The sequence below is a fragment of the Grampus griseus genome, assembly GCF_964374135.1.
Source record: "Grampus griseus genome assembly, chromosome: 15".
NCBI classification, from domain to species: Eukaryota; Metazoa; Chordata; class Mammalia; order Artiodactyla; family Delphinidae; genus Grampus; species Grampus griseus.
Window position 1 is genome coordinate 58,109,452 of NC_139009.1, and position 223,657 is coordinate 58,333,108.

The following is a 223,657-nucleotide window of genomic DNA, read 5'->3' on the forward strand; positions in this document are numbered from 1 at the left end:
CGGAGCAACTAAGCCCGTGCGCCACAAGTAGTGAAGCCTGTGCGCTATAATTACTGAAGCCTGCACTCCTAGAGCCCGTGCTCCGCAACAAGAGAAGCCACCGCAATAAGAAGACTGCGCACCACAACGAAGAGTAGGCCCCGCTCGCCGCAACTAGAGAAAGCCCGCGCACAGCAACGAAGACCCAACGCGGCCAAAATAAATAAATAAAATAATTCTTTTTTTGCCAATTATTGGTCATTTACATTAAGTGGAAAACAAAACTGGTGAGAAACAGCACCTACAGTATGATCGCATTTACGTAAAATAGTTTGTGTCTCTGAGTATGTGCTTGTATGTGTGAGCATAAAGTGTCTGGAAGGCTGACTGCCAGCCTCCTTTCTCTTTCCCCTCCTCTGGCTGTTTTCAGTTCCTTAAATATGCTGAATTATTTCCCACCTAAGGGCCTTTGTATAAATTGTTCCCCCTTCAGGGAACAGTGCAGAAAGCCACAGGCAACCCCAGGCAAGGAAAAGGACCACTGCTTCATGATCCCAAGCCCCTTCCTTGCAGGAGGCAGGTGTAGAAAGAGGAGAAGAATGGTCTTTGAGCCTAACCAAGGGAAAGGAAGAAAGCTCTAAGGCAGATACAAGATGGAAGTTTGAAAGACTTGGCTAGATTTTTTAATACTTGACAGTAAGATAGAAAATAAGATAGTTTTTAAAGATGAAAGTAACCAGAAAGCAATGGGATTTGCTGAATTTCAATCAAGGAGTGAGGCAGGAAGAACAAAAAGATGACATTTAAGCCCTTTTTCTGATTGTATCTTACTGAACTCATTCTGTTCAAAATACTGGTTGTATATATATATTTTTAACCATTCCCTTTACTAGCTACTCCAAAGATATCCAGTTCCTCCTCATTCTTAGCAGATTTGACTTCACAGAGAAAAAGATAGAGGCCTTGGTGGTAGCAGTAGTGGCAACTGACTCTCTAAACTATTAAAGCCTTGCACAAGCTCACATACTTATCTCTTTCTGCTGAAGGCATCCAGAATATTCCACTTCAGGAGCTTTGTTTGGAACTACGCTTATCTACCTAAAAGTAGAGCCTCCCAAAAGATTTCAAGTGTTATAAATCCTCTCCCCAGGAGTCTAGCAGCCAGGAAAGATGGACTCTTATCACTGAAGAGGAGAATTGGCTCAGGGATAAGAAATCACCTAAGCAGACATTCTCACAAAGCTATCACATCTCTATTCTCATAAGAAACCATTTATCTTTTCCTAAAAATCATTTGTTTCCTCATAGGTGTCCTTCTCCCCTTCTCCTTCCCCTTCTCCTTCCCTTTGATGGAAGAAATGTTCACATACTGAGGTATGGGGAAGTTATTCTGGCTTATACATGATTTGGCTTGAACTTTATGCTAACTAAAATAGTCTGTCTTATCACTTGTCAACCATATATTGTACACATACTTTAACCATTGAAAGAATGTTGCCCACCATCCAGTTATATAAAGGGTTAAGTCACAGTCCGTTGCTGTGGCTCACAGTGGGAGCCCTGAAGGAAATTCAGGGGGAAAAAAACCAGCCCAGGATAAGGCATTCTGCGTTTTGAATAAACTGGTCCCTAGATAGTTATGATGCAGACCTCAGGAAGAATTTCAATGACCCTAGATTCTTGCATCTTCCCATACATAGCAGGTCACTAAAATCATTAACTTGAGATCGCTGTTCTTTGTGATTAGCAGTCATCTTTTATCAGGATCTATGCTTGACCGGCCAAAAACATCAGGTATCTCTGGGCTCCTCCCCTACCTCTTCAGAACAGTCTTCTCAGAGCTACTGAGAGGCTGTTTCTCAAGCTATAGTCCTGAGTTTGGCTTGAATAAAACTCTCTTCTATTCTTAGTTAGATTGTTTATTGATTATTTTGTTTGTTTGTTTGTTTTTGTTTTTCAGTACTCGGGCCTCTCACTGTTGTGGCCTCTCCCGTTGCGGAGCACAGGCTCCGGACGCGCAGGCTCAGCGGCCATGGCTCACGGGCCCGTACGCTCCGCGGCATGTGGGATCCTCCCAGACCGGGGCATGAACCCGCGTCCCCTGCATCGGCAGGCGAACTCTCAACTACTGCGCCACCAGGGAAGCCCTGCTTATTGATTATTTGCAGCAGCACCTTATTAAGATGATATTGGGTTGGACAAAAAATTCGTTCGGGTTTTTCATGAAGCCCGGGTTACGGAAAAACCCGAACGAACTTTTTGGCCAACCCAATATATATAAGCCCCAAATTCTAACTGCCACCATGAGTTATATTTTTCTGTGAATGCCCATGTAAGTATGTGAATAAAAATCTCTTTCCTCTGTAATAAGCTAAAGGGGAAAAGAATTTGAAAAAGAAGAGATACAGGTATATGTATAACTGAATCACTTTGCTATACACCTGAAACTTACACAACGTTGTTAATCAACTATGTTCCAATAAAAAAAAAAAAAACCTCTTTTCTCTTGCTAATCTATCATTTGGAAGTTTAATTTGCCAGCCGTCAAGAGTTGAACCTAAGAGTGTAGAGAGAGTTTTCCTCTCCAACACTGCACTAATCCTACCTCCTTCTTCCCATAGCAGAAGAGGCATCTTTCTTACCCAAAGCCAGTACCTCCACCTGTGTTCTCAGTCCATCTGCTTCCTTACTCCCCCTCCCAGTCCTTAGGGACTTCACCCAATTTATTATTTTTTTAAGTAAAATTTTTGTTCAGAATATATTAGATTTACACAAAATTTGCAAAGATAGTACAGATTGTTTCTGTTTATCCCTTACCCAGTTTTCCCTGTTGATAGCATCTTACATTACCATTATACATTTGCCACAGCTAAGGAACCAGCATTAACCAAACTCCACAGTTTTGCGTTATTCTCTTGGTTAGACTGGGGTTATAGGTTAGGGGGAGGAAGACCATAGAAGGAAGTGCCCTTCTCATCACATCATAGGGTTCGTGTTATCAACATGACCTATCACTGTTGCTATTAACCTTGATCATCTGGCTGAGGCAGTGTTTGTCAGGTTTTTCCACTGTGAAGTTACTCCCTTCTCCTTCCCCTTCCATACACTACGTTTTTGTTTTTTTTTTTTTTTGCAGTACGCGGGCCTCTCACTGCCGTGGCCTCTCCCATTGCGGAGCACAGGCTCCGGACGCGCAGGCTCAGCGGCCACGGCTCACGGGCCCAGCCACTCCGTGGCACATGGGATCCTCCCGGACTGGGGCACGAACCCGCGTCCCCTGCATTGGCAGGCGGACTCTCAACCACTGTGCCACCAGGGAAGCCCCGTACACTACTCTTTGAACGCACAACCCACACTTAAGTTTTGTGGAATTAAGCTCCACTTTGGGGAGATGGGGGAGCTAAATAAATTAACTGAAATTCTTCTGTATATGTCTTTTCTTCATTTATTTATTCAGTCATTTTTTATATCAGCATGGGCTCATGGATATTTACTTTATACTTTGTTGTAACCTAATACTATGTTATTTATTTCATTGCTTAAGTTGTTTCAGCTTTGAGCATTGGAAGTTCATTCAGGTTGGGTCTGTGCCCCTGTGATTTTATATATTATTATTTTTAGCACTCCTTTACTTTCCAGCACTACAGATGCTCCTGCTTCATTGTGTATATTTCCTGCTCCAGCCCTAGAATCTGCAATTTCTCCATGGAGCCCTGCTTCCATGGAGAAATTCCATTAGAGAATGGTTTTTAGAAACGAAGATCTGGGTGCTGGGTGTGCTTACTGTCCATTTACTATTCATTTTGTTATTCCTTCATCTTCATCTGCTCCCTCTCTACAGATTGTTTCTCCTTAGCTGCTGGCATACAGACATATTCAAGTGTTTCCCTCATTAATCCTTCTTTATCCATGTTCCCCACTGGCAAGCTCCCTAGATCTCTCTTCATTTCTGTTCGAGCTCTTAGCATGGTCACATTTTATATGAATTTGAAAGTGCTGTATGAAAGATTAGTAAAGTCTCAACTTGTGTGCAAAATATAAAATAAATACAAATATAAAAAACTGTCAGGTAAAGCACAATTTCAGGTGGGCTGAGGGAATTGTGATATTACCACATGTTGGTGCCACTAAAGCTGGTGAATCAAACAGAAATAGCTAACATTGATTGAGCACTTAAAGTGGGTCATTTTCTAAGCACACCTCATAGCAATCTATATCATGGGCATTTAATGTTATCCCCATTTTACAGATGAAGAAACTGAGTCCCTTAGAAGTTCAGTAATGTTTCAAGATTACACAGCTAGGAAATAATGGACAAGGGATCAATTTCCTATGCAATGTATTTCCATTTTATTGTAATTATATTCATTGGAATCCAGCCTTTTCTATATACATTTTACAATGGAGATTTATTCGTCAATTTTTAGTTCATTTCAAATTTTACCAACGGTTTCTACTACTGAGTTCTCTTGTGGCCACTATACCTACTAAATTCAAATTTCCTGAATCAAAATTTTGATTTAAAATGTCAAGATTTCAGTCTTCCATCAATTTTTGATGTGCAGTTTTAGCTGTTTTGAATTTTACTTGAATATGTCTACCAGTAGTATTCATTATAAACTGAAAAAAGGCTGACAGTTTATATTTAATTTTTGATTACTCTAAGAGAAAATTGTGATCCATTCCTCTCAGATAACGTAAGGTTTCTCTAAAGAGTGAAAAATAAAATATGTCCTTGAGGTCAAAAGGTCCTGCTCAAAAACAGGATGAGGCATGGGAGATCTGGTAGAACTACTAATTTCACAATATCTGACTTTAAGAATTCCACATGTAGCAATGGCGTTGGTCCCAAATCTCAGCACTGGAATATTGGGCTGCCTTCTGAAGGGAATACTTGGAGTCCTTTGGGCCTCTGGGCTAAGCTTACATAAAAGCAGGTTGAAGAAGTACTTGGTCTCCTTCCTTGTAGGCTGACATACTTCAATATGAGGAAAGATAAACTCAAGGAAAAAACACATGATGTAAGGGGAAAGATCTTCATCTTCAAATACAGAGAAACAGGTCTAAACCATTTATTCTTGGCTTTTCCCTGGGTCTCGCTCTGGTTCCTTCCACTTGGTTCTAACCTAGGGGACAACCCAAGGGCACCTCCTCCCTGGCTGGTCTCTTACCAACCAGTCTCAGGGCTGGCAAAAGTGAGTCATCAAAGGCTGTATGCAGAGAGACCACCCCAGGGGAGCTGGAGCTTCTAATTCTGGCTCTCCCTACAATTAAGGCAGAGATAAGTCACCACAGGTAAGCTCTGTCCACCTCTGCAGAAGGCTTCTCCTGCATCTCAGTGGGAGTGATGCATCTGAAAGGGTTTCCCCCAGAACAGTCTGAGTCACGATAAGGAAGACTACTTTTGGCTAATGAGAACTTGAAATAGAAAAAACATAAGAACTTCACATTGTAGAACTAGGTAGGGCACATATTTAAAGATAGATAGATGAATCAGATCTTAAATAAATCTTCAGAAAAAGTAGGCAACTCTGGCTTTATTCATGCATCTTATACTAGAGCTCTTTGGATCCCTGGATCTTCTTTGAACACCATGTCTGTGAACTCAGCCCATTACCAATTCTTCCTGAATCACGGATGTCAAGCTCATTAAAGCTTTGTTATGTTCTCAGATTCGGAAAGGACATAGGCAGGCAGGTTTTCCCCACAGTATGGATTTAAAAATTTTTAGGTATAATCCACTTCCACTAAAGATTTCTCTCTTTAGTTTCTTATGGTCTCTCTTTAGGGATTTTTTTTTTTTTGGAAGACTGCATATTAATGCAGGTCACATTCAGATAACACATTTTAGAAGTTCACAGGAAACTTTACATTGCAGGGAGCTCTGTGATTTTCCCAGCTCCGTCCTTATGGCTCCATTATCTTGTATTATTTCATTTATGCCTCCACAAACATCTAGATGAAAAGCAGGTCTCAGGAAATAACAATGCCAGCATTGGAAACCAACCAACAAAACAACCAACCAATCAACCAACCAACCAAGAGTTGCTCTTTGAAACTTAGAAATGTAGAGCTAGGCGTGGTACTAAGTGAAAGGTGCTTATGGAGTCCTTCAATCCTAGGAAGATCTGACTTAAGAAATAATACAAAGTGTAAATCATTTATTTTAATTAGGTCCATTTTAATAAAGTGTACAGGAGTTTACAACTCAAACAAGTATTCATAAAAACTATCAGATACATAAGATAGCTCACAGAAAGGGTGCAATAACATAAACCCAAGAGTCTGCAAAAAAGAGGTATTGCAAGAACTGTTAAGATTAACTCTATAAATGTTTTTTCCCTTTCTCATGTTCACAGACCTTGAGATTGTATGCACATATTGTTTCCTGAGGTCTGATGACCTCAACACTCCTTACAGCTGGGTCGACCTCTTCATTCAGTCAACTCAAAATATAGTCAGTAGGAGTTCGTTCACCTCTTCTGCATGGAACGAGCATGGTCCTTGGCCTTTATTCCATTCCTATCCCCTAACAAATGACGTTAAATATTCCCTCTTTCAAAGTAACATATTGCAGGCCTTGTAGTATTCTGCTCACTACTGCCCTCCCAATACCACACATGAGAGTTTAGGTCAAACCCTACTGAGTTTTATCCTTGTGGATGAGAAGAGCATGCTTACTGTGGAAATGAGTCTAAGGCAATGGCTGCTTTCTCTCACCTTTGTCCAGTACAACTCCAGTTCTAACTCGGTAGGCTAACGGAACTGAATTTACTCATTTCAGATACCTACTGTCACCTCTTGGTATTCTTTGGATGCCTTCATTAGGAGGTCTTCAACACCATGGCAGAAAGCATGAGGATACACACACACACTCCAATCACACTCCTCAAACAGGAGTCTTTGGTGGACTCAGATACAACTGACTTGCCTTTTCGGAGTGGGAAGGTGATATTGTCTTCTCTCACTCCCAAAATCTCACTTTAACTGACATTGGTAAAAAAACCACTTCTGTAATTCTTTACCAAAAGGAATCATATAGATCCTTCTAACACGTATATATGGTTCTATTAAATGCAATGTAGATGACATTGACTTAATTTCAAGAAAAAAACATTGTTATTATAAACTCAAAACACTTTCACTCATACTGAGATTGCAGAGAAGTAACTCAGACTAAATTTCTTATGGAATTACAAGTTACAGGAATACTGGACTAAGCCACCAGTGTGCTGGTTAACATTTAGCCTCTTTTTTTGGCTTGTGGGATCTCAGTTCCCTGACCAGGGATCGAACCTGGGCCCACGGGAGTGAAAGCACAGAGTCTTAACCACTGGACCACCAGGGAATTTCCCCATTTAGCCCTTTTTACAAGCTACTCTAGAGTTCCTTCAAACATAAACTTGCCCCTGCATTCTAGGGCACTCTGGGCCTGTGTTAGATCAAGGTGGAGAGCATGAGGTTTTTGGGCTGTGTCTCCAGAGTAAGGCTGGGCTTCTGCCAACCTTCCTTCATCCTTTCTTCTAGTCCATAAGAAAAGGGGAAGGTGAGCCATTTCACTCTTATTTGGAATTATTCCAGTGTGGTAAGATTATCACAGGCTAGGCTAAAATTTAAGAAAAAACTGTTTACAGTAACAAGGGAGGCAAATAAAAATTAGCATGATCATTCATTCAGTCATACCTCTCACTCCCCACTTATTGGTACGATTATAATAGGGGAATGTCAAGTGAGGAAATGAACAAGGAAGGTGAGCCAGGAAGACTTGCAGGGGTAGAGAAAAAGCAGGAAAGACCTGTGTCTGGCAGTTTAAAGATGGGATCTGGGCATCACATGTGGGAGGCCTGTTTCCTAATAAAGGTCAAGATGCAAATGAGGCTGGTAGGACCAGGAAGTCAGAGAGCAAGATGGCGTCCTGGCAATCAAGACACTGCCAGTGTGGATTCCCACATCGAAGCTGAGCAGCTAGTTGTTTTCACAGCCTAGCAAATTTATCTTGTAGCAAAAGAACACAAAAACAATTCCCAGCCAGATACTACTTTTTATTTTCAAACATTTTGAAACCCTTCCTTAAGTGAACTTCACAAGTTTGCAAGTGTTCTGGTGGTTAAAACAAACAAAACCAACCAACAAACAAGTAGTCGACAGTCACTGGAAAAAGCAAGAATTTAAATTTACATGATTACATTTAAAATCTTCACGTTTACTCCAGAAAGCAGGATTGGAGGATTAGAACTCAGGGATGGCTGTGGGCATTTACAAGGAGCTCTTGCCTCCTTACAAGCTGTGGTCTCTTCAGAGGCTCTCCTATGTACCTTTCATCAGAATAATCTGGGTTCCAAATTTCTCATAGAAAACTGCATCTGTGTGACCAGCAGCAATTCCGAACTTGACTGGCCTGTGTTCTCCAATTTTAATTCCAAACACACAGCAGAGAATAACATCTTTCTTTATTAAAGGGACCCAAGGGACTCCATTTTAGGTAGTATCCTTCCTGCTAAAGAGTGAGTTGGATCTCACCTTTCTCTAGTTTCCTATAATAAAATTTCCTATTTGATAGGATGCATACATACTATATAACCTATGTTTTGACAACTTCCTTAGGGAAGCAAATACAGCATGATTGAATTTCTATTGTCAGAATCACTCTGACAGGTGATTCTGGTGAAATAGGTGATTACACCTATTTTAAAGAAAACTGAAATCCGCTACTTTTTGAGTCAGCGAAATGTCCACCAAATAGTTGAAAACATTGATGTACGTGTATTCTAAAACTTACTAAATAATGGGTCAATAAGATACTGGTATTTTTCTTGACAGTTCACAAAGGTTGCCAGGTTAAACTCAGACCTAACATGGGCGAGTGAATACATATAAACCAGTCCACACATATGAAATTTTCAACTCAACAATGAGTGGGCCCAAAATGAAATGGAGTTTGTGACATAGATTTCTTTGGGTCCTGCCCTGCATCTGCTTCAAGCGTCAAATTTTGTTCATTCCATTTTCCAATCTAACCAGGATTTGGAGCTAAAGGGTTATCTGTGTGTGAACCCAAGAAACAGACATGCTAAATATTTTTCACCACACATAAGATAACTTCATGAATTCAATAGTGCCTGTTAGTCCATTAATGTGGATCCTTTAAGAGTTCATTAGTTCATGCCGCGGGTCAATGCTTTACGTCTAAATGTACCCTGGCTCATTGTGCTCCACTGAAATGAAAGGTCACAGGTTCCTGCATTCCGTATATGTGTAAAGCAAGTAACACATAAAACAAACTAAAACAAGTAACGCAGTATTTTGTTGATTATATGTTTTCTTTTCCCCTTAGCGTTAACCTAATGCAGTAGTTGTTGGAAACATGCATTCGCTACTAATTCAAAGCGCCCTGAGCACTCCTGATTCCCTTAAAACGAAAATTTTCCAGATTTCCAGATTCAGGATGGACTCTGGCAAGAACATTTTATCTTTATTATTTTTTAATTTTTTGGCCACGCCGTGCAGCATGCGGGATCTTAGTTCCCTGACCAGGGATTGAACCCATGCCCCCTGCACTGGGAGTGTGGAGTCCTAACCGCTGGACCGCCAGGGAAGCCCCAAGAACATTGTGTCTTTACATGATGCATTTACTCTATATGATCCAAAGTAGATCAGCGCAGAGTTCACTAGTTATTAACTAATAATTAATGTAATCCGATAGTCCTAAAATTTTCATGCATCATTCAGTAAGAACACCACAAAAGTAATCTGCATGTGTTTATATTCATTTCTTGTTCAAAAAAGGTATTTAGAGTCTCCAGCCATCATAGGTCTCCAGTGAGAATAAAAAAGGATTACAAGCACAGCTTGACAAATGATTCAATTATGTAATAAAATTACCAAGATTTTATTGATTTTCACCTTGAGAACTAAAATATCAGAAGGGGAGTGATCAAATAACCAAAGGAAAGTCATTTTGCAGGACTGTTACAGAGGTAATCCTGAACACCTCTGGTGAATTAGAATGACCTTCTGCTTTAAGAGTTTCTGGGTGAGAACTCTCCTTGAATATTCCCATCCTTTTCACTCCTGCACGTGAAGGCTTTAATTGATAAAGGCAAGGGAAGAGCTTGGGGTGCTAAGTTCCACACCTGTTAGCCAAAACTATTCAAATGGAAAGATGATTCTACATCCACTGTTACACAGAAAATTCAGAAATGATCATTGGGAGAAAAGCCCAACGAACATTTAACATCCATAAAAGTGAAGGACCAGCACTGCTGAAACCTCAGTTGGAAAATCATTGCTAGGAGCCCTGATCCAGTACCTATTATTTAAATTTATCTTTTAACCTGGACAGCTGAAATAGGTGGAGACTAAACTAGAAAATGTCTTGAAAAGTGTCTGTTCATATTTTACTGCCAAGATCCCTGAACTTCAAATTTAAAAGTGTGACACTTAACTGCAGTTGAGTTTGGCATTCAGGCTTGATTCTTGGACAAATTTCCCATAATCCTTAATTCATTAATCTGGGTTGGTAAGCAACTCTCCCAACATCTCCAGCTAATGGAGAAATCACTAACATTTACTACAAGTCACAGGAAGCTTTCAAGTTGAAATAGGAAATTGAACATCTTCAGCAGAAATCTTCCCACTGAGACATAAGTTTCATTTCAAGGCACTAATAATAAAGGGTATGAAAACAGCCAAGAATAAGTCAGATCTTTCCAGAAATACATTTCAAAAACACAAGTGAGGCACCTATCTGACCTACTTTAGCATCCAAGGGGACAGAGAATTGAAAGGTTTTCATGGCTGGCTGGTTCAGCTCTTTTCCTTTCTCCCAAACTTATTTACATGTCTCAGATTTCTATTTCCTCAAGAAGCAGTAGACAAAGGTGACAAGGATGTGGAAAAACAAACAAGCAAATCTAGTTTGTAGCCTAGTCTCATGATTAATTAATTTCCTATTGACAGCATGGAGTGCTCAGACCTAAGGTTTTTAAGTACTTTTTAAAATTACTTAGACCACAAACCCAGTGTTTGGAACTGTAACATTGTGCTCTTTTCTATTGTTCTGAGGGGGAACTGTATAAGGATAATTAATTTTTCAAGCCTGTGTAAATGGAATTTGTTCATAGCAAATTCTAGAAGGAAAAAAAAAATCTACTTAGAAACTTCAGTTCCAACAGGATTTTCCTATACATTCCAATGAATTCAATTTTGCCATGAGAAAAGAACTCGATAAAAACAGGGTTCAAGTCAGTTAGGTCAGGAGACCAATGTCAGCAAATGAGTGATTGTGGAGGTACGCGAGGTGGGACAGGGTTTAGCTAAAGGATGAATGTTTCCTGTGCACACAGACATGCACACACATAGCTGTGTGCTCACACGAATTTTTAAAGTGTGCACATGGGGAAGGCTCAACACTATTAGACACGAGCATAGATATCTGTTTGCATTTCTACAAAGGAAAGGATCTGACACACGTCACACACCCACAGACACTCATGCACGAGGACCAGTGTGGCTTGCACAGACTCAAATCCAGAGAATCCTTCTAGAGCTGCCGGCTTCACAGGAATGATGCGTATCTGCGGGATTACACTTCCTTTTGATGTGCAGAATTTTTATCTGGTTTTCTTTCCTGAAATATACCCTTTTCAAGAGTATGAAACCAAGTCCGGGAGGAACTCATCTTGATTCCTTGATAGACATGACTCAGAACAGGAACTACAGGAGTCAAACTAGCAATAACATGGCCCCTTTGGGAAGTTATTTCTGGATTTACTGGGAAGTAGTTCTAGACTTAAACAGTTTCTAGGCAAACAACAAAAAGCAGAGCTCTGGGTGGAGATGGAGATGGAAATGCCTGGAAGTCCAGAAATCAATATAAACAAAAGAATTGAGCATAACTTAAAGGAGTTTCAACTAACTTATCACCTCGACTGAGTTTGCTGACTGAAGAATTCCTGCTGACTCATGGAACTGAAAGATAATAATTGATATGTCAATATTTCTTCTTAGGAAGGCTCAGCTGGGAGTGATGTGGTGGGTGTTAAGGGTGGGGTAGAGACAGAGGCCTAAGGCTCAGGTATGGCTCCTAAGGTTTCTGCTTGCCTGATTTCGAAGGAAAGGGCGCTAAAGCAAAAGGATCAGCAGCTGGCAGCTCCGTAGTCCTGGAGGAAAGGGATGTGATGGCAACAGAGCCAGCTATCGACTGCTTATTGGTTTGCGAAACAATTTTGTAGGCAGCGATGGGCTGGGCTTCTGGACTTGGCTCATCTTCTGGGCTATAGTGACGGGAATATTTGGATAAAGACTGGGGGCGGAATGGTTTGCCAGCCACGGGGCCTGAGACAGATTCTTTCTGGGGCTGAGGTCCTTTGTTTCTGTCATTAGGGTGGGCGCCAGATTCCAGAGAGGTGCCCCTGGGAGAGACGCTGTCAAGATGTTCTGCTGCTTGTACAGAATGGGAGGGGTGGTTAGACGGTTGGGCAAAACCAGCCATGGAATACTGAGCTCGGACAGAGGGATGCACGGCTCGATCAAGGCCCGGGAGCAGAGGGATGTCATTGGTCTGACGGAGGAGACCGGGCTGCGCAGGAGACTCTGGGGAGGCGCTCTGGGCAACGGTTAACTCCTCCATGCTTTTCTTCTTAGTGAAAGGAGCTCTCAAGAACACGTCCGCCTCCTCTGGCTGGGAAGGAGCCACGCCGCCCTTGCAGACAAATGGGGCTTTGGTGAAAATGTCCACGTCATCCGCGGGAACCCTCGAGCTCCTGAAGGGAGCAGTGGCGAAAACATCTGGCTCACCGAGTCCATCAGCGGTTGGCTGCGTGAGGGCTCCGAACTGGTTCTTTCTTCCACCTTGCGCTGCCTTGGCTTGCTCAGGAGAGACTTCTGGCTGAGTGAAGGGAGTGGCTCCTCCCAGCTTCCCCTGCGGAGGCCTGCAGCTCTCATCCTCTTCTGACGACTCCAAGAGGAGAGGTCGAGACCCACTGCAGTCCAGCATGTCCCCCTCGAGGTCGGTCCCTTCCTCTTCACTGCTGTGGAACGAGCTGTTGCTGGAAGGGCCATCTCGGGCCAAGTAGTCATATTCTAAATTGTTCTGAGTTTTCATTCCAGGTACTCTGGAGGGGTCTGGATACAGGGGAAGGTCTTTAAAACCCGTTGATTCTTTAAAGTGCTCTACAGTTATTACAGGATAGGGATTGGGCTCTCTCTGGATACCTAGAAAAGCACAAAACGCAGAATTAATGCACAGGTCCATTCAACTCTCCTTGGAACATTTAATGGTCAACCCGTGGCAGAAACATTGTGGAACCAAATAATAGATGTTGAAAATGGAAAAGGAAAAACAGAAAAAGAAAAGTCAGGCAAGGAAACTGCACACAAACTGGAACACAACCAATCACGGTCTCACATTTCGGAACACGATAGGCACGATGTGCAGGAAAGGAGATGAAGATGTTAGGCACAAAGACATTCAGCGTAACTATGCAATGCTCCTACGCACGGGGCCAGGCACTGACACCTGCTCTACCTGGTGCTGGCTCAGGATGGAATGAAAACAAACCCAGTCACTCATCTCCACATCCACCATGACAGTTCTGGCTGATGCAGAAATACTGTCTGGGGACAAACTCAAATCAGATGCGACATGTGGTCATCTGCTCCACACTGCCTGTAACTGAGGATGGAACCTCCCCCCCGCCAAAGCAGGAGAACGTGGCTGCTTGATAAATGCAAAATTACTTGATGATTTACATCATAAGTACTATTCAAAGAGCACAAGAGTGCCTCAAATATGAATACTGAAGGCACTTTCTAAGGGGAGGAGACATAATCAAAATCATATTAAATCAATCACCTTCAGCTAGAGTTGCCCTGGAATTTTGTTTTCAGTCTTCTAAGTTAGCAAAGATCTCCTCTGCTTAAATGAATCCATCATAAAGTTCTTTAAGCAGAAGGAGTAAAATGCACAGGTAATTACAGAAGTATTTGCAAACTCTAATAAACGAATCTATTTTTATCTAGGTAGAGGTGCCTCAGGGTGCTCTGGCTTTTAAAATCAAATAGACAATTATCAGAATGCAAGAGAGCTTACCTTCCAAGAAATATTAGCAGGTTGGAAGTATGTCATTGGGCACATGTTAGCAAGAGGGCAGGAAAAAGGCATATGTAACTAAGCAAGAAGAATCCAGAGAAAAGCGTGGCTGGGGGTAGAGATATCATGTCATCATGGGTTTCCCAACCCACCAGGGTAAGAAATTACAGGTACCATGATTTGGACTCTTATAGATGACTCAGAACCTCTGTACAGCGGAAATTCAATCATCCCCTCCCCACGTTACCCTCTCCCCTTCTAAGCAAACCATTAGGTAGTAGAAACTTCTGCTAACAATTTTCCCCTGCTAAAGTTTCTGCTTGAATTAATCACACAGAACACAGCAGAAGCAACATCAAAATCAATTTATTGGGAAACCAGTTACTTAGAGGCATTACATTGTAAAGAGACGTAGAGAGAGATCTGAACATTTTAGAAGACACTGTACAAAAATACTATGTTTCTCTGAATCCTGTAACTTTTTAGCAGTGCTTCTTTTTAAACAGTTCTGACCTTAAATATTGTTTTCAGAAACAAAAAAGGTGGGTCCCCCCCCACCCCGCCACCATTTTTATTTCTCTTTCTAGAACTCTGAATGTATTTGGTGAATTCCAAATTACAGTCTTTAAGTTAAATTCTGTACTGGTGCCAAATGGCTTTCTGAATAGTATATGAAGAGGATAAATGTTTCCTTGCATTATAACTTTAGTATGTGCACCCATATGGTGATAGGAAAGCGTTAGTCAGGGGACAGGAAATAAACAGAACACCTTCTCCTTTGCAATATATGTGGAAAGACATAATTCTAATCTCTCAGGCAAGTATATCGATGTGAGATCTGTCACAGTGATTCCCAGATGATGATGTCTGTGGGGAAATTCAAATGAAATGGGGCAGAGAAGTTTTCCAAGATAAGATTTGCTGAGCAAAGTGGTACGAATGGCCCCCAAAACTCCTTGAACTGCTTTCTAACACAGTTATCAGTTGGACAGTTTTTAGTTCCCAAAATTAAGTCATGACTTCTCATCTTCCAAAACCACCCTAGAAGCTGATGTGGTTCTGTGGGAGAGCAAAATATCTCTTAGGAGAAAACTGGCAAATTTAGTCATGACCAACTCTGGCCACCATGGGAACCAATAATGAAAATGAGCACTCGTTTGACTGAAGCTAGTGCTCTGGGGAAATTTAAATGGAACGTAGTCAAATCAAATTGTGTGCACAGACCTCCAAAAAGCAGCTACCTATAGAACGCAGGGCATCTCGGATGCCTGCAGTGTTAGAGTACATTGTGAGAGCTGTAAAGTACCAAGCAGGGGTACCCACGTGCAGAGTCAGACAGGCTAGAAGGGCATTCCTAACCTATCTAAATTACTTACGTTAAAAGTGAGTTCTTGATCAAGTCAACTGTAAATCTGCCAACTCAGAGCATATTCTATGACCTTCATGATGAATAGGAAAAATCACACCTAAAATTGCGACAACTTTTAAAAATTTATATATAGTCACAAAAATACTATAACATCAAGTTTGAAAGGAGAACTAGTCTCCAGTCCTTCAAAACAAGGCCAGACCTATTCCATCTCTGTCTTTGAACATGAATCTGCTCTATAGGATTGGAAAAGCACCTTTAAAGGATTTTCCCTTGAAGGCCAGATCTCTTAACCTTTCCATTCCTTTTAGAGGAGGTGCAGTATGACCAAGGCTGAGAGCAACCACCCTTTGTAACCCTCCAAGCCTGGCGTTCTGGAGAACAAAGACACGCAGTGGGTATGGGGCACGCAGACATCCACATTCCCTCAGGGAATTTTGGTGGTGGCAGCACAAGAAACAAAGCAGTCAAGAGAAGGACAGAGTCTAAATAACTGTAAACAGAAGATAGACATTAAATCTTGTTGGCAGTTAGAGGGTTTTTTTTTTTTTGAATATGCGTGTGTTATTGCAGGGAGGGAAAGCATGTATTTTCAGGGTGAACAGTCCTTGTATATGAATATAGCCTTGTACTGTCAGAAAAACATGTTGGAAGCAGTCTGCCTACTAGCAATGAAAGATTTATACTAATTTAACCTCAGTGCCTTGGCCCAGTTCCTTTGGAAACCAACGGCATGCAGAGCAGATGCCCTGTGACTAGAAAACTCAATAAAGCTAGGCAGTTGTTCTTGGGGTAGGGGTGGGAAGTGATGGGGGGGCGTTGGGCTTAAACCTGGGACCTGGCCTCACAGGGTCAGGGTCTCCCTTATCAAGCATAAGGGTCTTCCTTATCAGGAAGCTTAAGGTAGGGCATTTTGTTCTAATTTCCTCAAATTAAGTCATGTCTCTTTTCATTTTGCTTTAGCACATTAAATTAAGCAAGAAGTCAAAACACACTTCTTTTTCTTGCTCTGATGTAGGACTGTGTGCCAGGTTAAGGTTAAGCACACTTTTTGACACTTCCACTAGGAATAACTCCATTTGAGTCTATTTTGGGGCTGCAAATTAATGTCGATTTCAGTAAGAGCTTATATGCTTCAGAAAGAAGGCATCCTCAAAAGTATCTGATGCTTTGGCAACTATCCTCACCAATTCCCTATTAATTTCCAAAGCAACTCAAAGTGCTGAATAATTTAGAATAGGTTTACCCTGGAAATTTTATCTGATGGACAGTGAGGGCCATGTTTCCTAAAAAAGAATGAAAATCTGAAGACAGAATTGCAGGCTGGATATTCCTGAGTGCAATATATCATGCGTGACCAGAATTTTACTTTCTCCCAAACTATAAAGAGAAATAACAGTTATAGGGAGTGTCAAAGACATAATTCTTGCCCAAAACTGAAGGTGAAATCTTGGAGTATTGGGAAACCTTCTCATATAGTTAGCAAATAGAAAGCAAAATACCCTTTACAAGAACTTCAGAAATGTAGCACCAAATGAAATTCGCACTCTCAGAGCTGAATCAGGGAATCAGGAGATGTACATCAAACTAGTAATTTCCATGACCTTTTGCTTAGATAATAAAATTAAGCACTGGGTTCTACCATATGCTGTGGAGTTGCATTAAAACCCACGCCTGGCGAATAAGATATTTGATGGGGGACAACACTGGCTAGAGGCGCTGGGTCTCTCAAGCCAACAGAGCAATTAAACGAGAGAGATTTCTCCCTGGGCATAAAACTGCCGTTGCCAACATAAAATGTTTAATTAAATTAGCCTGGGTACATTAAAGATTAAATTAGAGGAGGGTAGCTGCAAATCTGTGCTCTCTTTTACAGCTCCATGTCTGGTCATATCAAATGCAGGCTCACAGGGGTTTTACTCTCTATGACCGCAGATGAAGCCGGGGTAGCCACGACTCATTAAAATGTCCTCTGCACGTCTCTCATACGTGTCTGCACTTTCCTTGTGCACAGGTGCTTATGGTCACTCAACAATGTGTTTAAATCCTTTTTGCAAAAGTGGGTTTTCAGATCAGGAAAAGAGCAGCTACTGTAAGTTATTTATTTATAGCTCTGAACATCATGCTCCTGTTTTAACAGATAAAAGTCTTTATTTTCCTGTATGTTTACATAAGAAACTTGTTTACAGACTTGTTTTTTATACAATACTTGTGTAGCAAAGTTCAAATTTCACATTTTTCTGTATAAGATAGCTTCATGTACCTCTGTTTGCTTTGTCTTCTTGGGAGGACAGGATAAAGGTCTGTGGTGAATACACATCCGTGTGATGAGGGCGTGTGCGACAGGGCAGAGAATACTCCTAGGGCAAGACTACATCAGAGTGGGAACCAGGAAGATATCTTCCATTCTAGCAACTACCATGCTGCTGCACAGATCAGCATTGTCCAAAGAACCTCTCTCCCCCATCACAGTGAAAGGAAACCCAAGAGAAACAAAATAGTATCTTGTTACAGATTATTTGAAATGGAGGCCATCTGGGATTCATTCTGACTCAAGAAATCCAAGCACATTCAACTCTAGGAACATTACTAGTGGGGAAAAGGAAAAGGCTAATAACTTTGTGCTGGTAAAATTACAGTCTCTTGAGAGGAATAAAAGATGGCTTTGTAATATCTGGAGCGTTTCAGTAAAGGTACCATTTTAAGTATCCATCTAATAGTTTCTCTGTTCTGCCTGGCAGCCTCTAATCTGCTTAATTCAGTACTTTGGGCAATCCTGTCATTTTTATCCCCAAAGTCTAAGTTCATGGCTACAGAATTCTGAATCTTACAGACTGAGAAAGCTAAGACTCCTGGAACTATAGACAAACATCGGCATGGGAGACTTTATTTTGGCCGAAGTTCTCTACAATGTGCATCTGTTCAGCTGAATTCAGCCTCTGGGCTGAGGTCAACCCCCAAAGTCTCCTCCTTCCCCCAGCACTACTGAAGGCAGAACTGTTCCTGACCTGGGCGGTCGGGGGGGAGAGGTTGTGTTGCTTTGAATCATTTATCTCAGGAGACCCCGAAAAAAGGATTAGAAACAAAGCTAATATTTCATCTTGAGAAAAACAGGTTCTTTTCCTGGATTTGTTCCCCTATAATTACTAGCAATCCAAGTTCTATAATTCTAATTTGGGAAGAGTCAAGTCCAGTATCAAATGACACTGAACAAAGTGACAACCTCTTTCAGAGGTATTTTAAAACCCCTATCTTTCAATTTTCCAAACCATACTAAAGACAGGCGAAATCGTATAAGTTCCCTTATTCAGAATATTAAGGAAGTTAAGACTGATTGCTGTCACATTCCATTATAAGATCCTCTCTGGGAATCTTCAGTGAATTATTCATTCTTCTTACTATCTTCAATAGTAACCACTCTTCAGCTTAGGCGAGTGATTTTGCTTTTTGGAAACATCTAAATGTTATTTAGAACCAAGAGTGGTAGGAAAAGATCAAGAAAGAGAGCATACTACTTTCAGATGCTGAAAGCGATACTAATTAGATAATACAACTGATTTTCTTATATTTTATTATCTTTCTTGATAGTATTGAATATTTCTAAGGAGAGAAGTTTCAAAAATAACATAAATGGTGGCAGCATCATTTGAATAAGTATGTTTCCCAAGTAAAACCAGATGCCTTTGAAGGGAACACTCAATTAGGTATCACAACTCTGATACATCTGCTAAAGAAATCATTAATTATAATCACATTTAGAAGTGTCCATTTAAAGCTTATCTCCTCTGAGGGCTGTGCTTTTAAAAACACTGGGACTCGAATTTGGTGATCTAGTTATCTGAATGCTGTAAAGGGAAAAAAATCCAATTTGTGATGTTTTCTGGTACAGGTACTACTTTTGCACAGTCGGAATAAAAGCAAATCAGAAACATATGCTTACAGTTATTTGTCCATTTTTAAATGGCAGGTCCTCAATTATACAGTTTAAAAAAATTGAAATCTTCTGATACTGTTTTGTTGGAATAGGTAGATACGTGTGCGTAATATTAAAAAAAAGGGAAATCTATGTCCAACACTCTGTGATGATTTATGGGTCTCTTCAGATAACCAAGAGAGAGAGCAACCCGGGTTAGTGAAAGCCCATTGTAATTCTCTAAAATGTAAATACTGCTACAGTAATAGTAAGAGCTACAGAAGATAACTGAAGAACATCAGGATTATATAACTCCTTCATAGTCCTCCTGAAGCATCATAATAAATACTTAGAACCCTAGAATTCTATAACCTTAAAAACCATCTAGTCCAAACCCATCATTGTCAGTAAGGAGCAGCCCTAAGAAGTGAAGCCCCTGCTGAAGCCCCACTAGGCCAGGGACTGGCAAAGGTCAGGACAAGCTCCCAGGTGGCCTGTCCTGCCCGGGTCTCTTCTCCCACCACCTGCTTTAGGTCCCACATCTGTGAAATGAAGTGGATGGACTAGAATAATCTCTAAGGTCCCTCTTGTAGCTCAGTCTACAGTTTCAAAGTTCTATCAATTATTAGCATACTATACTCATCTCAAATAAACCCTTTTAGCTCAAGGATGATGCTATAAACTAAAGAGGTCCCTTTTATCAAATCACTCACATGTCTTCTTTAGCAGAAAAATAGTTCTCTCCTTTGAAGCCCTACTCCTAAAGAATAAACTCAAGATAATTTCATGTCATTATCCCCCTCAGGCTTCCTCCACCCAGTCTCTCTCGTTTCTAGTCTATTCATTTTCATTAACATTCTCCATTAAGCTTTATTGAGCCAAATGACTAGATAATATATCTCAATGTGATTACGGGTAATACATGAAAGGAATAATTTAGAGACACTTACCTAATTTCTAAACTGTACTCTTCATGGTTTCAATTAAATTGAGAAACTAGATATTTCAATATATTTCTAACATGTATATATGAAAAAAATCAAACTGGAAAACATAAGCATAAAACATTATTCTTATTTAAAAATAAACATCTCTTTCATTAGTTTATATATTCTTTCTATGTCTGGGAAAAAGAATACCATTTTGATCGTCAGTAATATTCCTGTCCATAAAGGGGCAAACCAAGTCCCATTTTCACTGCTCTCCAATCATGGAGAGCTCTTCGAGGATATCTTTTTTTTTTGCGGTACGCGGGCCTCTCACTGTTGTGGCCTCTCCCGTTGCGGAGCACAGGCTCCGGACGCGCAGGCTCAGCGGCCATGGCTCACGGGCCCAGCCGCTCCGCAGCACGTGGGATCTTCCCGGACCGGGGCACGAACCCGTGTCCCCTGCATTGGCAGGCGGACTCTCAACCACTGCGCCACCAGGGAAGCCTGAGGATATCTTTTTTAACCCTCAGCAGGTAGGTTGTGCCTCCCTCAATTTTGGAAATGACCCATTATCCTAACAGAGGCCTGTACTTAGTGTGTCTAGTTTCAGCTGACACGGAAGTACTTAAAGTCAGAAGGAAGACTGAAAGGTTCCGACTTTTCCTCTGATACCTTTCAAAGGCTGTTCTCACATTGCTGGGGTCAAAGCTTGACCTCCAAGGTACAGGGTTTTGCAGGCGGTTGTTGCTGTTCAGCTTTCTTTTTTTCCCCCTTAAAGAGCAAACGTGAAGAAGAAGAAACAAAAGTGCTAGACAGGGAAATGAGCAAATGGACCTGGAATTTTATTGGTACAAATCTGATCAACTAAGAGATTCCCTTCTGACCATGAAAATGGCACTCAAGGAAGAGAACCAAATGGGGTTCTCTGTGCCTACCTCTTTCAAAAGGGTGATTTTATAAAACTGCTTTGCATGTAAGGAAAAAAATATACTTCGGTGAGTAAGGACATATACAGAGGGTGACCATGAGTCATGTTGTCACATCAGTGCAGGGGCCTTTATTTATTTTATGAACAATATTCTAAGGTTAGTGAGAAACTATGGTTTGTTTTGTTTTTTTAAATCTAGGATGCCAAGGAAAACCCACTGAACATATTTCATTGGCTGCATCCTTCAATTCAAACATCAGAGAGAAAGAAAGGTAAGTAGCCCAAGTCAAACTGTGCCTAGTGTGTCAGCATACTTATTTCTGATTATCTGAAAATAAACAACATGCTTATTCTACAAAGACAGAGGACCTGCTGAAAGCTTATAGCAACACACAAGTCTACTCAAAATGATTCCATATGTTACACTGTAGGATTGCTGCGTAGTTAGTTATACAAGGGAAAGAGATCAAAACCCTGTACAGACACCTGATATCGGACTTGAAACGCCAAGTGGAAACAGAACTATTCAGCGTCTTCATTTATACACAATTTACAATATTTGATTCAAAATAAAAATCACAAGAAAAATACATCTGTTTCTGCTACAATTCCTTCCCCTCCCCCATCCACCCCCCCATGAAAAGTCTTCTAATAAAAGGTATCATATTACCACCACTGTCTGGTTTTGGTCTAATTCTGAGATCCCGGCTTGGGACAGTTAACACGAAAAGGAATGGCAATACTTGGAATTTATATCATGTACACATTTTATCCAAGGATCTCAAGTACTTGCAGTCATGTCTCCAGATCTGAGAAATCACGGTTCAATGGAAGCCAGAGTGCTGGACGAATGCTGGGCAGGTTGCATGGGGTGTGAAATCCCTTGGCTAAGTCTACGATCAAACAAGGTCAAAGTTGGTTGGCTAGAGCTGGGCTCAATTTCTCTTTCCAAACATACACCATCAGTCAGTTTTACCCTCTCTTAAACCACGCACCCATCTCCAGGTTACTACCTCGAGTTAAGACCAACTGAAGAAGCCATGTCCTCATGATAATGCAGCAGCATAAAAAGCAAAAACAGAGAAACACATTCATCAGCAACTGGCCAAAGGAGATGGGGTTGGGAGGATTGATTTGGGAGGCCATTCCTAGCAAGAATGAGACAAAGGTGTCAATTCACTAGTTTCAGTTACAGTTAAGCTTTTGGTGGAGTCGATTCCAGCAGAGGTGAAGCTCATGGCATCTAGCGTTTGATTTAAGATAATGCTATTGAAGAAGGGTAATGAGAAAACACAGCAAACTAACAGAGAGGAGCTGGCCAAGGAGTATCTGGAGGGCCAAAGTGATTTTCTTTCCTTATCATCTCTATGGGAGAAGGCAAGGGGTAGTAGGAGATTAGGGCTAGAAGCCCCTTATTTGCAGATTAAAAAAAAATCATTTTCTTTTAACTCTGTAATGAAAATGTATATTACGGTATGAAGGTTACAGAACTGCATCTGCTACTGGGTCACGGCTACAGGTCTATGAGCTGATCCACCAGCAGTAAAGACCTGGCTAGGTTGGGAAGACTGGACTCAGAGCTCCCACTGCTGTTTCTAGAGTGCCCACCTGGAAGTGGAGAGATAGGAATTCAGTACAAAACACAGAGGGTTAGGGTTTAGATGTGCAGAACAAGCAAAGGAGAAACACAACAAACCAAAACACCCTAGAGAAACAACAATTTACATTTTGCAAACTCTTAGATGTTAATTTTTAAACATATAAATTAGCGATCCACCACCTCCCACCAAACGTTCAAGCACTGTGTGCATACCCTACTGTAGGCAGGAGACCTTGCAAAGAGGATGCTATTTTCAAATGAATATCTATTCTGCCTGAGAACTGCTGGCTGTACACTAACTTCCTGATAACATCAACTCATTTCCCTGTAAAGTAAAAATCCGTAATTTCTGATTTGGGGAGGAATTGGTTATTAAGACTACTATAATAAAAACATGCTTTAAAAATATATAGATGGGGGGTGGGATAGGGAGGGTGGGAGGGAGATGCAAGAGGGAGGGGATATGGGAATATGTGTATAAGTATAGCTGATTCACTTTGTTATACAGCAGAAACTAACACAACACTGTAAAGCAATTATACTCCAATAAAGATGTTAAAAAAAAAACAAAACAGCTTTGGGTTTTTGAGTGTAGAAAATAAATAAACATTTCGTTAAATGTTGATGCTTCCTCCCCCACACACACCTTGTAGATTAGGTACATTACTATTTTGAAGAGAGCTGATGTCAAACTCTTCTCTTTTCCCCATCCTCTCTTTCTTACCTTGTGGGTTTTTGGTTATCAATACAGGAATAGGGTCAAACTCATCTTCTGCCACCTTGTCCGAGCCCTCAGGGACATCAAAACCTGAGATGAGATTACTATCTTCTGCAGCTTAATACAGAATGCAAGTACACAAGCAGAAACAACAGAGGTAGAGATTAGCAAATGAGAGAATACATAATAGGCACACAGTTCCCAACTGTACAATCACTGTTGTTTTTAAAGATGAAAATGCTTATTTTCCTGAGTTGAAATAAAAGTAGTAAAGCTGGAAAACTTGGGGAAATAGAAAAAACTGCTTCAGAGCTGGCCATGTTAAGACTTCCATAAACGAGAAGGGAGAAGTGTTATAGGAAGAATTCTCCCTGCCTTTATAAGGCCATTAATGTAGTTATTGTGAGATATCTCTTCACCGTCAGTAATTCACAAAGGCACGGGATTTAGTCATTTATCTTCTTTATTGAGCAAACAGAGGCCGGACTAACAATATCCAGAAACACTCAAAAAACAAGGGCAGCGTGGAGATAATCAGTCACCCTTTAAGAAGTAACCAGTGTATACAAGGCAAACAGAATACTTCTGAAAGAACTCACTGCCCTGTGATTGGGAAAAAAGACATTCAAACACTGATGACCCAGTAATGTTGGGGCAGAAGATCACACGCACTGAGATTTCAAGCTGAAGTTTACTAGAAGTTCTCCATTCTACAAGCAAGTGCTAGCTGAGCACCTATTTTGCAAGTGATGTTTCTCTGTAATTACTCATTGCTGCTGACACACTCCTGTCAGACATAATTGGCTAAATAGGCGACTTCTTTCTACATGCTCTATAAAAACATGGTCATTTTAATGCTATTAAGGGTAAAAACAAAAACTCAGCTATTACCATTGCAAACCAAAGGCTAATTATTTTTTAGTCATCTCAGGGAGGCTTCCTTCCTAAATTTCCTTCAGAAAGGACTTACAAGCGGTTCCTTTAATATGTATTTGCTCCTTCCAGAAAACCACGTTCACTATCTAGGCCCAGAAAGTTTAGTGAATGCCTGCCTACGGTAAGCCAGGCATAGTGCCTGTCACTCTCACGAACTACTCACTGAATAGCACTCAATTCAAGCTACCTCTGTCCCTCAGAATTTCAAACCAGTATTAACCCAAGACTAAGAAATGGAAACAGTAGATTAGAAAGAGAAATCCAGTAATTAATCATGACTCAAAGGTTAACTAAAATTCAAAACTTTTACGAGTTCAATCTTTGAGACTGACTTTTGAAGAATGATGCTTTTTTCTTTATTGTAGTGATCACTATCAAAAAACTTTAAATCTGATTTAATGAAACAGTTTTAAGTTCTAAGGCCAACAAATATCTAATTATAGTCAGTTAGTGGACAGTCAACTCAACCCTGAGCTGACTGCCAAGGTATGTAGCTCTGTCTTTAATAGAAAGCATGGAATATCTGCATTCCAGGTGACTGCCAGAAAGCAACATCTCCACAGTCTGTTGTCCCAGCCTGATTCAATATTCTTACTGAGAGGAACTTTAACACAGGGGCTAAGGGTACAAACTCAAGTTTTCCACTTAAGGAGGTGGTTAAAAAACTTCACTAGCAAAGCCTTTTGTCAAGGAAAATTCTCAGGAGTTGCTCAGTTTTTCTCCTCTAAGGATACATGTGGGCCCAAGAAGAGGAAAGCATTTACCTTTATGGGCCGGAGCAGAGATCGCTATGGGGGCAAATTCTTCCAGAAGGTCAGTAGTAGGGTTAGAAAGCAGAGAGCCATCAATCAGGGAATCTTCCCCGGTGAGAGAATCTGAGTCCCGATTAACAGCATCCCAGGTCAGTGATGGCATTAAATGGCACACACAACAATATCACGAGGTTAGGTCTTAGCCTTTAAGTTACTGCGTTTATTGGGTTGGCCAAAAAGTTCGTTCGGGTTTTCCGTAAGCGCGTACAAAAACCCGAACGAACTTTTTGGCCAACCCAATACATTATACCTACAAGCCAAGGCGGGAGAAGGAAAACCAAAAGAAACCCGTTAAGCACCCTGTACTTTCATCTAGACAAACATGTATTTCTAAACTTCTCTTAACAGATATATATAAATATGGAAGAATTTTTTTGCTCAGAGGTTGCTGGTTAAGCAAGTAAATGGTTTGGATGTCAATAAAACTTTGGCAACTCAGTTCTCAGCAAATGCCATTTGGGAAAAAGGACTTTGCAACTAAAGAGTTTCACTTAAACTTTCCCTAAACATTCACTGAAAAAAGTTGCTATAAGATGAGGTATCCAAGCTGACAAGAAGGGGGTGGTCCCTGGCTTATTATTAGCAGAATATGGCATGATTAGGCAGTACTTTTTTAGAACTCAACCCAATCCTCATTCAAAATAGAATGATCTTGTCTCTTATTAGTATTCTTTAAATCTGAATTGCTCCTTGGAACACATGATTTTGCTTTTAGTTAAGGAACAGAAGGAAGATTAAATTCAGAGTTCAAGTATTTCAACACATAAATTGTTTTCTGGGAGAGTTTTCTGGGAGAAAGCAGCCAAGTAAGCACAAGGAAAAAGAACCATATTGTCTTCTGTGTCATTTTTTTTTTAACCTGGGTGAGTTTATTCTCATATTTCCTAGACTTCTAATTGTTTCTGTTCCAAGTGAGCAAAGTGGACACTTTTATCAAGGTAATTATGGACTCAATAAAAATGAAGGTTATCAAATCTGTATTTAAGGAAATGTAGTTAAGGAATGGATCCAGGGAAGATTTCAACTTTGCCTACAATTTAATAGCAAATCACCTAGATGTGATTAAAGCTCTGTGCTGGGAATAGAATGTTAACACACATAACACGAGCCCCCATGGACATCACTGACATTGTTAGATCCAAAAGACTGCTCAGTACCCAGGAGGAGTTAAGGGCATCCTTACAACTCGGCAGAGTTCTTTAATTAAGGAAGTAGAGGGAACCTGCCACCAGTGACAAAAATCTTCAATAAAGACAGACTGAAATCAAAGAAAGCCCAGGTATCGCTCTACAAAGAACGTGGCTCCAAAAAGGTACTCTACTCTTTAGTGAGGAAACACATTGCTCAACATCTAAAGCTGGGGCTGGAGTGCAGAGCACCCATTCCAGGAGGAACTAGCCAGGCTGTGAAATAAGCCCAGGACCATCTGCCGCAGGTGGAAAGCCTGACTCAGAGGGCTCCCCGAACTGACCAGTTCCTGCAGCCCCAGAGACTCCTGACTGACCTGTGCGGTTTGAGGTCACAGATTCCGTCTGAGAGGGGAGGCGCTGGGCCGCCGGGGGCTCCAGTCCTGGTATCAGACTCTCAACAGCAACATCAGCTTTTTCTTTTGTAACAGAGCATTAAGAGAGGAGAGGAAAGGGTAAGGGAAAGGTAATCAGAAGGTTCCTTGGATGATTCTGTGAAGGCTTTCTGCTGCATGTCTCTAAAATGCCCATCTCAGGTAAGATGGAAAGCACAGTAAGTTGCTTTCTTTCTGCTGCTTCGAGTGTCTGGGCTTCACTGACAGAGCAGGCACGTGCAAGGTGAACCACGGTGGCTAGTCTCGGTGATTCTCAGTTTTTACAGATAAATGCTGAATGCGAGCTATTCAAGCAGACCTCTTACGTGTCAGAAGACATAGGCTCAAAGGCACCTTAATGTCTTCTGGTAATTGTGCTTTTCTTAAGGGATAAACTTGGGGCCAAACATGCTCTGTGCCTTGCAAAGGCCACTAGTCCACCTCAAATCCCATGCCGTGCTGTAGCTGGAGGTACTCTTTACCATGTGACATGCCCCAGCTGGAGGAACATCTCTCTGAAGGGTCATAGCATTTCTGAGTTCTAGGACTTTGTGCTCCTGTAGTACAGGGGCCCCGGACATTTTATAGGTCTTGCCTGCCTTGCGGCTGGAGCACAAGAAAATGTTAAAGCAAGCAGATCAAGCCCCTGCCCCGGATTCTACTCATAGGGCCTCAACGTGGGGCAAATGTTTTCTCAGTTACTGACACTTGGCACATACGGAGGCCTTCGAAAGAAGAATCTACTAAAGGTGAAGTCCACCTGGAAACCAACTTTTCTCATGAAGCTTTTGTAACGAAATGTGAATTTTTCCACATTCCCCTTAGTTCACAAGAGATTCACTCTAGAAATCTCAGTGTTTCAAGAATAAATAACGGCGCTGTGCTGCTGAAAGGCAGAGATAACACTTCGTTTGGGGCGATAACAAGGGAGATTAAACAGCCCTGGCTTCTGGGTTAGCACAAGGCGTCACTCCAACACCAGGAGGCTTCGTGGCATTTCCGCTCCTCAGCAGGGCTATACTCAGTAGGGATCTGTTAACCAGTTAGTTGCCATTTTTGAAACAGACACACATATCATGCATGACTGAAGAAACAGAGATGATGACTTTACCAATTACAGCATCAGAAGTGCTACCAAAAGGATCTGTCATAGGCAAGAGGTCAGGGAGCAGAAGAGAAGTGTCAGGAGATTTGAGTCCCTCGATTAGTTTTTCTAGGTTGGGCAGAGAAGTAAAGAGAAAGCAAAAATGCAATGAGATATTCAAGTAAGCCGACCATTTACCATTTTCTATACAAACACATTTTAGGGGTCAAAATTTTACATATATTCAGCATAAAAATAAATACTGCTAGTATCTTGTTAAAAATAGGCTCTCCAAGTTTAAAAATGATTATTTCCCCAAATGAAGTAGTCACTTTGTAAGGCATTCAAGATGCTGCCCTAAGTTTGTTTTTAAATTTGTGGTATAATTTACACTGAATAAAAGCCACCAATTTTAAGTGTACAATTTGATGTATTTTGACAACTGTACACATAAGCACCACGGAAATAATGAGGTAGAACAGTTCCATCACCCCAAAAAGGACCCTTGTGCCCCTCTCTAGTCAATGCCTTCCTCTTACCCCTAGACGCTGGCAGCAACTCATCTGCTTTCTGTCCTTATAGCTTTGCTTTTTCTACCATTTCCTACATAGTATGTAGTCTTTTCTGATGTCCTTCATTTAGCATAACGTTCCTGAGATTCCTCCATGTTGTGGCATACATCAGTAGTTTGTTTTATTGCTGAGTAGTGTTTCACTGTATGAATGGACCACATTTTGTTGACTCATTCATCAGCTGATGGATATTTGGTTATTTCCAGCTTTTAGCTATTAAAAATAAAGCTTCCATAAACATATGCATATAAGTCTTTGTGTATTCATATCTCTTCCTGGGCTTAGTTTTGAATCTCTCTCTCTTTTTTTTTTTTTTTGTCTTGCATTTAGAAATGGTTTATGACTCACCAAGAGAAGCAATGAAACCACACCTAAGTTAACTTTAACAATCATTTATTGTCTGCCAACCGAGAGCTTGTGACACCCCTGGTATACTCTTATTATTAAACTGCCAAATCTCACAAAATTCACCCAAGCCTGCAGATGGATTACTTTTGATGTCTTTTGGCTAAAAAAACAAAAGGACACGAGAAGCCACCAGATTTGTCACACCTGATAACTTAATGTGTGATAACACGGACACATTAAGGATCCTTCCAAGACAACTCTTTAGCCCGATCCATCAACAACTCTACCTGTAACCTATTAAAAGTAGAGCATTAGAATAAAGTTTCTCAAGTAATTAGAAAAAAAAAGCAGAGCATTAACTTGACACAAAGTAATGAATCATAGACTCTTACAGAAAGAAGGGAATTAAGAGCTCATACTTCCTTTTACTTACAAAGAGACTGAGACCACATACATTCTATAATTTGCCCAGTTAAAGGCCTGTCAACAATGTTTTTTCTATCAGAAAAATAAACTGCCTTTAAGATAAAGCTAGAATTAAAATGTCTGAGAAAAAGAAATGCAAAGTTCAAGTATGTGTGTATGACATTTTAATGAATCTGTATTCTTCTAGGCTATCAGGAATCAAGATAAGCAAAGATGAAATAGATATTCACTGAGGGACAGAAACCAAATTTTAGGTGGTCTGTAATCTAGGTGATCTATAACGACACAGATGAAACAAAATAATGGATTTTAGCGTCTTGGCAAGATAATTTGCTTTGGTACAGTTAACATACTGCAGAAAAAGCCATTTTTATACGTGAAACCAATTTACCATCTTTGAAATGTATAATATGTGGCTATCTTTGAATTAAATACCAACATGCTACATATCTCATTTATACCTAATTTTTATTGAAGGAAGGAAGGAAGGAAGGAAGGAAGGAAGGAAGGAAGGAAGCAGCCTCTCATCAGCAGGGGAAAAAAAACAGGGTTCTAACCAAGTATACAAGTGTAATAACATCAGCACTAATCTTGAACTGTACATGACATGATAAGAAAAGATGTTTAAAATATCCTGGACAATTTTCAGCATACTGGCAAAAGTAAGATGGTTTTCCCCAAAAGTCTGATTTTTCATTATTCTGAACACTAGCTTTTGTTTTATTCCCCCCACCCCGAAAGGTTCTCTCACTTAAAAAAAAAAAAAAAAAGTAATGATCTTCTATCACTTTTAGCACTCAGATATTTGCAATCTTGTGAAGCAATGGATAAAAAGTAAAGGCCCCAACATTACTTGTTTTTCATACAGCAGTTTGTCTTGGCCTCTCCAGTGACTGGGTGTGGCCCTGGGGCAGTTCCTGAAACAGATCTCCTTATCTGTAAAATACAGACACCTCCCCCAACCTTTTTGTATTAGTCACTCAAACATCATCTCTAAGCCTTTCTCCACCCTCCCTGCCACATTAGGAACTTTCTGGAACACTGTGCTTTCGCTTCTCCGGCAGCCCTGAAGGCAGGGAATGTTTCTTCTTAATTTCTGTGTCCCCAGTTCCTGGTTCCTTCTCGTCTCTCTGTCAAATCTCTGCCTTTTGGCTTCACTGGGGAGGTGGGGAGAACAGGGGATCAATGGCAAAAAAGCAGGTCCTTCAACAAGAATCTGATTTTTAAAATTAGCCATTAGCAAAAAGCATGAGGGTAAAAGGGTACGTGTGTGCATGCGTGCGTACCTGTGTTGTATCGTAAGATGGAATGGGGTGGGGTTGGGGTAAACTGCCACACTCTTTTCTGCCCAAACCTCGAAGTAACAGGCTGTTCACACAGATAATCTGGATGGTCAGTGCTGCTTAGGAATATTCAAATCTTAGAACTGTGGGAGGGAGGAGCAGGGGTCAGAGTAACATCAGGCAGAAAAACAGGAGTGAGAGTCCAGGGCCGCTGCATAAGTCACGTCAGCAGCCTGTGCAAAAATGGTTTCTTTCACTCCATGGGCTCTTGCGGCTGTCGGTTACTCAGTACTGACTCCCAGGTGCTATTATAACAACGGTTGTCACTTGCATTTGTAGAGTTCAATGTCAAACATTTTCATTCACTATTCACAAAAAAACCTGGGTTTGGGAATACTGATACAGTTGAGAGTGGACATCAGAAAACGTGAGAATGCGTGACTTGCCCAAAGTCACAGATGGGACATGGTAGAGCCTGGACTTGACTTCAACGTTTCCTCCACATGCTGCCTACAGGGTGTGCTTGGCTACATAACCAGAGGAGAAAGTGTTTTCACACAGACATGGTCCCATGCACAATGGTCAAGTTATAAAAGATATGTTAACACTGGAAGGAACTTTAGATCTTATCCAATTAGCCTTCTCATTTGCAGATGAGGAAACAGCTCCAGAGAGGTGAAGTAACTTGCCTAAGATCTTACAGCAAGTAAGCCACAGAGCTAGCTAGGACTGGGACCCAGAGCTTTATGTATAGAGATTCAATCTCCTGGTTTAACTAAGGCTTTGATTGCTTTAAAGTGTACAGACTCTTAGAAGATAAATTTTAAGCTATTACTGGTCATTTTTGGTCACTGTAAATGAAGAATGTGAGGACAGATTGTAATGGGAGGGAAAGATTGTAATGGGAGGTACGGGAGGCTGACAGTCTCTAAATCACAGCCTGGAGGCCTCCCAGGTGCATCAAGGTCTGGCTTTGATATCCTTCCTTTTATGAATTCTGGCCTCTCTCTCACATTTTTATAAAAACTCTCTGAGGCCATGTATCATCATGCCGGGGTGGGAAAGAGCAGAGAAGAGGCGGTGAATTTAGGAAACTATGCAGGAAGTGTTCTTTACATCCAAAACCTTGATCAAGTTCTACACGTATGACGAGACTTGTTGCTACATAATGAACAAAGACTTTTTAAATTTTACTTGAATCATGGGAAATGGCTTCTCTGGATGCAAAAACAAAACATATCTTCTAGGACAGTTCATACCTGAAATGTACAAAGACACACACTAATTCTCAATTATACAGAGTGACAGACGAACGAAAACCAGAAATAATTCATAAATTGTATTTTGCAATGATTTAATCCTCCTGAGAAACATTTAATCTTTTACTGTGATGCTATACATTTTCATTTGGGGTCTGCAAAATCCTCCCAAATGAATAAGCAACATGAAAGAGTCAAAGGGCCTGAGTTTAAGTTAGTTAAGTTACCTAACTTTTCTAAGCATCAGTTTCTCACCTGTAAACAGAGGATAGGAACTACTTTAAAGAGCTTTTAGGATTAAATGGGCATAGTTATCAGAATTAATGTGTGTACATGTGCATATAAATTGAAGTACTTAGGCCATAAAAGAGGATTAACATCTCCTTTAAGTAAGAGGACTGGATAGGTCAGCCGGCCACGGATGCTTGAGACTAGGTAGTGAAGGCAGGTGAAGTTCTAGATTTTACTCAAATGCCTTGGTATGAGAAGAGAATAAGCAAAATTCCTTGAATAAAGTGAAGTGGGAGGTGGAGGCAGCATGGTCTAGTAGAGGAAGAAAAGGTACTGAAAGCCAGGGGACCTGGGTTCTGCACTAAGTCTATGCGGCACTTTGGGCAAATCACTGTTTCTCTCTGGATCTAAGTTTTCTTATTGATAAAATGAAGATAAATGTAAAGGTGCTGTCCACCTCTAAAAGTTCAATCATCCAGTGTGAGGGGAAAAACAGGAAGTACGAACTGGCGGCTTAGAAGATGGACTGCTTAGCGATGACACTGGAACTCTGAACTGGTACTGATGGCAGGGAAGAACACCTGGAGGGCTCCTCAGTGACATGGGCAGGAGCTAAAATGCGTGGCCTCAAGGTGACAGGTTTTGGGAAATGCAGAGAGCTGTTCAACGTGCAAACTCAGCCCAGACATGAGTGGCCAGGAGAACAGGGTGACGAGGTGGGGGAATATCGAAGCTTGCTCCTCATTTGAAAAAAGAACAAACTGCAATTGTTTTCTACCTTAGTGTAAAAATAATACATGTTTATTGTATAAAATCTGGGAAATACAGATAAGCTAAAGGATAAAAGTAGGAAGAGCTTCAAGATGGCGGAAGAGTAAGACGCGGAGATCACCTTCCTCCCCACAGATACATCAGAAATACATCTACACGTGGAACAGCTCCTACAGAACACCCACTGAACGCTGGCGGAAGACCTCAGACCTCCCAAAAGGCAAGAAACCCCCCACATACATGGGTAGGGCAAAAGAAAAAAGAAAAAAACAGAGACAAAAGAATAGGGACGAGACCTGCACCAGTGGGAGGGAGCTGTGAAGGAGGAAAGGTTTCCACACACTAGAAGCCCCTTCGCGGGCGGAGACTGCGGGTGGCGGAGGGGGGAAGCTTCGGAGCCGTAGAGGAGAGTGCAGCCACAGGGGTGCGGAGGGCAAAGCGGAGAGATTCCCGAACACAGGATCAGTGCTGATCAGCACTCACCAGCCCGAGAGGCGTGTCTGCTCACCTGCCGGGGCGGGCGGGGTCTGGGAGCTGAGGCTCGGGCTTCGGTCGGAGCGCCAGGAGAGGAATGGGGTTGGCAGTGTGAACACAGCCTGAAGGGGGTTAGTGCACCATGGCTGGCCGAGAGGGAGTCCGGGAAAAAGTCTGGAGCTGCCGAAGAGGCAACAGAATTTTTCTTGCCTCTGAGTTTCCTGGTGCGCGAGGAGAGGGGATTAAGACCGCTGCTTAAAGGAGCTCCAGAGACGGGCGCGAGCCGAGGCTAAAAGCGCGGACCCCAGAGACGGGCATGAGACGCTAAGGCTGCTGCTGCAGCCACCAAGAAGCCTGTGTGCAAGGACAGGTCACTATCCACACCTCCCCTTCCGGGGAGCCTGTGCAGCCCGCCACTGCCAGGGTCCCGGGATCCAGGGACAACTTCCCCGGGAGAACACATGGCGGGCCTCAGGCTGGTGCAACGTCATGCTGGCTTCTGCCGCCGCAGGCTCGCCCTGCATCCGTACCCCTCCCTACCCCCGGCCTGAGTGAGCCAGAGCCCCCGAATCAGCTGCTTCCTTAACCCCGTCCTATCTGAGCGAAGAACAGACGCCCTCAGGTGACCTACACGCAGAGGTGGGTCCAAATCCAAAGCTGAACCCCAGGAGCTGTGCGAACAAAGAAGAGAAAGGGAAATCTCTCCCAGCAGCCTCAGGAGCAGCGGATTAAATCTCTACAGTCAACTTGATGTACCCTGCATCTGTGGAATACATGAATACACAACGAATCATCCCAAATTGAGGAAGTAGACTTTGGGAGCAAAGATATATACATTTTTTTCCCTTTTTCTCTTTTCGGGAGTGTCTATGTGTATGCTTCTGTGTGTGATTTTGTCTGTATAGCTTTGCTTTTACCATTTGTCCTAGGGTTCTGTCTGTCCGATTTTTTTTTTTTTTTTACTGTTTAAATTTTTTTTGCTTAATAATTATTTTTTATTTTAATAACATTATTTTATTTTATTTTACCTCTTTCTTTCTCTCTCTCTCTCTCTCTCTCTCTTTCTTTCTTTCTATTTTTTTCTCCCTTTTTTCTCCCTTTCTGAGCCGTGTGGATGAAAGGCTCTTGGTGCTCCAGCCAGGCATCAGGGCTGTGCCACTGAGGTGGGAGAACCAAGTTCAGGACACTGGTCCACAAGAGACCTCCCAGCTCCATGTAATATCAAATGGCAAAAATCTCCCAGAGATCTCCAACTCAACGCCAAGACCCAGCTCCACTCACCGACCAGCAAGTTACAGTGCTGGACACCCTATGCCAAACGACTAGCAAGACAGGAACACAACCCCACCCATTAGCAGAGAGGCTGCCCAAAATCATAATAAGTCCACAGACACCCCAAAACACACCACCAGACGTGGACCTGCTCACCAGAAAGACAAGATCCAGCCTCATCCACCAGAACGCAGGCACTAGTCCCCTCCACCAGGAAGCCTACACAACTCCCTGATCCAACCTTAGCCAGTGGGGGACAGACACCAATAACAACAGGAACTATGAACCTGCAGCCTGTGAAGAGGAGACCCCAAACACAGTAAGTTAAGCAAAATGAGAAGACAGAGAAACACACAGCAGGTGAAGGAGTAAGGCAAAAACCCACCAGACCTAACAAATGAAGAGGAAATAGGCAGTTTTCCTGAAAAAGAATTCAGAATAATGATAATAAAAATGATCCAAAATCTTGGAAATAGAAGAGAGAAAATACAAGAAACGTTTAACAAGGACCTAGAAGAACTAAAGAGCAAACAAACAGCGATGAAGAACACAATAAATGAAATTAAAAATTCTCTAGAAGGGATCAATAGCAGAATAACTGAGGCAGAAGAACGGATAAGTGACCTGGAAGATAAAATAGTGGAAATAGGGCTTCCCTGGTGGCACAGTGGTTGAGAGTCTGCCAGCTGATGCAAGGGATGCGGGTTCGTGCCCTGGTCTGGGAAGATCCCACATGCAGTGGAGCGGCTGGGCCCATGAGCCATGGCCGCTGAGCCTGCACGTCCAGAGCCTGTGCTCCGCAACGGGAGAGGCCACAACAGTGAGAGGCCCGCGTACCGCAAAACAAACAAACAAACAAACAAAAAATAGTGGAAATAACTACTGCAGAGCAGAATAAAGAAAAAAGAATGAAGAGAATTGAGGACAGTCTCACAGACCTCTGGAACAACATTAAACGCAACAACCTTCGAATTATAGGGGTCCCAGAAGAAGAAGAGAAAAAGAAAGGGGCTGAGAAAATATTTGAAGAGATTATAGTTGAAAACTTTCCTAATATGGGAAAGGAAACAGTTAATCAAGTCCAGGAAGCACAGAGAGTCCCATACAAGATAAATCCAAGGAGAAAGACACCAAGACACATATTAATCAAACTATCAAAAATTAAATACAAAGAACAAATATTAAAAGCAGCAAGGGAAAAACAACAAATAACACACAATGGAATCCCCATAAGGTTAACAGCTGATATTTCAGCAGAAACTCTGCAAGCCAGAAGGGAGTGGCAGGACATATTTAAAGTGATGAAGGAGAAACACCTACAGCCAAGATTACTCTACCCAACAAGGATCTCATTCAGATTTGATGGAGAAATTAAAACCTTTACAGACAAGCAAAAGCTAAGAGAATTCAGCACCACCAAACCAGCTTTACAACAACTGCTAAAGGAACTTCTCTAGGCAAGAAACACAAGAAAAGGAAAAGACCTACAATAATGAACCCAAAACAATTAAGAAAATGGGAATAGGAACATACATATCGATAATTACCTTAAATGTAAATGGATTAAATGCTCCCACCAAAAGACGTACACTGGCTGAATGCATACAAAAACAAGACCTATATATATGCTGTCTACAAGAGACCCACGTCAGACCTAGGGACACATACACACTGAAAGTGAGGGGATGGAAAAAGATATTCCATGCAAATGGAAATCAAAAGAAAGCTGGAGTAGCAATTCTCATATCAGACAAAACAGACTTTAAAATAAAGACTATTACAAGAGACAAAGAAGGACACTACATAATGATCAAGGGATCAATCCAAGAAAATATAACAATTGTAAATATTTATGCACCCAACATAGGAGCACCTCAATACATAAGGCAAATACTAACAGCCATAAAAGGGGAAATTGACAGTAACACATTCATAGTAGGGGACTTTAACACCCCACTTTCACCAATGGACAGATAGATCATCCAAAATGAAAATAAATAAGGAAACACAAGCTTTAAATGATACATTAAACAAGATGGACTTAATTGATACTTATAGGACATTCAATCCAAAAACAACAGAATATACATTCTTCTCAAGTGCTCATGGAACATTCTCCAGGATAGATCATATCTTGGGTCACAAATCAAGCCTTGGTAAATTTAAGAAAAATGAACTCGTATCATGTATCTTTTCCGACCACAATGCTATGAGACTAGATATCAATTACAGGAAAAAATCTGTAAAAAATACAAACACATGGAAGCTAAACAATACACTACTTAATAACCAAGAGATAACTTAAGAAATCAAAGAGGAAATCAAAAAATACCTAGAGGGCTTCCCTGGTGGTGCAGTGGTTGAGAGTCCACCTGCTGATGCAGGGGACACGGGTTCGTGCCCCAGTCCGGGAAGATCCTGTATGCCGCGGAGCGGCTGGTCCCGTTAGCCATGGCCGCTGGGCCTGCGCGTCTGGAGCCTGTGCTCCTCAACGGGAGAGGCCACAACAGTGAGGCCCGTGGACCGCAAAAACAAAAACAAAAACAAAAAAACCTAGAAACAAATAACAATGAAAACACGATGACGCAAAACCTATCGGATGCAGCAAAAGCAGTGCTAAGAGGGAAGTTTATAGCAATACAACCCTACCTTAAGAAACAAGAAACATCTCAAATAAACCACCTAACCTTACACCTAAAGCAATTAGAGAAAGAAGAACAAAAAAACCCCAAAGTTAGCAGAAGGAAAGAAATCATAAAGATCAGAAATAAATGAAAAAGAAATGAAGGAAACAATAGCAAAGATCAATAAAACTAAAAGCTGGTCATTTGAGAAGCTAAACAAAATTGATAAACCATTAGCCAGACTCATCAAGAAAAAAAGGGAGAAGACTCAAATCAATAGAATTAGAAATGAAAAACGAGTAGTAACAACTGACACTGAAGAAATACAAAAGATCATGAGAGATTACTACAAGCAACTCTATGCCAATAAAATGGACAACCTGGAAGAAATGGACAAATTCTTAGAAAGGCACAACCTTCTGAGACTGAACCAGGAAGAAACAGAAAATATGAACAAACCAATCACAAGCACTGAAACTGAAACTGTGATTAAAAATCTTCCAACAAACAAAAGCCCAGGACCAGATGGCTTCAGAGGCGAATTCTATTGAACATTAGGGAAGAGCTAACACCTATCCTTCTCAAACTCTTCCAAAATATAGCAGAGGGAGGAACACTCCCGAATTCATGCTATGAAACCACCATCACCCTGATACCAAAACCAGACAAAGATGTCACAAAGAAAGAAAAGTACAGGCCAATATCACTGATGAACATAGATGCAAAAATCCTCAACAAAATACTAGCTAACAGAATCCAGCAGCACATTAAACGGATCATACACCATGATCAAGTGGGGTTCATCCCAGGAATGCAAGGATTCTTCAATATACGCAAATCAATCAATGTGATACACCATATTAACAAATTGAAGGAGAAAAACCATATGATCGTCTCAATAGATGCAGAGAAAGCTTTCGACAAAATTCAACACCCATTTATGATAAAAACCCTCCAGAACGTAGGCACAGACAGAAACTTCCTCAACATAATAAAGGCCATACATGACAAACCCACAGCCAACATCGTCCTAAATGGTGAAAAACTGAAACCATTTCCACTAAGATCAGGAAGAAGACAAGGTTGTCCACTCTCACCACTATTATTCCACATCATTTTGGAAGTTTTAGCCACAGCAATCAGATAAGAAAAAGAAATAAAAGGAATCCAAATCAGAAAAGAAGAAGTAAAGCTGTCACTGCTTGCAAATAACATGATACTATACATAGAGAATCCTAAAGATGCTACCGGAAAACTACTACAGCTAATCAATGAATTTGGTAAAGTAGCAGGATACAAAATTAATACACAGAAATCTCTGGCATTCCTATACACTAATGATGAAAAATCTGAAAGTGAAATTAAGAAAACACTCCCATTTACCACTGCAACAAAAAGAATAAAATATCTAGGGATATACCTACCTAAGGAGAGAAAAGACCTGTATGCAGAAAACTAGAAGACACAGATGAAAGAAATTAAAGATGATACAAGTAGATGGAGAGGTAGACCATGTTCTTGGATTGGAAGAATCAACATTGTGAAAATGACTCTACTACCCAAAGCAATCTACAGATTCAATGCAATCCCTATCAAACTACAAGTGGCATTTTTCACAGAACTAGAACAAAAAATTTCACAGTTTATATGGAAACACAAAAGACCCCAAATAGCTAAAGCAATCTTGAGAAGAAAAAATGGAGCTGGAGGAATCAGGCTCCCTGACTTCAGACTATACTACAAAGCTACAGTAATCAAGACAATATGGTCCTGGCACAAAAACAGTAACATAGATCAATGGAACAGGATAGAAAGCCCAGAGATAAACCCACGCACATATGGTCACCTTGTCTTTGATAAAGGAGGCAGGAATGTACAGTGGAGAAAGGACAGCCTCTTCAATAAGTGGTGCTGGGAAAACTGGACAGTTACATGTAAAAGTATGAAATTAGAACACTCCCTAACACCATACACAAAAGTAAACTCAAAATGGATTAAAGACCTAAATTTAAGGCCAGACACTATCAAAATCTTAGAGGAAAACATAGGCAGAACACTCGACGACATAAATCACAGCAAGATCCTTTTTGACCCACCTCCTAGAGAAATGGAAATAAAAACAAAAATAAACAAATGGGACCTAATGAAACTTCAAAGCTTTTGCACAGCAAACGAAACCATAAAGAAGATGAAAAGACAACCCTCAGAATGGGAGAAAATATTTGCAAATGAAGCAACTGACAAAGGATTAATCTCCAAAATTTACAAGCAGCTCATGCAGCTCAATATCAAAAAAACAATCAACCCAATCCAAAAATGGGCAGAAGACCTAAACAGACATTTCTCCAAAGAAGATATACAGTCTGCCAACAAACACATGAAAGAATGCTCAACATCATTAATCATTAGAGAAATGCAAAGCAAAATGAGGTATCATCTCACACCGGTCAGAATGGCCATCAACAAAAATCTACTAACAATAAATGCTGGAGTGGGTGTGGAGAAAAGGGAACCCTCTTGCACTGCTGGTGGGAATGTGAATTGGTACAGCCACTATGGAGAACAGTATGGAGGTTCCTTAAAAAACTAAAAATAGAACTACCATACGACCCAGCAATCCCACTACTGGGCATATATCCTGAGAAAAGCATAATTCAAAAAGAGACATGTACCAAAATATTCACTGCAGCTCTATTTACAATAGCCAGGACATGGAAGCAACCTAAGTGTCCATCAACAGATGAATGGATAAAGAAGATGTGGGCACTATATACAATGGAATATTACTCAGCCATAAAAAGGAATGAAATTGAGTTATTTGTAGTGAGGTGGATGGACCTAGAGTCTGTCATACAGAGTGAAGTAAGTCAGAAAGAGAGAAACAAATACCGTATGCTAATACATATATATGGAATCTAAAAAAAAAAAAAGAAAGAAAGAAAAAAAAAAGGTCAGAAGAACCTAGGGGCAAGATGCGAATAAAGATGCAGACCTACTAGAGAATGGACTTGAGGATACGAGGAGGGGGAAGGGTAAGCTGGGACAAAGTGAGAGAGTGGCATGGACACATATACACTACCAAACGTAAAATAGATAGCTAGTGGGAAGCAGCCGCATAGCAGAGGGAGATCAGCTCGGTGCTTCGTGACCACCTACAGGGGTGGGATAGGAGGGTGGGAGGGAGGGAGATGCAAGAGATATGGGGACATATGTATAACTGATTCACTTTGTTATAAAGCAGAAACTAACACACCATTGTAAAGCAATTATACTGCAATAAAGATGTTAAAAAAATTATACTCCAATAAAGATGTTAAAAAATAAAAAAAAGGATGAAAATAAAACTACCCATAATTTCCCTTGTAGAGACAGTCACTATTGAGTTGTTAACAAATGCTCTTCCAACCTTTTCCTATAAACTCTGAACGTTCAATAAATATTTAAGCATACTCATGTGCTCTTCAGACAATGTAATTAGAAAAGAATTGCTAAGTCAATAAGGAAGTAAAATCTTAAAGGCCACGCTGTCCTCCCTGAAAGCTGTACTAACTGCTACTCCCACTAGCAGGATCTGAGTGTGTCCATTTTCTGATACCTTCACCAACCCTGAGGTGGTAGCTTTTTTTCATCTTTACCAATCTGACAGCAGAAGCTGCAGCACCTCACTGCTTTATAATTGGTACTTCTTGGATTCATCATGATGGTGAACCCTTAGAAAAATAGTATTTCCTGATAATTCATCTTTTGTCCTTTGTGAATTGTCTGCTCCTATTTTTCTGTTGGTGTGATTTTCTTATCACATTCCCAGTACTATAATCAGTTCTTTCTCAAGTCTCTAGGGTTCCCAAATAAAACTGAGTCAGGTTAAGAGCTTGGAAAAGCGCTGAAATCATGGTTAAAAGACTGAGAAGGTGGACCCCTGAAGAAAAATGGATGCAGAATTAGTTAGCCTGGACCGTGGAAACCGAGAGTGCTTTTAAAGGAGAGGATTGTTAGTACTTTGAAATGAAGGGGGGAATGAAAGGGTCTTCTCTTCTGAGCACCTCCCCTCTCCTTAAACATAAGTCAAATGGCGTGAGGGATTAGGGGAAGAGAGGAGGGGGCAGCTGCTAGAGTTGGAGACAGGGATTAATCCATTTCAGATTCTCATACCGCTCCTCTCAAGACTTAGTAACTGAAAATATAAATCACAGAAAAGGGTACAAATCCTTCATAAACCAGTCTAAGGCCAGACAGTCAGAACCACTTCCTGGCAGGAGACCAGGATATACTGCAAGTTGTGAGCTTTTTCTCTTTTAAAATATCAAAGATGAGGGTAGATGTCTATTTATACAGGCTAGTAGGACTAAGGGCTTGCTCACGGCCCATTGCAACCCTAGTTAGGACTACGGCTATGAGGACTAAAGCAGACTGAACTTACAGACATGGAAGAGCCAGATGCAAGCCCCATCGATAAAGATGATTTGGCTGCTACAGCTTTGTGGTTCTGGAAATTTACGTCTTGTCTAACTTGGGGTGTAAGCCCTGATGTCTTGCAATGAGAGATGCTGTTTTTAGAATTTTGTTGCTCTAGCTCCTATCACTGAGAAACCAGACACTAAACCACCTGTGACATCTGCAAGCTGGAATCAAAAGTCAACCACCATGACCCATTCATTCCGAGTCCATTTTAGAGAACTGAATCCGTGGGAGGAAAAACTTTCCAGAGTAAAGACACATACTCTGATCAACCTTGGACTTTTAAAATATCACAAGACAGCAATTGGAAGTGAGGGAGATGCCAAGCAAATAGCTCTGAGAGGAATGCCTATCTTGACAACAAAGCACTGAGAAAACACAGCTCCTCTTGCTTACTTTTCAAGAGAACACGGAGTGCCATAAGCCAAGAAGTACTTTTTTAAAAACAGTTGTTAATTCTAGGAAGGGCACTTACGGGGCAACTAATGCATTCTTGCTCAGTCTTGTGGAACACTGATGTTGAAAGGTCAGTATTAAGGGGTTGCTATAAAAATCTTTTCCTCAAACTCTGAGAACTGCTGGCGGGAATGTAAAAGGGTATAGTCACTGTGGAAAACAGTATGGCAGTTCCTCAAAAAATTAAAAATAGAGTTAGGTTCTAGTAATTCTATTTCTGGGTATGTACCTCAAAGAGTCTTGAGTTTTGAAGAGATATTTGCACACTCACGTTCAAAGAAGCATTATTCACAGTACCCAAAAGATAGAAGCAACCCATGTGTTAACTGACAGATGGATAAACAAAACACAACAGAGTATTATTCAGCTTTAAAAAGAAATTCTGACATATGCTACAACATGTACGAACCATGAGGACATTATGTTAAGTGAAAAGAGCCAGTCACAAAAGAACAAATACTGTGTAATTCCACTTATATGAGGCACCTACAGTAGTCAAATTCATAGAGACAGAAAGTAGAATGGTGGTTGCCAGGGGTTGGGGGGAGAGAGGAACGGAGAGGTACTGTTTAATAGGCAGAGTTTCGATTTTGCAAAATGAAAACAAGTTCTGTGGATGCATGGTGGTGATGGCTGTAAACAATATAAATGTACTTGAGGCCACTGAACTGTCCACTTTAAAATGGGAAATTTTGTGTTACATATACTTTACCACAATTTTTTAAAATGATTAAATCTTTCCACCAATTTTCAGAGAAAATTCCTCAATCTTCTCTACCATTTTTTTAAACCTTTGATACCACCTATAGCTTATCTGTTCCCTAATACAAATAAAAGGCAAAATAAATGAACACACAGCATATGAGCATCAGTGAAATACTTTGAGGCTCCCTAGAGCTAGGCTTCGTGTGGCAGCTTTATGAGCACACAAATGCTCGGCTGTGATTTTTTTATGCCAGATTTTCTAAGAAAATTTGTTTTACAATGCTTTGGAAAAGAAAAATACTCCTTAAAAAAGAAAGAAAAACACCTCCAATTATCCAGTGTCCCTTCACTTAGAGTTTAACAATGGCTGATATCAAGGAATTCTACTTTGACGGCTCTGAGTTGTGCAAAGGTCATAGGTCATAAGAGCCAGTTTCATGTCTGTAAGACAAAAATACCATTGCTAAGACTTCTTGATAACTAGGACTGCGCCCCTGGGAATAAGGGCCTGGAACCAAAGCTGTTATAGCACTTCCTATCTTTATACTAATTCAGAGTTCCCAAAGCAATTTCAAATACATGATTTCATCTGAGCCACACAAGCCAGTCCGCAGGTAGGTTCTACTATGGCCAATGCTGAGGAGGGGGAGAACACAGAGTTTGAGTGATTTGACCAAAATCACTTAGCTACTAAGTGGCTAGAACCAAGCTCTTACAAGTTCAAATCCATTCTTGTATCTCCCTAACCCTTAAATTTAGCTCTCTAGTCAAAGGATTTATTGAGCTGGGATCTGTCCCCAAACGACCCCTCGCTGTGTGGGTGCTGTGAGCCACCAGGAAGAAGGAGCACAGTCACAGCAGCACTAAGGCCTCACTTCCTTACTCACGAAGAGAGAGATTACTGGACATACCCACTGGTCAGTATTATTTCTGGCTCAAAGGAAATCATATGTGAAAACATTTAAAAAGCATAAAATAAAATGTTAAGTCACAAAAGGCATAGTTGTCAGGAGGCTAAGGTTCCATGATTCTCACCATCAGGAAGGCTGAGTGTGGGAGGGAAGCATGTATGTAAACCCAACCAACCAACCAACACACCTAACCGGTGTCCACCACCGGTGGAGGGAGTGACAAACTGCTTGCTTTGAGGGGCAGGAGACAAACCTGCAGTCTGCCAAGGTACCAGAGACCGCAGACTCTCGGCCCTTTCCTCACTCGGGCATTTCAAGATGCTGAGGAAGGATACAGGGATAAAGGAGCTATATAACAATGTGCTACAGGCTGGGCATATAACAGTAAATAAGGTAATCAAAGACACAGTGGTCACATGCCATACTTAGCTCAGATCCTGGAGAGCATCATGAAAGGAGGAGCTGAACAATCTGCTGAGCTTACCTACTACTTTCATCCCAGGGTTTGGCAGCTTCCTGACATGTGGGCTGTGCCTCTGTTTATGCCCCCTCAAGAGTGGGAAGGAGGCCTGGCTAGGGGTTGGCGGACTCAGAGACGGAAGGCTATGGAGATAGTAGTCTGGTGTAGCTGGGGACGGAAATGGAGGGTAATGGGGCTGCCAAAAGCCTTTCGGCCTCAGGTTTCATTTACTTCATTCATCTAATCTGCAAATACTCACTGAGTGCCAGCTACACCCCGCAGTGTTCTCAGCATTAACGGTACACTGGTAAATAAGACAGACAAGGTCCCTCCCTCAGGACACTGGCATTCTGGTGGAGAAAGAGGAATGAACAAGTAGAAACAGACAATGTCATGATAAATGCTAGGAAGAAAAAAGCCACGGGGTGTGAGTGACAGTGCCCGTGGGACCACGTCGGGCCTCTCCGAGAAGACAGCAATTAAGCAGAGACCCAAATGTCAAATGACAAGAAGGAAAAGCTTTCCAGGCAGAGTACCAGAAAGTGCAAAGGCCCTGATGTGGGAATAAGCTTAGCTTAGCTTATTGGAGGAAAGACTGAAGGGAAGAATGCTATGAGCTCAGGTTAGAAGGGTAGCCAACGGCCAGACTAGTCAGGGTCTTGTAGGTATGGTAAGAAGCCTGGATTTTGTGCTCAGTGATTTGAGAATTCACTGGACTGCAAAGGAGTGACATGTCTGATTTATGCTTTCATCCTCTGGCTTGTGCCAAGAGGTCACCCTTCCAGTTCTGCAGTCCATGGGCTATCTAGGTAAGAGCAAGGCATGGACCAAAAGGGGTACCAAAGGGAGAAGGCCTCAATAATCCCTTTTTCCTTGTCTGATATTATGACTGCCACAAAAGGGAGGAAAAAGAAGCCAGTGGGCCCTAGCTCGAGTTTACAGCCCATCCTTTCTAGCCTTCTGCTTGAAACTGGCCTGTCTTGGCCCTGCCGGGCATGCCTGATGAATGCAACAGAGAAAAGGACCTCTGTTGATTCTTTCTTCTCTTTTCTTTAACTACCATATCCTGAATCATTCCCTAGTGACTTTAGATATTTTTGACCTACCTCCAGGTCCAGCAAGCTACAAAGTTACACAATACTACCTGATCAGGGCAAATTTCTTCTTCCTCTTAGAAGGGTCAACAAACTACTTAAAGAAATAAAAACTATCTTGGGAACCTAGCTGTGGTCTGTCTTAGTAAGTAGAGGATATGCACATCACAATCACTTCTGATCTTAAGGCAATCAATCAAATAAATCCCTCTGACATTTTGGGAGAGAAGAAAAACCAAGCAGATTCTTTTAGTTTAAGACTTTTAGTTTAAGAAATCGACAGGGGTAAGAATGGGAGAAAAGAAAAAACTATCAGCAGCAAAATGACTGTCAGCTGTTTCTAAGGAGCTGGATCTATTTGCTTTTTCAAAGAGACTGAAAAAGAAGAGAAAGGGTGGCTTCTGTTCCTCACATTCTGCTCCCCTTCCCCCAAAAGGATGGGGAGGGGAGCGCGAAGAGAAATCTTTGGCATTCACGAACTCCAAATGGAAAGCATCCAATGATATTGTTTCAAAAGCTATTTCAATCAGACCACACTAACCGTTTCTTACTTTTTTAGACTGCTTACTTAAAAATCGGTACAGAGCAGACAGTAGGGGAGATTAGAATTACTTATTTCGATGACGAAGAGTCAAGCCCAGATAGTGGAAGGTAGTGGAACCGAGGTCTCCTGACTCACACTCCCTATCAAATTTTATTATGTATTTGTATCTTTTAAAAATAAAAGCACATTATAGCAAAATAGGAACAGGAAGTCACTCATAATCCAATCATTATACTACACCATTAGCATTTTGGTCCTTCTATCATAGGCTTATAGGTTCCCCCCCCTTGTTATAATCACACTGAACTAATGCTCTTCGCGATACACAGGCCCTTTATATTACCATTAACACAGTCAAGGATATGAAACTTGAGACTGATAAGATGTGGAATACAACTTGGTATAATCTGAGCTGAATTTATTATCTTTGCTAAGGACTAGTGACCCCACAAGAGAATTTTGCCCCTCTTATTGAGACAGTAAAAATATACAACAGCACCTATTAACAGGTATTGGAATTCAGGTCCTTTTCCTGGAGTGTTTAAAACGGAACTCTCAAGAAGCCCTGGGATGTAACTTAACTTCAGATCAGTTTTATTTACCTACCTGGTGCATCAGGTACTTGAAGAGGAATGAAAGGATCAGATACACTTAGAAGAGGAAGGCTAGAATCCACAGTCTGCCCACCCTTCCTTTTTTCAGCTGGAATTGGTTGGAGGGGAAGGAAGGGTCAAGAAGAGAGAGAAAAAAAGAGAAAAGCAGAAAACATCAAGTAAATCCAGATGTACTTACCATCTATTAAGCCAACTCCAATTATAGAGTAAGTCTAAATTTAGAGGCAGAATAAAGAAATATGGGTGGATATAATTCAATGTAATAGCAAAGTATGTCTAAGATGTACAATCTGGTCCTTGCAACGTAGTCTGAGATGCAATTAATGGTAAAAGTAGGATAGTCGTACATCTGAAATTCCATGTCTTCCTTGGATACTGCAGTCTATAGTGATCTCTGTCAGAATTCCTACTGCAATTACTACTACCCTTATCACACATTTTGGTAGGTAAACAAACTGTGTCTATTTTGTAACTTAGAATATGTGTATAGGTACTTCCTATGTGCCCATTTCCCTCTTGAGGTCCTTTAGGGACTGAGTCCTATTCTATTACCATAGGTCAAATGTAGTGCTAGGTAGACACAAAGAGACAGAAACAGATTTCTTCCCTATTGGAAGGTTAGATAAACCCTAACCTTTGGACTACATCTACCATACTATTGGCATTCATCCTATATTTGGCAAACTTCTAGATTTACAGAAATCTATATACCCTATGGAATATCAGAGCCTGAAGGGATCTCAGCACTTTCTATCATAATTTTCTTATTTTCCAGAAAAAAAAGTGAAGCCCAGAAGTTAAGAGACTAGACAGAGGTCCACCAGCAGACCCAGGATCAAAACACAGGTCTCCTGGCTCCGTCTTTACCATTCTTTACCTTGCATTTTAATAATGAGTTAGTTCCTGAATTAAAATCTAATTTAGCCTTTTATAAAGTGGATTAAAAAAAACCTTTTAATTTTCAAGTAATTGTAGAATCATAGGAAGTTGCAGTACATAGAACTCTGTGAACCCTTCAACCATCTTCCCCCAGTGGTGAGTTCTTATACAACCATAGTTCAATATCACTGACATCAGGGCAATTCTGTTAACTAAACTCTATTCAGTTTTCACATGTACTCACATTTGTGTGTGTGTGTTTGTGTGTTTATAGTTCCTTGCCATTTGACAGTATGTATAAATTAGCCTAAGCACCAAAACAATGATACACAACTATTCCATCAAACAAAAGAACTTCCTTGTACTCCTTTATAGTCACACCCACTCCTTACTCCTGTCCCAGTCTCTATAATTTTGTCATTTTAAGAATATCATTCAAGTGGGCTTTTAACTAAGCTTCTTTAAAGGTCTGTGGAGGAAGAGAAGGGTTAAAATCACTGCTCTTAGTCTCTGAAATATTTTAAAATGAGATACAATGAAATATATTAAAAGAAAAAGAACAAATTATGAAATTGAATGTATAGTATAATTCATGTTTGAAAAAAGTATGTACAAAGAAATAAAACTATGGACATAAATATTGTTAAATGTTAGTAATGCTTTCCTCTTGGAATGGGGTCATGAGTTTTTCAATCTTGCTTCCTTGGGGTTTTAGCAAATTAATGTATATAATTTATCAACAGAAAAATACAATAAGTCCCCTACATATGACCTTCAAGTTGAGAACGTTCAAAGATGTGAACATGCGTTCCTATGTCCAATCACGTAAGTTAGTTCACGCGTCTGGTGTACATTGTCATGTGCAGCTTGCCCTCATCTCCTATTGCTAACGATCCTTCAGCTCTACCATCTCCCACCTCCTCTCCCTCCTCCAGTCAGTAACTCTTCTTGCCTGTTCACTAGATGCCAGCCCCTGTATGCCAGCTGTTGTACTGTACCACTGTACTTTCCAGGGTACTGTATTGTAAGATTAAAAATGTTTTCTTTATTTTTTGTGTTTGTTTTTTATGTATCATTTGTGTGAAAAGTATTATAAACCTATTACAGTACAGTATTATATAGCTGACTGTGCTAGTTGGGTACCTAGGCCAACTTTGGTGGACTTACGAACAAATTGGACTTATGAACAAACCGGATTTACGAATGTGCTCTTGGAACGGAACTCGTTCATATGTAGGGGACTTACTGTATTTTAAATAAAGAGGCACAATGTCAAGTTTTAATTGTCTGCCTGTTCCTCCTCTAATGTATGAACACAGTTTAGCAACATTTTTGCAGCTTTTACCATAAAAATGTTAAGGATAACCCTTGTGTCATCCTCCCCAGCTCATCACCAAATTTCCTGCTTCTCTCCTCTCTTGGTTAGTTAGAAGGTTTCAAATCAGTGAACGGTCTGAGCTTGATTAGAAAACTTGGAGAAAATGGTGCCACCCTGAACTTCATACAGTGAGGACACACTAATTTCTGGGATTTAGATATAATTTTATTTCATTTGTAAAGAATGAAGATTCCTCTTCATTCACACCACAAATGCAAATGAAGGGAAAATACCAAACGTTCATAGAAAAGTGCTGGATAAATTGAGGAAAATACGAAGATGTTTTGTAATGCCTGTAAAAGCTTAGTGTCACTGATTTATAAGATTTCTGAGATGTGGTTATAACTACAGCTTCTGCGCTGGGCTGCCCAGGGACAAATTTCTACTCTGTCATTCCCCACCTATGACCTTGGGCAGGTCACTTAGCCTCTCATGGGCTGTTGTGAGGGATCACTGGAGATAATGTGCATAAAAGCACTTACCCAGTGGGCTTAGCACGCAGCATGTACTCAACATATGTTTGCAGGTATTACTGTCCTAACTACTCAAATATGTGTTTTCTAATGGCTGGGCCATTAAAAAAAATACTGCCATTTACAACCTTCAAAGTTAAGCATTACGGGGAGAAGAGGCAAAAATAAAAGCAAAAAACAACTCTTTAAAAAATAGTTCATACAGACAAAAAACAAAACATAAAATGTATGATAAGAAAGAATTAGGCATTAAAAGTGGAAGTGGATGGAAAATGATTAGGGACATCTGTTATTAACATCGGTGAATCCAAGCTCCTATCCTTTGGCAAAAAGCGACTCCTTTCCTTCATTCAACAAATGTGTACTGAGCCAAGCACTGTACTAAACGCTGGGATTCAGCATCAAAGAAGACCCTCCTAGGGCTTATTCCATGACCCCCTTTCCAGGGAAACTATATCCTACCCAGCACCATAACTAGTCATCATTGTGACATTTTATCTCAAGGACAATGACCAATGCTTTATACATTTGGTATATTTAGTCAACTATTTGGCATATCCAACTTTAAGCACTTTCAACCAGACCAAAATACCAATAAATTTAAAAATTAGGGCTTCCCTGGTGGCACAGTGGTTGAGAGTCCACCTGCCAATGCAGGGGACACGGGTTCGTGCCCCGGTCTGAGAGGGTCCCACATGCCGCGGAGCGGCTGGGCCTGTGAGCCATGGCCGTTGAGCCTGCACGTCCAGAGCCTGTGCTCCGCGACAGGAGAGGCCACAACAGTGAGAGGGCCATATACCGCAAAAAAAAAAAAAAAATTAAAAATTATATAGACCAGACAACAAAGCTAAAAATAAAAAATAACACACAAAAAATTTTCACTATTTAATATTAAAAAACACACCTTCCAAATAATTCCAATGCCTGTTCCAAAATATTAACAATGAGAACATCATATGAAGACTTATGGGATATGGTTAAAACATGAGTTTTTTCTTACAAGGGAAACACACAGCTATTAGAAAGCACTCTCAGTAACAGTGTAATCCTCAAAGGCTGGGGTGGGGTGGGCAACTGGAGCAAGAAAGAGGCAAGAGAATAGTAGATTCTCTGTGAAAAAGTCTTCCTGGAAATTATAATTAGCCTTACTCCCCACTCTCATGCCAGATGAAAATCACTGTTATATTGAGAGAAAAACTCTAAATACTTTTTTTTAAAGAATTAAAAAAAAATTTACTATGTGTTCTTGAAATCAGCAAAAGTGAACCTAAGAAAAATAGGGAACTGTAATCAAAAAGATAAAGGCAAAAGATAAAGAATTAGACAACAGAAAAAGAGTAGTTCTATAGAGTTGTCTTTGAAAGGTAATAAAATAGCAAATCTCTAGCTAGAATTACCAAGAAAAAGAGAAACACAAATACATACAATAAAATTGATGTATGCAAAGAAAATATTATAAAAGATTTAAATGTATTCTTCTATTTTATTAAAAAAAATTTGAAACTAGATGATTTTCTAGGACATTATTATTAAATTTGCCTTATTATGAGGCAGAAAACCTGAGAGAGGAAGTTCTAGAGCCAGAGGGTCGGTGTCCCAGGTCTGCTACTTACTAGCTATGTGACCCTGGGAAAGAGACTAGCTGTGCTCAGTTACCTCAACCATAACTGATGTGGGGATGATGTGGCAACCTCGGAGGGTTGTTGAGAGGGTCAGATAAGATAATACTTGCATAGGACAAATGACAAACTGGGAGAAAAGTTTACAATATGACACATGAAGAGCTCTTACATATTAATAAGAACAAAATAAACACAGCACATTAAAAAAAAAAAAAGGACATGAACAACACAAATCCCAAAAGAAATAAAAATGGCCAGTAAACAATGTCCTCTGTCTACAGCCTCTGAGCTGGTCTGTCTGGGAAAAACAGGTGAAAATTACTCATTCATTGTCGACTGAAATAAAGTTTGTATAGCATTCTTGGAGGGCAATTTGGAAATATGCACCAAAAGCCTTAATTACACATATCTTTTGATTTAGCAAATAATCCCCTAAAAGCTATCTTAAAGAAATTTTAAAGGATATGAATAAAAATTTGGCTTCAAGAATGTTTATGTGGTGAAAATTAGTAACAACCTAAGTATTAATCAAAGGGGATGTTAAATACAATGTTATTGTTCTTCCATTAAAAATCATGTTGTAGATTAGTATTTATTGAGGTGGAAACTACTAACTCCCATAGAACGTTTACAGAATGAATAACAAACTCCTGCATAATACCCAAGAGAAAATACTGCAGAGGCCATATTATCTCAATGCAATGAAAATATATCCTAAATAACTCTAGGGTAAAGAAATCAAAACTTAAAATTTAAAATTTAAAAACATCCAGAAAAGAATGAGAATAAGAGAGCATTACAGGGACTTCCCTGGTGGTCCAGTGGTTAAGAATCCACCTCCCAATACAGGGGACACGGGTTGGATCCCTGGTCGGGGAACTAAGATCCCACATGCCGTGGGGCAACAAAGCCCACGAGCTGCAACTACTGAGCATGTGGGCCATAACTACAGAGCCCGCATGCTGAAACTACAGAGCCCACGTGCTATGGAGCCCTGCACCACAACTACAGAGCCCACACGCCGCAACTACTGAGCCCACGCACCACAACTAGAGAGAAGCCTGAACACCATAGCGAGGAGCCCACGCACCACAGCGGAGGATCCCACATGCTGCAAGGAAGATTCCGAGTACCACAACTAAGACCCGATGCAGCCAAAAATTAAATAAATAAATAAATAAATAAATAGAGCGTTACATAGCAAATGTTATGGAATAACAGCCAAAGTTCTAATCAGAAATAAATTTACGAGGTTAGAAAAATACTGATACACCCAAAGAAAGCAGGAAGAATATGAAAAATTAAAAGCAGAAATTAATCAATATAATTAAAAAGATCAATTTTGAAGGATATCAAATTCCATATCCTACAAAGAACATATTCAAAACCTCACATCCATTGCTGAGGAATTTATAACAGTAAAACACTGACATCAAATTAATGTTTAAAAAAGAGGTACCTGGTTAAATACATTAGGATGCATCCACATAAAGGAATTTAATGTAGATATTTTAAAAGTTATATTCGAGGAGCTTCTTTAATGATATGGGGGAAAGATGTCAAATTTTGTAAGCAAAAAAAATTAGGCTTTAAAATATGACTATAAAAATGTACCTTAGAGTCATAAACTGAGGCTGAAAATTGTGCACAAAATTGTGGACACATGTATTTTTGTGAAAGAGAAGATCTGTAACTTCCCTTAGATTCACAAAGATATCTGTGACCCTAAAAAGGTTAAATGCCACTAACAGACATCCAAATGGTATTGCTATGCTAATTTCTCAGGGGTGAGATCATGGGGCTCTTAACTTTCTTCTCTATGCTCTTCTATAAATTACTAAATATGTATATTATTTATTAATAAAAGGGAAAATTAGGTTTTTATAATTACTTCTAGAATTTTTTTAAACGTCTCATTTAAAAAGGTATCTCGCTTCCGCCACAGCAGCCATTAAAGAGCAGCAGCCATGGCTCTGCGCTACCCCATGGCTGTGGGCCTCAACAGGAGCCACAAGGTGGCCAAGAACGTGAGCAAGCCGAGGCGCAGCCGCTGCCACGGGCCCCTCACCAAGCACACCGAGTTTGTGCGGGACGTGATCCAGGAGGTGTGCGGCTTCGCCTCTTACGAACGGCGGGCCATGGAGCTGCTCAAGGTCTCCAAGGACAAGCGGGCCTTCAAGTTCATCAAGAAAAGGGTGGGGGGACACATCTGTGCCAAGAGGAAGAGAGAGGAGCTGAGCAATGTCCTGGCCTCCATGAGGAAGGCAGCAGCCAAGAAGGACTGAGCCCTTCCCCTCTGTGCACAATAAAACTTTTTCAGAAAAAAATAAAAATAAAAAGATATCTCCCTGTCCCCGTAAGCACACACACACATGCACAAAAACACAGCATAGAAGAGACTCAGATATAGGATAGAGCATCTAATTCTTAGAACTCTTCAAGTCATTCCAAAGAACCTAAGCAATTACAAGAGATTAACAGAGTGATGTTCCTGAAATTTAGAAATATTTGCTGAAAAACATGTATGTGGACTTGAGAGAACAAATCCTGTATATTACTGCCAGATCACCCTGCCATTCTAATTCAAAGTGATTCTAGATCTTTTTTTATCCCGATCTTTTTATAGGAAATCTTCAGAATGAAGAAAACTATGTTACCACCAGGATCTGGGGCTCACTGCCATGCTAGGGTTATCTGTGGACTGGAAACCAGTGGGAAGGTCACAACAGTGAGTCTTGAGTTTCAGGTGTTCGCCATACTAACCAGTTCCAGCAGAAAATGAGGAAGCGGCAAAAGTATCACCTTGGCTTGGTTGAAAGCCTGGGATCAAACTCTCAGCTGAGCCTCCAAGCTTCTCAGGATGTTTGCCTGGAGGGACAAAATACCACTCGGTTCATCCCAGCAGAATCCCATGATGCACACACAGGCCAGGGGTGAAGGGCACCCTCCAAACCGACAGCTAGACTTGACTCATTTTACTGCATTATGGCAACACCTTGGCTATTCAGAGGCCCTTGTCTGGTCGCTGCAGTAACTGAGAAACAGCTGAGGAAAGAAAGGAAGTCTAAAGCTCTAAAGCTTGAGGACATTACTCAGAGCACAATGCCTCCAGCCTTCACTCTGAATCGATTTATCTCTACATCATTCTAATGAGTTTGATGATCTGTTTTCCATGTTGAAAGTAGTTATGAGAGCAAAAGAGAAGACAGATGGCAGTAGTGAGATGCTATGAGGGACAGGCACAATGACAATGGCTTAATGTAAAAGCCAACAGTTGAACAACAAGAACAGTGACAGGAAATTACTAAAAATAGATACAAGAATTTTAAAATTTGGGAGTCACTTAATCAGGTGCAAAATACTAGTTTTCAACAGCACATGAAGGCATTTCTGTTTACAGTCTAGAACAGTAACTGGCATACGTAACAATGAAACAAATTGACAATAAATGTCAAAGAAAGTTAAATCTTATGCCCTATGAAGAAAAAAAAAGGCAAGAAGTGTATGGATTTTTAAAAGATGTCTATAAAATTATAAAGCTAAAATGTTTGGTCAAAGTTCGTATCATTCACTCCGTTCTGATCATTCCTTTACCCTGTGCTTTTGTCTGCACTGAGGTACTTTTTTTGAACTGTATCATACTGTAGAATTTTCCCAGGGTGTGTGCTGTTGTTTTCCAAGGTGTATGTGTGTCTGTGAGTGGGTATCTTGCCTTCCAAATTAGACTGTGGATTTGAGGGTAGAAATGGTACCTTCTGTTTATTTGATCTCCGCTCCAGGGTCAGTCAACCGTAATAGAGAATTCTGATCATGAAGATTCAGTGTCTACATGAGGGCACACTCTCGTGGGTAAGCAGCTACGACTTTCTGGGATAATAAACCCACTTAGGACAAGGTACCATCACATTCCTCCAAGGAGTGAACATGCTTGACACTATCATCCTGATCTATGCTACCAAATCTTTCCTAAAAGTTTCCCACTCTCCTTGCTGCCACCCACAACAGACCAGGATTTCCTAAGGATGAAGAGACTTCGGTGCCCTAGTAAAAATACAGGCTGATTTGTGCATACACTTCAAAATCAAGTCTTTGAAGGAAAGAAAGACCCAAGCCTACATTTTCACATGCGTACCCCTCTAGAGTTAATCACAAAAAGACACCAATTACTCACCTTCCCCCAGCTTGGCAAAGTCCTTGTTCAGCAGTTCTTCAGCTGTGAGTTTGGAGAAATTGTCGTCGTCAAAGGGATTCCATGTAGAACCTTCTGAAGGATTATAAACGTTTTGCTGGGAGGCCCGAGGGGAGCCTGAAGGAGTGGTGGTTGCAGACCTAGGTAGGTTCCCACCCCCACGAAATAAAAAGACATATCAAGGTTGAAAAGGGTCAACCTATTTTCTCTTTGTTTCAAGAGCAAATTATTTTATAAGTCAAACCATTATTTTCTACAGTATGTTTCTAAAAGGGCTTCCCGTAGCAATGGAACAGTTTCCAAAGATGCCCTTTCCACTGTGTGAAACAAACATCTCCCTTTCTTTTGTGATTCACTGTCTCCCGCTACATCTTTAACCTCTTGCTTAGATTTTTGGTCTCATCTGCAAGTTCTTTCAATTCAGGATCCCAAAGCCACCTGTTCTTAGGCTCGTGCATCCTGTGGTGACCACTGTAACATTCACAACAGCTCCAGAGGGGCTGCCGCCTATTCCGGCTGCCTCGCATCTGTCAGGATCCAGCATCAGTGGACACCATCACAGTTAAAGAGCAACAAAGACATTTACCGCCATCTTGAGCCCCTGGGTATCATCACCTGATTTTCTTCTAAAGTCCCTCTTGATGCCCTTTGCATTTACCTAATGACTCAATTTAAAGATTTTTAACTTCCGTATATGGTTCCAAGAAAGCTGAGAGCCTGACACTGCATTTACGCAACAAACACTCACTGCAATCTACCTGATGTCAGGCACAGAGCCTGTCACCGGATTTACAAAGGTTGATTAAGCCACGGTGCTTGCTGTGGATGAACTTGCAGGCTAGGTCTGCTAACCATACAAATAAATAATGATAATAGAGTGTGATACATGCTCAAAAAAGGGTTCAGACAAAATTATATATGATACCAGAGGAAGGGTCAAAGAAAATATAACCTCCAACATGGATCTTGATGAATAAATAAGCATTTCCTAAGTGGACCAGGAGGAGAGTGGCAGTTCCACCAATGTGATATAATAGTCCTTGGTCTGTTAACCAGTCGGTTCAGATATTATTCTACAGGCAATGGGGAGCCAATGAAATGTTATCAGCATGGAGAGATTTGATCAGATCAAGAATTTAGAAAACACATGATACAGTATGGGATGGAAGACAGACTGGAAACTGTGAGGCAAGTAGGAAATTATTTCTTAAGATCAGTCTGATCTACAGGAAAATTCAGTTCTCAATAAACACAGACACTCACCCCTACATATACATCTACACACAACTACATACACATGCAAAAATCACACAGCAATGTTCCCCAGCAGCCCTTGCCCACAAAAGCAGTACATACTTGGACTTATTGAGACTGGCCTCAGCTGCAGCTGCTTGGAGCAGCTGGGTTGATTTGCTGGCAGGGACCCCAAAGACTGCGCTGTGGGTCACGTCGCTGAGAATCCGCCTGTGCCCAGCACGCTGGGCCTTGGGGGACGATGGAGGAGTGAGAGATCCGAGTTTCTGCCCCTGGATGGTAGGAGGTGGGGTTGTCTGAACCTTTGGCTGTTGTCTTATGGGGGCTTGAATCTGCTAGGAAGAGAGACAAAAGCGTTAAAAAAAAAAAAGGGAAAGGAAAAACAAATAAGCAGACGAGCATAACAAAAATGCCATGTGAGAGCTAACATATGGCTCAAATGGCTCAGTTTATCAAGAACACCCAGAAAGAAAAAAACGAGGCTTTGACGATCTGAGCTGCAGCCTTGAGACTGATACCAGCATGATACTTACCTGGTGCTTATCTATAAATTTCAATCTTCATCGGCAATAATATACAGGGTAACCATATGTAACTCGACCCAGATCAAAGACCGCAGAAGCTATTCCTAGCTTTAAAGACCTAGAGAGTTTCCTAAAGGACCACTTTCTGCTTTAGGAACTCATTCAGAATGCCTCCACAGGGCAGCCTTTAGCATTCTACTGGCACAGTTACAAGCCCATGAAGGCACACCTCTAGCTAAAACACATTTGAGCTGAGTGATTTCTGCTAAGAGATCCCTTTCTGACAGAGCTCAGACTACTAGTTAAATGAGACAGAATCTCACTGTGATTAATAAATGGCAGCACTTTTTTGCTTTTGTTGTTAACACTCTAGTTCATTGATAGGATGGGTCTTACAGGATTCTGTTTCTGTGGCAACCCCTGAGAAAATATGCAGCATTGGAGCAGTGGGATGAGCCTGTTCCCATCTTCAGTTTGGAAATGGCACTGGAGAACCATGTAGAGAATACAGTAAAGAGAAGAAAAAATGTAAAAGCCCTTGATGATGACTGATCTAATAATACGAGGAGGTCTCTTGACATACAGGTCTTTTCCAGAAGGAAGGCAGGACACACTGTCACCACAGAAAAACAAACTGGTGGGAACATCCTTGTGGCCACATAGCGAGTCTTTAAGCATAAGTCTTGATCTACAAAGTTCTATGTCAAGAAAATGAACAAAAATTAATATTAAGAAGGCCACCTAACCCTTTTCTTAACTGTCAATCCAGAAATAAAGGAACTCAGAATATTAAATGCCTCAGGTATTGAACTATCCCTTCCCTCCAGTCCTTCATCTCAGATTGGAGCTGCCCCTCCACGCTGCAAATTGGTTCTCACATTCTGTGTCTTCAAAGATGAAGAGATTTAGGAAACTAGAGTGTCCAGCTACTTGGGTCAGGATGCTGACAGCCTGGGAGCTTCTGTACCTATATTGACTCAGACTTTAATTTTATTGAGGCAGGCTACGTACATGTGAGAGTACACAACCACTCACCAATCGAATGAATGATACAATATAAGGTTCTAATTCCGATCAAATTAAAGTCAAAGGGTAAAGCAGCTGACTGCATCTCTGAGTGAGAAGCAAAGTGCTCTGGGAAGAAGACCAGAGTTCCAGCTCCACAACTTCCTCAGGGGTCCAGAAGTGCATCTGCAACAGCCAGCCTAAAGCCAGTACCCATAGGGGCGAGAAGGGATTTAAGGACAGAACTAGATTTGCTTATTTCTTGCACTTTAAGACATTCACTACACTGAAAAGGGTACTTAACTGTTGAGGCCCTTTATTTTGAAGAGTCCAGACTACCTGGAGAACATTTTCCCTTCCTTCTGCCTATTCTCTGTATGCAGCACAGCGAAGAACAGATGCTTCCATCATGAGGACACCTTGTTTTATCACAGCTACCAATTCAAACTGGCTGCCACCCATTCAGCCACTCCCCACAACAACCCTGTCAAGCAGTTTTATTTCCAGTCAGAAACTCAGAATGAAGAGTCAAAAAAGACCTTAGAGAACATGGATTCCAACTCCCTCATTTTAGAAGAGACCAGACCAAGGCCCCCTAAGGCTAAGTGCTCACTCAAGGTCACACGGTCAATTGAGGGCAGAATCCATGTCTCTTGACTATCGCCCAGGACCCTTTTCTGCACCATGATGCCTCCTCATCCAAAAATGGGATTGGGAAGGGGGAGGAGGGAGAAACAGACCACAGGGGGAGAAGAAGCAAGGTAGACTCAAATGCCTATCTTGCCAAAGATTTTTTAAAAAACAAAATATATAACTATAAAAGGAGTATAATAACATCAAGAAATGTAAGGATATAGACTAGGGGAGAAAAACCACCCGGACTTCCATTCCACTACTCTAATACAACTGTTCTTATCTTTCTGGTATCTTATATTTAAGTCTATTTCAAGTACATACTCGTCCCATAATCTCATCTCTCCTCTAACACTACCTCATGAGAGTTTCCATACTATTGTACAGACTTTTATGACCATGATTTTTAAAAATTAATCTATTTTTATTGAAATATAGTTGATTGTTTTTGTTTTCTTTTAATATTTATTTATTTTTGGCTGTGTCAGGTCTTAGTTGCGGCATGTGGGATTTTTCATTGTGGTGCACGGGCTCTTCGTTGCGCCGTGCAGATTTCTCTCTAGTTGTAGTGTGCAGGCTTCTCTCTAGTTGTGGCGCATGGGCTTCAGGGTGCATGGGCTCAGCAGTTGCGGCACGCAGGCTCTCTAGTTATGGCGTGTGGGCTCCAGAGCTCGCAGGCTCTCTAGTTGTGGCGTGCTGGCTCAGTAGTTGTGGCACGCAGGGTTAGTTGCCCTGCGGCATGTGGGATCTTAGTTCCCCGACCAGGGATTGAACCCACGTCCTCTACATTGGAAGGCGGATTGTTAACCACTGGCCCACCAGGGAAGTCTCTGTAACCATGATTTTTAATGGCTGCACAGGTGAGTTGTTGGAACGAGTTAGGTTGCTTCCATGCTTGTGGCTATTTTTAAGACTGCAATAAACATCTGTGGGGTATGGCCATCCTCCCTTTGCAGATTGTTGTGAGATGGCTGCGGGGTATGCTTTACATTCAATTACTTGCTTCTCTAGCAAAGTCCTACAAAGGGTCACCGGAGAAAGGGAAGGGTCAAGGCTGGGAGGTTCTCTGGCTCCTGGCTGAAGCACGTTCTGTTCTCGTTCCTTCTCTGTGCCCTCAACCACCTACCCCTGAACAAAGTGCTCAAAGTATTTTTTCATTCAAGGAACATGGAGAAGGATCACAGTTCATTCCCAAGGAAGTGGATACTTTTGTCCAGGGTCAGCAGAGGGGGACCCCATAAGAAGGGTATAGTCAGTGGTAGATGATCGCGTCCTCACCCTGAACGATCATTGTTATTATCCTTGAACACAGATCAGGATTCTTCAGTTCATGCCCCAGCTCTGGTGCTATCAGTCTGTGTGTCTTGGGTGATCCCTTTCTAGCCTGGGCCTCAGTTTCTAATTCCATTAAATGAGGACTGGACAAAATAAGATTTCAACTAGCTACATGATACAATAATTTTTTTAAAAACTCTTTTTCCATTAACAAGAGGAACTTTGTCGCTTGTTAAAAATACAGAGAGTAGCTGTCTACCAAACGCCTGCAGGAAGACCAAGCTGTTTCAGAAACGAAGGTGTAAAGACACTGAACACACATTTAGCTGAGACTTAAAGAAGACAATCTATTTACGGCACTGCTTCCTTTTGAAGGGATGTAGCTTTTCTGGTTTAAGATGAGTGACAAAACTCTATTAGAAATCAATCCTCAGAAAGATAGTTTCTTACTTTTCCTTCGTTCTTCTAGTGGTTGGGCTTCCCTGGGAATAAGAGAGTAGCTGTGATACTCTGTCAGCTGGGTATGTAAAATGCCTTTTTCTATCATTATAAAATTTTCTATTACTGTCACTCTGTGAGTACTCATTAAAGGCACTCATTAAAGGTCAAAGTATGATGTGCCTGAGGATGTACCTGTAGAGGTCAATCAGAAAGCACGTAGAGGTCTTGATTCTATACTCAGCCAGTATCTAGAAACGAACATGCCGAATTTCTAAACTGACAAGATGGCTCAAACAACAGTCAGATGCTCTGGTGCCCAGAGGGAGATCAGGCCACGACAAATGGTCTCAGCAAGCGGGCCCTGGAAGGGCGCTGCATAGTAGACTTATTTAGGTGGCCAGTAATATCGTCCAAGACAAAGAATAAACACAAGACTGTCAGGACTCAGGGTACAGGTGGAGGCCTACACGAACCTCCCGAGACTGGGAAGGCCACAGTGGTCAAACTGCCCCCTGAAGACGGGAAAGGGATTAGCTCTAACCCTACCTAGGGCTTTGACTGCTTGACACTGGCACTGACAGAGACAATGAACAGCTCTTTCTGCCAGCCTAATATTAGAGTGAGAAATAAGAAAGTTCATCGTCTATTAATCCCATACTCCTAATTTATGCCTCCCCGCTCCCTTCCCCTTCGGTAACCATAAGTTTGTTTTCTATGGCTGTGAGTCTATTTGTGTCTTGTAAACAAGTTCATTTGTCCATCAGCAACCTAGAATCATTTTTCTAAAACCTTAAGCTTCTAGAGTATACCTCATCCTTTTCCTGGATGTATCGGGAAAAGATCAAATATTTTCACCACCAGGGCGGGGAGCAGCCGTGCCACACCAGCTGCTGCGGCCTCTTTCCCACCCTTTCCCTAGCCCTCACTGCGTGCTCCTCTTCTGGTTGATTCTCACCGCTGGCTCCTGGGCAGGGGCTGGCTGGGGGGCTGTGGCTGGCTGTGCCTGGGCCTGCTGTAGGGCTACCACTGCGGTCTTCTGCTGCAAGGCAGCCTGCTGAGTCAGCAGCTGTTGTTGATGCAGGGTTGTGGCCAGCTGCTGCTGCTGGTAGAAGCTCTGTATCAGCTGCTGTTGAGAGCTTCCTTGGGCTACCACGGGGAACTGAGCGATCGCTGGTTGCTGGGCTGCAGGGTGTACTGCCTGAAACTGAGCAGGAGAAAGTGGCAAGGAATGAAGAGGTGAATAAAAGCCTGTCTCAGAACCATATTCCACAAAGGATGAATGTCTCAGTAACAACTAAGACCGGTGCTGAAGCCAAAGGCAAGGGCAGGTAGGGCGTCTTTTACCTTGGCCTGAAAAGTCACGAGGGGAACCTCAGGGCATGACATAAACACAGCAGCACGTTACACTGACAGGCTCCAGCCACTGCACTACCTGCCTCCTGCAGTGCAGACTGGCTTCCGAGGGGTTTCTGTGCCTGGCCTGAGGGCATCCATCTGACTGTACATCTTGTGACTCCACATGCTGGAGCGTAACAGAAGCTACTAAATGATCTGCTAACCGCAGAAGTTATCCCTCTCGTAAAGGGATTTGGAAATAACCAGGATTAAAATTCTTCCCTACATGAACAGGATGAAGCAATGATGACACTAAGGAGAATAACCTAAATGTTAACTCAGTTATTAAGTCCTCTCAAGCCTTTCTGAAAATCATTTCCCAATAGCTCTCTTTATTATACTCCCATCTTTAAACATTGAAAATATTCAATATACTCTACCACTTAATGATATTTTATCTTATACTGGTAGCATGGTTTCAAGTTATATTCTTTTATAAACTTCCTGAAGACAGGAATACTTCTCTACTCCTCACTACTAAGGACTCTGTGTAAGGCACAAAAACACAGCTGAAAAAAGGGCCTACTGATGAACAAAAGTCAAGATCTTGTCTGTGAAAGCCCAAATACTGTCACTTAGTTATGAAGTTAACTGGGAGGATATTGTTTGCCTACTGGGGCAAAGTTAAAGCGTTAGCAAAAAAAGCAGATATCAATAAATAGCTGGCTACTTATAATAGCAAAATGCTAGAAACAATGAAATGTCTGTCAACAGGGGACTGATTGGAATAAATTATGCTATATATCCTTTAAAGGGAACACTCTCAAGTTGTAAATAGGAATGAAGGATACCTCCATATATGGGATGGAGGGAACAGAATTTTGCAGATTTAAGTTTGAAATTATGTAAATGTTTTACATTTTCACAAAACAAAATTAAACCGAAATTTAAAAAGCAATAACTAAACAGCAAAACAAAGCAAATAAACCTGTGTATCAGATTAATAGCCAAACTCCTAGAAAATAATGTGCTAAACATTCTAGGTGTAAGAATGGCAAAGAAGGGCTTCCCTGGTGGTGCAGTGGTTGAGAGTCCGCCTGCCGATGCAGGGGACACAGATTCATGCCCCAGTCCGGGAAGATCCCACATGACGCAGAGCGGCTGGGCCCGTGAGCCATGGCCGCTGAGGCTGCGCGTCTGGAGCCTGTGCTCCGCAATGGGAGAGGCCACAGCAGTGAGAGGCCCGCATACCGCAAAAAAACAAAACAAAAAAAACCCAAAAAACAAGAATGGCAAAGAAATCTTAAACTGTTTTCAGTAATCATATTGGTATTGTTATCTTGAAACTATAAATCAATTAAGAATTATGTTAATGTTGTTAGGAATCAAGATTTCCAGATGAGAAAGATACAAATATAAAATCCAAGAAGTTAAACAAAAATCCTATAATTACAAATCTGCTTTAGAAATATAAATTTGAATTCATGGTGTATATTCTATTAAAAAATATATATATATGTGTCCTAACTATTCACTGAAAAGGCCTAAAAATAATAACCAACCCATTAGCAAATGGGTATCCCTAGTAGCAAGACTGTGGTCTCTAAATATCATTTCCATTAAAGGGAAACAGCTCCTTGGAGAAATGGCTGATTCCAGGTCAAGGGCAGAATGATTCTGGAACAGCTTGTTACACCAAATAGCAAGGACACATTAAAGGCTACTGGAGTCACAGCCAAAGGACCCAGGAGCCAATCTGAAGAGACTTCCACTGGCCAAAACTGAGACAACTGGGACAAATTTTTTTAACAGCAATGTGTGGAAACATATCAAATATATTAAGATGCATGAACTCATAATGATACTAAGAACAAAACAAAATCTTCATTGTTCACTTCTGGATGGTACTATGAACAAACTCATTATTCTGAAAACTGGTAAACACAGGGAAAGAGTCATGCATTATTTCTGCCTTTTCTGTACAAACAGTACCTCAGGGTAATCAAATACTTGCTGAAAAAGTTCTTTACAGGGGACTTCCCTGGTAGTCTAGTGGTTAAGACTCCGCGCTTCCAATGCAGGGGGTGCGAGTTCGACCCCAAGTTCTTTACAGAAAAATCCAGCCCCGAAATGAAGATGGAATGCTAGAATATCACCGCTTTGCCACCCCTAATGAATTAATGGACTTAGGAAACAAACTGAAGGGGAATATTAAGTGACTGGATCAGACAGACAACGCCAAACCCACAGATTGATCTTAATATTAATAAAAGAGGGGACAAGCAGACTTTATCCACAGTTTCGCTTTCTGCAGTTTCAGTTACCCGTGATGAACAGTGATATGAAAATATTAAATGGGGGGCTTCTCTGGTGGCGCAGTGGTTGAGAGTCTGCCTGCTGATGCAGGGGACGCGGGTTCGTGCCCCGGTCTGGGAAGATCCCACATGCCGCGGAGCGGCTGGGCCCGTGAGCCATGGCCACTGAGCCTGCATGTCTGGAGCCTGTGCTCCGCAACAGAAGAGGCCACAACAGTGAGAGGCCCGTGTACCGCAAAAAAAAAGGAAAGAAAACAAAAAAAGAAAATATTAAATGGAAAAGTCCAGAAATAAGCAATTCATAAGTTTTAAACTGCATGTTGTTCTGAGCAGTGTGACGAAACCTTGCACCGTCCCATTTCGTCCTGGCTGGGATCCCCAACCATTGACACCATCTGCTCCTGACATGCAACCATTGACACTGTCATGGCTCCATGGTTCTGGATCCCAAGAAGCAGATGACCCTCCTTCCGACATATGGTTAGAAGGTCAATAGTAGCCTAACGCTATGTCACAATGCTCACGACATTCACCTTACTTCATCTCATCAAGCAGGCATTTTATCATCTCACATCATCACAAGAATATTTTGTGAGAGACACTACACTCACATAAGTTTTATTACAGTATATTGCTATAATTGATGTATTTTATTATTAGCTATTCTTGTTACTCTCTTACTGTGCCTAATTTATAAACTAAACTTTACCATAGGTATGTATGTATAGGAAAAAACATGGTATATATAGGGTCCGGTACTAGCTGTGGTTTCAGACATCCACTGGGGGTCTTGGAATGTATCCCCCACAGACAAGGTGAGACTACTGTATGTCTTGTGATGTTGAGACTACTGTATGTCTCCTGATGTGATGCAACTGGAAGAACAAAGGACTATCAACCTGAATCAAATACTGAGAGGCCTCAAGAAACTACCCATTTACACAGAGGGTGGTGGAACATATTAAACAACACCACAGGGATGCAATCAACCAAATCCAGAATGTGGGAAATTCTACAGGACAAACGACCCAGTTTCTTTAAAAAAAAAAAAAAAGTGGCAAAGGGGAAAAAAAGAGGAGGAAGCCACCTATGGCTAAAAGGGGGACTTAAAAGATATATTGATCATTATAAAATGAATATATTCAGAGCAAAAAAATGTGAAAAAATATACAAAGCAATTTAAATTATGACACACCAGAAAGAGTTAAACACTACTGGATATTTGATGATAATAAGAAATAATTGTTTTTCTGCTTCAATTTGATGATGGTGTCATGTCAGAAAAAAAAAAGAAAAACAAAAAAGAGTCATGCACCAAAATGTTCATTGCAGCTCTATTTACAATAGCCAGGACATGGAAGCAACCTAAGTGTCCATTGACAGATGAATGGATAAAGATGTGGCACATATATACGATGGAATATTACTCAGCCATAAAAAGAAACAAAATTGAGATATTTGTAGTGAGGTGGATGGACCTAGAGTCTGTCATACAGAGTGAAGTAAGTCAGAAAGAGAAAAACAAATACCGTATGCTAACACATATATATGGAATCTAAGAAAAAAAAAAAAGGTCATGAAGAACCTAGGGGTAAGATGGGAATAAAGACACAGACCTACTAGAGAATGGACTTGAGGATATGGGGAGGGGGAAGGGTAAGTTGGGACGAAGTGAGAGAGTGGCATGGACATATATACACTACCAAACGTAAAATAGCTAGTGGGAAGCAGCCGCATAGCACGGGGAGATCAGCTCGGTGCTTTGTGACCATCTAGAGGGGTGGGATAGGGAGGGTGGGAGGGAGGGAGATGCAAGAGGAAAGAGATATGGGGACATATGTATAACTGATTCACTTTGTTATACAGCAGAAACTAACACACTATTGTAAAGCAAATATACTCCAATAAAGATGTTATAAATAAATAAATAAATAAAAATTAAAAAAAGAGTCCTTAAAAACCAGCTTCCTTGCTGAGGTTCCCTGGTGAGGTGCAGAATTCCCCATGGCCTGAGAAGAAGCAGGGGAGGGCTGGGAGTGATGCAGTGAGGGCTCCACTGTGTGAGGTTTAGTGTCTGCCATCTGTGAGTACAACGCTGTGCCGGGTCATGGCTCTCTGTCTTCCCAGGGCTTCCCAAGGAAGACACCTGCACGTAGTGGACCTTTTCACAGGGATGACTCACATATGCCAAGCGAGGGTCACATTCACCGCCTTACCTGCTGAGCCTGGGCCTGCTGCTGCTGCTGCTGGTAGAATGTGCCCGCTGGCTGCTGTGCAGGAGGCGGTGCCGCCTGCTGCTGCTGCTGCTGCTGCTGCTGCTGCTGAAGGAAGAGCTGCTGCTGGTGCTGGGGTGTGGCCTGGGCCTGGGTGGGCAGACCCTGGGCCTGCGTGGAAGGCGGCTGCTGTGGGGTGGGCGGAGCCTGGGGCTGCTTGGGCTGAGACTGCGGTAGGGGTTGGCTGGGTGGAGGCTGGGGTTTTGGTTGAGGAACGCTGGCTAAAAGGCCAGGCTGATTGCTGGATCCTGCAAGGAGAATAAACTCCATATAAGGGCTCAAAACTCTTCCAAACGAAAGCGGCTTTCTTTCTTGCCAAAGCAATAAAGAGGGGGTGATCAGTGGACAGATAATCCCAAGATCCATGGGCTTCTCACTGTCCTTGCACCTGGAAGGCCCTTCCTTCTTCTTGCCATACTACGTGCTTCATATTTTTCAAAACATGGTCCAATAACAGTGTTCAATGCTTGTCTCCTTCAAAAAGTCCTCCCTTGCTCACCATCCCATTTAGTCAATTACTCCTTTAGTCAGCACCCTGAGGATCTACATATTCAACCGGACTTTGATGCTACTGTACATAAACACAATCTTTGCATTTGTGGCACACTGCAGAACCAAAGCATTCTTTGGTGGTTTACATGTATGTTACACAACCCCAGTCTGGATGCCTGATTGTAAGTAAATGACCACCAAATTCACCAACAGCAGCTTCCTGGTAGGGGGAGTGATGGCTGTGTTCAGTTATTTGATAATTTGGATCAATCCTCTTTACGAAAGGAAACTCAGTCCGCTCATTAGAAATGGAAAAACAAAACATGAAGAGGTGACAGATACCTCAAGAGACAGAGCATTAAAGAAATAATTCCTCTGTGTCCAAAAAGATTTTTTGTTTTAATGCAAAGAGAAGTATATGAAATAGAGAGGGAGGCAGGGGACGAATGGACCACGTCATAAAATCAGGGCCAAGACTAGAAAAAATAGAGACAACAGGCTTCAGTGGCCTTGGAGATCCACTGGAGAATTCAATGTGAGGCCTTCCTTTTGGCCAGCCATGACCCGTACAACTTCAACGGCAGCTCATCTCCAGTTCCTTGAGGAAAACCATTACTCTTTACATGTCTCTAGATTCCATTCCAGGAAAAACCAGGCTTTCCAAGACTTCTCTACAGTCCAGGATGACAAAGAGGTGTACCAAGTTTCAAACCGACCTAGTTACTGACCTGTGGCCTGAGGTGGGGGCTGAACTGTGGCCCTCTTACGAGGTGTCAGGGCTGGCTGGATGGGAAGGATTCCTGGGTTGGGCTGAGTCTGTCCAGCTTTAGGCCTCTGGCGGGGTGCTATTGAAGTCTCTGTGGTGGGAATGGGATCTGTCAGTCTAGAAAGAGAAAAGGTGAAAAAAAACCTGCCTGTTAAAGGGTGAGAAAATGAAGAGGGGGCAGACAGAGTACATGATGGATAACCTTTCACCTCCACATTCATCCAAACCTTCCATATCCACTTAATCAACATTTCCCAGAGGGTATTCCACGGGATGTTTTGTGTTACTAGATGTTACGAAAAAAAAAAGGTGGGCAAATAAGTTTTAACACACTGATCAAAATAGCAGATTCCTTTCTAGAAAAACTTTTCACTTGTGAACGTGCAAGGAATACCTCAAAGACAGCATTATATAGAATGCAACGTTTCTCAAACTTTTTTGATCTTGGGACCATTTTGCCTAATACTTCTTAGTATTTCCTAGAATCTACTTTGATGATAATGCAAAGAGGGGTTTAAAGCAGGTGGTTTTCAGATGTACAGGGACTCAAACCTGATTCGAACTAGCTGTCAAAATGGTCTCTCTATAATAAGAAGCATCAAATGAGTTAATCCAATAACGCAACTAGAAGGAATAAGTAAATAACCCAAGATAAAGGATTTGGGGAGTGTGACAGGAACTCTATTTCCTCCAATACACATATTTGCTTTTTTCCATGGTAATAAGAATTTTTAGCTGGACATAGGGTCACCCAGAGTAAAAATCACATTGCCCAGTCTCGCTTGTAATCAGGTATGGCCATGCGTCTAAGTTCTGGCCTACGTGGGTTATAAACAGATTGTTATGTAGCAGTTTCTAGAAACCTTAAGAAACTCTGTGCATGCTCTTTGTCTCTCTTCTTCTTTGGCAATTCCTTGATCCTGCTGCTTGGAAGAGGGATGCTGCCATATCGGCCCATGAGGGCATGGCCACAACCATAGGGATGGTGGAGTGATGAGCTTAAAGCAGCCTGGGTACCTGAGGGCTTTGTGGAACAGAACTCCGTATCAGCCCTGGATTACTTGCTTCCAGATGTTGTTTACTTGAGAGAAAAAAAAAATCTATCTTATATAAGCCACTGTCATTTGCACTTTCTAGAACTCACAGCCAAATCTAATCTAAATGAGTACAGAGTGTAGTCTGCTTGCTCCTTGCGATGGTGCTACAGCCCAAGTGGTAGCTTCCCTTGATTTCGAGCAGTGCAGGAAGCTGGCTACTAGCTAACTTAGATCAGAGTGGCTATCCTTTGAAAACACACTTTAGGGAGTAATAGCTGAGGTGAAGGCCAAAATAAACAAGCTTCGTGAATATTTCCAAAATATATCTGGCACAGCCTCCATAAAATGCAAAATAGGAAGCAGAGCAGCTGGCCCCGTGTCCTTCCTCATGACATGTCTCCAAGGCAAGCCCATTCTGGACCCTGAGGCTTTTCACTGGCATCCTGCTCTCATGCTGGGTGGAAAGCTGGTAATATAAAAGCTATCACATCGGAGAGGCTGTGACCTGGGGAAGGGAGGTGGGAAGGAAAACAGGACAGATGCTGGGAAAGAGGAGAAAGGGGTAAGAAAGATCAAGCCAAGGGTGAGGGAGGTAAACAGACTTCTGTAGAAAACCAAACGCCAAGAACTTCCACACTGGTCTCCTAAGGGTAACATTTTTAGAATCAATGGGATTTGGAGTCAAAGAAAACCGTACTTGAACTCTAGCTCCCCAGTAACTAACTGTGATAACAGGCATGCCACTGAACCTCTTTTAGCCTGGGGTCCCTTATGTATAAAATGGAGACAATAATACCTACTTTATGAGGCAGATGTGAACATCAATGTATCAATAACTGTAAAACCATTTTATAAACTGAAGCGTGCTCAAAATGTTAGTTTGTATGGACCTCAGTATATTGTAAGAAAATACAGATCTTGAAGCCAGCAGATCTGGCTCTAAGTTGCCCTATCTGTGTGATCCTGGGCAAACCACTTAACGTGCAGAGTAGAAAGAGTGAGGATGCTGGAGTTCTGGTTCTTCTGCTAATCACATACTGACTAACTACCCTGAGCAGCTGACTTACAATTCTGAGTCTCTGTTTCCTCATCTGTGAAGTGAGAACAGCAACAACCTCACAGATTTGTTTTAAGGGGGGGAAAAAGGTCATCTTATTTATGTAAAGTACCTAGTATGGTAGCTGGTATATGTGATGCCTCAATGAATAGTGGCTACTTTAAAAATAGAGTTTGAGGACAATTCCCTGGTGATCCAGTGGTTAGGACTCTGCACTTTCACAGAGGGCGAGGGTTCAATCCCTGGTTGGGGAACTAAGATCCCACAAGACGCGTGACGGGGCCAAGAAAAAAAAAAAAAGGAGTCTGAAAGAAAAACCCACCTCTCAGGACTGGGGAGCAAATGTGATCACACAAATGAAATCACTGCAGATTATATACAGAACAGCTTAGATCCAAATCTCTTGGCTGTAAGGTCTGTATATTCTTGCAGCATTACTGAGGTCCACACGAACTAACAGATGGGCACCACAGAGTTTATATAAGTTACACAGTCACAGGAGTGTTTGATGTTCTCATCTGCCTCATGATGTAGGTATTATTTTCTCCATTTTACACAACACAGTACCACTCAAACGTCAGCAGGTATTATAATTTTTATAAATGTGTGTGCTTTGTGGGAATGGATCTTTGCTTAGCCTCTATACATACCAAGTCTGGGCCTAGTACAAGATGGCCATAAGCCCAAAAGATTAAGCTAATTAAATCAGCCCCAAAAGCAATGCCTAGAGGTGATCATGGCAGACTTACTAACATATAAACAGAATGCAAAGTAACATCATGGACGTAGTTTGCTAAGTTTGTTAAAAACCAAAGTCTTATTACTTTAGAGTCACATCTGGAATAGACACACAACAGGCATTCTATAAATATTCAAGAATTTTCTAAAACAGAAGTTATTTTACTATTCTATTAAAATTCATATATTCCCATCTAGGGTGCTTTGTTGATATAATTTGCACTAAGGCTTCCTTGGCATGGGAGTGTGGTAGAAAAGTAGGGTATAAACAATTCTGGGACTACCCTGAGAATTTGCCATTTGGAAGACATGGCAGCCATGAGGATGCGCCTTGCAGACCTTCGACTACAAGGGTGTAAAAGACCAAGTGGCTCAGCTATTGTGCTCCTGAAATCCACTGCCCTGTGTGCCCCGAGGCCACGCTTCCCAGAGGCTGCTCTCAGCCATAATGTTCCAGCCACAAGGATATTAAGGCAGGCCGGTTCCTAAAAGACAGGACTCCTGGACAATGCACCTTCCTTACCTTGTGTGGCAGGCAGTCCAGGTCACTTGGAGCCAACCTTCTCCTCCCTGCTCTGGGTCAGACTTCCATGCTTTCTGATGGCTCTCCCAGCTTCCTCGGCACCCACTCTATTTTCTCGCACAGGGGCATTTCCCCAAATAAAACCCTAGCTTCTTGACTCCTCTCTTGACCTGCTACTTGGAAGAACCTCCGTTATTTAGAATGTGATTACCTAAGATCCATAGGCTCTTTTGCTGTTCATGGACTCAATGCTTTGACCTGTACTTTCCTAATGTGGCTGGAGCCACAGAAAGTAAGATTTCCTGGAGATTAATGTGGTGGACTAGGCTATGCAAAGGCCAGGACACATGTTTAGCAATATTGTACTAGCAATACTTAAGGTCTGCTGTCACCGCACCTCTGAATGCCCTGCACCTATTCCCAAGCAAAGGGAGTAGCTGTGGGGTTCTCGATTCTCTTTCAGATGTAGATCTCTGTATCTTACTATATTCCAACTTGCACTCCCAAAGAACAGTTTCTGCCTGGGGGAGACAGAGCTTCCTTTCCTGTTCTGTGCAGCCTCTGGCCATGGCAGCGTTAAAAATCAAGAACCATAAGGTCCCCTCTCTTGCTACTACAGCAACTTTCTTACCTGGCCTTTGGCTGGGTCTTTTTTGCAGCTGCCTCACTGGCTTTCACTGGTTCAGGGAGCTTTGCAGGAATGGGAGAGTTCTATAGAATTGAAAGAAAATTTTAATAGGACACCAGAGATTTTTTAAATAATTGAGATGTAACTGACATACGTTATATTAGTTTCAGGTGTACAATATGATTGATTTGATATTTGTAAATATTGCAAAATGATCACCACAATAAGTCTAGTTAACATCTATCACCATATGCAGTTATAGAATTCTTTTTCTTGTGATGAGAACTTTTAAGATCTACTCTCTCAGCAACCTTCAAATATGCAATACAGTATTACTAAGTATAGTCACCATGCTGTATATTACATCCCCATGACTTATTTATTTTATACCTAGAGATTTGTACCTTTTGACTCCCTTCTCCCACTTCACCCAATTCCCAAAACTCACCCCACAGATTTCTTTGAAAAACAATAACCAGCATGATTGGGCCAATGGAAATACACATTAGGGTCTTCCGGAGTGGCTTTCAGACCCTGATCTCTGGTCTGGGAAGGGAAGAAGTTAACCTAAGTATATCCCACTGGACTCAGCCCCAGTCAGGGAGGCAAAGGATCTGAGAAGGGGACAGAGCAGCCTGAGTACAGCACACTCCACCCCTGTCATTCTCAACCTCTGGGCCAGGCAAGAGCACTGGGGCTTGATCTCAGCTCCCTCCCCCTCCTACAGCACAGCTTAGAAGTGATGTTATGAAAGGAATGAAAAGAGGTCTGTAGGCTATACTTAAGCTCTCAGCTAGATCTTAGAGACGTTGGTGCTGCCTAGTGGGCCAAGCCAGGGTGCACCTAGCCTTCAGTGAGAATGCTGGGAGAAACCCACAGCCGCGGTGTGTGTGGTTGCTGAGCCAGCCCCTCTTCCCAGCATGTGAGGCACTGCTCAACCCACAAGGCAGGCGGAGCTCCTCGGGCTCGGATTCTGCACCATGCGTCTAACAGCGCCTCCTGTGGTTAGGGAGCCACAAGACAACGGCTGGCCACCACTGAGCAAGTGCCAAACGGCTTGAGACTGGTGACGCTTACTTTTTAAAAATGAGTTACCAACCTGAATGCTTCCAATCCTATTTCACGTTATTTAACTTCATGAACAGGAAAGTGGGACAGCAAAAGGGATCACGTTGTCTTAGGTTACTGCACAGTATCCTTCGTTTTAATCTGGGAAACCCGAACCATGGAACACTAATAATGAAAGTGGCTTTTAGGAGGCACCTCCATTTCCTTCATGTTTTCAGGTGGGGGGGGAGGGGATTTTGGCTAGAAAATTTCTCCTAGCTTCTCTCCCACCCTCCAAGCATTCCTCTCCCAAGGGAAAGGGGGAACTTACTTGACTGATAAGACTGGGAGAGAAAAGTGAGCTGGTCTGGCTTGCCCTCGGCCCCCCTCCTCTATGGACGAGCCTGTCCCTCAGGAACCAGGCGTTCGTTGCTCAGTCATGTGGAGCTAATGTTAGGGAGCCTGACTGGTCAAGCCACATTCCCTGACTCAGTCTTCTTAGTAATAAAGCCAATATGCCGAGCTCCATCTGAACGATTCCCACATCTGATTCCAAATGTGGGAGTGAAAGAGAAGTGTTACTTATCAGCACCCTCAAGCTCCAGTAGTGACATCAGAAGTTCATTACTGGAGAAAGTATAAGACAATTTGCAATTAGAAATTTTTTACTCCAGCATCCATTAGTAAAATATTCAAGAAAGTTGAATCATACTATGACATGAGAAATATGCCAAGACTACAAGAAGGGTGTTTGCAAGCACTGTACTCTGAAAACTGTCTGTAGAGTTTAGGATGACTGTGTAGAAAACATTCTGATGGCCTGACATATGTGGGGAGGGTAGAAAAAAAGGAGTGTGAGTTCCAGACTGGCCAGCAACAGAAGCAAAATCAAGAAAGGTCTGCTACAGCAAAGGAGGAAAGGGACAAGGGGCTTATGTTCCCCTAGGCACAGTGGCAAGTCCAGGGCCTTGCCTTAGGGAAACGGCCTGCCCAACCTCCTCTCGGTAAATACAACAGGCACGTTGGCTCTCAGGGAACTAGGACAGCTGACAAGGTAAAGTTGGTCAATCTTTACCCAAAGCGTTCAACTCAATCCCCAGGTGCGTGTGTGTGTGTGTGTGTGTGTGTGTGTGTGTGTGTGTGTGTGTAAAATTGCCTCAGTTTTATAATTAAATTCTATGGAAAAATTGGATTCCCTTTATAGCAACTCCTTCATAGTTGCCTTGTTTGAATGCCCCCTATTAGATAAAGCAAGGGACGCCTTATTCATTTAAACAGCTGATTAATACCCCAGGAATGCTAAATGACAATTCAATCATGTTTACTTCCCCTAAAAAGTACCTTTCACATACCTGTACATTTGGAATTGGGCATTCTTTCTTGAGTAGTTTAAATGAGAAGTAGGAGACCTGGTAAATATCTGGCCTTTTGTCAGGGTCTGGTTCCAACATATACCCTAAGATAAACATATATGAATTATTTAATAATACCCAAAGAGTTATTACATTAGCTAAGAAGCATAATTTCTCTATTACCAAAATTCTTTTTAAAATTTTTATTTCTCATAAAAGTCAGACAGTACGATTAGCCCTTTTCTTCCCCTCTCAGAAAGGGAAGCTCTAACTTTCCTAAAATTTTAAATATCTGCAAGAAAATAACAAAGTTTTTGAACTGTAACAAAGATACTTTAAGTTCACATTCTGTGATCTGCACAACAGGGACTCAAGTTCTCAGTGTGGAACTTAACACATTCATTTTCTGGTACCTAGGAAGTTCTGGTCTCCTTCTTTCATACTATCAGCTAGACAAATGATTATTCTTGATAATTATAACCAAAACTCAAATTTCATGAATTTACTTATTATTCTTTTGTTGGAGGTACTAGCTGGTTTCCAATCTAAAAGAAATGACAAGATAACAAATACATCTCTACTTTTACTGTGATCTACAGATCATGTGTCTGTTTCCAGGTCCTTTAAGCTTCTGCTCCTTCTGAAGCTGGAAAAATCCCCAGGGGAAAAAATCCTTGAGAAGACACACAAACACATATACATGTAAACAGCAATGTAAGGCAATTTATTGCTTAAGTAATCAAATGAATGGTTTTGACCCTAAGTTGAGAAAAGACTGATGAGGTTGCAGCCTTATGAAGGCCTTTGCAGAAGAGGCAGGAGTGGAGCTGGTCCTTGAAGGCAGGAAAAAATTTAGTCAGTCAGGGCAAAAGCAGAGAAAAAGACATTCCAGGTAAGAAAACAGTCTGAGCAAAGACGGACTTGGAGAAAGGCAACAGAACGCTTTGTTGCAAGGAATAGAGGAACCAAGAGGACAGGGCAGAGGTCTCCTTGTCAGAGAATAAAGGGAAATAAGGTTGGGAGGATGAATCCAGAATACATGGGACCATTGGCAAGCCATGAGGTTTACTGAATAGGGACATGATAGGGTGGTATTTTGTAAGATTAATCTCATAGTGAGGGTGTGTTGGACAGACAGGCCAGTCCACCAGTACAGGCATGAGCCGACAGGGTCGGTATATATTATGGTGACAGTGATGAGAACAGAGAGAATGTCAAGCAAACAGGAGAAACTTCAAAGAAAGCATTAATGCTGCTTAGGAAATGACTGACTCTATTCTGTCTTGCTAGCCAGATCCGAAGAAAACGTTAAATTTCAGTCATCTGGGCTTGAATGGCGACACCACTGATAGAAACTGAAAGGAGGAGAGGGGAACCTTGTACTGGGAGTGAAAGGGGCATGTGTGTGTGTGTGCGCGGGGGGATAACAAGAAATGCATTTTCAGACCTGTGAGTTAGGGTGACAGTGGACTCTTCCAACGGTTTGTAAAGTGAAACAGATCAGAGTTTAGGAAAGATGCCATGTTACACACATTCATAAAGAGCTGTTTTTCGTAATATGAATTTGCTGCACAAAAGTTAAAAAAAAAAAAATTTTTTTTTGCAAAAATTCCTACCATTCTAGCAATAAGTTTGGCGATTTCCCCATATTTCCTTGCAATCTCATTTACATAGCTGCAATTTTAGTACAGATATCAATATAATGCTTTACCTCTGAAAACATCCAACAACCATTAAACACGATATTCCATTCCTTTAAATACTGCTCCCGCTTCTGTATTAATAAACGGAAGAGGCGGATTGATAAAACTCGTGTAAACTAGTATAATGGAATGGGTCGTCACTTAAAAGCTACTACTATGTTAACTTGGGTACATTACCTATACTTTTTGAGGCTCCGTTTCCTCATTTGTATAATAGGGATAATTATATTTACTATATAGCAGTGGTCCCTAACCTTTTTGGCACCAGGGACCGGTTTCATGGAAGACAACTTTTCCATGGAAGGGGGGCGGGGTGGGGGGGAATGGTTCAGGTGGTAATGAGAGCGACGGGGAGCTGCAGACGAAGCTTCGCTCGCTTGCCCGCCGCTCACCTGCTGTGTGGCCGGGTTCCCAAGAGGCCATGGATGGGTACCGGTCCACGGCCCAGGGGGTTGGGGACCCCTGCTATATAGGGTTTTAAGAATTAAATGAGGTACAAGTAGGCCTTCAACAAATGTCAGATGCTCCGCACCGCATTTGCTGCTTCTATTTTCTCCAAGTGTATCCCCACCTAGGACCCAAAGTGCATTACTCAGGATTTACAATCTGTGATTGTTAAAATGTGGATACTAAACATCTTGACCAAAGTAAAAAGATAATAAAAATCTCTGTTTCTTCCGCATTCCAATACAGCGGGTTGAGCAAAAATTACTTATTCTGCCATCTGGTTAATGAACATTAGTACATATGCTTACTATGATGATACAAAAGAGTGGGGAATCTTAAAAACATTTTAAAGCATTGAGTTTAAATGCTTTTTATCAAAATCCAGTGATTAACCTAAATGAGAGGAAAAAACCTAGTTCCATAGAGTTATATAGTCTTAATTATGTATTCACTTCAGCCAACGCACTGCAATCATTTTAATTTGAGTTGCTTCCAGTTTTGCAAAGATGAATTTCTTATCGCTTGATATGAGTCAGCTGGACTCCTTTGGTACCAGAGCTTTCATACAGACTGCAAGAGAACAGGGCAGTACTGTAATGCTCAAAGCCCAGTTAAGATTTCTGCTTGGGTGGCCAGCCCAGGTGTGAAACCAAGTTTAGATTTCTGGCAAAAAGACTCACCACTCTAACTAGACACTGTTACATGGTCTTTGAGTGACCAACAGTTATCAACTGATTTCTTTATTTTTGCATCCCACTCATCACTCCTGGGATCTAATCCCTTTATCCTCCAATCCATTCCTAGAGATTAGAAATAAAAATGTGAAACTAGAAACTTTAAATACTTACGAATTAGGCAATGCATATCTTGGGAATATCGAGAGTTATCGGGAATTGTGAAGTTTCCATCACAAATTGCCACTTGACTCTCTCCAAATGGCAGAGTGAAGTAGCATAATTTATACAACAAACATCCAAGAGCCTAAAAAAGTAAAAAAAAGCAGATTGCTACTAGTGATTTATTTATCATAGCTGCAAATGGGTCTGCTGAGAGATACTGGCACCATCCACATTTACAGCAAATCTAAACACTCTGTACTATTAACCCATTAGAAACTTGAATTTAGAACCCAACATCACTATATATCTGCTAAGTTATATTATTTCTATCCTCATTACCAAATTGTGCTCCAATAAAGAACAAGTATTCAGCTGGTTTTGCTCTTAAGAACTAGTAACACATATGTGAGAACCACTTAAATAATGGGCAGGTCACCTGAATAACTTTCACAGAGGTCTAAACTAATTTTCTTTGACATGCTTCGAGAAGCAGTGGCTCATCACCTCGAGTCAAGAATAACCCTGAGGGATAAGTAGACAATGATATGGTACAGTGGCCACTCTTGCTATGGCACTGTCTGCATTAAACTTGGGAGTTTACGGCCAAGACTGCTGACATCTGAGATGTGGATAGGTTAGTTGACACCTACCCAAATGTCTGCCTTCGTAGTGATGATTTTGCCACTGTACAGGTTAACCATTTCTGGTGCTCGATAGGACAGCGTTGTGTATCTACAATCAAGAGATTCATTTTTTGTTAAATATGTCAATGCTATAATTAAAAACCAGGGGTAGCAGAATTACTTTAAAAAATATACATATATATATATGGATATATAAGTAGAGTCTAGTTCCCTGGGAGCACCCTGGAGAAGACAGTATGGAATATTAGTGCAGGTGAAATGAAGAGCAGTCCTTGGCACACACCCACGACCCTCTGGCTGCAGTCCTTCCAATCTAAGAGCAGGTGGGGACGCAGACACTAAGGCATTAAATAAACTCCAAAAGCAACTTTTCTTGCTCCTCAAATAACAAAATCTTCTCCTGTAAATCCCTGTTGTCTGATAGTATATTTAGCTGATTTTTTTTTTTAATAGTAATCCCTTTAGATGTGGCTCGACACAGAGATGTAATACTGGCTGGAACACTCAGGAGGATAAAGTGGGCCCTGGCTAGGCTGGGAGGTGGACGGATCTTTGCTGCCAGCATAAGGCTGAAACAACAGTTTTCCTCTTATCTCTGGCTCAAGAAAAGAGAAGGATAAGCTCATCTTCAAAGTGAGAGTCTTAGTGTTACCAAGCCTGTGATTTGCGCTGCTGGAGTCTCTAGAGCCCAGAGGGCTCTGCGGTTTAGGTGCCTATCAGGGCCTTGGATCGTAAGTCTTCCTGCCCCAGGCTCGGTTGCCAGGCGTGAAGCAGGAACGGAGAGAGAGGGTCAGGATATGTGTGCACTCCAGACTGCTGATTTATGAACAGTGATAGTGAGTGCTGGTGCCTGTGAAAAATCCAACACTCTGGACAACAGGGGAAAATGGGTCAGGTTCTTACCGGAATCACAAACCTAAAGAAGCTTTTTTCTCGTGGAAATCAGTGATTCACTATCTGCAGAGACTTAAACAGCCCTACGCACCACTAATTCCACTAGATTGCAGGTGAGCTCCTTATGAGCAGGAAGGAACACACAGCCATTTAGGTTTCAGTAAAAAGCACGACCAACTGACTGGTAATGTCACAGCTGTCGTGATCCCACTTAAAACATCACAGTACTTCTAAGGTGTGTGTGCCTTTTTAAGGGCTATGTGATGTAAATCAAAAGATCTATGCATAATGACCATAGGACCATTGATAAAGTGCTGTAAGATTCCTTCACTTTACTCCACTGCTCAATGGTCATGAACCCCTTCCCCATCCTCCACTTAAAATCCAACAACCCAACTGCCAACGAGGGGCAACTGACAAGCACCACTGTCTTCTCACCCTGACCTTCTCAATCATAAGCTGAAGGTAAAACTGCTGATCCGATAATGGATAAAATTCCAAGAAAGGAGGAAAAGCTTACTTCTTAATCTCATCTTCTACTGCATTGACTCCTTCAGTTTGTGGATTCTGGAATTTGTTGGTAGCACTTCCAAAGTCACACAGGACGTAGTGGCCTCGGTCATGCAAGAGAATATTTTCAACCTGAAAAACATCGCCCAGCCGCCCATTCCAAGATACCGTTTAGTAATGTGTTTGAAAATTTGGTTTGCATACACATCAATAAGATACTTTATTTCTGATAATCTCATTAATGTGCATAGGAAAGTTATTCTCCTCTAAGTATGTCAACAAGGGTCATTCCAAGTGGAACAAAAAAAAGATGCATGGCAATAGGGTGAAAAAAGGAAATTCCACGGTGGGGAAGCAAGAGTCCCATTTTCCCAGACTGCTCGTCACATTTCTCAGCTCTGCAGAAATGGTCCTTATACTGTCAAAGCTTTCCTCAGGCCCCCACTCAGACAAATACCACTCCTTCCCTACGTTCCGTCAGTACTCTGTTCTTCCTGATGTCAGGGATTTCATTTGGGCCTTATAAACACATATATCAATTTCTTTACTACGATAGGTTAGGATTTTCTGAATTAATAAATATTTGCTATATTTTCCTTACTTCTCAAAGTGATTAAAGGCCTGTGGGCAAATGCACAGTTCTCCTGTTAAAGTATCATCCTTATATACATATATATGTGTGTATATATATATATATATATATATTTTTTTTTTTTCCCCAGTATGTGGGCCTCTCACTGTTGTGGCCTCTCCCGTTGTGGAGCACAGGCTCCGGACGCGCAGGCTCAGCGGCCACGGCTCACGGGCCCAGCCGCTCCGCGGCATGTGGGATCTTCCCAGACCAGGGCACGAACCCGCGTCCCCTGCATCGGCAGGCGGACTCACAACCACTGCGCCACCAGGGAAGCCCATCCTTATATTTTTATAGATGAATTCTTTGGGCATTGAGTTAGGAGTTCTGGGTAGGAGGGAGCTTCTGAAGACCAGAACCTAGTGAAATCCTTCGTATCAAAGATCACTGCCAAAGAAATAACAACTCCAAAACAGTGGGCACTACTGTACTCAAGATGTATTAATTTTTGGTATAGGTGAATTGAGCTGACTGCTTTGCTGGAGGACAGACCTGGCTATGCATGGGCAGTAAACATCTTGTTAGGTCAGTAAGTCTGTAGTCTCCATTGTCTTTTGTCTTCAGCCTTCCAAAGACTGATCACCTTCGGAAAACAAAGGTAAGAGTAGACTATAAACTCCTTAAGGACAAGCACAGGTATTTGTAGTCTTCTCTACCAATGCCTAACATAGTGCTTAGAACAGAAAATGTTGGCTAAATGGAATAAACTAAAAAAGAGAAACGCATGTGTGTGTGTGTGTGTGTGTGTGTGTGTGTGTGTGTGTATGTCAGTCTGTCAGAAATAAGATAGGAGCCACCAAATACCCAGGCCCCTACTATTACTGCTAGTCCTTTAAAAACTATCTTGTCAATTATGATGTCTCTTGTTTCTATACTTTAATTCTTCTAAAATTATAAAAATGTTTATTTTATAGTCTGTATCTGCTAAATCCAATACCTAAAGTCTTTGTTGCAAACTGACTCTGTAGTTTATTGTTTCTTACTCCTACTGAGTGTCACTCATGGTATTGTTGTGAGGGGTTTTGTCATTGTTGTTGTTAACTCATGTTCCTTGGAATTTATCTGTGGGAAGCCTTGGAGGCCTGAGTTTAAAGTCTATTATTCTTCCAGAGATAATTCACTTATGCACCTGGGGCACTAATAACCTATAATCACTTTAATTTACAATTTTGACCTTGGGAGTTTTAGCCACACAGGCGATGTGAACTATGACCGTAAACTTGCGTGGATATGCTCTTGTGAATAAGAATTCTTAGGGGAGGCTTGTTCCCCAAAGACAAGGCTGAGTCAGGTAAATATTTCCACCATCTACAGCTTTTTACAATGCTCATGAGTTTCATCTATGTACACCAAGTGAAACAGTCAAGCTATCCTGAACGTATACTCACTTTAGGAATCTAAAATAATTCTAACAAGGCAACACTAATATTTCCAATCGAATTTAGAGGTTATAAAAAGAACTGCTACCATTTACTGAGCTTTTTCTAATACAAGTACTACTGTCTCAGCACTTTACATGGATTATCTCATTCAATCCTCATAGTAACAATGTAATAATAATCCCTGTTATACAGACAGAGAAAGTGAGGCTCACAGTGATTAAGGAAGGAAGTGAACCTAGGCAATCCAGCTCTAGAGAAGGACAGGGAATTGTCTTTCTGCCAGGGCAGGAAGCAGGTTAGAAGCAGAACAATTACTCAAGCCCCCCATCCCCATCCTCCTACCCTGGTAGGGATGACTACACTCACCCAATGTACTGGATATAAGCTTAAGGCCAGGGGTATCTTAGTTCTTTATGTTCAGAAATGTCCCTATAATAGGAACCTAGTCAATGAGGAATGAAGTGTCTAAATACTAGTCAGGCTGATTTGCTCAATGTCTGCTAAGCATTCCCCATATCGACTAGTTTGTCTTTTTATTCAATTATTGCTCCCTCCACTAGTCAACTCCTAGCCAGTCTTCAAGGCCTTGCTCAAGCCATAACTCCTCAGTAAAACTTTCCATGGCCACCCTACAAAAATCTACACAACTTACCACTGCTAGGAAGGGGTGACAAAGACCTCTGTCCAAACCAAGCCATGCCCACTGGTTACTTACTCTCTAGTCTATGGCTGTTTTTAAGCTCCAACAGCGGACTCAAGCAGTTGAAACAGAGCCTGTATAGCTGACAAGCCTAAAATATTTATTCTTTGGCCCTTTGCAGAGAAGTTTGCCAGCCTCTGGTCTATAATTATATTATGCTCATGTGTCCCCTACAATACCTGGCCAGTATTTCACACACATAAGGGACCCCTAAATCCCTTATTCAGTATCTTTCAGCAACAATCTTCCTTGCTGGCCTCATACATCCTACAGGGTGCCTGTGAAACCATGCTTCTCCTGTTGTATGTGTTCAGGCCCTTCCTGAATCAGATTCTCTCCTTCTAATGTTGGAATGTACAACCTAGAAAACTGAAAAGCGAATTCATATCAAAACACAAACAAGGTAGTTCTAGGGACCAAAATCACTGTTGGGGAAGGGAGGAAAACTAAGTAGACAAAGGACAGAATAAAAGATGATGCACATTGGGGTTCCCCCCCCCCTTAAAAACTAGGTTTGTATTTCTGGTTAGTTCCAGACTGACAGAACTCAGGAATTATACTATATCTAACCTGGTCCCCAGTTGGCCTCCCTCCCTCCCACAAAGATAACATTGTACAAAACTATTTTTACAGGAAAACCAGTTAAAAATTAAGGGTGTGTACAAAAATAGACAGGAGAGCCAGAGATACCAATGCAGGGAAAGCCTGAGCAATATCAAAGAACTATCAATGCAAAGAACCATAATCCCTGCTTTGGTTACCGTGCAAGTCTACTGGGAGGATCAGTTGAGATTAGGAAGGTGAGATCGCTTGGCAGCAGCCACTTTAGCAGTAGCTGCAAGCTCCGCCCTCTCTCTATCCGTCCCTGTGTAACACCAGTTAAGACCTCCGAGCTCCAGCTGGCTGCTGCCTGCATCACCGCCAGCACCATCATCAACAAAACACTTAACACAGAGCATGACATGTGGCAACCACACTGCACCTGGGGTTCAGAAGACCTCAGGGACTATTTTAGATGTCTGGCCTTGGACCAATGTCTTTGGGCTTGTTTCTCACCTGTAAAGTAAAGCTGATAATAATTCTATCACTGTTCTTATGAAGCAAGTAAGAGAATGAATTGTAAACCTCCCTATACACATGTAAGATAGGTATTGTTATCGTTCCTTTATTAAAGAAATACATTTGAACTACTACCTCCTATTACGTGCCAAGTACTTTTCTTAGTGAACAAATCAAAGTTCATCCTCTTGTGGAGCTTAGGGTTTTTGTTGTTTTTTTTTTTTTGGCCACATTGCATGGCATGCGGGTTCAAACCTGTGGCCCTGCAGTGGAAACATGGATTCTTAACCACTGGACCGCCAGGAGGTCCCTTATTTTATTTTTTAATTTTAATTTAATTTTATTTTTGGCCATGCTACAGGGCTTGGGGGATCTTAGTTTGCTGACCAGGGATCGAACCCGTGTCCCCTGCAGTGGAAGCGCAGAGTCTTAACCACTGGACCACCAGGGAAGTCCCTCTCATGGAGCTTAGAGTCCAGTTGATGATTTTTTTAAAAAAAATAATATTAAGTATAACTGCCCGGTAGTGATAAATATTGTGGAAAAAACTCCAGCAGATTAAATGTATGTAAAGTAAAGAAGGATGATACTATAAACAGCACAGTCACCCTGATGAGGGGAGCAGCCATGGACCACGTGGGGGACAAGCATTCCCAGTAGAGAGCGGCCAGCATAAAGGCACAGAGGTGGGAGCACACATGAGGTGTCTGAGGCACAGAGGCAGCCCTTTGTGGCTGGGGCAGCACCATCCTGGGCACCGGAAAACTGAAAACATGGGACCGGACATATTATGGGCTAGCACTCTTACGAATGAGGAGACGAGATAATGCTGGGCCTTGGAGGAAGTGCAGGACTTAGATAAGTGGAACTAGGAACAGGAAGGCACAGGGGCAGGATGATATAAACAACAATGGTATCAGCAACTAACAGAGCTTAATATAGGCTCAACCCTGCCCCATGTACGCTTCTACCTACAGTATTGAACGAAATTCTTACACAGCCTCACTGTCCCTCTTAACACACGAGAGAACGGAGTCCAGTCACCTAACATGTCTGAGGTCACAAGGCTGCGAGGGCGGGATTCGGACTCAGGCTGCCACACCGCTGGGACTTCACCCTCCCCTGTTGCACTGATGTGAGAGAAAGGAAACAATGAGGGCAGGTACCATCGTCCACCTGTGAGATGACCAGGGCCGAAAGGGATTCTAAGAGCTTAGGAAGGTCGAGAACCAACTGGATCTTCATACATCAGCTTCTGGAAGCTTCAGAGAACCTGCACGGTAACTTCGTTTTTGGCCAAGCCCTTCAGGAAGTCAGCCTGACGCTGGTTACCATCACTTACAACCGCCCACCTTTCAGCTCATTGAGAGTTTAACATTGCTGACCTTATTCCCAACCTGTCAGCCTAAGAGCGTTATTAAAGTCGTCACTCCCAAATTCTGCTCACAGCTTTAGCTAAGAGGTCTGGAAAGCCACGTCCTCCTGACCTCTTCATCTTGACAATATTCCAAGCAGATTCGGCATCCAGGCATGTCAGCCACAGAGTTTAATTTTTTACCACTGGAAATTGTGGAGGATTAGATGCATGCAGGTTTTCCAACCTGTGGCTCCAAAAACAGGACAAGAATCTTCATCTTATTCTACTTCATGAGGTCTACATCTCCTTTCTGACAACTGAGGAGACATTCAGGACTTTTTCAATCTAGAATGTACTTATTAAGTCTTAACCCTTTCTTCCCCTTTCTTAAATGTTAGGACAAACATCATGGTAAAATACAGCAAAACCAAACAGAAACCAAACTGAGAGTAAACAACCTTGGCCTTTGTTCTGGTTTGATCACTGAAATCACTGTTCAGGCCACGGCCTTTCTAGGCAGAGGCTTCGCCGTTGGTAAAAAGAAAGGGCTGCCTAACGTGACTGTCCCAGGTCTACGACACCCCATGATCTGCAGGAATGACCTCTATCATTCTTCAGAGAGACGGCAATTAAACAATGGGGGAAATAATGAAAATGTTAAAACTATGTACTGGAGGAGAGACTTTCAATAAAGACCAGAACTTCTGTCATGGTTATTTTTAGAACATAAGCTGCTTAAGGACAGGGACCGCTTTCAGCTTATTTCCCCTCTGGAACTTGCAAGAAAGACCACACACGTGGTAGGGAGGGCAAGAGGGTCCTTTCTCAGTTCCGCGTGTGACCAAGCTGGCCGCTGCAGAGGGTGACACTGGCTCAACACGGGGCCCTACAGCCAGTCTGGCCTGTGCTCCCTCCTGTGCCCCACAGACCACTCCTGAGGCGCCTGGTCGCCCAGGGAGACGTCGCTCATAGGGGAGCAACCGGGAGACCAGCCACCAGCACGTTATCTGGCCAAGAGGACAACAAAGGACTTCTTGGCCCTGGCTACGGCTAGCACTGTGCTGGCTGGTTCCAGCCACGACAGGGAGCTCTGAGCGGCCAAGGCCCTGTGATGCAATGACAGAGCCAGGGCAAACAGGAAGCACACGGGGACTTTTCACGCCTGCCTAGGAAGTTGGCAGTGCGGCAGGCGATGTGACTGCCCACCAAGCACACAGTAGTAGAAGTCAACAGGATCTAACATGCTAACAAAAGCCTCCAGATGGCAATGAGTGTAAGATTTGGGGAATTTGGGAAAGCTTCAGCAAAACAACCGGGAGTCAACGCCTAAAATCAACAGCAACAGGACTCCTCTAGAACAATCACAGTCAAGGCCTCCTCCCAGGGGCCCCTATTTATACTCCTTATTTCCAAGGTCAAGGAGAAAGGGAAACAAAGTCTCCTGAACAACTACTGGCGAACCAGCAGCACACCTGATGGTCTTCAATACTGACTGAACACAACTACTGTGTGCCCAGCCCTGGGGGACGGAGGGGCAAAGGGCAGGGGCTGAGGAAGAGAGCATGGCAGCCACTCGCTTGTGCCCCGGCCTTACCCTCAGATTCCAGTTTGCTCTGAGTTTCTCTGCTGAGACATCTCACAGGCTGTTCAGAGCAGTGAAAGAAGAGGCTCTGGCTGCTTGAGACCAACCACCGACCGTGTCCCCAGGCAAGACACTGAGCTCTGTGCCTCAGGTTCCCATCATGGGTGACGCTTCTCCACCGCCTCACAGCAGCACTAATAAGCTGGGAATGGGTAAACTGGGCAGGTGCTATTTACAGGTATGAAATGATTATCATTTAGGCCCCGTTTAATCCAACAAATGTTGAAAAAAGTTACAATAAAGGAAGATTTTGTTTACCATGGGAGTAGCACTCTCTAAAAGGATGCTCAATGGCCCTCTTGGTCTCTTCCCTTGCTCTCACCTCCCTGGGTGCCCGCTCAGGATCTTCTACGCCAAGGATGCGCCTGCACACTGACATGCATGTTCTCCTTTAGCCTCACCCTGACCCTAACAAGGCTGGCGTTGTTGTCTCCACCTTACAGACGAGGAAGCTGCGGCTCTGAGGCTAAGTGATAAGAGGAGCAACCAAGGAGTCTGAGGAGCCCGGAGAACACGCTGCACAGGGGTCATGGGAAGAGACAGTCACAGAGGAGGCAAATGCATAGGCAGGAGAACGAGACAGGGAGAGCAACGTGCCCTGCGCACCTGGCAACGCGAAGGAGGCTCATCACTCACAGAGCTTACAGTTCAGTCGGTACAAGTTACTGTGCTATACAATCTGAGTTCCAACATAAAATCGAACCCCATCTGACCCGGGGGGAGAATGGGGCTCTGGAGAAACCTGAGCTCATACGGTCACAGAAGCAGTGCTGGTGCAGCTGGGCCACACTTCTCCCCCTTTCCTTTGCCCCTCATGAACTCTTCTCCAAGGCAGGTGGCAGGGAGAAAGGTCAGGTCCTAAAATGTTGGTACCACTGCCTATTTTGAAATACATGCTAACACGCCCAAGAATTTCACTCATGGTTAAGGCAACCAGAAATAAACTGTCAAAACCTGAAACTAATACAACATTGTAAATCAACTATATTTCAATAAAAAAAATAAAGTGTCATTATATTCTTAGAGCAGTGGCCTGCAGTCACTCTAGCCTGGTCTGTAACTGGCCAGGTACCAAGCCCTTACCTATCTCCTCATCTTCAAATGCCTTCTTGTTCCCTTCTCTCGGCAGTTCTCGGGCTCTGCTCTCTGCCTGAAATGCCCTTCATCCTCTCTGTGACCACCTATATCCCACCAGTCCTTCAAAATCCGACTTTTCCAGAAGGCTCCAATCACCATTGCCAGATCCCACTATCTGACCACATATTAAGCCACTTGAATCTCTTCCATTCATCACTTTGTTCTATAAAGTTTTGTATTTCACTTATTTAGGTTTCAATTCCAAATCTTTCATTTACATTCTCTCACCAGTCCTTTAACATGATGAGCATAGGAACCATGTTGTATCTGCACTGTCCCCACAGAACTATGTACTTGTACGATGTGAGGCTTATAATATTCACTGAGATGTATCCTCCTCGCTCCACTCAGAAAAGGGGCTGACTGTGCGCAGAAGCACACTGGAGAAGGCTGTCTAAGGCTGTTGGAGCCTTCATACTCACTAGGGTGGGAAAATAAAACAGGACAATGACAAGTGTTAGGTCAGTGTGAAGAAATCGGAAACTGCATATGTTGCTGGTGGGATGTAAAATAACGCAGCCACTTTGGAAAACGGTGTGGCAGTTCCTCAAAAAATTAGAGTTACCGTATGACCCAGCAATTCCACTCCTAAGTATGTACCCAAGCGAACTGAAAACATATGCCCACATGAAAACTAGTATATGAATCTTCATAGTAGCCTTATTCATAATAGCCAAAGTAGAAACAACTCAAACGTCCACCAACTGCTGAATAACCAAAATGTGATATATCCACAAAATGGAATGTTATAACAAAAAGGAATGAAGTCCTGATATATGCTACAACATAGACGAACCTTGAAAACACTATGCTTATGAAAGAGGTCACATACTGTACAAGCCCATTTAGATGAAATGTCCAGAATAAGCAACAGAAAGTAGATTAGTGGTTGCCAGGGGCTGGGACAAGGGGAGAATGAGGAGTGACCCCTAATGAATACAGGATTTTTTGGGGGGATGATGAAATTTTCTGGAATTAGACAGTGGTTATGGTTGCACAGCCTTGTAAATATACTAAAATCCACCAAATTGTACATTTTAAAAGAGTGAATTTTATGGTATCTTAATTAAAGAAACAAACAAACAAATAAACTAAAAAACACCCTCAGAACAGAAACGCTAGTATGTAGCTATGATCCTCAAACTTTAGAATATACAAAAACCACCTGGGGTGCCTAAGATAAAAACTCCTGGGCTTCCCTGGTACCATCACAAAAATTATAGCCCAAAAGATTCAGCGGGGAACCCAGTAGCCTGCATTTAACAAGCACACTAGAGGACAGTGATGCAAATATTAGCCGTGAAGCATGTTTCTCGAAACATAAGTATAATGAAAAGAAACTGTAACTTAGAATCAGAAGAGCTGGATTCAAATTCTGGTACTGCTTCTTCCTAGTTATATGACCTTAGTCAAATCACATAACCTCTCAGCTCCTGAGTTTCCCCAAACATAAAATGCAAAGAAGAGGGCTTCCCTGGTGGCGCAGTGGTTGAGAGTCCGCCTGCCGATGCAGGGGACATGGGTTCGTGCCCTGGTCTGGGAAGATCCCACGTGCCGTGGAGCGGCTGGGCCCGTGAGCCACGGCCGCTGAGCCTGCGCGTCCGGAGCCTGTGCTCTGCAACGGGAGAGGCCAGAGGCCCGCGTATCGCAAAAAAAAAAAATGCAAAGAAGAATGTCTCCCTCCCAAGAGACAGTGCACATAAAGTGTCTAATAGAATACGTGGCACATTGTCAGTGCTCCAGAGATGCTAGTGAATCCTAACTGGGTGCCAATTCCATTCAACGAACATTGTCAAGTGACTACAGTACGAAAGGCCCAGTGCAAGGGGATGGTAATTAGTAGGACAAATTTTTCAAATCACCAATTAATGGATTTTACAAAGTATGAAATAGACTTTAAAGATCAAGCACCACTTTTTATAAATTTCAAATTAGCATATTACTTTTTCTGACCCTGGAAAAGTGAATTTGGGAGTTTATCAGGAAAAACAAAAAAGATGTGTTCAGGCATTTGATGATTATAAAGAATTTCTGAAAGCTACTTAATAAAATTGATAGCTATATTGTACTGTACTGTTCTGCTATTTATTTTTTTCTTTGTACTTTCTCTCCCCAAGCAGAATGTAAGCTTAGAATCTGGTACCATGCCTTACGCTTTTCTCACATCCCCATAACATCTACCCCATTCCTGGGGCAGACAGAAAATACTCCATAAGAATGCACTTAATGGTGATCTGTTACCTTCAGGTCACGGTGGATAATAGGAGTTTTGCACTGATGCAGGCGGGCAACAGCTTCACAGGTGTCACAAAATATCTGGAGTACTTCATTCTCTGTAAAACCTGTTTGCAGGCGCTGGTTCATCAGGTTGACCACCTGGCCTCCTGAGAGGGGTGCAGAGCAGAGGAAAGGTTATTAACATTCAGACCCATCACTTAACCACGAGCATGAAAAGCTGTCCACAGAGGAGCAACCTGGACTCAGCCCATCACTGGCTGAGCCACGACTAAACCCCGGTATCTTGATTCCCAGCCCGGGACTTGTTTTCTATGGCGTCAAAACAGTTTCTTCATTACATAAAGCAGCCCAGATGTGAGCTGCCCTCATTCTGTCTTCAAGATTAGTAGCAGAACTGACAATATGGTCCTGGCTCTAGTTGCCTGGTTATACTGTCCCTGTTGTGCATTGGATGAGGCCACAGGTTCAATCTGCTGTATCTTTCAGTAAGAATCAGATTGCACAACAGACCCCGGGTGGAGGAAGAAGGCAGTTTGACAGTCTGTATTTTAGAAACAGCTTGGTCTCTCTGGCTTTACTGCTTGCTGCCTGGTCTGCAGAAATGCTACACCAACATTTAATCTCTAGGACCGAAAGACTGACGACCTCGCTTAGAAAATTATCCAGCTCCCTGGACTCTCCTACTGCCTCGTCTCTAAACATTTTACTGTCCAAAAAGGAAGAGGAGGAGGAGACAAACTGTCAAGTTCAAATGTGGTAGTATTTTTTTTTTGCGGTACGCGGGCCTCTCACTGCTGTGGCCTCTCCCGTTGCGGAGCACAGGCTCCGGACGCACAGGTTCAGCGGCCATGGCTCACGGGCCCAGCCGCTCCGCGGCATGTGGGGTCTTCCCGGACCGGGTCACGAACCCGCGTCCCCTGCATCGGCAGGCCGACTCTCAACCACTGCGCCACCGGGGAAGCCCCGAAATGTGGTAGTATTTTACAAAATCAGGTTAGCAGCTGTTACCGCGAAGGCTGAAACTGTCGGTTAACATCACATTTTAAGCATTACTAACATATTTAATTTATGGACAGTATCTGTAAAGGCAAGGAACGTGTTAGTGGAACTAAGGGTGCTTACAAAACTGGGCACCAAACAGTGAGACAATGACCCAAGAATGTAAGTGACAGCTGCTTAGACCAAAAAAGCCAAACCTCCGAACAATAGCTGTATGAAATGCAGTCAACTCCAAATAAATTCATGCTACAGTCTGGGTTCCCAAGATAAATACTGCTTGAAACTCTGAGCTTTCAACTACTTGACTCTACTGTTAATGGCAGCAACATCTGAATGTAGCCTTCCTGGCAATCACAGATCTCCAGCAAGAAGAGCAGGGTCATTTCCATTAGACGAAAAGGATTCTTTTACCCCCTAATGCGAGGATGGTGGTGTGGGTGGAGAAGAGAACACACGAGTGAGGGAAGCTGAACTGTTCCCTTAGTCTATCTGGAGTTGGGTCTTTATTATGTACCTTCATCATTTGTTTTAAAGCATCACAAAGAACATATTCATTCTCATTCTCATACATTCGTATTCATATACAAGCACCAAACCTTCCCAAACCTAACAAAAGTAGAGTTTTGTAATATCTACCACTCTGAATTATTTGTGCCACTGATGCTCGCCATTGTAAGAATAACCAAGAAGTGACAGAGGGCTCTGTATCTTTTAGCCTCTTCGTTTTCCAATCTTTAAAACTGGAACAACACATGTTAGAGTACAGTGCACATTAACTGAAATGACCCCACACCCCTGACAATCAAAGTGCTAGAGAAACGAGAGCTTAACGTATGGCGCATATACTTACCCCTGCAGAAGTCCATCAGAATGAGCACTTCCCACACGTCACCGCTACTCACATTGTTGATACTGGAGTCAATGTAACCCACGATGTTCTTGTGCCCCGACAGGTCCCTCTGTAAAGAAGAGTTGAGAAATAAATTATCCGTTACAGACACCAGTAGAGATAGAACGAGCCAGGCTTTTCCATTAGCCCAGATAACTTAAATACACAGAGACAACACTAACAGTGAAGAGAGACAAGACTAAGGGGCAGGGTCAAGAGCAGGTTTCCGCTGGTCTATGAGATTCACGGTCAGCTCTTCAATAGCAATTCTGCAACCCTTCTAAACCATAACGCTCTCCTGAACTAAATTCTAGAACCAAATGCACACACGGTGCCTACTTGCTCACGGCATCAGCGCTCCACATAAACCAGAAGCAAATTTTCCATCTCCGGAAATGTTTCCCATCTCCGGAAACACTGCAGAGGGGCTAACAGGAGAGCGACAGCATGAACTATTTAAATATGTGAATTTTTAATTCAGAAAAATGAAACTGATTTTTTTCCTGGTTGTAGGAACACAAGTGAACTCAACTTGACTTTTAAACTATTCGTACTGTTTTTCTCCCTCTAGGAAATATATGAAAAGCATAACTGCTTTTTAAAGTTTTGAAGGGACTACAATGGCATCCAGACCTAAGCATTTTGCTCACAATTAAGTCTTTCAAGCCAACCAACTGGGATATAAGATGGGTTATGTTTCCAGCTCTCCGGTTGGAACTGCATCTCTCAGAGCTGCTTGTGGAATTAATTTTTCAACAAATACTTATTGAGCACCTCCCATGTGTCAGGACCCATTTAGACACTGGAAGTTGCCTCATCCCTCAGTCTGGTATTTCAACATCCATAGAGGCAAATCTTTGTAATGATGATGTTCAAAATCTAAGGTCATTAGTGAGCAAAAACCAAGCAAGTTGGGCAACGGGATTTATGCACAAAGTAAGGTTTTATTTTATTTTTTTAATACATTTATTTATTTATTTTTGGCTGCATTTGGCTTTGTTGCTGCGCGCAGGCTTTCTCTAGTTGGGGCGAGCAGGGGCTACTCTTCGTTGCGGTGCACGGGCTTCTCATTGTGGTGGCTTCTCTTGTTGCAGAGCACGGGCTCTAGGCGCGCGGGCTTCAGTAGTTGTAGCACGCGGGCTCAGTAGTTGCAGCACGTGGGCCCTAGAGTACGTGGGCTCAGTAGTTGTGGCATGCGGGCTCAGTAGTTGTGGCGCACGGGCTCAGTTGCTCCACGGCAGGTGGGATCTTCCCAGACCAGGCCTCGAACCCGTGTCCCCTGCATTGCCAGGCGGATTCTCAACCACTGCGTCACCAGGGAAGTCCCAAGGTTTTATTTTTTAACTAGTTTTAATAAATTGTTTTTCTTTGTTTAATAAAAGAAATGGGAGGACGAAGGTGGGAAACGTGGTTCTGTAAGAGTCAGCACACAAATGCGGCAACTTGAGCCACCACCACACTAACTGGAGACTCAGTGTTCAAAGTGATACGGTCTCTTTTAATCTCAAAGTACATACCCAAACAAGAGGAAGCCTCACAGTATCCAACCAACACACCTGAACTCTGAGCATCCAAGTTAAAACTCCTTAGAACTTTCCTCTGAGTGAAGGATTAAGAATGACTATTGCCTCAGAAAGGCAGACCAAAGGTAAAGACGTGATTGCTTCTACTGGCGACTGGGAAGTCGCTGGACATCTAGGCAAGAACAGTTTTGTAAAAGGAATAAAGTGAAGTAAGAACGGAGCTGGACTTGCGAAGAATGGGAGTGGAATACGCAGAGCCAGTGGCTACGGGAGATTCTTTCAGGACATTTTGAGCTTAAAAGCGGAGAAGCACTGAGGGAAAGAAGTTTTAGGATGGGAGAGGATTGAGCACTGGAGAGTGAAAGGAGCCAGGGCAAAAAGGTGCTTTAAGATACAGGAGAGGATGAGGATAACTGAGCGAACAAAGTCCTGCAGGTAGAAAAGGGAAGGAATTAGGAGCACTGTTAAAGGGACTGATCTTTCAAAGACATTTCTTTCCTGGCAAGCAGGAAGGAAATAAGGATGGTCATGCATATTGGTTTAAGGCTGGGGGAAAAAAAAGGGAATTTGAGGAAGTTCAGATCTATTGTTCTGTTTTTGGTAGAGCACAAGATCATCTTCAAAGTGTTAGGGAATGAGAAAGAAGCTTGATGAGAGAAATAAAAGGCTTAGAGCAACTGTTTTGGATAACAGACAAGGGAGATGATGAGGCAGAAAAGCAGCCTCTAGAATTCAAGTTTCTCTAAACAGAAAGTGATTTCAGGGCTCATGTTTTAGAGGACTATCCTTCTGCTTTTCAGTCTTATCAGCTCTTCTAGAATTTGTTTCCATTTACACAGTCCTAGAAGTAGGAAGAAGTGGAGAGAATTTCTTTGAAACCAAAATGCAGCAGCAGATCATGTCCTCCAAATGTCCACAAGAAGGAATGAAAGACTAATGTTTCTACATTTAGCTGTTTGAAAAAGAATCAGCAATGTTGCCTCTGAGTTTGTCTCATCCCAAGAGGAATAAATAAGAATCTGGAAGGAAAATAAGAAGCAACTGATAGAGCCAAGAGGAGGTCAAGAGCTATTAGAGGACCCAAACTGGATAATTAACATCTGCAGATGGCATCCTAGAACACTCTGCCAAGATGCTGGCTGATCAGTCCACGCCCAAATTCCTGTTCGTTGTGTCTTCCGCAGAGATCCTGAGATATGTCCAAGCAGAAAAGACCGCCTCTTTGGAGGGAGACGATGGCATTTTACTTTTAACAACTTGACGACACAGCGACGTCTCTGATTTTAGGATGCCACTGGTTTAGAACTGATAGAGAAGATCTGTTTGAATGGCTGTGAAATGTAGAAAAGGTCAAGAGAAAATCTTACTACAAGCTGAGATAGACTCACATTCACGGGCAGTGTGACAGCACTTCTCAACAGCAACATACCAAAGGATGTCCAAGCTTTCCCTGGCTTTAGTTAAAAGACCAGCCCCAGGCTTACAGAACAGAATGAATGGACGTAGAGGTCTGGGATGGAACCCGCATAGAGGCACCTCAGTTACTACCGGTTTACTCAGGAAAAGGCAGGATATAAGGAAGATGCTCTGATGCCCTCGGCTACAAGTATTATTTGGAGAATTGAGATAAAAGTCTACATGATGAGTATAAGTCAAACTCTGATTTTCAGGGGAGTGGGGAATGTTCAGTTAAACTATGGATTAGATCAGTTTATATTACATTAAATCATGGAAGCAGTGATAAGTCTAAAGACTTGTATTGTCATTTTAGACTTTATTTTAAAATTAACATTAAACCACATGGATAAACATGTTATTAGAAGACCTGCTTTACTGAATAGATATTTAAAGTGTTTGTAGTTAGCTTATTAACTTTCATAGTCAAATGCTTGAAGTGATGAAAAACTTTTTTCACAAACACATACAAAAAGTACCATTTGAAAATGAGGCCTTCTACCCAGATCCTACAGATGACCACACATTTCAAGTTTATCTGTGGTCCGAATTAATGGTGCTTGTAGCAAAAACAGTATTCTATCCCGAGCTTCAAAATTCCTGCAGCAGGAAATTCCTACCTAAGAATCTTAAAGCCTTATAAGAAAGCAGAGGACTCAATTCCTAAGTACATCTATAAAAGCCTTTATATTTATGTTCAAGAAAACAAAGAAGATAGCGTTCTAAGTAGCACATCAATAATGTCACTCACCTTAAAATAGTAAAATGAGTTATAGTATGTAACTAATTTTCTTATATGTCTTTTGCTCAGGTCACCCTTCCTTGGAATGTCAGCATGACAAATTCCTGCAAATTCCTGATGCTGACAGTGTCTGCATTTGCATACAGTAAGCTTCCAAAGAGGTATATTTACCTGTTTTGACCCTCCGAATAGTCGATGGTTTCTGAGTTTATGACTCGGCACTATTGTTGCCAACTTCTAGAATCACACTACGATTCCACAGACACTTTTACCCAAAGTGCAGCTTCTTATTAACTTAAGGATGAAGGAAAGCAGTTCTAAGGCCTGGAATTAGTTTCTCTCTCCCAAAGTTGCTTTGTAAAAGTCTTTGGCCTTACTATTCCCCACCTGCCTTCTCTAAAATTGCCTAAATTTTAGGAAAATTTCCTTTGTAACTCTAAATTTCCTTTGTAACTCTCCTTTATAAGTCTACATTTCCTTTGTAACTCTTTATAATTCACAAACAAACAAAAACGATATCAAGTCCAGTGCAGTAGTGAAGAGAAACGCTTTGAGATCTGGACTGGCCCTGGAGTTCTACCGAAGGCAACATATCTGGGGCCCTTATGGGTTTCTATTACATAAGTCCCAGATATAATCCTGCCTACAATCACATTTATTCTCCCTTTTCCAAGTCTTACTCATTAATTAATCCTCTACTTACTGAATAGATCTTTAAAGTCATTTAGAGTCTGATTCTAGAGGCATGTTGCTCAAACTTTAATAAGCATTGAATCACCTAGGGATTCTGTTTACAAACAGATTCTAATCTAGTAGCTCTGGGATAGAGCCTGGGGTACTCCTGGGCAGTGGCAGTTAACGTACCAAAGATTTAGAGGAGTGCTACTCAAAATGTGTTCCACAAACATTTTCTAGGTAGAAGCCAGTCCACAAGGAAATAAGGAGCTCACTCCGGGACGTAAATCAATCAGGTCACTAAGATGACTTTTTCCTTTTCCTAGTGAGACTTTACCTATGAGAGAAGCAGTTCATTGACTTACATTCTGGCACAAGATCTTTAGTGTAGCACCTGTACATTTATGGCCAATTGATTTTTGACAAGGGTGCCAAGACAACTGAATGTGGAAGAGAAAAGTCTTCTCAAAAAATGGTGCTGGGACAACTGGATATCTACATGCAAAAGAATGAAGTTGGATTCCTATCTCACATCACAAACTGAAATTAACCTAAAATGGAACCGAGCAGAACCCTGTAGGCCCCACCAACTACAAAACTGAGCAGTTAATGAGTAGGACAACAGAGTCATAGAGTCAGTGTCTGATGCACATTCCTGAGTTGTTTACAGATACTACAACTGCCACCAGAGGAACAAAGCTAACTGCATGATAACCAGGCTGTAGCCATGACACAAGCTGTACCACCTTGAGCAGTACTGAATCTGTGGCTAGCACACTTCCGAGAACTGGCCTCAAAGAGAATGGGATTAACATTACTGCTCATAATAATCTATATCTCTGTGGGCATCAAAATAATTGTAGTTTGTTCTGCCTGTAATATGTAAGTGGCCAACTAAAATTGTCAGCAAAGAGATGCTGCAGACCCATGTTGACATCTTCCACTCTGAGAATACGGCACCCTATGTCAGCATGAAGAAGTTACAGAAGATAGACCTTCACCCCTAATCCCACAGAAATGGAATGATGTTAGACAGTGGGGATCTGAAAGCAGCTCTTTTGCCCCTTTCCTGTTTGTCCATTTCTGTTCCCCTCCAACCTTGAAAGAACCTAATTAACCTGTTGATTCTTTTCCTAGATAAAAAGAAGTAAGAATGAAGAATTAAGAATGACCAGCTCTTTACCCCCAACAGTCCCCTTAGCAATCCTGCAGGCAGATCATACGGGCAAGATAACATCTGAAGAGAGAGTCAGCCAGCCTGCATGCAATGGAGAATGATGCAGAACCCAACCTCCTGCCTCGATGATTCACTGAGATTCTTCCCCTCACCATTTTCTCTTTAAAAACCCTCATGGGGACTTCCCTGGTGGCGCAGTGGTTAAGAATCCACCTGCCAGTGCAGGGGACACGGGTTCGAGCCCTGGACCGGGAAGATCCCACATGCTGCGGAGCAACTAAGCCCACGTGCCACAACTTCTGAGCCTGTGCTCTAGAGTCCGCGAGCCACAACTACTGAGCCTGCGTGCTGCAACTACTGAAGCCCATGTGCCTAGAGCCCATGCTCCGGAACAAAAGAAGCCACCGCAATGAGAAGCCCATGCACCGCAATGAAGAGTAGCCCCCGCTCACTGCAACAAGAGAAAGCCCGCGCTCAGCGACAAAGACCCAACGCAGCCAAAAAAAAAAAAAACTGCCATGACTGAGCAGAATCTTCGGAGTTGCCCTCGGGACATGAGTCCACCTTCCCCCCAGATTGCTGGCTTTTTCTGATTAAAGCACCTTCCCTTTCTATTGACACTTGCCTCTTGATTATTGGCTTTTGAGCAGTGAGCAGCTGAACTTGAGTTCAGTAACAAAAATGGACCACAAATCTAAAAACTCCTCAAAGAAAATACATATGCAAATCTTCATGATGTTGGATTAGGCAATGGTTCTTAGATATGACACCTAAAGCACAAGCAGTCAAAGAAAAAATAAACTTCACTTCATCAAAATTAAAAACTTCTGTGCTTCAAAGGACACTATCAAGAAAGTGAAAAGAAACTGCAAAGAATGATCTGCAAATCATACATCTGATAAGAATCCAGTATCCATGGGAATTCCCTGGAGGTCCAGTGGTTAGGATTCCGTGCTTCCACTGCAGGGGGCATGGGTTCGATCCCTGGTCAGGGAACCAAAATCCCACAAGCCACGTGGCACGGCCAAAAAAAAGAATCCAATGTCCAGTCTATATAAAGAACTCTTAAAACTCAACAATAAAAAGACAACCCAATGTAAAAATTGGTAAAGGATCAGAATAGACATTTTTCCAAAGAGCATATGATAAACACATCGAAAGATGCTCAACACCATTAATCACCAGGAAAATGCAAATCAAAACCATAATGAGATTATCACTTCATAACCACTGGAATGGCTATAATCAAAAAAAGAAACAATAAAAAACGTCAGCAAGTATACAGAGATTGGAATCTTCATACACTGCTGGTAGGAATGTAAATAGTGCAGCTTCTATAGAAAATAGTTCGGCATTTTCTCAAAAAGTAGTTACCATCTTACCTTGCAATTTCACCCCTAAATATATACCCAAGAGAAATGAAACATTATGTTCACAAAAGTTTGTACACAGATGTCTATAACAGCATTATTCATAATAGCCAAAGAGTGAAAAAAAAACCCCAAATGTCCATGAGGATAAACAAAATGCAGTATATCCAGACAATGGAACATTATGCAGCCATGAAAAGGAGTAAGTACTCATACATGCTACAACATGGATAAACCTCGAAAATATTATGCTAAGTGAAAGATGTCAGACACAAGAGCTTACTGTATGAGCCCATTTATAAGAAATGTCCAGAATAGGCAACAGAAAGCAGATTAATGGTTGCCAGGGACTGGGGCAAGGGAGAAGGGGGAGTGACTGCTAATGGGTGTGAGGTTTCATTTTGGGGTGATGAAAGAAATATTCTGGAATTTGATAAATGATGATGGGTGGATGACCTTGTGAATAAAAAAATCACTGAATTATGTTTAAATTATATTTACATTTAAAAGGATGAATCTTATCTCAATTTATGAAGAAAAGTAGTATGACAAGCTGGGGGAAAAATAACATAAACAAACACACAAGGGGGAAAAAGAAAAAGAAAACAAGATCCTTTGAGTAGCATTGATCTAGAGCAGCCAGGGAGCCCATGTGTGAGTCCCTGCTATAGCCTTTTGACAAGTTTGCTTAGATTAATGTCATTTCCTTGGGCCCTCAGCCCATCTGCAGGCAGCGCTTTCTGTTGATCTCCTTTACATCCAGCTAAAAACTTCCACCTCCTGATTCTAGACTGCCCTCTTCAGAAAAAAATAAGCCTAGTCTATTTTTTCACTTTCCAAACAACTGAAATATTATTATTTAGACTCTAAGTTCTTTCGTCTCTGGGTTAAACATACCCACTTTCTTTGACATGGTTTTTAGTCACACCACCATTTTGGTTGCTCCCACGTTTAAACGCTTTGCTTTGTCGATGTCCTTTTTGTAAGAATGGCCCCAGAAAATGAATGAAATACTCTAGGCCTGGTCTGATTCCTGCAAAGTAGATCAGCACTATCACCTTCTATTAATTCAGCTAAAAATTACATTCTTTTTTCTTTTGGCAGCCACATCATACTACACACTCATATCAAGTTAACTGACCACTAAAATGCTTAAGTCTTTTTCTACTTGTGCTGCTTTTAATCTCTACCTTCCCAGAACTGTGGTTGTAAAGTTGATTAGAAGAAAATAAAAATCCACGCATGTGACCTTACCTTGCTATTTCATCTCATCAGAATCAGTCCATTGCTCTAATTTTAAGGATCATTTTGGATCCTGATTTTATCATCCAATGCAGTTGTTATATCTTCCAGCTTTATATTAGGCACATAAGAGATAAATGTGTCTTCTGTTTCTTTAAGCAAGTTGCTTATTAAATGTAAAATAACATAAAGTTAACAGTAAGCGGCAGTGCTTTTTTCTTAGAAAGTTCCCTCGAAATTAATAGCAAATCATTGATCAGAAACCATTATAAACAGTAGCAATTACACCTAGCATCCAGCCTAGACTCTCCATCTTGCTCACAGATCTCTGGTGAGTGCCCTTACCCAAATGATACAGTCCATAGTCACTGGATCTACAGTCCACAGTCACTGGATCTATGGCGCTTCCCTGAGCTCCCTATCCACAAAACTGCCCAAGAGAGGACATGATGTTGATAGAACATGGCTTGTTCCTACTCAACCTGAAGTCTCTTTGGATCCCTGCTCACTCATCTAAGTGACTATAAAACAGCTTAAAATTTAATTAAAAAAATAAGTAACATATTAACATTCGAAAAGCAAAACATAGTAGACAAGTATTTTCAACTCCAGTCCTCATCCCCTATAGGGAACCCTCCCTCTTTCTTCCCCTTCTGCCTTTCCTCTTTCTCTCTCTCATCCTGCCAATGCTTTTTCAAGCAAATTCAAATAATATGTATTATATACACATAACTCTTACAACCTCTGAGAGGTAGGGCTGGGGTTATGGCCTCTATTTGACAGAAGTCTGAGCCTAGCACGGGTTAAAAACATTGCATAGGGACTTCTGATTAAAAATAGTAGCAAATTGTTTTTAAAAAGTAAGTCGAGGGCTTCCCTGGTGGCGCAGTTGTTGAGAGTCCGCCTGCTGATGCAGGGGACACGGGTTCGTGCCCCGGTCTGGGAAGATCCCACATGCCGCGGAGTGGCTGGGCCCGTGAGCCATGGCCGCTGAGCCTGTGCGTCCGGAGCCTGTGCTCCGCAACGGGAGAAGCCACAACAGTGAGAGGCCCGCGTACCGCAAAAAAAAAAAAAAAAAAAGTAAGTTGAATACATGCATTTATCTCTGCTTCCTTCAAAAGTCTTACTAAATGATGTAAAGTGTTTATTTTTTAAAAGGCATAAACAGAAAACTTCTGCTTCCGGGAAGATGAAATAGATGTACTTTTCCCTATTCCTCCTGCTAAATACACCTGAATATTTTGTACATTATACATAAGAGAGACATAATAATGAGTATCTGAAATGTGAGTAGAAGAAGGCAGACTGGCTAGGAACTTTGGGACCCAAGGAACAACATGGTGGTGAGCTGTCTGGGTTTTCTTTTTGCCTCACGTTTCCCAGACCGAAAACTGAAGAAGCCAGCAAACTGAAACCACCAATGGGTGCAGACAAAAACACAAAAAAGCCCAACGAAAGCCTGCTCTCTCCAGTCAGACCCAGAAAAGGGGCAACCCAGTAAGACAGAACCCATAGAAAATAACTGCTCTATTCCAGCCAAAAACCACAGAAAAAACCTGCAGCTCCACCCCAGTCACGGCAGCAAAGGCCAAGTGGAGAGCCTAGACTTCCATTCTCATGAGTCTGCAACAAATCACTCCAATCTACACTTCAGGGTGGGGAACGTCAGAGACGGCTGAGTAGGGAGTCAAGACCTTCATCTCTGAGGTGCCGTGAGAGGAGGTCAAGTGGAGAGTCAAGACTTCCACAACCACCAAGTGGTAACAAGGCCAACTCTCACCACCATGGTGTCAACTGAAGCCACGTGGGGAGCAGTAGCAAGGCACTCCTACTTCCCAGCCAGGGAAGGATCAGTGGAAGCCTAACGGGAAACTGGAATTTTCACCCCAATCCAGTAATAATGAGAAGGTGAACTTTCACCTTCTGGGGTAAAAACAGAGGCCCTATGGAAACCTGAACTTCTATCCCCACCTAGTAGTAACAAGAGGGCATTCCCCAAACCCATCAATCCCCTGCCAGAGCAGAAAACAGTTAAAACAGAAGGTTTACATAAGATCCAGAATCTATAACACAATATGAAAGTGTTGATATAGTTCATCAGACCAAGAACTAGGAAGAACTCAAACTACATGGAAAAAACCCCAGCAATCGATAGATGCCAAAATGAAAATGACGAAAAAGACAGAATCATCCAGCTATGATTTTAAAGCAGTCGTGACAAAAAATGCTTAAACCAGCAATTACGGTGATGCTTGAAATAAATGAACAAATAGAAAGCCTCAGCAAAGAAACAGGAAGTGTCATCAAAAACCCAGAAAACCTAAAGAAGAACCAAATGGAAATTTTTGAACTGAAAATACAATAACGGAAGTAAAAAGTACAATGGATGGGCTCATCAGCAGAATGGAAGGGACAAAGGAAAGAACCAGTGAACTGAAAGATAAAACAATAGGAATTACCCAGTATGAACCAAAGATAGCAAATAGGTTAAAGGGGAAAAAAAAGGACAAAATTAATATGCATAAGTCCATACTGATATAAATAAATGATTGAATAAATAAGTAAGTGAGGGAGAAGTGCAATCACGTTAGAGAAGGAAGTTAAAGGCAAACAGATCAGAAAGGAAAAAATAAAACTGCCTCTATTTGCAGATGACATGGTGGTCTATATAGAACATCCTAAAGAATTGAGAAAAAAATTCCCAGAACTAGTAAACAAGGTCAGCAAGGTTATAAGATACAAAATAAACACAGAAAAATCAAGTGATTTTCTACATCCCAGCAATAAAAGTATGCGCACCAAAATTAATTACCCAATACCATTTATAATCACTCAAAACAAAAACAAAAACCTAGATATAAATCTAAGAACATGTACAAGGCCATTATGCTGAAAACTACACAATGCTGATGAAAGAAATCAAAGATGTAAATAAATGCAGAGAGGTGCCATGTTCATTTATTGGAAGACTAAACAGAGAAAAGAGGCCATTTCTCCCCAAACTGATATAACAGTTTAATGAAATTCCTACCAAAATTATAGCAAGACATTCTGTAGATATAGATAAGTTTATTCTAAAATTTATATGAAAAGACAAAAGAACTAGAATAGTTAAAAAAACAATTTTGGGAGAAAAAGAAGTAGGAGGAATCAGCCTGATTTCAAGACATTATAAAGCTACAGTAATCAAGGCTGTGTGGTGTTGGCAGAGGGATAGACACATAGATTAATGGGACAGAACAGAGAATAGAGAAAGGTCTGGAGATCAACCGTCACAAATAGGCCCAACTGATTTTTGACAAAAGAGGAAAGGCAGCCTTTTCAACAAATGGACACCCACAAGAAACAAAATGTTCTTCAACCGAAGTCTCATGCCTTATATAAAGTTAACTCAAAATGGGTCACAGACTTAAATGCAAAATGTAAAACTTATAGAAAAAAAAATAAGAGAAAATCTTTGGAATGGAGAGCTAGGCAAAGAGTTCTTAGAAATGACACCAAAAATACAACTGACAAAAGGAAAAACTAATAAACTGGATTTCATCAAAATCCAAAACAAAACAAAACAAAACAAAACCAACAAGAAGGTCTTAGAAATTAACCTGATATATAAAAAATTCAACAGGATGGTTGAATATAAAGCTGAGAAAATCTGCTGGAATGTAGAGGGAAAAGACAAAGACATGAAAAAAAAAAAGGAAGAAAACAAAAAATTAGAAAATCAGTTCAGGATAACTAACATCCAAATACTGATAGTGAAGGAAGACAGAAAAGGAAATCATCAAATGAGACAAACTAAAATTCCCCCACATAAGGATTCGAGTTTCTAGATTAAATGAGACCACCAAACAACTAAAATAAATAAGAAATGCACACACCAAGGTATATATCATCAACAAATTTCATAACACTGTAAACAAAGAAGAATTTATAAACTTCTGGGGAGAAAAAATGGGTCGCAGCCAAAGGACCAGGTATTAGAATGACTTCGGACTTCCCAAAGCTCAACAATGAAAGCTAAAATATAGTACAGCAATGCTTTCACGTATCTAATGAACTGATTTCCAATCCAGAATTTTATATGCAAACTATCACATGTGTGAATGTAAAACGAAGACATTTCCAGACCTGCAAGTTCTCCAAAATTTACCTACCGCACATCAGGAAGCTCCTGGAGGACAAGTTCCACCAAAAGGAGAAAGCAGAGCAAAAAGAGGAGTTAACAAATCTAACGAGAAAGAAGCAAAGAGAATAGCTAGAAAATTCCACGATAAGAAGTAAATGAGGCCTAGAGAGCAACCAACCTATATTCCCTCAAGTCCAAAGACTGAGAGAGATTTCTTCAAGAAGATAAAACAGACAGAACACTGTGTTCAAAAGTATTTTTAAAATGATTTAAACAACTTGGGGAGAGTTTGAAATTAAGTTGCACAAAAGTACACAGAAAACTAAGATTTAAAAAACCTAAAAGACAAGATGATTATTAATTCCAGTGAAAAGAGAATTATGTAAGAGAGGAATAGTAATCAGAGTCCACTTAGAAGATTTAGCAAAAATAACGTTTTCTTACATAATAATGTAAAAACTAATACTAATATAACTAACATACTGCCAAACATACTGCTACTGTGGCAGAATGAGAGATGAGAATAATGCAAGTATTTAGAGTGAAGGGCAGGCAGGCGATGAAAGAGAGTTAACTTTTTACCTTCCATAGTATGTAACACCTAAAATGGAGGGGGGAAAAAGAATTAGCAATATCAGCCTGCTATTTAGAAATGTATCAAATGAATCCACTAAAAGTGGTGGCCTCTGGGACCTTGCAGTGGCATAGGAGCCCCCCTCAGGGAATTGCTTGATGTTTTTTTTACAATAAGCTTAGTTCAACTATTTGGGTATTTAAGTTTTGAAAAAACAAGTTAAAAAACAAAACTCTCGCAGCTAATACATGGCTGGGCCAGAACTTGAATCATGTAATTTAATTCCTAATCAGGTCCATTAATTTGTGAGCTCCAAAGGGGCCCGCATCTTCTTAGCTCCTTTACTCTAGCACCTGCCCAGCACAAAGAAAGCCCTCCAAAAATGTTTCTGAATGAGTGGGAGAAAGTTAAAGAGTGGGATTACTCTTCTAACACCAGAAAATGAATGAGAAATGCATTCCAGGCAGAGGAAAGAGCAGAAGCAAAGAGAGCAAATGGAGTGCGAGAGCTGAGCAAGGAAGAGGCAAGGTGGGAGGAGAAGGAGGAATAGCATCCCGAAAACACTGGGTGGAGGAAGGGAAATACGGTGAGCACAGCTGTTTGCAGCTGAGTGGCAGGGGAGAGGGAGGACGTTGGTGCCTTGCAGAGAGTTCCACGTGGCCCTGGCTGTATGTATATAAGCCTTGGGGGTTTTTTGTCTGTTTTGCAATGATGACAGCAACACTTATTTCTACCAACAGTTCCTTCCCAAATAGTTGCAGCCTTCTGGAATCTACATAGTACCAGGCTCTCTAAAATCCTAAGTTGTACAACTTGTTACTCTAAGTAGCCACTGAAAGGGCAACCCCACCAGGGTAAGCAAAGCCTGATGGAATCCCTACAATGCCACCCTCACCATTTTTTGGGCCTCTCTCTACTCTTAGCAGGAGCACTGGGAAAGAGGGGGTGGGGAGGGGGATGAATTGGGAGATTGGGATTGACATATATATATGCTAATATGTATAAAACAGATAACTCATAAGAACCTACTGTATAAATAAATAAAATTAAATTTAAAAAAAACCAAGAGTATTAAAATGTAGGGCACAAAGGAGTCATCACCTCTAGGTGAACATCTGCATCTGCTATGACCATTTCACACATTCATTTCATCCAAAGTTTAAGTATTTACTTTATGTCAGGTAGTGTACTGGAATACAAAGTTTCTGATTTTAAATAACTTACTTTCTAAAGGCAGCATCACTTATAAAGTAACAAGGTAAGCAATACAATTGGCATAAAGAAAAGTACTGTGGAAACACAAAGACTATCCAAATTTCTTAAATGTATAATGTCAAACAGAAGTGAAAGAAAGAGACAACTCCAACAAATTCCCATATACCCATCACCCTGCTTATACAGTAATCAATTCATCGCCAATCTTGTTTCTCTTCTAAATCCACTTGTTTAATTTCAAGAAATCATATTATTTCATCCACAAATATTTCATCATATATCTAACAAATAGGGTCTCTTTCTTTAAACACAATATGAACCTAAATCTTGAAAACTTATTAAGTTTTTAAGATGTGAGATATAATTAATATATAATAAAATGCACAGATCTTAAGGTGTCCAACTGAGTTCAGACAATGGTGTAGCCATAACCACTACCTAAAACAAGATACAGAACAATTTCCATGGCCTAGGAAGTTCCCACATACCCCCTTCTAGTGAATTTTCCACACCCAGATGACCACTTTCTGATCTCTATTACCACAGATCACTTTTGCTTGTTCTTAGACTTTTATAAATGGGATCACAGAGTATTGTATGAGTAAGCAGTTTCTAGGCAAAAAAAAAAAAAAAAAAAGGGAAAAGCATTCCGGGGGAAAGAACTACATTTACGTAATATAAAGGTATGAAAGGATATGTTCACGGAATGCTGAAGGGCTTGAGAGGGTTGAAAACTAGGACTGGTAGCTGATAGATGATAAGATGGAAAGAGGAGGTTTGTTGGGAAGCTAGGATCTCCATAGTTAATTCTGGGAACGAAGTTGTTAAGTACATTTTTCCCAATGCCTCAAACTATTTCTCTGACCTGAAAATTGGTCGGTTCTCTCACTATGCTCCTTTCTCCTCAACTCTCTAGCTAAGAGTGACCAAGGCAGGAGCAGCGTCCTACACCCCATGGCTGTTCCCTCCCATTTTGTGCAAGGCCTCTCTGCCATCTCAGGGAAGGGAAGAAGCCCCCCACTGGCTTTCTCATGAGAGGGCACAGTCCCTCTCCCCATTTTAAACAAGCAGTCCCAAGTCTGAGGGGCAGCCTTACCATTATCTGTATTTCTCTCTTGCACACCTGGAGATCATGCTCATTGTTGACAAACATGCGTTTCAAGGCACATTTCATCCCATTGCTTGTCCTCACCAGAAACACGATAGCAAATCCACCTGTGAGAGAAACACACATACAAGCTCTTTTGAGTCATGTTTAAAAAGTCAATCAAATGACCATGGTGGCTGTAGTTTGCTGATGTCACTGTTAATGGTACTGATGTCATCATCAGCTAGGCCTAGGGCTGGCCTGGCATAGAAAGCATTCTTAAGATTCTGGGGACTCAAAGGTATCACATGTGGGATTGGGTAGCAAGTCAGAAAAATTGTTCCTCCAGCTTGCAAGGCAGAAATAGAGGCACATGTAGAGAACAAATGTATGGACACCAGCGGGGAAATGGGCGGGGGAGGTGGTGGTGGGATGAATTGGGAGATTGGGATTGACATATATACACTAATATGTATAAAGTAGATAACTAATAAGAACCTGCTGTATAAAAAATAAATAAATAAAATTCAAAAAAAAAGGATATGAGGTCATTTAAGTAAAGAAAGAAAAATTGTTCCTAAACGTCTATCTAAAAAAAAACAGGAAGAACAGTAATTATCTTCCAAAGAAACTACAGATAAACAGATGAATGAATGGATGAAAAAAAAGAACCAACTACATTCCAACTGCTATCCTAGGCACTTTGAGCTCTTGTTTAATTCATACCACAATCCTGTGAGGCTGGGTGATATTTTTTCCCTTAAGACAACAATTACTAGCTGAAGAAAACAGAGGCTCAAAGAGATTAGATCCAACCAAGGACTTCTTTAAAAAAACGTAAGTCCAACACTTAAAGAGAGGCTCGGAAATTATTTCAAGAATTGCTCTATGAATAGTTGGCAATTAATTTCAAGAATCTCCTTCTCTTCCTTTTTTCTCATCCTTCCTCACCCCATCCCCCAACTCAAATCAACAATACACTCTGAGGATTCCTCCTGCCCTCCCTACCTCATGGGCTGTTGAGAAGACACAGACATAGTTAGGAAAGTACTATTCTACACAGCAGATACCAGGCAAGTATGACGATTACTGGGCAGAGTTTTTAATGTCTGCACTAACCCTTCTCTAAAAGACAGTTCATAATTCATTAAAAGAAGTTACTATAACTCCAAAAGAAATTCTTCAGTGCTCTGAATTGGTTATGCCTTAGCGTCCCACAAATTCTTAGAGCTCCTAACCTTGACCTCACTCCCCAAACACCGTAAGAGGCATTCAGTGCCACTGTTAAGAGGGGTTTGGGTAGATAATGTGCAGCAAAGCTATCAAAGTTGAAGGCTTTGGGATAAGCAGCAGTTATATCAGACACTTAGTCCATCTGCCTGCTCACACACCTGCATAATTTAGCTTGAACTATCCTGCGCACTGACCCTGGGTAGTGAAAAAAATTGCTAGGCTATTCTTTGCACGGAGGTGATGTCTAATTGGATGGAGCCGAACACAGAGACAAGTCAGCAGTACAGGAAGTTGAACTGAGGTCATGGCATAGTACTGGGGCAAGCAGCCACGTGCAAAATTGATACAAGGTAATTAGCAGTGATTATAGAGACCTCAGACCTGAGATATAAGACTTGGGTCCCAATCATTCCACTCTAAATCCTCTGAGACCCAGCAGCCCTCCAGTACCTGTCTGTTGATGTTCAAGATATTTCCTGTTGTATCTTTAAAATAACTGTTCTTTTTCAAATTAACTTGAGTCAGATTCTGTACCATGCAACCAAAGAGAGCTTTAATCATAAAGCACTGTTGCACGTTTTCATAAAATACACACATAATTCTGTGGTAAAAAAATTGTTTAATGGGCTCAAATGTTCCAAAAGCGCATTTTGATAATGATTTATCAAAGACTGCATGCTTGTATATTTCCTGTCCTTGTGCTCTTCAGTACTCAGATAAACAGTAAAGTTCACCATACAATCTTTCATTTCAGCTGTCATGTCTCTAAGTTTTGTGCCTCAATAACATTTTCTTGTAATACTTTAAAGTCCACTCACACTGCTCAGCTGTCAATTTAACTCTACAATTTTGAGTATTTACTATAGAAGATTTTTTAAATTCTAGCATGCATTGACAAGTAGAGGTCTAATTACACATGCAAAAAAAACCTCCTCAATTCTAAGATGCATATTTTTTACATTTTAATTTTTAGGATATCAGAATTTTCTTATAATAAATATGTACATTTAATGCAGTAGTATTTGTCTTCCTTTCCCCCATGCCAAAAGCCATTAAATTCATGATGTGTCTTAGCAATTAAAATTGGGGAAAATGAAAAAAAATAAAATAAAATTGGGGAAAATGATAGTATAAATTATAAAATTTCTATGTATAGTCATAATTGTTTTGTGAATAATAAAAGAGGGTTTTCATTTTACAGATATTTTGAATTAAAAAAAAAATCACAGAACTACAGACTTTACACCAGTAGTGTTTCGAGAGAGCCTTAGTCCAAGCAGTTTGCTTTATGCGGGGAGGAAACAAGTGAGGCTTAGGATCCCATGGCTAGTTATGGGCAGAACCTGGACCAGTTTCACCGTCCTGATTATCTAAAAAATGTTCTTTCCACTTCACTTATTTTAGTGAAAACTATGCAATACTCATTTAGAGAATAAGGACACACCTGACAGTCCTGCAGAACAAAAGCTGGGAATGACTAGTTCCTGCAGTTCTGTGATGCATGGCACCACTAAAGAATGAGGCAAGTCTTTAGAAGCAGGTTGGTGATGCGGCAACTTGAGATAACTGCCACCAGATGGGAGCAGTCAGCTTTCTTTGCCAGGTAGCAAGATGACCTTTCCAGACCAGACTGAAGAAACGGGTCAGAGGCCTACCACATGATCCAGTCAAGGACAACTGGTTGAGAAGAGCCAGCCCAGATCCTCAAAGCCTATGACCAACATAGATCTAAAGGCAACGCAATGAACCACTATGCTTCACATAGACAGAACCACGTTTTAGGCATCTATGCCTATAAAAGCGCTTATTTGCAGGTGAGAAGCATTTAAATCAGGGTTTCTTGATCATGAGATCAAAAATTGAAGCCTGAAAGGATTTGTCCCTTTAAAGATGTTAACCACTTACACCATGTAGTTGACCAAACAGAGTGTAAATTTAAGGTAGAGGGCACAGAGCACGACTCGAGACACTTCTCCACCACAGGCCCACATCCACCACACAGATCAGGGTAATAAGATTCTCAGCCACAGCTAAAGAGGGTGCGGGGATTACAGAAGGCAGCTATAAGACTTCAAGAGAGGTGCTTACCTTAATGGCTTTTTTGTTTGTTTGTTTTTTCTTTTTATTTGCGGTACGCAGGCCTCTCACTGTTTTGGCCTCTCCCGTTGCGGAGCACAGGCTCCGGATGCGCAGGCTCAGCGGCCATGGCTCATGGGCCTAGCCGCTCTGCAGCATGTGGGATCTTCCCGGACCGGGTCACGAACCCGTGTCCCCTGCATCAGCAGGCGGACTCTCAACCACTGCGCTACCAGGGAAGCCCGAGGTGCTTACCTCAGGTTGAGGTGCATCCCTAGATCTTGATTAAATGGAAAAATCTAAAGCTGAGCTGGGGAGAGGTTGGACAGAGGTAAGAAAAGCTAACATTCAGCAGAGCCTGTGCCAATCTCGCTGCCTACTGGCATTGTCTGAAACTAAGATAATCTCCATGATTACACTGAAATCCATTTGTGGGAAAATTCATGAATTTATTGAATCATAAAGGGAAAAAGGATCTGATCCATTATGTGAGGTAAGTGAAAGAGGCAGGATAATTTTGACACAGACACACTTTTACCTATTAACTTTAAATACAGAAATATTTTTTGGGCTTTCCTGGTGGCGCAGTGGTTAAGAATCCACCTGCCAATTCAGGGGACACGGGTTCAAGCCTGCTCCGGGAAGATCTCACATGCTGCGGAGCAACTAAGCCCATGCACCACAACTACTGAGCCTGCGCTCTAGAGCCCACACGCCACAACTACTGAAGCCCACACGCCTAGAGCCCGTGCTGCACAACAAGAGAAGTCACCGCAATGAGAAGCCCGTGCACCGCAATGAAGAGTAGCCCCTGCTCGCCACAACTAGAGAAAGCCCACGTGCAGCAATGAAGACCCAACGCAGCCAAAAATAAATAAATTAAAAAAAATTTTTTTTTACTTCCATAAAGAAACATGCTTTCTCCCACTTTCCCTAAAATACATAGCACTCTTGGTCTAACTTTCTCCCTCTAATTTTTGATGATGTGGATGGGTACTTACCACTCACTGTGAATTTAGAGATTTTGTCTGCTTGGTTCCCCTTTGTATCTTCGTGCCCTAGAGTAGTGCGTGACACGTAACGAGGCCTCAAAAATGAACTAACTCTCCTCTTAATGTTACTACAGGAAAGGCTGCAGAGACTGGTGGAGACGGTGGCAAACCCAAGCACATGGCCCACGGAAAGGAACAGCTACCGTACAACTCAAGGTAATTACTGCCACATAGGGATACAGACCCCGTTTTGTCATCAACACTTGGTATTACTGGTCTTCTTATTTTAGCCATTCTAGTGAGTGTGTAGTGATATTTGTGTTTTTTTTATGTTCCCATATCTATTTTTTTTTACATCTTTATTGGAGTATAATTGCTTTACAATGGTGTGCTAGTTTCTGCTTCATAACAAAGTGTATCAGTCACACACACACATATGTTCCCATATCCCTTCCCCCTCGCATCTCCCTCCCTCCCACCCTCCCTATCTCACCCCTCTAGGTGGTCACAAAGCACCGAGCTGATCTCCCCGTGCTATGCAGCTGCTTCCCACTAGCTATTTTACGTTTGGTAGTGTATATATGTCCATGCCACTCTCTCACTTTGTCACAGCTTACCCTTCCCCCTCCCCATATCCTCAAGTCCATTCTCTAGTAGGTCTGTGTCTTTATTCCTGTCTTACCCCTGGGTTCTGCATGACATTTTTTTTTCTTAGATTCCATATATATGTGTTAGCATACGGTATTTGTCTTTCTCTTTCTGACTTACTTCACTCTGTATGACAGACTCTAGGTCCATCCACCTCACTACAAATAACTCAATTTCGTTTCTTTTTATGGCTGAGTAATATTCCATTGCATATATGTGCCACATCTTCTTTATCCGTTCATCCGATGATGGACACTTAGGTTGTTTCCATGTCCTGGCTATTGTAAATAGAGCTGCAATGAACATTTTGGTACATGACTCTTTTTGAATTATGGTTTTCTCAGGGTATATGCCCAGTACTGGGACTGCTGGGTCATATGGGTGTTCTACTTGTAGTTTTTTAAGGATCCTCCATACTGTTCTCCATAGTGACTGTACCAATTCACATTCCCACCAGCAGTGCAAGAGTGTTCCCTTTTCTCCACATCCTCTCCAGCATCTATTGTTTATAGATTTTTTGATGATGGCCATTCTGACTGGTGTGAGATGATATCTCATTGTTTTTTTTTTTTTTTGCGGTACGTGGGCCTCTCACTGTTGTGGCCTCTCCCGTTGAGGAGCACAGGCTCTGGACACGCAGGCCCAGCGGCCATGGCTCACAGGCCCAGCCACTCTGCGGCATGTGGGATCTTCCCAGACTGGGGCACGAACCCATGTCCCCTGCATCGGCAGGCGGACTCTCAACCACTGCACCACCAGGGAAGCCCTCATTATAGTTTTGACTTGCATTTCTCTAATGATTAATGATGTTGAGCATTCTTTCATGTGTTTGTTGTCAGACTGTATATCTTCTTTGGAGAAATGTCTATTTAGGTCTTCTGCCCATTTTTGGATTGGGTTGTTTTTTTGTTATTGAGCTGCTTGTAAATTTTGGAGATTAATCCTTTGTCAGTTGCTTCATTTGCAAATATTTTCTCCCATTCTGAGGGTTGTCTTTTGGTCTTGTTTATGGTTTCCTTTGCTGTGCAAAAGCTTTGAAGTTTCATTCGGTCCCATTTGTTTATTTTTGTTTTTATTTCCATTTCTCTAGGAGGTGGGTCAAAAAGGATCTTGCTGTGATTTATGTCATAGAGTGTTCTGCCTATGTTTTTCCTCTAAGAGTTTGATAGTTTCTGTCCTTACATTTAGGTCTTTAATCCATTTTGAGCTTATTTTTGTGTATGGTGTTAGGGAGTGTTCTAATCTCATACTTTTACATGTACCTGTCCAGTTTTCCCAGCACCACTTACTGAAGAGGCTGTCCTTTCTCCACTGTACAGTCCTGCTTCCTTTATCAAAGATAAGGTGACCATATGTGTGTGGGTTTATCTCTGGGCTTTCTATCCTGTTCCATTGATCTATATTTCTGTTTTTGTGCCAGTACCATACTGTCTTGATTATTGTAGCTTTGTAGTATAGTCTGAAGTCAGGGAGCCTGATTCCTCCAGGTCCGTTTTTCATTCTCAAGATTGCTTTGGCTATTCGGGGTCTTTTGTGTTTCCATACAAATTGTGAAATTTTTGGTTCTAGGTCTGTGAAAAATGCCAGTGGTAGTTTTTAATTGTGGTTTTAATTTGCATTTCCCAATAGATCCTTCATCGTTTAAACTCTTAGGATTACCTGCTTTCCACTTTACTGATAAAAGCCTTTAGTAAGCATAGGATCATGGAGTCACCAATGAAATTACTGAGATAACTTGGACTTCTACCTCTCAAGCAAAGATGACAGAAATGCCTAGTTCTATCCTGGGAGAAAAAGGCAGGTAAGAATTTGTAATACACGGGGGGGGGGGGAGGGTGTTATATAATTTCTAAAATCTCAACTCTGACATCAGCAAGAGATCATGGTCATCAACATCATTATCTTGACTGAAATCTTTTAAACACAACCTCTTCAAGGAGCCTGGCCATAAATATTCAACACTGGCAATGGGGCTTTTGAAGTAAGTGTAGTACCTCTCCTGGCTTAATCTCAAATATGGAATCATGCTAGCTGGTACCAGGCCTTGGGGGCTGTTCTGAATGAATCAAGACACCAGTGACTCCACTTAGCAAGGACGAGTGAGGGATCGGGAGGGAAGGTGATAGGGAAGAGAAGGAAAACACCAAACTGATGATCTGAGCAGTGACATGCACGGAGATGGGAAACAGGGGGGCAGACAATGAGAATGATGAGACCATGAGACAAAGCCCATCCTGGTGCTGAAACAGGGTTTCTGGATTTGCTGCCAAAGAGGTTTTGGTGGATATTTAAAAATCGGGCCTAGAGTCGGGGCACTAAAACCTGCTGCTTGCTTATTTCCTGCAGGTAAAAGGGACTTCATTTCCTATCACAAGCCCCATCTACACCTTTAGGAATGGCTTCCACTTGTGTGCGATAAGAGCAGACAAACTAAAGTGAGGAAACAAAACGAAGTGAGGAAAACTTCACACTCTGCTCGTGTCCTCCACTTCTCCATCCTACAAATTCTGCATTTCTCTTTCAAAATAAGGTTTACTCTGATGAATGCTGTTTACTTAATGTAGTTTCTCTTGGAATTACTTGAGGAAGAGAAAACTAGAATAAAACAGCCTCCTGAAGCTTAACTAAAGAATCAGAGAGAGAACCCAGTTAAAGTGGGATGTATCCGGGAGATGTAAAAGAAAGGGCAACACTGGACGAGTTGCTGGATCTCTTTGGTGTCCATTTCCTCAACTGCAGAAATTAAGGCAAAATGAGTGGTATTTAAATGAACGGTTTGCTCAGAGACATAGGATTACAGGAGGTGCTGCAGTGGTCCCACGAGGGAAAGTGGCTCCACTTAAGAGTAGGGCTCTGCACACAGCTTCCTTTTATCTGCTTATTATTCATTCTGAAAAAGATGCTAGAAAAAAGGGGGGAAACTCTGCTTTAAAAGAGAAAAAAACCCAAAGAATGTTCTGTAGCCCTATGTAAAAGTATTTTATGAAGAAAAAAGGACTACAGCACTGAAAGTCACGCAGACGGCCCTTACCTACTAGCCTACCACAGACACAAATGTGCGCAGGCAGCCTGGGGGGCGGGGGGAGGCGGGGCCACCACGTCCACTTTACACTGAGACCGTGGAGTATTCCTTTAGAGTCCAACAGATGAGGTTCAAACCCCAGCTCAGGAAAGCCATGATCTCACTGAGGCCCTGTCCTCTCACCTGTCAAGGGCAGCTGAGAGCTACCTCTTAGCTTTGGGGAGGATTAAACGACAGGCAAAGCACCGAGCACATAGGTGGTATGTGATGAATATAGGTTCCCTCCTTACCTCCTCCCCACCAAAGTTCTTTGTATTTGTGTGATAGACATCTGACTTATCATAAAGTTCTAAATCTGGAGTATCTTCTTGAGATAAAGGGCATAAACTCAAATACCTACAGGGGCCAGACAGATCATCTAAGGGAGGGAAACAGTGCAGGTATAACAAAGTGTACAGAGGGAGTCTAATGATGGGAGATCACGGGGAGTGGTGAGACCGTGCAAACCAGAAAGCGCACGCCCAGCTCACGGGGCAGCCGCTCCTCAGTGAAGGCCAGTTGCTGCCATGGAGGAACGTGGGCTGAGGGTTGCCAAGTTTTTTGATTTCCAAGTGAAGCTAGATTTTTAGGAGAAATCTCCCACTTTTTAAATCCCAGCTATAACTTTAGAAAAGCTCTTCACCCCTGTGCAAGTTAAGGAAGCCTATTTCCAGGCTTGGACTGAATGAGACAGCCCTGCCTCAACCTTTATGAGAGCCTTGTGAAGTAGCAGGACATGTACGACAATCTCTACTTGACTAGCTGGGAAACTGAGGCATGGAGAAAGGCCCAAGGGGCCTCCCTAGTACCGCCACCTAGAGGCAGGGCCAGGACTGAAAAACAGGCATACCAATTCCTGGCCCTGACCTTGGTCCACTCTCCCATGCTGCCGTCCCTCCCTCCTTCCCTGCAGCGGACCCTACAAGACACCTCCATTATCAGGGAAGGTTAGGGAAAAGACATGGTGAAAGCCAAGGGGCCTGTCCAAAGCTTGGCCTCCCTCAGTGGCCCGGTGAGAGGGAGAACTTGAGTGCACTGTCTGCAGTGTTTGTCAGCTCCCACGGGGAGTAACGACGAAGAGGCTGACAAACATCCATCCACAATTTATTCAAGACAACTTGGCCAGAAGTTTCAGAAGGAACAAAAATGTTCTAAACTCTAGAACAGATGGCAAGGAGCACAGCAAAGATTCTGCAGGAGAAAAGGTCAATTTGAAGCATTTGTCAACACTGATTTCAGTGGGGACTTGGGGTTTGTTTTTTAACATCAATCTCTCCTCACTTGCCTCAAATTAAAAATCACCATGTGCCAACTCTTTCTGGGGAACATGTCAAAGCAGTCCTATCCCCAGGCAGGAAGAACACCCAGATGGGAGATGACTTGAGGTACTCAACTTCCTCTCTCTCCATCGAGAGCTGTGGGCACAGAGTCAGCCACTGGCAAACTCTGGCAGTGATACAGAAACATCAACGGAACCCAATGAAGGCCACAGCCCCGGTTGAACACGGGACAGCTGGCAGGTGGCTCTTCCTTTCTAGGACTGCAACAACTAGGGAACATCTCCAGTTCATCTCCATTCTCTTTTGGCATGAGTCTTTAAAAATAATAATAATAATAATAATAATAGACATTTCCAGAGAAGGCACCTGCCTACCTGGAACAAAGGTTAGCATTTAAGAAATCAAGTTGGCTCACACACACCAGAGGCTTGTGAATTACTGCACATAGAACCAGAGCACATTGGACCTGGCCTGTCATCAGCTGAGACCGACCAGAAGAGGGCCTTTCCCAGAGCCACCGGGCCCACCTTGTCTGAACTGTTTCCATGGGCTTGGCTGTCTAGCAAACGTAGAGAGAAATGATGAGAGACATCAGCAGGGCCATATCCTTTGTTCACTGACATCCCCAGATCACACTGAGCCAACTTTCTCTTCTCTATTATTACAAGCCAGGGTGATCTTATAAAAACAGAAATTGAATATCATTCTCCTGTTTGAAACTCCTCAGTGGCTTCTGGCTCCTTAGAAGGAAACTCCAAATGCTGGCACGGCCTGCAAGGCACCGCATGATAGGATGTGATCTCTCTCTCTCTCCAACCTCATTCTCACCACAGCCTCTCACTGCTCACTCTGTTCCAGCCACAATCGCCTTCTTTCTTCTTGATGTTGCTTGTGCCCCACGCTACCTAAAGATTGCTGTGCAATCTTTTTGCCCTATTCACCTCATTCTTGGCCTGACCAACTTCTACGAGTCAGCCCTCAAGTTTCAGGCTACGTGTTACCCGCCTTGGTTGGGCCTCCCCTGACTGCCCCTGGCCCCCATCCCCTCTTCTGATCAGGTTACATCCTTGTTTCGCACAGCACCCTCCTCTTTTCCTTCGGAATGTAGCAGGAGTATAGTTAAATACTTAGGTAGGTAATTCCTGGTTTGATGCCTTCTTTCCCTGAACCCTGTAAACTGCACAAGGGCAAGGACAACGAATAACTCACTGTGGCTGTGTCATGCAGCACAGTGGCCCCTGCATAAAAGATCCTCAAGTGCTTGCCTAGCACCCTAAGGAAACCAAAAAAAAAAAAAAAAAAATCCCACATCACACCAAACCAAACCAAACCAAACCACACTATATACAGTGCCAGCTTTCCAGAAGGTTAGAATCTAGCATGGGGTAGAAGGGACACTAATTGAAGAGGCAGCCCACCCCCCAGAGAAAAACCCTGAGCGTGTGGCTCAGTACGGCCGAGGGTCGTCTGAGACTAAGCCAACTGGACAGCGTACTGGGGCAACACGCACGAGCTGCATCTTCACGGAAATCTCTGTGCTGTCGCAGAGTGGTACTTGTTCTGCCTGTGACCCCGTCTTTTAAAAAGAACACTTGAGCTGGAAATGAAACCCTCTTCAGTTGAGAAGGAAAAGAAATCAAACTCCCCCTTGCTCGGTGCTGCCTCATCCCTCACGCGAAGAAGCAGAGAGCCTCTCGGGCGTGAACTGTATCAACCCCACCCTCAGCCCAAGCCACGGGTGCCAGCAATCTTCTAGTAAGTGGTGTGCAAACCAAGAGAGCAGCTGGGGTCAGCCAGAGGGCACGACATCCGTGCCCGGATTCGTCACCGCCCGCCACAGACACTCAAGCTCCGGCTCGAATCATTTCCACCAATGTTTGATGTGTGTTACTGGTCCACAGTCTCCAAAGGAGAACTGGGGTTTTGGCAAAGCCAAAGCTTGGCTGACGGTCTCTCAGGTTCCAAGTGCTAATTCCAGAACATTCCACTTTAACTTCATGCTTCAAAGCGTACTTCATGTTCTGCACTTTGCGCTTTTGTAGTAAGATCAGGTTAACTAGCTCTGTTCCAGAAACAGCATCCTGTTCCGGAAAAAGCATCCTGTTCCAGAAAGAGCGTTTTCTACTGTGGTGATTTGAGCTCAGAAGCCAGGTTAAGCTGTGTCTTCTGTTCTCCTGGGACAGGCACTGACATCAAAGGTACATGATATAAAAGTTTTCAATTCTTTATGTTTCACGAGAACTGATCTCCAGACACATCTGCTTTATCCAGGTCATCCTAATCTGCCTCGACCCTCCTAGTTATGTGGGAGATGAGCCCTCATCCTGGGAAGCAGGGTGATGTTTTCTCAGCTCCCAACAGCTAATCACAGAGCATTCCAACCTAACTTCACGCTAAAGCCTTTCCTCTGAGGTTCAGGATATCTGACTGTACTACCCATCACCGTCATGCACCCACCCCAGGTCGTGGCTCCTTACCCAGTACTTGTGCACCAGTTCACAATCTCCTCTCCACCTCAACTCTCACCATCACCCAAGTTGATTTCCCCAAGTCTTAACAATTCTATCCCCTAAACCTCTCTGGAATCCACACTTCTCTTCCATCCCTGATGCTCCTTCATATACTTCTCTTTTTTTACTGGAACTAAAATAGAATCCTAAGTTTCCATGCCTTGGATCTCTTTCCATTCTAAAATTCATATCTAAAAACTCCTCTTAAAAGCATTCATTAACTTCCCAAAGCCAGAATAAAGACCAAATTCCTTAACACAGCAGTACGTTAAGAACCTTTATATTTTCCCCCATTTTATTGTGAGAAATTTCAAACACATAGCAAAATTGAAAAGACCATACAGCAAACATCCATATACTCACCACCTAGAGTCTACAATTATTAACATTTTGCTCTACTTGTTTTATCAAATATTTATCATCCATCTACACAAACATCAACTCACCTTATTTTTGATGCATTTCCAAGTAAGGTGCAGACCTCGGTGCACCTCACCCTAAACACGTCAGCATGCATCTCTTTAACTCGTATTCAGAATTCATGGTTCTTTTGTGGAGGTCGAGTAGAAATAAAATCTAGTTACAGTGAAATGTATAAATCTCAAGTGTATTATTGGATGAGTTTTGATAAACGCATACACTCGTGTAACCCAAACCCCTATCAAGATATAAAACCTTTCCATAACCCAGAAAGTTCCCTCATACCCCTTTCCAGACAATCCCACTCTCATATCCCCCCTAGAGACAACCTCTGTTTTGATTTTTTAAATCTATTTCTAGTTTTGCCAACTTTAAAACTTCATATAAATGGAACCATACAGTATGTGCTTTTTTGTGTAAGGATCTTTCCCTCATCATAATAGTTTATACTGTGGAGTGTGTCAGTAGTTTGTCACTTTTACTGCTGACCTGTTTATCCTCTCTCTTACAGGTAAGACATTTGGGTTATTTCAAATTTGGAACTATTATGAACAAAGCTCTCTATGCGTTCTTGTACAAGTCTTTTTGTGTTCCATGTTTTTATTTCTCTTGGGTAAATACCTAATACTCAAGAATGTGAGTGCTAGGCCACTGTATAGGTATACGTTTAATTTTACAAGAACCTGCCAGACCTTTTCCCAAAGTGGCTGTATCATTTTACACTCCCACCAACAACATATGCTCTAGACCTTTATTTATATTTATTTATTTATTTATTTATTTATTTTTTGCGGTACACGGGCCTCTCAATGTTGTGACCTCTCCCGTTGCGGAGCACAGGCTCCGGATGCGCAGGCTCAGCGGCCATGGCTCACGGGCCCAGCCGCTCCGCGGCATGTGGGATCCTCCCGGAACGGGGCACGAACCTGTGTCCCCTGCATCGGCAGGCGGACTCTCAACCACTGCACCACCAGGGAAGCCCTGCTCTAGACCTTTATCATCTGAATACTTCCCTGTCCTCACCCAGCTCTATCTCCCCATGCTCCCTCCTCTACCACCAAGCTTTCAGAACTTTAACCTTTTTGCTGCATTTCATTCCCTCTGCCTCGAAGACCCTGACCCAATCCTCTGCTAGATAAAAGGAGTTGAAGATTGTTAAAATAACACCTCTTTCATGAAGTCTTTCTTCCCTTTCCCTGATAATCGCCCCCAGGCTTTCACATTATCACACATTTGGCCTGCACCTCTATTGTTGCACTCATCACAGTGCACTGTGGCTCCCCCCCACATATGTTCATCTCCCCCTGCTACACAGGCTAAAGGAAACAGGAAACCACTTTTTTCTGCCTTGGTAGAAATACTTGTTATGTTATCATAATACTTTATTATATACTATATGATACTTTATATTTTTTGCATAAAGTATACTTTGATGTTATCATTCAACACCAGTTTAAGGACTTTGAATACTATGAAACCGTAAGGACAACATTCTACATTGCTCTCTGAGTCACCAAAGAAAATTAAAATGGCAAGAGGAGCTTCTTATTTCTCTTGGAGTCCTCAGGGCTAGCACGGTGTTTGGTACATAGCAGATGATTAATAGATGTTTCCTAAACTAATAGCAATCCAGTAATGTTGCTCCCCTGCTCAGAATACTCCTCTTGCCTCGACCACCTACAAGATAAAATCCCACCCCTAATGTGGCATGCAAGTCGCAACAGAATCTGGAGCCCACACTGGCCTGGCCAGTGTCCTTCGGTGTCTCGGTGCTTTTTGCTGGTATTCTCTATCTGGAATGGCTGCCTTCTCTTTAAATAGTAAATGAGTAACTGTAAGTCCAAGTGTAGCTCAAACCAGGCCTCCTATGTGAACTCTGACCTAACAGAATGCCCATCCCTACTTTATTTTCTAACCCTGATGATTATCCCACTTGTCTGCATAGCAGTCTTTCCTGAGGACTATATTCTCTCAGAGGGCAAAGATTTTACTTTATTTTTATTCTTTGTAGGAAACACATTAGTCTAGCTTACCTTACCCTTCACCCCATGCTGAAATAATGATTAGATGCATTACATCAAGTGGCTCCCTTCTCCTGGCCATTGCTACCGGGACCAGGAGTGGGTAGCTGGCACACATTCTCTCTTGAGAATCCTAGTAACAACTCAGGAACCGGAGTCAGACAGTGTTGGACAGCCATGCAGACCAGGCTGGTAGCTACTGTCAGTCACATCCATGCTCACAAAAAAGCAGAGAAGAGTGTTTTGCAAAAAAAGGCAAGATATCAGAGCAGACACTTGGAAGAAGCTGCAATTTGAGACTATGAGGCTCCAAGGGGAGAGAGATGGACAAAAGAGATACCTGATGACTTTGCAAGACTCACAAAATCTAGCTTCACCTCCTGCTGTTGGGTTCTGGAAGGTTCCCCTATATTTATTCAGTGCATTCCTTTTGACTTACTCTAATTTGAATTAAATTTCTGTTCCTTGAAACCCGATGACCCTAAGACACCTTGCACCAGTATGTTTATAAAATACATGAGCTCTGATATGATCTAAATTTTAATAGTTTTAACCATAAGCCTCGTTTAACAGAAAGCATCCAGAACAGTGTTAAAACAGCATATTAAAAATTGCACTTGAAGAGTGGGAATTTTTAAGTTAAAAATTAGATTTACATTAAAATAGAACCTGCATTAATATACAAAGATCTAAGGAAGATCTAAGGCCTGATTTACCTGAGGATGATGGGATTGCAGTTGATTACTTTCTTCCTTATCCTTTTCTTTATTTTCTAAATTTTCTATAATGACCATATATTATCTTTCTTAAATTATAAAAAACAGACAAACAAAAAAACCCCTCCTTTTGTTGTTTATTTTTAAAGAAAAACCTGTCCTCCAAACCCTGGGAGGCGTATTGAGAAGGTAAGTCTCCAAAAAGGACCAGGAAGGAGCACAGCAAGGTGGACCAATGCACAAAATTCCATGCAGAGAAAATTTCCCCTGCCTTTGGTGTAAAACCAGGGCTGGGACTGGGGTGAGGGGAGTAAGGCACATGTCTGGAGCATAAAATTTATGGGAGTGCCCCAAAACTCAGTAATCAAGATAAATAATATTTTAAAATGTATTTTAAAATGAAAATTAATACAAAAAATCCATGATGAACAAATATCATTTTTAAAATAAAGACAGGGCTTCCCTGGTAGCACAGTGGCTAGGATCTGCCTACCAATGCAGGGGACATGGGTTCGAGTTCTGGTCCGGGAAGATCCCACATGCTGCAGAGCAACAAAGCCCGTGTGCCACAACTACTGAGCCTGCGCTCTAGAGTCCGTGTGCTGCAACTACTGAGCCCACGTGCCACAACTACTGAAGCCCACGCACCTAGAGCCCATGCTCTGCAACAAGAGAAGCCACCACAATGAGAAGCCCGCACACTGCAATGAAGAGTAGCCCCCGCTCGCCGCAACTAGAGAAAGCCCAAGCGCAGCAACGAAGACCCAATGCAGCCAAAAATAAGTAAAATTTAAAAATAAATAAAATAAAATAAAGACAGGATCAGTACTGGTTTTTCGTTTTGCCTCAGGCTCCAATATGGCTGATCTTGTTTTTATTTAAAATTCTGATATTTTGTTCATCGTGGGTTTTTTGCATTAATTTGTTTCTATGCTTACTGTAATCCTGACTGGCTAATTTCCTGGGAAATTTTCCCAACCCTGCAACACGGTCAGGGCAGTGAGGTGGAGCAGTGCCTGTGCAGCCTGATGGCAGCACTAAGCAGGTACAAAAGGAGAAAGATGATGGCGTTGAGAGATAAGTGGTCCTGAGAGGGGTCTAGAAAGCCCCACGTACACTCCCAGGTTTCCCCAGACCATGACTCTAGCCCAACCTCTCTTTTCAGTGACTTTCCATGATTAAAATATATGATACACAATGACTGACACCCACCAACTATAAAAGGAGCATTAGTCCTTAATAGAATACTATTTTTATTTTTATTTTTGTGGTACGCGGGCCTCTCACTGTTGTGGCCTCTCCCGTTGCGGAGCACAGGCTCCGGACGCGCAGGCCCAGCGGCCATGGCTCACGCGCCCAGCCGCTCTGCGGCATGTGGGATCTTCCCAGTCCGGGGCACAAGCCCGTGTCCCCTGCATCAGCAGGCAGACTCTCAACCACTGCGCCACCAGGGAAGCCCTAGAATACTATTTTTAAATATTTATATGTTAACAACTATGCTTGAGTTTCATGGCGGTATAAACACGATACACACAGAAACACAAAAGCAAGTGGATACCAGTTGAATTATAATAATCAGCTCAATTAACCATGCTTATGAGACGTTCTTCAAGGCCTGAGTTCACCTGGTGATTGACATAGGCACATATGCCTAGAAAACAAAGGCCTCTGAGCTTAAGAGGTCAAGTCAATGATCACAGAAGCATCACCACCCTGGACTGCACGCTGAGAAATTGCTCTGTTGTTAACACTAAAGTAATCAGAATACAAAGAGAAAGAAACATACAATAGAACACTCCACAATATTCGGGCCACATGGCCTGTGCTCCATCCACCTTCACTTCTTCCAGCTACTTGATAGCACATCTGTTTAGGATACATCCAAAAATAGCACTATCAAGATTCAGCTCTGTGCCGAGCATTTTCACATGCATCCTCTAACTGCACCCTCGTGACAACCCTGTGAGGCAAGTATTAGTACACCCGTCATCCGATGGGGAACCATTGGTTCACTCCGTAAGCAGCAGAACCCCAATAACCTGGGCCCGTGTCCAGTGCCCTGGATCTGTGCCTAGCAGGCTCATTTCCTAAAGCCCACCTACACAACATTCTTCTAAGGCTCCTCTAGCACATTCTACTGTGATTTTCTCATCGAATTACCCATCGTCCATTCAGAGACTCAAGTCCCATTTTACCAATAAGAAAAGTGAGCCAGAGCAAAGCAGAGAATTCACTGAACTTTCCGTCACTGACCTCTGGCACCACGCATTTAGGAGTGGGCTGCTGTGCTGTCCTGAGGAACCAGGCTACCCTGTAAAATGTGCTCCCCCACCACGAGGGGGCAAAGTGGTGCCCCAACACTCTTCCTACTGGGTTCCATGCTAGGTAACCCCCCCTCACCACCCCGTGACAGGGAGAGCTGAGTGACAATATGGGAGAGCGCCAAGTAACTACTGGGGCATCAGTTTTCAGCACATCTTCTACCTTCCAGCAAAGTGGAGGAGATCATTTCCCAGACCTGCCTGCAGGACCAGACTGTGGGAGGAATTTCAGCTACAAAGCTTGAGTTACAGTTCCTCCTTGCTGGCCCTACCGTATTCTCTTGCCCTCTGCAGTCACCCGAACAGTAGGAGGCAGGCTGCAATCTACACTGAGGCAGAAAGGAGGGCAGGTACTGATCCCCACCACATCTGTCCCCACAGGAGGTGTAAAGGACCCAGACCAAGTAGCCACACATTCCAATGGGGCTTACATTTTAGGTCAGGGAGGCAGTGGGGATGGAGGAGACGGTATTCTTATTCTTAAATTCAAATTCTTGTCACCGTCCTTGGTTATCTCTTTCACCTTCATCTTCACTAAGGGGAACCGGGGAAATGGGTCTCAGCCGGAGGGGAAAGCCTGTGTGGAGGAGGAGGAAGGAGAACTCACTGCACTCGCATCCCACTCCCAGGGCTGTAAAAGGGAACACGGAACCTTACCTCTTGGCTTTCTAGCAGTAATTAATTACGGCAAGTCAAGGGTTTTGGATGAAGTGAAAACTAGTTAGCATTAGACAAAATCAGACCATACAGGCTATGTTAGCAAGAGTATGGAAGTGTGGGAACTTTTCAGTTTTCAGTGAAATTTTGAACACAAAGATGCCTTTAGGCTTTTCTCTGGATGCTGAATATTAAGAGATGCTGTCTGGTGTGAGCCTGCTTCATTGCAATTAGTGATTCAATCCTAAAGAAACCTGAGAGTCCAATGCTAAGCACATCAACAACCTGGCTCAGACAACAGTACAAATGCACCGAGATCCTGTTCCCGGGTGTAACACTTTCCCCCCAAATGCCCACGGATCTGTATAGCACAACTACCCACTTTTGTTTCTAAAATTATTCTCAGGGTCAAAAGCATCGTTTAAGGAAAATCTCAATACCAAAAGCCGTCGCCTCCTCTCTTCCACCACCCCAACCTACCAACAGTTCCCAAGTCCTGAAAAGTCCTGAATCCACCCTGTGTCCCTCAACTTTCACACCCCTCTCTCTTCTAAGTTCTCTATATCAACCCCATCTTTGCCTCCATCCCCCTTCCTGTCCCTGGAGACAGCCACTCCCCCTTTAAGAACTTTACTCCAGAAATTATCCCTCCTCTCTTGTATTTTCAGTTGTTTCTCTCTACCGCCTCACTCCCTCCAGTATTTAAACATGCTCCAAGTCTCTCTGATCTTAGAAAGAAAAAAGAGGAAAAACAACTCTTCACCCTTTTCTTGATCCAACTGGCTACTACCCCTTTCCTCTTCTCCACAACCAGACATTGTTAATTGCCTATATTCTTCTCTCCCTCCTCAGTCTACCTCCCAGTCATTCAGAAACCTCCTGTAATCTGGTTTCTGTCCTCTCCAACGCCGGCTCTGCACCTCAGTCCAGTACACTATTTTTCAGACGTTATCCCACCTGACTGCCATGCATACTTTTCACTGGTGACAGTCTTGAATCCAAAGCTTTCCCTTTGGGCTTCCAAAGAAAAGGACACTGCATGCTCAGTTCTCCTACTCTCTATTTCTTGATCTCCTTTAGAGTTCTTCATCCTCTCCCTGCTCCTTAAATGCTAGTGTTTCTTCAGGGTTCAGTCCTGAGTCACCCCCCACCTTATCTTTTGAACATTTTCCTTTTGCATCTCTTCACTCTATAAATGCTCCCTAAGCAAGTTCACCCATTAAGCATTTCAGCATCCTTTAATTACATTCACAAGATTGTCAATTCTCCCCAGAGGTCCAGACTCATATATTGGACTTTCTCAATTAACTCGATAGACATTTCCACTTGTAATTTTCACATGCACTCCAAACTCAACATGTTTGAACTGAAATCAAGCCCCGTGTGTCCCCCCCCCCGTCTCAAGCCACCTTTCCCATGTTGCCTATTATGGTGAATGTGACCATCACCTCCCCCACTCCCTATCTTCAACAACTCCTTCTCCCCAAAACCCAACTAACTACCAGAGCTCATTGATCTTTCTCCATCTCTCTCAAATCTGCTTACTTCTTCCCATACTCACTGCCATTGCCTTCGTTCAAGTCCTCCTCATTTTCCTCCTGGAATACAACAATTTCTTAGTGTACTTTTAAAATACAACTTCACGGTGTCTGCTCACCTCAGCGATTCACCTCTCTCTGGACACTCCCTTTCCCCTACCAGTCATGTTTGATTAACTAATACCCTCACCCTCATCCTTGCTGGAATTGATGGGATCAGTAAGGATATCTGGCTCAAGCTTGGGCCAATCAGTTTCTCTCCCTCGGAAAAGTGGAATTTGGTGGAAGTCTGTGCATGCAACTTAAGCTGTAACAAGTGCAAGTGGGAGTGGTACGGTAGCCATGTTGAGCGACATGGATGAACAGGGAAGTCCACATGCAGAGAGGAAGAGAAAACCAAAGCAGGAGCAGAAAAAAAGCAGAGATACAGGAGAGACAGAGACAGAGGCCCCCCAGCCCACCCCCCAGAGTCTTGTTGTTCCTCATCTCAGACCCTGCCCAGGGTCAGCAGCACTCCTGCTCCCAGGTTCCTTGAGAGACGCCCCACCTTATCTTTGGAACATTTTCCTTTTGCATTTCAGCTACTTTAAGTAGGTAACTACTATGTGCCTATAGAAAGTCTTGATCAACACATTTGGAGCAACTCACTTCTCCTCACTGGGTCTCAGCTTCCCCATCTGTAAAACTGGAAGACTGAATGAGACCACCTCTGTGAAGGCAGGAAGTATTAATACGCAACAGCTTTCAAGCAGAGTATGTGCTATTGCTGTATTCAGTCTACATGCAAAACGACAGTCACCACCTGCCCGAGGAGAAGGACAGCCAAATGTATATTTTAGGATTGTGTTTTTTAATAATTAACTTTTTAAAAGGTGCTGAGTTTCAAAACAAATTAACAAAATAACCTATATTTTACTCAAAGTGTTTTATTCATGTCAGTTCTCAACCCATTTACCATGAGTGTACATTTTTTAATTACTGCCTTTGTTAAAGCCCTGATTAAAACATTTCGCTGCAGTTTAGTAGACCCCATTTGGCACTGCGCAAGTGGGCCGGTCCATTTTCAAACAAACCGTTTCTGAACATGTTTAGAGAATGACTTTCAATATTCATTCTTATATTATTGCAGGAAAAAACAGATTCGCTTTACAATGCTGCACTGAACGTAATGCACTAAGTGTTTTAAAAAAACGAAACCTTTTGTCCTCTCAGCAGGCTCTGGATAAATTCATATGCCACTTATTAAGTATCCAATATACCAAGTACATATTACATCGCTGATAAAGTAGTTGGTAAATATAAGCTAAATGCTGATAAACAGTCTGATTCAGTAGTCATGGGTGGGGTCCTGGGATCTTTTTTTTTTTTTTTAAGTTTCCCGGTCAGTACAGATCATCTGCCAGTTTGGGGACCACTGTTCCAGGATCAGGGACATTTCAAATCTTTTTGAAGTAAAAAGTAAAAATAGCAGTATACTGAGAACACTTATAACAGAATCAGAGTATCTCTTTATATGAAAACCTGTGTGTGTGACTAAATTAAGTAAACCCTACCAGTGGCTTAGGGGTAAGAGAGGTGGTCAGGAAGTTTGACCATGCTGGCTGTCTTTGTCTAGGGGAGGAAGCTAATGACTTTGCAAATTCCTATTCTCTGAAAAGATCTGCCACTGGGGAAAACAAAATATACCATATTCCAAATTTTAAATGGCTATTCAAGATCTTACACAGAAACCTCTTTGCCAGGTGTCGGCTGAATCTCAAGTGTGAATGGTAGGAAGGTTGGGAAAGAGACAAAGGCCATCCCAAGGTTGTTTCAGAAACAGGGTCCAACAAGAAGTGGTGGCCAAAGGGAAAAGAAGACGCAGGCTCAGCGTGGAAACAAAACTTCCTGTTCCGAAGCCTTTGCAAACTCATGGAAAAAGAATGCTGATGTCTAGATCCTTAAAGCTCTTCCTGACTGAGGACTCTGCTGGAAGTTAAGACACCAGTGAGAGCACCACACAATGCCCAAAGGCTTATGTCCATGAGTTGTGCAGTTACACACCCACCTAATCATGTGTCACTGCCCCTGCCACAGAACTCCTGACAACATTTCAAATAAATCTCCATGTGAGAGATAGCAAGGGGCAACAGAAAGAACAAGCAGCCAGGAGTCAGGAGATCAAGTCTGGTCCAAGTTCCACAAAGGACAAGCTATGACCTTGAGTAAGTTGCTACACTTCTCTGGGCCTCCATTTCCTTATCTGTAAAATAAGTGTGGCACTGGATTAAAGGATCAGAGGAACTTCTGACCTTTGGAGCTGGGTGTCTGCCACACTTTGGTGATGCTTTAGGGACATGAAACACACCAAACGACTTCCTAAATTCTATGCAGGGATTTGAATGATCGAGTCTTTAAAAGACAACACTGCTTTCATACTGGAGGGTAGGGGATGAGCAGCAGAAGGAAATAAATTAAAAGAGCTGACAGGTGGGAGGAGTAAGAATTGGCCAAACATTATTTCTTCTGGGATGTTCACTCCAATCACTTGCTCATTTTCCTGATACAGGCACATTTTCAAAACCTGAAGACAAAGATTTTCTGTTAAAGATTCTCCTAAAAACTGCTTGGAAAGGTTGATATTTTCCTTGAGAGTCACTCCTTGTACGTTTAGTGCACAGTGTGCCAGCATCCTCCTGGGTCTCAGTCTCATGGCTCACAGTGCGAAGACCCCTTTCCAGATGAGCACAATACCCACAACAGTTCCAAAGACACACTCCCCTCACCTGCCACTTGCCTGCCAGCGGCAGGATTTTTTCATCTGATTCCCAGCCCTGAGTCCCTTCAGAGGCAACTAAGCATCCGGTCCCTAAGCATAGTGGCTTACGTTTCAGTTCGACATTGACCTAGCCCCATTTTTTCATGGTTCCTGGATTTAATGTTTTCATCCGTAGTACAATCTAGGCACTAAAAAAACAAAATGGATTTTTCACTCTTTGTCCTAATGGAAGAAAATGTCTCACTTGCATCTCCAGGTAGACTTGGAGTTTCTGGCCATGTTCTGACAGCCACCTTCACCTGACCACTCCTCCCCTAACACACGGAGCCTCTTCTACAGAATAATTCACCTTCTACCACTGCTCTCTATGCCAGTGGGTAACATCTGCTTAGGAACCCTCAAAAGCTGCTTCATCTCCCTCCTCCCACAATGTACAACCTCCTTCAAGAAAGGCACTAGTGTTTCTAATGTCATTTACCTACCACACACACACACACACACATGCACACGCAGCTCCCTTAACGATCTAGCATGCTCCTTGAAATACACAATCGGGGAATCCTAACCAAGCAGGCGTGACTCCTCAGCAGATAGCAGGCCTCATAATTGGGTCATTACACAATACCGCTTCTCTAACCAGCTTCTCCACACTTCCCTCAAAGACCCTGCGCTGATGAGCTTTACAACTGTGGTAACTTCCATTGTAATTCGCTCTTGAAAACACACTAATACCATGTTTTGATAGAAGCAAAGAAAGAGGGTGGGAGAGAGAGGGAGAAGTAAGAGTCAGGAGGTTGCTGTTAGCTTCAGTTTTGAGTAGCGTGGACTTGAACAAGCAACCTTCTCTCTTGGTGCCCTGGTTTCCCACCCTGTCACGTAGACGCATGCCAACCCCTGGTTGCATCGGTTCCATTACAGGCCTCACATATAAATGTTACATCATGTGAAGACTTTTTTTTTTTTTTTCCGCTGTGCCGCACGGCATGCGGGATTTTAGCTCCCTGACCAGGGATCAATCCGTGCCCCCTGCAGTGGAAGCATAGAGTCTTAACCACTGGACCACCAGGGAAGTCCTTCATGTGATTCAATTTCTATAGGATACTCCAACACATTTAGCTGTCATGTCAGGCTCTCAACAACTCCTCACTGAGCTAAAGATTGCACAAGGTGGTGTCCACATGCACGCAGGCAGCTCCTGCTCTCAGTAAGATCCCAGGTTGGCAAGAAATCAGGTCTGGTCTTGCATCTCCCTCGACCTCCACCTCCAGGCACCCAGAGATCTCATTTACATCCCCTCCACCCCACTCCCAATGCAGTTTCCCACTCCTGGATTTATCTACGCTCCAAAAATCACTGCTGCCTTCGCCCAACAACAAAACTGCCATTCTTACCAATCTGTTAGTTTGGGGGGGAGCTGGGGTCTCATGCCTGGTATTTGTATGGACAGTCTACAGTTTGCAAAAGTAATTCACATATGTGTTCTCATTTCCTCATTACAATAAACCTGAATTATCATTCATGCATTCAAAAACTGAAGCCCAGATAAGTATTACCAAAAAAGGAAAGTACATAAAAATTCAAGCTATCTCTTAATTTTAAAAGAAAAGACTATTCTATTAAAAGGAGAGACTAGTGATCTCCAATTGACATGACGTACAATGGGAGATATTTCTGAGCTGGAGGTCCATCCCTCCCTCCCTCCCTCCCTCCCTCCCTCCCTCCCACTTTTGGCTCCCCAAGGACCTTAGCTTAGCATTTATGCTTTGGTCACCCTGAGTTTTCCAAGTTCTGACACTGGCCTGGGACACCGGTTGTGTTGGCCCCTGGTCCTATTGGGCTGGCCTAGGGGCTCAGTGCGCACCCTCACCACACATCTCAGACTGTGACACCTTATGCTCCCTCTCTAGAGCCATGTCCCAAGTCCTGTATCTCTCCTGGATTGTTATATCAAAGCCTTGATTTTCAAAACCTAATGAGAAGATCAGAAATCAAATTTAAGAGTCACTAATTCAAAAAGTAGGTTTGGATTAGATCAAAAGCTTTACATAGGATGTGGCCTGTGGTACAAGGAAAAGGGCATGGCCTTCAGGTCGGAAGGTTTTGTGACTGAATTTCTAGCAACAAAACTTATGTGTTTATGTAACCTCGAGAAAGTCATTATTCATATTTTGCAGACCTGGAATCTTTCTCCTCCAAGGCTATTAGGAAGCATTAAAGAAAAAAATATTTGAAAAAGGGCCTAGTACAGCGCTGGGCACACACACGGTCCTCCTCCTTCCCTTCTCGGTGATTGGAGGGACGTGCTCCCTGCCCTCTGCTGCATTCACTGCCCTGAGGGGTTTGAGAAAAACTCCAGAAAATATGCAGCCCACAAAAACACTGTAAGATGAATCAGAGGACTGCGAACTAATTAGGAAGCACAGCAAAGAGATCAGGGTGACCACCAGAAGGGCAGGTTTTGTCCAAGCACTGCGTTTCCAAAATAATCATTCTGCAGCTTTTCGGGCCTTTTCCAGGTGAGACACTTGAAAATGAACTGAGAACAAAGCAGTCAGCTGAAAAGCTGTGGGCCTATGAACCTAAGGCAAAATGTGTGGCTGAATACCAGGCTGGTAATGAGGCAGAAAGGCAGGCAGGAGACTTCTGGAAGCCAGGGGCTTTGAAAGCCACTCACCGCAGTGTTAACAGGAACCGTTTACACAGCTTGGAGGATCTGAAAGAGGGCCTGGCAATGATAACATTCACAAGGCTTTATAACGCCAATGAAGTCGAGAAACCTGGTTCCAACCATGGTTTTGCATTAACCAACTATGTAGCCTTTACCTAAAATCTCTTCAAAGGCAGGGAAAGTATTTTTTCTTTGCATTTTCTGACTCACCTAGGATAACAAATAGTCAGTGCAGGGTAAGTGCTGGACTGAATGAAGGACCATCTGGCTTTGAGCTCGCTGGGCCTCAGTTTCCTCTCCAAGAGGGTGGGAAATATTATCTCCAGGGCCACTCGGGGCTCGCATCCATTCCATCATTCTCATACATAGACAGTTTCTCAATTCTAGTAGCACATTACAATCATCTTGGAAGTCCCAGACCCCACATCTGGAACCCACTAAGATTCAAAATCCTCGGGATGGTAGGTTTGTATTTTCTTTTTTTTTTTAATCTCCACAGGTTGACGGCTGGCGGTGAGACCCAACGCACCATACTTTCAAATGCAGCAATCTTTATGAGACGAGGGAATTGAGGCTGAGTCCTTCCATATCTCCTGCCTTTCTGCCAAAATCAGCAGTTTCCATTTTCTAAAGCAAGCCTACCTCATTCTAAAGATTTGCAAGGCTTTGGAGTTAGATCTGAGTTCAAAGCCCAGGTCAAACACTCCATAGTCATGCAACCTCAGGTCATTTATGAAATGAGGAACCATGGGCTGCTGCACAGAGTGTCCTGAATATTACATGAGATAGCATCCTGTAGCACCTGGCACACGTCTAACCTCAGAGACAGTCAACAAACTTCACCCCCATCTCCCCTCACCCCTTCCTTCCTAACTAATGTCCATTAGGTGGGTGTCTGACACCACCTGCAGCCCTCAGCAACACTGGCTACAGGAACTTCTGCTGATGTAAAATTTACTCCGTTTTCAGTGTTTGTCATGAGCAAGAGCCTCTCCATCCCTTAAATTAAGAGGGGAGACTAAACCCACCCTCTTCTTAACTAATGACTCTCTCTATATTACAAGGGTTTGCTGTCAGCAGGATGGTTTCAGATGATGCAGGTGTCCAGAAATCCTGCCTTCTGGATGGTCAAAGCGAGACCTAGTCCTGGGTGCCTGTGGCATCTGAGCAAATATGAAACCATCCTTGGTGCTCAACCGTGTCATCTTGTGACTCCTCGGTTCTGCCATTTGTTTTATACTTGCTGCCACGGCTATGTGCTTTTTTTTTCCATGTAGGTTTTTATGATGCTTCCATTAAACAGGCTGGTTTTATTGAGTTCTTCTACAGTATTTTTATCAACTGGCACATCTGATCTCTGGATCAAGGTTTACTATTGTTAGGACTACCCTAGTACATTATGTGGGAGAATATTTCATAAAGAGCTAGATCTAGATCCTCCAACAGAATAAATGAAAGAACTGCTACCAAAAAGGCAGCCTGTGATTTTCAAAAGCACTTTCATTGCTTTTTAGATGCCTTTTAGAAAAGGTGGAATCAATCTTGACAGCCATATAAACAATATGCTCACATGGCACACGTGAAGGCAGTCTTCTTTCGTAGCCTCATCACAAAACCATCACTAGCGTCATATGGGGTTAAGGGTCAGAGGACAGATGAGAAACCAGGGTTTTCACTGAGAAAGCTCGGTCAGAGCCGGGGAGGGGGTCGGGGAGCACAGATGTGTCAGATTGGACAGGACTTGACTAGTCCTCAGACCAGGCAACAAGTTAACACTAGGCAGAGGTGCATCAGAATCAGGAAATAAACCAAATAGAGCCCAGACCAACAGCGGACTGTACACTGGACAGAGTGGAGAATACAATTATTGGACTGTGAAACTGGCTAGTCGTTAAAGAGATACAAAGTCATCAAAGAGGTACAAAGTCAAGGCTTAGAAAGAAGGTCAGAAGAAAAAAGAGACCTGGGGGATATGAACCGGAGAGATGCAATAAATATTCCAACTAAAAGAATGCAAAGGCCTGTTGGGTCTGAGAAGCTGAGATAAGCGTCCTTGAAGCAGAGAGCAATCCCTAGGCATGACCTGCCCCAAGCACTCAGGTACAGGTAACAGCTCCGGACTGGGTTGTTCGAGCACAGGAAGTTATAGCAGCTCCTGGTCTGTTTCAAGGAAGCTTCCATTTTACCCCACGGAAGAAAGCCAAGCAACATGATTAAAAGAAAACATGCTCCAAACGGTTCTAATAAAATAATCTACAGAAGCTAGCTCTGCCAGGCCAGGGGAGTGAGTCAAAAACCTCTGTACGACTCTGCTTAATGCGTGGGACAACCAACAACAAAGGTCAGCCATGCACATGAGCTGGGAGCTTCGTTCCCCATTCTCTGAACTGAGCCAAAAACAAGGCTCTGTCCTCTATACCAGAGAGTCATTCTCTGCAGTTTCCATGCTGGACAAGGTGTACTAACTTCCTGGTCACTTCAGGGCATACTGGAGCCTCTCTCTCAAACACTCAGTTTTAGATGGTCTTATCATAAAGCTCTATCAGAAGCAGCAGAAATGCTAAGGATTAAAGCAGAGGACATTAGAGTCTTAGAACAGGAAAGAGCACACGTTCCAAGAAGACTATATAGAGAAACTGCTGTATGCTCAGTCTGTATACCCACCCCCAGGTTGCTATTCCGCAGTGCCTGTCCCTCCTGGAGGACAGAACCAGGGCAGGAGTGATTCAGCATAAGCCATCCCCACTAACCTTGCACACAGCCTACTTAACACAGCAGGCTTAGAGGGCTCAATACTTTAACTGGCAACACTAAGATTCTGCACATTGCAAATACAATGGCAAATCAAAAACAGTTTTTAGGTTTGCATGATTTCTCTATTTAGAAATCCCAATACCTAATGGGTCCTATGCTTAACCACCCATTAACAGGATAATACTGACAAGTTTTGACTTCTCTAAAGCTCCGTTTTCACAGTTGTAAAATGGGAATAATTATATCTATCCTAACAACCTTAAAGTTAGTGGGAAGATCAAATGAGACAAAGCATAAGAGATTTAACATAGTATAAAAAATGTGACATCCTTTGCAATCCCTACACCTACCTCCCTGAAAAAAACACTTAGAATTTTGTTGCAGAGATAAGACATGAAACAATAAGGAAAAAATGTAAGTCTATGGAAAAACAAATGTTAGCTGAAATTGGTAGGAAAAGTTTCTTGAGACAAATGGAATTTTGGATAGATTCCAAACGACTGGTGATTTGGAAAGGCAAATCCATTTTGCAGGTCTAGATTTTATAGAGCATTTACTTAAGCTGTAGTTAGTATATTTATGGTTAGGAAGTTAACATTATTAATATCACTGCGATTTTATTACTCTCAATGACTTTGAGAAATAGGTAGATTTAAAGCATAAAGTGGATAAAGAACTCAATTCAAAAGGTCACAGCAGCAAAGCGAAAAATGAAATCCGATGTAGCACGCTATGTTACCTGGCTCAGTTAGGGCACGAGAGAACCGAAAATCAGTCAAAACCAGCAAGGTCTACTGACCGTCCACAGCACACTGTGATCCCACCTAAGAGATTTCGTCACGTGCACCAAGGTACAGAAGTATCATTCCTACAGCTCACAGGGAATCAAGACAAGAGAAATAAGACCATGTTTAATAAAGAAGTCTCTGTAAATGACTTATACATCCCTTTTTCCTGAAACCAAGAGCATTAGAGTCAGTTCTGTATTTCAAACCACAACGACCAGATAGTCTCATGGAGCTTAAATAGGAAAGTTGGGGCAAGATGTCATCAAGGGATCTGCTGACAATTTTCCTAACATTTTATTAATAACTCCCAGTTACCTGCCCCTGGCTCTCCTATGCCATAGAGGGGTCAGAAAGAGAAGATGAGGAAGTAAGGCAGAGAAACTGATTCCTGGAATACACATACACACACACACACACACACACACAAGAGAACTTTCTTCAAATTCCCAGTTTCTCCAATCTCTAGACTAGGATCCAATTCTCAAGAAACAATCCACCAGGGTATTCCACCAATGATTTGGTCTTGTGTCCTGCCACTAGTTCCTATTGGGTAGTACCTAAACCCACTTCAAGATCTGTCACACCACTGCTTCTTAAGATAGGATGATGTTGCCCCCCAGAGATGTGGAGACATTTTTGGTTGTCACAACTTAATGCCTCCTGGCACCAGCTGGGTACAGGCCAGGGACATTGCTAATATCCTACAATGCACAGGACAGCATCCCCACAACAAAAATTATCCAGCCCTATATGTCAAGAGTGTCAAGGTTGAAAAACCCTGCTCTAGACAATGATCTATCACATAGCCCCAGGATCACACACAGCCATACCTGCTAACTCACAAATGTTAACAATGACTGTGACAGGCATGTGGTACCTATTTATAAGAACTGGACACAGCAAAGGAAACCATAAACAAAATGAAAAAACCCAGAGAATGAGAGAAAATATTTGCAAATAAAGCAACTGACAGGGGATTAATCTCCAAAATATGTAACAGCTCATGCAGCTCTATGTCAAAAATACAAGCAACCCAGTCAAAAAATTGCCAGAAGATCTAAACAGACATTTCTCCAAAGATGACATACAGATGGCCAACAAACACATGAAAAGATGTTCAACATCACTAATTATCAGAGAAATGCAAATCAAACCTACAATGAGGTATCACCTCACACCAGTCAGAATGGCCACCATCAAAAAATCTACGAACAATAAATGTTGGAGAGGGTGTGGAGAAAAGGGAACCCTCTTGCACTGTTGGTGGGAATGTAAATTGATACAGCCACTATGGAGAACAGTACGGAGATTCCTTAAAAAACTAAAAATAGAACTACCATATGATCCAGCAATCCCACTCCTGGGCATATATCCAGAGAAAACCCTAATTAGAAAAGATACATGCACCCCAATGTTCATTGCAGCACTATTTACAATAGCCAAAACAGGGAAGCAACCTAAATGTCCAGCGACAGAGGAATGGATAAAGAAGATGTGGTACATATATACAATGGGATATTAGCTGTAAAAGAGAATGAAATAATGCTATTTGCAGCAACATGGATGGACCTAGAGATTATCATATTAACTGAAGTTAAGTCAGAGAAAGACAAATATCATATAGCACTCATATGTGGAATCTGATTTTTAAAAATGATACAAATGAACTTATTTACAAAACAGAAACAGACTTACAGATATCGAAAACAAACTTATGGTTACCAAAGGGGAAACGTGGCGTGGCAAGCAGGGATAAATCAGGAGCTTGGGATGAACATACACACACTATTATATATAAGACAGATAACCAACAAGGACCTACTATAGCACAGGGAACTCTACTCAATATTCTGTGATAACCTATATGAGAAAAGAATCTGAAAAAGAATGAATATATGTATATGTATAACTGAATCACTTTGCTGTACACCTGAAACACAATATTGTAAATCAACTATAATCTAATAAAATTTTTAAAAAAAGAACTGAATATATACCTTCTTTAAAAATCCACCATAGAATTTCTACAACATGTAACATAAATAGGTGTATTAAAGTGCTTTTAAGGATTATATGCACTTCTGAACGTGTCATGGGGACACACTTGACAGAATTTATTCTTCAAAAGTTTATATTTAATTATGGATAGCTTGTGTATTGCTCTCTCAAGAGTTGGAGCACTGGGGACTTCCCTGCTGGTCCAGTGGTTAAGAATCCGCCTTCCAATGCAGGGGACGCAGGTTCAATCCCTGGCAGGGGAACTAAGATACCACATGCTGTGGGGCAACTAAGTCCACGTGCCACAACTACTGAGCCTGCATGCCACAACTAGAGAGCCCACACACTGCAACTAGAGAGAAGCCTGCGTGCCGCAACGAAGTTCCCGCAACTAAGACCCAATGCAGCCAAAAGTTAAAAAAAATTAAATTAAAAAAAAAGAGTTGGAATACTGTATTCATAAAGTGGTGTGTGTGAAAACAAATTGTGAACTGTTTATAATGAAAAACATTAATAAATTGTGATACCGTCTGATTAATAATGAGCATACGGGTACTTAACTTAGTAACAGCTCATTCATACTACATCACTAAGAATGAGTTGTTTTGAGTTTTTCACTTGGCCCTTTCAAAGAATGCCAACATATTTTAATTAATTTTGACGAAATTCTTTTTCAAATGTATTCTGTTTTGGAAGTTTAAGCCAATGAAGTTCAGCCAGAAAACAAAATAAAGAGAGAAATACTGAAAATGTTCAAACCAAATTTTCATTACTTACAGATGATGTAATTGTCTACTTAGAAAACTCAAGATAATTAGCTAAAAAATAACTAATAAAAGTTCAGTAAGAAAGCTAGTTATAAAGTCAACACACAAAAATTGAAAGCTTTCCGAAATTAAAAGGCTGACAATCCAAGAGCTTGACAGGAATGTAGAGCAACAAAAACTTTCATACAATGATGGCAGGAATGTAAAATTGCTCAACAAATTTATAAGAAACTAATTTTCCAAAGTTAAACATACACTTACCATATGAATCAGCAATTCTACGGCTAGAGAAAGAAGTCAAGCAAATATCTACATGCAGACTTGCACGAGAATGTTAACAGCCGAAACCAGAAAAATTCAACTGTCCTTTAAAAGATGAATGGATAAACAAATTATGGGCTATCTATAAAATGGAATACTATGCAGAAATAAGAAGGTATGAACTACCTTCATACTGATACAATCAACATGGATGAATCTCAAAAATATAATGTTGTGTAAAAGCGGCCAGGGAGAGAGGAAAAAAAAAAACCAGTACATACTAAACACCCCAATTAAAATGCAGAGATTGTCAGACTGGACAAAAAATACAGATCCAACTATATGTTGCCTATAAGAAAGCCACTTTAACTGTAAAGACACAAATAGCTTAAAGTTAAAAGATGGAAAAAAGATATATCATGCTAATACTAATCAAAAGAAAGTCAAAGTGACTATATTAATATAAGACAAGTAGACTTCAGAGCAAAGAATATTACAGGGTCATTTCAATAAAGGGGTCAAATAAATAAATAAAGGGGTCAATTCATCAAGACGACATAACACTCTTAAATATCTATATACATAATAACAGAGCTTTGAAATACATGAGGCAAAAACTGATAGAGCTGCAAGGAGAAATGGACAAACCCATAGTAATTATTGATGATTTTAATACTCCTTTCTCAATAATTGATAGAACAAGTAAACAGAAAATCAATAAAGAAATAGAAGACTTGAACACCACCAACCAACTTGACCTAATTGACATTTATAGAACACTCCATTTAACAACAGCAGAATACATTCTTTTCAAGTGTCCACAGAAGACCAAGATATGCCACGTTCTAAGCCATAAAACAATTCTTAATAAAATTAAAAGGATTTAAATCAAAGTATGTTCTCTGACTATAATGATCTTAAATGGACCTACATTAGAAATCAGTAACAGAAAGCTCTCTGGGGAAATCTGCAAACATTTGGAAACTAAATGAAACACTTCTAAATAACCCACTGGTCAAATGCAAAATCAAAAGGGAAATTAGAAAGTATTTTGAACCCAATGAGAATGAAAACATAACATGCTGCTAAAATTTCAATAGGTTGCTTTTGGTTTTGGATGAAATTATTCCCAATTTCATCAAGGAAAAAAAAGATGCACTGGCGTACTGGAACAGTCAAGATGAGGGTGGGGGCGGTTTGAAGGGGTGATGGAGAAGCCAGTTCTACCAGACACCAAAATTTAAAAACATATAATTTAGACATAAAATTATAAAATGTTTTGTTATAAAAACAAAGAGTAAAATGCAAAGACCTCAAGAACATGTAAGAATTCAATATCCATGGTCATACTTTGCTTTACTGTACTTAACAAATATTGCCTTTTTATAAAAATTGAAGGTTTGTGGCAACCTTGCGTCAAGCAAATCTATCGGCGCCATTTTTACAACAGCATTTGCTCACTTCATGTGTCTAAGTCACATTTTGGTAAATCTCGCAATGTTTCAAGCTTTTTCATTATTATATTTTTTATGGTGATCTGTGATCAGTGATCTTTGATGTGACTACTATGACTTACTGAAGGCTCAGATGATGGTTAGCTTTTTTTTTTAGTTATGAAGTGTTTTTTAATTAAGGTATATACATTTTTTAAGACATAATGCTACTACCGCACACTCAATAGACTACAGTATAGTTGTAAACATAACTTTTCCATGCATTAGGAAACCAAAAAATTGGCGTGACTCCCTTTGTTGCAATATTTGCTTTATTGTGGTGTTCTGGAATTGAACCCACGTTATCTGTGAGGTATGCCTGTATTAGAATTATCCAATAAAAATTGTTGGTACTGCTAACTAAGTCATTTGGGGAAAAAAAACTCACACCAATTCCCTCGATCATCCAAATACCAAAATAAACTCCAGGTTGGCTAATCAGGGGTCACAAACTCAAATGCCCATAAGGATCATGTAGGTAAAATTAAATGTTCACATCTAAATATGTGAGGCATGAGACAATTGGGAGTTGTGAGGAATGAGACAAATTAGAGGATACATGCCTTTCCTAAAAGGCATTTGTGTTCCAATTGTTAAAAACACCATACTGGGGAAAAAAACCCCAAAAAACCCACCTCTTCTAGCAGGTGGAATGTAGCCTATGAGATAAAAATGTTTGCAATTTCTGAGTTCAATGTAGAAACTAAAACTATAAAACTACTAAAAGAAAATTAAGGTAAGGAGGGTTTTCTACAAAAATGAAAGGAGTAACCAAAAATTTTACTGATTTTCCTTCATTAAAAGTTGAACTGTTAATAACCTATATGCCAATATAAAATAAAAATTTGAAAAATTTGAAACTTCTGTGTGGTGAACAAAACCCACAAAAAAGTTAAGGACAACTGAAAAAAGTTTTACCACAAAAAAAGTTACACAAAAGTCAGTACAGTCCTATCCTGAGATTCACCCATCTGGGTTATGAGAATCAGACTCAGGTAACACCTCTTCTTCAAATTATGAGGACTGAATGTCTTAGGACAAGAGTTACCATGCTTGTGCACTGAATAGTTAATGTGCTAACATTCTTCTCATAAAGAACCAATAGTTTGCTAGTTTTAAACCATAATAATCTCATGCCTCACATTCCCTAAAATGCATTTTTTTCTCATCGACTTCTTTAGCTTTTACTGCTGTTTACTTTTTTTTTTTTGCATTAAAGATTGAATTACATAAATGTTGATTTAAAAGAATTATAACATCAAATACTGGCCAGAATACAGTAAAAGGGGCACTAAAATATGGTGACAGAAGTGATAGAATTTGACAATATACACTGGAAGCCTTTAGAAAGTACACGCCCATTAATCTAACAATTCTTCCGGAAGTGTATCCTCATGAAATGTGGAGGTATGTATATTTAAAGAGGCTTTATGCAGTGCTAATAACAACCAAAATTGGAAACCTATATATCCAACAATAGGGAACTGATTAACTAGAATATGGTATATCCATGCACCCTCAAAAATGAATATCTATACTCATATATAGGAAAATATTCACACTATATTGCTGCATAAAAAAAGCAGCCTTCATAGTGAATACAGTTAAGACTACTGAACTGTATACTTCAAACAGTTAAGAGGGTAAATTTTATGTTTTTTACTAGAATTTTTTTAATTGAAAAAAAGGGGGGAAAAGCAGGCTTCATGTTCTCACACACAAATCTGGCATAAATACATATCACATAATATATATTTCTTATATTATAGAAATATATATTTCTAGTTGTACATAGGAAAAGGCTAGAGCACTAAATACTAACACACCAAGAGTAGTTAAATCTATAGGTCCTAAGATATGGGCTGTTTTCTATATTTTTTCTTTCGTTTCTGAATATTTACAATTAATGTGGATTAGTTGTAGTAAAAGTTTTCAAGATAAGCTATTATTCACATCTTGCTGTTCCCAAATTGTACGCTAGATAAAATTTTACCTTTTATCCTTAACTAGAGAAATCATTACAAATACTAACCACTTGTTCCGTACTCAACACTGGGATGCCCTCGGAAGCTACGGGGCCTGTGTACGGCTACTTCCCTCACTCACTAAGCAGCTCCAGACTGAAATGCTTTTACTCTCTGTCAGCTTTCATGCTTTTGTCTTTTATTCAGTGGCTCTGGTCATCTCTCATTACTGTCGGGATGGTGTCTTTCTCCATTTTAATTTATTGGTTTTACAGGAGTAGTAAGCCAAAAGTATTAGGAACTCATTAATTTAAAAAAGAGAAAAAATAAAACGACTGAGGGAGATCATAGAGTCTGTCCTAAGGTACAAATGAGAGTGGGCTTTTCTGTGAGAGATTTCTGCCACCCAAAAGCTTTTCTTTGGGAAAGGGAGGTGGGGCAGTGGTATATTTCTAAATTCCAGTCTAAGCCATTCAACTGCTCTCCACCATGACACACATGCCCAATGACATCCACAGAACAGACACACGCCCCTGGACATTCAGGGGGCTCACACAAGAGCTAGTTCAAGCAGGAGCATCCTGTTGGCTGCGTAACTCCTGAGGGGTAAGAGCTGTACCTCCACAACATCCCCTGGCAACCAAGAAAAGTCCAAATCTGAGGGACGGTCAGGTTATTGTGGAGATAAATTTGAACTTATTCATGTGTTTACATATGGATGTATATCAAAATAATTGATTTAAAATTCACTGTTTTTCATAACTCAAAAAGAGTCATGTACCACAATGTTCGTTGCAGCTCTATTTACAATAGCCAGGACATGGAAGCAACCTAAGTGTCCATCAACAGATGAATGGATAAAGAAGATGTGGCACATATATACAATGGAATATTACTCAGCCATAAAAAGAAACGAAATTGAGTTATTTGTAGTGAGGTAGATGGACCTAGAGTCTGTCGTACAGAGTGAAGTAAGTCAGAAAGAGAAAAATAAATACCATATGTTAACACATATATATGAAATCTAAAACAAAAAAAAAACCAAAATAAAACAAAAAATGGTTCTGAAGAACCTACGGGCAGGATAGGAATAAAGACACAGATGTAGGGAATGGACTTGAGGACACAGGGAGAGGGAAAGGTAAGCTGGGACGAAGTGAGAGAGTGGCATGGACATATACACACTACCAAATGTAAAATAGACAGCTAGTGGGAAGCAGCTGCATAGCACAGGGAGATCAGCTTGGTGCTTTGTGACCACCTAGAGGGGTGGGATAAGGAGGGTGGGAGGGAGACGCAAGAGGGAGGAGATATGGGGATATATGTATATGTATAGCTGATTCACTTTGTTATAAAGCAAAAACTAACACACCATTGTAAAGCAATCTTACTACAATAAAGATGTTCAAAAATAATAATAATAAAATAAAATAAAATTCAGTGTTTTTTATTTAACAGCATGACACCATAGCAAAGAGCTGTGCTTTCAGGGTTATGGCTATCAGGAATGTGCTGAGTAAGAGGGACATTACCATGTCCAATTACTATCATATCTGACCTCCTGATGTCTCATAAACAGAAGTCACCAGCTTTCCCCAGAAGGATGCTGGTGAGGTCAGAAACTTAGAAATGTTGAGGAACTGTGCTCTAAAAAGGGATAAGGTAACTTGTTTAATAAGGGGTAGGGGAGAGCAGTTTCCCCGTACCCATACTGACCCAAAGAGACCAACTTTCTTTGTTCCAACTTGCCATCTAACCTCTAGTTCAACTAAAAAACTGGGAAGCACTGTAATCAGAGACCAGAAGCAGACACATGGCTTTTAAGAATGCCTGCAGACTAGCACAGAGACAGCTAGCATGTAGCTTATCTAATGCTCCTGGTGTTAGATAAGAAGTCATCCAAACGGAAGTCCCACCATTCTGCCTCACCTTCCTACTCTGCACATTCTTACCTGTGTGCCTTTTCTCATGGCATCCCTACCAACCTATCGATCAAGGCTCATTTGCTCCAAAAAGTCTTCCTTGATTTTTTTTGCTTCATTCATTTCTCCTTTAACTTCTACAGCATCTAATTGTAAGAACTGGCAATTGATTATATTCCACCTGGTATTTTAAAAATTTCTTCAATTATGCATAATTCTGGACTCTAACATATAAAAACTGGCTTCTGTGACTCATACAACTGCAGCATTGGCACAGCACAGGATACGTCACTGGGGCTCAGGGGACGGCTGTCTGATTAGATGGGCCTGGTAGCCAGAAGCAATGCTTGTTCACAAGTGATTCAACACAGAGGCAGTTTACTCTGGCCTCCAACTGACAGAACCTTAATCAGAAGCAAAGATAAGGGGTCAAAGAAAAACAGGAGCCATAGGCCAAAGACCCAAAAGGGCACTTGTGACCAGAATAAACCGGCTGGATGGATCTTTGGCCCTGGGTGACCAATCCAGGAGCCCAAAGGTTACAGGTTACAGCCAATCACTATTCTCAACAGTGTGACTAAAGTTAAATTAACATACTTAAAAACAACCTCAAAGACCATAGGCAGTGTAAAAAAAAATGTGGCTGATCTGCCTAATAGACTGTCTCACTTTCTCTTGCCTTCACTTTAGCCCCAAGGGGAGCAAAAATCTGCATTCACTTTAAGCATCCTTGCTTGTTGCCTCAAAAGACATGATGGGTGCTAAAATTAGTGAGTGAAAGTTTGATGAGGAACAGGATATTTATAGAGTCTCCAAGTATTTTCCTACAAAATACTTATTAATTACAAAGTAAAAAATAGTAACTTCACAGTGGAGAAGCCTGGCAGATACCATTTAACTAGGTGGTTAAAGTTAATTACCAGTGACAGGACAAACAGCTGTCACATGCCTCTCGATACATCCACTGAGAAGAACACAACATCACTGTGGTAGTCCAGCCAAAACACATGACCTGTATCTAATCATAGGAAAATCAGAGTCACTAAATTAAGGGATATCTTACAAAAAGGAACTCGTCTGTACTCTTTAACATGTCAAGGTCATGAAAGGCAGAGCAAGATTAAGAGGCTGTTCCAGATTAAAGGAGATTTAAGAGACATGACAACTATATACAATGTTTGACACTGGATTAGATCCTGGGCTGGGAAAAAATGTTTTTCTTTTGCTATAAAGGACACTGGTGGGACAACTGGGAAAATGCGAATAAATACATCACAGTATTATATCAAAGTTAATCCCCTGATTTTGAAAACTGTACAGTGCTTTTGGGTTTGTTTTTTTTTAAAAGGAAATAGACATTGAAGTACTTAGAGGAAAAGGGACGTTATATCTGTAACTGTCAAATGGTTCAGGAAAAAAAATATGTATATATAGAAAGAATGAAAAGCAAACGTAGCAAAATGTTAGCCTTTGGTGACTCTGGGAAAGGGTTTACAGGAATTTTTGTACTGTTTTTGAACTGTTTCTGTAACTCTGAATTATTTCAAAATTTAAAATGTTAAAAAAAAAAAAAAGACAAGGTGAGTTAAGTTAAGTTAAGTTAAGTTGAGCAGGCTCCCAGGCCTGCTGACTATGGAGACCCAGGATTCTAAGATTGGCCTTTCTCCTTTGATGTGGCCTGCAATGATAAGCGTGGACTCAGGAGCCATGCAGATCTGGGTTCTAATCACTGACCGTTGATCAAACTAAGCTCACAATAAATGATATTTATTAGTCCAAAATTTTAAGAAACCAGAAGTATGGAAGGCTTTCATATTTATTTTATGAGAGCAAGTAAGCAATTTTATAGAGCGAGAAAGTACAGCCCTAACACCATTCAATACAGGAAAAAAAGAAAACTACAGATTTTTCCATTTAGGCATAAAGACGCAGAGATACTTAATAAAATACTAGCAAACTGAATCTGGCAGTATGTTAAAGGAATAACAGACCACTGCAAACTCAAGTTAGTTCAGAACGGTAAGGATGGATGAATGGATGAATATCAAGAAATCGATTAAAATAATTCATCAGTTATGGAAGTCAAAAAAGAAAAAAATTATAAATTCAATAAAGAGAGATTTTCAATAGCTGAACATCTTTTCCTGATTTTTAGGTGTTTATTTTTCCAGTGGGATATTTATAACTTTTCTATTATAAAAGTAATTATGATTATTGAGAAATTTTTCAAATAATGCAAAATTGGGTAGAGTGGAAAGTTTCCTCAATAGCCCATGATAATGTGGAATAAGTCTTTCCAGTTTGTGAAAGTATATTTTAGGTAGAAAGATAGCCAGCCAGCGAGCAGAAAAGAGAGAAAATCGCATTCTCAGAACAAAAGGAGGGCTCTGCCCCACCAATTACTCTATTAGAACTGAGGGCTCTCAAAACATACACCACTGATAAAATGGATCCACACAGGAGTTTCCCTTTCTATTATCCTCCCCCTTTTCTGCCTAACCAGTCATCATTCATCCAGAAGGTAGCACATCTACCTGTGAGTCACTTCAAAGAAGTTCTCATTACATATAAAGAAGCTCTCCTTGCCACTCAGATACTCTCTATCCTCAGTTATCAGTGGTTTCTGTGTACAAAAATATGAGGATAAAAAGAAGACATTGTAAAAGAGAAAGCATTTAAGAATAAAATTTTAAAGATGGGGAACTTAGAAGAATTAAGGAGATCACATGAAGAAGAACGCAGGTTAAAATCATCATCATCACCACCTGCTTTGAGGACTAAAAAGCATATTATTTACTGTACACTTGTATTTAAAATCTCTGGTGTTTTAGGGGGTTAGCAATAGTTTTTCAGAACTCAGACAACAGACAATATCACTCAAGAAATGGACAGAAGAGAAAGCCAGCAGGGAAGTGGGAGCCTTACTCACTGATGCTACTCTCTATCTGTGGCAGGAAACTAAGGCATTTTCCAATAAAAAAAGGGCACAAAATCCAACAGGAAGCACACCCTCTCCCGATTCCAAAGAACTTGCCCTGCAAAAGGTAAAGAGCCTTCTGAAACCAGGGAAGTTACAGAGTCTGATGTCATCCCTTCAGAACAACCAGAGCTCAAGGTTACAGTAACCTGACTCCCCGGTATTATTTTGACCAACTTCATAAAAACAAAAGCTGCCTTTGATGCACTTCAATGCCCAGCCACTTCAACAGAGAATCGTATATTAAAAATTAATCAGGAGACTTCTCTGGTGGCACAGTGGTTAAGAATCCGCCTGCCAATGGAAGGGACATGGGTTCAATCCCTGGCCCAGGAAGATCCCACATGCTGTGGAGCAACTAAGCGGCTTGCACCACAACTAATGAGCCTGCACTCTAGAGCCCGAGAGCCACAACTACTGAGCCCACGTGCCACAACTACTGTAGCCTGTGCGCCTAGAGCCCATGCTCTGCAACAAGACAAGCCACTGCAATGAGAAGCCTGCACACCGCAACAAAGAGTAGCCCCCACTTGCCACAACTAGAGAAAGCCCGCGCGCAGCAATGAAGGCCCAACGCAGCCAAAAATAAATAAATAAATTTACTGGAAGAAAAATTAATCAGGCTGGCAAGGACCATTCAGTGTCGGGCAGCTCTATGTATGAGATGGAGCTCTGGGTGGACTTAAACTGAATGCTCATCTTCTGTAGCCATGAACTTCTACAATCTAGATCATGAACTATTTCTTTTCCTAATATGTCTAATTCTGGTTGGTCAGCTCTGCTATGGCTGAGCGACCAACTTCCATTTGGCCTCACTACTTTCTTGGTTCTTCTACTCTTCACCTTCTTCCCCAGGGCCTGCCACCTCCGAACACAGGTTGATAACCCACTTCCTCGCTTCCTGCCTTACTCCAGTACCCATGGACAAAATTCACATACTAGCAAAGCCCCAGCCATCACCTCTATTCTGAAATAGACATTGACAGGAGTGGGATTTCACTAGACAGGGGAGGAAGAGAGGGACATTCCAGACTAAGGCACAGACTCAAAAAGCATGATGAAGATGGATGCCTGAGGAAGGGACAAGTGGTCCAGTGTGGGTGCAGCTTTCCAACATGTCTCTGTATCTACGTTCTGCCTCTGCCGAGCTCCACACACCGACCGCACACTAGTCTCCCCACATGACGTTCTTCGGATACCTGAAACCTAACGTTATGGCCAAAACCTTTCTCTTACTACACCCTAAATTTTGGCTAACAGAGCCACCATGCAGTCAGTCAAGCTTAAAACCTCTGTCATCTCACACTCTTCCCTCTCTGTCTAAACTCTCTGTCCAAACACATCAACAATTTGCATCAATACTATTCCAAAATGGTCCTGAATCCATTCCCCACTCTCCATTCCTACTACCACTAATTTTAGCTGTTATCTTTCACCTGGACTATTGCAGAACCCTGGTGTACGTGACCCAAACTCCCACTCTTCCCTCAGAGTCAGCTTAATCACTGCATCATTATGAAGCCTTCCCCACCCCCTGAAGTTTGTCCCCCCCATTCCTTGCTCTCATAGTGCTATGTACCTATCTTTACCAGTACAGAATCCACACACAGTACGATCGTTATTTAAAACATGTCTGTCTCCTCCACTTAAAAACAAAAACAAAATTCTCAAGGATAGGAACCATATTTGATAACTTTCCAAGCATCTTATACACTATCTGAACATAACATTTCACAATAAAATGTTGGGGATTTTTTTTTTTTTTTTTTTGGCTGTGTTGGGTCTTCATTGCTGGACTCAGGCTTTCTCCAGTTGCCGCGTGCGCGGGCTACTCTTCATTGCAGTGTGCAGGCTTCCCACTGCAGTGGCTTCCGCGGGCTTCTCACGGCGGTGGCTTCTCTTGTTGTGGAGCACGGGCTCTAGGTGTGCAGGCTTCAGTAGTTGTGGCACATGGGTTCAGTAGTTGTGGTTCACGGGCTCTAGAGCACAGGCTCAGTAGCTGTGGTGCACGGGCTTAGTTGCTCCGCGGCATGTGGGATCTTCCTGGACCAGGGATTGAAGCCATGTCCCCTGCATTGGCAGGCAGATTCTTAACCACTGCGCCACCAGGGAAGTCCCTAAAATATTGTTAAATAAATGAAAATCCTAATAAGTGGCCTGCTCCAGCTTATCCTTCACCAAGTTTTCCTTCTTATGCTTTTTTTTCTAACTTTTTATTTTGAAATAATTATAGATTCATAGGAAGCTTGAAAAATAGTACAGAGAGGACCCATGTAACCTTCATCCAGTTTCCCCCAATGGTAACATCTTACATAACTCTAGTACAATATCAAAACCAGGAAACTGGGCTTCCCTGGTGGTGCAGTGGTTGAGAGTCCGCCTGCCGACGCAGGGGACACGGGTTCGTGCCCCGGTCTGGGAGGATCCCACATGCCGCGGCGCGGCTGGGCCCGTGAGCCATGGCCGCTGAGCCTGCACATCCGGAGCCTGTGCTCCGCAACGGGAGAGGCCACAACATTGAGAGGCCCGCGTACCACAAAAAAAACAACAAAAAAACCAGGAAACTGACGTTGGCACAATCTTCAGACCTTATTCAGATTTTACGTATTTTATATGCACTTGTATGTATGTGTAGGCAGGTATAGTTCTATGCAAACTTATCACATGTACAGACTCGTGTACACCACCACAATCAAAATATAGAATTGTTCCATCACCACAAACATCCCTTGTGCTGCCTCTTTACAGTTAACTCATCCTCTTCCCTACCTCTTCCCTACCCCCCCACCATCCTTAACTCTTGGCAACCACTAATGTGTTTTCTGCCTCTATAACAGACAGTGCCCCACTGCCGCCAACAGAATAAAGTTCACAGATCTCAGCATGGCATTCAAGGCCTTTGTGATGTGGTCTGGATCTACTGCTCCAGCTCATTCCTCACCTCCACGCCCATCAACTCACTATTCCAGAAATACAAGACAACTCAGTGCTCTAGGAACGTACTTTGCACTTTCCTGCCTTTGCATCTTTACTTGCATTGTTCCTGTGACTATTATATTCCCTCCCTGGTTTTTTTACTCAGAAAAACCATCTTCAAAAGGCTCAGCTCAGATGTCATATTTATAAAAAGCTCTTCCTGACCTCTAACATCCCCAAGCAATTGGGTTTTCCCTCGTCTGTGATGCCTTTCTTACACCACTCAGATCACAGAACTGTCATGTACCCAGGTCTTCTCCATTTTACCACGATCCAACTGAACACAGGGATATGTATTATTCACTTCTGTCTTCACAAGACCCAGTGGTTTGGTTCAATAGCCTTTCACAAATCCTTCCTCTGTGTTACCTCTCACTAGCTGCACTCAGTGCTGGAAATGCAAAAATAAATATGCTCATAAGGGGTTTATGAGCTGGTACCTCAGTGCCTGTCTCACTGAAGATACACAACAGAAACTTCTTGAATGAAGGAAGGAATCCGGAAAATCTGTGGATTCCCTGAGAACATTTTTGAGACTCAATGATCTAGGGTACACATACACCATCCATGATCCTGATGCTGCTGAGTGACGTCAATCTTTGATTATTCAACAAACGCTCACTGAGTAACTACTAAATGTCAGGTAATTTTCTAGGTACTCGGACACAGCAGTGAACAACACTGACAAAAATCCCTGCCGTCATGGAGCTTGTGTTCAAGTGCAGGGAGATAAGAAAATATATACATAGATTTAAAAGTAAGTTAGATTAAGTGCTGTGGAGCTAAAAAAAAAAGGCAAGAAGGGTGATAGGGAGTTATATATGTTAGGGAGAAGGTGACATTTTAACAAAATCATGAAGGAGGTGAAGGATCATGCCATGGGGTTAGCTGGAGGAAGACTGTCTGAGGCAGAGGGAAAAGCAGGCAGGAGCACATCAGACATATTCAAGGACTAGCAAGAAGGCTGGTGAATGTTAAGAAATGAGCTCAGAGGACTTCCCTGGTGGTGCAGTGGTTAAGAATCCGCCTGCCAATGCAGGGGACATGAGTTCAATCTGTGGTCCAGGAAGATCCCACATGCCGCGGAGCAACTAAGCCCATGCGCCACAACTACTGAGCCTGCGCTCTAGAGCCCGTGCACCACAACTACTGAAGCCCGTGCACCTAGAGCCCGTGCTCTACAACAAGAGAAGCCACCGCAATGAGAAGCCCTCACACCATAATGAAGAGTAGCCCCAACTCGCCGCAACTAGAGAAAGCCTGCGCGCAGCAGCGAAGACCCAAGGCAGCCAAAAATAAATTAATTAATTTTTTAAATTAAAAAAAAAAAAGAAATGAGCTCAGAAAGGTGGAGTGTTGTGGTGGGGGTAGGGTGGGGGGGTGAATCATATAGGGCCTTGAGGGACACAAGAAGGACTTTGCCTTGATTACTGTTGACACTTTAACTCTATCCTTTTCCATCTATCTGTCTTTACCATGTTATTTGGCTACTCTTTCCCACTCCCACAGTGCCCAAAATAGCGTTCAGGAGTAAAATAATTTATCAAGTACAGATAACAACTACTGCCAGCTAGGAAGAACCTACTGGGCATGGCCGTCAAGAAGTGGGAACGGATCATCAAAGCCTACTTCATTAGACTCATACTAAATCAACCCATTTCTAAACTAAGTATTTCTTTTTTAAAAAAATTGAGCAACAAAGACCCACCACAGCCAAAAATAAATAAGTAAAATTTTAAAAATTACTTACACTTTAAAGAAAAAAAATTGATTTTTCCCTGAATGATAAGAGTAATATAGGAGGGCTTCTCTGGTGGCGCAGTGGTTGAGAGTCCGCCTGCCGATGCAGGGGACACGGATTCGTGCCCCGGTCCGGGAAGATCCCACGTGCCGCGGAGCGGCTGGGCCCGTGAGCCATGGCCGCTGAGCCTGCGCGTCCAGAGCCTGTGCTCTGCAATGGGAGAGGCCACAACAGTGAGAGGCCCACGTACCACCAAAAAAAAAAAAAAAAAAAAGTAATATAGGAGAAGCTCTCTTTTCTTCAACCCAATCAATCAGGCCAGTGGTTGGAATCATCAAGGGTGTGGGTACAGCAGAGCCTAGCCATGACCACTCAGCCTGAGTGTTTTACAGAAGGCACGGGGAGCCTGTGAATCTCATCACGTGGACTTGGTTAAGAGAATGTCTATCTTATATGACATCTGGGTAAGATGGTAACAGGAGGATAGGTGTCTCCTGCCCCCAGTTTCCTTTAAAATAAACTAAAGGAACATACAAATAGAGAAAAACCTGCATATGAGCTGAAAACTAAGAAGGATGCCATCACACCTGCCCAGAACTTTGAGGAATTTCTGCTAGATATTCTTTCTCTAAAGAAGCCATGTGTTCTTACAATAAATGTAGGACCAGCAGAATACACAAGAGGGAGAGGGCACACACAGAACTGCTATACCATAGGTCAAGGCCCACACCGAAGGGCCTCCCTCAGAGCCTTGGACAGGCATTATCCCACCCAACCCTTCTCCCAGGCCACCATGCCTGGCAGAGGGAGTGGCACTGAAGGGCTGGGTCCTGGCACGGGCAGCCCCAAAGTAAATTCAGTCAACCTAAAATTTCCCCTTGCTCCTTTACTTGGATATGGAAAAGTTAAGACAGATACTCACAGTTACCTCTGTAAGAATCCATCTCTCATGAGATTATAGTGAAGGCTGCAAAACTCTGTTCAGAATAAGATTTAAGAAATCAATGTAACTATGATACTCATGTTATTTAAAAAGGGATTTCTAAACCAGGAAAGACTGAATGGAAATTAAAACTCCGAATGCCGACTGAAATAGTAATGGACAAAAGGAATACTAAATCGAGGGTTATAGAAATCAGATTAGTAAAGTAAAACTTAAAATCCTCAAGAACTCAGAGGAGAAGTTAAAAAAGATAAAAATGAAGTAGGGATTAATTTTTAAAGTACAGGATAGAGGAAAAAGTATACCATGTTTATAGCTTGGGCTTACCAAAAAACTGCCAGAACCAATGAAGTCAGCAAAGTTGCAGGACACAAAATCAACACGCAAAAATCAGTCACATATCTATACACTAATAATAAACAATCCCAAAAGTATATTAAAACAATCCCATTTATGATAGCATCAAAAAGAATAAAATAATTAGGCATAAACTAAACCAAGGGAGTGAAAGACTTGGATGGCGAAAACTAGAGTACAAAACAACTCTGAAAGAAATCAGAGAAGACACAAATAAATGGAAAGACATCCGTGTATGTGGATTGGAAGGCTTAATAATTGGACATCTTCTTAAGATGTCAATACTACCCAAAGCAACCTACAGATTTAATGCAATCTCTATCAAAATCCCAATAAAATAGAAATATCCATCCTACAATTTATAGGAAATCTCAAGAGATCCTGAATAGACAAAACAGTCTTCAAAAAGAACAAAGTTGGGGCTTCCCTGGTGGCGCAGTGGTTGGGAGTCCGCCTGCCGATGCGGGGGACACGGGTTTGTGCCCCGGTCCGGAAGGATCCCACGTGCCACGGAGCGGCTGGGCCCGTAAGCCATGGCCGCTGAGCCTGCACGTCCAGAGCCTGTGCTCCACAATGGGAGAGGCCACGGCGGTGAGCGGCCTGCGTACCGCAAAAAAAAAAAAAAAGAACAAAGTTGGAGGTCTCACTTTCTGATTTCAAATTTACTACAAAACTACGGTAATCAAAACAATGTGGTACTGGCATAAAGACAGATATATAGACCAGTGGATAGAATAGACAGCCCAGAAATAAACCCTCACATATATCGTCAAATAATTTTTCAACAAGGGTGTCAAGACAATTCAAGGGGGAAAGGGTAGTCTTTTCAACAAATGGTGTTGGGAAAAGTGGTATCCACATGACAAAAAATGAGGACCCTCACCTTACAACATATACAAAAATTAACTTAAAATAGAACAAAGATCTAAACATAAGAGCTAAAGCCAAAGGCTAAAACCAAAAGGCAACCCAAAGGATGGGAGAAAATATTTGTAAATCATATAACTGATAAGACATTAAATTCCAGAATATATAAAGTACTCCTACAATTCAACAACAGCAAAAAAAAAAAACCCTATTTAAAAATGGACACAAGGCTTGAATAGCTCTCTCTCCAAAGAAGATACACAAATGGCTAACAAGCACATGGAAAGATCCTCAACATCACTAGTCTTTTGGGAAATGCAAATCAAAACCACAATGACATACCACTTCACACTCAGTAGGATGGCCATTATAAAACACACACACACAGAGAAAGTATTGGCAAGGATGTGGAGAAACTGGAACCCTTGTGCACTGCTGGTAGGAATGCAAAATGATGCAGCTGCTATGGAAAATGGTATGGTGATTTCTCATAAAATTAAACATAGAATTATCATTTGATTCAGCAATCCACTTTTGAGTATTTACCCAAAAGAAGTGAAAGCAGGAAGCTGTACAGGTATTTGTGTACTCATTTCGTAACAGCTATTATTTTGGCAATTCATAATAGCCAAAAGGCAGAAGCAAGCTAAGTGTCCATCAACAGGTTAATGGATAAACAAAATGTGGTATATACACATACAATTAAATATTACTCAGCTTTAAAAAGGAAATTCTGATACCTGTTACAACTTGGATGAATCTTGGCTAAGTAAAATAAGCCAATCACAAACGTACAAAAAGGCCAATTTCATAGAGACAGAAAGTGGTTGCCAGGAGCTGGGGAGGGAAATAGGAAGTTAGTATTTAATGGGTAGAGAGTTTCAGTTGAGGAAAATGAAAAGTTGTGGAGCTGGATGCTAGTCATGATTATATAACAATGTGAATGTACCTAATGCCACAGAAGTGTATGTACACTTAAAAATGGTTTAAATGGTTAATTTTACAGCATGTATTTTTCACCACAATAGGGAAAAAAGGCTTGGGTTTAGGGTCAGCAGCCCCTCTACCCAGGATTAGATAACTCTGTGGCCTCTGGCAAGTTGCTTAACCTCTCTCGGCTGTAAAATGAGGTAATAACAGTACATACCTACTTCACTGTTGAGGGCTGTTGGGACAAACGGGATGATTCCAGTAAAGCACTCACCACATAAGCACTAAAAGTTAGCTCTTAATATTATGATGAAGATGACTATGAGAATGGCACAGCTGACTACCAGGCACTGGATCAGGAAAGGACTGTAATTGTATTTTTGAATCACTATCATTTCTGTTTGGTATTTTATTGATAAAGTCCTTTCTATTCTCTTAATGGCCCCTGCTGGTTCACCATTCAACACTTCTAGGACTGAACTACATGCTGTATAATTTTTACCCAGCAAGTCTCAATGATGTCCAAGGAGACAGGACATTCCTTGGAAAAAGTAAGAACTACTACATTCATACCAAGGTAGAAGATATGACCCAGTTTATAAAAAGCACCTCAAGGATGATCTCCAAGCTCAGCAAAGCTTCCAGAGCCTTTCTGTCCTCCACCCTACCTATGATGTCAACTGTATAGATGTGCCAAGGTGTCTGTCAATCTCAAAGTGTTATTTGAGAAGTGCTGACTAGGCTTCTGGTCCTTCAGAAGTATTCTTATCCTTAGGTGAGATGTGCATTTTAACAAAGTAATTTAACCATTTATGATGGCTCAAGCTCTAAATCTGGGTGGAAACCAGGAAAATCCAATGAAAGTGGGTGATTCAAGGTCTCAGGAGGCCTATCTTCTCCCCAAGTCCAACGGCCCCCTGCAAGACAGGTGCTCTTGTCAAGGAAAAGGAGATGCAAGCATTTGAAGACACATGCTTTGTGCAGTCCCAACGGCTCCTAGAATCACATCCCAAAACATGTGGCCAAAGATCAAGAAGGTCACTGCAGGGCTCCAGCACCACCATCTGCTGAGTCAGCTCGGAAGACAAGCAACAAAGTTACTTGGTAAACATTAAGATTACTAAAATACACACCTCTGCTTCATTTACTGTCTGTGATGGGGACAGAACAGTACCAAAGGAAAGCAAGGCACTGGAGAGAAAACATCTGGCAAGGAAGGAGAGAGGGAAGAGGAGGGGCTCATGGAAGGAAAACATACGTGGCATCACACAGGGACGCATTTGACAGGTGTGAGATGAGGTTTAGTCAACTACCTCTGGTAAAGCCAGGCCTGGTCAGGCCACCTCAGTCCTTTCCCTGTGGAGCTAGCATTTCAAGCTAAGAGCTACCAGGGAGGGTGACAGCAATATTGCAGGTGCCCAGGTAAGGGTTTTAGCCAGGCTTTTCTCCACAGCACCTCACTTCCTTTCCCTGCCAGGAGAAAAAAGGTTTTCCTGTAACCCCAGCACCTTGTCTCCTCCACCCCTGTAATGACCTGAATGGTAGTCCATGTCATAACCTCAGAAACCTGTAAATGTGACCTTATTTGGAAAAAGGGTCTTTGCAGATGTAATTAATTTAAGGATCTCAAAATGAGGTCATCCTGCATTATACTAGTAGGCCCTAAATCCAATAACATACTAGTAGGCCCTAAATCCAATGACAATCCAATGACACTCACAGGAGAGACACAAAAAGAAGACGAGACGGTCACGTGAAGATGAGGGCAGAGATTGGAGTGATGTAGGCACAAGCCAAGAAACCCTTGAAGCCACCAGAGGCTGCAAGAGGCAAGGAAGGATTCTCCCCAAGAGCCATTGAAGGGAGTGTGGCCCTGTTGACACCCTAGTTTCAGACTCCTGGCCTCCAAAACTGTGAGCAGATGAATCTGTCATTGTAAGCCACCCAGTTTATGGTCATTTGTCAGACCAGACCTAAGAAAATAATACGACCCCCGCCATGGCAGGAAAAAAAACAAACACTTTGCTGTACTCCTTCATGGGCACTTTCAAAGACCTTCCTTCTGGGGAATCACCACTTACATAGTCTACCAAGGAAACCACATCCACTGGTGGTGTGCTTTTCATGGGGACCTGGACCTTGGCTTAGCCCACGTTTCAGAGGCTTCACAGAGAAAGGGGTTCTGTAGGCCAGAACAGTTCAGTCCTGCCGGGCACGCAGCCCACCTACCCCACCTCATCTCACGCTCTGATCCTTACGGAAGACACAGTGAACAGCTAGGTATGTCATTCTGCTTTTAAACCAATTCGAAAGGAAATACGACTGTCCCACCTACATGGCTCAAAAGATACGGACAGATCACAATAGAAGATATTTTAAGAACCAGCTTGGGGAGTTGCTTGGGGAGTTTCTTTTTTTTTTTTTAATAAATTTATTTATTTTTTGGCTGCGTTGGGTCTTCGTTGCTGCACGCGGGCTTTCTCTAGTTGCGGCGAGCAAGGGCTATTCTTTGTTGCAGCGTGCAGGCTTCTCATTGTGGTGGCTTCTCTTTGTTGCAGGGCAAGGGCTCTAGGTGCGTGGGCTTCAGTAGTTGTGGCACATGGGCTCAGGAGTTGTGGCTCGCGGGCTCTAGAGCACAGGCTCAGTAGCTGTGGTACACGGCCTTAGTCGCTGCGCGGCATGTGGGATCTTCCAGGACCAGGGCTCAAACCCGTGTCTCCCGCGTTGGCAGGAGGATTCTTAACCACTGTGCCACCAGGGAAGTCCCAGGAGTTTCTAAAGGAACCTGAAACACAGGATTTCCTCAGTGGACTATGGGGCAGGGACAGATGCCACAGCATCAGTCCTCTCCTCCTCACTGCTGCGTCTTATATTTCTCATTTTTTTTTTTTTTTTTTTTTTTGTGGTACGTGGGCCTCTCACTGTTGTGGCCTCTCCCGTTGCAGAGAACAGGTTCCAGACGCACAGGCTCAGTGGCCATGGCTCACAGGCCCAGCCGCTCCGCGGCATGTGGGATCCTCCCGGACCGGGGCACAAACCTGCGTCCCCTGCATCGGCAGGCGGACTCTCAACCACTGCACCACCAGGGAAGCCCCTCTCTTCACTTATTTTTACCCTGTGTCTTTTAAACTATGAATTTGCCCTTATATGAAAGGCACTACACACACACACACACACACACACACACACACACACACACACACACACAGAAATCAAGAAATTGTGACAGTCAACTCTGCTGCAACAGCTACACCCCCTATACTTTCTGCTAAATCACTTCTAGGACTTGACAACTGAGTGGTGGGTGTTCACCTCCTCAGTGCCTATACCTGTTCTGCTCATCACAGTCTACACAGTGCTTTCAACAGTGCCCTCATGAGTAGGGTCTCAAAATATACTTGCTGAATGACCAGTCTGTATATCAAAAGGTTAAGTACTACAATGGTAAATTTTGTTATGCACATTTTTTACCAAAATGAAAAAAAAGTTTTCATTTTGTTAAAAACCACAATGAGGTACTACTTTGTACCTACTAGGATGGCTATTATCAAAAATAAAAATAAGCTACCAAGGATGTGGAGAAACTGGAACCTTCATACCTTGCTGGTGGGAATGTAAAAATAGTACAGCCACAGTACACAATACACAGTACTGTTTTCTACAATACAGTGGAAAACAGTTTGGCAGTTCCTCAGAAAGCTAAACACAGAATTACCATATAACCCAGCAGTTACACTCCTGGGAATATACTCAAAAAAACTCAAAAAGAATTTTGTTTTTCAACCCAAAACTTGTACACAAATGTTCCTAACTACATTATTCACAATAGCCAAAGGTGGAAAACAACCCAAATATCCATCAATGGATGAATGGATAAACAAACTGTGGTATATCTATACGATGGAATATTATTCAGCCATAAAAAGGGATGGAGTACTGACATATGCCACAACATGAATAAACCTCAAAAATATTAAGCTAAGTGAAACAAACCAGTCACAAAAGGCAATCATATACTATATGATTCCATTTATATGAAATATCCAGAATAGGGAACTCCATAGAGACAGAAAGCAAATTGGTAGTTCCAGGGGCTGGGAAAGGAGGAAGTGGGGAGTAACTGCTTAACAAGTACAGGTTTCCTCTTGGGAAGGATGAAAATGTTTTAGAACAAGACAGAGGTGCTGCCTGCACGTTATGAATGTACTAAATGCAACTGGACTGTTCACTTTAAAACAATTAGGTGAATTTCACCTCAACTGAAAAAGGTAAAATAAATCCAACTTTGCCATTAGAATTCAAAGAATACATATAAAACATTTTTAATGACTTAACTGATCATCAGGGTCTAAATCAGGGTTTCTCAACCTGAGCACTACTGACTTCGAGCTGGATAATTAATTCTCTGTCGTGAGGGGCTGTCCTGTGCACTGTAGGGTGTTCAGCAGCATCCCTGGCCAATACCAATTTGATGCCAGTAACACACACACACACACTCCTCACTGAGTTGTGACAACTAACACTATCTCCAGACACTGCCAAACATACCCTGGTGGGTGAAATCGCCCCCAATTAAGAGCCGCTGGTCTAAATGAAAAAAGGGCTCTCCCAGCAATTACTAAGAATTTGTTCTTTTTCAATCCCTTGTCAACCTGGCAGTGTGACTCACTGTGTCCTGCCAACCCCACCAGCCACAAATGACCTATCTATGACTTCTGGCACCTGGTTGTAATGTCCTTTCTTCTACTCCCAATTCCCCCAAACCACTCACAAGTGCCCAGGATAGGCTGCTTTCTGCCTGCCAGGCTAGAGATTATTCGGTACCATTCACCTTGTCCCCAGCGCATGGCTCCATGTCTCCATTAGCACCCAAGAGACGGAAGGACATCCTCAAGGTACAGGTCAAGGAAAAACCCAACCTACCAGTTTTACAAGTAGGGCAGACCCTTCCTGTACCTAGGCCCTGGTTCCCCGACCTCAGTAGTTAATTAAAGCACAACAAAAGTTCCCCCCTCCATCAGTTCGTCCCCAAACAGGGTGACAGGTGAAATGAGAGGCACAAGGTCCCTATTCCTAGAAGATACGACTAAACTTTCAAGAACTTCAGGGATCTCTAACTTTGGGGAACACAGTCAATTCAGGCTTCATTGTTTTGACATTAATCTTTGAAAAAGCCCTCAAACCTTGAGAAGACAAATGGACTCTATTCCCATCTGAACCTATGTAGCCTTGGACAGGTCATTGAATCCTCTGGCCATAGTTTTCTCCTTTGCAAGATGTGTGGTTTAGGCTGTTTGAATTCTAAATTTAATGCATTCATTCAATACCTACTTCCTAAGTATCTACTTATTAAGATCATAGAGAAAGATAAGCAGAAACCTACCCATGCCCTCAAGGAGTACAAGTTGGGTCAGAGGTAGGTGAAGAGTAGCTTAGAAGACAGAGAGAGAGAGAGAAAGAGAGAGAGAGACAGTAAGATGGAACAAAAACTAAAGAGGTATGTGCCAAGTGCTCTTGAGTATGTGAGAGAACAAACATCAGGAACAACGAATCGCACGTAAAGCAAGTCAACAGATACTGCCCACAGCACCCTATATCTGTGCAGAAGGGGAAGCGACGAGTTTGAAGTGTTAGGGATGTTGGAGGAGGCAGTGTTTAATGGAGACTTCCCAGCTAACTATGTGGGTTCTTGAATAACTGGAAATATGCAAGATACCATTTCTAACTCACAGATTGAGCAATTTTGCTGACACAGTCAGACCTTTTCCTTTACCTAAAGGCTGAGTAAAAACTCAGAGAAGTGGTCCTTCATCTCTCAGTAACCCCTGAGGTAAAGGGCTTCCATAAGAGTTAATCACTAGTTCAGTGTGACAAAAGACAGCCAAGAGGCAACCAACCTGACCAGGAGGGCCTAAAGGTTAAAGGTGAGCAGAAACCCCCAGCAACAAAATGCAAAAGGCAAATTCAAAACCACGTACTGAGAATGTCTGTACAGTGACCATGCAAGGTCTCTTGCCTCTTTCTTCTCAAAGCCAAGCCCCAAGGGAGAATTTAAAATATATATTTAGGGCTTCCCTGGTGGCGCAGTGGTTAAGAATCCACCTGCCAATGCAGGGGACACAGATTTGATCCCTGGTCCCGGAAGATCCCACATGCCGTGGAGCAACTAAGCCTGAGCACCACAACTACTGAGCCTGTGCTATAGAGCCCGTGAGCCACAACTACTGAGCCCGTGCGCCACAACTACTGAAGCCCGTGCGCCTAGAGCCCGTGCTCCACAAGAGAAGCCACCGCAATGAGAAGCCTGTGCACCGCAACTAAGAGTAGCCCCCACTTGCCGTATCTAAAGAAAGCCCGTGCACAGCAACGAAGACCCAACGCAGCCAAAAATAAATAAATTTTTAAAATAAATAAATAATATATATATTTATGTATTTAAACATAAATAAACATGCTATGTAAATATATAGGTAAATATAAGTAAAAGGAAAGTTTCTTCCTTCTAATAAGAGGAAACACAAAGCTGTCAAACACTGTAAATTATATAAATGTAACAATAACAATAACAACAATTTAGCTCCAAAATCTGGCCAAAGATGTGTCATCCAAATTGCCCTGGCCTGCTCGAGCCAGCCAACATCGCTTGCATCACCAGCCCGCTGATGCCAGATCTTCCTACACCTCAAGAACTTCAGGGCAGGAGGTCAGATTTTTCCTTGTTCTCCTAAGCGGATTCCAGAGCATTACTCCTTCCACCTTCCACCCTCATGTAAAGGTTCCTGTCCCTCTGAGCCTGAGCCACCTGGCTCGGGTGGCTTCCACCCTGCCTTGCCTTTGTCCCTCCACCCTCTGACTCATTTCCCAACACTCACTGAAGGCTCTGGCACATGGCTTCCTCTCCACAACTCCTGCCGTCCTCCTGGGAGGTTTCAAGATCCATGAGGATGATTTATTCCTATACTTCAGCCTCCAAATGCCTTCATTACAGTGACCTTTGGTCTTCTCAACCACCTACACACACGGCCACACCTTGGACCTTGTCAACACAAACCCTGAATGACAACTGTTCACTTTCTGACACACCTTCCAAGCCTCCAGCCTCTCAGGTCTTCACTCTGGGCTGAACTGTTCTTCAAATTTATGCATCACCTAGCTCTGACTCTTTTCCGTTTTCTCCCAATCAAACAACCCTCTCCTTAAACAGTCCTCTCTCCCCCATTCTGGCCCCACGGCTGACAACCTGGACCACTCCTTTGATTCCTCTGTACCCCTGGCCTCCCAAAACATCTAAACGCTGGATCAAGGCTAAGTCCACCTGTTCTGCTCCAAGTCCCAGGTTCCTGAGTTCTACCAGAGAAAAATCACACAGGCTTGCAAAACTGCATCACTATCAATTCATGGTGTTCATCCTGCCTGAGTCCTATACCTGTCCTTGGACAGCTCCCTCTCCCATTCCTCTCAGTGATTAACCTAAACCCTCAGGAGTCTCCTCAGCCCCATACTCACCACTACCCTCAGCAGACAACCTTGCTTCCTCATTCCAGAAAAACTAGGGCATCTTCCATGTCTACCTTCAAATTCCTATCTCCCCCACACCTCCAGCTCTCCCAATACAAGCTTAACTCTATCCATACTGATTCATTTTTCTCCTCCTATCTCAGAGGGTGAAATTTCCTTCTTCTTCTCCAAGGATCAGCATTGATCCCATTCATTCATTCATTTACCCATTTAAGCAACAAATATTTACTAAGTGGTCTAGGCCTGTGAACAAAACAGACAAGCTCAGGAAGCTTACATTCTAAAGAAGGGAGATAATACATAAACAAATAGGTTAATTATTGAGCATATGAGAAGCAGGGAGGAGACAAAGGGAGACTGTGGGAAGGAGAGCTTGCAATGTTTATCAGAATGGTCAGAGAAGGACTCTCTGAGAAGGTGACATTTAAGCAAAACAGGCGAGGGAGAGCAAGCTTTGGGGCTACCTAGAGAAGAGTACTGCAGACAGAGGGGAAAGCCCAAAAACCCCAAGGGGGAGGTGTGAACCTCCCCTGCTTTAAGGAACCCCAAGGAGGCCAGTGTGGAGAGAGTGCAATAACCAAAGAGGAACCTAGTAACACAGGACAGAAGAGAAGTCATTGTGAGCCAGAGCACAGTACTTTCTAGGCCCACACCAGAGTTTGCAGTTTAACTTCAGGGAGATGGGGAGTCACTGGATGGTTCCCAACAGAGAAGTAACGGAAAATGAGTTGCATTTAAAAGGATCCCTCTGGCCACTGCATTGAGGGCAGACTGAGGAAGCTTGGACAGAAGTAGAGAGACCAGTGAAGAGATAGCCAGTGTAATCCAGGCCAACAACAGCTGGGCCCAGGGAGACGGCAGAGGAGGAAGTTAGAAGTGGCTGGATTTGGGATCTATTGTGAATGTAGAGCAAAGAGGATTTTCCCAATCGGATGACTGGAGGAAAGGTTTTTGGCCTGAGTAACTGAAAGAACGGAGCTGCAATTCAAAAAGACGAAGGGTCCATCTCCTCCAGTCTCCTCAGGAGCCTTACAACTGCCCTCACTCTTGTTTTAAATCTCTTTCTTTCTCTGTCTTCTTATCAGCTACCATACAATCTCTCCTTTTCTTTTCTATTCACATTCCTTAAAGAAATAGTCGAGTCTCGGTTCTCCCATTCACCAGCTCACGACTCTTCTAAAACTGCTCTTGCAGAAGCCAGGGCCATCCCATTGCCCAAACCAGAGGCCTTTTTCCAGTCTTTACCCTACTTGACCAGTCAGAGGCATCTGACCCTCTTTACTCCGACTTACTAACTCTGCAGAGCACCACGTGTGTGAGACACTGCAGTCTGCTGATTCTCCTCATACCTCTGGATAGTCTTCCCCTGTCTCCTTTAACGGCTTTCCTTACTAACTAGCCCTTAAATGTTGCTAAAACTCAACTCCATCCTCAGCCCATTGCTCTTCTTACTCTTGACTTCTCAAACTCGAGTACAAGCATCTCTTCATGGACAGCCCCAAACAAATCAATTTCGCAACATTCAACTTCCCTAGGTACTCTTTCCTAAAATGACTTGCCCGAGTTCCCCCAAGCCCTTATCTCACTTTCCCATAAATAAATAAGTAAATTTTGTAAAAGGCACACCCTTCACCCAATTCTCACTGCATCCCCCAGGGTGTAAAAAACACCAAAGCTCTGTGTATAAACCCATAGGGTTTCCTATATTTCTCTGACATATATATTTCTGCTAAGAATAAAGCACGGTGTTAGAAATGTGATATATTGGTGCATGTTGGGGTGTCCTGAATTCAGGTATATAATAGAGTGGAAGGAGGAAAGACAATTTTAACGGACCCTAAATGAGATGAGCTGAAGCCCCAGCAAGAAGTCTAGCTTAGCCCCCAGTCAACCTACAGAATCATGAGAAATAATAAACTGTTGTTGTTTTAAGCCACTGGGTTGTAGGGTAGTGTGTTCCACAGCAATAGGTAACCGAAACACACTACAAACTGATCAGGTTAAACTCATTATCCTCCCTCATTAAACCTGGGGCTTCCCTCTTTCAGTCTTTCCTCTCTTCCTGAATAATAAGCTCACTTAGTGTCACTTCTTTTTTTTTTTTTAAATTTCTTGGCTGCGCCGTGTGGCATGAAGGATCTTAGTTCTCCAACCAGGGATCAAACCTGCGCCCCCTGCAGTGGAAGCGTGGGATCTGAACCACTGGACCACCAGGGAAGTCCCAGTTAGTGTCACTTCTATCTCACGTACCTGGGCTCTCAAACTGGAAACCTAGAATCATTCTTGATTCCATCTCTCTCCTTCAACCTCTAAATCCAGTCAAGCACCAAGTCTTATGATATGACCTCTTAATATTCATCTGTACTCTCCTTTGTTTCTATCACCACTCTGCCACTTGAGCCCTCACTGACTTTCACCTGGATCATGGCAACAGCCTCCTCAATGCGCTAGACTCTGCTACCTCATGTCATCCTCCACAAATCTAACTACACTGCGAATCTGATCATGCTATCCCCCTCTTAAAAGTCTGAATGGCTTCCTTATTGCTCGAAGATAAAGTTCAAACTCACAAGATCTCTGTGATCTAGGCCCTATCTTTCTTCTCAGGTCTTTCCAAGTATGACTGCAGACAAAATCATAAAGAAAAAGATTTACATACTTGGTTGCACAAAAATTTTAAATATCTGCAAAAACCCCACCTTAACAGAAGGTAAATGACAAAATAGAAAAAAAAAAAACCTGATATGTGTACACACACACCCACAAAGTATTCATATGTTAAATAGGTAAAGCACTTCTATAAATCATTAAGATGAATGTCCTAACAGAAATGAATAAAGAAACAGAAAATTCACCACAGAAGAAATATAAAGGAAGGAAAGAAAGAAAGAAAGAAAGAAAGGAAGGAAGGAAGACAGGAAGGAAGAAAGAAGGAAAAATGAAAAGAAAGTTAGGAAGAAAGGAAAGAAAGGAAGAAAAGGAAAGAAGAAAAGAAAGAAAGAGAAGGAAAAAAGAAAAGAAAGAAAGGAAGAAAGGAAGGAAGGAAGGAAAGAAAGAAAGAAAGAAAGAGGGAAAGGAAGAAAGAAAGAAAAGAGAAAAGGAGGAAGGAAGAAAGAGAGAAACGGAGGAAGGAAGAAAGAAAAAGAAAGAAAACATGTCCAACCTCATAAAAAGATAACACTTCTGGTGGAAGCATATATTGGTTTTATCTTTCTGGAGGCTATTTTATAATATGTACTGAAAGCTAAAATATGCATATCTTTTGATCCATCCATCTCACATTCAGAAATTTATTCTAAGGAAGTAATAGAACAAGTACCCAAAGGCTTTAAAAAATACTCGTTGCAGTTGTTTCGTAATAGCTATAAATAACCTAAATGACTAATAGGAGATTGGTTAAACAAATCACAAAACGTTCACACAATGGACTGAAACTGTTGATGCAGACGCTTAACACAAAAAGATAGTTAGGATATACTGCTATGTGAGAAAGCAAACTACAGACAAAGCATATTCTTATTCTTAAAAAATGCACAAGTCTGGAAGGTACACACCAAAATGTTAACAAAGGTAATTTATGCGATTATGGATAATATTTTCTCTTTTTGTCTGGCTTTATCTTCTAATTATTCTACTATACTATGGATTAATTTTTGTCATAAAATTTTTTTAAGACTTCTGGATTGCTTTCTTCCATATCTCCCAAAGATTATATATGGAGCTAGCATTCATTTCATTCTTTCCCGTCTTCCAGGTCCAACCCCAAATACCATCTGAGGGTCTCCAGCACGGCGCTTATTGAGATATAAACAGATACAGCATTGAACAGTGGATTATAATCCTGGAAACTTCTCTGTGGTTTCAAAGAAATCAATACTGAATGACTAAAATAATATTATAACGGTGCCTAGAACATTGCCTTACACTGAACGTGTGGAGAAGGGACTGAGGAGACAGCAGGAGAAGGGATAGTAAGTGAAAAGGAAAATGGAAATGGGTTAAGGCACGGCACTGACACTCAACTTTACAGACAAAAGGCTTTAAACACATTTAATTAATAATAAATACCAAATGGTAACTCGTTATGTCTTCAGAACTCAACGTTTCTAGCAGAAGAGACATAAAAAACTGGTTTCTGTGCCAACAAGAGACATGAAGCCCATGCTCAGCAGTTCATGCACTTTAATCACGACAAGACCCTCAAATGCTCACTAAGAGCCTCTTTATTGTTAGACACGCGTCTAACAAGCTTAGTCATCTAGTTTCCAAGTCCACGGCAGATTAAAAGCAGCAAATTAGAGAGGCGCTAATTCAGGAAGACACTCGGGTAGCAGTAAGGAGCGATGGCTGACGATCTCAAAAGAAGGGAACCATAATGCACAACGTGAAATTCAAAAAGCATAGCAACCCAGGGCCATTTTATTCAGGAGCAAACTCTCTCACCCATAGCAAGCAAAGACCCTAACAGATCTATAACAAAACAGTAACATTCTAATAGTGCACTTGAGAAATAAGAGAACGGTAAGATGTTAGAGTTGAAAAGCAACTTCACCGTCATCTCGTCCTCATTTTACAGACAAGAACCTGATGGTGGACAGAGCTGGGAAGGCTTTTGTCCAGAGTACAGGGCCTGGTGGTCACCACACAGATTCAGATCAGGAGTACTTTCCACCTATATTATGCTGCCTCTGTGGCATATAATTTAGAAGACAGGAAATAATGTATTTCAGAAAATGCCCAATCCAAAATTGTACATTTTTCAAAACAGACCCCCAAGGGTCAGGAAAGCATGTGCTCCTATGATGAGTCATCTTGAATGGGCTCTCCATATGACCAGGCCATTCTTCTACTCATTCTTTGTCATTCCTTCTCTCCATAAGCCTAGGGAATTCCTCCACCTCCTTCCTTACTCTCTTGAACCCCTCAACTCAACTCCCACCCCACAGCATTCAATAGAAAACAGAAGACATGAGGCAAGAACTCCCTCAACTTGCCAAACCTTACCAATTTCTTCTCCTCTGTTCCCATTCTTACTCCTCTTCCTTCCAGGTCAGTGCATAAAGTGCCCTTTCTCCTGTCCAAGGTCATCTCTCCCACCTGAGTTGATGACTCCACCCATGACCTGCCATCACCTCCTCAGCCCCATTCCAACAGTAATCCCCCCCGTACTTCATTTCCAACTTCCTCCCGACTGGCCACTTCTTTTCTGCTTAATGTACTCAAGATTCTTCCACCATTTAAAAATAATAATAAATTCCTCCCTGACTCAGCACCCACCTCACTTCCCATTCAGTCATTTCACTGCCACCTGGACTCCACTCCATGGCTCCACTTCCAATGCTCTTAACAAAGCTCATGAACGAACTCCACATTTCCAAATCCAAGAAACACTCTTCCACCCTCATCGTGACCTTTCTGATTTCTTACACCTTGACACAGCCACACCCTCCTTCTTTTAAATCTACTTAGTATTCACTTTCCCCACTCACTCTCTCCTGATTCCCCAACCCCATCTTCAGCCATTCCTTCTGCCTCCTTCATGTGCTCACTCATTCATTCAACTGGCTTTCACTGAGCTCCGCAGATGTGCTGGGCACTACACGGGCACTGGGGATAGAGCAACGAACAAGTCAGCCAAGGCTCCGCTTTCATGGACGTGAAATTCTAGTGGGGGGAGATAAACAATGAGCAAGAAGAATCAGTTGACACGTGCTACGTGGCAAAATAAAACATGGTGAGTTCCTTATATTGGATAGTCAAAAAAGGCCTCTCTGAGGTGAGATTTCAGTGAGATCTGAATGGCAAGAAACAGCCAGCCATGGAAAGATCAGGAAAAACATTCCAAGCAAAGGGACCAGCCATGCCTAAGACAATAAAGAGGAGACGCTGTTAAATGCTCAGAAAAGGTAAAGAGGAATCACTGCTGTGACTAAAAAGCATGCTGGCTGAGGTTAAGGGAGATGCAAGTTCTGGTAGCAGTTTGCAGGTCAGAGTGAGGAGGCATCCAAAGGACTGGTCACTTTGACAGCCGTGGTGAGTACTGAGGCTAGATAGGACAAAGGTTAGGTGGGATTAAGGTAGGTGGGTGGGGAGGGGGAAGGGATCCCAGATGCGGGGAACACTACCAGGAGAGCATGGGAAAGAGCTAAATCCACGGTTCACAGGAGATGAGGGGGGCACAGGCCTGAATGAAACAGGAGACCTGTGTTAGAGCACAAGGATTTGAAGGTGGATACACGGCTGGGGGCAGGAGTTCCTCAGGCAGAGAGGGCCATCATACTAACAGTGACTTGACAGGCTGGGGCAATTATCCTAACACAGGTGGGTTTCAAGCAGGGAAAAATAAAATAAAATAAAATCTGAATTCTCTCTCCTCCTTATTCATCCTGGGGTTTGTAATAGATACTGTGAAAGATATAGATATCTATCTATAAATATTATCTATTCATCTATCTGCAAGACTCTAGCTCCACCAGGTTTTACATACAGCAAACCAAATACTGCCTGATAAAAACAAAATTCAGGCACCTAAATACTAAGAGTTACTGTTTGCAGACTACTAACTACACGCTAGGCACTAAGTTAAGTGCTTTGCATAATTTCCTCTAGCCTCACAACCACTCAGAGTATTCTCTGTACTTTGCCAATGATAAGCCAGTATCTTAGTAAGTTGCCCAACACCACAGGGACCAGGCCAGGATTCAAGCCAAGGGCTGCCCACCTCCAAGCCGCATGCTTTTAAACCACCACGTGTGATGCTAACCTTGAAAATCCTCTCCTAAGGAGAATATCATCGTGTTCCCTTTGACCTAGGGAGTCAGGGAGGAAAGACAGTACTGAACATCAGGTTTTCCCCAATCATTACTGAGTTACACCTTCCGGTCAAACCGAGATTTTCCCATAGCCAAAAAGCCAGACGGAATTATTTCTTCCAACACTGCCCACTCCCCCACCACCAAGATTCCCAGGCTTCTAAAAATAGTAAAGGACAAAGGTCTGAGGAACAGGGCTAGTCTATCCCCAGGGGAAATTAAAGGAGTCTAACAAACCTGTAAGATAATCAGCACTTCCTGAACCAACAAAATTCACTGACCAGGGAAAATGATGAGTCGAGGGTACTAGTGGGAGACATGCCACCTCTGTGAAGCTGGAAGGGCCCAACTGATGAGGTCTGAGTCCTCTTCTCTCTTCCTGTCCCCAGGTAATGAAGTCTCCATTTTGTTCTCAAATTCACGCTCAGTACCAGAGGGACAATAATCTTTCTCTTACTCTAAAGGTCCCAGTACAATAGCTATAAGTCCTTAAAAACAGGCGCCAAGCAAATTTCATGGCATTATACTGCTTTCCCCAGGATTCAAGTCCTAGATGAAAGGCATCATTATTTAAGATCATTATAATTACAAATGATAATCCAACATCAATGCTTCACTTGGCCTTCTATTATAATAATATAGGGATGCCATAAACTCTTTCATCCAACAATCTCTTGGCTCTTCAGAAATCATAAATAACAAAGCTTCCTTACTCTCTTGAACCCCCCACTGTGTGGCTATGTCAAGGTGTAATTGGCATTGCCTTCCATTGTCTGCCAAGGTTCACTCAGAGCCCAAGGAGAAAACTGATCAGCTCAAGCTGATTCACTCACAGCACATCTCAAATGAAACTCCAAATTTTTACTCTTTTAACTTTGTTCCAACTTGGGGAACTCACCCTCTGCCAAGGTAGAAGTCTCACTCATAAGAAGAACTCCTCCTTCTAACAACTGTCCATAACTCAATAGAAGAACTGAGATTGTTTATACATAATAGACTAAATGATAATAAAAATAACAGACTAATAATAATAAAGATAATAATGGAGGAAGAAAGTAAGCACAAAATCTTGCAGCCAGTATTGCCTTAACGTGCTGATACTCATTATTCCTGATTCAAAATCACATAGAATGAAAAAGCTTTTTTGCTTTGGGTATAAACACAGAACATATGATTTATTTATGCAGGCAACACTGTTCCTTGAAAGAGACTAAAAATGTTGCAATACTTCAACTTTACTAAGAATATAACATGTGCAAAGGTGCTGAACTAGGTATGTTCCCTAAAACAAGGTTCCTCGAAGAAGGGGTTCCAGAGAAAAGACTCACAGTTGAGAACAATCCCACTCCAGGAAATCTTGCCTAACCATCTCAGTCCTCATTGCCCTCCTTCCCCTCAACCCCTCCACAATTTAGAGAGTACACCACACATGCCAGCATTTCAATAGCTATTGTCTTGTGGGGTGCACTTGCTTCCTGCGTGTTGGTCACGTCACATCAACTGGGAGGGCAGAAGCCAAGCTTTCCATTACTTCTCTCTGCCACAGCACCTCAAACAGAGCTGGTAAAGAATATGCTAGATGCTCAGTAAACCTTGCTCCCCCTGGCTGGAGGGGCAAGCTGTCTCTTATGCTCTCTGCATTATACCTCCAGCCTCTCACTTCATGATCACAGCATCCCTACAGAGGTAGGAAGGACGTTTTCTACAGCGAGGAAGCAAAGGCTTACAATAGTTAAATGACTTCCCCAAAGACGACAAGTAGCAGATGTGAAAGAACTTGAACCCAAGACCCTTAGCTGCAAGTGCTAGACTCTTCCTTACACAAAGGATTACCAACATCTTCTCTCATAACATTCTGACCTTTAATATCCCTCCCCAACTGAACCTCGCTCTGAGTAATTCAAGTCAGAAAATGCTTCCACCACATTTTGGGGTTGCTCAGATATGGGAATATGGGGAGAATTTTTTAAAGCTCATAATTCACATGCAGTCAGTGGAGAGTCCTGCTATAACTCCTCTCAGCCAGGACCCACACAGACTCGCCGTTCTATCTCCGTTGGTTTACCGGTTTACTCTGCAAGTAGCTGTTTTACACAGAAAATGACGTAGAGGTTTTTAACCATAATAGGTTAAGAAAGATTGCTGGTTTGCTGATTCTGAGAAAATAAATTTTAAAATTAAGTGATTTACCTGAAGTCACACAGCAAATTAGACCCTTCTGAGCCACCCGACTCCTCTCTGTCCCCATACTGGCTGACACATCATGCTGTACCACATTGGCACTGCTGACATTTGGGTCTAGATGATTCTCTGTCGGGGGTGGGGAAATCGTGTACACTGTAGGACGTTTAGCAGGAGCCCTGGCCTAAACTCACTAGCTGCCAGTGTTACCCGATCCTGTGACGATCAAAAATGTCTCCAGATGTTGCTAAATGTCACCTGGGGATAATCGCCCCTGGTTGAGAACCACTGCTCTAGACCAGTGGTCTCCAAACAGAGGTACACAAAGCAATCCACTGGGTTTAGAAAGAAAATATGAGACTATTTTTATTAACTGTCATCTTAAAAAATAAGATTTTTATCTTTACTAGTATTTAATATACGGTCCATCTCTAATGTTTCCATCAAGTCCAAATGTCAGTCACGTCTCAGACACATCTGATGGAATCCTGGGGGAAGAGCGGAAGCTCCGTAGCAAAGGCTGAGATGTACTGAGAGGTACTGCAGTCCATGTGCTTGGTGAAGTGCGTTTACTGATTACATTTGTTTTAAATGGATTAGCTCTCATAAAACAAACAAGGGGATTAAAAAGATTCCTGCAAAGAAAGCTTGGATAAAGATAACACAAGCATACGTGAGCAACAAGAGAATGGCAGGGCCTGATTTCTATCCCGGTGTCCTCTTCAACAGTCACACTACAACGCAGAAACAATCACAGTCTAATAAGATATGACAAGAAGTTCACCGAAACCTTGCTGAGATTCAAGTGTGGATGTGCAACCACTATCATAAATGATGAACTTCACTATAAGTACACACTACGCCTTAAGATGATTAGCTAATGACAGCAGGCCATGAATATAATGTAAATAAACAAGGGAGAGCATGTCTGTAAACTGAGTGTTATTCTACCTAAAAAGTTTAAAAGACTATTGTTCTAAACCAACACTGCCCAAAGCACTTTCTCCGATGATGAAATTTTCTCCGTCTGTGTTGTCCAAAATTGTAGGCCTTAGCCACACGTGGCTATTAATCAACTGAAATGTGGCTACTGTGTCTGACGAATGAAATTTTTATCTTTTATCGGATAATTTAAATTTAAATACCCATATGTGGCTACTGGCTACTTTACTGGCCTGCACAGCACTGGACACTAGGAGATCACTACTGTCTCAAAACATACAGCTCTCAGCAAGCAGTGTACTTTCCTGCTTTTGTGTCTTGGGTTATTCTCTCTGCCTAGAATGTTCTCTTGACCCTGTCCATCTAGTACTAAGTTCTTATTTCGAAGACACATTTCAAGTATCACTTTCTTTAGCTTTCCCTGACTACTCCTCACCCCACAAGATTAATGGCTCCCTCATGTCTGTCCCCTAGCCCTTGTACATCCCTCATCACAGCACGTAGAGCTATTTGCTCGTATGTCTGAAGTTCTATGATAGTGAGCTCCTCAAGGCAGAGCCGTGTCTTATTTAATCACTGCACGACATCCAGCACAGGCACGGTTACTGAACACGGCAAAGAATGAACGAACAAACCTGGGTCTTCCAATCACACTGCAGTGCTACCGCCACCACACCAAACACACCAAAAGATGGCTCCAGAAAAGTATGCGGAAGGCTATGCTCCGCTACTTCAAGTGCTGGATGCTGCTTCACTAGACAATTTCATTTCTATGATTATCATTGTTCGGCTCTTAAAGATGCAGATGGAACAGGGATTTCTTAAGCAGCTCAGAAAGCATCTATCCTTTGAAGAGGACAAGATGAAGGTGGACGGTGGGTGAGTCCCCTTTCTGTCTCAAGTGTCAACTTTCAAATACTGCAAGGTAAAATGACTGCTCTGATGCAGTAGTATGTTTTCATGTGCTCTTTACTAATATTTACCAAGCTTTTCCTGTGTACTCTACATGCAGTTTTAGCTACCGAGGTACAAGTGTATGCCTCCCCCCGTACCCTCCCTCTCAAAACCCATATGAAACTGTTTCTCTCTCTTCATGACCTCTCATTAAATGAGTGTGACTTTGTTAGAAAGACCAAAGGAAAGGCTTTGACCACGCAATGACTTATTCTAGATTTCATTGCTGAATTCGAGATTTGGCTATATTTAGCAAAGCTATAACCGTCATCATGCCCGAAGCCAGGAAGAAGACACCATTCACAAGCCACCCCCTGAAAATCTGCAGTTGCCACTAAAAAACCAGACTTCCCAGCAGGCAAAGACATCTGAAGTGGGAGGGGTCAAATTGGTTGTTTGCATCAAGGGAAGACCTCACATGCTTATAGCCAACCTCCCTGCCTGGCGCTGAAGCTCTCCGTGGCCTTATTTCCTTTTCTTTTCCCTCCAACATACCTTCTGCTTGGGCCAAACACCCTCATTATCTCCCCTGTCCACTCCTTCCTGTAACACTGGTCTTCTCACTCCCCCGGCTGCTTCTGCTTCAAGCTTCTTGCCTCTCCTCGAACCTTCGGGACCACTCCTTCCCCAGACACCAGCCACCTCCTCGCCCCCACTACTGGCAAAGGGCTGAGGCACAGAGGGAAGCAGTGCACATTGGACAGCTAGCCAATGGTTACTCAGAAGGCCCAGGGCCACTGGGGAAAGCAAGCAGCCAGCACAGCCAGGGAGCAAATGTAAAAGAACTTCCTTCTACCATGCCATGTCCTTCTTCCCTTGACTCTGGAAGGGAAACTTCTACTAACCAAAATGATAACACCAGACTAGCCAGTTTTCCCAGAACTCACCATACTGTCTCCCCTCTCCGCACTTTTGCATGTGCTATTCTTTCTGCTTAGAAAGGCTTGAGTAACCCTCATCCGGAATATATGCTGGGTAATTTCCATTCCTGTTCAAACGACACTTCATCTGGAAACCCTCAGCCCCAGGCCCTTTATCATCTCATAACATCTTTTTTCCACCTACTCCACACCCAGGACCTTGCTAAGTGCTGCACACTTATCGTAGCGTTATTTGCTGGTCTATGAGCTTCTTAAGAGCCGGGCCCAAGTCCCATTCATCCCAGTAGCTCTGGAGCCTAATACAGCACCTGCCACAGAGAAGGCACCAACAAACGTTCACTAAACAAATACATGCATGCGTCATACTGATACCACCAATACATATTTATGCCATACATACACACACACACACGCACACACATTTGTTAGGTTTAGGTGATTTCACACATATTTTTTAAGCCTCACTACTTTGCACTGTAGGTAGGAGAAACTGTCAGTTTACTGACATGGAGACTTACTGAGTAGTTCTCATTAGCCCTAGACCTGAATTCCTTTAGTGTAGGTCAGAAAACTTTCCTGAAGGGCCCCCCGCTCCACCTTATACAGAATGTTCAGGACTGCTGTCTTGGACACAGCAGGTAGTCAACATTTACGTATTGTCTGGAGCTTAGAGGTAAGGCCTCATAGAGCTAGGGGGATATGACAAAAGCGTAGCCTCTCAGTCCTCCTTTGAGCATTGCTCCACTTTTCCCATTGAGCTCATTCTGGAAGCTTAAACCAGATCTTCCCTTGACATCACACGCCTGTTACTTCACACATGATTTAGCATCTCATCATGGCATCTTCACTGAGGAAGCTAGAGAGAAAATATCCTCCCCTGCACCAGCCTACACAAAGCCAGACCCCTCGTGACTTAGAACCTTCACTTCCCCCAGACAGACAAACCCTCACTGGACTAGTTAGGGAAACTGGGTGACTGGGGCTGATGCCACTGACGGAAAGATGGCAGCCCAGGCACGCTCCTGCCTTACACTCCAGCACCTCCTCCTTGGGGTTCCTGCGATTCCTCACTGTAAAGTACAGACCAAACCCACGTGAAGGAAAAAGGGACGGTCAGTGAGACGAGGTGGTAACAGGGTCTGAGCTTGAAGCCCAGCACATCATCCCTCCCTGAACTGCCTGGCCACTGCCCTGGGCCCTTTGATGCATGATTCTCGTCATCCTAAGACAACACTGGCTGGGACTGGTGGCTAGGTCGGCACCTGGGGACTCAAAGCGAAGAGGGTTCAGGAAGGAGCATGGCTACCCAAAACATCTGTTGACCCTTTAAGGAGCTGCTGATGCCTCTGCAAAGAACATGTGGCTGTGTCTACCCACACCGGGGGAAAGGAAAGCTGCAGACTGCTGCAGTCAAACTAGCCTTCACATTGCCCCCCATTCCTCCTGGCTGAGAAATAATACCAATTATTGCACATCTGAAAAATGTTAAATAATTTACATACATTGCCTCAGTTAATATTCAAGACCGCTCCGTAGGGCAGTGGTTCTGAAACTTTAGCTTGCAGCAGAATCTCTCCAGGAACTTGTTAAAGCCCCACAACCAAATTTATGGGGTGAGGCCTGAACCTGCATTTCTAACAAGCTCCCACGTGATGCTGACGCTCCGGACCGAGGCTCCACACTTTGAGAGTGCCAGAGGGAAACAGAGATTCAAGAGAGGTCTGAAATGTCTTACCCAAGGTTTCACAGCTAGTAAAGAACAGATCCAGAATTTGAATCTAGATCTACCTGATTCCACAGACAGCCCTGGTAACCGTGCTGCTGTAGGGGTGAATGTTTGCCTTGTTTTCATAAATTCACTGACAGCTCCTTAAACGCAGGCATCACACTTTAAACCCCCCTATATCCTTCCCAGAACCTTGCAGTGCCTTTGTACTTGGTGGGTTCTTCACAAGTACTTTGTATACTGGCTCCTACACAGCTACATACTTCTAAGAACCACATACTCAAATTCAGTTATAGTCAAAGAACATAAAGAGGGCGACACTGCCAGACCTAGCTGAGCCTTTGTCCGTGCTGTCACCGTACCTGGATAATTCCTGCTCGTCCTTCAGTCAGTCACTTCCTGCCGCAAGCAGTTCTTGGCTCTCTAAAATTGGAGGCCACTGCACCCTAAGCTTATCTCCATGATAGCACATATTGCTCTGTTTTAAGTGGCTGTTTTCCATCTCTCAAAGTAGTTTGTAAATTCCAGTATCTAGTTTTAAATCATATTCCCCAGAGCCCAGCACAGTGCCTGGCACATCACAGACACTCCATAACTGTTTGTTGAATGAATAAATGAATGAATACAGAGCTGCAAGCCCTCAGTTCCATTTAAAAATACCATCATGCATGATGTGCAGTTCTCAGGGATGAATTCTGGGGAAGAGAAGGGCAGCCTAGATAAAAAAGACCAATTTTGCCTTTTCTCCTCCCCGTCAACTCAGACTCCGAGAAAAGGCACTGCTTAGGGTAGCATCACCTCTAATGAGACAATAGCCTAGCTGAACAAAATGTTTCTGGGCTCTAAGTTCAGCAGAGGCTGTTGAGAGGGAAGGAAAGAGCTCTGGGCCCCCTCCTTCCTCTTGATTTCTCTCTCACACACACTCCTTCTCCATTTCTCCATCCCACTGCAGTCAAGGGCTTTGGCACAGGTATGAAACAGACAGACCAGACTCAAGGGTGTGGATCTGGCAGCGGGCACAGAAGCATCTCCCATCCTGCACCAAAGCCCACAAGGAAGGATCCAGAGGGACAGTGACTCAGGCCCCGGATTAAGTCCAGCTAGAGCAGTACTGAAAATGGAAAAGAGCAACAATTTCATAAGGACATCAACTGCCAGGTCTTTTTTAAACCAGTGTTTTTAAAAAGTCTTCAACCGTAACCCCAGAAAACTGGGCCCAGCTGAATCCCATGCTGACACAAGCTGAGAGCCAAACAGCTCCTCCTCCAAACCCACCACGAGCAACACTCACCGTGTCAGGCATGTCCCAAGCCCAGGTTGGGGCCCTTGCTCCAACCTTAGCTTGCAAGAAGGCTTCTTCTCCTGCTAATAAACTGTTCCCCCACCATGCTGCAGGAATAGAGGCCTCCCCTTCCCCCATCCCCTCTTGGCTGATAAAACAACCTACAGCAGGTTGGCCCCATCCAATTAGTTGGAATAGCTTCATGCCAAGGAAATTGCTGCTTTTATTAAAAATAAAAGCTCACTAGGCAGGCAATGGGCTGTGAAAATTATGAGTCTGGCATAATTATGAAGGTCGACGTTAAGGTTACCAAAAGAGACATGCAAAGATTACAGGACAGCCTGGGGGATGAAGATATATATCTACATGTCTATAGATACACAGATGAACACGTGTGTAGGGAATTTACGCAGCAGATCTAAATAACATTAACATCCTCTCCAAAAGAGAAAAAGAAAAAATCGGAGGCCACTCTCAAGTAATTCTTTTGGCAAAACACAACCACACACACACACACACACCAAAAACCGAAAAACAAGAACAGGAGAAAGAGGGGCCTACTGGACTGATTTCAAAATAACCACATTCATTTCATGTAATTTGTTATCTTAGCTGCATCCTGGGGACCTGATTACAGTTGGGTCAGGAAACAAACCTAGTCAAATCCAACAAGAGCCTTGGCTCTTAGAAAAACACACTCTGATTCTCTGAAAATCCTCTCTTCCTTCCAGTGCCTGCTCAAGGGAGTGGGAAAGTTGGGTAGAAGAAACCCCTCTTAAAGGTCCTCCATCCCCACCGCTCAGCCCTCACATCAGTATTTCAAGTTTTAGGTGGATGACAAGCCCCACACCCTACATCTGATGTAAAGCTTTACACTTTCACCCATACGTTTTCTCGTCTGATCCTCATAATTCGGTGAGGCAGGCAAGAAGTGGCTTGTCAAATTTTTTTTTTAAATAAAAGGCCACCGAGGTAAACAATTTCTGGCAAATTCCCCCCACCCCATAAAGCCCTGTCACTTTGAAATCTCAGTTTCAAATTTCTCAAGGACAATGATTCACAGGGCAAGGGGAGGGGGAAGGGAGGGTCAACTGGTCAAAACCCATTCATACATTTAACGTCTTGCTGCATCAGCACAAGATTTTAATTTACGGCGCACTGAAAGAGTCCCACCATACCTTCCGCCAACACCTCGTCCACAGTGACCTGCTGTCGCCCAATGCCAAAGACCCTTCCGATGTAGCCACTGCCCAGGCCCGAGGTGCTGCCCCCTCCTCCGCTGGAGCCAGAGCCCAGGCCAGAGCCGCCCTGCTCTCGCCGGGAGTCGAAAAACTTCTTCATCTTGCGAAAAGGAAGCAGTAAAGCAAAATACCGACGGTTTCTAGATTTTTTTTTTTTTTTTTTTAACAAGAGATCCAAGGATTTCTTCTCGGATTTCAGCTAGGAGAGGAGCCACCCGAATCCGGCCGAGGGGGTGGGGGCTGAGGGAGGATGCCTATAGGAATATGCGTGTCAATCGCGCGGCGGTCCCCTCCTCCTCAAGAGAGCGATTCGTGTAAGTTTAAACCTGTGATGACAGAGGAAGAGAGAGAGGATGAATCAGTAACACACTTAAAAATTCAACTGCTGAGTCCTAGGGGGAGCAAAAGCCACCATCCTGGGGAAACGCTTCATGCATTTTCTTAGAAAAACCCTGCGGCTGAAAACGCGTTCCCGGCCCCACAACCCGGGACCCTGTGCCCCGGGGTCTGAAAAACGAGGGATTCGGGCCGCCTCGGGCAGCGCTGACCCAACCCGGCACTGCTTCCCCTCCTCCCCGGTCTCCCCGCCACCCCGCGAGGCAGCATCCCAGCGGCACCCACTTGAGATGGCTTGGCGGCCGGCGCCCAGCTACCAGCGCCGCAACATTGTCACGGCCGCCGGGCCGGCCTGCGACAAGGAGAGGAGGCGGCGCTGCAGCGAGAGCCGCGGCCGCGTTCGGCGCCCGCCCGCCCGCCAGCTGATCCCCGGAGCGCCCGGCGGAGACTAACCCGCCGCCCCTCCCCCGCGCGCGCTCCCGCTCGGCTCCATCCACCCAACCAGGAAGTGAACCGCCGCCGGAAGTGCCTCTCGGGGCGACCCGGCCAGGGGCCCAGGCCACCGGCGGCCGGCGCTCTGTCGCCACAGACGGGAAGGAGTTATCGGAGAGAAGGGGACTGGGGAAAGGGGATCTCAGTGCGGAGTTTTGGAAAAGAACGTTGAAATTGCCCGACCCGTAGGGCACTATGGGAAAGGTTGTTCGGCGCAGCCCAGCGACTGGACTGCAACTCCCAGGATGCCCCTGGAAGACCGAGCGAGGCGGCTGCGGTGGCCTCCTCGGCCACGGAGGTGGTTACTGGAGTGGTGCATTTGTGGGGATTCAGTTATTTAAACACATCCGGTAAAGAAACTGCCAGGGACCAGGGTTTCCACCCTGCTGCATGTCCCACCCTTCTGGAGCCATCTTATTTGCGACTTGACCTCCCTGCCCAAGGGATTCTGGGGATTGTGGTTTCCGAACGGATCGAGACTGACACCTGAAGGACGCGGCTTAGCCGCTTAGCTCTAGCTGGTCCTGCGGGGCTTACCGACGTCACCTGGGCAGAGGTGGAAGACCGGAGGTGATCGGGAAATTTTTGCTGGCAGTTGGTGCCAGGCCACACCCGAAAGCCAACCCTAACATAAATAAACCCAGAGCCCTTCCTCCTCCAACTTCAAAAGCTGCTTTTGCTCCCAGACGTTATTGAGAACCGGCTCACGGGTCAGCTCTGAGCTAGGCGCTGTGAGAACGCTTAATAAGACCGTATCTTTTCAGGAAGTCTACAGGCGAGACTCAAACTGAGAAACTTAAAGGGTGTGTGTGCGGGGCAAATCGTAGGGTACCAGGAGACCCAAACCCCAAACTTTGGGGCTCGTCTGTCGGTGACCTTTTCCACCTTTTCTGATGCTGTGGCTGTGCTGACCTTTGTTAAGCCACTCCCACACAAGAACTCTAGGCTGACCTTCTGCTATTTGTTTTCACTTCAAGATTCCCCTTTTGATGCTTATTTTATCCTGATACCGCCCGAGTGCCGAGAGTGGAGGTGGACGATGTGATTTGCATCTGCAAAATGCAGAAGATTTGGGACCCCTCTTGGAACCTTCTTCCATCCCTAGATTTCCTGATAGATGATGCTGAAGGTAGTGCCAAGTCCCTGCCCATCCCCCCTCCCCAAATCCATGATGTTTCAAGTCCCTCAATATAGGTTATTTCTCACCTCCACCTGCTCTCCCTAATTCTGCGACAGCCTTCTTGGCTTGTAAATTAGTCCCAGAATTTTTTCAGCAGGATTTGAGAAGCGTAGAGAAAGGTGCTCCAGGGCGGAGGGGGGGTGGGGGGGATGGTTCTTGCTTTTTCTAAAATGACTATTGAACTGAGTTGTGACTGGCTTGACGGCAGTTTCTACTACTTCTTCCTCTTCTTCCTCCTCCTTCTCTTCTTCTCCTCCCTCTTTTCCTTCTCCCTTTTCTCCTCCTCCTCTTCCTCTTTCTTCCTTGTGTTTCAAGTAGTATCACTGTAGTTAAACTATCAGTTAAAGTTCCTGTGTAGAGAAAGCATCTTTTCAGGGAGTCAGCGTTGTCACCTCGATTCACAAATCCATGCAGCCACCTCCAGGGCAGAATGCAGCACCTGCTGAAACATTCCCTCAAAGCAAGCCCACGGGGGGCATGTTCGCTGCACTTTCCTTAAAAGTCTAGATTTTTCTCCAAGGAAGTTTGGAATAGATCTTAAAATAGATGGGAAAGCATATTTGAAATTAGATTCATTGACCTCCATCTTTCTCTGCATCTATTGATCTTGCCTGGCTTTTTTATTTTCTTTTTTTAATTTCTTTTATTTTTGTGGCTGCGTTGGGTCTTCGTTGCTGCGCGTGGGCTTTCTCTAGTTGTGGAGAGCGGGGGCTACTCTTCGCTGCGGTGCGTGGGCTTCTCATTGCTGTGGCTTCTCTTGTTGCAGAGCACGGGCTCTAGGCACATGGGCTTCAGTAGTTGCAGCGCGGGGGCTCAGTAGTTACAGCGCACAGGCTCTAGAGCGCAGGCTAAGTAGTTGTGGCAGATGGGTTTAGTTGCGTCTCGGCATGTGGGATCTTCCCGGACCAGGGATCGAACCCGTGTCCCCTGCACTGGCAGGTGGATTCTTAACCACTGTGCCACCAGGGAAGTCCCTTGCCTGGCTTTTTTAAAGAAGCCCTGTTGGATCCTGGAATCTGTTGCTATCTCAGTTTTTACTTCTCTAGACTTTCCTGATACCAGACTAGGCCTGACTTATGCATATCCCAAGTCTTACTTCTGAGATACAAAAATGTGTTTTTATCCTATAAGATTAAGGTAGCTAACATGTATTTTTTGAGCACTCACGTGGACGCTTTGATCAGAATCTGAGGGAGGAAGTTTTAAAAAGAAGAAGAAAAAGAAGGAAAAAACAGAAGACTGGACTTCTTGTCTTCCATTCTCTTAGAGACTAATGGCAGTTACAATGTCAAAACTACAGTTTTTAATGCTTTACAGATATTAAGTTAGTGAATCCTCACAACAACCCTATGAAATAAGGTACTATTATTATTTTCACTTTATAGATGGAGGAACTGAAGCATAGAGATAAGTGACTTGCCCAAAGTCACACAGATAGTAACTGGAAAAACCAGGACTCAAATCCAAGCATCTTAGCTTCAGAACCCAGTGCTTAACTAGCTACACCAAACTGCCTCCTCAAGGTAAGAAACATATCTATAAGCAGCACAGGACTGGGAGACAGGAAACCCCTGCCACTCCATAGCTGTGCCCCTAGACCACTTAGCTCTCTGGACCTATTTTCTCAGCCATAAAGCCATAGCTCTCTTACAACTCAGTAATTCTCTAGATCTTAGTGTAAAATAATCAGATCAACCACTGTAATCTCAAAACTCCTACCACACTTATTTCTGTATGATTTGTCCTCCCTGGCCTTGCAGCTTTTCAAGTATATTGTCACCTCAACCAACTACTCAGAATCAGGTAACAGTCTTCTACTTATCTCCTTGAACATCCAGTACAATAGTTTATATAGTCTGTCCTTACCAGTATTTAAATAAACCAAATAATTGACTTCAAATTAAATGTGACACAGAAAACAATTTGATTAGGGTGGAAAAGTTGTTTTGAGTTATTCTAGACCATTTTGAACTTGGTCAAGGAGATACTATGGAGAAATATCCAATTAAAGGGAAAGGGAAAGGAAAGTTACTATACATCTTCCACATGCCAATTACTGATTTAGGCACTTAACATAGTATCTTGTTTAACCCTCATGGATGCACCTGTGCAAAGTAGACACTATTATACTATTATCCCCAATTTTATAAATGAACAGTGAAGATTTTGTTAGTAGCAGAGGGATGTGCATGGTTTGTTAGGTTCGGAGGAAATGATTTGACCTGTGATGTGACTAAACCATGTCACAGTAAACCTAGTTATGGCAAATGTGTGGTTCATCCGTAGAGGAAATCAAAGGGAAGGGGACCAACATTATTTAAGGACCTTAACTAAGGCCTGCACTGCATTGGATATTTAATCATATCATTCAGCCTTCACAATACACTTCTGAGGTGTGTGTTACTTTTATTTTATCAATGTGGAAACAGGCTGAGTGTGGTTAAAGTATGTCAACTGTTGCTACACACAGCCTGCAAAGGGCAGAACCAGAATCACAACCTGACCTCAAAACCCACTCATTTTCACTGTACCATATAGCCATTCTATATTGCAATCTTTTAGTCCAGTGGAACTTATTAGAAATGCAAATTATCAGGCCCCACCTAGATCTGTTGAATAGGAGGGAGGGGCAGAGGTGACAATCTCTTTTCACCAACCATCCAGGCGATTCTGATGCATTTTCAAGTTTGAGAGCCCCTGTTTAGCAGAAGGGACATAGTAACAACCATTTCTTTTCTTTAAAAAGATTTCTTGGATTTTTTTGGTTTTGTTTTGTTTTCTGGTTAGAAAAGTAATTATATAATCATTGAAGAAAGTATGAAGAAGTCAACTCAATAAAAATCACTCAGAGATAATTGCTATTGACTTTTTTTTTTTTTGCATTCACTGTTTTCATGAAGCTCAAATTTTCAAGGACCTCTCAACATTTTCCAGTCCAATGCCCTATTGTAACTCTAAATCCCCTTTCTCCCTTTAGTTGCCCTAAAATCTTTCAACTACCCCTTCTGCTGTGTTCTGCTATTTACTGTTACTACAGCACTTTGAATGTACAGTTGGCCCTCTGTATCTGACGGTTGCACATCTGAGGATTAAACCAAGTACAGATGGAAAATATTCAGAAAAAAAAAATTCCAGAAAGTTCCAAAAAGCAAAACTTGAATTTACCTTGGCCAGCAACTATTTACATAGCATTTACATTGTATTAGGTTTTATAATAATTTAGAGATGATTTAAAGTATCATCTCTTGTGCATAAGTTGTGTGCAAATACTGCGCCATTTTATGTAAGGGACTGGAGCATCAGCAGATTTTGGTATCTGAGACGGGTCCTGGAACAAATCCCCCTCAGATCCTGAGGGACGACTATACCTTCATTTATAGCCCATATCAATTTGTACTGTCGTTACTGGTTTACATGTTTATCCCTTCAGGATTACACCACATTCATCTTTCTGTCCTTAGCAACTGACTCACACATACGTAGTGAGTGCTCAACAAATACTTTGAACAAATGAATTAGTAATTTAACGAAAAATCAAACAAAATTGCTGAAACATATTCAATGCTTCTTATCAGGGTCCTAATTAGATAGAATTCTAATAGTCTGATTAACCATAGAAATGTTCTCTTAGCAGAATTCCTTCATCAAAACTGTTGCTAGACCTGAAAGTCCAAGTTAGATATCAGTAAATCTCAATGGATGAATAAAGTGTATAGGATATTCAGTCCTCTTGGATAACACGAAAGGCAGGTGAAACATTCTAGGTCTCTCATATTTCCACCTTCTGCAGTTCATTTTGATGTCATTAGTTAAACATCAATTTACCTTGAATTTTCATCCTTCTCCAGCAACTACCTCATTTTTCTGTACCTCTTTCCTGCAAAAACACCTCAATACGATTGTCTATTCTTGCTGTCTCCAACAATTCTCCACATTAATATGTCCAATAGGCAGCTCTCAGTCCTCATCTTTTATTAAAACTCAATTTATTTAAACAACAACAGGAAGAAAACAGTTCACCTGTTTCTCCCACCATGCCCCCTCACCCCACCCCCACCTTTCGAAATCACCAATCTGTTCTCTGCATCTAAGAGATATATACATATATGTATAACAGAGATCACATGCTATTTGTCTTTCTCTGACTTATTTCACTTAGCATAATGCCCTTGAGGTCCATTCATATTGTCACATGTGGCAAGATTTCCTTTTTTTATGGCTGAATAATATTCCATTGTGTATATATATCATAGTTTCTTTATCCATTTATCCATCAGTGAACACTTAGGTTGTTAACATACCTTGGCTATTGTAAATAATGTTACAATGAACAGGGAGGTGCATATATCTTTTCAAATTAGTGTTTTCATTTTCTACAGATAAATACCAGGAAGTGGAATTGCTGGATCATGTGGTAGTTCTATTTTTTATTTTTTTGAGGAAACTCCTTCTGTTTTCCATAGTGGCTATGCCAATTTACATTCCTGCCAACAGTGCACAAAGATACCCTTTTCTCCACATCCTCACCAACACTTGTTATTTCTAGTCTTTTTGATAATAGCCATTTTAACAGGTGTAAGGTGATATCTCATTGTGGTTTTGATTTGCCTTTCCCTGATGGCTGATGGTGTAGAACATCTTTTCATGTACCTATTGGCCATCCATATGTCTTCTTTGGAAAAATACGTCTTCATATCTTCTGCCCATTTTTAAATCAGATTGTTTTATGCTATTGAGTCACATGAGTTCTTTATATTTTTGGATATTAGCCCCTTATTAGATAGATGATTTGCAAATATTTTCTCCCATTCAGTATGTTGCCTTTTTGTTTTGTTGATGGTTTCCTTGGCTGTACAGAAGCTTTTTAGTTTAATGTAGCCCCACTTGTTTATTTTTGCTTTTGTTGCTTTTGCTTTTGGAGTCAGATTCAAAAAAATCATGGCCAAGACCTATGTCAAGTAGCTTATGTTTTCTTCTAGGAGTCTTATGATTTCATGTCTTACTTTCAAATCTTTAATTCATTTTGAGATGATTTTTGTGTATGGTATAAGATAGGGGTCCAGTTTCATTCTTTTGCAAATGGCTGTCCATTTTCCCAACATTTTATTGAAAAGACTGTTCTTTCCCCATTGTATGTTCTTGGCTCCTTTTCATACGTGCATGCATTTATTTCTGGGCCCTGTATTCTATTTCATTGATCTATGTGTATGTATTCCAATACTATACTGTTTTAATTATTATAGCTTCGTAATATAGTTAAATCAAGGAGCATGAGGCCTCCAGCTTTGTTCGTCTTTCTCAAGATTGTTTTGCCTATAAAGGGTCTTTTATGGTTCCATACAAATTTTAGGATTTTTCTGTTCTGTTTCTGTGAAATATGCCATTGGAATTTTGATAGGGATTGCACTGAATCTGTATATTGCTTTGGGCAGTGTGGACATTTTAATAATATTAATTCTTCCAATCCATGAGCATGGAATATCTTTCCATTTATTTGTGCTATTGACATTTTGATCATTTCCTTTTAGCATTTTTCCATTTATAAATTGTTTTGTTTTGTTTTGTTTTTTTACCATATTGGATCACAATACATATTTGGTACTTTTTTTTTCATTTAATAGTTTCCCATTTCATTACATGTTTTTCAGAAGCATTATTTTTAATGACTGCTCTTAATAATATGTTCTTTGAATACTGTATTGTTTTATTTTAAAATTTTACTGTTATACATACAGTAAGTCCCCTACATACGAATGAGTTCCATTCTGAGAGCACATACGTAAGTCCAATTTGTTCGTTAAGTCCAACAAAGTTAGCCTAGGCACCCAACTAACACAATTGGCTACGTAGTACTGTACTGTAATAGGTTTATAATAGTTTTCACACAAATAATACATAAAAAACAAACAAACACAAAAAATAAAACATTTTTAATCTTACTGTACTGTACCTTAAAAAGTAGAGTAGTACAGTACAACAGCTGGCATACAGGGGCTGGCATCAAGTGAAGAGGCAAGAAGAGTTACTGACTGGAGGAGGGAGAGGAGGTGGGAGATGGTAGAGCTGAAGGATCGTCAGCAATAGGAGACAGAGGGCAAGCTTCAATTTCACTCATGCCTGATGTTGATGGACTGCATGTTTGCATCTTTGAAAGTTCACAACTTGAAGGTTTGTATGCAGGGGACTTACTGTATATGATTAGGATGAATATCCTTATTTGTGCTTCTTTGACTTTTTTCCTAAGGCTATGATTTTTTTTTTTAATGGAATAACTGGGTCAAAAGGTATGAATGTTTTTACAGCTATAGAGCCAAAGTACCCTCTAGGAAAGTTAATACTGATTTGCTCCCCACTCAGTGATGCAGTTAACAAATGTTAAAGCGCCCACCATGGGCTACGCCTTGCCGCTCCGCGGCATGTGGGATCTTCTCTGAGCCCAGCCGCTCCGCAGCATGTGGGATCCTCAAGGACCGGGGCACGAACCCGTGTTCCCAGCATCGGCAGGCGGACTCTCAACCACTGTGCCACCAGGGAGGCCCTGGGCTATGCCTTTGAAAGTTTATTACAATGAACAAAATAGATATACTCCTTGTAACTCAAGAAGTTTTTGGTCTTAAAAGAAGACGTTAAATCCTAAGTATTTCCATACCCTTGTGAACACTGAGTTTGTACAGTGTAAAGAGAAATCTAGGACTTCCTTGGTGGTCCAATGGTTAAGACTCTGCACTCCCAATGAAGGGAGCATGGGTTCAATACCTGGTCAGGGAGCTAAGATCCCTTATGCCACACAGCATGGTCAAAATAAATAGATAAATACAATAAAATAGCCCCCAGGCTTCCCTGGTGACGCAGTGGTTGAGAGTCCACCTGCCAATGCAGGGGACACGGGTTCATGCCCCAGTCCGGGAAGATCCCACATGCCGCGGAGCGCCTGGGCCTGTGAGCCATGGCCGCTGAGCCTGCATGCCCGGAGCCTTTGCTCCGCAACAGGAGAGGCCACAATGGTGAGAGGCCCGCGTACCGCAAAAAAAAAAAAAAAAAATAGCCCCCAGTCACTCTCTACCGGTGACCTGTCTCTAAAAACAAAAAGAAAAAAAAAAAAGAGAGAGAGAGAGAGATCTATTACATTTTTTTAAATTAATTTATTTATTTTTGACTGCATTGGGTCTTCGTTGCTGCGTGCGGGCTTTCTCTAGTTGTGGCGAGCAGGGGGCTACTCTTCCTTGTGGTGTGTGGGCTTCTCATTGCGGTGGCTTCTCCTGTTGTGGAGCACAGGCTTCTAGGAGCGCGGGCTTCAGTAGTTGTGGCTCGTGGGCGCTAGAGCGCAGCCTCAGGAGTTGTGGCGCACATGGCTTAGTTGCTCTGCAGCATGTGGGATCTTCCTGGACCAGGGCTCAAACCCATGTCCACTGCATTGGCAGGTGGATTCTTAACCACTGCGCCACCAGGGAAGTCCCCTCTATTAAATTTTGATAAGTAGAGATGGTGCTCGTCGCTTTAATTGTCATTGTTTAAGTTAGTGAACATTTTTCAAAGACTCATTGAGAAAGACTCTCCTTGACCAAACTTGAATCAGCTCCTCTGAGTCCTTTTTTTTTTTTTTTTTCCTGGTACGCGGGCCTCTCACTGTTGTGGACTCTCCCATTGTGGAGCACAGGCTCCGGTCGCGCAGGCTCAGCGGCCATGGCTCACAGGCCCAGGCGCTCCGCGGCATGTGGGATCTTCCCGGACCGGGGCACGAACCCGTGTCCTTTGCATCGGCCGGCGGACTCTCAACCACTGCGCCACCAGGGAAGCCCTGAGTCCTCTTTTTGACTAGACTTTGACCTTGGGCTCGGTTCTTGGCCCAGTTAGTCCAGTTTTAGCAAGAATTCTGCTGGGCCAGTTTAGTGAAAATCCCTCACCCCTGATAGATGATCACTCTGGAAATCTGGTCACATTCCTTATCCTTCACTCTCAATATCTTATCACCTTGGGCCGCCTTAAGGCAAGAATCCTGTTGAGTCTGACCAGCAAGACTCCCCCTAGCCTTGATGTTTCCTCTTAGTAATTTTCCATCTACGCTGCCCTTTGGCTATAGATCTCTACTTATCCTGATTGGATTTGGATTTGAGCTTGGTTTCTCTTCCCTACCACCAAATCCTCATTGCAATAGTCCCTCCTGAATAAAGTCTTCTTTACTGTCTTTGACAAGTGTCATGAAATTTTTTTCTTTAACATTATGTTCAATCATTTATTCATTGATTGTTTTATTAAGTATCTATTTCATGTCAAAACTGTGTTAGGAACCGGAAATATAATGATAAATAGGTAGACATATTCCTTTCCTTACAGAGTTTATAGTCTAAAACTTATTGGATATGTATATTTCTTCATTTAAAAATCACATTGTTATACAGTTTTTCTGTTGGAGCATTCATTTTTAAGAATTGATTGAAAGTACTCTTTTATTTATTCAGTTGGTATATACTGAGCTCCTCGCATGTACTGCACTGTTCTAGGAATAGGCAATTTGATGTGGAACAAGATAAACAAGGTTTCTCCTTGTAAGAGAGCCTATGTTAGGGTCAGGGTAAGGAAACCACAGTAAATGAACAAACAAGTCAAGAAAAATGTTGGATAATGGTAAATACCATAATATAATTAGACTAGAGTGATATGATAGAAATTGTCTGAGTGACTACTTTAGATTAGATGTGCCGGTCTTTATATATTAATGTTATTAATTAAAACCCCTTGGGCTTCCCTGGTGGTGCAGTGGTTGAGAATCCACCTGCCAATGCAGGGGACACGGGTTCGATCCCTGGTCCAGGAAGATCCCACATGCCACGGAGTAATTAAGCCCGTGCGCCACAACTACTGAGCCTGCGTTCTAGAGCCCGTAGGCCACAACTACTGAGCCTGCGTGCCGCAACTACTGAAGCCTACGTGCCTAGAGCCCGTGCTCCGCACCAAGAGAAGCCACGGCAATGAGAAGCCCACGCACTGCAATGAAGAGTGGCCCCCGCTCACAGCAACTATAGAAAGCCCACGTGCAGCAACGAAGATCCAATGCAGCTAAAAAAATAAATAAATTAAAAAAAAAAAAACACCCTTGTCACATAAATGGAAAACACTTTTCCCCAATTTGATCTTAGGCCTTTAAAAATTTTTTTTTAAAACATCTTTATTAGCGTAAAATTGCTTTACAATGGTGTGTTAGTTTCTGCTTTATAACAAAGGACTCTAAAATTTTTTGATGAAAGGTTATTTTAAAAACATTTTTTCTAGTTATGATAATGCATAATCATTTGTAAAATTTGGAAATATAGAAAAGCAGGAAGAAGAAAAGCAGAAGGAAGAAGAATAAAAATAATTGATCTCATTACTCATAAGTAAACCCTACGACAGTTAGATGGATATCCTCCCTGTCATTTTCAGTATGCATGTATATTACCTATGTATGTATGTGTGAATAGTTTTAGTTGATAGAGAAAATATTGCATTAAAACCGACTTCTTCCACTACGTGCAAGGAGCTCTGAGGTCTGCCAGGCACTGAGGATTTTAAAAAATGGTAAAATGATAAGCAAAAGTAGACATGAGACTTGCATATTTTCTACTTTTGTTTATATTTTGTTTTTCCTTTGGTTTTACCTTGGTTTATTTTATCTTTTTTTCTGCACCATGTGGCTTTTGGGATCTTAGTTCCCCAATCAGGGATCGAACCCAGGCCCATGGCAGTAAAAGCACCGAGTCTTAACCACTGGACTGCCAGGCAGGGAATTCCCTACCTTGGTTTATTTTATTATGTTTCTAATTATTTAGATAAATATTTGGTGTATTTGCTTTTTTCTTTCTTGTTTAAAAATAAAACCATTTAAAGCTAAGAGCTTCACCCTCAATAAATATAGCTTTTGTGTGTCACAGTGTTTTAATTTTTCTCTAATCATTATTTAAGACCTAAATACTCCAATTACATTTTACAATTTTTGGTCCCTCTTTGTCCCAAGGGTTATTTAAAGTCATGTTTACTTTTTTGTCTTATTTTTGTTTTGTTTTTAAGCACTTAGAATAATATGAATAGCAATTAAGAGTATGAGCTCTGGAGTCAGGCTACTGGATCTGAATCCCAGCCCTGTCATTTACTAACTGTATAAGTCAAGGTCCAATTAGAAAAACAGAAACACACTAAGTATTTCAAACAGAAGATATTAAATACAGGGAATTGGTTACAGAGGAGTTAGAAGACTAAAAGGAAAAAACAAGAAGCTAAGGTAAACCAGAGATTAGTAACTGCAGGAAGAAGCTTCAACCTTTAGGACTGTGAGAACAAAAGGAAGAAATCAAGTTTCTAGAACCTAGGAGCTCAGAGGAGAGGCCCTGTAGGTTTGGTGCTCAGATCTTTAAGGGGAGGCTCTCTGCAGCTGGTGCTTGGATTTCAGAGGAGGAGAGGGTTCCCTGCCCCACCCCTGCTGAAGATTCCTCTGAGGGGCAAAGCAAGATTCATGCTAGGAGTGCCCAAAGAAGTTGGGAGCTAGAGCCAACTGTCTGCTGCTAATGGTGGAACAATATTGACAGTACTAGAAAACAGAAAGCACAAGCCTTCTTTCCTACTCTCTATCTACAATTTTCTTCCAGTGCCTCTTATTAGCAGACACAGGGAGCCAGTTCGCAAGGAAGTCTAGGAAATATGATTAGCAGAGTTCCAATCTCAGGGTCACAGCATAGAGACCTAGTTAAATAGCAAGTACACTAGTTGTGTGACTTTAGGCAAATTACTAAACTCCCCTGTGCTTCAGTTTCTTCATCTGTAAAATAGACATAATTATGGTATCTACCATCATTGGGCTGTTCGGAGGGTTAAAAGAGGTAATTCATGTAAATCATTTAGACCAGAGACTAACACTTTATGTTAGTTGCTACTATTATGAAATTATTGTTTTGTCTTTCAATAATTTTTCACAGTTGAATTGTTTTGAAACCACAATTATAAAAATACATTGATGAAATTCTTTGTTCACCTTATTTTAATACCACCAGAGAGTTCTTTTATAACATGATCTTTGAGGGTTTTTTTGAGTCATCTCTCAGATAGAGATATGAGGCTGAGATTATCTGTGAATGTCTTCTGTTGCTTTTAAAAAATGATAGAGAAGATACCCAGGTTTCCTATGGAATTCCTGGACACAATTTTTTTTTTAAACATCTTTATTGGAGTATAACTGCTTTACAATGGTGTGTTAGTTTCTGCTGTATAACAAGTTGAATCAGCTATACGTATACATATATGTCCATATCCTCTCCCTCTTGCATCTCCCTCCTACCCTCCCTATCCCACCCCTCTAGATGGAAACAAAGCACCGAGCTGATCTCCCTGTGCTATGCGGCTGCTTCCCAGTAGCTAATATGATCTTGTTCTTATTTCATGAACATAATATCTCCTCGTGGATTAATGATTTTTTTTAAGTTTTCTTTTCCTTACATAGTCTGCTTCCTTCAAATTGTCTTTTATGGGACTTCCCGGGCAGTCCAGTGGTTAAGACTTTGCCTTCCAGTGCAGGGAGCGCAGGTTCGATCCCTGGTCAGGGAGCTAGGATCCCACCTGTCTCGTAACCAAAAACCAAAACATGAAACAGAAGCAATATTGTAACAAATTCAATAAATACTTTAAAAACATGGTCCACATCACAAAAAAAGTTGCCTTTTACTCTTTATTTGGTTGACTTGGTCTCTTTATTTAATATTCAAGGCATTCCTTAACATTTGATAATCCTTGGTTGTGTATTCACATTTAAGACTGAGAATTTGAAAAGCTGATTGGAAACTGAGTGCTTAGATAGGATTTGTTGACTATAAGCCAAAAGGCAGGTGAATTTCTAAAGCCCATTTCTTCAGAACTAGGCTAGTCAGATTTTCCCAGAGAAGATACTAATATCCCGCCTGGAGGGCAAAGACCTGGTCACCTGTGTTGGAGGACCCAGTCAGGGAAGAGACCTAGGGGAGCCAGCATGCAGCGTGCCACCATCCCCTAATCTTCTTAGCTTCGGTGCTATACTCTGGCTCTCAGCCTTACTCTGTGTTTACGCTTTTCAGAGACAAACCTCCAGTCTTTTGCCAGGGCTGGAGGGGATAGTCACCTGGCCACTCAGTGTGGGCAAGGGAATCAAACTGCTTCTTAAAGGTTCAGCCAATTCTTTCATAGGTACCTTTTGCAACAAATTCCTGAGCCTTTTGACGACTCAGTGGTATATGTTGGGTTTGTTTTCAGCTTTCTCCACTGTGGCTTTGGATGCACCCTTCTCTGATCTGCTAAATATTTACCACTCTTATTTGTTCTCCCTTTTCCAAAAGTTTAGTGCTATTGTCCGCCTGTACTTTTTCTCTTGCCTTTGTGAGTTTATGCCCCTAAAGTCTCATATTTTCCTTGACACAACTGTGTAGCTGTCAGATCTCCATTCTCTGCCCTTTGAGTCTATGATCTCATCTCTCTTCATTCTCATATCTTTTGTTCATTTCCTCTGTTTTCTAAGAAAGCTTCTAAAGTTTGCCCTCCATACCATTCAGCTTTTTCTTGCTTCTAATGTAGTTTTAAATTCTGTGTTTTAGTTTCCTTACAGATGCCATTTACCTTATCCACCTGTTGTTAACAGTCTTAATCTTTTCCTAAGTCATTTAAGGAATTTTAATGGGTTGTTGGGAGAAGCTAATGGACACCTAGCCAGATGCCTTCTTAAACTGGGACTCAACCATTTCATTTTGGAAATCTGTTGTATTCACTGAAATTGACACATTAAAGTATTGAACTAAGATGTACTTGCTATAATTGACATAAAATATAAATTGGGGTTCCCGAAATGTCCCTGTCCCAACCTTAGTGAATCATGTATTCTTTTTTTTTTTAATTAATTAATTTATTTTGGGGGCTGCATTGGGTTTTCGTTGCGGTGCGTGGGCTTCTCACTGCAGTGGGTTCTCTTGTTGCAGAGCCCAGGCTCTAAGCCCACGGGCTTCAGTAGTTGTGACCCACGGGGTCTAGAGCGCAGGCTCAGTAGTTGTGGTGCACGGGCTTAGTTGCCCCGCGGCATGCAGGATCTTCCCGGACCTGGGATCGAACCCGTGTCCCCTGCATTGGCAGGCGGATTCTTAACCACCAGGGAAGCCCCATGTATTCTGTTTTTAAAATTGTGAATGATATTTTATTTAGTCATTTCTGTTTACAGCTGAAACTCTGGGCATTCAAAATTAACATTCTTGCCCATGAGCTTCTTTTTTTTTTTTTAATTTACTTATTTACTTATATTTATTTTTGGCTGCATTGGGTCTTCATTGCTGCGCGCAGGCTATCTCTAGTTGCGGTGATCAGGGGCTACTCTTGGTTGTCGTGAGGGCTTCTCATTGCAGTGGCTCCTCTCGTTGAGGAGCATGGGCTCTAGGTGCGTGGGCTTCAGTAGTTGTGGCATGCAGGCTCAGAAGTTGTGGCTCGCGGGTTCCAGAGCGCAGGTTCAGTAGTTGTGGCGCACGGGCTTAGTTGCTCCGCAGCATGTGAGATCTTCCCAGACCAGGGATCAAACCTGTGTCCCCTGCATTGGCAGGCGGATTCTTAACCACTGCGCCACCAGGGAAGCCCAGGGTCATGACTATTAAATAAACTACTGAAGGCAGCAGTGACCTCAATTCATTAGAAACTTGAGTTTAAGTGCTTCTTGGCAAGTATTTTCCAAATAGTCCTGGTGGATTTCGTTTAACAAGAGGGCAGAGATTAGACCACAGTAGAAATCAACAACAGTCTTTCAGCTGGGAGCATCTGTGAAATATCATACGTTACTTGGGAATTATTACAGTGGTCTTCAAATGTTTTCACTGACATAATCACTAAGTTCATTTTTAAAAACCCCATGTTCCCTCATATGTTTTAAAGTTGACATATAAAAATTTTCATCATAAGTCTAAATAATTGCAAAGGATATATTTTATGGCATCTCATAAATACTGTCATTTAAAAATAAAAGTGTTCCATCACTCTTTTCAATGTATGGAATGGAGACTAAATACCATATATTTGATGAAATATAAATACCATCATCCATTTAAAAATACTTAAATTCTTCTCCAACAGCTAGGAATTTCACACTGTTCTTTTTTCTTCTAGAACACATATTTCTAATTTCCCCACAGAAGTTTATCCCAAAGTAATATAATGATATGCTTGGATTTTCTTTCATTGACTGGATCATTTTATTTCTACACTACAAAATTGATTTTTAGTTTTTAATTTCCTATAAGTCTCTAAGTGTTTAAAAAATTTCTTCTTGTTGACAATTATTAGCTTTATACAATTAATTAAAACAACATAAATAATAAAACAATTTTGATAAATTGACAAAAAGTAAAACTATATTGGGAATGAATTTTTTAAAATTGAAGTATAGTTGATTTACAATGTTGTGTTAGTTTCAGGTGTACAGCAAAGTGATTCATATATATATATGATGAATCAATTTGCTGTATATATATATATATATATATATACTTTTAAAATATTTATTTATTTATTTTTGGCTGTGTTGGGTCTTCGTAGCTGTGCACGAGCTTTCTTTACTTGTGGTGAGTGGGGGCTACTCTTTGTTGTGGTGTGCAGGCTTCTCATTGTCGAGGCTTCTCTTGTTGCAGAGCATGGGCTCTAGGCACACAGGCTTCAGTAGTTGTGGCACATGGGCTAAGAAGTTGTGGCTTGCGGGCTCTAGAGCTCAGGCTCAGTAGTTGTGGTGCACGGGCTTAGTTGCTCCACGGCATGTGGGATCTTCCAAGGCCAGGGCTCGAACCCATGTCCCTTGCAATGGCAGGCAGATTCTTAACCACTGCACCACCAGGGAAGCCCTGTATATATTCTTTTTCAGATTCTTTCCATAAGTTATCACAAGATATTGAATATAGTTCCCTGTGTTATACAGTAGGTCCTTGTTGTTTATCTATTTTATATGTAGTTCTTTTTATCTGTTAACCCCAAACTCCTAATTTATCCCTCCCCCCAACCTTTCACTTTAGTAAGCTAAGTTTGTTTTCTATGTCTGACTCTGTTTCTGTTTTGTAAATAAGTTCATTTGTATCATTTTTTATAATTCCCCATATGTGATATCATATGATATTTGTCTTTCTCCATCTGACTTATTTCACTTAGTATGATAATCTCTAGGTCCATCCACGTTGCTGCAGCTGGCATTATTTCATTCTTTTTTATGGCTGAGTAATATTCCATTGTACATATATACCACATCTTCTTTATCCATTAATCTGTGGATGGACACTTAGGTTGCTTCCAAGTCTTGGCTATTATAAATAGTGCTGCTACGAACATCGGGGTGCATGTATCTTTTAAAATTAGAGTTTTGATCTTTTCTGGATATATGCCTAGAACTGGGATTGCTAGATCATATGGCAACTTTACTTTTAGTGTTTTAAGGAACCTCCATATTGTTCTCCATAGTGGCTGCACCAATTTACAGGATATGCATTTCTTTACAAGATGAATGGGGCTTTTAACAATTCAGTTCATTAATTCCATCAATTCTATGTCTATTTTTTATTTTTATAGATGTAAGCACTGGGAAAAATTGTTCAATACATACACAGAACGGACTTGAAGAAGTCTTCTTTTGGCAACATCACTTATTTCTTTGCATGACTGAAATATAAGCCAAAGAAACAAACAAAGACACACAAAAACAAAGGGATCTAGTCTCAAAAATTACCTTTAACAATATATCAACTTTAACTTGATTGATCCTTTTAAAATTCTATCAAAGACAAAAAAAAAAAAAGAAAACTACCACTTGCAGAAATTTATTACCCAGTCATTAGAGCCATTCACTTCCTCAGTTTCTGGGAAATATATAAAAAAGGTCTTACCAAAATTAAACATATCATTGCTATTCCTTTCCTTAGTGGCATCTTTTTCAACCCAATATTTCCAAAAAGGGTTGAGGTAGAAAGATGGCACAGTAGAAGGACATGCTCTCACTCCCTCTTGTGTGAACACTGGAATCACAACTAGCAGCTGGACAATCATCGACAGGAAGACAATGAAACTCACCAAAAAATATACCCCACATCCAAAGAAAAAGGAGAAGCCACAATGAAATGGTAGGAGGGGCACAATCACAATAAAATCAAATCCCATAACTGCTGGGTGGGTGACTCACCAACTGGAGAACACTTATTCCACAGAAGTCCACCCACTGGAGTGAAGGTTCTGAGCCCCACGTCATGCTTCCCGACCTAGGGGTCCGGCAACGGGAGGAGGAATTTCTAGAAAATCAGACTTTGAAGCCTAGCGAGATTTGATTGCAGGACTTTGACAGGACTGTGGGAAACAGAGACTCCACTCTTGGAGGGCACACACAAAGTAGTATGTGCATCGGGACCCAGGGGAAGGAGCAGTGACCCCATAGGAGACTGAACCAGACCTACCTGTTAGTGTTGGAGGGTCTCCTGCAGAGGCGGGGGGTGGCTATGTCTCACTGTGAGGACAAGGACACTGGCAGCAGAAATTCTGGGAAGTACTCCTTGGCATGAGCCCTCCCAGAGTCTGCCATTAGCCCCACCAAAGAGCCCAGGTAGGCTCCAGTGTTGGGTCACCTCAGGCCAAACAACCAACAGGGAGGGAACTCAGCCCCACCCATCAGCAGACAAGCAGATTAAAGTTTTGCTGAGCTCTGCCCACCAGAGCAACAGCCAGCTCTACCCACCACCAGTCCCTCCCATCAGGAAACTTGCACAAGCCTCTTAGATAGCCTCATCCACCAGAGGGCAGACAGCAGAAGCAAGAAGAACTACAATCCTGCAGCCTGTGGAACAAAAACCACATTCACAGAAAGATAGACAAGATGAAAAGGCAGAGGGCTATGTACCAGATGAAGGAACAAGATAAAACCCCAGAAAAACAACTAAATGAAGTAGAGATAGGCAACCTTCCAGAAAAAGAATTCAGAATAATGATAGTGAAGATGATCCAGGACCTCGGAAAAGGAATGGAGGCAAAGATCAAGAAGATGCAAGAAATGTCTAACAAAGACCTAGAAGAATTAAAGAACAAACAAACAGAGATGAACAATACAATAACTGAAATGAAAACTACACTAGAAGGAATCAATAGCAGAATAACTGAGGCAGAAGAACGGATAAGTGACCTGGAAGACAGTATGGTAGAATTCACTGCTACAGAACAGATTAAAGAAAAAAGGATGAAAAGAAATGAAGACAGCCTAAGAGACGTCTGGGACAACGTTAAATGCAACAACATTCACATTATAGCAGTCCCAGAAGGAGAAGAGACAGAGAAAGGACCAGAGAAAATATTTGAGGAGATTATAGTTGAAAACTTCCCTAACATGGGAAAGGAAATAGCCACCCAAGTCCAGGAAGCGCAGTGAGTCCCATACAGGATAAACCCAAGAAGAAACATGCCGAGACACATAGTAATCAAACTGGCAAAAATTAAAGACAAAAATTTTTGAAAGCAGCAAGGGAAAAGTGACACATAATATACAAGGGAACTCCCATAAGGTTGCCAGCTGATTTCTCAGCAGAAACTCTACAAGCCAGAAGGGAGTGGCATGATATACTTAAAGTGATGAAAGGGAAGAACCTACAACCAAGATTACACTACCCAGCAAGGATCTCATTCAGATTCAGTGGAGAAATCAAAAGCTTTACAGACAAGCAAAAGCTAAGAGAATTCAGCACACCAAACCAGCTCTACAACAAATGCTAAAGGTACTTCTCTAAGTGGGAAGCACAAGAAAAGAAAAGGACCTACAAAACCAAACCCAAAACAATTAAGAAAATGGTCATAGGAACATACATATCGATAATTACCTTAAACATGAAAGGATTAAATGCTCCAAACAAAAGACACAGGCTTGCTGAATGGATACAAGACCCATCTATATGCTGTCTACAAGAGACCCACTTCAGACCTAGGGACACATAAAGACTGAAAATGAGGGGATGGAAAAAGATATTCCATGCAAATGGAAATCAAAAGAAATCTGGAGTAGCAATACTCATATTAGATAAAATTGACTTTAAAATAAAGAATGTTACAAGGGACAAGGAAGGACACTGCATAATGATCAAGGGATCAAACCAAGAAGAAGATATAACAATTATAAATATATATGCACCCAACATAGGAGCACCACAATACATAAGGCAACTGCTAACAGCTATAAAAGAGGAAATCAACAGTAACACAATAATAGTGGGGGACTTTAACAGCTCACTTACAACAATGGACAAATCATCCAAAATGAAAATTAATAAGGAAACACAAGCTTTAAATGACACAATAGACCAGACAGATTTAATTGATGTTTATAGGACATTCCATCCCAAAAGAGCAGATTACACTTTCTTCTCAAGTGCACACGAAACATTCTCCAGGATAGATCACACCTTGGGTCACAAATCAAGCCTCAGTAAATTTAAGAAAATTGAAATCATATCAAGCATCTTTTCTGACCACAACACTATGACATTAGAAACCAATTACATGGAAAAAAACTTAAAAAACACAGACACATGGAGGCTAAACAATACATTACTAAATAACCAAGAAATCACTGAAGAAATCAAAGAGGAAATCAAAAAATACCTAGAGACAAATGACAATGAAAACACGATGATTGAAAACCTATGGGATGCAGCAAAAGCAGTTCTAAGAGGGAAGTTTATAGCTATACAAGCCTACCTCAAGAAACAAGAAAAATCTCAAATAAACAATCTAACCTTACACCTAAAGGAACTAGAGAAAGAAGAACAAACAAAACCCAAAGTTAGCAGAGGGAGAGAAATCATAAAGATCAGAGCAGAAATAAATGAAAAACAAACAAAAAAAACAATAGCAAAGATCAATAAAACTAAAAGCTGCTTCTTTGAGAAGATAAACAAAATTGATAAACCATTAACCAGATTCATCAAGAAAAAGAGGGAGAGGACTCAAATCAATAAAATTAGAAATGAAAAAGAAGAAGTTACAAGAGACAGCACAGAAATACAAAGTATCCTAAGAGACTACTATGCCAATAAAATGGACAACTTGGAAGAAATGAACAAATTCTTAGAAAGGTATAACCTTCCAAGACGGAACCAGGAAGAAATAAAAACTATGAACAGACGAATCACAAATAATGAAACTGAAACTATGATTTAAAATCTTCCAACAAACAAAAGTCCAGGACCAGATGGCTTCACAGGTGAATTCTGTCAAACATTTAGAGAAGAGCTAACACCCGTCCTTCTCAAACTCTTCCAAAAAATTGCAGAGGAAGGAACACTCCCAAATTCATTCTATGAAATCACCATCACCCTGATACCAAAACCAGACAGAGATACTAAAAAACAGAAAATTACAGACGAATATCACTGATGAATATAGATGCAGAAATCTTCAACAAAATACTAGCAAACAGAATCCAACAACACATTACAAGGATCAAACACCATGATCAAGTGGGATTTATCCCAGGGATGCAAGGATTATTCAATATACGCAAATCAAACAATGTGATAAACCACATTAACAAATTGAAGAATAAAAACCATATGATCCTCTCAATAGATGCAGAAAATGCTTTTGACAAAATTCAACAGACATTTATGATAAAAACTCTCCAGAAAGTGGGCATAGAGGGAACCTATCTCAACATAATAAAGGCCATATATGACAAATCCACAGCAAACATCATTCTCAATGGTGAAAAACTGAAAGTATTTCCTCTAAGATCAGGAACAACACAAGGATGTCCACTCTCCCCACTATTATTCAACATAGTTTTGGAAGTCATAGCCAGAGCAATCAGAGAAGAAAAAGAAATAAAAGGAATACAATTTGGAAAACAAGAAGTAAAGCTGTCACTGTTTGCAGATGACATGATACTATACATAGAGAATCCTAAAGATGCTACCAGAAAACTACTAGAGCTAATCAATGTTTGGTAAAGTAGCAGGATACAAAATTAATGCCCAGAAGTCTCTTGCATTCCTATACACTAATGATGAAAAATCTGAAAGAGAAATTAAGGAAACGCTCCCATTTACCATTGCAACAAAAAGAATAAAATACCGAGAAATAAACCTACCTAGGGAGACAAAAGACCTTTATGCAGAAAACTATAAGACACTTATGAAAGAAATTAAAGATGAAACAAACAGATGGAGAGATATACCATGTTCTTGGATTGGAAGAATCAATATTGTGAAAATGACTATACTACCCAAAGCAATGTACAGATTCAATGCAATCCCTATCAAATTACCAATGGCATTTTTTACAGAACTAGAACAAAAAATCTTAAAATTTATATGGAGACACAAAAGACCCCAAATAGCCAAAGAAGTCTTGAGGGAAAAGAATGGAGCTGGAGGAATCAGACTCCCTGACCTCAGACTATAGTACAAAGCTACAGTAATCAATACAATATGATACTGGCACAAAACCAGAAATATAGATCAATGGAACAAGATAGAAAGCCCAGAGATAAACCCACACACCTATGGTCAACTAATCTATGACAAAGGAGGCAAGTATATACAATGGAGAAAAGACAGTCTCTTCAATAAGTGGTGCTGGGAAAACTGGACAGCTACATGTAAAAGAATGAAATTAGAACACTCCCTAACACCATACACAAAAATAAACTCAAAATGGAGGTGAGACCTAAATGTAAGACCAGACACTATAAAACTCTTAGAGGGAAACATAGGAAGAACACTCTTTGACATAAATCACAACAAGATCTTTTTTGATCCACCTCCTAGAGTAATGGAAATAAACACAAAAATAAACAAATGGGACCTAATGAAACGTAAAAGCTCTTGCACAACAAAGGAAACCATAAACAAGACGAAAAGACTACCCTCAGAATGGGAGAAAATATTTGCAAACGAATCAACTGACAAAGGATTAATCTCTAAAATATAGAAACAGCTCATGCAGCTCAATATTAGAAAACCAAACAACCTAATCCAAAAATGGGCAGAAGACCTAAATAGACTTTTCTCCAAAGAAGACGTACAGATGGCCAAGAGGCACATGAAAAGCTGCTCAACATCACTAATTATTAGAGAAATGCAAATCAAGACTACAATGAGGTATCACCTCACACCAGTTAGAATGGGCATCACCAGAAGATCTACAAACAACAAATGCTGGAGAGGGTGTGGAGAAAAGGGAACCCTCTTTCCCTGTGGGTGGGAATATTTATTGATACAGGCACTATGGAGAAGAGTATGCAGATTCCTTAAAAAACTAAAAATAGAATTACCATATGACCCAGCAATCCCACTACTGGGCATATACCCAAAGAAAACCATAATTCAAAAAGACACATGTACCCCAATGTTCATTGCAGCACTATTTACAATAGCCAGGTCATGGAAGCAACCTAAGTGCCCATCGACAGATGAATGGGTAAAGAAGATGTGGTACATATATACAATGGAATATTACTCAGCCATAAAAAGGAATGAAATTGGGTCATTTGTAGAGACATGGATGGACCTAGAGACTGTCATACATAATGAAGTAAGAAAGAGAAAAACAAAAATATCATATATTAATGCATATATGTGGAACCTAGAAAAATGGTACAGATGAACCGGTTTGCAGGGCAGAAATAGAGACACAGGTGCAGAGAACAAACATATGGACACCAAGGGGGGAAAGTGGTGATGGTGTTGGTGGTGGTGTGATGAATTGGGAGATTGGGATTGACATGTATACCCTGATATGTATAAAATGGATAACTAATAAGAACCTGCTGTATAAAAAAATAAATAAAAGAAAAAAAGGGTTGAGGTAACAGAAATAATGTAAATTTCAAAGCACCCTTTTCAATATAATATTTATTAATAAAATGCTATTTTTATAATGTGATTTAAATATATTTTTGCCAAAATTGTGGAGATAGATTTTACTCATTTAATTTGTGAATACATTTAATTTATGAGTACATCATGTAATCTAATTGGTAAAATCAGTCCTCTTGGTCAGAGAAACCATGTAAATCAGACTTAGTTTGTGAGAAAAGTCTGGCTTCTTTCCTCCCCCAACTTTACTTAATACATATACAGTATGTATTTATATGTTTCAAGAAAGATTATAAAGCATTGTGAAGTAAATTATAGATAGTACCTGGCAACATTACTGAAAGAATTTGAGATTAAAATAATGTATATCTAATATAATTGGTGTTTTTCCTTTTTATGTTATAAAACTAGATGAAAGGAATACGCCATTTCTTTATTACTATTTTGAAATAATGAACTAGGATGTGTAGGTGAAGTTACAGGTAAGTTACTTATTAAGCAAGGAGTGTGATAAAAGTCACTGCATGCTTTTTGTTAAAGATGTGTGCCATGTATCAAATACAAGTGTTTGGCTTTTCAGAATAAGAATCATGTATAAAAATCAGAAATAGCCCTGTTAACTCCTTAGATATTATGTTCAAACTTTCCTTGTGTATCTAATAAAAAAGAAAGATACTACTAAAACTAATTGGCCTCGCAGCTGGCATCTACTTTTATTTTTTGTTTTTATTAGGATTTAGAAAATACTAAATATTGAATTAGTTGAAATAAGATGAAGATTGACTATAGCTGGAATAAATTTTTCATTATATACTTTATAAAATAGATTGTAGCTTATTGATTCACACTGAATTTTAAACAAATTAAGTAAAATTTTCATCTAAAATCATATACAATAGTCCCAGAAAACCCTCAAATTATGTTGAAGAGTCAGTGCCACAGGCTTGTTCTGCTTATTCAGTTTGAACATGCTTTTCTCTCCAGCTAATGATATGGCCTAAGGATGAGTGTTAAGAATAGCCTAAAAGAATTGCTTGTTTTTAAAAAGCTGCTTACACACTTCAGTACTTTTCACCAATGCTGTCTTTGCTTTCCCCTCATGGAACTTCTAAAAAATGCTGCATCCTTTGACAATAGTTAAGGAATAGAAGAGGCAAAGTCATTAAATAAAAGTCCTAGATTCACACTGAGTTAGATACAACTCAACAAGAACCAAATATTCCATTTCGAACCCCTAGCTTCTCCTTTAACAGAAATAAGTATAAGCCTTAGCGTGTGAATTTAGTGACTTGATTTGTGATTAAGATGCTTCCCAGAGACCAATTATTTTGCATAGTCTTTTTGTTTGCCTGTCTGGAGGGTTTTGCACAGTGAGGTAAATGGTGACAGGTACGCCTTCCTTTTGCAAAGTTGGAGAAAGACTATTGTGAAAGGAAAGGTGGAAAAGAGTCAGCACATACCTTTACCACAGGCAGGTCAATTTTAGGACACAATTCATTTGAAAATGGAAAAGATCTTGAGTTAATTTTCCTAAAATTATATGCGCACATTCCCCTTGGCTTATAATTTATGCCTAATGTGTAGAGTATAATGGACATTTTGTGAGTCAGCCTTTCTATAGGTGTACTCAATGATTCCTGTGTCTATTTTCAGAGAGGGGAAAAAAAATGCTTTCCACATTCAAATTGGTTGGACCTGGGAAAAGTTTTCATGGAAATGATTTTCTAGAAACTTTGAGATATAAGACAACATCAGCCCTTTCTCTTCTCATTTAGTAATCTGTGAATTTAATATCTATTTTCTGCTATCCTCTTATAATAAAAAAACTAGGGGCTTCCCTGGTGACGCAGTGGTTAAGAATCCGCCTGCCAATGCAGGAGACATGGGTCGAGTCCTGGTCCGGGAAGATCCCACATGCCGCGGAGCGGTGCGCCACAGCTACTGAGCCTGCGCTCTAGAGCCTGCGAGCCACAACTACTGAAGCCTGCGCCTAGAGCCCGTGCTCCCCAGTAAGAGAAGCCACCGCAATGAGAAGCCCGCGCATGGCAACAAAGAGTAACCCTGCTTGCTGCAACAAGAGAAAGCCGGCGCACAGCAAAGATCGAATGCAGCCAAAAATAAATTAAATAAATAAATAAATAAATAAATAAATTAAAAAAAAAACTGTTCTCCAACTTGATAACACTATTGATAATTTTTTTAAAAATCACATTGCAAAAACTGCACCACTCTAAAAATAAGCCATTTTTATTTTCCCATGTTCTTACTTTCCAGTCTTATTCTATACAAAGATATTCTTTTTTACATGGTGGAATCACAGCATATAGATTTGTATTCTGCTATTTCGTTTAGGGGTATGATGTGACTTCAAAATAAAATGGCACACGAGTCTCATGACTTTATAATCATGCTGATAATACATTATCACATATACATTCACATAAAGATAGGTAAAATTTTGTATGTTTTAAAGTATCTGTAAGCATTTTGTGGTATGTAAATGTCACCTCCACGTAAAAAACATTTGGATTTTTTAAAGCTGGCTCTTTCAAACTAGCAGAGTTCTCAACCAAGATAGAGAAGAGATTTATTTAAGGCTTAAAACCGAACAAAGTCAAGTTACCTATAATAGTCAAATCACAAAGACAGAAAGTAGAATGGTGGTTACCAGGAGCTGGGAGTAAGGGGGATTGGGGAGTCATTGTTTAATGGGAATTTCAGTTGGGGAAGATGAAAAAGTTCTGGAGATGTATGGTGGTGATGGTTGTATAAAAATGTGAATGTACTTAATGCCACTGAACTTAAAAATCATTAAAATGGGGCTTCCCTGGTGGCGCGGTGGTTGAGAGTCCGCCTGCCGATGCAGGGGACACGGGTTCGTGCCCCGGTCCGGGAAGATCCCACATGCCGCAGAGCGGCTAGGCCCGTGAGCCATGGCCGCTGAGCCTGCCCGTCCGGAGCCTGTGCTCCACAACGGGAGAGGCCACAACAGTGAGAGGCCCGCATACCGCAAAAAAAAACAACAAAAAAAACTAAACTGTTAATTACTAAGTAATAACATTTACTGCCTCAAATTTGTTTTGAAATGTGACAATATGTAAATAATAAATACATTAATGTTAAAATTCATTGGGTTTCAGAATTGTAGGTTCAGAAACAAATGAATAAAGGAATTTTGCCTCAAAAGGAAATTAAAACTAAAATTAACAGATGTGGTTTGTAGATTCATGGGAAATGAAGAAGACTTTGGAATTGTGGGAGACTCAGAACTGGTAACTAGTTAACTTGTTCAAAGTCCGTCTTAGTCCATTTGGGCTACTATAACAAAATATCAGAGACTGGATGGCTTACAAACAACAGACATTTATTTCTCACAGTCCTGGAGACTGGAAGTCAGAGATCAGGGTGCCAGGGTGGTCGGGTGAGGACCTTGTTCCTGGTCGCAGGTCTCCTGTATCTTCAAATGGCAGAAGTGGGTAGGGAGCTTTGTGCAGCCTCTTTTATTCAATGTGTTGTTAAATATGTTGAGTTTTACTTTGTGATTCATTCTTGCTTTTTAAAACACTTAATTGTATTAACGGCTCAGATACATCTTACATGTCTATAACACTCACTGTTCATTTACTATATTTCAAGCTTTTGCAGGAGGAATAACCAAACCAGATTCTTGTGCAAATATGTTACTTAACATAACTTTATATTCTTTACATAACTGTTCTTTTGAAGCTTAAAAAAGCTCTTTCTCAACAACCTATATTTTCATCCACATGGAATCGACTAACTATATGGAACAAACAAAATAAAATGAAAAATTATGGAGTCCTCTGAAGTCACACCATATACCTATATTTGGTTACACATAAAGATGTTAGTGACATTATTGAGGAGGAAGGAAGAACACAACGCCGCAAATAAAAAACATGCCACTCCTGTAAAATTAAACGTACATATGCACAGAAAAATGTCTGGAGAGTCTACCAAAATTCTGTCAGTGTTTATTTGTGGCTAATGAAGCTTCAGCAGATTTTTGTTACCTTCTTTGTGCTTTTCTGATTTGTTTCAATATTTTGCAATGAGCACATATCATTTTTACTAAAACAACCGAGTTATTTTTAAAAGCATGAACAAAACTTTTTCACATACAGAGGAACAATAATATTTGTCTTTTTTTTTCTACTATTTAATTAAATGTTTACACACATGAATAACATTTCTTTAGCATCTGAGCAATTTCCAGTAAGGTATATACATTTCAACATATGGGTTAAATATACACACTTATTAATAAATATATTTTCCAGGAAACTTGGGACTTCTAAAACTGGATAAAAATTCCTAGTGAAAAGTACCCTTAGGTGAGCTAGTCTTCTAATCTGCAGACCTTCCCAATGCATAACTTTCTGGATGATGTCATACAAACCTCTTCCTGCATCTGGGACTGTTTCCAGTGGCTACATGTGGGAGCTTCCCGTTTTTGTTCTAAGTGAGTGATGTTTACTGGAAATGGAGGTTCACTAACAAGATCTCAGTTCAGATAGCTTTGTGGGGACAGGAAAGAATGATTGTGAGATGGATTTGGCCAAAAACTTTTACTTTCTCCCTTGTCATTATCTTGTTTTGATAAGTTGACTTAGTTTTGTTTTGAAATTACCTCTTGTGAAAAACCTCAGAGGAATGATATGGGCTATTTTCCTCCTCCTCTTCCCCCTTTCCCTACCAAGGCTCCCAACTCAAACCTTTCCTCCCTGTCCCCCCATACATACCCGCATACTCACATCAACTACAGAGAGTGAGTGAAGACAGCCAAGAACCCGTAGACAGGATAGCTGGGCATTTTACTGCTCTCTGCTCTTAGATCTGGAAGGGACTTACAACAATATTTAGATGTGAACAAAAAAGGCAAAGGGATTTTTCAAGATGGCATGACTGATTAGTAGCAAAACAAAGTGGAAAACCTAGGTTTCATATCTCTTAGTTCAGGGCCTCCAAGTTAAAACCTATAAACATCGTTAACATTTTTTGGAACTGTGTATAAGGGCAACTTACAGACTTCCAGGTAAAAAATGCTGAATAACAAGAGTTGGTTATATTAAGAGGTGTTTTTATATTAAAGATCAGCTAAGTAAAATTAAAGAAAAAAGCTCCCAAGTATACTGAGTTCTTCCGTATTTGCCGTTCCCCTTGATTGTAATTTTGTAATTATCAGAACTATCTACAGTGTTTTATTAAAACACTTCAAGGTGAAAAATTCTCAAGACCAAATTAATAAAAATTTTAAAATTAATATATATCATGCCCTACGGTAGGGAGCTTGTTGCAAATTCAAACAAGGATGTGATGTCACAACTCTGAAAGGTCAGGAATCTCATCATATATCTATCCTACCATCAAATTGTCATTCTTTGTGCTGGAATATTCGTGGACACAGTCATAAGTATCAGAAAAGCTAAAGCTCCCAATACACTCAAGTTATTCTAAAACTACAAGGTTCTGTTATTACTGTCATTTTAGTAAAGTTTGACAACTAACATCAGGTAAAGGATAGGATCTTCAGCTTGGGACCACTGCCAGTGAGTGATACGAAGAAAATAGAGCTTTTCCATTTTCTTTTGCTTCTGACTTTCATGGCAGAGACATTTCTTCTCCACATGGAAGGAGTAAGATGAAGAGGAATAGAGAAAAGAATGAACCTTAGTAAGGGAAGATGGAAGCCCAAGATGGAGTGATAGAATGTGAAAAAGCCCAGAACTGCTCCAGGTGAGTTCAAATCCCCAGCTTTGAGAAATAACGTCTTAGGGCCCCGAGGAAAACTTAGCATGGGATCACCAATTGTCAGTGATTTGGGGGACATCACTGAGAGTAGGAGAGTTATCAGAAGACTGGAGACAGTGGGATATCCTAATTTTCCAGAACGAGAGAGAAGGCAGAACCAGAAAATTTGTAGACCATTGTCTGTAACTTCAATCTCAGGCAAAACTCTAGAATGTGTGACTAGACGAACAGTTTCAGGTTCTAGGTGAAGTAATGGTTGACTCAGAAGGAGCTCATTCAGAATCAGCCAAGGCTGATTATCTCCTTCCCTCTTTGACAAGGTTACCTGCCCAGCAGCTCAGGGAAAGCCCTTATAGAGAGAGTATTTCATCATTGGTTGGACATTTAATGAGGTTTTTCATGATTTTCTTTTGGACCAGATGGGGAAATAACGAACTGGACTCTGGCATTGTTGATGAATTAGTAACCAGTTGATTATATGCACAAGGTGCTGACTAACAAATTGATATCAAACTGTAAGAAAGTACAATATATAATGATGAGTCCAAGGGCTGTGTCCCTCTTCCCCTCATGAATGCTTTCAGAATAAATATACAGAAGGTGTGCTCATTAAATTTATTGGTAACCTGAAGTTGGAGGTCTAATGAATACTTGGATGACAAAATCAGAATTAGTGAGTTGAATCTAAAAGGAAGCAATTTGCAAATTATTAATATGAGGTCTGACGAACTAATTTGTATCAGTAAGAATGGGTTATACTTGCTTTAGCAGAAGCTAAGCGCCTTAGCCTAATTTGAGTCAGGAGTGTAACGTGGCTGCCAGAAAAACCCTACAACTTCAGGCTGTGTCTAGGGGTGTGGTGGTAAAATGTTTAACAACTAGCTCTCTGCAGGAAGAAAACACCTTGATTCATGGCACCTGCCAATTTCTGTAGTGTAAATACTCCCACCATGGCCAGTTTCAAGTCACCAATGATGTCACTGAATCCAGTTTGGAAGAGATTTGCAGTAGCATACCAGTACATTACAGTATTTCCACTACACAAATGCAGTCAAAGTAAATAACCTCAAAGGAAGAGATAATAGTAATATGTAGTAAACTAATAAGGAAGTGATACATTTTAAGTATTTTTTACCTTTTAATATAATATGTAATTGTAAGTTTATGTAATTTAAATTTTAATTATGACTGCCTTTAACAATTGGCCTACAGAATTCTTGAAAATGTAACACCCCAGCTCTTGGAAATTTGTGCATCCAGGCTCCAGCCCCGTGTAACAACAACAACAAAAAATGTGGTAACTGGAACAAGGGAGGCGATAGCCCTGTTGTTCTCTGTAATTGTCAGGCTACACCCAGATCACTTCATTCCAGAGCACATGACTTACAAGTCAATCCGTTCTGAGATCAGAGCAGAGCAGCCAGGATGGCAGAAAACCAAAGTATTGGGCCTGTGGGGACAGAATTAGGGCTGAAGCTCAAAAGACCTGCATGTGCAGTTAGGGCGAGAGGGACAGGTGAATGCTGGTTTTCAAATATTTGAAGGACTATTGTGTGAGGAAGGTTTAGGCCTATAATCTATGGGTGGCAGAAAGATACAGGGAGACTGATTTCTGCTCAGGAGGAGGAAGAACTTTCAAAGCTGTCACAAGTGGAACAGGCTGAAGGTAATCCTGCAGAATATGGGCAACAGTATTTAGGAACAATGTAGAGGTGGTTCAAGCCACAGAGGAGGGAATAGGGTCTCTTTCAAGTCTATGAGTTCCTGTATTTTGATGCACTGCTCTTTCTAGGTACATGCCAAGAGGCATCCCCTACTCCTGGCTTTGCTTGGCTCTTATTAATTAGAAGGGTAGTACAGTGCACGTGAAAAAACTTTTTTTTATTAGGGAAAATTTTCAAAATTAAAAAGTAGAAAGAATAATACAATGAATACATCATCAAGTTTCTATAATTATCAATTTGTATCTAATCTTGTATCATCTATACCCCTACCCTAGATCATTGTGAAACATATTCATGACTTCGTATCACTGCATCTATAAAGACTTCAGCCTGTATCTCTAAAATACAAGTACTCTTTGAAAATATACCCACAATACTTTTATCACACTTAAGAAATTAATATTGATTCCCTAATATCATCTAATATCCAGTCAATGTTTAAACTTTCCCATTTGTCTCATACATTTTTTAATTCGAATTTGCTCAAATCAGGATAAGTCTAAGGTCCACCCATTGCAATTGGTTGATGTGTTTCTTAAGTTTCTTTTAATCTATAGGTTTACCTTTTCATTATTTTTTCTCCCTGGCAATTTATTTGCTGAAGGTGCTGAGTCATCTGTCTTGTAGAATTTCTCAGACTGGATTTTTCCGACTATATTATTAGGATGTCTTTAACATGTTCCTCTGTCCCCTATATTTCCTGTGATCAGATCTATGTTTGATTTTGGGGGGCAGAATACTTCATGGGTGGTATTGTATATTTCTCATTAGGAAGCAAAGAATGTCTGGCTTTCTTTTTGCTGTGTCAGCAGCCACTGATAAGTGTCTAGGTCCGTTAATTAATTAGGAGTTGCAAATGGTGATATTCTATCATTCTTTCCCCATTTATTAGCCGAAATACTTCTCTAAAGAAGTACCCCTCATCAATTATTTGTACCCTGAAGTACAGATTATACAGGAAATGGTTATTCACTAATTTTCAAAATAATGAATTGGTTCCCTAGCATCTGCCAAAGCTGGCCAGTGAGTGTTTGATTTTGTTTTGTTTTAAGTATCATCATGAACTCATGGTTTTTAATGTATTTCAATCCATTGCCATTATTATTATTATTAATATTCATTTGTGCCATATTTGGCCAGTGGGAGTTTATTCAGGTTGGCTTCTGAATCTTTTAAATATGATCCTAGTAATTTTCTTGATTTCTAGTATAACAGGATTCTTTATATTCCGGTCTCAGCTCATGAATTTTCGGCCTCAGATCTGGAATCAGCCATTACTCCAAGGGCCCTGATTCCTTTTAATGGGCAATGAGATTTAGAGACAATACTCTGAGCTCTAGGGTTGTCAGGCTACAGGGTTGATCGTGGTTTCTGGGCCATTTCAGTAGAAAGTTAGGAGATACTCCTTTTCTTTAAGAGCAGGTCTGTCATGAGTTTATATGACATTTTCAAACAAGACAGAGTCTTAACCACTAGACGGCCAGAGAAGTCACAGGATGTTTCCAAACTTCACCAATGTTACATTTGTATTTTCTTTCTCTCTTACCAAAAATCCCAGTCCTCAAAGACATCAACACCATTATTTATTTGTTTTATTTTACAATAAACATGCAGCTGTCTTAGAAAACCTGTTCTAACACTTCCACCCATAATATGATTACTGGAATCCATTTAAGATTGCTGTGTAGTTATTTTTGTTTTTAAGGTATATAATAACAATGAAAATCAAATTAGTCACTTGAAATAGTTCCTTGAAATAGTGCCTTTCTGTGTTGCTACTTCTCCAAGTACATTTTAGTTCATTTGTTTCATTTTGATTTTAGTTTTTAAAAAATTTATGAAAAATATTTTTGAATGAAATTATGTAAAATGTTTACCAGCTTCTGAAGTCAAGTCCTCAAACCACGCATATTCATATGACAGTGGCTTCTTCTCCAGTCCCCTCCACCTGACCCCTACCCCTAAAAGAGATCATCTTTTTTTTTTTTTTTTTTTTTGGCTGCATCAGGTCTTAGTTGTGGCACACAGTCTCTCTAGTTGTGATGCACGGGCTCAGTGGTTGCAGTGCACGGGCTTAGTTGCCCTACAGCATGTGGGATCCTAGTTCCCCGACCAAGGATCGAACCAGTGTCCCCTACATTGGAAGGCAGATTCTTAACCACTGGACCAAAAGGGAAGCCCCAAGATAATCTTTTTTAAAAAACAAAATTTTATGGTTTATTCTTCCATTTAAAAAAGAAAAGCATAACTTCTGCTGCCTGTGTCCTTACCCCTGCACTGAGCCACAGCCACTCCTGCCTCCACAGGAGACCCTCCTAAACTAGCAGATACAATTCAAGACTGAGTGGAAGATCAAGCGGCAACAAAATCTGAACTTGAGCGGGGGCTTCTGGGAAGATGGCGGAAGAGTAAGACGTGGAGATCACCTTCCTCCCCACAGATACACCAGAAATACATCTTCACGTGGAACAACTCCTACAGAACACCTACAGAACGCTGGCAGAAGACCTCAGACCTCCCAAAAGGCAAGAAACTCCCCACGTAACTGGGTAGGGCAAAAGAAAAAACAGAGACAAAAGAATAGGGAGGGGACCTGAACCAGTGGGAGGGAGCCGTGAAGGAGGAAAGTTTTCCACACGCTAGGAAGCCCCTTCGCGGGCAGAGACTGCGGGTGGCGGAGGGGGAAAGCTTCGGAGCCGCGGAGGAGAGCACAGCAACAGGGGTGCGGAGGGCAAAGCGGAGAGATTCAACCACAGAGGATCAGGGCCGACCGGCACTCACCAGCCCGAGAGGCTTGTCTGCTCACCCGCCGGGGCGGGCGGGGCTGGGAGTTGAGACTCGGGCTTCGGTCGGAGCGCCGGGAGAGGACTGGGGTTGGCGGCGTGAACACATCCTGCAGGGGGTTAGTGCACCGCGGCTAGCCGGGAGGGAGTCCGGGGAAAAGTCTGGAGCTGCCAAAGAGGCAAGAGACTTTTTCTTCCCTCTTTGTTTCCTGGTGCGCGAGGAGAGGGGATTAAGAGCGCTGCTTGGAGGAGCTCCAGAGACGAGCGCGAGCCGCGGCTAAAAGCGCGGGCCCCAGAGACGGGCAGGAGACGCTAAGGCTGCTGCTGCCGCCACCAAGAAGCCTGTGTGCGAGCACAGGTCACTATACACACCCCGCTTCCGGGGAGCCTGTGCAGCTCGCTACTGCCAGGGTCCCCGGATCCAGGGACAACTTCCCCAGGAGAATGCAGGGCACGCCTCAGGCTGGTGCAACATCACGCTGGCCTCTGCCGCCGCAGGCCCGCCCCACACTCCGCGCCCCTCCCCCCGGCCTGAGTGAGCCAGAGCCCCCGAATCAGCGGCTCCTTTAACCCCGTCCTGTTTGAGCGAAGAACAGACGCCCTCCTGCGACCTACACGCAGAGGCGGGGCCAAATCCAAAGCTGAGCCCCTGGGGGCTATGAGAACAAAGAAGAGAAAGGGAAATCTCTCCCAGCAGCCTCAGAAGCAGCGGATTAAAGCTCCACAATCAACTTGATGTACCCTGCATCTGTGGAATACATGAATAGAAAACGAATCATCCCAAATTAAGGAGGTGGACTTTGAGAGCAAGATTTATGACTTTTTCCCCTTTTTCTCTTTTTGTGAGTGTGTATGTGTATTATTCTGTGTGAGATTTTGTCTGTATAGCTTTGCTTCCACCATTTGTCCTAGGGTTCTATCTGTCCGTTTTTTGTTTTTTTAAAATTTTTTTCTCTTAATAATTGTTTTTTTATTTTAATAACTTTATTATATTTTATCTTACTTTATTTTATTGTACTTTATCTTCTTTCTTTCTTTTTTTCCTTCCTTCCCTCCTTCCTTCCTTCCTTCCTCCCTCCCTCCCTCCCTTCTTTCTTTCTTTCTACTTCTACTAATTCTTTCTTTCTATTTTTCTTCCTTTTATTCTGAGCTGTGTGGATGAAAGGCTCTTGGTGCTGCAGCCAGGAGTCAGTACTGTGCCTCCTAGGTGGGAGAGCCAACTTCAGGACACTGGTCCACAAGAGACCTCCCAGCTACACATAATATCAAACGGCAAAAATCTCCCAGAGATCTCCATCTCAACACCAGCATCCAGCTTCACTCAACGACCAGCAAGCTACAGTGCTGGACACCCTATGCCAAACAACTAGCAAGACAGGAACAGAACCCCACCCATTAGCAGAGAGGCTGCCTAAAATCATAATAAGTCCACAGACACCCCAAAACACACCACCAGACATGGACCTGCCCACCAGAAAGACAAGATCCAGCCTCATCCACCAGAACACAGGCACTAGTCCCCTCCACCAGGAAGCCTACACAACACACTGAACCAACCTTAGCCACTGGGGACAGACACCAAAAACAATGGGAACTATGAACCTGCAGCCTGTAAAAAGGAGACCCCAAACACAGAGAGATAGGCAAAATGAGAAGACAGAAAAACACACAGCAGATGAAGGAGCAAGATAAAAACCCACCAGACCTAACGAATGAAGAGGAAATAGGCAGTCTACCTGAAAAAGAATTCAGAATAATGATAGTAAAAATGATCCAAAATCTTGGAAATAGAATAGACAAAATGCACGAAACATTTAACAAGGACCTAGAAGAACTAAAGATGAAACAAGCAACGATGAACAACACAATAAAAGAAATTAAAAATACTCTAGATGGGATCAATAGCAGAATAACTGAGGCAGAAGAACGGATAAGTGACCTGGAAGATAAAATAGTGGAAATAACTACTGCAGAGAAGAATAAAGAAAAGAACAAAAAGAACTGAGGACAGTCTCAGAGACCTCTGGGACAACATTAAATGCACCAACATTCGAATTACAGGGATTCCAGAAGAAGAAGAGAAAAAGAAAGGGACTGAGAAAATATTTGAAGAGATTATAGTTGAAAACTTCCCTAATATGGGACAGGAAATAGTTAATCAACTCCAGGAAGTGCAGAGAGTTCCATACAGGATAAATCCAAGGAGAAATATGCCAAGACACATATGAATCATATTAATCAAACTATCAAAAATTAAATACAAAGAAAACATATTAAAAGCAGCAAGGGCAAAACAACAAATAACACACAAGGGAATCCCCATAAGGTTAACAGCTGATCTTTCAGCAGAAACTCTGCAAGCCAGAGGGAGTGGCAGCACATATTTAAAGTGATGAAGGAGAAAAACCTACAACCAAGATTACTCTACCCAGCAAGGATCTCATTCAGATTTGATGGAGAAATTAAAACCTTTACATACAAGCAAAAGCTGAGAGAGTTCAGCACCACCAAACCAGCTTTACAACTGCTAAAGGAACTTCTCTAGGCAAGAAACACAAGAGAAGGAAAAGACCTACAATAATGAACCCAAAACAATTAAGAAAATGGGAATAGGAACATACATATTGATAATTACCTTAAATGTAAATGGACTAAATGCTCCCACCAAAACACACAGATTGGCTGAATGGATAAAAAACAAGACCCATATATTTGCTGTCTACAAGAGACCCACTTCAGACCTAGAGACACATACAGACTGAAAGTAAGGGGATGGAAAAAGATATTTCATGCAAATGGAAACCAAAAGAAAGCTGGATTAGCAATTCTTATATGAGACAAAATAGACTTTAAAATAAAGACTATTAGAAGAGACAAAGAAGGACACTACATAATGATCAAGGGATTGATCCAAGAAGAAGATATAATAATTGTAAATATTTATGCACCCAACATAGGAGCACCTCAATACATAAGGCAAATACTAACAGCCATAAAAGGGGAAATAGACAGTAACACATTCATAGTAGGGGACTTTAACACCCCACTTTCACCAAAGGACAGATCATCCAAAATGAAAATAAATAAGGAAACACAAGCTTTACATGATACATTAAACAAAATGGACTTAATTGATATTTATAGGACATTCCATCCAAAAGCAACAGAATACACATTTTTCTCAAGTGCTCATGGAACATTCTTCAGGATAAATCATATCTTGGGTCACAAATCAAGCCTTGGTAAATTTAAGAAAATTGAAATTGTATCAAGTATCTTTTCTGACCGCAACGCTATGAGACTAGATATCAATTACAGGAAAAGATCTGTAAAAAGTACAAACACAGGGAGGCTAAACAATACACTACATAATAACGAAATGATCACTGAAGAAATCAAAGAGGAAATTAAAAAAAACCTAGAAACAAATGACAATGGAGACACGACGACCCAAAATCTATGGGATGCAGCAAAAGCAGTTCGAAGAGGGAAGTTTATAGCAATACAATCCTACCTTAAGAAACAGGAAACGTCTTGAATAAACAACCTAACCTTGCACCTAAAGCAATTAGAGAAAGAAGAACAAAAAAACCCCAAAGTTAGCAGAAGGAAAGAAATCATAAAGATCAGATCAGAAATAAATGAAAAAGAAATGAAGGAAATGATGGCAAAGATCAATAAAACTAAAAGCTGGTTCTTTGAGAAGATAAACAAAATTGATAAACCATTAGCCAGACTCATCAAGAAAAAAAGGGACAAGACTCAAATCAATAGAATTAGAAATGAAAAAGGAGAAGTAACAACTGACACTGCAGAAATACAAAAGATCATGAGCGATTACTACAAGCAACTCTATGCCAATAAAATGGACAACCTGGAAGAAATGGACAAATTCTTAGAAATGCACAACCTGCCAAGACTGAATCAGGAAGAAATAGAAAATATGAACAGACCAATCACAAGCACTGAAATTGAAACTGTGATTAAAAATCTTCCAACAAACAAAAGCCCAGGACCAGATGGCTTCACAGGCGAATTCTATCAAACATTTAGAGAAGAGCTAACACCTAAACTTCTCAAACTCTTCCAAAATATAGCAGAGGGAGGAACACTCCCAAACTCATTCTACGAGGCCACCATCACCCTGATACCAAAACCAGACAAGGATGCCACAGAGAAAGAAAACTACAGGCCAATATCACTGATGAACATAGATGCAAAAATCCTCAACAAAATACTAGCTAACAGAATCCAGCAGCACATTAAACGGATCATACACCATGATCAAGTGGGGTTCATCCCAGGAATGCAAGGATTCTTCAATATACGCAAATCAATCAATGTGATACACCAAATTAACAAATTGAAGGAGAAAAACCATATGATCATCTCAATAGATGCAGAGAAAGCTACCGACAAAATTCAACACCCTTTTATGATAAAAACCCTCCAGAAAGTAGGCATAGAGGGAACTTTCCTCAACATAATAAAGGCCATATATGACAAACCCACAGCCAACATCGTCCTCAATGGTGAAAAACTGAAAGCATTTCAGCTAAGATCGGGATCAAGACAGGGTTGCCCACTCTCACCACTTTTATTCAACATAGTTTTGGAAGTTTTAGCCACAGCAATCAGAGAAGAAAAGGAAATAAAAGGAATCCAAATCAGAAAAGAAGAAGTAAAGCTGTTACTGTTTGCAGATGACATGATACTATACATAGAGAATCCTAAAGATGCTACCAGAAAACTACTAGAGCTAATCAATGAATTTGGTAAAGTAGCAGGATACAAAATTAATGCACAGAAATCTCTAGCATTCCTATACACTAATGATGAAAAATCTGAAAGAGAAATTAAGAAAACACTCCCATTTACCATTGCAACAAAAAGAATAAAATCTCTAGGAATAAACCTACCTAAGGAGACAAAAGACCTGTATGCAGAAAATTATAAGACACTGATGAGAGAAATTAGAGATGATACAAATAGATGGAGAGATATACCATGTTCTTGGATTGGAAGAATCAACATTGTGAAAATGACTCTACTACCCAAAGCAATCTACAGATTCAATGCAATCCCTATCAAACTACCACTGGCATTTTTCACAGAACTAGAACAAAAAATTTCACAATTTGTATGGAAACACAAAAGACCCCGAATAGCCAAAGCAATCTCGAGAACGAAAAACGGAGCTGGAGGAATCAGGCTTCCTGACTTCAGACTATACTACAAAGCTACGGTAATCAAGACAGTATGGTACTGGCACAAAAACAGAAAGATATATCAATGGAACAGGATAGATATCCCAGTGATAAACCCATGCACATATGGTCACCTTATCTTTGATAAGTGGTCACCTTATCTTTTGTACAGTGAAGAAAGGACAGCCTCTTCAATAAGTGGTGCTGGGAAAACTGGACAGGTAATGAAAAGTATGAGATTAGATCACTCCCTAACACCATACACAAAAATAAGCTCAAAATGGATTAAAGACCTAAATGTAAGGCCAGAAACTATCAAACTCTTAGAAGAAAATATAGGCTGAACACTCTATGAACATAAATCACAGCAAGATCCTTTTTGACCCACCTCCAAGAGAAATGGAAATAAAAACAAAAATGGGACCCAATGAGACTTCAAAGCTTTTGCACAGCAAAGGAAACCATAAACAAGACCAAAAGACAACCTTCAGAATGGGAGAAAATATTTTGAAATGAAGCAACTGACAAAGGATTATTCTCCAAAATTTATAAGCAGCTCATGCAGCTCAATAACAAAAAAAGAAACAACCCAATCCAAAAATGGGCAGAAGACCTAAATAGACATTTCTCCAAAGAAGATATACAGACTGCCAACAAACACATGAAAGAATGCTCAACATCACTAATCATTAGAGAAATGCAAATCAAAACTACAATGAGATATCATCTCACACCAGTCAGAATGGCCATCATCAAAAAATCTAGAAACAATAAATGCTGGAGAGGGTGTGGAGAAAAGGGAACACTCTTGCACTGCTGGTGGGAATGTGAATTGGTTCAGCCACTATGGAGAACAGTATGGAGGTTCCTTAAAAAGCTACAAATAGAACTACCATATGACCCAGCAATCCCACTCCTGGGCATATACCCTGAGAAAACCAAAATTCAAAAAGAGTCATGTACCAAAATGTTCATTGCAGCTCTATTTACAATAGCCCGGAGATGGAAACAACCTAAGTGCCCATCATCGGATGAATGGATAAAGAAGATGTGGCACATATATACAATGGAATATTACTCAGCCATAAAAAGAAACGAAATTGAGCTATTTGTAATGAGGTGGATAGACCTAGAGTCTGTCATACAGAGTGAAGTAAGTCAGAAAGAAAAAGACAAATACCGTATGCTAACACATATATATGGAATTTAAGAAAAAAAAATGTCATGAAGAACCTAGGGGTAAGGCAGGAATAAAGACACAGACCTCCTAGAGAACGGACTTGAGGTTATGGGGAGGGGGAAGGGTGAGCTGTGACAGGGCAAGAGAGAGTCATGGACATATACACACTAACAAACGTAGTAAGGTAGATAGCTAGTTGGAAGCAGCCGCATGGCACAGGGATATTGGCTTGGTACTTTGTGACAGCCTGGAGGGGTGGGATAGGGAGGGTGGGAGGGAGGGAGACGCAAGAGGGAAGAGATATGGGAACATATGTATATGTATAACGGATTCACTTTGTTATAAAGCAGAAACTAACACACCATTGTAAAGCAATTATACCCCAATAAAGATGTTTAAAAAAAAAAAATCTAGAAACAATAAATGCTGGAGAGGGTGTGGAGGAAAGGGAACCCTCTTGCAGTGTTGGTGGGAGTGTAAATTGATACAGCCACTGTGGAGAACAGTATGGAGTTTCCTTAAAAAACTACATATAGAACTATCATATGACCCAGCAATGCCACTACTGGGCATATACCCTGAGAAAACCATAATTCAAAAAGAGTCATGTACCAAAATGTTCATTGCAGCTCTATTTACAATAGCCTCGAGATGGAAACAACTTAAGTGTCCATCATCAGATGAATGGATAAAGAAGATGTGGCACATATATACAATGGAATAAAAAGAAATGAAATTGAGCTATTTGTAATGAGGTGGATAGACCTAGAATCTGTCATACAGAGTGAAGTAATCAGAAAGGGAAAGTCAAATACCGTATGCTAACACATATATATGGTAGTTAAGAAAAAAAAGTGTCATGAAGAACCTATGGGTAAGACAGGAATAAAGACACAGACCTACTAGGGAATGAACTTGAGGATATGGGGAGGGGGAAGGGTCAGCTGTGACAAAGCGAGAGAGAGGCATGGACATATATACACTACCAAACGTAAGGTAGATAGCTAGTGGGAAGCAGCCGCATAGCACAGGGAGGTCAGCTTGGTGCTTTGTGACCGTCTGGAGGGGTGGGATAGGGAGGTTGGGAGGGAGGGAGACGCAAGAGGGAAGAGATATGGGAACATATGTATATGTATAACTGATTCACTTTGTTATAAAGCAGAAACTAACACACCATTGTAAAGCATTTATACTCCAATGAAGATGTTAAAAAAAAAGAAAAAAAAAGAAAAGCAAATATTTTTGTGTATTTAATCTCCCTTCTTAGATAAAACAGTAGTATTGCATAGACACTTTTCCTACCTTACTTTGTTTTCTCTAACCCTGTATTTGCAGGATTGTTCCATATAGTACTCATTGGTGTTTACAGCTGTGTAGTACTCTGTTGTGTGGATTGAACATACTGTTACTTGGATGTTAGACTTCCAAGTCTAACATTAGACACATCTAATCAAAATAAAAATGTAAAGCATTATAACATTAAGCATGGTCAACCAAGGTAAAATTTAGGCACCTCTCAAAATTTTCCCTCAGTTCCTCTCTCCCTTCTATTTAGTGGCTCTGCTCTGTTTGTCCAGTTCCTATGTCCTTACCCCTGGGGCACCCTCTCTAGCCTGAGCAAATGGCCTATATTTTTCAAGCTATTTTCTCAGGCATCTAAATTAGCCCTTTTTTTTGTCCATCCTCTAAAAACCCTTCTTTTTTTTAGGTGACAATGCATGCTCAGGAGTTCATTTAAAAATAACTCCTGCAAAAGCTTTACCCACCTAATGAGTCACCTCTCCTAAGTAACGAGGCCTTGACTTCAAATGCACGTATATCAGGGCATCACTGGTTGCTTAATTAAGCACCATAGTTTAGTTGCTAGTGGTTTAGTATTGTTTATAAAGCAAACAAAGAAACTCATAATCAAAATGTATCCTGGGACCTTGCTGGGAAGAAACACCCTGAAATAACTGATAAATAAGAATAATGAGGGCTTCCCTGGTGGTGCAGTGGTTGAGAGTCCACCTGCCAATGCAGGGGATGCGGGTTCGTACCCCGGTCCGGGAAGATCCCACATGCCGCGGAGCGACTGGGCCCGTGAGCCATAGCCACTGAGCCTGCGCGTCCGGAGCCTGTGCTCCGCAACGGAGAGGCCACAACAGTGAGAGGCCTGCGTACCACAAAAAAATAATAATAATAAAAATAAAAGAATAATGATAAGTCATAGGTACACATGAATGCTAGGAATGGAGGCTGTGGCAGCAGTTTTTCCAATAGATTTTTCTGACAGCATTATCATGATGTGCTTTATATTTTAATCTTCCTTTTAATTTTTTAATGTTTATTTATTTATATTTGGCTGCGTTGCGTCTTTGTTGCTGCACGCGGGCTTTCTCTAGTTGCGGCGAGCGGGGGCTACTCTTCATTGCGGCGCGCGGGCTTCTCATTGCGGTGGCTTCTCTTGTTGCAGAGCACTGGCTCTAGGCGCACGGTCTTCAGTAGTTGTGGCACGTGGGCTCAGTAGTTGTTGCACACGGGGTTAGTTGCTCTGCGTTCTCTTCTGGAGACAGAAGAGAAAAAGGAACCAGATTCAAAATTATAGGCTCAAAGGTCAAATATGAGAAGCCTCAGTAATTTTACACACACACGTGCATGGGCACGCACACACACGCACACACTATTTCATTGGAACGAGCCACAGAACCATAGAAGCTGCTGTTGAAACCCAGAGAGCTGTGGAGCACAACTGGAAAAAGCCTGGGACGTGAGGCTCTGGACTGACCCTCGTGAGCCGTCCAGATGTCACTCGGGCAGGACAAAAGTCTGCAGAATGGGAACCACTAGCAGGACCAGAGCTATTTGGCCACTGTTGCTGGGCTTCCTGGCATATGCAGACTTTGAAGGGGTGTGGGATTAGTTACTATCCAGTAATTTATCTTAAGAAAACCTCAGAATATTACCTGAATTCTGGAAAGCTCAGAATATTCCACTGTAAGGAGACTTAACATATCAAACTCTGATTTGGGGCATGATGTTTTGCATTATGGAATTTATTAATATTTATTAAAACTTAAAGTCAAGGAATTTAGACCTAGAGTGTCTCTAAAAGTTTTAGTGCTTTAAGCCTCCATGCATTTATATGTGCTGTACACTTAGCTTGGAAGTCCCTTTCCCCGTATGTTCTCATCCTAACAAACACCTGCTCACACTTTAAGACCCAACTCAGTGTCCCATATCACTAAGTATATATGTCTTGTAACAATATCATGTTGTAGTATTGTTATTTGTTTCTTGCTTGTTTTCTACTGAACTGTGAGTTCTGTTGGAGGAGGAGCCTATTCTGCACATCTCAGTGCCTGGCATACAAGACTCAACATTTATTAAGTGGTCTTAGAGACCAACTACCCAACCCCTATAAGAAACTGAGGCCCAAAGAGGTTCTTTAAATTCAGTAATGCAGCAAGTCTGTGCTATCTATGTACCTAGCTCTATGTAAGGCTAAATGTCCTTAGAGTGTTTTAAGTGTGATTCAGAGTGTGTTTAATTTCCATTTGTCCAGACATCAAATGATAAATACCGGTACCTTATGAGTCCTCAAGAAAAGATTAAATTATGCTAAGAATGAATTTACATAAATTAAGTTTATTATACTCTTAGTGAGCATCCCCCAAATATACTGTCTGCAGAATGCTAACTTAATTGTGTGTGTGTGTGTTTGCAGTAAGTGTTGAATGCCCAATTCAATTTGGTAAACACTGTGTTAAGTTAAATAGTTTCTTCCCTGAACTTTCAACTTACTTAACAGTAATTAGTTAAATCTCCGAGAAAATCATCTAATATGCAGTTTTTCCCAATTCATATGATAAGTGAACCTCCCTCTGTTTTGTTGCATTTATTAACATATGCCAGAAAAGGTGTTCTGAAAAACACACAAAGAGTTGGTAAATGCAATGGTTCTTTGAAAAGTGCTCATCCATGTTTAGTGACGGCTTCCAAGGAAAACAGGAACCAAAGGGTGGATGGTGAAGCTCTAGGTGGGAGGAAGGTGGCTGGAAGGGGAAAAGGGAAGGTTTGGAGGAGAGGCATTGACCGGGAGACTGGGAAGGTAGAAGGTTGCTGTCTAGGGGCTGAGACAAGGGAGGGGGCCACAAGCAGACCTTGGAGGGGCATTTTCTCACTAAGCTGTGTGAGGCATTTGGGGCGCAAGCAGATGGGCTTTGGGGCGAAAGGTAAAATGTATTTACCAAGAGAGTGGAGAACACTTCTGCCGGAACACACAGCCCTCTGGGGAGTCCAGAGGACACGGCACGCTGTCTGTAGCTCCCCGAGGGCTGCCACAAATCCTGGCCACAGTGCCTGTGAGCGCAGGAGAGGAAGGAAATGAAGTGGGCACAAAGTAGGTGACCAGATGGCTTCATCAACCTCTGCAAAACCCACGTCCAGGGGGCTCCTGGACATCACTGGGGTTGGATTTAACCAGAGGCTGTAGCAATGGGGAACAAAAGTAGATGGACCAAGAGTCAGGGAACAAGGTTGGCTACATGATTTGCAGAGCCCAGGGCAAAATTAAAATGTAGACCCTTTGTTTTAAAATTTCAGGATTTCATGATGGTGACAGCAGCACGTTACAGCACAGGACCTTCCGGAGGGTGGAGCCCGGACAGCTACATAGGGTGCCCACCCATGAAGCTGGTCCTGCCAGGGAGTTATCACTGGTCCTATGGCCCCCGTTGAATGCCCTGGGTGGTGTGGCCTGCAGAAACCAAGTTACACATGTGTCATATAAAGGGTAGGTCTTCTCTCAAGATACTTGTTATCATGGAAACTGTGTTTACCAGTCATTTGGGGTAAGCTTGACTTTGCTCTAAGATAAATCTATGTACACATTAAGTTTCAGGAACATATTTTGTGCAGAAATCCAGGCACATCCAAGCTTTTCCCATATGTAGTTCTTCCATCACAAATAACATCCTTTCTTCTCATGCCAAGAATAAAGACAGATTTGCAGCTGCATAGCAGAAACGGATAACCTCTGACTTTGTCCTAGAGTTAAATATCAGTATTTAGTCGGTGCTGGGGCAACACTCAGCACCCATGTTGAGCTCTCTCAAAATGAAAAACAGACTCAGGTGGAAAATCCGGGTCAGCAATGTCATTTGCTATTTTTGGAGATGAGGGAGAAAAAGAAAGTTGTGGGAAGCGTTGTAACAAACAACACAGAACAGCGCACCATGAGTGTGAAATAAAACAACACCTGCAAGCTCTTCTCGATGCTTAGATGGAAGCAACCGAGTGAAGGAGAAACCATGCAGGGAGAGCTGGTATCTGCTTTCAGGAGGCTGTTGGCCTCCCAAACAATGGAATGAAAGCATGAGTCACCTCACCCTGTTAAGACTTATCTCCAAACAAAAAGCAGTCCTACCTCTGAGATAATTCTAAATGTCCATTTGGGGGAACAGTGACTACATGAGGAGTCTGTTCACACTGAATTTTTTTGGAGCTGGAGAACTGCCCTTCAGCCCTCTCCACTCATCTGTCTCCTCTGTGGCCTCCTTCCACCCGCCTCTCCCCACTGTTTCTACACAGGGAGCTCCGGTTCCCTGAGGAGAATAGGCTGAGTGAGGCAAGCCATGAGGGCAGTGAGTGGGGAACGACGGCAGCAGAAAAGGACTCCTGGAAGGCCTGGGCACTGGGGGTGCCACCTGTAGAGACGACGGATCCTGAGGACAGACTGAGTTGTCAGCTCTGACCAGGTGGGGCAGGGGGACTGGGAGATGGGCAAGAATGAACTATTATTGCCTCTGTAATACAGATGAAGAAACTGAGGGTCAAGCAGGTTAAGAGAAGGAGTAGTGGTGCTGGGAGTTGATTCTCATCCTTGTTCCTCTGAGACTCACATGCTTTCTGCCCTGTCAAGCTTTATCCCTTGCTTCTCAAGGCTGTGATATAAACTACAAATGCTCTACAAGGGGGTGGCTTTGAGTTGTGATTTCATTTAAGAGGGAGAAGAAGAGGTGTCTACCTAGATGCAATCAAACTAGATTGATATTTATGATTTGA

The 223,657-nt window shown here is 41.7% G+C and overlaps 2 protein-coding genes across 5 annotated transcripts; one reads left to right on the forward strand and one right to left on the reverse strand.

Annotated features, from left to right (window-relative positions):
- Positions 1–6,159: 6,159 nt before the first annotated feature.
- AAK1 (AP2 associated kinase 1) lies at positions 6,160–177,848 on the reverse strand. Of its 4 annotated transcripts, XM_082671740.1 has the most exons (22): positions 177,712–177,848; positions 177,028–177,416; positions 105,926–106,044; positions 90,692–90,800; positions 88,846–88,988; positions 78,707–78,828; positions 77,299–77,380; positions 76,658–76,790; positions 73,660–73,763; positions 71,264–71,343; positions 67,240–67,394; positions 65,963–66,267; positions 61,052–61,300; positions 56,321–56,550; positions 54,947–55,104; positions 53,539–53,643; positions 46,416–46,511; positions 27,949–28,050; positions 26,781–26,882; positions 25,229–25,339; positions 23,535–23,645; positions 6,160–13,194 (listed from the first exon to the last, which is right to left on the reverse strand). In XM_082671740.1, the coding sequence occupies exons 2-22, from the start codon at positions 177,188–177,190 to the stop codon at positions 12,065–12,067; spliced, it is 3,909 nt and encodes a 1,302-aa protein (XP_082527866.1). In that variant the 5' UTR covers positions 177,191–177,416; positions 177,712–177,848; the 3' UTR covers positions 6,160–12,064. The 4 variants fall into 4 exon arrangements, with proteins under 4 accessions (XP_082527866.1, XP_082527863.1, XP_082527864.1 ...); XM_082671737.1 differs by lacking the exons at positions 25,229–25,339; positions 26,781–26,882; XM_082671738.1 differs by lacking the exons at positions 25,229–25,339; positions 26,781–26,882; positions 46,416–46,511.
- LOC309833938 (large ribosomal subunit protein eL36-like) lies at positions 52,726–53,068 on the forward strand. The gene has a single exon (XM_082672502.1). It carries the CDS (start codon positions 52,743–52,745, stop codon positions 53,058–53,060), a length of 318 nt encoding a protein of 105 aa, XP_082528628.1. The 5' UTR covers positions 52,726–52,742; the 3' UTR covers positions 53,061–53,068.
- Positions 177,849–223,657: the final 45,809 nt, after the last annotated feature.

Bases quoted from the DNA above. Each gene is read 5' to 3' on its own strand.
- LOC309833938 (XM_082672502.1), top strand. From the start codon at position 52,743: ATGGCTCTGCGCTACCCCATGGCTGTGGGCCTCAACAGGAGCCACAAG.
- AAK1 (XM_082671740.1), bottom strand. From the start codon at position 177,190: ATGAAGAAGTTTTTCGACTCCCGGCGAGAGCAGGGCGGCTCTGGCCTG. The intron at 25,340-26,780 runs GTCAGTCAGGAG...ATCGGGACTCAG, and splicing joins TGTGACCTCAAACCGCACAG to ATTCTCTCACCGGGGAAGAT. The intron at 23,646-25,228 runs GTAAATGCTTTC...TTCTGTATTAAG, and splicing joins CTCTGCTCCGGCCCATAAAG to CTGCAGAAGATAGTAATCTC.